Source organism: Maniola hyperantus, chromosome 7 (assembly GCF_902806685.2).
Source record: "Maniola hyperantus chromosome 7, iAphHyp1.2, whole genome shotgun sequence".
In the NCBI taxonomy this organism is placed as follows: Eukaryota; Metazoa; Arthropoda; class Insecta; order Lepidoptera; family Nymphalidae; genus Maniola; species Maniola hyperantus.
In genome coordinates, this window is record NC_048542.1 from 16,059,367 (window position 1) to 16,282,064 (window position 222,698).

The following is a 222,698-nucleotide window of genomic DNA, read 5'->3' on the forward strand; positions in this document are numbered from 1 at the left end:
GTGTACCCATGTACGAGTTGCCAGATAAATACCTAAATGGGGTCTCGTGAAGAATCTCTATCTAAACTATAGGTAGTTTAAAACTATAGATTAATGTGCAACGCCCAGACAAGTCAGCAAGATTTAAGGGTGAGAAATTATGTAAATAGCTAAGTATATTAATTAATGTTATGGCAATAAAATATAAATAAATAAATAAAATATTTAAGCAAAAAAATATTTTAGGGCATCGTAACAAACATCATAGCCACTTTTTCAGTGGCTCTAAACACTCGAATCCGAAACTGGAAAGCTAGTTAAAAAAATTGTGTAGCGTCATCATTGACAACTAGTGCTTACACTACCATGAATTTCGCCTTATTTCATGGCGAATCGATAAACATGAGGTTCGGCTCAGAACGTTTTTTTATGTTAACAAGGATTTAGGAAAATTTGGGAAAAAATTCGAACTTCATTAACCCTATTTATTAAACTTACTAATAATTTTTGTAAGTAAGTACTTTTTATATTTATCGATTTTCAGAGGGGATAATAGATGATGCCCGGGATTTTGTCCGTATGGCTTGTCCGTTTTGACGTCATTTTGATCGCAGCCGCAATAAAAATACAGGGACCATCAGCTCGAAACTTCAATCTAGTGCTGACGTCACTAAAATGGCGGCCATGCCATTAGCAATTTGCGGGACTGCAAGTGTTTAGGTATTGATAATTTTGAATGAGATTGTACGATAGAAAGGTATTTATACATTTGAAAATAGAAGAAAATTACTAAACATTTCTTCATCACAGTGCTTAAGATTTAGGATCGTGAGACGATATCAAAAATGTGGAATGATGTTTTTAAATAATAATTAACAAGAAATAATTCTCATGCGCCAATAAATCAGGATATTTAAAAAAATAGTAATTTATATGGAATTCCTTCAGAAACTAGGGTAAATCCAAAAACGTAAGTAGAAACACTGCAGCTGTCAACTGTAAAAGTCAACAAGTAACAACCTTGTAAAGTGTAAACAAAACAAGCAAACAAGTGGTTTAGTTTTGCAGTCGCTAATTTTGATATTAAAATATTAATAAGAACATAACTAAACTAGAAACTTAAATAAATACTTCGCTCATTATTAAACTTAACCGCAATAATAAAATTAAGTATTAGTGTTTGAATCAGCTTTAAGGTTCGTACGCACCTGAGCGGCGCGGCGCGGCGCTTCAGCGAGCTGCACGTCGCGGCACAGAGCGTCAAAATATCATTTCTATCATTTTGTATGGCGCATATCGCACTAGAGCGGCGCTGCACAGCGCTTCACCGCGCGTTGCCGCGCGGCACGGCTGGAGAGAATATTTTGAAGCGCAGCGAAGCGACGCGCAGTGCAGTGACGCTAGTGCGACATACCCAGCGGCGCGGCACGGCGCTTCGCGCTCGTACGCGAACGGGTATAAAAGTGACGCGCAAGTGACGCGAGGTGCCGCGTACTGAAGTTGTAGTGCGGTAGGCACCGTCGAGCGGCCTGAGGTGACGCGTTCTGCAGTCGGACTGAAGCGCCGCGCCGCGCCGCTCAGGTGCGTACGAACCTTTAGAAGAAAGGTAGGTATTACTCATGTCTTAGTTTATTCCATTAGAAAAAATGTTCACTGAATAGAGTCCTCAAGGTCTGTGACATGGCTTGTGATTTAATTACTTAGTTTAGTTTTCTACGTAGGATACTAAATACCTACTTACTATATTTATGTAAGTAACTAATTTCTAGAAGTTTTCATGCTTTATGTATTCTTAAAGGTTTGATTTTCAAGTAATTACCTACTTAACTATTTTAACGTACCTAACTATCATGAGTGATTTCCATTATTCCAGTGATATAGGTATTTAATTAGTAGAAATAACTTTTTATACTGATAATATTATGGCAATTCTAATTACTTAATTGATATTATACTTTACGCATCAATTATACATTTTTATGAAATGTATAATCATACAAATATACATTTCAGCATGCAGATGGGACGAGAAATACCTGACACATACACAATATCTGCAGCTGAACGCCAGTTCTATGAAGACAATGGTTACTTGGTGATTAAAGGACTTATTGACTTCACTTGTTTGTATGGATGCAAGTGAGTAAATAATAATCATCATCATCATCAACCGATAAACGTCCACTGCTGGACATAGGTCTCTTATAGAAACTTCCACACCCCACGGTCTTGCGCCGTCTGAATCCAGCGGCTCCCTGCGACTCGTCTGATGTCCGTCCACCTAGGAGATCGCGGGCATCAGTTAGTTAAAAATAAACAGTATATACTACTAGCTGATGCCCACGACTTTGTCCGCGTGGAATTAGGTTTTTAAAAATCCTGTGGGAACTCTTTGATTTTCCGGGATAAATAGTAGCCTATGTCACTCTCCAGTGGGTCTAACATGTGCCCCGCGAGAAAATTTTGTCTACGCATTATCTCGTGTTTTTTCATACAAATAAGATGAGTAAATGCGTAGACAACATTTTCTCGTGGTGCGCATGTTAGGCGTGCAGGTCTTTATAATATATAGGGCTAACAAGTGCGAGTCAGACTTGCGCACTGAGGGTTCCGTAATACAATCGTATTTTATCGACATTTTGCACGATAAATCAAAAACTATTATGCCTAAAAATAAATAAAAATCTGTTTTAGAATGTACAAGTAATGCCCTTTCATATGACACCCCACTTGGTGTAGTAATCTTACTCTGAAAGTTGAAAATAGCAATATTTGTTCATGACCACAATTTTTTTTGTGTGCTGTAACCACAAATTTACGTTTTTCAGATTTTTCCTCAAATGTCTGCTATAAGACTACCTATCTGCCAAATTTCATGATTCTAGGTCAACGGGAAGTACCCCGTAGTTTTCTTTACAGACAGACACACAACAAAGTGATCCTATAAGGATTCCGTTTTTCCTTTTGAGGTACGGAACTCTAAAAATCACGTCAATCCGTTGTGAAGTGATTGAAGGACAAACCAACAAACAGACACACATTCGCATTTATAATAAGGGTACTGATGTGATTAAATATTATTTTAATTACTTACTTATGTTTATTTCAGGCAAAGATTCATAAAGATATGCAACGGTGTGGTAGACAGAGGAGCCATGACGGTCATGAAGGAGCCAGCCCTCATTGCTAAGGGCGTCAAAGGGGAGGACTTAATAAATAAGGTAAACATCCATATATTATGCTTCATAGTAAACTAGTCAAAAGCATCAGATTGGGCCCATTTTTAGGGTTGCATAATATCTCCAGAGAAAATAACACTCTTCGCACTGCGCAGTACCAATGTGACGTTAAATAGTGAATTATATCTAATAATAATACCTATGTGACGTTTTGTCGGTCTCAACAACAGAGACAGTGCTCTACAAAACCACTATCTCTTTCTAAAGATTGATGTATATTATTTTCTGCTGCGTACTGTAGTTGAGTGGACTAATCACGTGAGTACAGTAACCAGCCGAAAGTAATGAACATCGGCCTTTAGAATGACATTTCGGCTTTGTAGAGCGTTGTCTCTGTCACTCATACCTATATTACGTTTTGTCGGTCACAACAACAACTTGCTCTACTAATTTGATATCTCCTTCTAAAGTTTGATGTGCATTACTTTCGGCCGAGTACAACTATATTTATAATGAAAATCACTGACAATAGCTTAAACACTAAAACAGACAGTTTTTTTTTATAAAGAATATTAGCCATATTAAATGACTAATATTCCCCTTTCCTCTCCAATTAAGCGTCAGGCTTGTGCTAGGAGTAGGTACGACAATAGTGCAACGGGCGGGATTTGAACCGTCGACCTTTCGGTTTTCAGTCCACTCCTATACCGGTTGAGCTATTGAGGCTCAAATTTTCCTATTAATACATTAGTGAACATTATACATTTATATATTTTAAACAGGTTTCAGACATTCACTTCGACGAGGTGTTTTCAATGTACACGGAGCACCCTCGCTTGCTGCACGTGGTGGCTCAGTTCATTGGCGAGCCCCTGCGCGTCAGCAACAGCATGCTCATCAACAAGCCGCCCGGCAGCGTGCGACATCCTCCTCACCAGGTACTTTACCCGCCTCACCAGGTAACATTACCCGTCCCACCAGGTTACAGTACCCGCCTCACCAGGTTACAGTACCCGTGCCACCAGGTAACTGTAATATGAAAAGTACAGACACAGTTTGACAGTTTTAAATTTAATTAAGAGCTGTCAAACCTCGTGACCTGAGCTGCCAGTCCCGAGCCTATAGTTTAAATTTGTAGCGTTCACTAACATTTAGTAGTCTTTAAGTGGGCTCAGTTCGGTGCTTTCTTCATACACACGTAGGAGAGTGCTATTATTATTATATTATATTATATATTATTAGTACATTGATATTGGGGCCAATTCTCTGGTACACAATTTCTAAACTAAACTAAATTAACAGATCTAAATGTAGTGCTGTCCTTTTCCGCAAGCAACATTATGAAAGGGATAGCAATAGATTTAGACGTGCCATTTTAGTTTAGTTTAGAGATTGTGTACAATGGAATTAGCCACATTGTATGTTTAAAACTAAGTATTATATCGGTTTGGCTTGCCATTATCTAGGTTTATTGATAAACATTGAAAAAAAATATTGATTTTAAAGTTACGAGTCTCAAAAGATTCCTATTTTAACACTAAATTTACGACAACTTTGGGCATAAATAGAATATTCTAAAACAATTTAACGTTAGACATAGTTTATTTATTCACGAGTTGAAATATCTTTATTTTGCAAACATACATTTAGTATAATTTCCCTAAACCCTTGATTTCAGTGAAAATCATCGTGCCTCTCACCTTTCACATACAATGTCAAGTAAAAAGCAAACAGGTTAGGTCGAGCGTAGGTACTGCGTCACCTTAAATGTTGAATTCAATGTTCCGTCCTTTTTTAGTAATACCAAAAAGAAAAATATGCAAATACTTTATATTTAGCTTAGAGGAAGACAACATAATCGGCGTTATTGTTTTTTTGAGTCAATGACATCATAATTTAATTCTCATCATAACACTCGAGATTTAGATAACCTTGTGGTATTATTATGATAGGTTATCTTAATTACTTAGTATTAGCTAAATTACTACCTATTTGCTGTTAGTTTAAATTGCAATTTTGTGAAAAATACAAAATTGCAAAACTAACAGCGTAAAGGCAAACTATCAGTATCACTTATTATTATAAATGCGAAAGTGTGTTTGTTTGTTTGTTGTTGTCCTTCAATCACGTCGCAACGGTGCAACGAATTGACGTGATTTTTTGCATGGGTATAGATAAGGACCTGGAGAGTTACATATGCTACTTTTTAACCCGGAAAATCAAATAGTTCCCAAGGGATTTTTAAAAACCTAATTCCACGCGGACGAATTCCCAGGCATCAGCTAGTACTTAATAATTTTCCTGCATGTTTAACAGTGAGAGGGTGAGCGGTGCATATCGCATGCTGCAATAGGCTAGTTGACACTTTTTTAAAGTAGGTCTTAAATGGTTAATATTTGTCCTATTAGATCAAAAAAATTAACACTATATTTTTTTGCGCCCTAAAATCCGTAAAACTTTAATTTCAAAATATATTTTTCTTAGACAGGTGAAAACACTGTCGGCCATTTTTGGCCGATAGATTATCTGTGCTCTGACGTCTGCATTTGTAAACAACAGCATAACCTACCAAAGTTTAATAAACATGACTTCTATACTAGTTTACATGAAAAATATAGTAATTATCGTTATTGTATCATCCGAGAATGTAAAAACGCATCGATAAAGACCACAGGAAAGTTGTGGATTAGAGTGCCCAGTGAAATAAATATACGTGTTCAGGATAGCCGCGGTTATCCGGCCGCGATGAGAAGGTCGCGCGTCGGCAACGGCTCGCGTGTTACGCGACCGCGTACAACTAGCGGGCCACACACTTTCATACACGCGATTTAAAGTGACCATGTCAGACGACTGTGTAACTAATAATTGTTCTCTTTACCAATAAATTACTTATAACGTGGAATACAGTGCATTATTATTTTGGACGCCGAGATATCCCTCAACAATACGTGCAGGGCACTTGGCTCCACTATATGGTCCTTCATCACCAAAATGAATCAACGACGTTTGTGAAGAGAACAATACCTGGACGCAGAAGTTATTCGCCACGTACATCATTCCCGCGACTCCTGGATTTTTTGTGGCTTTCGGAGTGAATAGTGCTGAGTTATATTTTAGAACACCAGCATTAATTCTCGGCCATACATCTCATACAACAGGATAGTGGATTAATAATTATAATAATTATTGTGTACTGGTCTTAAGACGTCGACAATCCAGTTTGAAAACGCAATATTGGTCAAGAATTCATCAACAAGACAGTGAAGATATTAATTGTGTTGTGCTCAGATTTGGTTCTCCGGTGTGAACATTGCTGAGTCATTGTTGGACATAGCTGACATACTTGGACTTCAAACAAAGCCAACCAAAAAGGAATTGTCAAGAGGATAGCACAGAAACGTGAGATCGTTCCATTATTATCCTTCTTATTCATCCTTATCGTCCTTCATTGCCATTAGTTACATTTACTTATACCATTTTTTAATAATAAGTAAAAGAATTCATATCATCAATTGCGTAAATAGTTAAACATTTTTCGTATAATCGTATCATTAGAATCATAAATTAGTGATTCATCTTCATATTTCAAGTATATCACGCATAATAATTCATTAAAGTTCACAACAAGTCATCATTTTACATCATATAATAAAATTTATAAAGACTGTTGTATTTTATTTTCAGTGAATTTATTTTTATAAAGTGGGTAATTTGAAAACCATACGTGCCTATAGTAGCAAAAATCAACGCCTTACATAATTTTATAGCAATTTTCAGTAAATTAAGTTTCACTTTTGTAAAAAATTTACAAAAGTGACTAGAATATTATTGCTATTGTACTTCTGACAGGCGTCGAATTTTTTTCATACTTTGGTTAGGTAGGTTCAACGCCTTACATAATTTGATAGCAATTTTAAATTTCAACGTTTTACAAAATTTTCGTAAGTGAGAAAAAATAACATTGCCATCATAATTCTGACAGGCGTCGAATTTTTTCATACTCTGATTAGAATTTTTTTTCAAATTCAAAATGAGTGAACAAAAACAATTAAAACAGTTAATTAAAAAGCGAGCTATTATTAAAGGGAAGCTTACAAACTTCAGTACTTATTTAAAATCTCTTAAAAAAGATGAGGAAACAGATCCTATCCAAATTCAAATCGAACTTCAATTGCGGTTAGAAAAGTTAGAAGCTTTATACGATGAATTTGATAGTTTTCAGAACGAGATAGAGGAGATATCTGAAGCGATCGAGGATGAATGCAAAGAGCGTCAAACATTTGAGACGCTATACTATTCGCTCGTGTCTTCCGGTCGAGCTTTGATCGCGAGCCATCGTAAACTATCGATGCCGTCCCATGACTCCGTGGTTGCGACAGACGCCGAGGATTCTTCAGATATAAACAAACGTAAGGTTGTTAAGCTACCTAAAATAGATCTGCCACATTTTAATGGCGACTATCATCACTGGCTCGGTTTCAGGGATACATTCAATTCGTTAATTCATTCTGACGAAAGTATTGACCCGATTAGTAAATTTCATTATCTGCGCGCTTCACTTAAAGGAAATGCTGCGTCAACTATATCAGGATTGGATTTTTGTGCAGACAATTATCAATCAGCATGGAAAATCTTATGCGATCGATATGATAATAAGCGACTTCTTGAAAATCATCATTTGAATTCGCTTTTAAAGATAGATTCTCTACAAAAAGAGTCAAGTGCAGACTTGCGTAATTTAGTAGATGCAATAAATAAAAATCTGAGAGCTTTAGCCAATTTAGGTCATTCAGTTCAACATTGGGACATTTTAATTATTCACATTATGTCTTGTAAATTAGACAGTGTTACCAACAGAGAATGGGAAACTCATAGGAACAAATTAAAGGATTCTCCAACCTTAGATATTTTTTTAAAATTTATTTCCAATACAGCTAATGTTTTGGAGACTCTTGACACTACTAAACAGGATACCAATAAACAGGATAATACTAAACACATTGTGGTGAATCATAAACCTAAAAGTCTTCTTGCTTCTACGAGTAAAACTAAATCAAATTCGTGTCCACTATGCAATCAAGAGCATTGTCTATATAAGTGCGAATCTTTCAGACTCCTACCAGTAGAAAGTCGAATTCAGAAAGCTCTAGAATTAAAAGTTTGCATGAAATGCCTTCGATTTGGCCATTCAAAAAATAAATGTAGATTTTCTAATTGCAAATACTGTTCAAAAAAGCATAGCACATTATTACATTCAGAATCCATTACTCCTCCTGCTGTCACTGAAAACGTAGCCTTATCAGCCAATAATCAATCACATGACTCCTCGTTTACAACTTCAACTGTTTTACTTTCCACAGCCTTGGTTAAGGTACTTGATAGCAACGGGCAGTCGCATGCTGCCAGAATCTTGCTAGACAATGGGAGTACTACCAATTTTGTAACGAAGGACTTTTGCAGAAAGCTGAATCTCAATACGGTTTCAGCCAAATATAAAGTAACTGGTATAAATAATCAAGCTCTGTGTGGTACAGAGTCTTGTTCAGTTACATTCGAGTCTTATATTGGTTGTTTTAGGACAGGTATTGATTGTATTGTTCTGCCAATCATTACCACTCCACAACCATCGACAAACATTAAATTGCAAGATTTACAAATACCCTCAGGAATTTGCTTAGCAGATCCTTCATTCCATATTCCATCCACTATAGATATTTTAGTAGGAGCTGATATATTTTGGAGTGTGATCGGCACCAATCGCATCTGTCTAGGTAAAAATAAACCTACTCTTTTTGAAACACAGTTAGGATGGATTGTCTCTGGTACAGTGCGAACAAATAGTAAGAACGATAACATATGCATGCTAAGCAGTAACTTAGATTTTGATCTGTCACGCTTCTGGGAGTTAGATTCCATATCTTCTAAGCATAATTTAACCCCAGAAGAACGAGCGTGTGAGGAACATTTCATGAAGACCACTAAACGCAAACCTGATGGACGTTTTATTGTCTCATTGCCTCTGAAGGAATCACCTGAAGTTTTAGGAGATTCGTATCAAATGGCTAAGAGCAGATTTCTATCTTTGGAACGCAAGTTGGCGAGAGATTCCAACATGAGACAACTTTATGTGGAATTCATGAAAGAATATCTGACCCTCGATCACATGACAGAACAAAAAACTCTTAACAATAAAGCTTGTTATTTACCTCATCATGGTGTTTTAAAAGAATCCCGCACAACCACAAAGCTCCGCGTCGTTTACGATGCGTCCGCAGCTACCAAGTCTGGAAAGTCGCTAAACGACATTCTAAGAGTTGGGCCAACAGTACAAGACGATTTACTGTCTATACTGCTGCATTTTAGACAACATAAGTACGTCGTTACTGCGGATGTAGAGAAGATGTACCGCCAAACGGAAATATTCGAACATCAACGCGCACTTCAACAAATTTTGTGGAGATTCGATCCCTCTCATCCTCTTAAAAGCTACCAGCTTAATACTGTTACTTATGGCACAGCTTCAGCGCCTTATTTAGCCACAAGATGTCTTCTTCAATTAAGTCATGAGGCAAAGGATCCAAATGTTAAACGTGCGATTCGTCATGATTTTTACGTTGATGACTTTCTGTCTGGTCATACAACTATAGAAGACACTGTATCTTTATGTCGTGGAGTAATGAGCGCTTTGTCATCCGCTCAATTGAATCTGCGTAAGTGGTACTCTAACCATCAAGATATTCTGCAAGCAATCTCTGGTGAGGCAAAGATATCGGGATCAGTAGATCTCAGCAGTGACAACCTCTCTAAAACATTAGGGTTAAATTGGAAATGTTCGACGGATGCTTTATTGTTTTCCATTGACATTCCTTCAAATGTCACTGTTAATAAACGGCATATTTTATCAACAATTGCACAAGTTTTTGACCCGCTCGGTCTAGTTTCACCCTGTATTGTGGAAGCAAAAATCATAATGCAGCAATTGTGGATAAATAAGTGTGGTTGGGATGACTCAGTTCCTACACACATAAGACAGGCCTGGTTTGAATTTGCTAATTCATTACCACAATTAAATACAATACATATTCCCAGATGCGTTACCTCAAATTCACGCATTGATATGCAGCTTCATATATTTACAGACGCATCGGAGAAGGCTTACGGCGCATGCATTTATGTAAGATGTTTAGACAATGATGGTACAGTAACAACTCATTTGTTAGCATCCAAAAGTAAGGTAGCTCCAATAAAAACCATTTCTATTCCCCGATTGGAGCTTTCGAGTGCACTACTTGGAACGAGATTAGGCATAAAAGTATTAAATTCATTGACACTTCAATTTAGTAAGTGCATTTTGTGGTCTGACTCCACCATTGTCTTGGGCTGGCTGGGCTCTTCTCCAACTCACTTGAAGCCCTTCGTTCGGCATCGAGTGTCTGAAATACAGGAAAGTTTCGCAGATCATGAGTGGCGTTACGTTCCTTCCAAAGAAAACCCGGCAGATCTCGCTTCTCGAGGTTTAAAGGCTGACGCTCTTGGTAAATCGTCGTTGTGGTGGTCAGGACCGTCTTTTTTAAAGTCTGATCAAATTAATTGGCCAGAAAAACCTAAGCAGGAAATACAAGTTTCTGACTTGCCAGAAACTGTAGTCAAATGTTTTCATACTACTGATGAAACAAACTCTTTTTCTAAATTGATAAGTAATTGTTCGTTATTGTCAAAGGTACAACGCGTTACAGCACTCATTTTTAGATTTATCAACAACTGTCGCAATAGATCCAAAAGGGTCATTGGCAATATAACAACAACTGAGCTTGCTAGTGCCAATAATTTTCTCCTTAAAATTGCGCAGGAAGAATCTTTTGCTGAAGAACGACAGTTAATTGTATCAAACAAAAAATTGCCCCATAAGAATAGGCTTCTACCTTTATCACCATTTCTCGATGAATATGGACTCATTCGTGTAGGTGGTAGACTAGCAAATACCAACTACGACTATAATACAAAACACCCAGTTTTGTTAAGTAGCAAACATCCATTATGTAGGCTAATCTTTAAGGCCTTTCACATAAAGTATTTGCATGCAGGTCCTCAACTGCTTCTAGCAACAATTAGACACAATTATTGGCCATTAGGAGGCACAAATTTAGCAAAGTTTACTGTGCGCTCGTGTGTTAAATGTTGCAGACTCAAGGGTACAACAGTTCAACCCATCATGGGTCAATTGCCTGAACAGCGAGCACAATTAGAATTTCCTTTTCTCAGCACAGGTGTAGACTATGCCGGGCCAGTGATAATAGCTAATCATAAAGGCAGAGGATGTAAGCACATCAAATCGTACATTTGTGTATTTGTCTGTTTAGCAACCAAAGCCATACATCTCGAGCTGGTTTCAGACATGACTAAAGAAGGCTTTATCGCGGCTTTGAATAGATTTACAGCCCGCAAAGGAAAGCCAAAAACCATTTTTTCGGACAATGGGACTACATTTGTGGGCACATTCCACGAGCTTTCTAACGTCCTTAGCCAGCTTTCACCGGCAGACACGATCGAAGAGGGTATTCATTTTTCTTTTATTCCTGCGTATAGTCCACATTTTGGGGGTATTTGGGAAAGCGCGGTGAAGTCTGTTAAACACCATCTAAGACGAGTTCTCGGTTTAACTTATTTGGACTATGAAGAAATGAACACCTTGTTGATACAGATAGAAGCAATTTTAAACTCCCGTCCAATTACTCCATTATCCGACGATCCTTCTGATCTTTACCCACTCACTCCAGCACACTTTCTAATTGGGCGATCTCTGCTTTTTGCATCACAAACTCAAATCTCATGCAGCAGAATTTCATCCCTGGCGAGGTTTCATCGCATCGAGTTGTTAAAGCAACACTTCTGGGGCCGGTTTTCAAATGAATATATTACATTGCTGCAGCAAAAGACCAAGTGGTTGCAGTCACAAAGACACCTTAAAGAAGGAGATCTTGTTGTCATAAAAGAAAAGACAAGCCCCCCGTTAATGTGGCTACTAGGAAGAATTGTCCACGTGCTGCCAGGCGGAGACGGTGTTGCGAGGGTCGCCGATATAAAAACTAAAAAGGGGATCATTCGACGAGCGTTCAACAACATTTGCCCCTTGCCAACCAGTCTTGAAGATACTTCAACGCCGGGAGTATGTTCAGGATAGCCGCGGTTATCCGGCCGCGATGAGAAGGTCGCGCGTCGGCAACGGCTCGCGTGTTACGCGACCGCGTACAACTAGCGGGCCACACACTTTCATACACGCGATTTAAAGTGACCATGTCAGACGACTGTGTAACTAATAATTGTTCTCTTTACCAATAAATTACTTATAACGTGGAATACAGTGCATTATTATTTTGGACGCCGAGATATCCCTCAACAATACGTGCAGGGCACTTGGCTCCACTATAATACAAATAACACGCGAAGACTTGCTTAAAGGGATCCTATATCCCTAACGACTGCAACCCAAATTTATTTTTGCAAAGATCACTTTGTTGTAAGTCTTACTTAATAACCTATTCAATTTATATAGAGAAAACGATAATTTTTTACGTTTACTATGAGTTTTTAGAAATATATAAAAACTAGCTTATGCTCGTGACTTCGCCCGCGTGAACTTCATAAATTTCAAACCCCCATTTAACCCACTCAGGGGTGGAATTTCAAAAAATCCTTTCCTAGTGGATACCTTCTCTTTACCTACAAAGAACACACCCACCAAATTTCATGTATCTAGAACCAGCTGTTTAGATGTTTAGGCTGTGCATTGATATATAAGTTAGTCAGGAGGACTTGAAATTTTATATATATGGATACTACGTTAGTCAATAGGGATGACATTTGTTTGTTTACATATTTAATGACGTCACATCATGGCTGACAGCGTTTTCTGAGTTTCAAATAAAAATAAAAACTGTATTTTTTTAAACTGGATTTATATATCCATCCTGCGTTTTTAATAATTGTTATTGATATATTTCGTTGTCTTAAGCAAAATACTATAATAAATAATCATTTATTGGACGAATTAGATATGAGTCAAGTAGCCTATTGTACCATACTTTTTAGGGTTCCGTGCGCGGAGGGTGCTCAATTAAACTTTTACAAGTACTTTTAAAAAGTAGTCTATGTCCTTCTTTGGGATGTAAGCTAACTCTGTACCAAATTTCATCAAATCGGTTAAACTGTTGGGCCGTGAAAAGCTAACAGACAGACAGACAGATTCGCATTTATAATATTAGTATGGATTAAGCTGGTGGTTCCGTTTACTTCGCTTAAATGTTCACGCCGGATTTTGAAAATTCCAGGATCTCTACTATTTCCCGTTCCGTCCCGCGGAGAAAATCATCGCGGCTTGGACTGCTATAGATGACGTCACGATAGAAAATGGCTGTCTCTACGTCATACCCAAGTCGCACAAGCGGAACATCCTGTATCCTCACGGAAACTTACCTGTAAGTTGAATTTTATACGCATTTGTAGAAAAAATGTTCCATTTTAGCGAGATGGACCATTCCACATATAATATGTAAAAAATTACAAAATACTTTATGATAATTGAGTATTTGACTCCAATTTTTTTATAACTTTATTATAAACTAGGATCAAAATAATGACGTAAACTGAAAACACTAATTAAATCGATCAAATAACAAAAAAGTTTTAAGCATGTAAATATTTCTGATTAGACAGAGATAGCGATATACACCTTACTAATGCCATAGTAGCTTCGTGCGGTTTCATACAAATTTTCGTTTTGCGAGAAAGGGATAGAAGACCCGACCCGCCCACTCCAAAATTAAAATGCCTGTAACTTTGTAAATCTTTGTTGGATTTTAATATTTTTTTCAGCGTACGTCATTATTGTTGTCCTAGTTTATAATAGAGTAATAATATTTATCAAATTCAAAAGTAGGAAAATACCCAATTTGACTGCCAATCCGCACTTGGCCAGCGTTCGTTAATTCGTATCGTTGCTTCGTTTGCGCCGCGATGGGCGCTAACATCGAACTCATGCTAAACAACTTTTTCACATCTACTGTCGCCAACGTCCATACCATGTTGAATACACCGGTTCTCGTCCGATCACCGAAGTTAAGCAACATCGGGCGCGGTCAGTACTTGGATGGGTGACCGCCTGGGAACACCGCGTGATGTTGGCTTTTTGCATGTTTCAAGATTAATTGTATTTTTTTCAACATTTTTGCATTATAAAAAAAAACTAAGTACAGTATAAATAGTTTGAAGTTATTCGTTTAGACGCTACGATGCCACAGACAGATACACACGTCAAACGTATAACACCCCTAGATCTTTTATAATTCAAAAAAAATCTTGAAAAAATACAATAAAATCGTGAAACTTACACAAAAAGCCAACATCACGCGGTGTTCCCAGGCGGTCACCCATCCAAGTACTGACCGCGCCCGATGTTGCTTAACTTCGGTGATCGGACGAGAACCGGTGTATTCAACATGGTATGGACGTTGGCGACAGTAGATGTGAAAAAGTTGTTTAGCATGAGTTCGATGTTAGCTCCGACGCGGCCGCAAATGTGACAACGATACGAATTAATAAACTACGTTGTAGAGAACTCGTTCTCGTCGAACGCGGAACGAGCCAAACACGACGAAGTGTGCGTGACATCCGCTAGATGTCGCTGCCCCGATGCTTTGCAGTTCAGAGTCGCGCTGGGGAGGTCGCCTCGCGCGGAAGGAGGCGGTTGCGCGGCGCAGCGTCTGTATCGCTTCTCGGCCTTTTGGCTAAGATCAAAGTGTAGTATCTGTTCTTTTCAGCTTAATATCTGAAAGTTCCCGCACTGCGGGACCAGTATATTAAACTGATTTTTGTAAGTCGACGGGATGTTCGGGGCTCGCTCCACTCCCGTCACGGGTCGGCCCGGCATTGCAGTGCCGCCGGGATCGGCCCACATATTAAACTTGATATTATTTAATATTTATAGGATAAATAATAAGGTTCCTAAATCCTAACTTCCTATTACCAATGGAACGTTTCGGGTGCGAAACCTTGACTTGAAAGTTGAAATTGTATCAAATAATATCTTTGTATTTTTGTTTCTATTTTCTAACTAATGTCCCTCTTCTCTTAGGAATATAGGAATATTATGATATACAATCACATATTAAAAACAAAAAACCGGCTAAGTGCGAGTCAGGCTCGCGCACCGAGGGTTCCGTACTACAGTCGTATTTTTTCGACATTTAACACGATAAATCATAAATTATGATGCATAAAAATCTGTTTTAGAATGCAAAAGTGAAGCCCTTTCTTATGATACCCCACTTGATATAGTTATCTTACTTTGAAAATTGAAAATACTAATTATTAGTTCATGACCAGCCCCCCAATTGTGTAAGAATAACCATTTCATGGCTATCGCAATCGTCAAGAATTCTGCCCTTTGATTGGCTGTGAAAAAATGTAAACAGCGAATCAACCAATCAAAGGGCAGATATTCTTGACGATTGCGATAGCCATGAAACGGTTATTCTTACACAATTGGGGGGCAGAATTTAATTTTTTTGTGCGATGTATACCACAAGTTCACGGTTTCCAGATTTTTCCCCTTCTGTCAGCTATAAGACCTACCTACCTGCCAAATTTCATGATTCTAGGTCAACGGGAGGTATCCTGTAGATTTCTTGACAGACAGACAGACAACAAAGTGATCAGTTTTTCCTTTTGAGGTTCGGAACCCTAAAAACCGAAGCGGGAAGGCTTCACCGTAGACACGTCTGCTTGTGCAGGACTCCAACAAGCTGTATCACGGCATCCTGGAGCCCTCGGTGTCCGAAGAGCCCAGGGCGCAGCTGGAGATGAGTCCAGGAGACACGGTGTTCTTCCACCCGCTGCTGGTACACGGCTCCGGCCCCAACACTACCAGGGTAAGCTCAGCAGTCACCCTCCAGCCAATAACTATTGCCGTGGTGATCGAGATGGCAGCCAGTCTGAAAATGCAGTTTCGAGAAAACAGCTCTTAATCTTTTTTTTACTTCTTAAGGCAGTGGTCCGAGCGTCGGCGAGAAAACGACTAACTATCGGCGATTTTCTCTCTCAAGAAACACACCATAAATGTACATTCCGTGTAAACGAAAGAGATGCGTATATCAAAAGTTGCTCTCGGACAGTTCACACTGCCGGCGACGACTCGCTTTACTAGTTTTGTCGCTGACGAGCTTTCAAGAATAAACTCTCTCAGCGATGCGCGCTCGCTTGAGCACGTGTAACGCGCGCGCAAGTTTGCACAGGACTGAGCGACCGCGGGCGAATGGCACAAGTAATCGCTCGTCGCACTTGCACACTCGCTTATAGCCCGGCGACAAAACTATCGAAACTACACACTCGCCTCCCGCTGATCGCCAACTCGTTTAAGTTTCTAGTTCTACTCGTTTCTCGTTCATCGTTGGCGGTCGGACCACTGCCTTATCCTGTTTTTTTTTTTAATCTTTGTCATAGTATTAATGAAGCAATAAAGATGTTTTAAATTAAATCAAATTAAATAATATAGTACCCGATTTGAATAATTAATGACTTTGACTTTGACTTGTTAATATTTGGTCGGCGTGGCAGGGTTACCGCAAGTCCGTGACGGCGCACTACGCGCACGAGGGCTGCCACTACATCGACGTGCAGGGCTCCGTGCAGCAGGGGCTCGCCGAAGAGATAGAAGCCGAGGCCAAGAGGAGAGGCTTTCCGATCAAATTTGCGGTGAGACATGCACGCACACACACACAACACATATACTGCGCACAAAATGACTCCTCACGCGCCATTTTAACTCTATGGGTCAACTGTTATGTCAATAGTGCGAGTTCACCTTAGAGTATTTAAACTAATAGAGAGAAAGTACCTACGGTTTTACCGTGTATTTTTAGGCACAGAAAATATAATATATAATATATTTATTTATTGATCAAACATAGGTACACTTAAACATACTTACTTACGAGAACTAATACATAAAATACATAATAACAAAACCAATTTGTTAAGTAGGTAGGTATACAGAAAAATCGACTGTCCCTAAGCTAGGTATACACCTGTGTTTTAGGCGACAGCAAAATGGCGGCGCTTGTTCATAGTATCAGCTAATCAGCTGTCATAACAAAAGATTAGTTATTTATTTACAAGAAAAACAAGTACCTACTTACGCTGGCACAGCAAATGGCGGATTGTGCCAAAAGTAGAAAGAAAAGTTATTTTTTACTTTGTTGTAATGATTTTAGAAGTCGGTTTTTTAAATTATTTTTTGTAGGGTAAAAACGGATCGCCGTGTTTTTGCAAAGTGTAAGCGTTATAACGCTGTCTCATTTTAACAGCAGATTTCAGCAGCATTTGTCAGATTTATGCCAGTGATATATCACTGGCATAAATCTGTCTCGTTTTAACTGAAACTTAAGTCTGAGCAAAGTCAAAGTGCGCTCTATAGATCTCAGCCTAATATAAAATGGATTTTTTCTGTGTTTCACAGGACGTGTGGCGATACAAAAGCAAGTCGATCGAAAGTAAGGCTCTGCAATCCAAACTATAAACTAACTTGGTTATATACCTTAGTCATTATGTGATATATAAATGGTGGAAATTATTTGTTTTACTAATTTTTTGTTATATTTTTACACACTTGTTAGTAATAATAATATTTCCAATTATTAGTGACTATTTTATTGTTTTAAGTGCAATATTGGGTGAATTGTTTACAGGTATTTTTTATATTTTTAATAAATATTTTTAACCAACGATATTTTTTTTTAGATAGTTTCGAAAAATAATATCAGCCCCGCTCCGATTGTAAGAAAGACGTCTAAATCGTAATCGACAGCGAATTTTGCCCTTTGATTGTTCTAATCAAATGACCGTTCTGTGGTAGCAAAGATTATTTAATCATCATCATGATCAACCGGCTCACTACAGAGCACGGGTCTCCTCTCAGAGTGAGACGTGTTTGGTCATAGTCTACCACGCTGGCCATGTGCGGATTGGTAGACTTCACACACCTTTGAGAACATTATGGAGAACTCTCAGGCATGCAGGTTTCCTCACGATGTTTTCGTTCACCGTTAAAGCAAGTGATATTTAGTTAATTAACACGCCTATAACTCCGAAAACTTAAAGGTGCGTGCCCGGGATCGAACCCCCGACCTCTGATTAGGAGGCGGATGTCCTAACCACTAGGCTACTGGCTATCACAGCTTAGGTAGGTATAGTGCGCGCAAATCAATTAGCCCAATCCGAACACGAGGCTATGACTGCGCATTGATCTCAACCAGGCTCAATTCAATTCTTAGGGCGTTTGTGCACTCACCCGTATTCCGTTTTTATCCGTGAATCTTCAAAGTGGCCGTCATAGAAATACGTAGGTACTCACTATCAATTCGTGATTTCGCGGATGCGGACGATTTTACAAACGCACTTAGTCTATGATCTGTGCAAACCGAACCGTCATGTCGGAACTTCGGATCAGAAATTCAGAAAAAACTCATAGTAATAATAATTTGTATAAAATATTTATTTATAATCTTAGATTTGGTAATCACTTACGCTACTCTAATATTAATCTAATATTAATACTCGCTTTGTTAATAGAATTTAAATTAATTACAAAATTAAATGAAAACTACTTTGTCCTTTAAAGTAGGTAGTCAATTATTGGTAATCATTTGTAAGAAATATTTAACACATAATATCTCTACATTAATTTAAATTAATTCGGTTGTACACAGAATATAAACAAAACTAAAAAAAAACATCACCCATCCTTTTCTACACAGAACATTGTGTACAGGACGGCACTATTTTAAGTCCTGTCAACTTTATTTGTTTAGTTTAATCTCTGAATGAAACAAAATTACACGTTTCATCGTCAACTCGTGTACGTGTAAAATTAATAATCAAATATATAATACCTATAAGGTACCTACATGTAGGTATATTATGTATAAAAATATAACCCTTTTACAAAAACCATAATTTTAGTGATACAAGATTAAGAGAATAATATGTAGGTATTACAAAACTGAAACACATTTTTCGAAAAATATGTGATAAAATTACACACAGCAGTTTTAAAACGGTTTAAGTACGATATCATCAATATTGTGTAAACATTCGTTATGTAATTCTGTAAGACTATTGGTTGGTTGGATGTTGCAGTTGCTCCGGTATATTACTTTTCCTTATTTCCGGTATATTGCTTTTAAACGTTATATTATGTTGTATAAAAAATTGTGACAATCTATAATTTTGTGATATTTTTTAAGTACATTATATGGTTATATTGCTATGATAATAATTATTACTCTACAAAACCTTTTAAAACCAGTGTGGAAGCACCACAGAGACGAGATTTATGACTGAATAAATATATATCTAATGTGGCTAATTCTTTTGTACACAATCTCTAAACTAAACTAAAATATCACGTCTAAATCTATTGCTATCCCTTTCATAATGTTGCTTGCGGAAAAGGAAAGCACTAGATTTAGACCTGCTAATTTAGTTTAGTTTAGAGATTGTGTACTAGAGAATCGGCCCCATTATTTCTTTATCTAAACTCCTATGTTATGTCAAATACTTAGGTATAGAAATCGCACCATTTCTTAAATACAAACTAAATTTAAAGTAAAGAAGTATTTTAATTCAAAGTTGTTAAGTTATTAGCCTACAATTTCCAAGTTGAAACTATTTTTAATGCTATTTTCAAATAATCATTTTCAATATAATTATTATTTCTTTATGGGAAGTGTTTGACTTGTACTAAAATTTAATAAAATATTAAACAATATAAGATCTAAGAACCTAAACTTTAAATACCCGGTTAAAATATGATTAAAACTATCTACAATCGATATTTACAAAATAATAATATTGTTGTATATAAATCTCAATACTTATAATAAGTAACCTATAAAATAATTATGAACTATAAATAAAAATGGACGGAAACTTTTTAATATTTTAGGAGAAATAATTCAAAACAAGAATATTGCTTTTTTCGCCTATTTTAATATCTACTATATTATAATTTGCCATAAAACACCTAAACCTAATCTGAAAATTAATAGAGGAAGACATTTAAAATATTAAGTACCTACATTCACAAACACTATGTTACATTACAAGGTAAAACATATATAAATATTGCAAATATACAGCGAAAATTGCTTATAACACTTCTTCATAGTGTTGCCAGGAGTATAAAAAAAATTATGTAGGTATAAAAAATCTGAACATACCTACGCAGGTACCTACTTAAATACAAAAATCGCGTTTAGAGTCATTAATTTTGCTTGTTGTTAGTATTAGATTTGACCTACCGATTCAGATTCTTGAGCCGATTGCCGACAAAAAAAATTAACCTGCTGGCAACAATACCTTGTGTTGCCACATCATATAATATCATCACCTTGGCAACACCGGAACAAGAAGTTAAGAATAACTTAAAATTAAAACTGTGACGTGAGACTAGAACTGGTTTGGAATTAATAAAAGTGAAAAATTTATGAATAAAAATAAAATCGAAATTAAGTAATAGAACTTAAGAAATAGGTGTTTTTTTACATGCACACATCAAACGGTAAAAGTTAATACCTGTTTGCAAAAAAAGCTTCGTTCAATTTTTGTACAATAATACACAAATCAATACGCTTTGTTTTATACAGATCAAGTATGAGTACCTACAGTTAAATTAACAAAGGGCTTATGTCTGTAATTTTGTATGTGATGTTCACAAAATATCATTGCTTTACAAAATTAATGTCTATTATGTGTATTTCTGACTATTGGTAACTAAAATCAGCTGTCATCGAACTCGCGTTCAAAAATCTGTAAAAGAGAATAAAAATATAAAATACTCATACACACACAAACACACACACACGCACGCAAACGTCCGTCACCTCACATAATAATAGAGTAAGGATGACCCAGAAATAAAGAATAAGAGATCGAAACATGGAAATGTAATTGCGTAGGTAAGTAGTTACTTCGTAGAAATAATAATCAATGCAAATAAGTGAATAATGAAATCGATCAAAAAAATTAAAACCAATAAAAAATATTTAATGTTTCACAAGTTCAGAACGACAAATTTACTAAAAATAATTAAAAAAAATATTTCCTGAAAAAAATAAAATATCCTTTATTGTATAACTCATTTTTGAAACATTTTGGCTTAGATCACTTTCGTTCTGAAAATGTTATATAAAGTTATAAAAATAGTTTTTTTTTCATTTTTGAAAAACAAATAAGAAATGTTTTCCAGAAGTTAGTGGAAGAGTAGTGTGAAAAAATTAGACACACGATACATATAATATTTACATAAATAGTTAAATACATATATTAATAATATTAGTTACAATACCCTAGCCCTAATAATAAAATAATAATTACCTCTTTTGATAACTGACTACTAAAAACTGTAAAACATAATAAAAGTCATACTTGTATAAAAATATAATATTTATTAATATCACTGTATCTCTTACTTAACTATTAAATATTAAATTATAAAATTATATGCACCTAATAAATTGCCAACTTTTAAAATCCAGAACCAATATTAATGATTTTAAGCTTATTTTGTGGTTTTATGACATATTTTAATGTAGATAACAGGTAGGTACATACCACGATTAATTTGATGTTTTTAATTTTTATTTGTCGAATATCCCCTCCCCTAGTCTCGTCGTGACCACGACCCGTACAATTGGGTTGAAATATCGACAAATAAAAGCATCGAATTAATCGTGGTATGTACCTGTTATCTACATTAAAATAGAACCAATATTCTTACAAAATGGTTGTATTTTAATTTAGTAACCTGAAACTTTATTTAAAATTAACTTTCAGGATTTACTTGTTTAAATTTATTAATTAAAGCATCTAACCTCAGCTCAAAAATATAACTAATCTAGGGTGGATAAATATACATATTGCACTGATTAATAATAAAATGGTTGCATTAAATATAATGTGCTGTTTGGTAAGTAATATCTAATTTGTACTACAATCAATTAGTATACTACATCATAAAAATTACACCTGTCAGTAATACTAAATACCTTCTAAATACAAAACCTATAAAGCCTACAAATCTAAAAATATATTTCCTTTAAATAACTACTTACTTAGTTACTTACTATAAAATATTGAGAATTGCAAGGGGTAACAACTGCCCAGATTGAGAAATTACAAAAAAGACCAATGCTAAAAATCGAATGTGTGTGTGTGTGTGTGCGTGTGAGTGTGCGTGTATTTCTGTGTGAATGGATTATTTCAAAGTTACGATGTATAAGATGCACTATCAGCTTTCGTTAGAGCCAAAAACTTCAGTTTTTTTATTTCGTTGATATACCTATAGTACGTGACAGGTCGAGATGGCAATCCGCACAGCCCGCGCGCTAACCTGGTGCGGGAACGTGCGGGTATGTGGGGCGTCCGCCCGCCTCATACCCCGATTGCCATCTCGACCTGTCACGTACTATAACCCTCAAAAACTGCTTTTTTGGGCTAGGCGCTTTTTAGCCAAAGTACGGTGGTAGTATGCGCCACACGAGTAGATATAGACCAGAGGGGAAGCTTCATACTAGCGGCTGGCTGTAGGTTCACTCACTCATAGCGCAGCTCACGCACACCACGGCGTGTCACGGACGCTCCGTTTGCCGCCGTTTGCCATCGAACTGGGTACAAATGGAGCGTCCGTGACACGTCGTGGTGGAGGTGGAGCTATAGTGAAGCTTCCCCTCTGGTCTATAATATCTACTCGTGTGGTATGCGCTGCCTGTGTGTTGCGTGTGTGTGCGTGTCTAGTGTGTGTAATGTGTGTGTGTGCGTGTGTCACTGTAGGTGCGGCGGGTTGCGCACGTAGACGGCGACGCGCTCACCTTCGTGCTTGCGCTGCGACGGCATGAAATAGAAGTCGGGCTGCGCCTCCCCGCGCGGCAGCGAGCGCGAGCTGCCCGCCCCCCCGACCCCCGCGCCGCCTGCACCGCCCCCCGCACTGCCCCCCGCACCGCCGCCCGCGCCGCCGTTGTACCTACGGGGATACATACTATCTATTAAAAGTATGCTCTTGAAAAATAGTTATTTTTTATGCAAGGGTGCAAAGATGTTATTTTGTTCCGAGAGTGTATTGAATTCCGAACCTGCGCAGGGTTCAAAGATAGAATCCTGAGCTTAGCGAGGAATTCAAAGACTCGAGCGCAAATAAATTTACACCCGTGCGAAACACACAACTTTTCATCTCACTACAGCGAGGAAAACGCTAGATAGTCGATACAAGAGGCGCCAGTACCGTGGAAATAAAGAATTTCTATTCTATCTAAGCATCAATCCTACCAAAGGAAATCTCTTGTTCACAAAACGAAGTACTTTGCAGCACTTTTTCGTCGCGTAGAGGTGAACTAGGGTCCTTATTGTCAGAATAAAAAAAAACTATTTTGAATTTTGTTGATATCCAACTGATTTATTTCCGAATCGATGTCTAGCGGTTATCTATAGCAATCATCAAAACTGCACTCATAATGAGCGTGTTATGAACCAAAGAAGTTTCACTTCTTCCACGTACGCAACAGATACTCGCAACCATTTTTTTGAATTAAGCTTATTTAAACATTTACAACAGATTAAAAAACAATTTAATTTCTTTTTAGTTGAAACATGTGATTAATAAATTATGGACTGAGTACAGATTAATATTGTATACGTATAAGAATTTCGTCCGCCTTATTAAAAAGAGAACTCAAGTTTTCGACCGTGACAGGACTCGAACCTGCAATCTTCGGATCCGAAGTCCGACGCCTTATCCATTAGGCCACACGGTCCCATGGTGTAAGTTGTGAAATACTTCATAGCTTGCTTTCCGGAGCTTTATTGATTCACCCATCCCATGATTCACCCACCGCGCCGGCCGGCGGCCACCCTCTCGCACCACACAATGTGCCTTCATACCTAGTTTGATTTCGTAAATCGCTACGCTTTATTTGAAATGAAGTGAAATAAATTAATTGAATCTTTTTTTTACATTTAAGTAAGTAAGTAATCATTAATTAAATGAAACTAGGTATCACGATTCTAAAATCAATTAGTACCTACCTTAACTGTATCAAAATAAATGTTCGATCATAAAATAGTATAAAGTATTATATAGAACTTTTTTTAAGGTAAAGTTAGATAGATGGCTTTTCAAATTGTATATTATTAAGTAGGATTGCTATTTTTTTTAATTAATTGGTATTTAAGTTTGGAAAAATACGAGATACAAAATTTTGTCCAATGTCATTGAATGCTTTGAACTTTTACTTGGCCCCGAACTTTGATTTCGCGCTTTAGGTCATACAGGGCAATGTGATCTGCAGTAGAGGGCAGGAAATAGTTACAATTAAAAGAGCTCTTGCCACCATAAATATTCCTGCGCTCATTGAGCCGGCAGGGATTAGTCGGGATGATGGCAAGAGACCTGATGGATTGACGCTGGTTCCCTGGGAACGGGGACGGGCGCTAATGTGGGACGCAACTTGCGTTGACACATTGGCCCCGTGTCATATCAGGAAGACAGCATCAAGACCGGGAGCCGCAGCAGAAACAGCTGAAAACGGCAAGCGGCGCAAGTATGCCTCTCTTATAGAGAGTTACATTTTTGTGCCGTTTGCCGTGGAGACCCTGGGGCCATGGAGTCTTAGTGCTAAAAAATTTTTACGAGACATTTCACCGCGATTAATAGCCTCAACTGGTGACAGAAGGGCTGGCTCATTTTTTGCGCAACGGATCAGCCTGGCTGTCCAGCGCGGAAATGCAGCCAGTATTCTTGGCACCATTCCACGCGGTCATGATTTATATAGTAATTAGATAAGGCTAGCTTTAAGTTTTATTGTATTAAAAAAAAAAAAAAAAAAAAAAAAAAAAAAAAAAAAAAAAAAAAAAAAAAAGGAAATATTGTACATCGACATTTAGAAAGAGATAGCGGTTTCGTAGAGCGTTGTCTGTGTCGTTGAGAGTGACAGAGACAACGCTCTACGAAGCGTGCTTCCTGCCTTCTACTCTACAACATCACAGATCATGTTGACACTTGTTGGAAACTGGATGGGTGACCGACTTGGGAGTTCTTAAACTGTCGTAAAAAATCTCTTTTGTATCACTTACCCATAATGTGACCTCGGCCTCTGCAGCGACCTCGTGTCATGGTAGTATTGTGGACTAAACTTCTTCGACCCATTCGGCGTTTTGCTCCTCCCGTTTGTGGGGTAGCCATTATTGGCCATCGAGTGACTATTTAATGCCATATCCCGAGGACTCATGGCCATTTCTCGCGGACTCGTGGCCATTTCTCGATTGCTCATGGCCATCTCTCGCGGGCTTAAAGGCATGTCACGACCATCTCGGACGTCTCTGCCGTTCATGGCATTACGACTTCTGTTGGTGAGGTTGTGTCCGTTAACCATGTGCCCGTTGCTGGGCATGTTATGTCCATTGCTTGGCATGTGACCGTTGTTAGACATATGGACATTTGTGTTCATGTTGTGACCATTGCTGGCCATGTGGGGTCCGTTCTTGTGTGGTTTGGGGGTCATCTTGTGCGCGCTGGTGGGTCGTGGGGGAGGAGGGGAGGTGGGTCGGGGGGAGCGCGTAGAGGTGCTGTTATATTTGTCATCGTTCTCAAAAGGCTCGAATGCGTAGTTGGTGTTCGCTGATGTGTAATCCTTCCACGCTGTGTTGGGGATCAGCTGGTCCTGTAATGATTTACACAAAACATTAAGTAAGATATTACTAGCATTCTTTATTTTGTAGTGTTTCTCCATTGATCATTATTGTTTTATCAACTTTTCTTCACATTGGGTAGTACAAACTCTAAGCACTTAGTTTTCTTTGCATTTAATCCAGTGTAAATATACGTGTGACAGATACGTGTGACAGAGCATTGTTTACATCGTCAGATCAATGATAATATGTCATTTACAAATAGTATAATGTCATAAACATTGCTGACGTGCTATGGAAAATCATTTATATACAACAAAAATAGCAAATGACCCAAGATTGAGCCCTGTAGGACACCCATTAAAGCAGATGAACTTTGCGACTTTATTTATGCATATCTAAATTCTGTCATTAAGATAAGAGGCTATGAGATCAATTGCAATGCTTTGATGCAATAGTGGCTTAGTTTAAGTAACAAATTTTTATGATCAACACAATCAAACGCCTTAGAGAGGTCACAGAATGAGGTCTCGATAACAAACGAATATATGAAGAGTAAACCGACCTTGCTCTTGGGTGCCGCGGTGCGTGCGAGTGTGCACACCGCCTGCAGTAAGGCCAGCGCCACCAGCGCCGCCAGGCAGCCCACCACCAGCCACAGCCGCCCCGCCGACCCGAACAGCGACTTGTTGATGGTGGGCTCTTCCGATGGCTGCACTGCTGTCACTGTCATAAATTAATAAGTCTTTAATGAATGAATACGACGATAGTCTAGGCGTTTAACACATTTGCCCTCATGTTCAGGGAGTCGGAGGTTCGATCCCAGGCTTTGACTTTTCGGAGTTATGTGCGTTTTAAGCAATTAAATATCACTTGCGGTGAAGGAAAACATTGTGAGGAAACCTGCATGCCTGAGTGTTCTCCATAATTTTTTCAAGTCTGCCAATTCGTTTGGGGGCAGCATGGAGGAGTAAGGCCTAAACCCTTTTCATTTTGAGAGGAGACCCTTGTTTAGTAGTGACTCGATGATGGGTTGATCATGATGAAATAAAAATGTTTACGTAAGTATCCGTTGCGTATATGCGACAGAAGTGAAACTTCTTTAATTTACTGTCATATCACGCTCTACGCATATACTCGGGGGGAATTTTTTTGTCAACATTCCCTTTCTTAAACTAGGTATAACCCCTAGATATTTATTTTGTAATAATTCGGCTCAGTAGGTAATAGAATAACCGGTGAAGTGCGAGTCAGACTCGTATATGGAGGGTTCCGTATCAAATCTTCATCTTCCTTCCAATTTCTATATAGGCATCTTCTAGGCAAGCACGCTCCAACTTAGTCCTCATCAATGCTTTCTTTAAAGCGAGAAATTGTCGTCAAACAATAAAAAAAAGTTCTGAAATACTCATAAACATGATACTCACGAGCAATTGGCTGGAACACCAAAAACTCCGGATCGACATTCAGATTGCCCACCTTCCCCACCGCAAGGGTGTCTCTTATAACCTTCTCCCATTTCAGCATATCGCCGTCTTCCTCCGTCCCGTTTTCAGCGAGCGAGAGGTCGCTATCGAGCGAACGCGCTGAATCCTCAATGGAGTTCTGATCGATGGACTTTAGCGTCAGTTCCGCAATAAATGCCTTGGTTTCGTTTCTGGAATGTAAAAAAATATTATTTCTTAACGGCGCAAATTGTTGAACAGTTAAAAATACTACATAGACACAACAATTGGGTATTTACCTACTTTTGAAATTGATAAATATTAGGTATTACTAGCGTCGAAGAAGGAAAGACAGAGCAACTAAACTCTCCCTGCCTGTACCTATTCTAAAGGAGTGTGCCCAAGAACTTTTTGACCGGGTTCCTCCTTTACCTCTCTACTATCGTACCGCAAGGCATCGCCAAGGTCTGCACCCGAACGTAGTCGTAATTTCACGGACACGTACAAAGCGATTTGCCTCTTCGTTTCTAATTTGAACTGTTAGGATATGAAACGCCGTTCCGGCATCAGTTTTCCCTTCCACTTTTAATATATGTACCATCAAGTTTAAGAGTCTATAGGCATCTTCTAAGCAAGCGCGTTTCATACTTGCATAATCACTTGACAGCAAGTCTGATTAAAAAATATAGTTGGAACTAGTACTTTGGGGAACGGAAACTGTTCACCAGCCCGTCAGCAGAGCGGAGTAAGCTAGTGACTCACTGCATGAACCCGTTGACAGTCAGGCTCTGGTAACCCTTGGTGCGGCTGAGCTCCTGCGCCAGGTTGTCCGTGATCTTCTTGGCCAGGTCCTCGTAGTCCGCGCTGCCAGCGGCCGGGGGGCGGAAGCTGTCCGCCAGCCCCGTCAATCGCACTAGCAAAGAGTAGCTGCGGGTCCCCGGGAGTTGGGCTTCTGTGCTCTGCTCCTCTTCTTCTATTGAAGGTTCTGTGAACAAACATACAACCACGAATGTATAGATAAAATGGATTGGGTGCTCCTACTCGACAGGTCTGGGCTCTCGCTTTAATATGGGTTTTCCTCCACTCTCACCTAGTATTGTGCTTATAAGACAAGGAAAACATCATGAGGAAATCTGCATGCCTGAGAATTTTCCATATTGTTCTCAAAGGTTTGTGAAGTCTACCAATCCACACTATGGCCAGCGTTGTAGCGTAAACCCCTTCATCTGCGAGGAGATCAGGTTGTGGGCCAGCGATCGGTTGCTCATGATGACAATATGAACTACAGTACTAAAGCGAAGCCAACGTTCGTATCATGTGGGTGTACTCACCAGGCCCGCACGGCTTGATGCAGACCCTCTCGTCGGTGACGTAGGGCACCTCCACGTGCTTGCTGGTGCGCTTGTTGACGGCGTCGAAGCCGCCGCCGTGCGTCACGAACATCATGTACAGGCACTTGCTGTCCGTGAACGCCAGGTCCTGGAATAATCGTTATCCTCATTATTCATAAAGAAGCTCGAGAAATTTTTGAAGGAAAACTTGTTTGTCCGCGGACTGAAACCAACCAGCTGCTCGATTGCGGGGAAACTGCATCAATCATTATTACAATCGCAATCGTTGTGATTGGCTGAATTTATGGCATTCTTGTTGCAACAACAAATTGTAGCCTATAGTAAGCGAGCATTAACCAATGATTGCGATCTTGACATTGCAGCTTTCATTTTCAAAAATATTACAATACAGCGACAAGGCTCTTTTGGCACTTGAATGACAAGGGGCTCTGTTGGAGAACAAAGCCTATTCAAACAAGACCAAATGGGCATTGGGCAGGTCTCACCTTCTGATCGCCAGTGTCCCGCTTCCTCACAAAGCTGAGCACAGTGACGCCGTCCTCCACGGAGCCCTGGATCTTGCTGAGGTCCTGGCGAGGGTCGAGACGCGGCGCCGAGTAGCCGCTCACCCACGTGTCCATGAGGAACGGTCTGTTACTGCGCGGGTCGATCCAGCCAATTATTGCGTCTGTTTGCGACTGAAATCAACCACACAATTCAATAGCTTTTTAGCAATAGCACTTGGAAGGTAAAGCTAAATTAGCTCCCAAAAAACTCGGGGTGCTCAACAAAGCAAAGCGGTAAATCACCCGAGCACAGGCTCCTTTTTTACAAAGCGCAAATCCGACCTCATATGGAGTATTGCTCTCACTTTGGGCTGGAGCACCCCAGTACCAACTCCTTCCATTTCCAAAATCGGACTGTCTGATTTGGGTACAATCCCAGCTCGTTGACACGTAAGCTTCCTTTGCGTGTTCTATCACCTTTATACTGGGGAGTGTTCTGAGGAGTTATTTGACCTCAGACCACCCTCCTTTTTCTACAACCGAATTACACGCCACCGTCAATATCACCCTCACCATCTTCCTTATGCACTTGTGTTCCCACTAGATTTCTACATGAGACCATGGTGCAAATCGTCACGATTTTGTTGATTTCGATCTTGAGACGATGGGTAAGAAGTTGAGAGCATGCTGTGGGAAAGGCAGAACTCACCATTTTCTTATCATTGCTGAATCCAATGCCAGTCCAGAACTTGCCCTTCTTGGTCCTGATGGTGAACTTCACAGAGTCCTTGCCCCGCGTCAGTCCGAGGTACTCCCAGGAGGCAACGAAGTCACAGGTGTTGTTGCTGACGTCGCAGTTCGTGGGCAGTTTCCATTGCGCGCCGCACTTGTCGTTGTCGAGGGATTGAATGCCACCGAATGATGAGGTTTTTGTTTCTTCTGCAAATTCATTTTTGTATATTATCGTTTTTGTATGTTAATAGCCTTCTTTATTGCATTGTTTTCAGGATGCAAGAGAATCTAGAAACACCGAATGGATGTTGTATAGAAGCAGGCGTTACTTTGCGGAAGTCCATGATATGCAATGAACCAAAAGCTTAATTTGCTATAATCAGCTGAAACAGGTCGAATCTGTATGATGCAACATGCAGCATGCGAAATGCACCGTCCGTTATTGGTTGTTGTCTACGCGCCATGTTTTGTGCGCGCGAATTATGAGCGAGATAGCAGGAGCCTCTGAGTTGTTCTTGTGTTTAAAATCTTAACGTCAAGCAAAGGGGGGGAAACCGAAAGGTCGCCGGTACAAACCCCGCCCGTTGCACTATTGTCGTACCTACTCCTAGCACAAGCTTACGCTTATTTGCAGAGGAAAGGGGAATATTAGTCAGATATTGGGTTAATATTCTTTTTAAAAAAAACATCGGTTACCGAAAAAGTTGAGTGAAGCGACGCCCCTCTGCGAGCCGTGGCCGTGGTACTTGATCTCGTCGGCGCGGTAGAAGTCCCCCGCGCTGACGCCGGCGGGCGGCGAGTGGAGGTAGTGCCCGTACTCCTGGCCTCGCGCCCAGATCACGTGCATCAGGTCGTCCACGAACGAGTGGTCCGTCGGCTCTTTAGCCTGTAATTGAGGAAAAACGTATCGTCACCAAACAAAGAGTAACATTGAGATCTATAGAGTCAGTCTTAAAACTTATTTCAAACTTCTGGCGCTTTTAGAGTAAAATTCAAAAAACATCTTTTAAATATTCAAAAGTTACAGATTTAGTCAAAATTTATTTAATTTATTTATCTTACCAAACTTTACTTTCTCATCCACACCTTGCGAGCTATTTTATTTTATTTTATTTTATTTTTTCTTTATTATACTTACAAAAAAAAAAACTATCGTACAATTTTCCTATTCTTACTATTTACAACATCTATTTCAGTGTATTATTTCTTATTTCTTCTTTTATGTCCTATATCACTTTAAATTTAAAAACTGTAAACACTTTATTTCATTTTATTTATCCATTTACTCGCCAACTTTATATCTTCTATGCCACTGACGTTTAGGTAATATTTAAAAGGCGGTCACTGAAAATCAGCGTTGGGGCATCTGGTACCTCAGATATTTGCTCTAGAGGTTTGTCTGAGGGCCCCGACGTCTCAACACAAGCTGAGTGGCCTACCTGTTCGAGGTGTTGCACTGCTGTACAGGACGATATTGCCTACACCATGTACCACCTATATACCTCGAATAAACATTATTCTATTCTATTCTATTCTATTCAAACTACGGGATATAAATTACACAAGGTGTAACCAGAACGCTAGCAAAAACTTAGCGTTATTGTTATACTACCTAAACACAATCCAATACCAATAACCTTTTGCCTCATTTTGTAGTAGTGATTTAGTATTTTTCAAACCCGCAATGTATAGCGTGCAAAACTCGGGTCAATGCCCCGCCTACGACGCGGCATTGACTCCGAGAAGCCTCATTACGAAACCTTCGTTGACCTCTAGCGTCAGGCAGATGTTTTATTTGCAATATAGGTATCGCAAACTTTTACAAAATTATAAGACTTTTTTATATACTTATTTTTTTTCGATTTTTTTTGCGGAACCCTAAAAATATTCAAGTTAAGTGACAACTCACCTTGATTTTCCTCCGGAACATGATGGTGGTGACTCCGTTCTCTTCGAACCCAGAAGCGGCCGTGATGTCGTCGTGTCCTCCCCAGAACGTGTCCACGCGTGGAGTGGACCTGACGTTTTCGTGAAGTGAAACTTATTTACTGGCACCATGTTCATTAAGTCATCATGAATCATGATCATGCTCGGTTGATCATCGCCGACTCACTACAGAGCACGGGTCTCCTCTCAGAGTGAGAAAGCCATAGTCTACCACGCTGGATTTGCAGATTTCAACATCTTTGAGAACATTATCGAGAACTCTCAGGTATGCAGGTGTCTTCACGATGTTTTCCTTCACCGTTAAAGCTAGTGATATTTAATTACTTAAAACGCACATAACTCCGAAAAGTTAGAGTTGCGCGCCCGGGATCGAACCCCCGACCTCCGATTAGGAGGCGGACGTCCTAACCACTGGGCTATCACATACACACAGTATGTTACTTTAAAACTTCGAACTACGTTAAATCCTAAGATTTTCCAGTAAAATCGCCGCCACAAGAATGGCTTCCCTATTCAAAAATTTTTTAATATTTTAATGCATTCGTGTAATTTTTAAGGGTGCTGATTACGAAAATGATGTTCATTCTCCAATCCTAGATAGCCGAAAGTTTTGTTATTTGCCATCGGTAATATTTGTAAAGCTTACGGGGTGATAGATACGAAAATTACTAAAAATTATACCTATTATCTATATCAAGTACCACAAAATTGTAGACACTTAAACAAGCCCATATAACCCATATTTTTAACGTCAGTTTAAACCTTTGTTAAGATTTTGTGGTGAGACGGTCAATATTTACCTGTCTCGTGTATAATAGTCGAGCACCCTGTGGTAATTTCCTTTGGCAGTTCCGATCACTATGTCGGTACAGTCCATGGGGTTGAAGTCAAACTTCGGGACGTATTCGTGTGAGGGGTAGTAGCCTGTAAAGTCAATACTATAGAAACACCTACTTTAGTACAGTACGCGGTAGAAAGTAATGTACATTGACCTTTAGAAGGAGATAGCAGATTTGTAGAGCGTTGTCCATGTCATTGAGACCGACAAAACGTCATATAGGTATAAGTGATACAGACAACGCTCTACAAATGTCATTCTAAAGACCGATGTAAATTACTTTCTGCTGCGTACTGTAGATAAATCAAACCTAGGGCCAGTTGCACAGCATGTAGATAAAGTAAGGTTAAAGTTAACTCTCACTCAACTTAACTCAAGTTTAAACTTAATTGATAAAAACAAGTGGAATGATTGGTGGTCAAACTTCAATCGTCATGGTCGTCATAATTTTTTTAACTGGTATGTAAGCCCGTTAAAAAAATACAGTACTAGATAGGCTTAAGGATATCAAAAGATATTATGTCAACCCGTGCTCAACCACGATTGAGCATTTATTAATTTTAACCGCCTGTCATGCAACCGGACCTTAATCGTCATAATATGACAATATTGTTACCACAAAATTTGAAAATATGAATTTAAAAATGTAGTTCTAATGTACCTTTAACTAAAATGAATGAAAAACCTAAATATAACAATGCAATGTTATTCTTATTATTAAATTTTTGAGAAAAGTTTTATACTTAAAGTAAATGTTGATAGTGAAGAATGAACTCTTTGAAGAAATAAGTTAGACGATTAAGTATTTACATGTACTTAACAGTGAACAGTTAGGTGTTGTGAAGTCAGTCAAAGAAATGAAAATTATAAGAAAAACATAGAAGACAAAGAAAGGTAAGTAGGAGAAGTCGAGGGAAAAAGGTAGGATAAGAGAAAGTCGAAATCTAAAAACCGCTGCAAAAGCATTGAAGCGAAGTAAATATGAAGCATGGAAAATATAAATGTAGTCATTTTAGTAAAATAAAGAAAAAAGGAATATTTGGGTAAATTTTATTGATTAAAACTGATGCTTTTAAAAAAAGTTAAAAAAAGATCAAATATGAATAGATAAATGGTGAAGCTTTTTATTGAAATTATAGAAAACTTACTTTGAAGTTCCTTTAACAAAAGTAAAGCCAATGATGAAGAATGAAAATTATTATCAATTAAGCATTAAGTGATAAATTTAAGGTAATTTAAGGTAAATAATTAAATAATTTTGAAATAACGACACTGTTTAATATTTTTTTTAATAAATTGCTCCATCCAAATATTATTAGTATGAGTGGATTAAAAAAAATTATAAAATATAAATGCTACAAAATAACATAAAGGGCAATACCAAAAATATGTAAATATACTGAAAAGTGAAAAAGTTTTCTTAATTGTTTTGGTATTACAAATTATATTATTCGCAAAGCGGGTGCTTTACCTGTTTCTTCGGAAAGTCCCTTCACTAGCAGATTCTCATAATCTGCTTCTGCATTGGGTTCAGGTTCAGGGGAGTGTTCGGGTTCAGAAGTTGGTTCTGGAGATGGTTCTGGTTCAGAACTTGGTTCGGATTTGGATTCGGGTTCCGGTTCAGGCTCTGATGTAGGTTCAGGCTCAGATTTGGGTTCAGGAGTAGGCTCAGGCTCAGATTTAGGTTCGGGGTTAGGTTCGGGTTTTGATCTTGGATGTAGTTCTGAAGTTGGTTTAGGTTGTGATTTAAGTTCAGAGGTAGGTTCAGGCTCCGATTTAGGTTCTGATGTGGGTTCAGGTTCAGATTTAGGTTCAGGACTGGGTTCTGGTTCTGCTTTTGGTTCTGGAGTAGGCTCTGGTTCTGAAGTTGGTTCAGGCTCCGGACTAGGTTCTGGTTTGGCGGTAGGCTCTGGTTCGGATGTAGGTTCTGGGGTAGATGTGGGCTTAATTTTGAAATTATCGTTTAATTCAGTCAATTGTTTGGGCTTTGGTTTTAAGGACTTATGCTTAGGCTTTGGTTCTAACTTTGGTTCAACACTTGGTTCTGGTTCTGGAGTAGTTTCGGGTTCGGAGGAGGGATTGTCGTTGTCAGTTTTTAAAATAGTCGATGTTTCCACATCTGCAAAAATAACAACCATGCAATTGTCTATACATAAGACGTGTTTTTACAAAGTTAGTTTGAACGTTTAGTTTCTTGTGCATGTGTGTGGCTGACAGCTTTGTGTTTGTTTTAGCACTTGTGTTAAACGGAATTGTGTTTCATAGTATGTACGCTGTGAAGAATACTTACTCGGTTTGTCTTTCTCAGTTGTGGCGCGTTTCTTTCGACCTTTAAAAAAATAATAAAAAATAGAACTTGTTAATTTGAATCTATCCAGATTTATTAGCCAAACATGTTTGCTTAAATCCATCTGTCTGCTAGTTTTTCACCGATTTGGATGAAATTCGGCACTGAGTTAGCTTACATCCCGGGAGAAGGACTTAGGCTACTTTTATCCCGGAAAATTAAAGCGTTCCCACGGGATTTTTAAAAAACCTAAATCCACGTGGACGCTCTCGCGGGCATCGTCTAGATCTAAATATTTGTACAAAATTCTAATTGATTGTAATCTAGACTTCTATATATACAACATTTTTCGCACATTTACTTCGTTAAATAACATTAATTAATATAGAATTTTTAAAACAACTCATTACGTAATATCATCAACCTATTATTTACCTTTAGAGCTTGAAACTTTGTAGGAAACACTGGTTTTGACACTAACATCGTTGCCTAGATTTTTAAAATCAATCCCGTCTAAAGTATGCATTGCGACTCTCTTATTTCTGTTATCATTTTCAGTCATGTTGTCGTCGGGTGGATTCGTCGGTTCTGGTTTTGGTTCAGGCGTTGGTTCTGGTTCAGCTTTTGGTCCCGGAGTTGGTTCTGGCTCGGCTTTTGGCTCCGGAGTAGGCTGTGGTTCTGCTTTTGGTTCCGGAGTTGGTTCGGGCTCAGCTTTTGGTTCTGGAGCCGATTCTGGTTCTGATTTTGGTTCTGGTTCTGGTAAAGGTTCGGGAGCTGGCGTGCTAGCTGAAAATTTTCAAAATGTATTCAGGCATTGAGTAAGACAAGACTAGCTTCAAGTTTTAATGGTATCATTTCTATTGGACAATATGAGATATTTGTCATTGTAAAAAATGTTTCTGCAAATAAAGAATCTTGACTCATTTTCAACATTTTCTAATTTAAATAAAAACTTTAAAAAGAGTGATGAATATTTTGGTTATCCGATAAGTTTTAAAATACTCACGCGTATTAATCGGTGGGCCCAACACTGGGAAGTTTTTACATTCCTTCTTCAGTCCTTTAGGTCGCCAACCCACAGCTGGAAAATAAATGTTTTATGATAAGACAAATCCTTGGTACAGTACGCGGCAGAAAATAATGAAGTTGACCACCAATCATGCCACTTATTTTTTATCGATCAAGTTAAAGCTTGATTTAGGTGTAGTGGAGAGTTAACTTTAACCTTACTTTAACTACCTGCTGTGCAACTGGCGCTAGGATTTAACTACAGTACGGGGCCGAAAGTAATGTACCTTTAGAATGAGATTTCGGCTTTGTAGAGCGTTGTCTCTGTCTCTTATACCTATGTGATGTTTTGTCGGTCTCAACCAATGACTTATAATCTATGTCTCAACGATAAAGACAGTTCCGTCGTGACCACGACCCGTGCAATTGTATTGAAATATCGACAAATATAAACAACAAATTAATCGTGGTATCCCGTTTTCTACATTAAAATATACTTAAACGTTATTTCTTTCTTTTAATGTATATGGTAAAAAGAGCAACCGCCGAGTTTCTTGCTGGTTCGTCTCGGTAGGAACGACATTACCTGTGGTAAATTGAACTAGTTGACGATTCAAAAGCACTTGTAAAAGTTTATTTGAATAAAAATCTATTCTATTCTATTATTTCTTCTTTCTTGGCTATTACGGTTTTACTTCAAACTTTATGGTCAAGGTAAGAGTGGTAAAGGTTACCGGCGTAAGAAGTGCCGTTGACCATCATGAGCAGCTCGATCTCCGCGTCCTCCTTCATCACGCGCCAGTACAGCGCGAACTCCTTCGACAGCTGCTTCTTGGTGTACGCTGATAGGTCGATGTTCCTGTCCTTCCATGGTGCCTCTGGAAACAACCACTTTCAATTGAGTATTTTACTACTTTTGAATTTCATAAATATTATTACTTTATTATAAACTAGGATGAAAATAATGACGTACGCTGAAAAAACTATTAAAATCCAACAAAGATTTACAAAGTTACAGGCATTTTAATTTTGAAATGGGAGGGTATTCTATCCCTTTCTCGCAAAACGAAAATCTGTATGAAACCGCACGAAGCTACTATGGCATTTGTCAAAATGACGTCATAATTGTATATTGCTATCTCTGTCTAATCAGAAATATTTAAATGCTTAATATTTAAGTGTGTGTGTGTGTGTGTGTAAGTAAGTGTGTGTACGTACACACACACACACACACACACACACACACACAAAATCATACACCCACACACATATGCATACACGCCATGTGAATTTTTATTTTATTCTATTTTATTTTACTTATTTATCTTATTTTATTGTTTAATTTAGATTTTATTATTAAGTAATAGTTAGATACTCAATAATTGTATTGTAAATTAAAAAAAGCTTATGTAACAGGGAAGGCACTGGCTCCCATGACACAGTTTATACTTCTTTGGGAGCCAGTGGTCAAAGTCTTATGTGTCAAACCTTTTTTGCAAATAAAGATATATGTTATGTTATGTTATTTCTGATTAGACAGAGATAGCAATATAGATATAACTTTTTATTATTTGATCGATTTGATTGATAGTGTATGTACCGCTAATTCAACAGTACTCACTTTTGTTGCAGCCCTTCCCGTAGAAGCCGAGCGGGCAGTAGCACAGCCTGCTGGGCAGCTCGGTGGAGTTGGTGTCCAGGCACTTGCCGCGCAGCCCGCAGTCGTTGTCCTCCCCGCACTCGTCCGCGAACTGGCAGCGCGGCCCGCTGTGCATCTTGTGGCACTTGCAGCGGCCCAGGATGTGGAAGCCTCTGCCTGAACACGTCTCGTGGTAGTTCTTACCTGGACAATTAACAGTTAAATACATATAAGTGTTTACTTCCTCAGGAGGCAGGGCCTCATACTATAGTTTGTTAATATCTTTTTTGTAAAGTTAATAATAATAAATAAATAGATAAAGAAATTTTATTTCAGTCAATAGAATTACAAGCTATAACAAACTATTTTCACAAAAAAGAAAACAATATGAAGGTTTAATTAATAAAGATTAATATTTATTATTGTTACCTATGTTATGAGAAATAGATAAAGTGTAGTCGAAAACTTCTAGATCTAATTAGTGCCAAGCCGAAAAATGTGTAGGTATAGCAAGCTAACAAATTAATTAATTTGAAACAAAGTGATTGGAATAAGGTGACTAGACGACAGAATAGTGGGGATAGATGAAGTCACTGGGCAGGCGCACTTCATACTGCTGAGCGCTGGAACGCGAACGGTACAGAGCACCGGTAACAGGGACACTTACGCGTGACAATATCGATATCGGCGCACGACCAGAACCTGTAGTTGGCGCCCCACTCGCCCGCCTCGCGCTGCAGCTGCAGCGTGCAGTTGTCGCACGTGAAGTCACTGGGCAGGCGCACTTCATACTGCTGAGCGCTGGAACGGTACAAATCACCGGTACCAGTGACACTTACGCGTGACAATATCGATATCGGCGCACGACCAGAACCTGTAGTTGGCGCCCCACTCGCCCGCCTCGCGCTGCAGCTGCAGCGTGCAGTTGTCGCACGTGAAGTCACTGGGCAGGCGCACTTCATACTGCTGAGCGCTGGAACGCGAACGGTACAGAGCACCGGTAACAGGGACACTTACGCGTGACAATATCGATATCGGCGCACGACCAGAACCTGTAGTTGGCGCCCCACTCGCCCGCCTCGCGCTGCAGCTGCAGCGTGCAGTTGTCGCACGTGAAGTCACTGGGCAGGCGCACTTCATACTGCTGAGCGCTGGAACGCGAACGGTACAGAGCACCGGTAACAGTGACACTTACGCGTGACAATATCGATATCGGCGCACGACCAGAACCTGTAGTTGGCGCCCCACTCGCCCGCCTCGCGCTGCAGCTGCAGCGTGCAGTTGTCGCACGTGAAGTCACTGGGCAGGCGCACTTCATACTGCTGAGCGCTGGAACGCGAACGGTACAGAGCACCGGTAACAGGGACACTTACGCGTGACAATATCGATATCGGCGCACGACCAGAACCTGTAGTTGGCGCCCCACTCGCCCGCCTCGCGCTGCAGCTGCAGCGTGCAGTTGTCGCACGTGAAGTCACTGGGCAGGCGCACTTCATACTGCTGAGCGCTGGAACGGTACAAATCACCGGTACCAGTGACACTTACGCGTGACAATATCGATATCGGCGCACGACCAGAACCTGTAGTTGGCGCCCCACTCGCCCGCCTCGCGCTGCAGCTGCAGCGTGCAGTTGTCGCACGTGAAGTCACTGGGCAGGCGCACTTCATACTGCTGAGCGCTGGAACGCGAACGGTACAGAGCACCGGTAACAGGGACACTTACGCGTGACAATATCGATATCGGCGCACGACCAGAACCTGTAGTTGGCGCCCCACTCGCCCGCCTCGCGCTGCAGCTGCAGCGTGCAGTTGTCGCACGTGAAGTCACTGGGCAGGCGCACTTCATACTGCTGAGCGCTGGAACGCGAACGGTACAGAGCACCGGTAACAGGGACACTTACGCGTGACAATATCGATATCGGCGCACGACCAGAACCTGTAGTTGGCGCCCCACTCGCCCGCCTCGCGCTGCAGCTGCAGCGTGCAGTTGTCGCACGTGAAGTCACTGGGCAGGCGCACTTCATACTGCTGAGCGCTGGAACGCGAACGGTACAGAGCACCGGTAACAGGGACACTTACGCGTGACAATATCGATATCGGCGCACGACCAGAACCTGTAGTTGGCGCCCCACTCGCCCGCCTCGCGCTGCAGCTGCAGCGTGCAGTTGTCGCACGTGAAGTCACTGGGCAGGCGCACTTCATACTGCTGAGCGCTGGAACGCGAACGGTACAGAGCACCGGTAACAGGGACACTTACGCGTGACAATATCGATATCGGCGCACGACCAGAACCTGTAGTTGGCGCCCCACTCGCCCGCCTCGCGCTGCAGCTGCAGCGTGCAGTTGTCGCACGTGAAGTCACTGGGCAGGCGCACTTCATACTGCTGAGCGCTGGAACGCGAACGGTACAGAGCACCGGTAACAGGGACACTTACGCGTGACAATATCGATATCGGCGCACGACCAGAACCTGTAGTTGGCGCCCCACTCGCCCGCCTCGCGCTGCAGCTGCAGCGTGCAGTTGTCGCACGTGAAGTCACTGGGCAGGCGCACTTCATACTGCTGAGCGCTGGAACGCGAACGGTACAGAGCACCGGTAACAGGGACACTTACGCGTGACAATATCGATATCGGCGCACGACCAGAACCTGTAGTTGGCGCCCCACTCGCCCGCCTCGCGCTGCAGCTGCAGCGTGCAGTTGTCGCACGTGAAGTCACTGGGCAGGCGCACTTCATACTGCTGAGCGCTGGAACGCGAACGGTACAGAGCACCGGTAACAGGGACACTTACGCGTGACAATATCGATATCGGCGCACGACCAGAACCTGTAGTTGGCGCCCCACTCGCCCGCCTCGCGCTGCAGCTGCAGCGTGCAGTTGTCGCACGTGAAGTCACTGGGCAGGCGCACTTCATACTGCTGAGCGCTGGAACGCGAACGGTACAGAGCACCGGTAACAGGGACACTTACGCGTGACAATATCGATATCGGCGCACGACCAGAACCTGTAGTTGGCGCCCCACTCGCCCGCCTCGCGCTGCAGCTGCAGCGTGCAGTTGTCGCACGTGAAGTCACTGGGCAGGCGCACTTCATACTGCTGAGCGCTGGAACGCGAACGGTACAGAGCACCGGTAACAGGGACACTTACGCGTGACAATATCGATATCGGCGCACGACCAGAACCTGTAGTTGGCGCCCCACTCGCCCGCCTCGCGCTGCAGCTGCAGCGTGCAGTTGTCGCACGTGAAGTCACTGGGCAGGCGCACTTCATACTGCTGAGCGCTGGAACGGTACAAATCACCGGTACCAGTGACACTTACGCGTGACAATATCGATATCGGCGCACGACCAGAACCTGTAGTTGGCGCCCCACTCGCCCGCCTCGCGCTGCAGCTGCAGCGTGCAGTTGTCGCACGTGAAGTCACTGGGCAGGCGCACTTCATACTGCTGAGCGCTGGAACGGTACAAATCACCGGTACCAGTGACACTTACGCGTGACAATATCGATATCGGCGCACGACCAGAACCTGTAGTTGGCGCCCCACTCGCCCGCCTCGCGCTGCAGCTGCAGCGTGCAGTTGTCGCACGTGAAGTCACTGGGCAGGCGCACTTCATACTGCTGAGCGCTAAAACGGTACAAATCACCCGTATATTACATTCACCGGTACAAATCATTGGTTATTTAAAATTTATCTAACAAACAAAAGTATTAAAATCTATAACATTGATTTTTATTTATTTATGGACTAGCGCTTGGCTGCAATTAGACTTGCTGCAGCCTAAGATGGAGCGCAATTTCCTAGAAGAGACTAGAAGAGAGGAAATTTAAATCTTCTTCTTATTACACCATAACTTCCAAATATGAGGTACCTATCGTTAAAATCTTTACACACAGTGGTACTGGCTATAATTTTTTTGAATTACCTAATAATCATTGTGGCGCCATCATCATAATATTATTATGTGAATATCTTTTTAGTTTTTTTAGCAGAGCAATCGTGTCTTTTTTTATAATTACTTGTAAATAAAAAAGTCACCTGAACCACAGGTAGGTACTATGTAATTCTGTATCGATGTCTCATGCGTGAATCTATAAAAAAAATTACTTCAAAAAAAACTTACGTAGGATCATCTCTAACGAACTCCGAACCTCCCGCCCTCGGCGTTAAGTCCAAAAGAGGTCTTTCTAAATAGTCCAGTATCCTTAAACTAAATCCACCCTAAAAAAAATACAAAAATAATAAAATAAATAAGTAAAAAGATTGCGCCCAACGTGGGGCTCGAACCCACGACCCTGAGATTAAGAGTCTCATGCTCTACCGACTGAGCTAGCCGGGCTTGCTAAGCTTCGTTGAAATATTTAATAACTTACTCGGTGTGCGTACGCTAAGTGCCAATGTACTATGAACGATGAACCTGCTAAAAATGACGTCCTTATGGAACCTGAAACCAAATAAAAACAATAAACAAAATTGAAAATTAAAAATAAGAATTTTAAAATATGGCAATGGATTTTCAAAATATTTTATTTATTAAACTCTAAACTCTACATATATTATTTTTGAAACAAAAAGTAATTTAGCGCCATCTATCGTAGAGTAGCGAGAAACAAGTTTTAAATTATTACTGATAGATGTCATTAGGAGTAGGTACTATAAAATTAACAGATTTCGTCATAATATATTTTATTTATTTTAAAATCCAAATAAAGATTAAAATTATTAAATAAAATATTTTAATTAAAGTAAAACGAAGTAAACGAAGTAAGTGGAACGAAGGAAGTTGATGTATTATTTAAAATAGCACTGTAAAGGTAGGCAAATCTATTCTCAGTCTATTCTATAACTTACAAGTTGTAGGTAGGTACGACCCTAAAATGCTAAGGATATCAAAAGTTCTAAAATTTCGACCGTGACAGGACTCGAACCTGCAATCTTCGGATCCGAAGTCCGACGCCTTGTCCATTAGGCCACACGGTCATGTGACGTACTACGTTGTAACGATATTTGAACTAGATGGAATGCGTGCGCATTTTTTTCTAGGAATTTCCTTCTTTAGGGTTTCGTTCAAAATGGTGGAAAGCAGTTGCGATCCTCAGCAATATAATACAAAAATAATATCTGTCTGATATTATTTAGAATGGAAATCACTCACGGTAGTTTAAACGCTAAAATATAATACAAAATTCAATGCTGAGAGAAAGATGCCGAAATGGTAAAAAAGGAACTCTTAGAAAGGTCTTCGTGGATACCTATAGGTTTTTTTAGAAATGCCGCGTGAACTCATTGATTTTCCGGGACAAAAAGTAGCTTACAGATTCTAGGTATGCTAATTTAGGATATATATGTATAGGTACATAAGCTACCTACCTCCATTCCCAGCCAAATCGGTTGTCATTGTGGCGTGAAGGAGTAACAAACATTCAAACTTTCAGATTATTATAATACTATATTATTAGGATTATAATCCCACTCGGGGATAATTACACAGCTATCAGTGAAAGAATTACCCCCTGGCTCTGCCCCTGGGCAAAGATAACTTGTTTAATATATTATCTTTGCCCTGGGCAACTACATACCTACAACAGCTAACCTTTATAATAGGTAATAGATTAGATTATATAATAGTTTTAAAAATAAAATTGGTTACCTCGTTTTTCTGTAAATTATGAGAACTTTGTAACTAAAAAAGTTCAAATGTAAATAGAAAAAAAAACGAAAAAAAACCGATCCGCAGCCGGTAGGATTCGAACCTACGCTCCCAGAGGGAATCTGATTTCGAGTCAGACGCCTTAACCACTCGGCCACGACTGCTTACGCAATAAGGCTGAAAAAGCTGTACTATAATTTTTAGCCCTTTAGGCCAATTTATTAAGGGCATGTTATTAAATTTTTTTCGCAGTTTTCTCTTGGACGTCAAAAGTTAAATGAATTAAATGTATTGACAATCGACATTAATTCGTTTACTTAAGGTCGCTATTGAATTAAAAAATTACACTATTACTGACCAGAGATAATTTATTATAATTAATTATTATCTCAGGCCGAAGGGAGTTATTTCCACAGTTTGCATGTGTGTGGAAAAAAGAATCTGGTACAGCGGGCGTTCGAAGCGAGCCAAACCTACCATTTTGCTAATGTTAGTCAAAAGTCTATCAACAATAGTTGGTCGATGCAATGGATTTTAAGTAAGAAAACCACAATGTTACAAATTACAATAAATTAAATTTTCATCAACAGCATTATGTCAACTTTAGGAAATCGTGTTCATAATCATAACAACAGTAGGTAACATTGGTCCAGTCAATAGCTACCCAGTCATTGCGTTCAACGCGACCTCTTGCCGAGATTGCACGGTCATTATAGTGCTCACGTTACGACCTTAGCCTAGGTCATCGGCCTAACCGAATCTGACTCACTCTAGTCACTTGTCACGAACGAGAAAAAAATTTGAATGGATGCTATTTTGACTTGTAATTCCGTAATTCTCAAGCAATTAAGGCCTACCTACCTAGTTGGACAGGGACAGCTACAAACACACTTAAAAACTTTACCTATTTATAATATTAGAATACAGTAGAGATTACTAGATGACGCCCGCGACTTCGTTTACGTGGATTTACTTTTATTAATCCTTTATTTTCCGGTTTAAAAGTAGGCTCCAGGTTTTTAGTAATGCAAAAAATTAGGTCAAATTTAATGCTCAAGACAAACCAACAAACAAACTTAATTTCTATAACTATAATATGGGTAGTGCTATAATAGTCATGCAGTAGTCGTGGGTTGACTTGTGTAGCCCTACGAGATAGGGAGAATTGTCGGTCATGATCGTCAGGATCGTTAAGGACGTGTTTAGGGTGTCTTTTATCGGGAGAGGGCCAACTTTACTGTTGTATTTACAACAGTAAAGTTTTTACACAGTAATAACACAGTATTAAAGTTATTAACAGTAGAGTTGTGCAATATTATTGCAAAACTACGCACCTTTAGGCATTCCACATGGAGGCTTCGTTCTGGAATTATCCAGAAAGTCCAGATCATATTTTCTTGCTGGAGGGTACGTTAACGCCACATGCCCACCCACACACACAAACACCGCACTAAACGCACACACAAAAGTCACTCCTAGCGCCATCTTCATATTATCGTCACTTTTTTATCACAACATTTCACTTTTGCGTAAATTCTCCCCTTATGTCGATTTACTTTTACAAAATGGTCTTCTTCACGACATCTTTGCGTTTCTTTTGACTACGACAGCATTTGATTCTGTAACAATAAAAATATATGTTAAAAATGTAATTTAATCTAGACCTTTTTAAAGGGATCGCTAGCAAAAACTTAGCATATTGTTATACTACCTACCTAAACAAAATCCAATACTACCATCTGCCTCATTTTGTAGTTTTAGTGATTTAGTATTTTTCAAACCCGCAATGTATAGCGTACAAAACTCGAGTCAAAGCCCCACCTACGACGTGGAATTGACTCTAAGTGGCCTACTTATGCAACGTTCGTTAACCTCTAGCGTCAGTCAGATGTTTTATTTGCAATATATCGTAAACTTTTACAAAATTATAGGAAATTTTTCGCGTCTTTTTTGTGGTATCATATCAGTAACCATCAGCAGATATCACCTGTCTTTGTTTTTGCCAGCGTTCTGGTTACGCCCTATATACGACTGACAGACTTGACCGATACCTGATGGATGTATCAACTAGCAAGTTTATTTAACAGCGGGAAGTGGAAACTATACTGCAATATAAGTACGATATACGAACTACTGTCTGGAAATATAATAAGGAAATTGGTTCAGACATAATATTTACAAACCCCGTCAATTACCGCGTGCAACGAGCAACGGTATTGATCTAATTTTCTTTGTTGGCACATAATGGCTGCTTGTTTGTTGCAGTGATTACAGTGTATCGGAATTATTCTTATTATTGTCTTTTACTTTCTATAGAGATTGCCGACAAAACACTTTCACGCGGCTTCGTATATCTTCCATTGATGTGGCAAAAACTTGAATGGCTGGTGATCAACTTTAATACATTGTTAACGCGTGGTTTTTAAACCATCAAAATTTCATATTATTTCATTCTAAATTTCAAAAATCCTTTCTTAGCGGAAGCCTACGTCATAATAGCTATCTGCATGCAAATTTCAAGCCGATCCGTCCAGTAGTTTGAGCTGTGCGTTGATAGATCAATCAGTCAATCAATCTAAATATAAAGATTGATCAATAAAGATTTGTGTTGATCTTGACAACACTTCGCTAAATTAAAATTCTCTTATTTTTAGACTTAGAGAGAAAAATAAAACACACTTAAATGACACAAATGTATAATTTAAAATTGAATTCGAAAGCACTGATATGTTCAATTTCGATTTTAGGGTGCAAAAGCTATTCTGTCGTGGGTATTAAATGGCAAAGTTAAGCAATTATCTCCACTACTTAATTAAATTTCACCTTAATCAAAGTTTCCTAGGCTTAAAGATTCTACACGGCTATTGTAAAATAGAAGATCGAAGCGTTTATAAGTTACCTTGCGATATTTACTATGGAGTTGATTTCTAAACAGAACTTTGCAAAGAAGTCACGTTGCTATTTTTCTAAAAAAATTGTTTCTGTTCCAAATGAAATGAAATGAGATTTGGAAATATTCACTGAACTCCGATGAGCAAATATCGATTCTGTTTTTGCTTTATTCTCAAAGCATTGATGATATTCATTCAAAGAATTAACTCGACAAAGCAAATTGATACTGCTTTAAAATTAAAGCTTTTAATAACCTTTACTAAAACCTGAATGAGTAATTGTAATTTTTACATTGCGCAATTATAATTCATACGGCCAAAATGTCCGACAATAATAATCACACCTGTTAGCATTGCAATTTTATTATAATTTGTTCTCAGGGTGTGTAATTGTGTATATGTTGTTAAAATTTATATTCTTGTACGATATTAAAAATGAATTGTCGTAAAATATAATTATGAAAGATGGATTTATTGATTACTAGCTGATGCCTGCGACTTTATTCGGTTGGATTTAGGTTTTTCAAATTCCCGTAGGAGCTCTGATTTTCCGGGATAAAAAGTGACCTATGTCGCTCTCTAAGTCTTTAACCCATACCCATGTAAAAAATCACGTCTATCCGTAGCTCTGTTGCGGCGTGACTGAAGGACAAACCAACAAACAAAGACACTAACATTTATAATAATATTATAGTGTTGATTCCCTTTCATGTATCAAGAGAGATTTGGCGATAAAGCAAATGGAAGCTAATCAACTACATAATCAACATTAATCAACAACATATGCTCTTTTAATGCAAACTATGACAATAAATAAAATTTTATCGTGATTTTACATTTCTGTAATAATCCAGTTGCAATGAAATAATTATTTTTTTACGCAGACATTATTTTAGAAAAATAAAAGTGTGACTAAAAATAGGTCTAAAAGGTTTGGTAGGTATAACGTAACTATAATTTTCTGTAGTGTAGTAGGCAGTTATACTGAAGGTCGTTTATCTTGCCGTCCGTCCGTCACACTTCACGGTCACTCTCTTAAGTACCTCCAGTTCACTTTCACTGAAGACTAGATCTCGTGCTCATTCATATTTCATTTTGCTTTTATTTATATAATGTCTTTAATTACCACTTATATAATATGTTAAATAACGTATTTTAAATTCTGGTACATTTAAAATTCAAAATTTTGTATAACAGTTTAATGTGCCATAGTAAGTAGGTATACATATTATTATAAGCTGCAATGAACACTGATTTATTTCAAACTTCCTTATTGTGCTTCTTAATAGGTAGGTACTTGCCTAAAAATGGTTAAAATACATATTTGTGTGTTTAAAATTTATAGAGCTATAGCACATTAATTTAACTTTAAATGCTCTATGTATAATTAATGTAGAATTATTTTGTATTTCTTTAATTGAATTATTTTTTCAGGTTTCATGAAATTAACATATTTGTTTAAGCAATTTTTCCACAATTCACCTTTTTAGGGTTCCGTACCTCAAAAGGAAAAACGGAACCCTTATAGGATCACTTTGTTGTCTGTCTGTCTGTCTATCTGTTTAATATCAAAAGGTAATCCATACTAATATTATAAATGCGAAAGTGTGTCGGTCTTTCTGTCTGTCTGCTGGCCTTTCACGGCCCATCCGTTCAACTGATTTTGACGAAATTTGGTACATATATAGCTTGCATCCTGGAAAAGCACATAGGCTACTTTTTATCCCGGAAAATCAAAGAGTTCCCACGGAATTTTTAAAAACCTAATTTCTTGCGGACAACGTCGCTGGCATTATCTAGTAAGTACATAATTGGATTTATAGACTCTGTCTATAAAGAGAACTAGATAGGATCTATCAGCTAACTTGCAGTGGCATCGCTATTCGCATTCCAGATGGCAATCATCTTGAGACTTCTTGAACGCTATCAACAGGTATTTGACGCAATTCATTCTCAAACAGTTTCATCATTACATAATACTTCGCACTACTTGCTCTGTTACGCTAACGACCAATTTTACGATCAACGAATACGTAGAGCATAAAATTATCAAACAAAATAAAACAGAACTAGTATTTAATTTTTAATTATCTAAGTAGCGCCTAACTACTTTCTAATTTATGTAAAAACAAACAAATTGCATATATTATTTACTAGCTGATGTTGATGGTGGAATTAGGTTTTTTTAATATCATGTGGAAATTCTTTGATTTTCCGGGATAAAAAGTAGCCTATGTCACTCTTCAGGTCTTTATCTATACCCATGCAAGAAATCACGTCAATCCTTTGCACCGTTGCGACGTGATTGAAGGACAAACCAATAAACAAACACTTTCGCATTTATAATAAGGGTACTGATTTTGAGGGGAACAAGACATCATTTTTGTTCTTAGTACTTTCAAGGTCGTAGTTTTAAGTTTAACTAGTTTTTTTTTACATTTAGTTTATATATTTTGTTACCTACTCTTGATTTGTTACCTGAATATACTTTTATTTATTCATTTATTTATTTGGCAGTTATAAATCAGACTGTAATAAGGATTTGGGCAGGTAGGTAGGTACTTACCCGGACAATAAAATAAAATTGAACGAATAATGTATTCTGGTCGGGTGTAGGGGAAAGTGGTAAAATGACCACCTGCGAATGTTTATCGTCTTCAACAACGTTGGTGGCCAGTTTCTGTTAATTATGGTTTTTATTTCGCTTTTGAAGCACCGTTTAAAATTGATGATGCAAATGTGGAATTGCATATTCCATGATTTTAAAAATACATTTGACAAACAGTTTGCAGATTACAACAAAATTACTTGATATAATAGGTATTATTACAAACTAAGTACTTCTATCTTATCGCATTGTAACTAGTTCTGTAAAATAGTAATTTTAAAAAGTATCTGTACTTAAAGTAAATCTAAATTTGCACTAATCATACCTACTATCATACTAGGTATCTAATATTATGCTAAAGTGTGTTTGTTTGTTAGTCCTTCCTGTAGGCATTTTAACTTAAGATCGACTTGATTTTTGGCATAGAGATAGTTGAAAGGGCGGAGAGTACTTATTGACCCGGAAAATCAAAGAGTTTTTAAACACCTAAATCTATGCGGACGAAGTCGCGGGCATTAGCTTGTAAACAATAAAATAGACAAATCTTGGAAAAGCTGTATTCGAGCACTAGGTCCTTATATTATGCAACACTCGAGATGTAGTTATTAGAATTGTTTGCTGAAACCTCCACATATTTACATAACTATTTTGACATAGACGCGCATAATGTGCCTCGTAAATATTACAGATATATTATCGTTAACGACAGACTGTTGAAACATGAAGATGAAGATATTCCTCGTATTATTGCTATTGCTATCTAATAGTCATAATATTAAATTTACTTGGCAAAATACACATATCAGTGTGTGTTAGTGGGTAGGTGATGTAGTAAATGTAAAATATTTGTATTGTAAGTGTTCCTAATTTTAAATAAAAATAAATAAAATTAAAGATGTGCCCGGAATAGACGATAATTGGGAGTTGCAAAATTTTAATAGTGTGAATTACATACAATTTTAGGTATACCTACCTAAATACAAGTAGGTACAACTAAAATGTTAAAAATATTGGCAAGTAAACAAGTGAATTGATAGGGTCAAGTCATGTTTAAAATTCTATATTTATATGAAGTGCAAAAAATCTTAATAAGTTGAGAAGGCCTCAATAAAAACTGGATAATGCAAATAAGCATTAGTTATTTATGCAACTGTTGTACAAAGAGGAGCATTAAATATTTTTAATGTTGTTTTAATACCTAATTATCAACAGTTGCATACAAGACTTTATCTTCACCCATAATATTATTATGAATCCTCTATAAAAGATTCTGAGTTGTCTGGAGGCACAGGTTTAAAATATCTGAAAATTCTGGCAGTATCCTCTCAAAACATGAATCCCTCATTTTTTTGTAAACAACAATAAAAATATCGAAGAAAAATGGCGGGGATTCGAATAACTTACTTTTTTTTTTTATAACGCGCGGCGTTCTGGTAGTGAAACGCGCGTGAATGTCAATGTTATTTTTTTGAAATTCATAGAAATACCCATAAATACCACGACCACGACTTAAGGTTCGGTTAGAACGAGACAGATTTATGGCAGCAGTATAGCGCTGTCTCTTTTTCACAGGAGTGTTATAATGAAATTCAGTACAACATTATAACACTCGTTTGGATGCTTTAATGGTTATTAAGACTGGGTGTTTTAATGTTGGCAATAAGCTAACTGTTTCAGAATCTTTTATAGAGGATTTAAAGCATGGGTGTAGACAAAAGACGATATAATATGATAACGATAATACTAAAACCGGCCTATACTCTTAAAAAAAGCTATTCCAATACCTTTTGAATCTTGATAAAGTTGACCAACAACATCGGAATTAGTAATCTTGGAGCCATTTTAATCAATGAATCAAAAAAAGGGTGGTCCTTATATCTATATGGTTTAGGTACACTCATTGTTGTCTACGTCTACGCTAGGTATCAAAGTATATTATAAGCATTTTACATATTAGGAGAAACTGACTGATATACCTATCAACGCACAGTTCAAATTGCAGGGTAGAGACTCTAGAGAACTAAGAATCTGCATTAACTTATCTAAATATCATAAATTCCCCACTAAGATACGATTTTAAGCAACAGGTTTTTTTAAACACGCTACGTGGAGAAAGCCGCAAGGAACGGCTAGTGTAAAACAATCAAAAAGTCGATGACACGTCATTGGATCGATGAGAGATCATTTCACAATAGACGTCAACATAGTTCATATCACAGGCAGTATGTAAAGAATCGAGATTTTTCTTAGTTCTTTTGCTGCGCCGAGAAGACGTTCCGAGTAGGGAATACAGCAAGAATAGTAAAAGTTCGTAATTACATTATAATTATTTTAAAATTACATAAGAAACTACCTACAGCATTAGGCCGCAGAGGCCATTTTATACAGAAATATTTGTGCACAATTCAGAGCAAGGTTGTTGTCGTTTTCCCATGTGTTTTGTGTTTTGTTAATTCAAAATGGCGGGAAAACAATAACGAAATAGTTTCCCGCCAGTTTTTCTGATGTTGCACTTCATTGCGCGATATAAATTATAAATTTTAATTGTGAAACTTGGAGTTCATACAAGGCTACCATAGGTGGCAGCTATTTAGAGTTAATGTACTTGGACTTCGAAGAGCCTATCCTTTGCTCGTGAATTGATCCCTGGTTCAATAGCCAAATTATTAAGAGTGAGCTACTCATACCTGTAGATACATTCTGCTAAGCTATCCTACTATCAATATTCTAATATAATAAATCTAAAAATTGTCTGTTTGTTTGTTCTTATCTACTCTGATCCGTAAGTCAACATTTGACTACATAGTGCTGCACAATCTATATTATACTAGCTTATGCTCGCGAGTTTGCCTGCGTAGACTACATTTTCCAAACCCCTTCGAATCAAATCAAATCATTTATATAAAATAGGTAGGTAATAAATTACGCTTTTTGATGGTCGGTTGTTGGATTTGTAAAATATAGTGGTAATAATTATTTTTATGCGAACTTAAAACTAAAGAGGGTTCCAAACGCACCCATGTCTATCCTATTTCGAAAATTCCTTATTCCTTAGCGGATGTCTACCTTATATATTAGCTATCTGCATGCCAAATCGTTGTCCTCGTTAAACGGGAGAGACAACGGGGACAACGGGATAAGTTTTTAATCATTTTACTCAAATCCCGATGTCCCTGTTAACGGGGATACGGCTAACAGGGACAACGGGACTACATGCCAAATATCAGCCCGATCCGTCCAATAGTTTGAGCTGTGTGTTGATAGTCACCTTTTTTTATTAATTAGATGTTTAATCAAATGCCGCATAATATGCAAGCTTACATATTTTCATAATACAGCTTTGTATGTTATGTAAAGTATAATGTTATTCCCTTCGCGTACTTACTAAGTACTAATATCTGTGTACATGTTATTATTGCCATAACATCGCATTGTGGTTTGCGGTTAGCAAATAGAAATACGGAAATATTATTATGTCTAAAGTGACAGCACTTTTGCTTTAAAATTATAGGACTACCTTAAAGGCAGGTCCACATTGATAGATTTCTGTGTTTTCATTCAATAAATCTGCTTATTCCTAAAAAACTTTGAATAGAAAACTTTGAACCTACTTTAAATGAAATCGAAAAATGTTTCGCTAAAATAATTTATAGAACTGTGCCTTAAATTTTTAATTCGCTAATAAAAATAATCCTATATATTATTTCGCAAGATTTTACATATCCGATATGGTCTAGTGGCTAGGATACCTGGCTCTCACCCAGGAGGCTCGGGTTCGATTCCCGGTATCGGAAGACTTCCTTTTACATTTTTCAGTAGTCTACAAATTTTTACTTTTATCGTACTTTTTGAAATTTATTTGCTATTTTGAATATTTTTTTATTAAAAACCACATCACATCAAACAATAAAAAAAGCTCTACTAAAATGATTTCTTTCAAGCCATGCTTAAAGCAACCTTATGAATATGTCGTTAATGTTTAAAATCGTCTGTGATGAGTGCGCGTATGTAATACCTAATAATAACTGCGATTACATAATGCCATCTGTTAGCGAGTAGCGGCAGTTAATTGCGGGGTTATTATCGGAAGCGCATCAGGGTTTCAGGAACGCAACGGGTACCGTTTGTCGTAACATCTAGTCCAAGAGACCAATGGAAAAATTGCTATTCAATGCCTACATCACTGCGAGCTGTGATATCCTAGTGTTAGGACGTCCGCCTCCTAATCGGAGGTCGGGGTTCAATCCCGGGAGCGCCTCTAACTTTTCGGAGTTATGTGCGTTTTAAATAATTAAATATCACTTGCTTTAACGGTGAAGGAAAACATTGTTAGAAAACTTGCATGCCTGAGAGTTCTCCATAATGTTCTCAAAGGTGAGTGAAGTCTACCAATCGGGACATTGTCAGCGTGGTAGATTATTGCCAAACCCTTCTCACTCTAAGAGGAGACCCGTGCTCTGCAGTGAGCCGGCGATGGTGATGATGATGACTATAATAGTGATAGTCCATACTTAATATTATAAATGCAAAAGTGTGTCTGTCTGTCTGCTAACTTTTCACGGCCCATCCGCTCAACCGATTTTGATGTTTGGTACAGAGTTAGCTTACATCTCGGGGAAAGACATAGGCTACTTTTTATCACGGAAAATAAAGAGTTCCCATTTAAAAACCTAAATCCACGCTGACGAAGTCGCGGGCATCAGTTAGTACACTATAAATCGCAGTTAGCAACACACTTTGATTTATTAACTACTAGTACTACTAGTACTACTAGTTAATAAATCAATGGCAACACATCATGACCGTCTCTCACACTATCCGTAACGCACGTGAGTGTGATGAGCAAACGCAACCATTGTTCAAATTACATACTGGGTTCAAGTAAATGAGTGTATTCATGTAAACTAGCGGGAGTTCGTAACGTAACTTATTATCTTTATATCTGTGATGTACCTACCTACAGTAGGCTTCATAATACAGGGCAAAGGCGTCTTTACCTATGGTGCAGGGTGTGCACGGGTCTAAAGGGGCGCCGAGCGCCCTCTAATGCGACACCTACAAAGATGCATCGATGCCGGCGCTCTCAAAGACCCTGCGCTCGTGTTATGGCCGACGCCGTCATCATTTCAAATTGCACCATTTGCATTCGAATTTCCGTTTCAAAATATAACTGTTAGTATTCCATTTTGACCCTGCTGCGCGATTGCGGGAGAATGACAGCTACAATGTCACGATCGCAATCATTTCTGATTGGTTAACGCACACTCACTATTGGCTACAATGCATTGTTGCAACATGAATCGCACAAATTCAGCCAATCAGAACAATTGAGATTGTAATAATGATTGATGCAGGTTTTAGACAATCGCCCTACTGCTCCTACTCGACTAGAGGGCGCCAGGGTACTGGTTGCACACGGGCGCCACAAGGGCTAGAGACGCCTCTGATACAGGGTGTAACCAGAACGCCGCGCTGGCAAAAACGAAGACAGAATGACGCGTGCGCAAGCTGAGTCCCTGCGAAAACGAAGACAGAATGACGCGTGCGCAAGCTGAGTCCCTGCGAAAACGAAGACAGAATGACGCGTGCGCAAGCTGAGTCCCTGCGAAAACGAAGACAGAATGACGCGTGCGCAAGCTGAGTCCCTGCGAAAACGAAGACAGAATGACGCGTGCGCAAGCTGAGTCCCTGCGAAAACGAAGACAGAATGACGCGTGCGCAAGCTGAGTCCCTGCGAAAACGAAGACAGAATGACGCGTGCGCAAGCTGAGTCCCTGCGAAAACGAAGACAGAATGACGCGTGCGCAAGCTGAGTCCCTGCGAAAACGAAGACAGAATGACGCGTGCGCAAGCTGAGTCCCTGCGAAAACGAAGACAGAATGACGCGTGCGCAAGCTGAGTCCCTGCGAAAACGAAGACAGAATGACGCGTGCGCAAGCTGAGTCCCTGCGAAAACGAAGACAGAATGACGCGTGCGCAAGCTGAGTCCCTGCGAAAACGAAGACAGAATGACGCGTGCGCAAGCTGAGTCCCTGCGAAAACGAAGACAGAATGACGCGTGCGCAAGCTGAGTCCCTGCGAAAACGAAGACAGAATGACGCGTGCGCAAGCTGAGTCCCTGCGAAAACGAAGACAGAATGACGCGTGCGCAAGCTGAGTCCCTGCGAAAACGAAGACAGAATGACGCGTGCGCAAGCTGAGTCCCTGCGAAAACGAAGACAGAATGACGCGTGCGCAAGCTGAGTCCCTGCGAAAACGAAGACAGAATGACGCGTGCGCAAGCTGAGTCCCTGCGAAAACGAAGACAGAATGACGCGTGCGCAAGCTGAGTCCCTGCGAAAACGAAGACAGAATGACGCGTGCGCAAGCTGAGTCCCTGCGAAAACGAAGACAGAATGACGCGTGCGCAAGCTGAGTCCCTGCGAAAACGAAGACAGAATGACGCGTGCGCAAGCTGAGTCCCTGCGAAAACGAAGACAGAATGACGCGTGCGCAAGCTGAGTCCCTGCGAAAACGAAGACAGAATGACGCGTGCGCAAGCTGAGTCCCTGCGAAAACGAAGACAGAATGACGCGTGCGCAAGCTGAGTCCCTGCGAAAACGAAGACAGAATGACGCGTGCGCAAGCTGAGTCCCTGCGAAAACGAAGACAGAATGACGCGTGCGCAAGCTGAGTCCCTGCGAAAACGAAGACAGAATGACGCGTGCGCAAGCTGAGTCCCTGCGAAAACGAAGACAGAATGACGCGTGCGCAAGCTGAGTCCCTGCGAAAACGAAGACAGAATGACGCGTGCGCAAGCTGAGTCCCTGCGAAAAAGAAACCAGCGGGGTGATTAGGTAACTAATCCGACAGTTCATTTGCTGTCTCTCTTCTTCTTCATATTTTGCTTTGCGGCTATTGTTGTCTCTCTCTAGCCGGACGTTTGACAGCAATGATCGCGAGATTTACGTCTGTCGCAAGCCTGTCGCGAGATACGTCATCACCCCGCCCGGCTGGGATCGCGGGCTAACGTCGACTAAACACGTGAGTAAAGCCGGTGTGCGATATATATGGAAATCACTCACGATAGTTAAAACGCTAAAGTATTCTGTAAAATATACATAAAAATCAGCACCCAGATTTTGAGCCTCAATAGCTCAACCGGTATAGGAGTGGACTGAAAACCGAAAGGTCGACGGTTCAAACCCCGCCCGTTGCACTATTGTCGTACCTACTCCTAGCACAAGCTTGACGCTTAATTGGAGAGGAAAGGGGAATATTAGTCATTAAAAAAAAGGCTAATCTTTCTATACAAAAAAAAAAGTGAGTAATGTTTTTACGTTACCTTTAGCAGCTGATACCTTTTATAAGTTTTTAACTGCTCCTTGGCTCAAGCTAGCAAATATGCGAACGTTAAACGTCGTGTACCTACAGTACGCAGCCGAAAGTAATGTACATCGATCTTTAGAAGGAGATAGCAGATGTGTAGAGCGTTGTCCCTGTAGTTGAGATCGACAAAACGTCATATAGGTATGAGTGACAGAGACAACGCTCTACAAAGCCGAATTGTCTACTTTCTGCCGCTGACTGTACGAACACTGCTCTATCGCACACATTTTGTTACTCAGAAAATAAGGGTGAGATGTATAGAGTTAAAACGAGACAGAGCTATATCTCTCACATAAATCAGTCTCGTTTAAACTCAAACATAAGTCTGAGCAAAGTCAAGGTGCGCTCTATAGATTTCAGCCTAAGACAGATCTGGCACTATTGAGTTTGGTCTATAACCACTAACCAGCAGGTGAGGTCACGGCCGCGCATCTTAGTAAACACAAAAACAATGACGTATAAATAACATCTTCCGCTCTGTAGGTATATATAAAACAATGGAGGCAAACACATTGGTAGTGTTGGTAGCCGTACAGGAAATCACTTACCATAAAATGCAACAAGAAACGTGATAGACGTTAGTTCTTATGAATTATGTATTTTTTGTATTTAATTTAGGATTCCGTATTAGGGTGTATAAATTAAAAAAAACGGTCAAGTGCGAGTCAGACTCGCGCACCGAGTGTTCCGTATTACAGTCGTATTTTTTCGAAATTTTGCACGATAAATCAAAAACTAGTAGGTATACATAATAAATAAAAATCTGTTTAGAATGTACAAGTTTCATATGATATTACTTGGTATAGGTAGTTATCTAAGTTTGAAAATTGAAAATAGGTACTTAGGTACTAATATTTGTTCATGAACAGATTTTTTTTTTCTGTGATGTACCTACCTATCCATAAATTCGTGGTTTTCGGATTTGTTTCTTTACATGTGCTATAAGACCTACCTAGTACCTACCTGCCAAATCAGGATTCTAAGTTCAATTCAACGGGATGTAGGTAGGTACTAGGTACCCTATAGGTTTTCTTGACAGACACGACAGACGGACAGACAGACAGACAGACTGACAACAAAGTAAGGCTAGATCGTAGTTCAATTGAATAGTTCATTGGCACTGAGTACTGACTACTGGCACGTGACTGGCAGGTGACTGGCACGTGACTGGCACGTGACTGGCACGTGACTGGCACGTGACTGGCACGTGACTGGCACAGTTAAGTAAGGTAAGCAGGTAGACTTGCCAAGTTAGATTCAAGTTGGGTGAATATATAGGCACGTCCCTTTGAGGCAATATCAAGCCAAATGACGGAAGAATACTTCACTTCCTCAACTTAACAATTACAAAACAAAATGACCTTTATAGCCATGTACTAGATATCAATTTACCACTAATTATTATATTAAAAAGCGACACACTTTAGCCTTTTTAGACTTTATCTCAAGGGGAGAAGGATCAATGCAACTGCAAAATGAAGTTTGCATAAAGTTAAGCGGTTCTAACTCACTTTGTTGTGGTGTGGCTCCACTGCGTTTGGGCGAGATCGGCGAAAGTTCGCCGAACGACAAACCTTTTAACCAGTTGCTAGTGGAGCCACGATATTCGGGATTGGGCGAACGTTTGGCGAATTTCATCATCTTCATGATCAACCCATCGCCGGTTCACTGCAGAGCACGGGTCTCCTCTCAAAGTGAGAAGGGATTGGTAGACTTCACACACCTTTGAGAACATTATGGAGAACTCTCATGCAGTTTCCTCACGATGTTTTCCATCACCGTTAAAGCAAGTGATATTTAATTACTCAAAACGCACATAACTCCGAAAAGTTAGAGGTGCGTGCCCGGGATCGAACCGCCGACCTCAGATTAGAAGGCGCACGTCCTAACCACTAGGCCAGTAGGCTATCAAAGCTTAGAATGTTTAAAGAATTTACCAACAACGAATTTCCTTTGATGCGGGCCAAATAGCCGTCTCAACGCGAAAGTTTGGCAAATGTTTTGCGAATGTCAAATTTTACAATTCAAGCCGGCGCGGCGCCACCAACGAATGTTTGCCGAATGCTCGCCATTGGAGCCACACCATTACGGCTGGTACGAGCTTTAGTCGATTTCTCGATTCACGAATTATAATAATTTAATGGCTACTGACAATATAAATTACCTAACAAGATTGCAACAACGAAGCATATTCCTAGGTATTACCTTTTAGGTACAACGAAGTTCTGTATTTTCAACGTCTCTATACAGCCGTTTATAACTACGTCACTTCCGTCGAGAAGGCCGCTAAATAGATCAGCTGTTTTGAGGCCGCCATCTTTTATCGAGGTGGTCCGTCCGTGGTACCAGCTACTTACCAAACATATAGGTAGTTCTTGCCATAGCATAATAGGATGGGTTCCCAACGATTCACACCCAATCGTGTAACAGTGTGACTAGTTGGGAATCTATCGACTTTTTTCGGCCCATCGAGTCACACCCACTGTAAAGTGTGAATCGATGGGAAAAAATCAATGAGTTCTCACTTCCTTACCAGTCACAGTGTGACACGATTGGGTGATGATGATAGACAAATTATTATTAATCAATCAATTTGAGAGGGATTACGACAGGCAATCGGCGCCCCCTAAGCACAGAGTATAGTGCGAAGACCCTGCATCCGTGTGCGCAGTGCACAACCTTCATCATAGATATAGCCGGCACTGAAAAGATAATGAGCATAATATCCTTAACAAAATAGATGAATTTATTACAAATTCCCTTTCATCGTGAATATTATAAGCAACCAGTGAGAGTGTGTTGAATGTTCAGTATTTGGTTCAAATTGGGCTCAATTGTCCACGGTCGGTTAGCCGAAACGTTCAAATCACGTTTATAATAATTATTGCCGGTTCGCCTTTCACGTTTACACGAAAACTGTATTTTTTAATTCGAATGTGACTTCGTAGTTAACTTGTCTTCCAAATTTACATTGACTATGAAGACTGACGACATCAAGTGAGGCGCAAGACCGTAGCGTGTGGAAGTGAATAGATATCCGCTAAGAAATGATTTTTGAGAATTTAACCCCAAAGGGGGTAAAATCGGGGTTCGAAATTGGTGTAGTCCGCGCGGACGAAGTCGCGAGTATAAGCTGGTCCTACAGAAAGAGTTTTTTTTGGAGAAACTTTTGTCCTTCAAAATAGGTATGAAGTCAAAGAAATCGATAAGTTATATCAATAAGTTATATCAATAAGTTATATCGATAAGTTATAACCTTGAAGGCAATGCACTAAAATCATTGCTTTCTCGTATTGTAAGATTCCAATCATAGCTTCAGCTTTGTTATAAAGTTTAAACAATAGGTGTAGGTACTAGCTATGTATAAGATGCGATTTAATCGAATGTAACAAATAATTTACAGCCGGCACCATATTGTATTGTATCGCTAATGGATTAATTATAACCTTCGAGTTTAGGATTATCTTCCGCCCCGCTAAGTACTGATGCCTTTAATTTGATTAACCTCTGGAAATCGATAGGTTTTTAGAGTTCCGTATCGTTACTACGTTGTTATGGTGGTTATGGTGAGGTAACATGCATAGCACCCGAGTCGTAGAAGAAGAGTTCCGTTAGGATCGTACAAGAAAAATATACTTTTTATTTTTGTAATTCCATACCTAATTAGAGCCTCAATAGTTCAACGGATTCAAACCCTGCCCGTTGCACTATTGTCGTACCTACTCCTAGCACAAGCCTGACGCATAGTTGGAGAAGAAAGGGGAATATTAGTCATTTAACATGGCTAATACTGTTTTGTTTCATAGACCCTTTTCCATTTACTTGTGATATTCACCTTATACTCCTTTTGAGGTACGGAACCGTAAAAATGAAAAGATTGCTATATCATTTTTGATGCTTGTAGCTTACGTAAGTTTTTTCGGACCTACTTCTACAAAATCGAGTTTTGAATGTTAATTTATTTTCGGCGTAATCACGACCCGAAATCCATTACAATCATGATTATACCTCAAATATGGACAGTAGGCAGTTATAGGCACCTACCTATAGCAACCTTACTCAAAACCCGGCTAATGCGAGTCGGACTTTGCTCTTTTAGGGTTCCGTACATAATTTTATTGTAAACAACATAATATTTTGGGTGTACCTACTTATGAAATATTTCGAGCTAGACATCGCAACAAACCGTGAATATACCTATAATTTCAGTGTATTTGGTACATAATGAACTGAAATTTTCATATTCCTAACTAGTTTACTACTTGAGAGTTACTAGTGGTTCTTCCAGCACTGTGACAGAGGAAGACACCCTGAGACACGCGATTTATTAGCAAAGCAGCACAGGGAGTGCACAGCACAAGTGTCAACGCCCAAAATCTGGTAGCGCGTATGGTGTCCAGCGAAGACGAGTGGCACAGATACCGTCAGATGAGATGGGAAGACAGGGAAAAGCAAGAAAAAAAGAAGAGAGAGCAACCAGAGGGTCAGCTCGAAGTAATGTAATACGGTTCCGTGCTGGTCTCGCAGAGGGGGAGGTCTGTTAGTCCGTGCGAGTCGGACACACCCTGTCGATAGACAGAAGTCCGTTAAGATTTTTCCTCCTCCTAGAATTTTTTTTTTGTCTAAATGGTGCAAAACAAATTAGCTATTACCGTTTGCCGCACTCCGCACTCCGCAATCCGCAGTGAAAATGCTGTGTTACGTGAAAAAGCGAAAGTTTTTGTTGACGTGCCCGAAGTGCTAATCACATTCCGACGAGTTTCGTTCTTATTTGGCTAAGGAGCGAGCGACCAGTGATGAACTCACGTCGGTACCTATTCGAAACCATGGGAAAATTCCGTGATTTGTGGTCTACTCGGCTTCTGGAGCGAGCTTGGATGGCTGGAGTGAAGACTTCAGCGGGGAGAGGCAATGCACGCACAACAGACGGAATCGTTTAAGTGCGGAAACTAGCCCATAGAGAAGAAGAAGAAGAAGAAGAAGTCCACCTCCTACTCCGGAGGTTCGATCCCGGGCACGCACCTCTAACTTTTCGAAGTTATGTGCGTTTTAAATAGTTACATATTAGGTACTTGCTTTAACGGTGAAGGAAAACATCGTGAGAAAACCTTCATGCAAGGCAAGAAATGTTGTACATCGGCCTTTAGAAAGACACTTCTGCTTCGTAGAGCGCTGTCTCAGTCACTCACACGTTTTGTCGGTGTCAACGACAGAGACAAACACTCTACAAAACTGCTATCTCTTTCTAAAGGTCCATGTACATTATTTTCTGCCGCGTGCTATATCACTTTTTCGCCTCGAAGACGACGTTGATGTTGGTAGCAACATCTAAATATATAAAAGGAAAAGATGACTGACTGACTGACTTATCTATCAACGCACAGCTCAAACTACTGGACGGATCGGGCTGAAATTTGGCATGCAGATAGCTATTGTGACGTAGGCATCCGCTAAGAAAGGATTTTTGAAAATTCAACCCCTAAGGGGGTTAAATAGGGGTTTGAAATTCGTGTAGTCCACGCGGACGACATCGCGAGCATAAGCTAGTCACTAGAATAAACGAAAGCTATGGGATACGAATTTCCGATTTCCGTATCTATTTCCTAAGAGCCAGTATTTATTGCATTCCTTAACCGTTTCCGCATAGAACTTGATTGCTATTTGCCTAAGTAGGTCTACTAGCTCATGCTCGCGACGTCCACGTGGACTACACAAATTTCATACCCCTGTTTCACCCTCTTAGGGGTTGAATTTTCAAAAATCCTTTCTTAGCGGATGCCTACGTCAAAATAGCTATCTGTATGCCGAATTTCAGCGCGATCCGTCCAGTAGTTTGAGCTGTGCGCTTATAGATCAGTCAGTCAATCCTTTTATATATTTATATAAAAGATAAATAAGACACGTCTGGCGACATTGGGATTTTGGACAGTAAGTAACTTATGGATTCGATTCCAGATCTATGTTCCAGATAGATTGATTATTATTTTATTTATTTACTAGATGATGGCCGCGACTTCGTCTGCGTGGATTTAGCTTTTTATAAATCCTGTGGGAACTCTTCAATTTTCCGGGATAAAAAGTAGCCTATGTCCTTCCCCGGGATGTAAGCTATTTCTATACTAAATTTCGTCAAAATCGGTTGAACGGTTGAGCCGTAAAAAGCTAGCAGACAGACAGACAGACAGACACACTTTCGCATTTATAATATTAGTATGGAGTACGGATTTCGGCCGTAAAAGTTACACCAAATGTTTCAAAATTGTCTTGTTTACAATTTCACTATCTATAAATATTTGTTTTTAACACCACAAAAACTAGGTTCTAAGAGAATAAGAAAACGAGCAGATCAATTGTCTGCCAAGTTCAGTTACCTCGTTTGCACAAACCGCTGAAAAACAGTTAAACTGTAAACTTTGCAATGTACTTGAAGCAAAAACGTCCACAAATCAGTACGCTTAGTACAAGATTTTACGTCACACCAAACGTTGCTAGAATTCGAGAGCCGAAACACTTCTGCGTTATAGTAAACTGGATCTTAAATGCCTTGTTTTAAAGCTCAAGTTTGTCTACACATCTACAGCCAGCGCTCCAAGCTGAAACCTTGCGAAATTAAAATCTGTGTCATTGAATTTTTTACTTCAATTCAAGGCTCTTTAGGTCCATTTTACTTTGATGTTATTGTGTTTCGATTCTCGAATTCTAGCAACGTTTGGTGAGACGTAAAATCTTATACTACGGGTACAGTACGCTTAGTACTAGATTTTACGTTTCACCAACGTTGCTAGAATTCGAGAGTCGAAACACAATAACGTCGACGACCTCCCTGGCGCAGTGGTAAGCGCTGTGGTCTTATTAGCGGGAGGTCCTGAGTTCGATTCCTGGCGGGGATTTAGAATTTTATAATTTCTAAATTTCTGGTCTGCTCTGGTGGGAGGCTTCAGCCGTGGCTAGTTACCACCCTTCAGGCAAAGCCGTGCCACCAAGCGATTTAGCGTTCCGGTACGATGCCGTGTAGAAACCAAACGGGCATGGGTTTATTAAAAACTGCCATACCCCTTCCAGGTTAGCCCGCTTTCATCTTAGACAGCATCGTCACTTACCACCAGGTGAGATTGCAGTCAAGAGCTAACTTGTATCTGAATAAAAAAAACGTCAAAGTCAATGACCTCAAACCTAAAGACTCGTGTGCCTAAAGAGTCTTGATTTGAAGTCAAAAATTCGATGCCATTGATTTTAATTTTGCAACGTTTCCTTTAAAACAAGAAAGTTAAGATCCAGTTTACTATAACGCGGAAGTGTTTCGACACTCGAATACTATCAACGTTGGTGAGACATAAAATCTCGTACTAAGCGTAGGTACAGATCCTAAAGTGTAACAATCAATCGTTGAACGGAACGCAATGATGTGGCAATGTATTGGATTATTGTAACTGATGGCGCGTGAAATGGAACGCATCTCTAAAATATGACCGCGAAATAGCGTGAAAAATAAATTATTATCTTTTCACTTTTAATCGAAATTGAACAATAGATTTAACTAGCTTATATGCTCGCGACTTCATCTGCGTCGACTACACAAATGTCAAACCCCCATTTCACCCCCTTAGGGGTTGAATTTTCAAAAATTCTTTCTTAACGGATGCCTACGTCATAATTGCTATCTGCATGCCAAATTTCAGTCGGATTCGTCCAGTAGTTTGAGCTGTGCGTTGATAGATCAGTCACTCAGTCAGTCAGTCAGTCACCTTTTCCTTTTATTATATTTAGATTATTAATAGCAAAGTCAAAAAAATCAATAATCCATAGGTAGGTACTATAGCTGATGCCCGCGACTTCGTCTGCGTATTTAGTTTTTGAAAAACAATGAGAAAACCTGCATGCCTGAGAGTTCTCCATAATGTTCTCAAAGGTGTGTGAAGTCTACCAATTCGCACACGGCTAGCGTGGTAGACTAAAGCCAAACCCTTCTCAATCTGAGAGGAGACCCGTGCTCTGTAATGAGCCGGCGATGGGTTGATCATGATGATGAAGTGTTATTGGAGATTGCCCATTTTCTTAGGAGCTTTGGGCCCCCCTTAATATAATTGTTATGTCACCATGGTTTTAATTTTATTTTGTATACAAATAACTACCTTTGTATATTCGGCAAACGATTTCCATTTATTCACCCTGGTTATAAAGAAATCTTATTTTTTATGTTGCTGATATTGAGGTTATATTTAATTAATACTTCTTCAAAATAAATGGATGTTTATGATTCTCACTTAAATTGTGGATATTTTCAATAATAGAGTGAAAGAAAAGTCGTAATAAAACTTATAATCGTAAAAATAACACATTTTTTTAAAAATTATTTAAGTTTTGACACGACGCGACGCCACAAAAGAGGGCCCGTTCACGGGCGATCTCCTTTAAACAATACGATTAAACAAGTTAGTTTAAACTTTAAAGTGGGAGTTATTATGTAGGTACCACTATACAACAATGAGACGCAAGGATGCAGCCTCACGGGTGGGTGTGAACTGTGAAGTAGGTATTCAGTAGCTCCTACACTTGCCAAGGTTACTCGCATGCGAACATACTACGAACACTTTACATTATATATTATTATGTCGGCAATGAATCATTGGCCATTGCTGATCATTACATACAGGATGTAAGTGACAATGCGTCTTAAGTAAAGGCAAAGGCAAAGTCAAAGTCAAATATTTTATTAAAAACTAGCTTATGCTCGCGACTTCGTCCGCGTGGACTACACAAATTTCAAACCCCCATTTTACCCCCTTAGGAGTTGAATTTTCAAAAATCCTTTCTTAGCGGATGCCTACGTCATAATAGCTATGCATGCCAAATTTCAGCCCGATCCATCCAGTATTTTGAGCTGTGCGTTGATAGATCAGTCAGTCAGTCAGTCAGTCAGTCAGTCAGTCAGTCAGTCACCTTTCCTTTTATATATTTAGACTAGCTTATGCTCGCGACTTCGTCCGCGTGGACTACAAAATTTCAAACCCCTATTTCACCCCCTTAGGAGTTGAATTTTCAAAAATCCTTTCTTAGCGGATGCCTACGTCATAATAGCTATGCATGCCAAATTTCAGCCCGATCCATCCAGTATTTTGAGCTGTGCGTTGATAGATCAGTCAGTCAGTCAGTCAGTCAGTCAGTCAGTCAGTCAGTCAGTCACCTTTCCTTTTATATATTTAGACTAGCTTATGCTCGCGACTTCGTCCGCGTGGACTACAAAATTTCAAACCCCTATTTCACCCCCTTAGGAGTTGAATTTTCAAAAATCCTTTCTTAGCGGATGCCTACGTCATAATAGCTATCTGCATGCCAAATTTCAGCCCGATCCATCCAGTAGTTTGAGCTGTGCGTTGATAGATCAGTCAGTCAGTTAGTCAGTCAGTCAGTCAGTCAGTCACCTTTTCCTTTTATATATATAGATATCACGCAGCTCACAGCCGCTTGCTTGGGGTGACCATGTTTTGGCGAGACAACGATTCAACACAACAAGCTTATAGGTAACTTCGCAAATTTCATTAAATATTTTTGAAATTTTGTATATTTACCTATTCTTTAAGTCAAAATTTTCTACACGTGTTACGGTTTTGCGTATACTAAAACTAACGTTGTATAAAAAATTTAGCCTCCTTCCGAGGTTATAAGACATCTGCATATGCGTATCCCGGGAACGCATGACGCAACTCTAATTTTCGGAGTTATGTGCGAAGGAAGAAAAACAACGGAGAAAACCTGCATGCCTGAGAATTATTCTCCATAATGTTCTCAAACGTGTGTGAACTCTGAAGTCTGCCAATCCACACTTGGCCAGCGTGGTAGACTACGGCCAAACCCTTCTCATTCCCACCCACCCAGTTAATGTCGTGGGACAACTTTGCTCAACCGGCGCATTGCAAAATCTAAATATATAAAAGGAAAAGGATGACTTACTGACTGACTGACTGACTGATCTATCAACGCACATGTCAAACTATTGGACGGATCGGGCTGAAATTTGGCATGCAGATAGCTATTATGATGTAGGCATCCGCTAAGAAAGGATTTTTGAAAATTCAAATCCCAAGGGTGTGAAATAGGGGTTTGAAATTTGTGTAGTCCACGCGGAAGTCGCGGGCATAAGCTAGTCGACTGCAATGAGCTATCATAACTAGGCGAAGTAAGTACCTACCTCTGAAAATATTTTCAGGGCCACCTACATAAAGTGACCCAAGTACAAAATAACCTCAATTCACTTTATTAGCATATTGGGTGCAATTTTGACACAATTAGTGGCATTGACAGGTCGTGACTATATAATGCTCGTATTGTCAAAACAGTAATAATTGTTACGTGATAAAATTTGGTGAAATATCGCGTCCTGTCACGGATGGGACGGAAATTTGACACGAAAGGAGAGAGATCAGATACAGGACCGACGGTTTTAGATGCTCTCCAAGGCAAAGAGGTGAAAAATTGCCAATTTTCCGACTCAATGCCCCCCCAGCATAAAATGTATTTTATGTTCATGTCTGTCGCAGAACCGACGGCTGATGGGGTAGACGGCAGACGAGTTCTGGAGTGGAGACTGCGTACCGGTAAGCGCAGTGTAGGACGACCTCCAGCCCGTTGGACCGATGACCTGAAGAAGGACGGGGAGCAGGTGGATGAGGAAGATGGAGGACCGTATTTAGTGGCGCGCTTTTGAAAAGGCCTACATGAACGCAAGAAGGCTGATGGATTGGATTGGAATGATTTCGTAATAGACCGGTACCTGCATAGTTACGAAATCAACTATAATAGCTTTAATAGCATTGACAAGATATACCAATTCCTACAACCTCAATTATTTTCACACCTTACGCGCTGCAACGTCATAAATAAAACGGTATTAAAGTACCGCGGCCTTACGCTGACCTTACGCTTACATAACTACGACTTTATAAGACCGACGCTTTACCACTTTATCTTACACTTATCAAACAAAAAGCCAAACCAAATTGCACCTTAACTATTAATCTATAAGATCTATGTAACTTGTCTGTAATTACAAAACAAAAATATGCCTGCATGTTAAACTTACAAACTTGTTTTGGTAGCTGTCAAAATTGATTTATTGCAAGACTAAGCTCTATTATTATGCATTTAAGAACTACTAATTTTAATATTAATGGTAGAGTTAAGTTGGTGGTTTGTTGCCAAATTGCCAAAAACATCATCCGCCTGTAAATTCGTTAAAGATGGCCTATCGATAAGCTTCGGCATGAAGTGTCGAAATTACGACTACTAAGATACTCGTAAATAAGTACTTAGATAGTAGATACATAATAAGTACCTACACAGGTAATTAAAATTTTGAAATTCGTAGGTACTTACACCACTTTTAGCTACGATCGTCAATCTGTAAAAAAAATTTGATATGAAAACATAATCATATTATTTTTTAACAAAAACTATGAAGTTAATCAGAACTTCAAACAAGTTGAATATCTAAAACTAACTAGGTATGTGGGTTGGATTCCTTTTGCATTAGAAAATATATATCCAAGGTAGATAGGTACCTAATCGAAAATCAAGCTTACTGGTCCTCTTAAAACATGGCACCTTACCCTTACACACATTTTAAATAAAGTAAATAAATAAATGTATCTTTATTTCAGGCGAATTAATTGTACGCAATAATGTTAGAAAAGTCACAATGTAAAAGATAAACTAAAATACATATTTTAATAAGTAGTCCTTTAAAGTAATAGGTACACCTATAAAATCTCACTATATGCCTAAAATTTAACACCTCACTAGACATGACAGTTGAGGCCCATAGAGTTAAAATGGCGCGTGAGGAGTCATTTTGTATGAACTTTAATACTTACCTAGTTACATAATATCGATTTTGGGGGTGAAAATGCCTGTTTGTCTGCATGGAGTTGCAGTACTCATTCATAACTGCTATTATATTCGCTATGAGCAAATAATAACATTCAGAATTCAGTTGCGACTTGCGATGTGGCCTGTGGGCTGCCTGGCATTGTTTAGAGTGATTTGCATATTACTCACTTTCGCAACAAACTAGCTTTACGCATGAATTTGCTGGCGCAACCAAAACAGGTGTCGGCTGGTATGGTAACTGACTAACTAGTCTCTTGACCTTGTTTGTGGAAAAAATTGTTAAAAAAATAGAAAAAGTCATAAAAAAAATGAAAAAGATATGCCCCGGGTGAGGATCGAACTCACGACCTTAAGATTATGAGACTTACGCGCTGCCTACTGCGCTACCGAGGCTGATGACTGCATTGCGAAATGTTACATCATTATATTAATTATTTTCTACTTCTCTATTATAGCTTTACTAGCTTATGCCCGCGATTTCATCTGCGTGGACTAAACAAATGTCAAACCCTTATTTTACCCCCTAGGAGTTGAATTTTCAATAAATCTTTCTTAACAGATGTCTACGTCATAATAGCTATCTGCATGCCAAATATCAGCCCGATCCGTCCAGTAGCTGTGCGTTGATAGATCAGTCAGTCAGTCAGTCACAGCTATTTTAAGAAAATCGCCCAAGTGCAAGTCTTATTTTTTCGGGTAAATTCCCTCGGGATAGCGACTAAAGAGGATTGATATATTCGCAAGTAACGCAATATACTTATGTAACGCAATATTACGCACATACAGTTATTAAATTATTCCCATAATAACGCACTCGCATATAAATTTCAATTTATGTATAAAATCATATAAATCATAAGTGAGGAATCTTGTCCATCTTGAAAAAGCTCTTAGCAGACAGGTTCTTGGAATCCATTTATAACTTACTAAGGCTGTAATGTTTAAACATTTTTTTACATTTTTAGGGTTCCGTACCCTTCCCGTGTATTACTATGACTCCGCTGCCCGTCTGTCTGTCTATCAGCGAATTGTATCTTGTGAACCATTAATAGGCAGAGACCTGAACTGTGAACAGAATAATATGTATTTCTATTGCCGCTATAATAACAAATACTTACTAAAAATTTCAAAATTACCGTGATTAAAATTATAAAAACCGGCCAACTGCGAGTCAGGCTCGCGCAATGAGGGTTCCGTACTACAGTCGTATTTTTTCGACATTTTGCACGATAATTCAAAAACTATGATGCATAAAAATAAATAAAAATCTGTTTTAGAATGTACAGGTGAAGAGCTTTCATATGATACCCCACTTGATATAGTTATCTTACTTCGAAAGTTGAAAATACTAATTATTAATTCATAACCACAATTTAATTTTTTTTTGTGTGATCTAACCCTAAATTCACGGTTTTCAGTTTTTTCCCCAAGTATCAGCTATAAGATCTACCTACCTGCCAAATTTCATGATTCTAGGTCAACGGGAAGTACCCTGTAGGTTTCTTGACAGACAGACAGACAACAAAGTGATCCTATAAGGGTTCCGTACCTCAAAAGGAAAAACGGAACCCTTATAGGATCACTTTGTTGTCTGTCTGTCCGTTTTTCCTTTTGAGGTACGGAACCCTAAAAAATTAAAAATGTATTATAATATCTTGTACGATTATACGGAGCCCTTCCTGTGTGAGTCCGGTTCGCACTTAACCAGTTTTTCAATATGGCAACTCGGCACGGAATAACTGTAGTTCCATAATAAGTTATTTATAGGTGACTCCCTAACATGGCACCCGCAGCACGCAGCACGCAGTCTGTGTGCCAAATGAATTGAATATAAATTACTTACAGTAAATAACTGTAAATTTTGACGACCTCCCTGGCGCAGTGGCAACTCTGTTGTCTTATTAGTGGGAGGTTCTGGGTTCGACGTGAGCTACTCACAAATTAGTCATTATTTTGACTTTCAAGTAAAGATTTTTATATAAGTAAACCTGTGAAGTTGATATTGCTAGGGGCGTTTGAATGCCATAAGTCTACGTTGCCGCATTACTTTACAATTTGTGAAAAACCAAATTAAATTTGAATTTCGCGGGCAGACCCGTGTCTTGGACCTTAAACGCCTGACCTTCGATTAGAAGGTGGACGTCCTATCTAGTCCGTGACTAGGCTATCACAGCTTGTATACCTAGGCTCAAACAGCACGACTAGTGAAGAGAGTGAGCTAGCCGTAGGGCGTGACGTATCACTTTCTCCTAATTATGCTAACTATGTGGCCGTACAACTGCCATTGTATGCTTGCTTGTTTGCTATTGGTAAAATATGCCTATAGTACGCGACAGGTCGAGATGGCAATCGGGGACGCAACGCCCCGCAGACCCGCACGGCTCCCGCGCTAGCCCGGTGCAGACGAGCGCGGGTGACGTGCGGTTGTGCGGGGACCTCCCCCGCCTCGTACCCCGATTGCCATCTCGACCTGTCGCGTACTATAGGTACTAATGTCAAGACTTGAGACGTGGACATGAAAGTGAGAGCGGCTCTTCGATTTGAAGTTGATTTTTTTATCGACAAGAGTAATCTTTAATTGAGGGATTGACGTTTAGATCCATATCAAGAGTTGGCTGCTGGCATTTCAAAAGTAGCTTCTTGAAAATCCGCTAAAAAGCTAAATGCAGTGTTACTCAATTTTCGTGTTGGTTTGTGGTCTACCCCGGTATAGCTTCAAATTCTACCAAACTGATACCAATTTAAAAATGTGTTTTTATAGAAAAGAGAAGGTAGACAGAATAAGCTGAATTTTGGACGAACGCGCACTCATGCGATCCAAATCCGTGAAAATACGGATATAAAAAACTGGCCAAGTGCGAGTCAGACTCGCGCAACAAGGGTTCCATACTACAATCGTATTTTTTCGGTATTGTATGAAAGGGCTTTCTTTACCTGTGCATTCTAAAACAGATTTTTATTTATTTTTATGCATCATAGTTTTTGAATAATCTTGCAAAATGTCGCAAAAATACGACTGTAGTACGGGACCCTCGGTGCGCAAGCCTGACTCGCACTTGGCCAGTTTTTTTATTAATTGTTGATATAGCGGCAATAGAAATATACATTCTGTGAAAATTTCAGTTTTCAACTCTCTACCTATTACGGTTCTCGATATACAGCTCGCTGACAGACAGACGGACGGACAGCGGAGGCTTAGTAATTTTGTCCCGTTGGCAACGTTCGGGTACGGAACCATTTGAATGTTACAATTTATTGTTATCGGGGTCTACATGATACAGGGTCTGGGTGTAACCAGAATGCTAGCAAAAACTTAGCGTTATTGTTATACTATCTAAACAAAATCCAATAGCAATAACCATTTGCCTTATTTGTAGTTTTAGTGATTTAGTATTTTTTAAACCCGCAATATCTGGCGTGCAAAACTCGGGTCAATGCCCCGATTACGACGCGGCATGTACTCTATTGACCTCTAGCGTCAGTCAGATGTTTTATTTGCAATATATCGTAAACTTTTACAAAAATATAGAATTTTTAATAATTTTTTCGTGGTATTATACCAGTGATCTTATACTTATCACCTGTCTTTGTTTTTGCCAGCGTTCTGGTAACACCCTGTATAGCAGCAGGTTGAAAAGACAATAAATACCTACTCACTGAAAGTAAGCCTTGGTATTTAAAGGTCGTTCGCAATCAAAGGGTACGGTCGGTAATCAGATGCTTAAGCTCTACTTTCTGGTTAAAAGCTAAACATGAAAATCGATGTAAAAAGATACTTTATGAAGACAAGTCGTAATTTATATAAAACCAGCCAAGTGCGAGTCAGTCTCGCGCAACGAGGGTTTTCCGTACTTTTCGATATTTTGCACGATAAATTCAAAACTGTTAATGCATAAAAATAAATAAAAATCTGTTTTAGAATTTACAAGTATGATACCACACTTGGTATAATATTAACCTTACTTTGAAAGTTGAAAATACTAATTATTTGTTTATGAACACATTTAAAATTTGTTTGTGACGTAACCACAAATTCACGGTTTTCGGATTTTTCCCCTTACGTTTGCTATAAGACCTGCCTTTCATGATTATAGGTCAACGGGATGTACCCTATAGATTTTCTTGACTGACACGACAGAGAGACAAACAGACCCTTTTTCCTTTTGAGGTAAGAAACCCTAGAAATGAATATAAATGCCTGTAAAACTTTAAGCTTTCATAACCATATAACTATTAGTACCTATAACGATACATAGGTATTATAACACAGACTTATTATAGTAGGAAGGTATAATCATCATCATCAGCCTGTGGACGTCCACTGTTGGACATAGACCTTCCCTAAAGAGCGCCACTACACCCGGTCCTCAGCCTTCCTCATCCAGCCACTTCCCGCCAGCCTCTTTATATCGTCGGTCCATCGTGCTGGAGGGCGTCCCCCTACGCTTGTCTCCACTCAAGGACTTTCCGGCTCCAACGGCCATCGCCTCTACGACAGGCATGACCTGCCCACTGCCACTTCAGCTTGCTAATAGTTTGGGCTATGTCAGTAACCTTGGTTCTCCTGCGGATCTCCTCATTTCGGATCTTATCCCCCAAGGAAACTCCTAACATAGCCCTCTCCATAGCTCGCTAAGCGACTTTGAATTTGTGGACAAGGCCGTTTGTTAGTGTCCACGTTTCAGCACCATAGGTGAGGACGGGAAGAACACAGTAGGTAGGTATAAGTATCTCTAATAATACTTAATATTAAGTTTCTGGTGTCGCACGATAATGTAGCTAGAATTCGGATTTCTAAATACCATGGCAGTACGATTACCACAAGTATCTATCCATTTCTATTTGAAAAGAGCAACCGCCGAGTTTCTTGCTGGTTCTTCTTGGTAGGAAAGGCATTCCGAACCAGTGGTAGATGCATCCGACTATTCGTAAGTACTTGTAAAAGTTTATTCGAATAAAAAAGATTTTTATTTATTTATTTAAAATAATTTTAAGAACAAATTAAATTTTAACTAGCTTACTTAACTACAGACTACCGTTTAACCAGAATTGAGAAAAACAGCTGCAAAAAAATCTGTAATCGTATACCATTCGTATAGTCATTAGTAAATAATTTGGCGATCGGTTATGGCATGTAAACGATGCCCGAAGGGTTCTGCGAAGATTTTTGTGCCTACTATACTTATTCCTAGTACGAGTTTTCAAAAAGCCTGCAGAAACGAAATTTAAAATCCTCCGAAACTGACAATCTTTAGAGAAAAGAAAATAAGAGATGGCGTCGATTCTAAACTAAAATAAGAGTATCTGCATCTTTTTGTTTTCAATATTCCTTAAAACATACATACATACACACAGGTCACACATAACCCTCCTTTGGGCTTCGCCGCAGTTGGGTAAAAAGGATTTCAAATAAAAAACTTTAAATTTTAGTTTACAATTTATTTATTTTTTTAAAGAATATTAGCCATATTAAATGAATAATATTCCCCTTTCCTCTCCATTTAGCGTCAGGCTTGTGCTAGGAGTAGGTACGACAATAGTGCAACGGGCGGGATTTGAACCGTCGACCTTTCGGTTTTCAGTCCACTCCTATACCGGTTGAGCTATTGAGGCTCTAATTTAAACACTAGGCTCAAGACCTAGTGTCTTGTAGTGTCTAAGAAAAAGATGCGAATACTCTAAGGGTGTGAGAGAGAGAGTGATATCTATAGAGTGCACTCTGACTGTTAAAACAAGATATGTACATATCTCTCACATAAATCTGTCTCGTTTTAACTCAATCTTAAGTTTGAGCAAAGTCAAAGCTCTTTAGATCTCAGCCTTAAATTTAGTTGTGATCAGAATCAGTGTTTATTTCATTTATTTGTATGCGCGACCAACATACGCGACCAGCATCTACGTAGGAGAATTCAGATGACGATATATTATCGAGACATCGAAAACCATCAAAGTGTTCGAGATGTGCAGCCTCGTGCTAGAGGTGCAGAGATTATACCTCAATCATCTTGCTACTCATACCAAATCGTTCTACCCACGCCGACCGACCGACCGACCGACCGACCGACCGACCGACCGACCGACCGACCGACCGACCGACCGACCGACCGACCGACCGACCGACCGACCGACCGACCGACCGACCGACCGACCGACCGTGCGGCCGACGCGCGACGACTTGACGGGTAGAATGATGTAAACGCGTATTGTCCATCTTTATCTTTGTCGATAGAGATAAACCAAAGCATCAATATCTTTGTACCTCATTTGTACAGGACGCGGCCAAAAGTGATGAACATCGATCTTTACAAGGAGACAGCAAACTTGTAGAGCACTGTCTCAGTCGTTGAAACCGACAAAGCGTCATATGGGTATACAGAGACAACGCTCTACAAAAATGAAATGTCATTCTAAAAGCCGATGTTCATCACTTTCGGCCGCGTACTGTTATAGGTAGATGTAGTTTTGATTTATCGAGCAAAATGTCGAAAAAATACAACTGTGGCTCTACCGCGGTAGTTTGACAGCTACAATGTCACGATCGCAATCTTCTCTGATTGGTTAATGCTCGCTCACTATTGGCCACAATGCATTGTTGCAACAAGAATCGCACAAATTCAGCCAATCAGAACAATTGAGATTGTAATAACGATTGATGCAGGTTTTAGACAATCGCCCCACAGATTGGTTAATGCTCGCTCACTATTGGCCACAATGCATTGTTGCAACAAGAATCGCACAAATTCAGCCAATCAGAACAATTGAGATTGTAATAATGATTGATGCAGGTTTTAGACAATCGCCCTACTGTAGTACGGAACCTTCGGTGCGTGAGTCTGACTCACACTTGGCCAGTTTTTTTACCTTTAATATTATGCCCAGCCTTTCTCTTATACACCAGGTATTTTTAATCTCAGTAATCCTAATCAGTCCCTCACACGATATAGGCATGTATGTGATACCTATTTGCTAATAGGCAATACTACAGATAAGGTCAAAGCGACATAGCGTCAGGTGAGTACCTGAGGACGGCGTGGAGAGAGCCAGCGCGTGCCAGACCTTCGTTATTTTATAAAAGCTGAAAGTTTCTCTGCATATTGTCCCCAACACTGGGAGGAACGTTTGTTTGGATCATGGTGGCTTTGAGAGATAACAGGTAAGAAAGGTGTAAAAAATCTTACGTCAAAGTATAAAATCGAATCACTACCCATCAGTGGCGAAGGGTGAAAATCTGATAAAGGGAAGCCGGAAACGTACTTACCTAAAAGAATATCAGCTGTTCGATTTTTGTTTTCAAAACTTAATTTAGAAAAATTACTATCGTTACGTAACAAGAAATCTGTTAAACAACAATATAGGCCATTTCTGATTTTGGCTTACCAAACTGAATCAAAATTACCGTGAACTTACACTTATAAGTTATTAATCACATCCCCAATTTATTATATCAAAATAAAACACCACTAACAACTTTAAAAACAAACAAGCATGGCCGCTTCACAAAAACAAATGTATCAATATCAAATCACCCTTCAAAATACAAAATACTCAAAATAGTAGCATGTACCTGTTAAAACAATACTATTAATATAATTTTTAATTTGGAGGTATTATAGGGTAACTCGGATCCAACCGAGTTATTTACGTCAAATTTGTCTGACCTGTCAGAGTTCCAAATTCGTATTCGCTACTGGGCCAGATTAAATTGGTGTGCTCTTTATTAGTCGACCGTAGAGCGAGACAGACCTAGTTCGCTCCTTTCGCTTTCGCTAGGGAAATGAAAGAGATAAATACTACGCAAAAATCTAACTAGGGAATCCGATATTTTACGGCTTGTATGGTGTATGTTACTTACATTAGCTGTTATGTTTTTAACTTAAATTAGTACTTAATAACAAAAAAAAATTAGCATTTGTGACGATCCAACCTTTGTATTTACGAACGTATTACCGAATTTATGTGAATAGTACCTACTTACGCTATATTATGCCAATTCTTAAAGGGAAGCCGATAGGAATCGTGTTATATTGACTCTTCGCCGCTGCTACCCATCCATACTAATTATCTAAATATATAAAAGGAAAAGGTGACTGACTGATCTATCAACGCACAACCTAAACTACTGGATGGATCGGGCTGAAACTTTGCATGCAGATAGCACATATGACGTAGGCATCCGCTAAGAAAGGATTTTTGAAAATTCAACCCTTAAGGGGGTAAAATAGGGGTTTGAAATTTGTGTAGTCCACGCGGACGAAGTCGCGAGCATAAGCTAGTATTATTATAAATGCGAAAGTGGGTCTGTCTGTCTGTCTATCTGTCTGTCTGTCTGCTAGCTTTTCGCAGCCCAACCGTTCAACCGTTTTCGATAAAATTTGGTACAGAGATAGCTTGCTTCCCGGGGAAGGACATAGGCTACTTTTTATCCCGGAAAATTAAAGAGTTATTACGGACGAAGCCCGCGGGCATCACCTAGTATTTTTATAAATGCGAAAATGTGTTTCTTTGTTGGTTTGTTGGTTTGTCCTTCAATCACGTCGCAGCGGAGTAACAGATTGACGTGATTTTTGCATGGGTATAGTTAAGGACGTGGAGAGTGACATAGGCTACTTTTTATCCCAGTAAATCATAGAGTTCCCACGGGATATTTAAAACCTAAATCTAAACCCTTAAACTTTTAAACTTTAAAGGTGTCTGGTTGTCCCAAAGGCACCACGATCCAAACGAACGTTCCTCCCGGTGTTGGTGACAAAACGTAGAGAAACTTTAAGCTTTTATAAAATAACGAAGGTCTGGCACGCGCTGGCTCTTAGTCCGTTAGTTATGTCGTGAAGTAGATGCTATTACCTAATGCGGACAAGGTCGCCGCAGCCATCAATGAGGGACCTACCTGCATACCAGCTTAAATAAATAAATAAATAAATAAAATGAAATCTTTTTATTGAAAGCATCTATGGCTCAATTTGTTAGTGGACAGACTTACTTAAAACTAATGTTAGTAACTAATAATACAATTGTGGGAAAAAGACAGTTTTTTATTTTTATTTTATTACTAGCTTATGCCCGCGACTTCGTTCGCGTGGACTACACAAATTTCAAACCCTTATTTAAACCCCTTAGGGATTGAATTTTCAAAAATCCTTTCTTAGCGGATGCCTACGTCATAATAGCTATCTGCATGCCAAATTTCAGCCAGATCCGTCCAGTAGTTTGGGCTGTGCGTTGATAGATCAGTCAGTCAGTCAGTCAGTCAGTCACCTTTTCCTTTTATATATATAGATTTACATTTACAAATGTAAAATGTGTTAAAGTGTTTATCAACTTGTGCTGATGGAACTTGATATGATTTCATCTCAATTGAGCCTCAATAGCTCAACGGTTGAAGAAGCGGACTGAAATCCGAAAGGTCGCCAGTTCAAACCCCGCCCGTTGCACTATTGTCGTACCTAATCCAAGCACAAACTTAACGCTTTGTTGGAGAGGAAAGGGGAGCATCCATACTATCCATACTAATATTATAAATGCGAAAGTGTGTCTGTCTGTCTGTCTGCTAGCTTTTCACGGGCCAACACTTTAACCGATTTTTATGAAATTTTGTATAGAGTTAGCTTACATCCCGGGGAAGGACATTTAATGCTACTTACTTTTTATCCCGGAAAATTAAAGAGTTCGCACGGGATTTTTGAAAAACCTAAATCCACGCGGACGAAGTCGCGGGGAATGGGGATCATCTGGTTAGTCATAATTGGCCAAATTTCTTTTAAAAAAAAACTTTTTCGATCTGTCACGGACTATAGGTATTTTGCAGTATTGATCGATAAATCAAAAGTCACATGTTGGTACTTATACTTATACTGATACTGTACATATTATGTAGATGCTAACAAAAACATCAGCTCGCCGCTAACTGCGGTTTTTGCATGACTGTGATGAGATCATACACAAGATCTGAAGATCATCATGGTAAAGCCACTTGGTGTTTTATTAGAATACTAGCTTATGCCCGCGACTTCGTCCGCGTGGACTACACAAATTTCAAACCCCTATTTCACCCCCTTAGGGATTGAATTTTCAAAAATCCTTTCTTAGCGGATGCCTACGTCATAATAGCTATCTTCATGCCAAATTTCAGCCCGATCCGTCCAGTAGTTTGGGCTGTGCGTTGATAGATCAGTCAGTCAGTCAGTCAGTCAGTCAGTCAGTCAGTCAGTCAGTCAGTCAGTCAGTCAGTCAGTCAGTCAGTCAGTCAGTCACCTTTTCCTTTTATATATATATATATAGATAATAGAATATACTTTTATTCAAGACTTCTACAAGTGCTTTTAAATCGCCAACTAGTTTAATTTACCACAGGTTCGGAATGCCGTTCCTACCGAGAAGAACAAGCAAGAAACTCAGCGATTGCTCTTTTCAAGTGATCAGTTTACAAGCAATTGCATTGCCGGAGCGAGACAAATCCAGGCTTTTTTATCATTCACATAGTCTTCGACTGCATAATATGTTTTTTAAGAGCATACTTTTAATAGATTTTTTAAAGTTTTACGCTTTAAGTGCTTAAAGTAGATACTAAAATTCGTCTGTGATTATACATTTTTACCACACCCTAAGATATTTTCGAATATCCATGGTCCCATTTCTACTTCGAAAGTAATGTGCATCGGCTTTTAGAGTGACATTTCGGATTTTAGAGCGTTGTCTCTGTCGCTCATACCTATATGACGTTTTGTCGGTCTCAACGACAAAGCTCTACAAATCTGCTATCTCCTAAAGGTCGATGTACATTACTTTCTGCCGCGTACCTGTAAGTCCAGTACCAGTAAAAGAGAGCCAAATTACTAAGTTTGTTTGTTGCGCACTACGGTTCAGATCTATAGAGCTCACTCTGACTTAGCTTAGACTTAAGACAGAGTTGAAACGAGACAGATGTATATCTCTCACATAAATCTGTCCTGTTTTTACTCAACCTTAAATCTGAGCAAAGTCAAAGTGCGCTCTATAGATCTCAGCCTACGATCCAATAAATCAGTCCTCAGTCGATTTTGAAACTTGTTCTAAGTAAAACTACATACCTATTCAATGGTTAAGTAATATTCCTTGACATGCAGTGTCCCAGATGTCCACAGAAGGACATTTGACACATACCTACAGTCGCTTGGTATGCACCGCCATCTTCGACGCCGAGAGCCGAGCTGTGCTGTGGCCATGGGTTTCATTATGTCTGTACTGTGAATTAGATGTACCATAATACCTACAAAACGATCGCTTTTTAGGGTTCCGTACCTCAAAAGGAAAAACGGAACCCTTATAGGATCACTTTGTTGTCGGTCTGTCAAGAAACCTACAGGGTACTTCCCGTTGACCTAGAATCATGAAATTTAACAGGTTGGTAGGTCTTATAGCAGACATTCGGAAAAAAAATCTGAAAACCGTGAATCACAAATCATGATTTTGTGGTTAGGTATATCACAAAAAAGAAATTAAAATGTGTTCATGAAAAAATAATTAGTAGACTACTAGAAAGGTGGAGACTCTTTACGCACTAGGTACACTATGCAGTGCGCAAAGAGCCTAAGCGTGGGTTGAACGGAATATTTTAAAAAGTAATCAATCACACATTATAATAAGTAGGTACCTAACAATAATTATATACAGTTCTGCTACATTTCGACATTTTCATTCTGCATTGTCATTTCTTTTGCCGAGTTTAATGACTTCCTTTATACTGAGTTTGAGTAATGACTTTATAATTTTTAGGGTTCCGTACCTCAAAAGGAAAAAGGAACCCTTATGCCCTTACAGGATCACATCGTTATTCGTCTGTCTGGCGTGTCTGTCAAGAAACCTACAGGGTACTTCCCATTGACCTAGAATCATGAAATTTGGCAGATAGGTAGGTCTTATAGAAAACGTTAAGAGAAAACCCCGAAAACCGTGAATTTGTGGTTATATCACAAAAAAAAATTAAAATGTGTTCATGAAAAAATAATTAGTATTTTCAACTTTTAAAGTAAGATTTACTATACCAAGTGGGGTATCATATGAAAGGTCTTTACATGTACATTAAAACACGGGGTTTTTTTTTAATGCATAATAGTTTTGATTTATCTTGCAAAATGTCGAAAAAATACGACTGCAGTACGGAATTCGCACTTGGCCGGTTCTTGGATCTCATTAATTCTTTAATTTCGGTAGAGTATGTAGAGTAAGACTTTTAATATTGAATCTATTTACCATAAGAATGGCGCGACCTAGTTACAACACTTTTGTATCTATTTTGACCCATGTATTTGACCCCGAGATATACCTAATATACCATAAGGTCGTTTAAGTACGTACATAGTTTTTTCTTTTTTTTAATTTTTTTTAAAAGAATATTAACCAAGTTCATCATGATGACTAATATTCCCCTTTCCCCTCCAACTAAGCTTAAAGCTTGTGCTAGGAGAAGGTACGACAATAGGACAACGGGTGGAATTTGAACCGGCAACCTTTCAGAATTCAGTTCGATCCTTTAAACGTTGAGCTATTGAGGTTTTTACATAATTAGATAAGTTCACTACATATTTTTCTTAGATCGATAAAAAATAAAAACAACAAAGATTCCGACGAATTGGGAACCTCCTTTTTTGAAGTCGGTTAAAAACAGATTAAAGATACAATTGTATAAAGGTCAGTTTCGCAATATTGTCCAGTACAATGCGAATTTCATTTGCTTGCTGTAAGGTAAACAACCAAAAAAGTTGATAGATTGTGTAGCTAAATAAGAATCGATTTAATTCTCTATAGAGATTTATTTATAGTAATTATGCAAACGGATTACAAAAAATAATTTATCATTTATTTAAATATAAAACGAGTTTGTATAGATATCTTATCACAAATAACACAATTTGTAGAGTTCCATCATAAAAATAAATTAAAATGTCCTATTAAATATTCGAGTAGATATATAACTTGTACAATAATATATTATATTATTCTATAAACATTTATAATTAAGTTGTAAAAATTTATTAACATATTTTTTTAGTGTTTTACCTACACTTCAAGGAAATTACTAAATAATTTTAAATACATATCAAAAATTGCGTAACCGGCAGGCATCGAACCTGCATCTTCTGGGTTCGCGCCCGATGCCTTGACCACTCGGCCACGGTCTCGCTTACTGCCAGTGACGAAATTAGTGATATGTATGTTAACTCAGTACTGAAGCGACTGAAGCAATTTTTGATATGTATTTAAAATTATTTAGTAATTTATTAACATTTTCAATTTTTGGTATTAGGTGTAAGTAAGTATATATCTATATATATATAACATAATAAAGACGTCAGTCTGTTTAGAACCTCTTTTATCAAAAAGGCTCGTAGGTATAAATATTTTAGTATTTCTTAGTTTACTTGAAAGATAAACAAGTGGCTTCTCGTTGAAATGTGTAAGAGGCACACTATACGCGGCATATCATGATCATCATGATCAACCCATCGCCGGCTCACTACAGAGCACGGGTCTCCTCTCAGAGTGAGAAGTGTTTTGGCCCAAAACCCTTCTCACTCTTTTGGCGATAGTCTACAACGCTGGCCAAGTGCGTATTGGTAGACTGAAAATAATGTTATGATACGAGTCAAAACCTAACTCTAAAGCGCCGGACAAATCGCGTCGCTTACGCGTTTCTTCGAGAAGCTTTCCGCGATTAATTTATCTTTTAAGCTAACCAGGGAAACTAAAGCTATATCTAAATAAGCTATCCAGCGTTACAAAATAAATTATCTTGGAGTAATATTTATATTATGGTTACAATAATAATGGTTTTTAAATAGTTAGATAAGTTAAAGAATTTATCCGATTACAAAATTTTCTCCACGCCTCTTGATTAGGTATTAGAAAAAGTGATATAAATCAGTGGGTGAGCGAGCTAATTAATAATGTTAACTAAGTAATTCGTGTCATAGAATTTCAGCGCGCGGCGGGCGAACACAAAAACCTGCCCATTATAAGTGGATAGACGAGTTTTTTCTCCTAGTTAAACCTCAGATATAGCGTCCGGTAGCAATCCGGTACGGTTTCATACAGAAACATGGAGCTACTTTTCAAGGAGGAACTTTCCAGGGCATGTATCTTAAAATCTATTCTACAGAGGGTTTGTGACGGAATGCCTAGCAATAATTTTACATATTGGCTATCTGTGCATCATAATAGTAATAAGAAATAGAAATAGATTTGTTGACAATGACGCCTGTGAAGAGTTTTTTAACATTCACAGTTAGTTTATAAGTTTGTATGTACCTACATGTAGTTTATTTTGCTTTATGTTATCTTAATTTTTAATGGTATATTTTATGAATAGTATGTATACTGGGTTCTTTTGCCATTAATCACGCTGATCCGTTGCTCCGTTGTGATGTGATTTAAGGACAAACCAACAAACTTACAAACCAATAAACCAACAACTTTAGCATTTATAATATGGGTTACTATATGGGTTTATACTAGATGACGTTCGCTTGGATTTAGGTTTTTAAAATCCTGTTGGAGTTTTCAGGATAAAAAGTGGCAATCTTTTTCCTATTTCCTTGGAAATGCATGAACTGCGCTATCTATTTTAAGATATTTAAGACATTTTCTTGGCATGCGCTAAGAAGTTTTTAGTATTAATATAATCTTCCATTTTGTAATTTGATTTTTGTATGCAGTGGCGTGCAGGTCATAGAGGCATAAATGCACTGCTTACCCCTGTTGTAATAGCTCAATGCAAATTTTACATTATGGCCTGCCAGTAAACAGGTTCCCCTAACTAATGCCTACCCTGGCTTCAAACCCTGTGCACGCCACTGTTTGTATGAACATACTTTTAATATATTTATTTTATACAATCTAAGATGTGGGTCTGTCACGTCAAGACTGCTATAAAAAACAAATCACGACTATCTCGTCCATACAGGTCGCTTGCTATTTTGCTTGCTCATTAACCGTACCGGAGTGAAACCGGCCCGTGTGGACAGGGCTTAAATAAATGGACAAACGGTAATACTACATTCTAAGGTTTCGTCATTGTCGGCTAAATTGAGAAAAGTTTTCTAGGAAATATGTTTATGTGCGCGTTGATCATACGCGGTAACTTTTTATTGTACGCCTAGTTATTTAGCTTATGTCATTTAGACTTTGTTCAAGCTTCAAGATTCTTTATTTGCAGAAACATTGTTAGGTAGCTATAGTCCACGACAGATCGTATGAAACTGGGGACGCCCTACACATTCGCACGTCACCCCGTACTCTCCCGCACCGGGTTAGCGCGGGGGCTGTGCGGGCGTGCGGGGCGTGCCCTCCCCGATTGCCATCTCAACCTGTAGCGATGCCCACCACTACATCCGCGAGTAATTACGTTCTCAAAAATCCTGTGGAAACTCTTTGATTTTCCGGGATAAAAAGTAGCCTATGTCACTCTCCAATAAAGCAACAAGCAAACACAGTTTTGCATCTATAATCTCTACATAGTAGGTACCCATAACGAAGTCCCTCTGTAAAGCTCTAAACTATCTCTGTCATACAAACATTGTGGCCCAACGTGAGATCAACCCGTTAATAAATACGTGAATTATTGCGAATCACATCACAGCCGACAATCGAAGTGTCTAATCAGCACGGCATCGAGTTATGTTAGCAGCACAATCGTACAAATCTAACATTGCTCGCCGCAGCGCAAACCTGTTCGCTGCGCATTCCGCAAAGATACGTTGCGCCATTCCACGGCTAACGCTGAGCTCACACTAGCAGTGGCGTGCAATTCATAGAGGCATAAAAGTACTGCTTACCCTAGTTGAAATGACCAGTGCTCATTTGTCTTTATGACCTGCCGTTCAGCAGGTCTCTATAAAGGTGTATCTAAGGCCTATCTTACTAATGATTACCCTGGCTTCAAACTCTGTGCACGCCACTGCACACTAGCCAGCCAAAAGCGGTATAGTCATCTCCGGCCTCCCCTGAGCACCCTTCCCAGAATCCGTACAAAATAAGTTTGATTCATAGATTTCGTTTTGCTTTAAATTTTTCCTGTGTTAAAATAAAAAATTGAGCTCGCTGCGCTCGCGCTTTGTTTATTTTGTATTCTATCTTACTGTCAAATTGAAAACTAAAATTCATCTAACCAGGAACTTACCCCGTTCATTAGTCGAGCAAAAGCGTGTTTCTAATGAAACGATTCGGTTGAGGCTCTGATAAACCGAAATAGATCCCTGGCTACGGCCATGTCATCTATAGTGTCTAATAAAGCAACGTTGGCCGCTACAGCAAAAAATCGGATATCTACGATACCTGCTGTGTACCTACAAATTACAATTTTATAATAGTTGAGAAGAAAGTGAACTTTTTCTAAAAATGTGACATAAATCATGACAATATTATATAAAGATTGGTGTATCGCGCGGATTACGCAGATAAATACAAAGATATAAACTCTACGCATAGTAAATAGTTTCCACGCATTCATTAAGTAAGTAGGTATGTACATTGTACACTACAGGGCTTGGGCAGACAACGAGCGACGCGACACCAGCAAAGTGCAACGGCGACAGTATAGCAGAAGTCGTACTTAAAGCGTATACAACACTAGCGAGCGCCCCAGCTTCACACGGGTAGCGTTAAAAAAATTGTAGGGATCTCTAATTAAAAAAAATATATAGCCTATATCACTCACGAATAATGTAGCTTTCTACTGGTGAAAGAGTTTTCAAAATTGGTTCAGTAGTTTCAGAGATTACCCCCTACAAGCAAACTTACAAACTTACCTCTTTATAACATTAGTATAGATGTATCATGTTCTCCTCACTGAATTTCAGTCCTGATAACAAATCTCAACGAAGACTAGTCAATTACGTAGGAGATAATATTATAGTGCACAAGTGAGGCCCAAAAATAGCACTCTCTATTCTCATCATCATTCGACTTTTACTCTCAGTTTGATAGGACGGAAATCCGACACGACATTCGACAGATCAGGCGCAGATCCAATGGCTTTAGATACTTCCTAAGGCGCGAAGATGTAAAACTACCAACTTTTAAACTCACGACTGCTATTGAGAGTTTCTTGACAACAATTATTGTCTTATCCCACTCTGATCAACAATAATATTTTAGCCAAATATGGGGCTTAGAGCTAGCGCGCACTACGGTGTTGCGGTGCGTTTTAAAATCCGTAAATTTGAATTTAAACATATGAAAATCCGGTGCGGAGTGCGCGCGCTTCAATATAGTTCTACAGTTCACAGATTTTGCGGGGGCGAAAACGGAAATTTACCGTGGTGCGCGCTAGGTCTTGTTAGCGGAATCACGCTAGCGGAGCTGTACCGTAACAGCATCTAGGAGCTGTATAGGACTCGTTGCCGCCACGCGTCTCGTCTGGCCAAGGCTCGAGTGTGAAACCTGCGTGCTCTCACGCATCATACGTGCCGTGGGTGCAACGCTGCACTATTGTGCTCACTCCGCACATTCACACGTAGTCGTTCAGCGCGACACGTACGGTAATTTCTCTTGCGACTGACACATGGCCACGTGTTCTGCAAACGTCATCCCCTTGGGGCCTTGGCCTATCCTAATAATATCCTAGGATAAGGTGACTTTCTAACTGATCTATCAACGCACGGCTCAAACTCCTGGACGGATCGGGCTGAAATTTGGCATGCAAATAGCTATTATGACGTAGACATCGGCTAAGAAAGGATTTTTGAAAATTCAATCCCTGAAGGAGTAAAACAGAGGTTTGAAAGTTGTGTGGTCCACGCGGACGAAGTCGCGGGAATAAGCTAGTATTATATATTTACTTATATTATATTTATGTATGATATATTTAGGAAACTTTAAAGTAGATAGGTAGGAACCTAATCAGATTTCATCAAAGCAAAAAGTTGTCTCTAAAATTGCAAAAAACGTTGTTACCTACCTAGGATAATAATAATTATTTTGTTTTCAAGTAGCTAACTTTGAATTTACGACGTTTCTTTATGGTTTCTTATTTCATCATCATATAAATATAATTGAAGGTCAATCAGTCCTTTACCAATACGTGTATATTTAGTAATTTCCGTGAAAAAATAAAAAATATATCATATTATGGAAATTGGAAACATACAAAATTAAATCTCGGTCAAGGATACGTAAGATCTGAATATTACCATAATAATAATATTCACATCTTGCGAGATAAGTGATTTTACTCACTCAGTAGGTGATTTCCTCAATCACTACCCCTATTATAAATGCAAAAGTGTGTTTGTTTGTTGGTTTATTGGTTCGTTAGTTTGTCCTTCAATCACGACGCAACGGAGCAACGGATCGATGTGATTTTTTGCATGGGTATACTTAGTTTTTAAGACCTGAAGAGTGACATAGGCTGCTTTTTATCCCGGAACATCAAAGAGTTCCCACGGGATTTTTAAATCTTTTTTTTTCTTTTATTCAGATACAAGTTGGCCCTTGACTGCAATCTCACCTGGTGGTAAGTGATGATGCAGTCTAAGATGATAGCGGGCTAACCTGGAAGGGGTATGGCAGTTTTTATTAAACCCTTTGGTTTCTACACGGCATCGTACCGGAACGCTAAATCGCTTGGCGGCACGACTTTGCCGGTAGGGTGGTAACTAGCCACGGCCGAAGCCTCCCACCAGACCAGACCAGAAATTTAGAAATTATAAAATTCCAAACCCCTGCCAGGAATCGAACCCGGGACCTCCCACTATTAAGACCACAGCGCTCACCACTGCGCCAGGGAGGTCGTCGTCGTATTTTTAAATAACCTAATGTCACGCGGACAAGTAATAAAGATATTTTAAATTAAATATACATAGTGAAGTATAATAGGTAGGTACATTGTCTAGTGATAAAGGCCATTGATAAAAGGTAAATAATTATATTACACGGATGAACTCGCGGGAAAAAGCTGGTCTATAATAAATGGCAAATAGATTCTCATACAGGTCGTAATTACCACACTTTGTCGTTCGATGCTAATGTCTTCCGTTTAGTCAATAGGATATTGCCATACTTATTTAAATACTAACCTATTTTTTTAAAATTAATGTTGCGAGTTAAAATCTTAAAAATCACATGACATTTCGATTTGCTGCACGAATAATTGTATAGGTCCTGTAAATTGCTATTGCGCTGGGACCATGTCTCATAAACATCGAAATGACGTCATTTGACGTATATTTAAGTAAAAATCAGCTCGAAACGTCAGTCTAGTGCTGAGCTGAAGTCACTAAAATAGCGGCCACGCACATTAGCAATTTGCGGGACTTATAATTGACTAAATTTTTATCATCAGATCTCAAACCATCGCCGCCCCACTACTATGTACAGATCTCCTCTCGGAACGAGAAGGGTTTAAGCCACAGTCTACCACGCTATCCAAGTGCGGAATGGCAGATTTCACACACGTTTCCTCACGATGTTTTCCTTCACCATTACAACACGTATTTATTATGAATATATATATAACCCGTTGAGCTATACCTATCGGTTACTCTAGTTCTCCTACGGATCTCCTCATTTCAAAACCCTATAGCTGGAGCTCAAATAAGAGGCAGAAGTCTATCACCAGTCTAACTAATTACTAAATCATGATAAGACAAATCATTATTCATGTATCCATCGTAATCCCGCATTAATTGATAAACAGAGACATTTTGTGCATTAAATAATTCCGTTTCCATTATTAATGATATTTGACACCTGTCAAGTCCATGCTGTGGTTAAAGTACGAATAGTGACATGTACCTAATCTTGTTGACAGATATTATCGACTTAGATACATCTGACTTGATCGAATCCCTTTAACTATTTTGTAGTGCTCAGTCGAGCGAAATAAATTGGCGTACGATTGTCAGAAAGGATCTGCGATTAGTTTCATGTTCGATTAATTAATTATGTCAGCAGTGGAATTAAATTAAGCTAATCTAAGTTACATTGGAATTTAGAATGCCGTAATAAATAGGTATATTAGGTATTATAGTACGTATACGTAAGTATGTACCTACCTATAGTACGGAAGACCGGCAGATCACACAAACAGTAACAGAGTTTCTAACTATCGCAGTTGTTATCGTGCTTTAGTTTTAGCAATCCAATGTACCTACCTAATTAAGAGAAAATGTTTAAAACAAATTAAATAATGCCTCCAGCATCTTGCGTGCCTCGCTGCGGTGATTTTTAGATTTAATTTAATTTATTTAGTAAATAGCCCAATGGTTTGAAAGATTTTGATGAAATTTGGTACAGAGTTACCTAGTTAGTTACATCCCGGGGAAGGGGGACATAGGTTACTTTTCATCCCGGAAAATTAAAGAGTTCCCACTAAGGATTTTAAAAAAAACCTAAAGTTGACTTAAATACGAGTTCAGCGATTCGTTGACATTCCGTAATCAAACGGGAACTTTGCGCGATTATACCTCAGTCCCGCAAATTACTATTGCGCTGGAACCATATCTCATTAAAATCGAAATGACGTCATTTAGACGTCAGCCGAATTAAAAATATACCATCAGCTCGAAACTTCAGTCTAGTGCTGACGTCACTAAAATAGCGGCCACGCGCATTAGCAATCTGCGGGACTTATACTGCGCAACAATGACACGGCCCGGGTAGTGTTGACTTTGCATTACTTTTGGACTTTGGCCGTAACATATTTTAGCTCACGTGCAACATTGTTTTGTTCAAAGGAAAAACACTTGTTGTTTAGTCGAAAATCTAAATATATGAAAGGAAAAGGTGACTGACTGATTGACTGACTGACTGACTGATCTATCAACGCACAGCTACTGGACAGATCGGGATGAAATTCGGCATGCAGATAGCTATTATGACGTAGGCATCCGCTAAGAAAGGGTTTTTGAAAATTCAACTCCTAAGGGTGAAATAGGGGTTTGAAATTTGTGTAGTCCACGCGGACGAAGTCGCGAGCATAAGCTAGTATTACGGTAAAGGAAATACGTTAGTCGGATAAACAGGTAATTTATCATATAACATAGTAGGTATCTTTGTATCTCGCTCCGCCATCTCCATACTTCCTCCAGTCTTTAGGTATACGAGCATTGTACTTCTGTGCACCTGGCTGACCATCCTGCACGGATACTCCTAGAGGGTGGACCGACAGCATAAAAGTAAATATGAAATGAAAATACAATAAACAAAAATACCAAACTTATTCTAGAACATAAAAATTACAGATCGAAAATATCATCTAAACCACCGCAACGAGGCAGGGTGCTGGGAACGCTGGCAGCGTTACCTCGTTGAATGGCCAGACTAATATGCTGACCGAGGTAACTGCCAGCCCTCCGGTCCCCCGTGGATTGAAATGAATATGAAATTATTTTATGACAATGAGGTTCTTCAAAAAAAAAACCACGTCTGTAGGGAAACAAAACCCAGGAATGAAAAAGAAACAATTAAATTATATTTAAAACTAGCTTAGGGGTTTAGGGGTTGAATTTTCCAAAATCCTTTCTTAGCGGATGACTATGTCATAATAGCTATCTGGAAAGGATCTATCAATGCACAGCTCAAACTACTGGACGGATCGGGCTGAAATTTGGCATGCAGATAGCTATTATGACGTAGGCATCTGCTAAGAAAGGATTTTGGAAAATTCAACCCCTAAGGGGGTGAAATAGGGGGTTGAAATTTGTGTAGTCCACGCGGACGAAGTCGCGGGCACAAGCTAGCTACAATAAAACTATGCTAATTTTGAATAGGTAAAGCAGCTTTTTAGTGGTAACAGAATTATTAAAATTAGTGCACTAATTTCAGTAATAAAATATTGTACTCTTGAGAAAATAAATCTATCCGAGTTGTATGACAAGTTGGTTTTACATGAACTTAATTACTTTACTTTAACTAATATACTTTGTAACTGTTGTATATTCCTACTAAAGTATGATTAAACCTATGTAAGTGAGTTAATTGATGTAAAGTTCAGAGCCTCAATAGCTCAACCGGTATAGGAGTGGACTGAAAACCGAAAGGTCGACGGTTCAAATCCCGCCCGTTGCACTATTGTCGTACCTACTCCTAGCACAAGCCTGACGCTTAAATGGAGAGGAAAGTGGAATATTAGTCATTTATATATGGCTAATATTCTTTCTTTCCGGAATATATCCATTAATATCACTGATCACATTGATCTCCTAGGTCTCGACATCTCAGCTAACATCAACTTCGGAAGGTCCATCGAAGCCAAAGCCAAGACCGCCGCAAACAAACTTGGCATTCTTAACAAGGTCAAGCAGTACTTCACGCCGCGCCAACTGGTTACTTTATACCAAGCTCAGGTCAGGTCGTGCATGGAGTCCTGCAGTCACCTCTTCGATGGCTCCGCTAAGTACCAACTAGCGGCTCTGGATGCTGTTGATCGTCGAGCTAGGAGACTCATAGGCAAAGACTCCCCTTTACTGGCGAAACTACAAAGTCTCGATCACCGCCGCAAGGTCGCCGGCTTATCAGTGTTTTATAGGATATATTTCGGAGAGTGTGCTCAGGAACTTTTCGATCTTGTCCCCCCTTCACCATTTTACCACCGAACCGCAAGACGTCGGGCGAGTTTCCATCCTTATGTCGTCGACATCCCATCTACACGCACGAAACGTTTTGCGTCATCATTCCTCATACGCATGGCTAAGGTTTGGAATACTCTTCCGCGATATGTGTTTCCTACCAATTACAACCCGGGTATCTTTAAAACAAGAGTGAATAGGCATCTTCTAGGTAAACGCGTCCCATCTTAGGCCACATCATCACTTCCCATCAGGTGTGATTGTGGTCAAGCGTACACCTATAATGAATATAAAAAATAAAAAAAAAAAAGTAGCAATTTGTCAAAATATTGTAGCCATACATTTGCTGACCGTACTAACAATTTCAATCTATGCCTAAACAATGGCAAAGTTGTACAATGGGATTCGCACATTATTATACCTATCTACTTCAAGTACCTAGGTTATCCGTACACCTCCTTACATCTACGCCGATCTATTGTAGGTTCAATGATTTACAGACTTCGGAAATGCGATACTGATTTCCGGAGTCGACGCCAGCATCTAATTGACAAGACTAGAAAATCATAGCTTGGAACGAAAAGTTCTGAACCAATGACTTATAAAAAATTCAAAGTTTTAAATTCGCGTAAAAATTATCACCACTAATATCTTAGTAAATCCAACAACTGACAATCAAAAAGTGTAATTTTTTACCTATTTTTAACCGACTTCAAAAAAAGGAGGAGGTTCTCAATTCGTCGGAATCTTTTTTTTTTTTTTTTTTAATGTATGTTCCCCGATTACTCGAAAACGCCTGAACCGATTTTGAAAATCCTTTTTTTGTTTGAAAGGGTATACTTCAAAGTTGGTCCCATTTCAATTTGGTGAAGATCTGATGAACATCTTCGAAGATAGATACTGGAACTCCTCAACGGATAAGAGTAAATTGCTCGCGATCAGTGTAATAGCTTAGTAAACAGTAGATTTTTAACCAGTCATAGCATAATTCCATGGGGCCACTAAAAATTGTGAAATAAAAAAAAATTACAAAAAAAATAAAAACCGACTTCGTTACACAAACACTAAAAATTGAAAAATAATTTAATTTATTACCGAATATATTATGTATACAAGAGTTAATATAGTTCCATAATAATATTTTTTGGGGTTGGTGCCAATGAGGTGCCATTGTGGAGTCCCATAAAAATATGAAGTCTAGACGATTCGCGCAGCTAAAGCTAATTGGCACCGGCACCAAAAAATATTATTATGGAACTATATTAACTCTTGTATACATAATATATTCGGTAATAAATTAAATTATTTTTCAATTTTTAGTGTTTGTGTAACGAAGTCGGTTTTTATTTTTTTTGTAAATTTTTTTTTAATAAATTATTTGATTTTATTTGATTCAAAATTATTATAGTTCTACAAAAAGAGAAAATAAAAACCATTTGATGGATGAAAATGATTTAAAAATTCATATTTCCTAAACAACTAAAAATCCGGGTGATTTGGACTTAAGGTATTTAATTTTCACTTGTAGACGTCACAAATAAATTCTCCGGTTCATTGATTTTATTGATAGAAAACATTTCTTTTGGAAGTAAACAACCTCGTGAGATAACCAATCAATGATGTTTTAAAAACAATGAACAGAACTAAAAAGCACAATCGTTGTAAAGTTGAGAAACCTGAGAATCGCACCTATTGTAATTTTATATCATGTAGATTGTAGTAATGTGGTGTCTCGTTGCAAAACATTACATCTTTATTCAGTAACTTGTTTACGTACCAAGGAAATTTCCGACGTATTTCTTAGGCTGAGATGTGGCTGAGATCTGTAGAGCACACTTTGACTTTGCTCAGACTTATTGAGTTAAAACGAGACAGATTTCTGCGAGAGATATAGCTCTGTCTCGTTTTAACTCCGTCTTAAGTCCTGTGGTCTAAGCTAAGTCAGAGTGCGCTCTATAGATCTCAGCCTAATACGAGCTTATGTTCGCGACTTCGTCCGCGTGGACTACACAAATTTCAAACCCCTATTTCACCGCCTTAGGGGTTGAATTTTAAAAAAGCCTTTCTTAGCGGATGTCTACGTCATAATAGCTATCTGCATGCCGAATTTCAGCCCGATCCGTCCAGTAGTTTGAGCTGTGCGTTGATAGATCAGTCAGTCAGTCAGGCACCTTTTCCTTTTATATATCAAGATTATGCAAGTTGCAACAACCTGCCCAATTATAACGATTAATGTAAGAAAAGTAATAAGAAAAGAAATTTCAACCTGTTACCAAGTATTTGTGACTCAACACGGCCGGTAGCGCGATGTAGGTATACTATATTATGTATATAAAAGTAGGTGTATGTTGTCCGCAGATGAATGTGAGTAGGCAGGGCGGGGCTGGCACTCGTAAACGAATTTACATATAAACGTATTGCGTAAGGGAAAGTCGAATGACGAGTGCTATGGTACGAATGGAAAATATTTTGTTTTATGTACTTATTTAACGGTGATGGACAACAGGACCGATGGCCACTGGGGTAGACGTGGCTATTATTCAGTGTTAGACACTGAGTCATCTGAACCGATTTCGAAAACACTTAACCAGAATGCTGGCAAAAAGTTAGCGTTATTGTTATACTACCTAAACACAATCCAATACCAATAACCATTTGCCTCATTTTGTAGTTTTAGTGATTTAGTATTTTTAAAACCCGCAATGTATAGCGTGCAAAACTCGGGTCAATGCCCCACCTATGAAGCGGGATTGACTCCGAGTGACCTATTTACGCAACGTTCGTTGACCTCTAGCGTCAGTCAGATGTTTTATTTGAAACAAGCTACCCCGGCGAACTTCGTACCGCCTAACAGTCGATTCTTTTTCAGGATTTTTTTTCTCCGTAAGAACCATCCCCGTACTTCAAGGAATATTATGAAAAAAGAATTAGCGAAATCGGTTCAGCTGTTCTCGAGATTTGCGATCAGCAACACATTCAGCGATTCATTTTTATATATAGAGAAGATATATCGTAAACTTTTACAAAATAATAGGATTTTTTTATTTTATTTTTCCCGTTTTTTTTGTGGTATCATATCAGTAATCATCAGTACTATCAGCTGTCTTCATTTTTGCCAGCGTTCTGGTTACACCCTGTATGTACCTACCTACTCACAAACTTTTATCTTCTATATTATAAAAATGAATCACTAAAATGTGTTGCTGATCGCAAATCTCGAGAACAGTTGAACCGATTTCGCTAATTCTTTTTTCATAACATTCCTTGAAGTACGAGGATGGTTCTGGACAAAAATTTAAAAAAACCTGAAAAAGAATCGACGGTTAGGCGGTACGCAGTTCGCCCGGGCAGCCCGTAGTTCACTATTTTGCACTAAGTACAAGACGAGTAGTCCCTTACAAAAGACTTCAACGAACACAAAGCTTCATCAATTTTATTTTGAACCTGCCTCGGCTTCGTTCGGGTGGAATTTAGAAAATCGAGGTGGGGGATGAATTTCCAAAAATCCTGGAACACTATTATTTCTTCATTTGTGACCGAAAACCTAAATACCAATTTTCATGCAAATAACTTGAAAAATGACGGACTTTCATACAAACTTTCATCCCCTATTTAACCCACTTAGGGGTGGAATTTCGAAAAATCCTTTCTTATTGGATACCTACCCTTTACAAAGAACACACCCTCAAAATTTCATGTCTCTAGGACCACTGGTTTAGGCTGTGCGTTGATATAATATATGTCAGTCATTCAGTCAGTCAGGACTTTGAATTTTATATATTTAGATAGATTCTGAATTTTTTTTCGGAAATTCGGCTTTAGTTTTTATAGTATACTCTACATTTTTTACTTAAATTATACTTAAGTAAGTCATATTTTTTAAATTTAAAAACTCAAGATAATTTCTGCCCCGCTTTAGTCGTTATCCAACTGAATTTATGAACGTGTTTAAATATTATAATAAAAGGTATATAACAGCAAGCGATCACGACCATAGTATAAATATGTAATGATGATAATTATAATTACCTATGCATACTTAATTAAGTACGTACCTAGTACAAAATAAAATAATTGCACTTTAATTGTGTATATCGCAAACCAGAGTCGTGTAGACTTCTATACGTAATAATTTCATAACTGAAACTCATTACCCCATTTGTGGAGCGCAAAGTAAACAATGCGGTCGGTTCCACGTTCCACGCCGGTACACCTTAAGGCCTGCACACACGAGGGACACTCCTCCCCTCCGAGGGACAGTCCTCCCTTCCGAGGGACAGACAGCTTTTGTCTATCGAAATAGATCACAACTGTATCGAAAATAATAGAACAGCAATATCTTCATTCAAATAAACTTTTACAAGTATTTTTGAATTGTCACATGCATCTACCACTGGTTCAGAATGTCTTTACTACCGAGAAGAACCAGCAAGAAACTCGGCGGTTGTTCTTTTAACCCCCGACTGACCGAAAGAGGGGTGTTATAAGTTTGACGTGTGGATCTGTGTATCTCTGTGTTAGTGTATTTGTCTGTGGCATTGTAGCTCCTAAACGAATGAACCGATTTTGATTAAAAAAAAATGTTTGAAAGGTGGCTTGATCGAGAGTGTTCTAAAAAACTGTTCAGTAGGAAAAAATAGAGCTAACATTCTAAGACGCGTCAACCTACACAACGGATTTTAGTCAATACCGAGCACTTGAGTTTCTTCGCTTTCGGTGAATAATAGTTATTTGTTATGCAATGCTGCAAAGTTGTTATTTGGCGCGTCGCGCGAGTGTCTCTATTGAATCCTGAGCGTAGCAAGGAATTCCAACGCACGAGCACAAATAATTTTGCAGCCGCCCGAAACACAACTTTTCTTCATTATAGCGAGGAAAACAAACCAAAGTTATGCGCACTGAAATACAAGATTTTTTTGTAAATATAAAGCTTTTTTCGTGTGCATTCTGAATTTAAATTCATTACTAATTTAATTTTTCACTAAGTGATATTTTAATAGAAAGAAAAAAGTTAAGTACGCCATCAAATGACTTCCTCGTAAGCGGTTAAAATAAACTTTTCCGCACAGATTTTGAAGGATAAAAAGCCTCTCCAAGCTAGTGAGATGAAAATTATACAGCGCACAACCGTGCGTCGAGTCCGTAGCAAGTTCTCGGCGCAGACTTTATGTACGCTTCGGGGATTTCTGTCCCCCGCGGACAAAAGTCCCTCGTGTGTGCAAGCCCTAAGATGACCTTCGCTGCGATCCCACTATGTAGTTACTTTACTACTAGATTAGAAATAGAAAGTCATTTGACCGATTACAGAAGTTACTTACCTCTACCTGTATTATGAACTCTGTACATTAGTTTAAGATTTTATGAAATAGTACATAGAAAGATTTTAGGGGTATCTCAAAAGTAAAAAAGGATATTATAGGATCACTTCGTTGTCTGTCTGTCTGTCAAGACTCTGGAATCAAAACCTATTTGACCTAGAATCTTGAAAGGCAAATAGCAATGTTTCATAGCACAAGTAAAGGGAAAACCGTGAATTTGTGATTACATTACAAAAGAAAAAGTGTTATTTCTTGTACAATGGATCGGAACCCTTCATGTGCGAGTGCGATCTATTTATCTAAATATATAAAAGGAAAAAGTGACTGACTGACTGACTGACTGACTGATCAACGCACAGCTCAAACTACTGGGCGGATCGGGCTGAAATTTGGCATGCAGATAGCTATTATGACGTAGGCATCCGCTAAGAAAGGATTTTTGAAAATTCAACCCCAAAGGGGGTGAAATAGGTGGTTGAAATTTGTGTAGACCACGCGGACGAAGTCGCGAGCATAAGCTAGTAGGTACATATATAAAAGGAAAAGGTGACTGACTGACTCAACGCACAGCTCACAATACAGGGCGGATCGGGCTGAAATTTGGAATGCAGACAGCTATTATGACGTAGGCATCCGCTAAGAAAGGATTTTTCTTCTTCGTGAAATAGGGAAATTTGTGTAGTCCACGCGGACTGAGTCGCGAGCATAAGCTAGTTAACTTATTTCTACTTAAGTAATACTTGCTAGTGCTACTTATCAAGGATGCTATATGTGGTAGCTTTCCGTAGTCGCAATCTCTACATTGGAGCAACGCATTAGATCATGGCTTGACGCTCGATGACGGAATAGGAACTAGGTATGTCGGTATTTAATACTAGATGATGCCCACGACTTCGTTCGCGTTTAGGTTTTTAAAAAAACCCGTGAGAACTCTTAAATTTTCCGGGATGAAAAGTAGCCTTCGCCGGGATGCAAGCTATCTCTGTGCCAAATTTCGTCAAAATCGGTTGAACGGATGGCCGTGAAAAGCTAGCAGTATTTATAATATTAGTATGGAAGTATAGATTTAAAAAAAAATGTGCTATGATCATAATTACCTAGTTATCTACTCGATGTTATATGCTGGATAGAAGTAGGTACCTATCTATAGTTGCATATCATAAGTAGCTACCATTTATATAAAGTTGGTACTTACATAATAATTATTATTATTATATTTTATCCTCCCCTCCAGTGGCGTGCACAGGAGTTCAAGCCAGGGTATGCATTTAGGTATGAACTTATTTTACGGCAGGTTATAATGAAAAATAAGCATTGATTTATTACAATGAGGGTAAGTAGTGTGTTTATGCTTCTATGAGCTGCACGCCACTGCTCCCCTCCCTTTGAATGTCTCTATTAATGACTAATAACCCTACTTAATACACTAATAAAATCGGGACGAATCTTATAAAATCAAATTAATCCACCCGTTTGAGAGGTACAATGCCCAGCGGGGTTATCCGCTAACTCAGTGTTCAATAATTTTTGTGACATTTATTTTTAATCCATTGAAGGTTTTCTACGAAAAACATTTTAATATCACTCAGTGGAGCAGCAATGTAGAACCACCCAATGTCAGATGAGCTCGGTGGCTATCAACGTAGTGCCTACTATAATATTATTTCCAACCTCCACCACTAATAAAGGGGCTAAAGGGTAAAGTCAGAGGTTGAAAATATATGAAAATTACTAAGGTTCACTCCAGAGCATGCAAATTTTTGTTATTGTCGCGAACCGGTGAAAAGTAATATTACCTAATTAGTAGATTAGTTAATAGGTACCTACGTATATATATATATACGTATAGCAAGGTTACTATCACTACCTACGTCGCCAACTTGTAAGCGTAAGTTGTACTTAATTTATTTTATATATAAGATACCTATTTGTACCTACTTAACTATAACTTATTCACCAATTACTTTTTATTTAAACACTACAACGTTACATAAGTAGAGGTATTTCTTAATAAATCATTATTATAATAGATAAAATACAAAGTTAATTTCCATAAATAAACAATTAAGTACGTATACTTTCTAGTTTCTACTATAAATATAAAAAGTGACATTAGAAATACAATGAAGCAGCGACTCACCTTTCTAACTGGAATCCAATTAAATTGATGACCACACTCTCGGCCAATAAACAGTAGATTCCAAACGACAATCTGTGAATAACTTATTATAACAATCCGTTTACTATGGGAAACCAGAAAGCTTGCCTTAAAATTCCATTCACTAAAATTCCCAAAATAAAACTTTACGAAAAAAGTTTTGCACACTTAACTTAAGTCTTTATTTTAAGTAAAACTTAAGTAAAATTTGTATAAGAAACGCGGGAAAAATCACAAAAATCCGTATTAGTACACACTGCGCTTGCGCGACACTACTTTACCTCTACTTGGTTAGGAAACGACTGTCCGACTGTCTCTAGTTACTAAACGTACAATCTCTTAAGATTGGATTGCTAAGACATCAAATTATAAAGTTATTTCTTTCTTCGACGTGATACCTTTTCAATAATCACCTTTATTTAGTAGAGTTATATTTACTGCGCTGCTATATCGCAAAGAGTTTTATGTCTTATATAATAAGTATAAGTACATTAAAGTCTTACAGCCTTACAAATTTTTATTTTGGATTGCGAAAGAAAATTAAGTTCACAGCACGGCGCGTAGGGCATCTTTTTGAAAAACAATGTGTCATGAATATAGTTTAACTTGGTTGTAGTAAGTTACGTTTAAGTAAGTTGTTCATGATCACCTTTAAAAGAATTGCATACGACCTCGGATGGCACGTGAGGTGATGGTGAGGTGCTATGAGATGAGGAGGTACCCGTAACTTTATGTACTTACTTACATAAGATAAGTAGGTACTTTGCCCAGGCAAATGGAAAATTATTCGTAATTTGAAGCTGTTAGATAAACTTTAGTTTATTTATTACCCATTTTCTTGTAAATTTTATAAAATTAAAATAATATCTATGTGTACTTTAATCTCAAAGAAGATTCAAAACTTACTAAAAACTTTATTTTATTATTTTTCTTTAAACATCCTTTGCTAGGAACTAGGACTACACAGGAAAAATTAGGCAGGATGGTCACCCTTCATAGTTTGCGTCAAGTAGCACCATCTAGTGCTGAATATTAACCTACTATCATTGCTATTATCCGACAGGTGCCGCTAATAAATGTTAAGTTCTATTTACTAACAGATGGCGCTAATACATAATTGCTAAGTTCTTATTCTACGTTTACTAATATAAACATTGTTGATAGTGGGAATATTCCATATCTGTAATTTAAACATAATTGTTTTTTATTTTAATATAATACTATAACACATAAACAAAAATACATAAAGTTTTATTTATTTTGCCATCTAGTGGAGAGATTTGAAGTATAAACCATGTTTCTTACGTGTCAACAGATGGCGTTGCTATTTTTTTGCAAGAATAGCTAACAGATGGCACTGCTCTGTTTCAGATGAAAGCAAGGTGAATATTAATTGACTCTCGTCTCGCTTCAGCAAACACGTTGACACAGAGTACTTTGTAATATATGAACCACATACACGTTGACCAGTCAGAGTGAACTAGAGTGAGGGAACTCTTCGATTCCAAAGAATTTGGATGTACTAATACCGTTTTGATTCTCAATCGATGATATGTCAAGTAATAGGCTATGGTGACGTCAATTCATAGAAAAATGGAGCTTTTAGGGCTACCTCCGTCAAACGTACTCAAATTTCTAATCGATGAACGTGCAAAATAAAATCGGTCAAATGCGAGTCGGACCCGCACACGAAGGGTGCCGTACCATCCTACAAGAAATAACACTAATTAGGTATTTTTAATTGTCATGGCGGCCATTTTGAAATTTTTATTGTTTGTTGTAATAGCTGCGTTAGAATTACGCATTCTGTGATTTCAACTCTACCTATTACGGTTCACGAGATGCAGCCCGCTGACAGACAGACAGACCAGACCGAACAGCGAGGACGGCTGCTGCTTAGAGTAAAATAGGGTCCCGTAGGGTGCCTACGGAACTCTAGAAAATTAAAATGTATTATTGCTGCTGCTAGTGCTAAGCTTCTGCTAACGGCTTTCTGTTGAAATAAAATTATGCGTTTGCGGTTAAAAATTCGCATATAATTTCACGGAATTAAAACGACAAAAAAGTTGTATCCAATGTTTTATTTTATTAAACACACTAAGTAAAATACAATAATACATTTAGTCATTTGTATAAAAAATCTAAGATGAAATTTTCACTATATTATTAACAGACTATTTTATTCATTTATTGATTCTGAAATTGTGAAAGATCTAAAATATAACAATGTCATGTATTAAAAGATTTTAAAATTAAAACAAGCATTGTGGCTAATTCCGTTGTACACAATCTCTAAACTAAACTAAAATGGCACGTCTAAATCTATTGCTATCCCTTTCATAATGTTGCTTGCGGAAAAGGAGAGCACTAGATTTAGACCTATTAATTTAGTTTAGTTTAGAGATTGTGTGCTAGAGAATCGGCCCCAGTATTTTGATATAAACTAGTGGTTCACCCCGAACTAAGACCTCGCGGTATCCCATAACAGCGCCACCTATTAACATTATTGTAAAGTTATGTTAAAAATACTGATGCCCATTAAAAATGAAATTATTTCAGTTATTTATACTATTTATCTAATTTTAGTATTTGTTGTTCAAGTACAGGATATAACTGAAGTTATACACAAGTTTCAGTTTCTATAATGTCGCCGTTTTTGACATACAGCGTCAAATTCAGTCTCCACTATGATGCCCCCCATTTCGTATGGGGGAGCCCCCATCAATATTGTATTTTTTTATGCAATATTCGGCTGAAGCCCGTTCAGTTTACATAATAATATGATTTAAATTTGAAGTAATTACTCTGAGTAATTCAGAAGTTATAAGTTATAAGGCTCTGAGAGACGGACAGACGGACAAGTGCAATTTCACTCAGAAAGACCTCGCTTCGCTCGATCTATAAGTCCCGCGAATTGCTATTGCGCTGGAACCATGTCTCATTACCTTCGAAATGACGTCATTTTGACGTCGTTAAAGACATGGAGAGTAACATTGCTACTTTTTATCCCGGAAAACCAAAGAATTCCCACGGGATATAAAAAGCTAACACCACGCGCACGAAGTCGAAGACATCAGCTAGTATATTATATAAACCAAGTTTCACTTGTTGCGAAGGATACATGCACATTTTTTTAAGAATCATAAGCCAAATAAATAATAGTAACTTTGTACCTAAACTAAATAATCATATTTTTTTTTTTTATAAAAATAACATCGACTAGAACATAACATAGCACTCGTAATCATAAATAAGTACAATTTCGACATCATTTATATTATATTTAAAACTTTGTAAAAAAAAAAAAAAGTAGGTACGATTTAAATAATAATTCGGTTCCTTACCTAACACCTAAATTATTAATACTAATAATTATATTATAAAACAAGTAAAAATATTGTTATTATTGTTTATATATACCTACATAAATTTACTGGTCTAATAATTATAATACTGATTACATTTAATTTGTGTGTGAATAAATATTTTATCCATATTATACTTTTACAACCAACGTAATAAAATTTCCTAGAGTCTTGCTAACGGAAGAAAAGACTGGAAAAGCGCGGCAAATTCCAAAAATATCAGTATGGCAGCCCCAAAATTAGTAAGACAGACCTGGAATAACCTAATTTGACAGTAAAAATAAGGAATTCTAAAGTATCAAACTAGGTTATTCCAGGTCTGTCATACTGATATTTTTTGAATTTGCCACGCTTTTCCAGACTTTTTAGAAGGATATTTGGGACCAACTCTCTTGTACACAATCTCTTTACTAAACTAAATGGGTCTAAATCTAGTGCTATCCTTTTCCGCAAGCAACATTATAAAAGGGATAGCAATATATTTAGACGTGCCATTTTAGTTTTGAGATTGTGTACAACGGAATTGGGTATTTGACTCCAACTTTTTTATTACTTTATTATAAACTAGGCTAAAAATAATGACGTAAACTGCAAAAAAAACTAATTAAATCGATCAAATAACAAAAAAGTTATAAGCATTAAATATATTTTCTGATTAGACAGAGTTAGCGATATAGAATTATGACGTCATTGTGACTAATGCCATAGTAGCTTCGTGCGGATTCATACAAACTTTCGTTTTGCGACAAAGAAATAGAAGACTCGCCCTCTGCAAAATTAAAATGCCTGTAACTTTGTAAATCTTTGTTGGATTTTAATATTTTTTTCAGTGTACGTCATTATTTTTATCCTAGTTTATAATAAAATAATAATATTTATCAAATTCAAAAGTAGGAAAATTACCCAATTAGCCACATTATGTTATGGAAATTGGAATGTATTGATTTCATAAAAACATCACACGTAGGCAACAACCACTAAGCCTAGCGGGACGGGCGAGCGCTATGATTGGCTAAAATATTTTGGCGAGATTGCAAACATCGCCGTAGCTTAAAACGATTGGTCGCTGTCTCGCCGAACAGTACACTACGCGGCAGAAAGTAATGTACATCGACATTTACAAGGGGATAGCAGATTTGTAGGGCGTTGTCCCTGTCGTTGAGACCGACAAAACGTGATGCATGAGTGACAGAGAAAACGCTATACAAAGCCGAAATGTCATTGTAAAGGCCGATGTACATTACTTTCTGCCGTGTACTGTACGTGTGTTGTATAGAAACATAATATAATGCTCACGCGCCATTTATGTCAAATTTTATGTCAAAAGTACGATTTTATTCCTTATTTTAATGGCGAACTGTACTTTTGATATGACAGTGGACCCAGTTAAAATGGCGCGTGAGAAGTCATTTTGTACGGACTATATATTTTAAATTAAAAAAAAAAATAACTATCAGTCAGTATTTTTAACATGAAAAGAAAGAGTCATCGTCAGTCCTACGCCAGTACCCGTAGTACAAGATTTTACGTCTCACCAAACCAAACCAAATTCGAGAGTCGAAATACTTCCGCGTTACAGTAAACTGGATCTTAAATGCCTTGTTTTAAAGCTCAAGTTTGTCTACACTTCTACAGCCAGCGCTCCAAGCGGAAACATTGCGAAATTAAAATCAGTGGCATTGAATATTTGACTTCAATTCAAGGCTGTTTAGGTCCATTTTACTGTAACGCGGAAGTATTTCGACTCTCGAATTTAGTTTGGTTTGGTGAGACGTAAAGTCTTGTACTACGGGTACTGATCTCTCCGGTCGTGTCGTATTGCCGTCCCACCAAACTATAAGTGAGGGAACAACAAATGTGCACTATATTGTCCTCCATAGTTGAGAGAGTAGTCTTCAATGAAAGTAGTTTTTCATGAAAGTGTTGTGCACTGCTCCGGGAGCACTGGCACTGGTTCAGTCGGGCACTACCCAAGAGTCATACACCTGCGCCCAGTGCACGTGTCGAAAGTACGGGTGTTGTTTGATGTCGTGGATGCCGCCCGCCCCGCCGCCCAAGCGCTCTGCAGGCTCATATGTTAGCAACTGGAACATCATCATTATGATCAACCCATTACCGGCTCACTACAGAGCACGGGTCTCCTCTCACAGTGAGAGGCGGTTTGGCAGACTTCACACACCTTTGAAAACATTATGGAGAACTCTCAGGCATGCAGGTTTCCTCACGATGTTTTCCTTCACCGATTAAGCAAGTGATATTTAATTAATTAATTAAAACGCACATAACTCCGAAAAGTTAGAAGTGCGTGCCCGGGATCGAATCCCCGACCTCCGATTAGAAGACGGACGTCCTAACCACTAGGCTATCACAGCTTTAGGCTAGCAAATATATATATATATATATAAGGAAAATGTGACTGACTGACTTACTGATCTATTAACGCACATCTCAAACTACTGGACGGATCGGGTTGAAATTTGGCATGCAGATAGCTATTATGACGTAGCATCCGCTAAGAAAGGATTTTTTTATTTCTATTCGAAAAGGACGACTTGGTTCGACTAGGTCGCTAAGAAAGGATTTTTTATTTCTATTCGAAAAGGACGACTTGGTTCGACTAGGTCGCTAAGAAAGGATTTTTTATTTCTATTCGAAAAGGACGACTTGGTTCGACTAGGTCGCTAAGAAAGGATTTTTTATTTCTATTCGAAAAGGACGACTTGGTTCGACTAGGTCGCTAAGAAAGGATTTTTTTATTTCTATTCGAAAAGGACGACTTGGTTCGACTTCGACTTGGTCTTGAAAGATGCCTATTATGTGACAGAGCGCGCTCTATACCAACTTGTTTCCGCGGATAGAGTCATAGAGCAGAAACAAAGAGGAGATGTTGTATTAAGATTTCCCTATGAAATATCGAGTGACATTTTGCGGGGTGAGGGGTTGTGGAACGCCGCCCACTTCTCAATTTTCCATCTGCGGGTTAGTAGCAAAACTACTCGCTTAGCGACCTAACATCGATATATTGATGTCACTACATAGTTCAGCTATCTCACACTAGATGTCAATAAGTGTAGAAATTACGTATAAAATTACTTACAAATGAAATGTGATACCATTCATAGCATCAGAACGTCTGTCTGAATAACTTTGACACGATAAAACACAACACTTCATCCTTTTGTTCTTAAAAACGCGAAAACACACCGATAATACGAGTCTCAATATATGTGAACCTGACGAACGCAGACAGCATACTAACTAAGGCCCCGCCCACAGTGATGACGTCAGGACCTAGTTGAAAATCACAGTGCACAGTTGCTTAGGCCAACTCCTCTTTGTTTCTGCTCTGTGGATAGAGTATAGTATTCACCTGTGTGAGCAGCGAGCGCGCCTCCAGCGGCAACGCGTCCGGCAGCTGGAGGGCGGTGTGGCTCCATATGTGAGGGTGCATCGCTGACAGGGGCTGTGCAAACACACACATACATACAGGGTGTAACCAGAACGCTGGCAAAAACGAAGATAGGTGATAGTAATGATGATTACTGATATTATACCATAAGAAAAAACGCACAAAAAAACCTATATTTAGTAAAAAATATATCTTTTATAATATAAAAATGAATCACTAAATGTGTTGGTCATCGCAAATTTCGAGAACGGCTTTTTTATAATATTCCTTGAAGTACGAGGATGGTTCTTACGGAGAGAAAAATTTTAAAAATTTGAATCGACTGTTAGGCGGAACGAAGTTCGCCAGGGCAGCTAGTTTCAAATAAAACATCTGACTGACGCAAGAGGTCAACGGACTTTGCGTAAGTAGGCCACTCGGAGTCAATGCCGCGTCGTAAGCGGGGCATTGACTCCGGGGATGATGATTATGTAAAAAGTATTAAGTAACTAAGCAAAAAAAAAGTTCTATACTCTATCCACAGTCACAAACCAATCACAAACAAAACTATGTTTTCCGATTGAATTTTGAATTATTACATTTTCGAATTGAATTTTTTGAAAACATGTTCGTGATTGGTTGGTGCCTCAAAATGGTTAGAACCCACTGAGATTCTTGCCTCTATCATTAGTATGGGATGACGTAAAAGAGAGATTACTATATTAACTTGTTTCCAATGGGCAGGGTACATAGTTCTTACAACCGATAGACGTTGGGGTCCCAAGGTGCTGGAATGGCGACCTCGCACCGGAAGACGCAGTGTTGGAAGACCCCCACTAGGTGGACGGACGACATCAGACGAGTCGCAGGAGCCGCTGGATCTAGGCGGCGCATGATCGTGGCGTGTGGAAGTCCCTACAAGAGACCTATGTCTAGCAGTGGACGTCTATCGGTTGATGATGAGGATGATGATGATGATGAAATATACTTACATATCCGCAAATAAGTTCATACATGATGGCGCCAAAGCTCCAGAAATCGCACACTTTCTCCAGAGAGGCGTCCTTGTCCTCCACGCACACACACGCGTGCAGCTCGGGCGCCACGTACGCGTGTGTGTGTCTGTGTGTGTGAAGCCGGGACAAGAACACGTCCTTGCCCGGGTAGCTCAGGAAGTAGGTCAGGATGATCTGCCCACGCTCGCCGAGGAGGATGTTTGATGGATTTAGATCTCTGAAATAATATCAAAAATGCTATATTATTTCAGGTATAATTCGTGTGTTCATGATCAACTGAGCACGGTGTATAATGTGCTAAGATATTCTAAAGTTCATAACATCATGTATGATAGTTTAGTTTTCACAACTGAAAATAGATGGCGCTGTCATCCATTGTGTCGCGCTAGGATGTCACGCCGGTGGAAGTGAGGAGACGACTGCAGTGTACAGCTTACCGCTTACCTGCAAATAACGCCCGCGTTGTGCAGACTCTCCAGCGCGGTGAGGATCTGCGCGCCCCACAGGCACACGCCCGACGGAGGCAGGATGTCGCGTCGGTGGAAGTGAGGAGACGACTGCAGTGTACAGCTTACCGCTTACCTGCAAATAACGCCCGCGTTGTGCAGACTCTCCAGCGCGGTGAGGATCTGCGCGCCCCACAGGCACACGCCCGACGGAGGCAGGATGTCGCGTCGGTGGAAGTGAGGAGACGACTGCAGTGTACAGCTTACCGCTTACCTGCAAATAACGCCCGCGTTGTGCAGACTCTCCAGCGCGGTGAGGATCTGCGCGCCCCACAGGCACACGCCCGACGGAGGCAGGATGTCGCGTCGGTGGAAGTGAGGAGACGACTGCAGTGTACAGCTTACCGCTTACCTGCAAATAACGCCCGCGTTGTGCAGACTCTCCAGCGCGGTGAGGATCTGCGCGCCCCACAGGCACACGCCCGACGGAGGCAGGATGTCGCGTCGGTGGAAGTGAGGAGACGACTGCAGTGTACAGCTTACCGCTTACCTGCAAATAACGCCCGCGTTGTGCAGACTCTCCAGCGCGGTGAGGATCTGCGCGCCCCACAGGCACACGCCCGACGGAGGCAGGATGTCGCGTCGGTGGAAGTGAGGAGACGACTGCAGTGTACAGCTTACCGCTTACCTGCAAATAACGCCCGCGTTGTGCAGACTCTCCAGCGCGGTGAGGATCTGCGCGCCCCACAGGCACACGCCCGACGGAGGCAGGATGTCGCGTCGGTGGAAGTGAGGAGACGACTGCAGTGTACAGCTTACCGCTTACCTGCAAATAACGCCCGCGTTGTGCAGACTCTCCAGCGCGGTGAGGATCTGCGCGCCCCACAGGCACACGCCCGACGGAGGCAGGATGTCGCGTCGGTGGAAGTGAGGAGACGACTGCAGTGTACAGCTTACCGCTTACCTGCAAATAACGCCCGCGTTGTGCAGACTCTCCAGCGCGGTGAGGATCTGCGCGCCCCACAGGCACACGCCCGACGGAGGCAGGATGTCGCGTCGGTGGAAGTGAGGAGACGACTGCAGTGTACAGCTTACCGCTTACCTGCAAATAACGCCCGCGTTGTGCAGACTCTCCAGCGCGGTGAGGATCTGCGCGCCCCACAGGCACACGCCCGACGGAGGCAGGATGTCGCGTCGGTGGAAGTGAGGAGACGACTGCAGTGTACAGCTTACCGCTTACCTGCAAATAACGCCCGCGTTGTGCAGACTCTCCAGCGCGGTGAGGATCTGCGCGCCCCACAGGCACACGCCCGACGGAGGCAGGATGTCGCGTCGGTGGAAGTGAGGAGACAACTGTAATTATATCATTATAACTCACTAAGCCCTGCCACATTGTACAACAAGGGCATAAAACGAGCCATTTTATTCCAGACGTTTATTTATCCGCGCGATAGGCCGATATTTAAGTCGAGGATAAAATGAGTTTTATGACCAAATCATAAACTCTGCTTTTCATTTCGAATACATGATAACCCAGTGCGGGTGTGCGGGACGTCCCATCGCCTCAGACCCTGATTGCCATCTCAACCGGTCGCGGACTGTAGTTGTGCCTATGACGTCACTTCGGTACGGTCGACGACTGCGAACTCGGAGTGAATGGCTAGTATGTAAAGATAAACTTACTCTCGCAAAGCTCGGCGTTCCAACTCTTTCGTCAGTTTTATCTGCTTTCCTGCGTATCACCCCTCCTTGTTCCTCTTCAAGCGCCTGTATATCGCCGTCCTCGTCCATCCGACATATCTTTGGTACATCCGTCAACGCTCTATCAACATTCAGTAACAACTTCTGCGAATTCATCACTAGCTCCGAAACCTCCATACTATCCAAACTATCAGTCTTACCAACATTCTCATTCATATCGCCTAAAACATCGATTTTAACTCGAGAATCGACTTTACTTGCAGTACTGGAATCGATTTTATATTTATCGACATTAACATTATCGTCTCTAACATCGGTTTTTGTTTTTGAATCGATTTTATTTTTACTATCACCGAATTTAGTGGCGATTTTCGCTTCAATGTTAACATTAGCGTCTGTTACGTCGATTGATTCGTTATCGATTTTGTTTTTCTTTGGTTCGGCGAAAACGTTTTCTAGATTGAGTTCTCTGGCTGGTGTATTGGGTATGGATTTGGCGTAGTTTTGGATATAATCGAATAGTTTTTCCCCGGGGGCGTATGCTAGTATGAGGAACAGGAGATTGTTGGTCTCGATGTAGGCGTGTAAAGGAACCATGTAAGGTATGACGGACGGTAGTGTTGGCTGGCGGGTCTCGTTGGTCCTTTGTTGGAAGTAATCGTCGAATTCCATTAGATTGTTTGGTATTTTTTGTACGACCTATAATTTAAAAAAAAAAAAAAAAATTACACATTTACAAATATTTTTAAAAATAAGCCGTCTTTTTTATAGAAATACACAAATATTTTAACTGATTTCAAAATAACTTAAGACAAAGTTACTAATTTTATTAATTTACAAGCTTATGCTCGCGACTTCGTCCGCGTGGACTTCACAAATTTCAAACCCCTATTTCACCCCCTTAGGGATTGAATTTTCAAAAATCTTTTCTTAGCGGATGCCTACGTCATAATAGCTATCTGCATGCCAAATTTCAGCCCGATCCGTCCAGTAGTTTGAGCTGTGCGTTGATAGATCAGTCAGTCAGTCAGTCAGTCAGTCACTCAGTCACCCTTTCCTTTTATATATTTAGATTTTATTGCATTTTATTTTAAAAAGCAAGCCTAAATTGTACTTATTCCATATAAATTCTAGTGCGGCGAGCACCCTGTATAAGGATAGTGTCCTCTCGCTCTAGCAACACCTGTGGGAGGGAGATGGAAATACGCACCTTCATAGCATAGCACGTGTGATCATTCTTGTTAAGCACCAGCATCATAGTGGAGCCTAGTACGGCGAGCACCCTGTATAAGGACAGCTCTTCATACGGCTTCTCTAGCATGGATAGAGGGATGCTACAGTGTACGCGGGACATGCTGTCCTCTCGCTCTAGCAATAGCTGCAGAAGAGAGATAGAAATTGTTTATAAATAAAAGAGATAGAAGGAGAGTATAAAAGAAATATGAGTAGCAGACTATGATAATAAAATTTCAGTGTGTTTTATTCTAAACGGATAGGTACTTATGTATACTTTTCTTATATTTTGTTTGAGTTTTTTGAGGTATTTTATAAAGAATTCGCCAAATTACAATTTATTTCAAGATTTAAAAATCGTAATGAAATGAAAAGGCATTATATAAGTATAAGTCCCGCAAATTGCCAATGCGCGTAGCCGCCATTTTAGCGACGTCAGCACTAGATTGAAGTTTCGAGCTGATGGTATATTTTACTTAAATATACATCAAATGACGTCATTTGGATGATAATGAGACATGGTTCCAGCGCAATAGCAATTTTCGGGACTTATATTGTATGATTGACTTATATGCTAATCTCAACACACCCACACTCACACCCTAACTGTCATTTACTCACACTACCTAGACAGACGAGCTGGCCTACTCTCTAGAAGACTCGACAGTCTACAAGAGGTTAATTGATATTGCCTATGCACGCCTTTATTTCTCCACAGGTCAATCAGCCGATCGGCTGTTAGTGCGACCCTGCCCCTAGCTTGTCCGAGTGCGGTCCTGCTCATGGGCCCCAGGACCCGCGGGGTGATTACGTATCTCACGACAGGCTTGCGACAGCCGTAAATCTCGCGACTAGAGAGAGACAGCAATAGCCACAAAGCAAAATAAGAAGAAGAAGAAGAGAGACAGCAAATGAACTGTCGCATTGCTACTGCTGTCGCGTTGCTGTCGCTACTGCGACGTTTTACGTAATCACCCCGCCGGGCTCCCTTGGATAACAAGCAGGGGGCGAAACACCCCTGTATGTCGCCGTCCTATTGTCATCGCTCGTGCGATGATGCGATGTGATTTCATCGTGCGATGAATAATATGAACGCATCGCATGATCGCGCGATCAATACTTACTTATAACAAAACTGTAACAGGTCAAATTCTTTACATTGAAGATATTTTGAAATTTTTTTTTCGAGGGCACTCTATAATCGATACTGAACCCAAAACTGTAATTTTTTTCATTTTTGTCTGTCTGTCTGTCTGTATCACGGCCGCGCATCACGCTGAAACTACTGAATGGATTCCAATGAAACATGGTACGATTTGAGGTCATACTATGAGGAAGAATATAGGATACTTTTTATCCCGAAATTCAGCATGGTTCCCGTAGGAGAGGGGACGAAAGTTAAAATGTATACTGAGTTGTAATTCATTAACGCGTAGTCCGATTTCATTCATTCTTTTTTTGTTAGAAAGGGGATATTTTAAAGATTGTTCCGTAAATATTTCAAGGTCATCGGTTTTTAACCGACTGTCAAAAAGGAGGTGGTTCTTTTTTCTACATCGATTTTTTCGAGGTTTCTGGACCGATTTGCAAATTTATTTTTTAAATCAACAAAAAAAGTTTACGTCGTGGTCACATAAAAAATTCTGGATTCAACTCCTTAATCCTGATGCTGCAGGGTTACTGCCCGCCTGAGTTATCAAGATTCAGGAAGTGTTCCTAGTGAATTCATATTGTAGGTACCAAGCAACGACAACAATCCCGAAAAATCAAAGAGTTCCCGCGGGATTTTAAAAAACTTAAATCCACGCGGACGAAGTCGCTGGAATCAGCTAGTCTTCAATAAGACATTCAGTAGAACACAGTTTGTTTGAACGCACGGGACGCGCGATCATTTTCGTCGCACGACCGATGACAATAGGACGGTGCCTATGACTTACGCTCTGGTCCGTATTGCAGAGATGATTCTTGTATATATCTTCCGCATACGCAAGATATTTGTTTGTCTTCTCCTTGATCAAAGCGCGCCTCTGTTGATCTGTGTCCGCTGCAAATAAACTTACTTTTAGGATTTCCTACTCGAAGAGTGCCAACGGGACCCTAGCAAGCCTAAGCCTGCGCTGTCTGTCCGTTCGTCTATCTGTCAGTCTGTCAGCGGGATGTACCTTGTGAACCCAGTGGCGTGCACAGGGGGTTGAAGTCAGGGTAGTCAGTTCATAATAAATTAGCATTGAGATATTTAAATTAGGGAAAGCAGCGCTTTTATGCACTGCGTGAACTGCAATAGACAAAGTTGAAATTTTCACAGAAAAAGTATTGCTGTTGCCGCTATAACAAAATTCCAGATTGGCAGCATTGGAAATTTTTAAAAAAAAATTCAAAAAAATAAAAACCGACTTCGTTACACAAACACTAAAAATTGAAAAATAATTTAATTTATTACCGAATATATTATGTATACAAGAGTTAATATAGTTCCATAATAATACTTTTTGGTGACGGTGCCAATTAGCTTTAGCTGCGCGAATCGTCTAGACTTCATATTTTTATGGGACTCCACAATGGCACCTCATTGGCACCGACCCCAAATTAAATTATTTTTCAATTTTTAGTGTTTGTGTAACGAAGTCGGTTTTTATTTTTTTTGTAAAAAAATTTTATTTCACAATTTTTAGTGGCCCCATGGAATTATGCTATGACTGGTTACTAAGCTATTACACTGATCGCGAGCAATTTACTCTTATCCGTTCAGGAGTTCCAGTATCTATCTTCGAAGATGTTCATCAGATCTTCACCAAATTGAAATGGGACCAACTTTGAAGTATACCCTTTCAAACAAAAAAAGAATTTTCAAAATCGGTCCAGGCGTTTTCGAGTAATCGGGGAACATACATAAAAAATAAAAAATAAAAAAATAAAAAAAAGATTCCGACGAATTGAGAACCTCCTCCTTTTTTTGAAGTCGGTTAAAAAACCGGCCAAGTGCAAGACAGTTTTTATAGATATTTATTCTTATCACCAGTAAATAGTACTCACAAATATTTTTATGATATTCTTGTAGATAACCACACATGTGCAAGAAGTCCATGGCAAACGACAATATAACTGTCAAGCAATATACCACGACAGAACGAATGGCGACTCAGCGAGACTGTAGGTGCGACGTTTGTGATAGTGATTTTATTGATAACTTATCAAAAACTACTTATCTAGGTCAAGACGTAAGGACCAATGATCATTATTATCGACTAGCTTATGCTCGCGACTTCGTTCGAACTACACAAATTCCAAACGTCTATTTCACCCTCCTTCGGGGTTGAATTTTCGAAAATCCTTTCTTAGCGGATGTCTACATCATAATAGCTATCTGCATGCCAAATTTCAGCCCAATCCGTCCAGTAGTTTGAGCTGAGCATTGATATATCGTCAGTCAGTCACCTTTTCCTTTTATATATTTAGATTTTTATAGTCTTTACTGCTGATAGTTTTTTCAATATTTAATTCAATTTAAATTTTTAATTTACATAGAAATTTTTTTGGTCCTAGCTATCAGCGTGTCCTTCGGAGTGGTATTAGAAATCACGCACGTTTAATACTGTCTGGCAATGCATAAAGTGAGTTCTAATCCTATTCCGAAAAGAAAGAAGAATTTTTACACCTTTATTACCTGTTATCTCCCAAAGCCACCATAATTCAAACAAACATCTAAACAAACGTTCCTGCCACTGTTGGGGACAATACGCGGAGAAACTTTCAGCTTTTATAAAATTAGGGAGATCTGGCACGCGCTGGCTCTCTCTCTAAAATAAAATACTCACTCTGCACACCAATCAGCATCTTCTCTATACCAGACTTGTAACACTCGAAGGCTCTCTGATAGTCGCCCACGTCCTCGCACCGCGCCGCCAGGTTCAGCATGTACCCCGCCTCGAAGATGTAACTGTCCTCCGTCCTTGTCTTACTCTCCACGTTGGACAGGGACAGCACACTCCGCTTGCTATACAACGACACTCTAGAACTACTCCTGCGAGAGTCCTCGTACGTAGAACTTGAAGGTTCATTTGTAGAACTTAATGAAACAGTGTCAGGATCCATATTTGGCATAGTATGATAATCTTCAAATTTAGAAGTGGATGGCGCATCAAAGTTTATTAAATCTGGCAACACATTTTTCTTCACAAACGACTTTTTATTATCTATGGCAACTTTATTCAGTTCATCGAATAGATCGCTTCCTAAGCTTTCTAAAGAGTTAAGTGATTCAAAGCTGTTGCTATTGGACAGTTGTTCCGTTGTTTTCGGGGATTCCCGGATTTCGACGTCCGCTGCTTCGTATATTGGTATCTGTGATACGTCTATGGTGTCTATGTTTGGTTGGTTGTCTGTGCGTCGTGGAGATTGCGGTATTTGGGCTGTGAAAATGGTTACAAAAATTAGTTTTTTTTTAAAATCAAATACAAGTAAGCTCATGACTGCGATCTCACCTGGTGGTGATGTTGCAATCTAAGATGGATGCGGGCTAACCTGGAAGCGGTATGGCATTTTTAGGGTTCTGTACCTCTAAAGGAAAAACGGAACCCTTATAGGATCACTTTGTTGTCTGTCTGTCTGTCGGTCTTTCAAGAAACCTACAGGATACTTCCCGTTGACCTAGAATCATAAAATTTGGCAGGTAGGTAGGTCTTATAGCAGACATTCGGGGAAAAATCTGAAAACCGTGAATTTGTGGTTACATCATTCAAAAAAAAATTGTGGTTATGAACTAAAAATCTGTATTTTCAATTTTCGAAGTAAGATTATATCACCTGTGCATTCTAAAACAGATTTTTATTTATTTATATTCGTCATAGTTTTTGAATTATCCTGCAAAATGTCGAAAAAATACGACTGTAGTACGGAAGTCGGAAGCCTCGATGCGCGAGCCTGATTTTTATTTTATTTTATTCAACTCATACCCCTTTGGTTTCTACACGGCATCGTACCAGAGCGCTAAATACGAGAGCCTGGCGCTAGGGTGGTCAGACAGCCATGACCAACAGTTGGCTATATTTGCTAATCTGTACGATTGCTAAACCACAGCACATGAAGGTCTTATATCTCGTACCACTGGGGGTCCTGGCTTCGTCGTCAGAGGTCTGGTACTCCAGCGGCGGCGTGTCCTCGATGGGCAGGTGCAACGACGACCGGATGGCGTTGATCACTCCACCAGGTGTGGGCTCCGGTTCAGGGTAACCCGTCTGGAAAAAAAGTTTCAACTGCGAGTTAAACTCGGTTCCGTACCATTGCAGTTTTTTGTTTTTTTTATTCAGATACAAGCTATCCCTTGACTGCAATCTCACCTGGTGGTAAGTGATAATGCAATCTAAGATGGAAGCGGGGTAACCTGGAAGGAGTATGGCAGTTTTTTAGGGTTCCATTTTTTAGGGACCTCAAAAGGAAAAACGGAACCCTTATAGGATCACTTTGATGTCTGTCTGTCTGTCTGTCAAGAAACCTACAGGGTATTTCTGTTGACCTAGAATCATGAAATTTGGCAGGTAGGGTCTTATAGCTGACATTCGGGGAAAAATCTGAAAACCGTAAATTTGTAGTAGTTACATCACACAAAAAATATTAAATTGTGGTCATAAACTAATAATTAGTATTTTCATTTTTCGAAGTAAGATAACTATATCAAGTGGGATATCTAAAACAGATTTCTTTTTATTTTTAAGCATCATAGTTTTTAATTATCATGCAAAATGTCGAAAAAATAAGACTGTAGTACGGAACCCTCGTTGCGCGAGCCTGACTTGCCCTTGGCCGGTTTTTTTATTAATCCTAGTTATGGTTCCTTAGTTTTTTTTTAGCAATGTACTTAATTAAGAGAAAATAAATATTTTTCATAGTATTTTCATTTCACTGACCTGCAGAAAGTTAACAAAGTCAGTGCTAGTAAACAGCAGCCTGTGCTCCGCCACAAACTCCAACAATGCTTTAATTGTTTTCGCCCTTTCCTCGATCACCTGCAACAAACCATACCATACTCACTTATGCTCATCCATAGAGGTCCCATACTCATCCTCATCCTCATTCTCAGTGGTATAAATGCATCTGACAACTCGAAAATACTTGTGAAAGTTTAATTGACTAAAAATATTTTTATTTTATTTATTTACTAGCTTATGCTCGCGACTTCGTCCGCGTGGACTACAAAATTTCAAAACCCTATTTCACCCCCTTAGGAGTTGAATTTTCAAAAATCCTTTCTTAGCGGATGCCTACGTCATAATAGCTATCTGCATGCCAAATTTCAGCCCGATCCGTCCAGTAGTTTGAGCTGTGCGTTGATAGATCAGTCAGTCAGTCAGTCAGTCATTCAGTCAGTCAGTCAGTCAGTCAGTCACCTTTTCCTTTTATATATATAGATTTATAGATACTAAATATTATAAATGCAAAATTGTGCTTGTCGGCCTGTTGGCTAGCTTATTACTGCCCATCCGTTTAACCGACTTTGACGAAATTTGGTACAGGGATAACTTGCATTCTATGGACAGGACATGGGCTACTTTTGGTCCAGGACAATCAAAGTATTCCCACAGGATTTTTAGATTTTCGTACCTCAAAAGGAAAAACGAAATCTTATTTCATAAGTAAATCTACACGGAAGTCCGGGGCATTATCCATACTAATTTTCCTAACTACTAACTAAATTATAAATGCGAAAGTGTGTCTGTCTATCTGTCTGTCTGCTAGCTTTTCACGGCCCAACAGTTCAACCGTTTTTGATGACATTTTTATCCCGGAAAATTAAAGAGTTCCCACGGTATTTTTCAAAAACCTAAATCCACACTGACAAAGTGCGGGCATCATCTAGTCTAGTCTATAATACAAAAATGAATCACTAAATGTATTGCTTATCGCATATCTTGAGAACAGCTGAACCGATTTCACTAATTCTTTTTTTATAATATTCCTTGAAGTACGAGGATGGTTCTTACAGAGAGAAAAATTTAAAAATTTGAATAGACTATTAGGCGGAACGAAGTTCGCCTGGGCAGCTAGTAATAAATAAAATAGTTATTAGATATCAGATCCCTGCCAATTCATTGCATGTTTTAGGCAGCCAATTAAAAACCTAGATCATTTTAAATTAATAGGCTATTATTATAAGTAGGGTTTTATTGAAATGTTACCTCCTCATTGAATCTCTTGAAGTAGTTGGTCTTGGCCAGGGCCGGGAACGTGCCTCGCAGGTGCAGCCCCGCGTGCAGAGAGCTCATGGCCTTGTGCAGACGCTGCACGTCGCTGTACCTCTTCCACACCGACACCACCGTCACTGCCTCGGGGGACTTGAGGGGGAACAGCTGGCACAATGGACAACTCAAAGTTACTGCAATATACAGCTTTCAATGGCTTTCAAGAGCTTAGATAAAAATAATATCTTATAATGGCAATCACAGTTCGTCTGGTGCTTCAAATTAAAGCAAAATTATGATTGAATTGATCTTTTTAGGGTCCCATACTTGAAGGATGCTAACTTAAAGGGATGGGAAGGGGATCCCCCTTCCCATTTTAAGTTAGCATCCATATTCCATATTAGCCTCCACTGTTCATCCGTCCGTGCATTTGCTGTTTGTCTCTCTTGTTGATTTTCCGAATGTAACTAGCCTATATGTCACACTCCAGGTCTTTAACTAAAAATCGTGCTGATTTATTGCTCCATTGCAAAATGATTGACCAACCAATAAACAAACAAACAAACACACTTTCGCATTTATAATATGGGTAATTGGGTACTGATGTCTAGTCATATTTGTATGTTTCGTGTGAAATAAACAGGTCTTACTTAATCTATTCAGTTCACAGCACACCAATGTGTAGATGAAGGCACAATCATCATTATAATTCAGGTGAAAGCAGTCAAAATCTAATTGCTCTTGCCTCTCACTTTCACCATAGTTAGTGTAATTTTTTTATTGCTTTACTAGCTTATGCTCGCGACTTCGTCCGCGTGGACTACACAAATTTCAAACCTCTATTTCACCCCCTTAGAAGTTGAATTTTCAAAAATCCTTTCTTAGCGGATGCCTACGTCATAATAGCTATCTGCATGCAAAATTTCAGCCCGATCCGTCCAGTAGTTTGCGCTGTGCGTTGATAGATCAGTCAGTCAGTCAGTCACCTTTTCCTTTTATATATTTATGCTCGCGACTTCGTCCGCGTGGACTACACAAATTTCAAACCCCTATTTCACCCCCTTAGGGGTTGAATTTTCAAAAATCCTTTCTTAGCGGATGCCTACGTCATAATAGCTATCTGCATGCAAAATTTCAGCCCGATCCGTCCAGTAGTTTGCGCTGTGCGTTGATAGATCAGTCAGTCAGTCAGTCACCTTTTCCTTTTATATATTTAGACTAATAACTTTGTTAGAACAATACACCACTATTATGTGTCTATTGTGTTGTTGTATTACTTACTATTATGTGTCTATTGTGTTGTTGTATTACTTACTATTATGAAGTACCTAATCCATGGTCTTTACATCCATACTTAATATAACCCATGGTCTTTACATCCATCCATACTAATATTATAAATGCGAGTGTGTCTGTCTGTCTGTCTGCTAGCTTTTCACGGCTCAAGCGTTCAACCGATTTTGACGAAATTTGGTACAGAGGTAGCTTGCAACCCGGGGAAGTACTTAATATTATAAATGCGAAAGTGTGTCTGTCTGTCTGCTAGCTTTTCACGGCCCAACGGTTTAACCGATTTTGATGAAATTTGGTAGAGAGGTTAGCTTACATCCCGGGGAAGGACATAGGCTACTTTTATCCCGAAAAATCAAAGAGTTCCCCCGGGATTTAAAAAAATCTAAATCTACGCAGAACGTTCTACGTTGAAGTCGCTGGCATCCTCTAGTCATATATAAAAGGAAAAGGTGACTGACTGACTGGTCTATCAACGCACAGCTCAAACTACTGGACGGATCAGACTGACATTTGGCATGCAGATAGCAATTATAATGTAGGCATCCGCTAAGAAAGGATTTTTGAAGATTCAACCCCTCAGGGGGTAAAATAGGGGTTCAAAATTACTTATTGTGTAGCTCACACAGACAAAGTCGCGGGCATAAGCTAGTGCTACTGCTTGATAGAGGTGATAGCCCAGTGATTAAGACATCTGCCTCCCAATCGAAAGGTTGGGGGTTCGATCACGCACCTCTAACTTTTCGGAGTTATGTGCATTTTAGGCATTAAATATCACTTGCTTTAACGGTGAAGGAAAACATCGTGAGGAAACCTGCATACCTGAGAGTTCTCCATAATGATCTCAAAGCTGCACTGGGCCAGCTTAACAGATTATGGCCTAAACCCTTCTCATTCTGAGATGAGACCGGTTTGTAGGTTGATTATGGTGAAGTAGGTATTGCTATTGCTAATATTGTGCAATATAACTAACTGTGTAGCAACAATGACTAATTACTAACATCAAACTACCTACTAGGAAAACAAAAATATATAAACCGAAATATAAACATAGATTTGAATTAACTAAAAAAGTCATACATAATTTATATAATAAGGATAAACAGATATTTTGTTCTTGGTCATTTCTGATATCATTAAGCTTGTGAGTACCTACAGTGAGATTTCAAATTGAAAAATGCTTATCTAGGGCATCGTCAGTATACTAACCATGGAGTAAATACTATTAATACTTACAACAGATGTAATCTTGTACATTGTGAAGCCATTTTTGTGTTTAGCAGTTTCGTCAACAGAAAACCGGCGAACCCACTTGTCCCTGACCGACATGTTTATTGAATATAAACAGAAAAGAATGAAATATAACTCGTTTACAAGAGTCTCACATTATAACGGCACAATACAGCGAAATATTATCAGGAAAATACTGTTTTAACGATAAAATAACGACACGGCAGCATGAATTTTGTACACAACACCACAACACAAGCAAATTTTGTCAATAAATAATTATTGTCATCACCATGTGTCACTGTCAGCTGTCAAAATCTATATTATGCTACCAAAATGGAAAGGTCACTATTTACTTACGATGATAAAGTAACATTGAGCAATACAACGTGATAGTGTTTTAATACGTTTCTTTGAACGCTTTTCTACATCTGAAAACATTAATTTATTTCTAAAAATAAAAGATTGAAAACATTTATTCGTTCCAAAAAACTTTAAAAGGATTATTACTACATAAAAAGCATTATTAGCTTAGCCTCGATAAGACTAATATCGATTGTGATTTTTAAGTCTCGTCATCAATAGATGGCGATAGTAGTTCAAAGAATTTGAAGAAAAGCTACCAAATGTCAGACCAACAAAAAGTAACGAATTTTTCACTTTGTGTCGAGGTCCAGTGTTCATTTGGTGGTAATAATTCTATTTTATTTTAAAATATACAGTTATCCACTTAACTCTTTTATTTACAATCACCTGGCAGGTAAGTATCACCATTCACGAGCTTTGGCCTTTGATTGCTTATCCCCACTTAGCTCACTCAAGTCGAATGGCGCGCGGCGAGAGGATGTGCGGCCTAGCTAGTGCTTTGTCGCTTTCAGTGTTGTGTTACTCGTGTCCTATACTAGTTGATTCATAAGTCTGTGCGTAAAAAGTGTTCCACGAAACATACTAGCCAGTTTTTATTGATAAAAATGTGCCAATAGTAAACTTAACTTTACCGCGCGTTACCAAAATGGGTTCGAAAATCGAATACGTGGACTCGTCACATTTGTACGCTACGAACTACGTCCGTAATTCGAAAGCGATTGGAGTGCTTTGGGCGATATTCACGATTTGCTACGCGATTATAAGCGTTGTTGCCTTCGTGACTCCAGAATGGATTGGAGATCTTGAGACGGAGTATCCGAGGAAGTTCGGCCTGTGGCAAGTCTGCCAGGCGGATGAGGCCGTGGAGGAGTGTAAGGGCAAGCTGGACGAGTTCATGTCGATAAACGGATTTGTGTTCAAAGTGGCGACGGTGCTCGTGGGTGCAGCCGTCGCGCTGGCCTTGTTTACCATTTGTGCCATGCTGTTGTTCTTCTTCTGTCAATCGACGACAGTGTTCCATATTTGCGGATGGCTGCAGCTCCTTTCTGGTGAGTTTATAATTAGGTATAGGTGCAGCTGCCGAGTTTCTTGCTGATTCTTCTCGATATGGTATTAAGGGCATTCTGAACCAGTGGTATATACCACTTGACGTTTTGTACACTTTAACAAATTCGAAAGCACTTTGAAAATCTTGAGAGGTAACTAGTAGGTAGGTATGATCAGCAATAAACAAACTCCACTAGGTGTCTCCAACCTAGTGACTAACTCGTCAGGAATGTGAATTGAGAACTTCTTCCTGTAAAGACCTTACGACTTAGGTACCTTACGTGGATGTCTATATTTTTTTCTTTTATAGCGAGGTAGGGTTCCTTTTTTGGTCATACCCTTTTCAGCATAACATTATAGTAGGTACCTACCTCATGACCTTTAATTGAATTCTCACTAGCGTTTCTATCGTGTCTTGAAAGAAAAATGTACAGAAACGGTGTTCCCCAAACGCGATTATAATTGAATCGTTTAAAAGTCATTAAACGATATCACATTACCGATGTTGACAATTTTTTGTCCAGTTCAACATATTCTGTGACAAAAGTGAAAGTTAAAGTCAGTTGGAACTTGGAGCTGGCCTTGCTTCTGCATTGTCGATCCCGTATCGAGACAAACGAACGATATAATAAACCTTTATGAGCGTTGCCATTGCAAAATTTTCGTTTTTACAATATTTTCATACGCTAAATCTTGAAACCAGGCACTTTGGCGTTGCATATTCTAGGTTTATGATTTCAAAATCAAGCAAGTACCTAAGTTACCTACTTTTGACAAGGAATGCGACGTTATTTCACATAATAATCAAAAAAATTGGGAGTTCAATCTACCTATCCTGACGTCAATCAATCAATGAGCCTGTTTGTGTCCACTGATGGACATAGGACTCGAACACATTCAAGCCAATTCGACCTTTTGACGTGAATTTAATCACGACTATAAATACCTAGCGTCTAAAGGCTCGACAGTAGGTACCTACTTAGCTATAACTTGTTTCGTCAATATTATGATGCTACCTTGTTAGGTAGGTAAGTACCTACCTAGTTAACTATTTCTAACACGACTCACCTACAGAAGAATCCCAAAAATGCCCTAAGTAGGTAGTTTCTAATAATTAAAGTACCTACTAGCTAGATTATCCATTTTCCACTGGATTAGTTAATTAAGTACCTACCTACTAAACCTTTACTCATTTACTTACAAGACACTTTAGTGTTCATATGCCGTTATAAGTGCTCTTGGTCGTTTATTAGTTATAACTTGGTTATGACATTACCTGGCTTGTTATTTTGCTACATTATTTACCAAGCAAAATACAGATGTTCCTATATTTCCAAACCATAGTTAAGTAAATTGTTTGTTTTGGCAAATCTCCACATTGCTGAAATGTTGATTGAATTGCATTTTGATCCCAATCATATCACAATTTAGAGCCGATTCTATGGTGATCACCATCGATCTTGACATACAAAAGATCCAATAGATGATCATGTTAAAATTGAGGATTAGATCTTGTCACCTTTATGGATGTGTCGAATTATAAAGGTGCCTGTCGATTGCAATTTGATCGCACTTTGGTCAAGTAGCCTAGTTAATGTTTCAGCGAATCTTACTCATAGTATTTGAGCGGCTTGTTAGACAAAGGTTACAATTTACAAAAAGCTTCCAAGGCGAAAAAGGTTACAAAGCGCTGTAATCCGCCAAAACAGGTAAACTGTATGGTAACTAGGTACATACAGTTCAATGTGCATCCTTCATAATTATGGTGGAAATGAAGATGCACCGCCCGCCTTCCGCGTGTGTACTGTCTAGTGTCTTGTGACATCGATTGTACACGGCCATCATACGAGTTCATCGGCTTACGCTATGATTTAAAAACGGCTGCGTCCTGAAAGTGCAAGAAATGAGGCAATATCAAAGGCCGGCAGTTATTCCTGCTCTAGACAGGTGTTGCCCCAAGCATCCGGCGCTGTAGGCTGTCGGGTTACCGAACCGCAAACAGACAAAAACAACACGGAATTTATCCTCAAACCATACATTCCTGCCTTTTGAAATGAAAACAATTTTGCAATAAGATCAAGCACCCTTGATTAAAAGTATAATACTTACTTAGATAGAATTTATCCTCAGACTTAAAATTCAAGCCAGTTTGATGCAATTTTGCAAGCAGTTCAAGCACCTTGAACTACGTCCATTCTTTTCGACTAAATAAAAAAATTGCCTGTGTTTATGGTCATATTTGAGATTTTTAGTGACCAATTTGTAGATAACAATTTTTTAACATAAAATGTTTGAATAATTTAGCTTTGCCTTCTCCAACTTTTTCACAATTTGCTCTAAACCTAACAGGCAGGCAGGCAGGTGTGTTCTACTCTACCTTGCGAAAGACTTCCGCCACTAAAATATAAAATGATATAAATAGTAGCATTGAGTTATGCTATGACCGTTTCTCGGAAAATAAGTAATGATGCATTTATAATGACACGTAATTTGCATTCCTTGAATAAGTTTCTCGTTATATCATCACATATAAAGTGAAAAAGTTACAAGAAAGCATTTTCTCACGGCAATAACATCATTAGATCTAACTATAAGTAAGTAGGTACCAGATTTTATAATATGCAAGGCCTACGCTACTAGCATGTCTGACATTTTAGAACCTTGCATTGCTTTAGTCATTACTTACGTAAAATGTTAAAACTTATTTGTATAATTATACAAATCATGCCCGCGTGGAATGGTGCCAAGAATACTGGCTGCATTTCCGCACTGGTCAGCCATCAGGCTGATCAATTGCGCAAAAAATGAGCCAGAATTCTGTAACCAGATGAGGCTATTAATCGCGGTGAAATGTCTCGTAATATTTTTTTAGCACTAAGACTCCATGGCCCCAGGGTCTCCACGGCAAACGGAACAAAAACGTAACTCTCGATAAGAGAGGCATACTTGCGCCGCTTGCCGTTTTCAGCTGTTTCTGCTGCGGCTCCCGGTCTTGATGCTGTCTCCCTGATATGACACAGGGTCAATGTGTCAACGCAAGTTGCGTCCCATATTAGCGTCCGTCCCCGTTCCCAGGGAACCAGCGTTAATCCATGTTAAAATACCTACTATATTTTAATTACTTAGGTATTTACCGCTTATTAACATGTTCACTCCCGCTCACTCAACTGTGCTACCAGCTACTTATGTGACCAATACGGAATACTTTAATCCTCTTACCAAACGTATCGACTGCACTAAGTTAAAATATTTTTAAACCTCCTAATAGTCGAGGTCGGGCCGTAGAGTTCTCACATACATTAATTAGCATACAAAACTCTCCGAAGTCCAGAATGATTTCTTGATAATACAGCGGTAACATAGCCCTAACATCATCCGACATTATGCCATACCAATTAATTACCATTCTCTTAGCGTTTCAAACAAATGAATATTTCATGTTGTATCGTGCTGAGTTTTTTAACTAACTGCCTACTAACTGTCAGTTACATTGAAACAACAGTTAGTTACTGTAAACTGACGATCGTGAGAAATCGATTTGCCGGGCCATAAGTCATTGCTACCGTTCGCGTTGATGAAGAGTATGCCATAACGTCTGTCGGTTTCTTTGTTAAGTTGTGTATTGTCTCAGTTCCTTATACTGAGTTATATTTGTGTACCGTTCTGAAAAGCCGTCTATCAACGTTCTACTCTACGTATCCAGGCTATATCCTGTATAGCCTTAGTTCCAGTAGCTGTCGTCTAGTAGCTAACGTGTCCGACGTAACGTAAATCCGCGATAAAACGGTATCTAACAGTAAAAGTGTGAAAGTTGGAGCATTTTGGCCATATTATGAAATTTTTTGGCCATATTATTATGAGAAGTTTCTCTACGTGATCAAATTAGCAGATCCGTAAAAGAACTAGAGCTGAAGTGGCAATGGGCAGGGCACATAGTTCGTAAAACCGATAGACGTTGGGGTCCCAAGGTGCTGGAATGGCGAACTCGCACCGGAAGACGTAGCGTTGGAAGACCCCCCCACTGGTGGACAGACGACATCAGACGAGTCGCAGGGAGCCGCTGGATTCAGGCAGCGCAGGACCGTGGTGTGTGGAAGTTCCTACAAAATAACTATGTCCAGCAGTGAACGTCTATCGGTTGATGATGATGATGATGATGAGAAATAGCAAGTACGACCTCCTTCAGCTTATAATTCAGGGCAAAATAGCCGACAGAAGACCACCTGGCCGAAGAAGAACATCGTGGTTCAAGAATTTACGTTAGTTGTACGGGAAGAGTACCCGTTCTTTATTCCGCGCAGCAGCGTCCAAGGTGCAGATAGCCTAGGTTGCCAACCTCCGATAGGAGACGGCACTGTAAGAAGAAGAAGAAGCTAATCGTCGTTTCAATAGACTTCTTTTACAAGGATTTGCAAAGAATACGCTCTAGTACCTCTCGTGTCCAATGACTCGTTTAAGATCGTCCGTCCATCTATAAGAGGGTCTAACAGTGCTGCTTTTTCGAGTGCAGGGTCGCCATTCAAGCACCTTGGGACTTGTCCCAATACAGATTACATATATACAGCTACGTATTGTAACAAAAAACCGTAGCAGCGTACATTTCAGCAGGGAAGTTACACCTGATGCAAAAAAACTATTGTTCATGGGAGACCTGCCTTACCAGAAAAGCTGCTGGTGATTCTGTGATCGCTTATTATGAAATGAACATTTCCGGAAATATCCATGGATTTGGGAGACCTTTGCCAATTTATGTTAAGTAACTGTGGCACCCATTACAGTCAACATTTGGAGCATACTAATTTAAGCGCGCATTACTATCTAATTTAAGATCACATAAGTAGTTATGCAAATCATAAATGCGAAAGCGTGCTTATATTTTGTTGGTTTATCCTTCAATCGATGTGATATTTTGCAGGGATATAATTCAAGAGTCAAGACGTAGAGAGTGATATAGGATACTTTTTTCCACAGAACCTTTAAAACCATGGCTTTCCACGCAGACGACGCTGCGGGCATCATCTGATTTCCGATAATGCTTTGTAATTAGTTATCTATTTCAAGTAGGTCTAGTTTACGGTCTATTATGATAAGTCATTGATGGTCATTATAAATGCAATGACACTTATACAGACTACTTACTGTGTTGAAAGTTTGAAAATGTGATGATATTAGTTTTTTTACTGAGAATTTTATCTTCAAGAGAAATGATCTGACTCACGCAATGTCATCTAATATTAGCCTACTGCCTACTAATATTTTTCAACTTTCTTCGCAAACAGGCAACTCTTTGTACTCCTAACTCGATTATCACACCTAGGTTTGTAGGTTATAATGCGCACGCATTTTTCCGGTCGCCTAGCGGTCTCTGAGCATTGAGGTCACCACTGACATGTGGTTTTTACTTTTTAGTATCATGTGTACGGGTTAGACTTTAGATCCGTTTGAAGTTGTAAGTGTCCTTCATGGTACATATAGCTAGATCTACTTGCATGGATGGAGATGGAATTTAAGGGGTTTATTTTGGTAATTTTTTGGTAGTTTATTTTAACTTTAGGATCAAATTAAGACATTTTTCAAAAAAGGGGTAAAATACCCTATTGAGAGCATGGACTATGAATGCAGACGTTATAAATTACATAAAACCAAAAACGTAAATTTGTTACTTGGTATAATTACTTAATATCTATGGTAGGAAATATAAAACTACGTATAAATCACTAAAACACAACAAGTTCGCGTGCAACAAATCAAGTTCCAGTGTAAGCTCAGAGCAAAATCACTTAGAAAGTGGTCAGCGAGCGGACAGCTGATATTGTAGCGAAATTGATGCAAGTTGGAAAATAGTGGCCTTTAGAAACCGACGGATATACTAAATTGCAAGTTTTCACCGTCCACCGCAACGGAAAGAGAATAGTAATGAGAGTGATAACTGCCTGACTGATTACGTACTATTTACGTACGTATGAGCGCCTCAAAGAGCCGTGCTGTTTAACAAAGTGAATATAATCACTAAGTACGTAATCCATACTTTTATTTTAATATTATAAATGCGAAAGTGTGTCTGTCTGTCTGCTACCTTTTCACGGCCCATCCGTTCAACTGATTTTGATGAAATTTGGTACAGAGATAGCTTGCATCCCGGGGAAGGATATAGGCAATTTATCCCAAAGTTCCCACGGTATTTTTAAAAACTTAAATCCACGCATCATCTAGTTTTAAATACATTCAAAAATTGCTGACCGCCAAGAATCGAACTCGCATCTCCTCGCGCCCGACGCTCTGACTACTAAACTCGGTTCGCTTGTACGTTGGCAAGTTATACGGAATGTAACTTGCCAAAATATATAAAACCTATTATCTATGGCCTTAAATAGAGTCCTTGACTTTGATTAGATTATAGTTTGTGTGACACTCAGGTGTGATATTATTTATGCATTTCTTTTAATCATTTATGTTATTATCATAGTTATTATATTCATATTATTATAGTTAAAATATGATATAAACGCGATGACTTCTTTTCCTGAAGATGACAAATGTCCAAAAGTTTGCACAGATATTGGAGCTTTCAAAAAAGCTGCGAAATCTCCAGAGAAAGCCCAAGAAGAGATAAAGGCAGCTGAACAAGCAGCAGACTCTCCACCAGCCGCAGGAACAACTTCTCATGTCCCTGAAGAGGCATCGGAATTATATAAGCCTCCCCCATCGGGCGAAGAATATCTTCCCAACTTGAAGCCTGGCCCTGATGGAAAAGTAGATTGGACGCCTCTTGGAGGAATGACAGGTACCAGACCTGGTGTCAACAAATACAGCCTAAGTAGATATTCCCTGAGTGAATGGAGAAAACATAACGAAGAGGTCCTCAACCCTGAAGTTATTAACGAATCAAATATCCTAGAATATAACGCGAAGACGTCTATGATGCAAGCTTTTGGTAACGTTGACAAACAACAAGGCGAGAATTTTAAAAGGTTGAGGCAAAAAGCCAGAGACATTTTTAGATGGAAAGTAGAAGTTGAAAGAGCATGCAAAGCCATTACTGAAGAAGTAGAGTTGCTTGAAATAGAGAGGCAACGTTTAAAAGGAGCTTCTAGAGTATTAATGTTACCCGAATCAATATCTAAAGAATGTCTAGACCTTCGCTCTAATAGATTTCAACCGGATCTAGTAGCGGACTTAGCCGAACAAGAACTCATCAAAGAAATGAATTTAGTGAGTGAAGTTAGGGCAACATTAAAGAATACTCTTAATGAAATCGAACAACAAATGGCTATAAATAAAGCAGCAAAACATAGGATAGAATATGATTGGTGTGACAAAACTATGGCGTACAACACTGAGACCATTAACTTGAGCCTTAATACAAAATCGAATACAATTATGTTCAGACCGGGTTCAACTCGATTCAGTGAATATTCCGCACCTTTAGAGTATTGGGAGTTTTTCTGTAGAGAGAATGTACAAAATTGTGAAGCTGCTCGTCAAAAGTCTGCAGATTTGAGGAGCAGCCTTAACGCGATATTAGTTAACGGCGGCAGGAAATTGCGTAATCAGGCAGACAGGACCGACATGGCCCTGGCAGAAACTGTCGCCATAACTCAAGAGCTGTCCACAAAGCTAGAAGAGACATTGAGAACTACTCTTCAAAGAATAGCTGACATGGAAGGTTTGATTGCTAATTTGCAAGAGTCAATAAAGAAAATGGACGCTGCAATGAAGCTGGCACAGACTAGACTGGATAACAGAAACAATTGGAGACCTCACGGTGAAGCGGTACGAGATCAGCCCCATCTTGGTTTGATAGAAGAAGTGAAGAAGATTCACGAGACTGTTACGTCTCTGCTTGGGCAATTGAAGAATGCAGAGCGAGTAAGGAATGATTTGCTTAAAAAACGAATTGTTTTGGAAAGGGATATAGCATCGAAGAGAAAGACTTTAAACATAGATCGCGATAGGTGCGGCATGGTCCGCTCCCACTACCCTTCTGCTTCGGAATTGGCTGGATATTAATAATTACTGTTAATTATTCCTTAACTACTCTTTGTCATACATTTTTTCGAACTCCGGGCCTAAAATATATTTGGTTACACTAATACTTGTTTCAACAATCGTTGTTCAAATCGTTGATCGTTAAGTAGTTTTTGCTTTTTCATCATCATCATGATCAACCTATCGTCGGTGCACCAGTTAGCACGGGTCTCCTCTCAGAATGAGCAGTGCCAACTTTTGAGAACATGGAGAACTCTCAGGCATGCAGGTTTCCTCACAATATTTTCCTTCACCGTTAAAGCAAGTGATATTTAATTAAGTACTTAAAAGAAAGAAAGAAAGAAAAGACGTTAATTTACAAAACTGTGCCACATATCACATCTCAAAACGCACATAACTCCGTAAAGTTAGAGTTGCATGCCCAAGATCGAACCCCGACCTCCCGAATAGGAGGCGGATGCCTTAAACACTAGGCACAATAGTGTTTCGGCAATCGTTAATTTTTTTGTTTATCATTGCTAAATTCCTATTATAATAATATTTAATGCAACTCCGTCAACGCATGTAACATGCCAATCAATATATCCACACCTTTCACTGTATATTGTCTCGAACTGCAAGTGCTGATTGCGCAAGCGATGCGAATTCAATGTGAGGATGACATTTCATCAGTTTAGTGCTAACCGCGAATACCTACCTTGCTAAATTCCCATGGTGATTTTGTTGCAATACACAAACGATATAATCTCTTTATCGCCACTCCTGAAAAATGAAATTTATGAAGACTCTGATAGCTTGCGCATAATATGTATTTGCAATTTGTAGGTATATACGCTCTCTAACATTGCTAAAATTATTCTCTCGCAGCATGAAAGCTTAAACTGCTTGAGTGGAGAATCGGACTGATTGACGTATCATCGTACCTACAGCTCAATCCGCTGAATCTAGAAACTTAAGATTTTTTCATAAACAGGTGTGGAAGTCTGGCCCGCCTGATAGGAACTCCGAGCAAGGAATATACTACTCTCTAAACTCCGAGTCTGTATCCTTCCTTCTTCTTCTTCTCTTGTTTGGTGGCTTCTTGTAATGTATCCTTAAGGCCTTTCTGGATGCGAATTGTACGCATAGACTGTATTGTGACTTGACATTACCCAGCTTAGATCAGTTAAAGATAAAGTAACGGATCAATGATAGAGCGTGTCTTATAGCAACATATAAACCGTTATTAATTAAGGAACACGGAATCTAGACCCAAGTACAGCAAAAATTGCTCTCAACAAAAAACAATAACATTACATTACCATCCCACGAGGGTGGGAAACAATGGTTATAGAGTTATCTCCACCTGCCATGGGATCTAAGATCTAACAAAAAGTAAGTGTAGTACTTACTACATCGACTTTGTAGATTCCACAGTATAATCTTGCATGAACAGGGAAAAATTATGATATGAGATTCCTATAACGATGGTTAGTAAAAACTCTGCTGAGCACTGACAGATACTCAAAAAATAAAAAATAAATGTTTGATGTTGACATACTTAATGTCAGTGTAGTACTTAGGTACCATGGGTACCATGAATTGACTTTTTTAATTTTATTTATCTTTTATTATTATTATGTTAGTAACTATTAAAGTAAGTTATAAGTTAAATTCAGAATAATATGGCTACAAATTATGATCGGTATTCGTGTCCACATATCTGTCCAACCACTCGTGGACACGAGGAAGAAATAAAGCAAGAAGAAACTGCAGCCACTAACAAAACGGAAAATGTTCATGCCTCACCGTATGTACCTGGAAGGATCAAACCGCCAGAACCTAAGGTTTATCCCCCTGGCGCTCCGCCAAAGTATCTTCCCCAACCTACAGATAGTACCAGTGGAGATATTCTTTTGATGGGACCCATCGGGCCTTGGGCAGCAGGCCATTTAGATTGGTCGCCACAAGCCGGCATAACGGGCGTTAGGCCAGTCGTCGACAAATACTCCATAACCAGATACTCTACTGGAGAGTGGCGGAAGAACAATCAGTTTACTCTCACTCCTCGAGCGACCGATAAAGCGAAGGCTTTAGAAGCGCAAGCCAAGATGGATATCCAAAGCACTTTTATCAATATGGATAAAAAACACGATGAAGCTAATAAAAAGTTAAACAGTCGTATTAAAGACTTGTCGTATTGGAAAGAGCAGGTTCAACTAGCATTGGCCAGAATTACTGAGGAGCTGGCCATGTTAGATGAAAATAGAGCGCGATTGAAAGGCGCTTGTAGAATATTAATGTTGCCTGAAGCGATATCTAGAGAGTGCCTGGAGCTCCGCACGAGTAGGTATGAGCCCGATTTAGTCAGAGATGAAGCTGAGCAGGAGCTAATTAAAGAAGTAGCCATTGTGGGGGAAATAAGGAGAGTATTTAATAATACTTTAGCAAAAACTGAAAGGCAAATTGAAATGAATAAAGCGGCCAAGGCTGCCATCGAGCTAGATTGGAGTGATAAGGAAGTATCTTTGAAACTCGACAGGTTAAACGCTAGGCTATCTCCACAGTCCAATTTAGTATTGGCCCACCCTGGCGTCACTAGGTGGCCTGAAAACAGCACTACGCTCGAATATTGGGAGCACTATTGCTCGGAGAGCATCAGAAATTGTGAAGAGGTGAGACAAAAGTCTGAGCGACTTCGGGCCGACTTGATGACGGCCATCATTAAGGGAGGTCAAGATATGAAAATCCAAGCGGACAGAACCAACGCTGCGCTAGCTGAAACGATAGACGCAACGGAGCAGATGTGTGAAAAATTAGAAGAAAACTTAAAAGAGAATTTACAGAAGATCGCTGATATAGAAAACCTAATAGATCATCTTAAAGATTCGTTACGGAATATAACCGAAAGGAACAAATGTGTTATGACAAGACTGCACGGTCGCAATTATGAGCGGCCGAATGTCGAAAATTGTCGGGATGAGGCCCAGTACGCTTTAATGGCGGAGGCTAAATTTATAAAAGAATCATCCGAGGCTCTGCAAGATAAGTTGAGGCAAGCAGAAGCGGTGAGGTCGGAGCTGATGAAGTATCGAGGGGAGCTGGAGAAGGACATCGCCTGTAAGCGCAAGAGTCTCAACATAGACAAGGACCGATGTGCCAGAGTGCGCGCTCACATGCCCACTCCAGAAGAGTTCGCAGGAGGTTAAAATAGGGGTGCCATACAACTATATTTGACTGTTAATAAAACAAATATATATAACCTACTTATCTCAATCACTAGTAAGATTTTATCAACAGAGGAAAACTTGCTGGTTACGTCTTTAAAGGCCGATGATCATCACTTTGGGCCGCGTACTGTACCCAATTTTAATGTAATGTTTTTACTGGAATCGGTAGGGTAGAGTACCTATTACGAAATACGAATAGCAACAGCAGTCAGCAAGTAAAAAGTGGGCCGAATGGCTCAACATATAGTTCTGTCTACTTACTAACTAAACAATACAGATTCTAATGATAGCACAGCTGCAGTAATGATAATGACCCAAGTATTCAAATTTATTTTTCACAATATCCGATACGATCTCGAAACGATTTTTGCTTAATTGGTGCTTATTGCCTAAATCTGAGAACTTAAGAAAAAGTTTTCGGATTTAGCCACCTACATTTACTTAGGTAAGTACTTATTAGATTAACTCCAGGAGTTTTCTTATTAAACTTGTTCATATGCCACAACTTCCCTGCATATCGACTCAACAACTCTTTTGACTGATTTTCGTATCATTATCTATAAAGTATTTTCAATCATTTGTATATAATGCATAAATTTTAAGTTCCACTCGCCATTTTAACTTTGTGTGAATTGTCATGTCAAAAGTACGATTTTGGTTTATAAAGATGAATCGTACTTTTGACATGACAGTTAACACATAGAGCTAAAATAGCGAGTGAGTTCTCATTTTGTACGGACTATAATATTATGAGCTTTGTTGTGCAATCCAACTGTCTGTATCCGTCTGAATGCTATAAAAATACGGACAGTACTTCATTGAGATGAAAGACGACCCGCTCGATTGCGGTAGAATGACAGCTACAATGTCACGATCGCAATCACCTCTGATTGGTTGACGCTCGCTCACTATTGGCTACAATGCACTGTAGCAACAAGAATCGCAAAAATTCAGTCAATCACAACAATTGAGATTGTAATAATGATTGACGCAGGTTTTACGAAATCGTCCTACTGTGTCGACTGTAACGATCACGGTCCTTAAGGATATTTCTATTGCGATGCGACATGTCAGTTTACGGCAATCGCGCTGCCTAGCACGGTTCATAGAGACAGTCCATAAAGGATCGATGTGGACAAAAAACTATTTTGTCGGCAGGTGTCGAACTAACGTCTATGTAATAGAAGATTACCTACTACCTACCTAGAGATTTAGAGAGAATGTGTCTTATGCACGAAGTGTTATGTAACACTGAATCATTGTAATAAAGGTTATGAGCCGCAACCACCTACTTATTGCAAGTGCTAAGATACTTGCCGGATGTAACACATTCAAATATTTTCGGCTTTGAACGTTTTACCTAGTCTTACCAACCTACTTTCAATTCCATTAAACGGAGAAACACAAATCTGTGTAAAGGAAATGCAAGTCTAATTGCCTTTAAATGCTTCTAAAAAAAGCATAACATTTTACAATTAAAGATTATGTAAATAATAAAAGTCTTGGATTTGACTCGCTCGCAATAACAATCATTAATTTTTTTCAAATGATTCTCTTTATATAATGAATTCTAGCCCCATTAACTACCGCTATACAAAAAATCACATCATTTTATTACTAGTCCAAGACTAATGAATTTACAGACACATTTAGATGAATTACATCGTGTCTTTCAAAGAATCAAAATCAAAGTGTCGTTATTACCTGTAAGTTAACCTAAAGACACAGTTTACGATAGTTTCATGCGTTATGTTACACAAGCCGAACGATCACCATTTATCTAGATTTGGCACGATCTCAAGTACGTGACAACATGTTATTATCTCCTTACCTACTTAATTATATCTTTAACGGCCATATTTCACATGTTTCGCGTTTTTCGTTTTCTGGCAGAATATTGCAACTACTTCGATTACATTAGCTGTTCTAAACGAATGCAGAAATGTAATTACTTTGTAATTGCTTTAGAATAGAATAGAATGTTTTTTATTCATGTAAACTTTTTAAAAGTGCTTATGAATAGTCAGGTAGTTTTAATTTACCACTGGTTCGGAATGCCGTTCCTACCGAGAAGAACCAGCAAGAAACTCGGCGGTTGCTCTTTTTAATTTTTCAATTTACAATGTTATTATACCGTACTATACAAGCCATTGCAGCCCCGTGCATTGCTGGAGCGAGTCAAATCCAAGCTTTTTTATCGTTTACATAGTCTGCGACTGTATAATATGCTTTTTTTAGGAGCATTACTTTTAACACATTTTTTAAACTTGTGTAAAGGCAAGTCTAAAATTGCTTGTGGAATTTTATTATAAAATATTACACTCATTCCCACAAATGACTTTCGCACCTTCCAGAGGCGGAGCGCAGGAGTAGCTAGCTTATTTTTGTTTCTAGTTTGCCTATCATGGAGATCACTGATTTTTTTGTTACATTTGTAATGGCTAGGTGATGTGGATTTAAAGGCTTTTCTAATTTAAGTATAAGTCTTCTTCTTCGTCTTTCTTCTTTGGGACTGTAAAATGTAAAATGTAAAATACCCTGCATCTATCACGTCCGCCGTCTCTGATCCATCGTGATCGCCACCAATTTTAGAGGTATTAGCCAATACTTTTTTTTTTTTGTTTTTTTTTGTTTTTTTTTTTTTTTTTTTTAAGAATAATTTATTTTGAATTTAGAATTTAGAATTTAGACACAAGAAACAAGTTTTTTGGCCGCCACTGACTGGAATTAGAGTTAACTTTATTAGGGTGTACGATGTGTTTCCCCTAGGTGGGTGAATGCTATAGATTTAGTTATTTAAATACAATTATTAATTATTAATTTCAAAAAATCAAATAAAAAGGGCGTGGATTTGACTCGCAAGTCGCTCCAGCAATGCGCGGAACTGCAATTACTTTTATACATGACTAGCTTATGCTCGCGACTTCGTCCGCGTGGACTACAAAATTTCAAAACCCTATTTCACCCCCTTAGGAGTTGCATTTTCAAAAATCCTTTCTTAGCGGATGCCTACGTCATAATAGCTATCTGCATGCCAAATTTCAGCCCGATCCGTCCAGTAGTTTGAGCTGTGCGTTGATAGATCAGTCAGTCAGTCAGTCAGTCACCTTTCCCTTATATATATATAGACATACATATCAGACGACGACGACAGAAGACGAGCCAAACTAAAGGACGGGGCACTACGTACCTTTTCTCGTCTCGTTTCGTCGTATTTTCGAGCAGTCATAGCTTCGGTCTGGATGACTAGAAAGCTGAAATTTTCAGGATAAGGTATTCCTGTAAATCGAATCTGAATCTTGAGCGATTACCGAATTTCTTGCCGGCTCTTCTCATTCAGAACATTTGACGATTCAAAAATAGTTAGGTTTATTCTATCTAAAGTTTATTTAAATGAAAAATCTTTCTATTTCTATTAGCAAATAGTTATGTGAGAAAAATGTAGTACTTACCATAGCAGTTACAGTTATACTAAGTAATTACAATTCTTCGTTTACGCTCTAGGTATTTCTGTGGGAGAATAGTTGAATAGTCTAATGTGAAATGTTGGTTAACAATATTAAATTATGTGTAACATTATAAAGTCATGAGAGCATTGTGAGGAAAGATGACACTATAGTCACATTGATGGCATGATAAGATGGCAGGTCACTAGTCTAGCAGGTCTAGTCCACCTAGAACGGTCTCTGAAATCAATATGACGTACTTATATGGTAGGAAACCATAGTCCAACCTCGACCAGTAGGTCGAGTTCGTAAAACCTGCATCAATCATTATGACAATCTCAATTGTTGTGATTGGCTGAATTTGTGCGATTTTTGTTACAATAATGTATTGTAGCCAATAGTGAGCGAGCGTCAAGCAATCAGAGGTGATTGCGATCGTGACATTGCAGCTGTCATTCTACCGCAATCGAGCAGCAGAGTAACTGACATAGCTCAGTGGGTGGTACTTGGATCAGAAGTTACATCGTTAGGTTACATCGTTTTGTTCATCAGTTCCTCAATTTTTAGGGTTCCATACCTCAAAAGAAAAAATAGAACCCTAATAGGATCACTTCGTTGTCTGTCTATCTGACAAAAAAACGGGCCAAGTGCGAGTCACGCTCGCGCAATGAGGGTTCCGTACTACAGTCGTATTTTTTCGACATTTTGCACGATAATTCAAAAACTATGATGCATAAAAATAAATAAAAATCTGTTTTAGAATGTACAGGTCAAGGCCTTTCATATGATACCCCACTTGATATAGTCACTCACTTCGAAAGTTGAAAATACTAATTATTAGTTCATGACACAATTTAATTTTTTTTGTGTGATCTAACCCTAAATTCACGGTTTTCAGATTTTTCCCCAAATGTCAGCTATAAGATCTACCTACCTGCCAATTTCATGATTCTAGGTCAACGGGAAGTACCCTGTAGGTTTCTTGACAGACAGACGGACAAACAGACAGACAGACAACAAAGTGATCCTATAAGGGTTCCGTTTTCCTTTTGAGGTACGGAACCCTAAAAACCTAGGAGGGTACGTCCCGTTGACCTAGAATCTAGTGGTGTCAAATACTGTTAAACTTACATAATATAATATCAATAATTGTTATTAAAATTTATTGATAAATAAACACGTTAAAAATATAACACTGACTAAAAAAAAAAAAAAAAACACGATACCTACCCCACTTGATTTCATCTTACTTTGAAAATTGAAAACACTACTTTCATGAACACATTTCAATTTATTTTTGTAACCAAACGAGTCGCAGGGAGCCGCTGGATTCAGGCGCCGCAAGACCGTGACGTGTGGAGTGGAAGTCACTCCAAGAGACTTACCCGATAGACGACCAGCAGTGGACGTCTATCGGTTGATGATGATGATGATGATGATGATGATGACGTGACCAGAAATTACGGTTTTCAAATTTTCCCCCTTGCGTGTGCTATAAAACCTAGGTACCTACCTACCTGATAAATTCATGATTCAAGGTCCATGGGAAGTACCCTGTAGGTTTCTTGACAGACAGACAGACAGACGGACGCACAGACAGACGGACGGACGGACGCACAGACAGACGGACGGACGGACGCACAGACAGACGGACGGATGGACGCACAGACAGACGGACGGACGGACGCACAGACAGACGGACGGACGGACGCACAGACAGACAGACGGACGGACAGACAACGAAGTGAGCAAAATAAACTACACCATCAAATTACCCGAAAAAATAAACTAGCAAAAAGTCTATGAACGCGCACTATCGTTAATCGAACAGTATCGGTAATAAACAGAAATAACAAAAATTTCGACTATTGTATTATTTATGTATCAAATCAAAGCATCAACAAAAATAACAAAATTATTTAACTTATTTATTAACACTTCGTAGGTATTCGATGGGAACAACAAAATCATTTGATATGCTAAATTTATCATCATATCGATGTGGTGCTATTTAACATTAGTTGACTTGCTATTTTTAACCATATTCAATGCATCGGTATTTTTAGCGCATGACGTAATCGGTCGCAATCGGTAGGTATAATGTCGTCGCGCGCGCGTTTTGCACCGCGCGCCCCCTTCGAAATTTAATTTCCTGGAATCTTCGCGCTACCTACTTAAGCAGCTACTTAGAACGTAGGTATAGGTCCTAACTATAATAATTTGTATTTTTTGATTTAATAATATTTTTTTATTTAAAATTGTTAAGTTTTAGTATCGCAGTTAATCAACAAACTTTAATGTGTTATATTAACAGGTTAATAAATAAATTGGTCACCTCTACTAGAATCATGAAATTTGGCAGGTAAGTAGGTAGTAGCACACGTAATCAGAAAACCGCGAATTTGTGGTTATATTACGACAAAAAAATTAAAATGTGTTTATCAAGAATTAGTATTTTTAACTTAGTAAGATAAGAAGTATAAGTAAGAAAACTATACCAAGTGGGGTGTCATATGAAAGGGCTTTATCTGTACATTCTAAACCCGATTTTTATTTATTTTTATGCATAATAGTTTTGGATTTATCGTGCAAGATGTCGAAGAAATAGGACTGCAGTACGGAACTCTCGGTTCGCGAGTCTGACTCGCACTTGGCCGGTTTTTAATTGCTTGATTCAGATAATTACATTGGTTTTCACTTTTCAGTTGCAATTGTAATGAAATCACAATTATCTTATGAAAGCATAATATAATTACAACTACTTAGCTTATGCTCGCGACTTCGTACGCGTGGACTACACAAATTTCAAACCCCTATTTCACCGCCTTAGGGGTTGAATGTTCAAAAACCCTTTCTTAGCGAATGCCTACGTCATAATAGCTATCTGCATACCAAATTTCAGCCCGATCCGTCCAATAGTTTGAGCTGAGCATTGATAGATCGTCAGTCATTTCATTTTATATATTTAGATAAGATGGTTACACCAGTCTGATTCTCTTCACGAATTGTGTAATGTTTAATGTAACACATGCATATTGTAATGCTCATATACTTACGTATGCATATTACACAGATCATAAAGTTGAATCTGTTCGCCATTTGCTTTAGCCTATAGCTATAAGATAATTCCGTTACTTGGTAGTCTGAAAATTTCAACTGTCTACCTATTAAGGTTCATGAGAACCAGCCCGCTGATAGACAGACGGACCGACTGCGTATGCGGCGATTAGGTACGCACTGCATCCGATCAGAATCCGTGAAAATACGTTCCGAAGTATTATTTGAATGGTAGCCATTGGCTTATATATTACTTCGTATGAACAGGGCTATTGAACAAACAAAATGGCACCGACTCAGTGTTGCTTTAGCACCAATGCAACCTCAGTGACGTCTGGATTTCAAACGGGTCGTTCATTAGTATTTAAGAGGTGGCGCTGCTTTATTTGGTTCCAAAACCGTGAAAAATTTGGTTCGCTTGGGCATAATATCTTGTCATTTTTATCGATGACTAGCTTATGCTCGCGATTTCGTCCGCGTGGACTACATAAATTTGAAATCTCTATTTCAGCCCTTTAGGAGTTGAATTTTCAAAAATCCTTTCTTAGCGGATCCCTACGTCATAATAGCTATCTGCATGCCAAATTTCAGCCAGATCCGTCCAGTAGTTTGAGCTGTGCGTTGATAGATCAGTCAGTCAGTCAGTCAGTCAGTCAGTCAGTCACCTTTTCCTTTTATATATATAGATGGTAGCATCGATGATGGTAGCATAAGCACTAGCTACCTCCGACTTCCACCATCCGTGAGAATATCTCAGATGTGTCTCGGATTCAAATCGGACCTATGACGTAGATATAGAAGAAGTCCACTGAATAGCTGGAATTTAGATCAGCGATCTAGGTCGATTTCGTAAAACCTGCATTAATCATTATTACAATCTCAATTGTTCTGATTGGCTGAATTTTTGCGATTCTTGTTGCAACAATGCATTGTAGCCAATAGTGAGCGAGCGTCAACCAATCAGAGGTGATTGCGATTGTGACATTGTAGCTGTCATTCTACCGCAATCGAGCAGCGAATTAGTAGCGTAAGCAATATTCGACTTCGGTCCGAGATTTTTATATCCGTATTTTCACGGACTCGGATTGGATAAGTGCGCAACTGCTCTAAGGGTAAGATGTATAAAGCGCACTTTGACTTTGTTCAGATTTAAAATTGAGTTAAAACGAGACAGATTGATGTGAGAGATATAACTCTGTCTTAAGTCTAAGCTAAGTCAGAGTGCGCTCTATAGATCTCACAATTAGACTTAAGACAGAGATAAAACGAGACAGAGCTATATCTCTCACATAAATCTGTCTCGTTTTAATTCAATCTTAAGTCTGAGCCAAGTCAAAGTGCGCTCTATAGATCTCGATCTATATAAAAAGACACTCAGCACTTACAGCGCACAACCGTAAGGCCATAGATGTCAGCATTTCAAGGCATAAATCATATCCTGTATCCTATCGCTAGTTAGGAAACGATCTCCGTATCTCCTTATCTATCAGAGATCATCATCCTTGAAGCAACAACACAATACCAGCTACCAAGTAGCGACTGATGTGTAAATGCTGAACAATACAATCAAATTCCCATGGATTTTTATTCCTTATGCGTCGCTTTTTGCTGAAGGCTTTTTCATTTTTAGGGTTCCGTACTTCAAAAGGAAAAACGGAACCCTTATAGGATCACTTTGTTGTCTGTCTGTCTGTCGCTTTGTCAAGAAACCTACAGGATACTTCCCGTTGACCTAGAATCATGAAATTTGGTAGGTAGGTGGGTATAGCTGGTATTAGGGGAAAAATCTGAAAACCGTGAATTTGTGGTTACATCACACAAAAAAATATAAATTGTGGTCATGAACTAATATTAGTATTTTTAATTTTCGAAGTAAGATAACTATATCAAGTAGGGTGTCATATGAAATGGCTTCACCTGTGCATTCTAAAACAGATTTTTATTTATTTTTATGCATCATAGTTTTTGAATTATCGTGCAAAATGTCGAAAAAATAAGACTGCAGTACGGAACCCTCATTGGGCGAGCCTGACTCGCACTCGGCCGGTTTTTAGGGTTACGTACCCAAAGGGTAAAACGGGACCCTATTACTAGGACTCCGCTGTCCGTCCGTCTGTCTGTCTATCACCAGGCTGAATCTCATAAACCGTGATGTACAAACAGTTCGTGCAAAATGTCGATAACATAGATTGTAGTACGGAACCTTCAGTGCGCGACTCTGACTCGCACTTGGCCGGTTTTTAAATTTGTGCCACACATCACCAGCAGGCCTCGAGCAGAAGAAGTGCCGGAATACAAAAAACGAAAAACATTGCACTTTTATAAGCTGTGGTAGCCTAGTGGTTAGGAAGTCCGCCTTCCAATCAGAGGTCGGAGGTTCGATCCCGGCCACGGACCTGTAACTTTTCGGAGTTATGTGCGTTTAATAAGTAATTAAAATATCACTTGCTCTTTAACGGTGAAGGAAAACATCGTGAGGAAACCTGCATGCCTGAGAATTCCTCATAAGGTTCTCAAAGGTGTGTGAAGTCTGCCAATCCGCACTTGGCCAGCGTGGTAGACTATGGCCAAAACCCTTCTCTCTGAGAAGAGACCCGTGCTCTGTAGTGAGCCGGCGATGGATTGATCATGATGATGATTGCATTGTTCGCCACTTTGATAGTACTTACTTCAGTGGCAAAATGAGTTTAGAAATCGGTTTAGTATAACAGTAGGGTAACCCTTTCCCTCCGACACGGTTTCTCTCTGAGAGGAGACCCGTGCTCTGTAGTGAGCCGGCGATGGATTGATCATGATGATGATTGCATTGTTCGCCACTTTGATAGTACCTACTTCAGTGGCAAAATGAGTTTAGAAATCGGTTTAGTATAACAGTAGGGTAACCCTTTCCCTCCGACACGGTTTCTCTCTGAGAGGAGACCCGTGCTCTGTAGTGAGCCGGCGATGGGTTGATCATGATGATGATTGCATTGTTCGCCACTTTGATAGTACCTACTTCAGTGGCAAAATGAGTTTAGAAATCGGTTTAGTATAACAGTAGGGTAACCCTTTCCCTCCGACACGGTTTCTCTCTGAGAGGAGACCCGTGCTCTGTAGTGAGCCGGCGATGGATTGATCATGATGATGATTGCATTGTTCGCCACTTTGATAGTACCTACTTCAGTGGCAAAATGAGTTTAGAAATCGGTTTAGTATAACAGTAGGGTAACCCTTTCCCTCCGACACGGTTTCTCTCTGAGAGGAGACCCGTGCTCTGTAGTGAGCCGGCGATGGGTTGATCATGATGATGATTGCATTGTTCGCCACTTTGATAGTACCTACTTCAGTGGCAAAATGAGTTTAGAAATCGGTTTAGTATAACAGTAGGGTAACCCTTTCCCTCCGACACGGTTTCTCTCTGAGAGGAGACCCGTGCTCTGTAGTGAGCCGGCGATGGGTTGATCATGATGATGATTGCATTGTTCGCCACTTTGATAGTACCTACTTCAGTGGCAAAATGAGTTTAGAAATCGGTTTAGTATAACAGTAGGGTAACCCTTTCCCTCCGACACGGTTTCTCTCTGAGAGGAGACCCGTGCTCTGTAGTGAGCCGGCGATGGGTTGATCATGATGATGATTGCATTGTTCGCCACTTTGATAGTACTTACTTCAGTGGCTAAATGAGTTTAGAAATCGGTTTAGTATAACAGTAGGGTAACCCTTTCCCTCCGACACGGTTTCTCTCTGAGAGGAGACCCGTGCTCTGTAGTGAGCCGGCGATGGGTTGATCATGATGATGATTGCATTGTTCGCCACTTTGATAGTACCTACTTCAGTGGCTAAATGAGTTTAGAAATCGGTTTAGTATAACAGTAGGGTAACCCTTTCCCTCCGACACGGTTTCTCTCTGAGAGGAGACCCGTGCTCTGTAGTGAGCCGGCGATGGGTTGATCATGATGATGATTGCATTGTTCGCCACTTTGATAGTACCTACTTCAGTGGCAAAATGAGTTTAGAAATCGGTTTAGTATAACAGTAGGGTAACCCTTTCCCTCCGACACGGTTTCTCTCTGAGAGGAGACCCGTGCTCTGTAGTGAGCCGGCGATGGGTTGATCATGATGATGATTGCATTGTTCGCCACTTTGATAGTACCTACTTCAGTGGCAAAATGAGTTTAGAAATCGGTTTAGTATAACAGTAGGGTAACCCTTTCCCTCCGACACGGTTTCTCTCTGAGAGGAGACCCGTGCTCTGTAGTGAGCCGGCGATGGGTTGATCATGATGATGATTGCATTGTTCGCCACTTTGATAGTACCTACTTCAGTGGCAAAATGAGTTTAGAAATCGGTTTAGTATAACAGTAGGGTAACCCTTTCCCTCCGACACGGTTTCTCTCTGAGAGGAGACCCGTGCTCTGTAGTGAGCCGGCGATGGGTTGATCATGATGATGATTGCATTGTTCGCCACTTTGATAGTACCTACTTCAGTGGCTAAATGAGTTTAGAAATCGGTTTAGTATAACAGTAGGGTAACCCTTTCCCTCCGACACGGTTTCTCTCTGAGAGGAGACCCGTGCTCTGTAGTGAGCCGGCGATGGGTTGATCATGATGATGATTGCATTGTTCGCCACTTTGATAGTACCTACTTCAGTGGCAAAATGAGTTTAGAAATCGGTTTAGTATAACAGTAGGGTAACCCTTTCCCTCCGACACGGTTTCTCTCTGAGAGGAGACCCGTGCTCTGTAGTGAGCCGGCGATGGGTTGATCATGATGATGATTGCATTGTTCGCCACTTTGATAGTACCTACTTCAGTGGCAAAATGAGTTTAGAAATCGGTTTAGTATAACAGTAGGGTAACCCTTTCCCTCCGACACGGTTTCTCTCTGAGAGGAGACCCGTGCTCTGTAGTGAGCCGGCGATGGGTTGATCATGATGATGATTGCATTGTTCGCCACTTTGATAGTACCTACTTCAGTGGCTAAATGAGTTTAGAAATCGGTTTAGTATAACAGTAGGGTAACCCTTTCCCTCCGACACGGTTTCTCTCTGAGAGGAGACCCGTGCTCTGTAGTGAGCCGGCGATGGGTTGATCATGATGATGATTGCATTGTTCGCCACTTTGATAGTACCTACTTCAGTGGCAAAATGAGTTTAGAAATCGGTTTAGTATAACAGTAGGGTAACCCTTTCCCTCCGACACGGTTTCTCTCTGAGAGGAGACCCGTGCTCTGTAGTGAGCCGGCGATGGGTTGATCATGATGATGATTGCATTGTTCGCCACTTTGATAGTACCTACTTCAGTGGCAAAATGAGTTTAGAAATCGGTTTAGTATAACAGTCGGGTAACCCTTTCCCTCCGACACGGTTTCTCTCTGAGAGGAGACCCGTGCTCTGTAGTGAGCCGGCGATGGGTTGATCATGATGATGATTGCATTGTTCGCCACTTTGATAGTACCTACTTCAGTGGCAAAATGAGTTTAGAAATCGGTTTAGTATAACAGTAGGGTAACCCTTTCCCTCCGACACGGTTTCTCTCTGAGAGGAGACCCGTGCTCTGTAGTGAGCCGGCGATGGGTTGATCATGATGATGATTGCATTGTTCGCCACTTTGATAGTACCTACTTCAGTGGCAAAATGAGTTTAGAAATCGGTTTAGTATAACAGTCGGGTAACCCTTTCCCTCCGACACGGTTTCTCTCTGAGAGGAGACCCGTGCTCTGTAGTGAGCCGGCGATGGGTTGATCATGATGATGATTGCATTGTTCGCCACTTTGATAGTACCTACTTCAGTGGCAAAATGAGTTTAGAAATCGGTTTAGTATAACAGTAGGGTAACCTTTTCCCTCCGACACGGTTTCTCTCTGAGAGGAGACCCGTGCTCTGTAGTGAGCCGGCGATGGGTTGATCATGATGATGATTGCATTGTTCGCCACTTTGATAGTACCTACTTCAGTGGCAAAATGAGTTTAGAAATCGGTTTAGTATAACAGTAGGGTAACCCTTTCCCTCCGACACGGTTTGTCTGCGAGGTCCGACGCCTCCGACAGAGCGTGGATGAAATTGATCGCTTTCGTTCCGAATCACCGTAAAATATCAACTCATTGCCTTTTCACGTAATCGCAGCTGCCGAGTTTCACTTTTTATGTGTAATTCATAGCTATTACACCAATCAGCTAGTTACAAGTCCCGCAAATTGCTGTTGCGCTGGAATGGAACGATGTCTCATTAACATCGAAATGACGTGATTTTGCCGAAATAAAAATATACCATCAGCTCGAAACTTCAGTCTTGTGCTGACGTAGCAATTTGCAGGACTTAAGTTAGGCTAAATCTGGCTAAGCAGCTAAGCCATTTGGAGAACTGGGGTAAAGTTGCTATGGTAAGCCTCAGTTAGACACAAAATAGAATATGCTTTATTCAAGTAAACTTTTTACTTAAGTGTCTGAATCGTCAGGTAGTTTTAATTTACCACTGGTTCGGAATGCCGTTCCTACCGAGAAGAACCAGCAAGAAACTCGGAAATGATGAAAAAGTGGGTGTAAGCAGAAGTTCCTAATGTAACATGGTGCTGCTGGCTCCGTCAATCAGTGCGCTGCGCAGGATGCTTGCGGTATGCGAGTCGTATGCTGCTGAACATGGATATTTCATACAATGTCAAGAAGACTGAAGTCATGGTCTTCAAGGCGGGTACCAAGTGTCCAACGTATGTTCCACCTTTAAAGCTCCATGGAGTAGCTCTCAATAGAGTTCACAAATTCAAATACCTTGGGCACTTGCTAACCGAGACCCTTGGAGATGATGACGATATGGAAAGGGAACGCAGGGCATTGTCAGTCCGAGCGAATATGGTGGCCCGCAGGTTTGCCCGATGTACAGATGCTGTGAAAGTCACGCTGTTCAAAGCATACTGTACATCCTTATACTCGGCAAGCTTGTGGTTTCAGTACACGCAAAGGGCTTACAATGCGCTGCGAGTCCAATATAATAATGCGTTCAGGATTTTGTTGCGGCAACCTCGGTTCTGTAGTGCATCAGCTATGTTTGCTGAGGCGCGGACAGATGGCTTCGATGCCATCTGGCGCAAGAAAACAGCATCACTGTTGTCCAGAGTCCGAGGAAGCAGCAACGGGATCCTGCGCATGATAGCGGGCAAAATGGATAGTCCTCTGATGGGGAAACTCGTGCAGAGGACTAAATCCCTTTTAGTTATTAAGTACTAACATAGTGATTAAGTATTTTGTTACTAACTCCTTAGTGTTTAAGTATTAACATAGTTATTAAGTATTTATTGTTACTAACACATAATGGATCAATTGTTGTCCGATTTAATAAATAAATAAATAAATTGTAACTCCTCGTGTTGTTCCAGCCGCGTGCATGGTGGCAGGTGCGGCGGTGTTCCCCGCGGGCTGGAACGAGACCGCCGTGCAGGAGACCTGCGGGCCCACCGCCGACCAGTACAACATAGGTCAGTAAAGTTATCCCTCATGATTACACAAATAAGACGTGCACACTCTCCGAAAGTTATCCTGTAAAATACCGATAGACAGGCAACTTTGCGCCGATGTTCCAAGCTTTGAAGTTTAGAATTGACCAGCGCTTCGTCACTAATGAGTCTTCTAGCGCGACGGTGCACCGAATCCAATTCATCAAGCTGATACTTGGCATGGCAGAGCCATCCCATAAGTGGCTGGAGTACAGAAGTTCGCTTCAACCGACTCCGAGATGGACCAAAAAGCTTTACCACCACGTGGATAGGTCGCTAATTTGGCTTTCAGCTTCCTGATGCTTCGAGCTATGTCGTTCACTTTTGTCCTTCTATGAATTGACTCGTTTCGTGACCTGATAGAGATATCCAACAAAGGTTGCTCTATAGCGCCCTGAGCTACCTTTAAACACAGTTCTTCATCCACCCGCTTCCCGCCACATTCTTCAGGGCATTGGGTGGGTTTGAAGTCTACAATAAGTTCTACACTGCGCTTTACTTATCATCATCATCATCATCATTTAGACACAGGCCTTCCCTAAAGAGCGCCACCACACCCAATCTTCAGCCTTCCTCAACTAGCCACTTCCCGCCAGCCTCTTTATATCGTCGGTCCATCGTGCTGGAGGTGCTTTACTTATCATGATGATATCATATCATCATCATCACTGCTGGACATAGGTCTCTTGTAGGGACTTCGACACGCCACGGTTTTGCGCTGCCTGGATAAAGCGGTTCCCTGCGACTCGTCTGATGTCGTCCGTCCACCTAGTGGGGGGTCTTCCAACGCTGCGTCTTCCGGTGCGAGGTCGCTATTCCAGCATCTTGGGACCCCAACGTCTATCGGTTGTACGAACTATGTGCCCTGCCCATTGCCACTTCAGCTTCGCAACCCGTTGAGCTATGTCAGTTACTCTAGTTCTCCTACGGATCTCCTCATTTCTGATTTGATCACATAGAGAAACTCCAAGCATAGCTCTCTCCATCGCCCGCTCAGTGACTCTGAGCTTTCGAGGCTCATAGTTAGCGACCATGTCTCGGATCCATATGTCATCACTGCAGGCAACACGCACTGTTCGAAGACTTTGGCATTCAAGCACTGAGGAATTTTGGACAAGAAGACATCTCGAAGCTTCTACCGCTACCCAACTTTACTTATGCTCCGTATTAAATGTTTGGTTGAGCAGGGCGCTGCCACGTCCGCTGGGCGTACCTGCTGGCAGTCATCGGCTGCCTCGACGGCATCGTGCTGGCGGCGCTGGCCTTCATCCTGGCCACTCGCCACGTGCGCCTGCAGCCCGACACTGCCTACCCCTCGCCTTCGCTATACAAAGGTAACTTGTTCATACATCTACGAGTACAGTACTAAGTACCATTTCTTTAAATTACGCTGATGTCATCATAAAGATTCACGATCAACCCATGACCGGTTTACTAAAGAACACGGGTCTCGTCTCAGAATGAGAAAGGCTTAGGCCATAGTCCGCCACGCTGGCCATTTGCAGATTGGCATACTTCACATTATGAAAAACTCTAAGTCATGCAGGTTTCCTCACGATGTTATTGCGGGTACTGTGATAGCCTAGTGGTTAGGGCGTCCGCCTTCTAGTCGGAGGTCGGGGGTTCGATCCCGGGCACGCACCTCTAACTTTTCGGAGTTATGTGCGTTTTAAGAAATTAAATATCACTCGCTTTAACGGTGAAGGAAAACATCGTGAGGAAACCTGCATGCCTGAGAGTTCTCCATAATGTTCTCAAAGGTGTGTGATGTCTACCAATCCGCACATGGCCAACGCAGCATGGTAGACTATGGCCAAAACCCTTCTCACTTTGAGAGGAGACCCATGCTCTGTAGTGAGCCGGCGATGGGGGTTGCTCATGATGTTGATGATGCAGGTACTTGCGCATAGGTTGTCAGGTATTGGGTTACCTACTCGTCTTATGAATATATATGGCCACAGTGCGGTGACACAGATTCGACTTGCAGGAATTTGTGTCACGTCCACTGCGCACAGACGTGACGAGAGGATTACTGACTTGTTTGTCTATGTGAGGGTTCCGTATCTCAAAAGGAAAAACCGGTCAACCGATACCATGACCGATACCGGACTTTCTTACCACGATTATTATTGTGATATCATGTCCTTACTCCTTTGTGTAGGTATAATCGCTAATTAGTAAAAGGTAGTTTACGTAGTTTTAGTGGTTTTAACGGTTGTTAGTAAAGAAACGGAACATCATGATACGTGATGTCATCTGAGCAAATTTTTAAACGATGAATAATCTTATGTACCTAGATAATATTAACCGGTTTAACTATTGGAAAAAAAACGATAGCTTCAACGAAGGTCCGACGATATAATATATCGACAAGCATTATAGTATGTAGATATATTATATGGTAAAGTGATACCTACCTGCCTAATTGCTTTAGAATAATAATCCAAAATAAATACTTACAGGCAGTGCGACAAGGCTATCTTGGCGCGTGGCGAAAATCGGAACTAACGTTGCCATCAAGTGTCCCCTTTGTTCTTGTTTGAATATTCTAAGATTTTGTTCTCTAACAGCGCCCCCCTGTCAATGTCATTCAAGTGCCAAGAGAGCCATGTCGCACTGTATATTAAATTACAATCACCTACACAATAATATAATTCCCATGTTAATGACAAAGATTCTTGAGCAGGATGTAAATTGATCTATAAAGGAATTTGATACTGAAGCCAACCTTGCAACATACATTTATGGATAAACGGTCCTTATTCACATGGATATAGGAATTAAAATGCAACAAAACATTACATTTTGAATCACTATTTTATAAAAGAGGTTAAGTTTGTAAGTTTTCCTAACTAGGATGTAGGAGGTATTTATTAGCTCTGAAAGTATCTAATGATCCGATTTTAAATACTTTTTAATTTTGTAAATATAACTTTTGAAAATTTCATTATTTGTTGCTATAGGTAGAGGTATTACAAATACACAATCTGTGAAAATTTCAACACTATCTATTACAGTTCACGAGATACGTTCAGACAGACGGACGGACAGCGGCGCCGGAGGCTTAATAATAGTAGGGTCCCGTTGGCACCCTTCGGGTACAAAACACTGAAAAGTAACCCTGTATAATCTCATAGACTACTTTTTGCCGCGGGATATTTTATTTCCCTTTGGAAGACAGGAGTTCTTCGTTTGATGATCTTTATGACTCTGTGTCTGTTCCAGGTGAAGTGAACAACGCCTACGTGACAGACGGGACGTCAGTGTCCGGCTCCCGCAAGTCCCTCGCGCTGCAGCCCGTGCTGCTCATGCACCCGCACCCGCACGCGCCCCTCGACCTGGACACCTACTCCCACTACTCGGGCAGAACGGCGCGCTCTAAGCACGGCATCTACGCGAACACCATGCACAACTACCAGCTGTAAACCATCACGTAGTTTACAACCACTTAGATAGGTGACGCTGTCTCAAGAGAACGTAGTTCACAGCCGTATTGATAGATGGCGCTACATCATGACACCGTAGTAGTTTACCACCGTCCACCACATTGATAGATGATAGATACCACTGTAACATGACAACCTAGTTCAAGAGAATGTTAATAGATGGCATTGATGCAATTTTGATAACGTAGTTCATTGCCATTTAATAGATGGCGTTATGTGTATGTCTTGCTTAATAGATCTTTCTTTCTTTGAATTTACTACCAAAATATTTTACGAATTTTATTCTACTCTAATTTAGTTATAAATGTTATAAAAAATAGATTGTCATACCTTTATTTAAGTAACATAAAATTTATTAAAGTAACTTCATTGTTCTACGTAGGTTCGTACCTGACCTGATATTATTTAAATTGTATAATTTAGGTACACACATCTTTATTTTGTAGAGTTTGTAAATAGATTTAATAATTGTAGTTACTAGTACAATAGCAATTATCTAGACTTATAATTATTATCAATTATAAGTAATTATTAATATAAAAACCGATTGTACAACGACGTTACTTGTGCCTTGAATAAGAATTTATAATTTTGATAAAAAGTAATAAAGTTAAGTGAATTCATAAAAGTACATAAATATATTATGAATAAAGTAAGTTTTTATAAATAATGTCTTAATTTTCTCCAAGTTCTGGACATCTTTTGAATAACTTTCTTTCTACTCTATATTTTGAATAACTTTCTTACACTACCTCAGGAGGCAGGGCTTTACACTAAAGCTTGTTAAACTACATGTTTGTTAAGATATTAAAGATTTTATTTATTTATTTATTTACTATGTATGTAATCCTAATCTTCCATCTTACTTGACGTCTATAGTTTCATTTCTCTAAAATACATATATTATAATAATATTATGGAACCATAAAATTGGTGCCTGGTAATGACTGATGAGTAAGACAGAAGATACAAAACTCATGAGAGTAAAAGAGATAGCTTGTATTCCCAGTCCCAACTCTTCAATCCAAGGTAATCTTTTAGAAAGTTTTGCTGGTAAATTGATCTTATAGGTACCAAGCAATGATAACTTACACTAAACGATTGAAATTAAATAAAATAATTAAAAAACCGACTTCTAAAACCACTACCTACAAAGAAAAAAAAGTGGTTTTGGAAGTCGGTTTTTTTAATCACAATTTATTCAGCCTCCACACTGTAGTGTGGGTGAAGCCGTTATTTTCATCGCGGGTCTCCTTCGGCAGTTCGTAGTTAGCTAGTAAAGTCATCTGACTTCTCCTGCTCGCAGTCAAGCCGTGCCGGCCTGGATCGCCTATTAGTACCTGAAAAGATAAATATCTTAAACGCTTCACTTATGGACTAAGAGCCAACGCGTGCCAGACCTTCGTTATTTTATAAAAGCTAAAAGTTTATCTGCGTAATGCGTATTGTCCCCGACACAGGGCTAAATCATGGTGGCTAAAGTTTAAGGCGAGTCACCGAGGCGGGCAGCGTGGCTTGTAATTAAACCGCTTGGCAACGTTCAAATTCTATGTTTCAAAAGTTAAATTTGAATTTAATAAATTATAGAAGTCCTATTGAAAACCTAAATTTAGCAGGTTCTCTGTAGTACTTAAAGACAAATATTTCCATGTAAAAACTATGTGCCATGTGAGAAATTTTAGTATTAAATAATTCGTTTTAGACTTTTATTTAGCTTTTTTCAAGATTTTATTTGATCGAGTGAAGTACTTCGTATTGTGTATCAAATTAGCACATTCCTTAGGCAATGTCTTAAGGTATATTGTATATTTAGCAAGGCCGTTATTTAATAGTAAATAGTTTTTTCCGCTTAGCCTCGGTGACTCGCCTTAAAAGTTTAAAGTGTCTGGCAGGGGCTTCTCACGATACTGAGTGTCCAGCAATGCATGACGTGATTTCTAATACTATTGCGAAGGAAATATAAAAAATTTAGACTTTGACGTAAGATTTTTTACACCTTTATTACCTGTTATCTCCCAAAGCCACCATGATCCAAACTTCATAGTCGCTGATCGTTCCTCCCTGTGTTGGGGACAATACGCAGAGAAACTTTCAGCTTTTATAAAATAACGAATGTCTGGCACGCGCTAGCTCTTTCTCTCTATTATCAGAAATGCACTTTTTATCATTTCGTGCGTCTGTCTGTCTGTCAGCGGGCTGTATCTCATTAATCGTAATAGATAAAGAGTTGTCACAGAATGTGTACCTATTTCTATTGCCGCTACAAACAAAAGTTAAGTTAAGTAGTATTTCTTGTACGAATGGCACAGAATCCTTCGTGTGTGAGTCAGACTCGCACTTGACCGATTTTTATGATACCTACTGCCAATTTATTTTATTTTTTGTTAATAGTCGTAATTGGGTAAGTACCTAGGTACTCTACAATTTAATTTCAAATTAAATAATTAATAAGTAATTAATTTTAATGACACCACAATATTATTCAGTTTAATATATATTCGTTTCAGAGATAGTAAATTTTAAAAAAAGCAGCCTTTCGTCATTGTATCAAATATCTTACCAATTTATTATCAGCAGTCAGTTTATGGAGCCACTCAAACAATAAACTGGCGAACTCTTCATCATAAAACATATCACCAATCAAAATGACATCAAAATCGTTACAGCTACTGCCAACAAAGTTATTAGTGTCAGTTTCCACTTTAATTTTATTAAATTCTGCGTTAATTTTCGCAGCCATTACTGCATCTGGAATTTGATATATAATTTCATCAGCTTTAATCATCGGGGATGTAGCTCAGTGGTAGAGCGTTCGCTTTGCATGTGAAAGGCCCCGGGTTCGATCCCCGGCATCTCCAGATTTTTTGCTCTTTATTATTTTATGTTTTAAATTTATTTATACGGATAACAAGATCAATATGGCGAATGTTACATTCAAAAAGGGGGGGGGTCTCTGAATTGTTTTTGTTACATCGAAATAAAATTGTATCGAGTGAGATGAAAATTCTGAGTTTATAATAGATCGGTAACTTATATTAAAAATTATAGTTAACTAGCTTATGCTCGCGACTTCGTCCGCGTGGACTACAAAATTTCAAACCCCTATTTAACCCCGTTAGGAGTTGAATTTTCAAAAACCCTTTCTTAGCGGATGCCTACGTCATAATAGCTATCTGCATGCCAAATTTCAGCCCGATCCGTCCAGTAGTTTGAGCTGTGCGTTGATAGATCAGTCAGTCAGTCAGTCAGTCAGTCAGTCAGTCAGTCAGTCACCTTCTCCTTATATATATATAGATAATAATAATATACCAAGCGATCAATAAAACAATTTTACTACCACTGTCATTTAACATTTTCAGCGTTAGAGGAGTTGACGACTTCCGAGACGGTCAAACGCACAAACGGCTCGACGTCATCAGACGTCATACGTAGTTTTATCGTAAAACTGTGGATTTGTTTTGCTTCATCAAGCAGATCGATACTCACAAGGATCAATATCGTTAGCGATAACGCGTTGAGCGTTCCTCATGGCCGCTGCAATGGCGCCCGCCCCGCAGCCGCAGCCCACGTCCAACACGCGGCGGTCTCTGATCATCTCCATATTGTCCAGGATATATCTGTCAGTGTTGTAATAAATAACTAGGTACCGTTTACTAATATATTTTGAGCTACAGTGCGACAAGGCTATCTTGGCGCGTGGCGAAAATTAGAACTAACATTTCCGTTGTTCTTGTTTGAATTTGTCTTTTATGCACAGGTTTTTTATGTTTTGTTCTCGCGTTCTCCAACAGCGCCCCCCTGTCAATGTCATACAAGTGCCAAGAGAGCCATGTCGCACTGTATTTTAAAATTTTAAATCAATGATTTATTTTATTTGGCTTTCTGAATTCATTTTCGCGCCATCTATGAGCGTTTATATTAGAGTGTATATTGGTCACTAGATGGCGCTAAGATATATACGCGGCAATTTACTTTGTCGAATTATACCTATCCATCCTAGTGATATTAAAAAAGTGTGTTTGTTGGTTTGTCCTTCAATCACGCTGCAATGGGGCAACAGATTGATCATATTTTTTGGATATAATTGAAGAGGCTTAATATACTAGTTTTTATCGGAAAATCAAAGAGTTCCGACGAAGTTGCAGGCATCACCTACACCTAGCTTTTTTATAAAACGTACTATCTTTTGACCTAAATTATTTATTTACCATTTTCATTATTTATTACCGCGCCATCTATGAGATTTTATACAAGGCCAATGGTTTATAGTGTTGAATAGATGGCGCTATAATTCATACGTGGCAATCTTTTATCTCCATATTTTGTCCAGGATAAGTAAGTAGGATCCGTAAGTTATAATATATAACTAGGTACTACGTTACTAAGTAGGTAGAACTTACGTAAATAAAACAACGTAAAGTTAAAGAACTTTTAATATTTTTACGAAATGATTTATTTACAGTTTTTTGTATTTATTTCCGCACCATCTATGAGCGTTTTAAAAAGGGTTCAAAGTGGCGCTAATTTACAAATCGGTGAAGAGGTGGTACATATTGTACCTAGTTATTGTTAAATATGACCAAAAATACATTATGATTTCTGGGTAAGTACGTATTAATGATAAAATTTTACTAAGCTGTCGCCAACGTCCATACCATGTTGAAAACACCGGTTCTCGTCCGATCACCGAAGTAAAGCAACATCGGGCGCGGTCAGTACTTGGATGGGTGACCGCCTGGGAACACCGCGTGATGTTGGCCTTTTTGGAATTATTTTTTAGGACTTAATAGGTACTACTACTTTTTATTAGGTATTTTTATAAATGTTTAAGTACCACACAAACATCTCTAAATTAGGTTCCGTTCCAATAAAATAAATACCTACTTAAGATGACTTCAATAATATTATTATTTTGATGGAGTGTTCGGAATGAATCTAGTTACTAGTAGCACTTATGTAAATTAGTTCTAGGGAATTTAGAATTAATTAAAATATAAACATTTTAACATTAATCGAAATGAGATTAAGTGCATGCCTACCTAGGTAATGGGGCCAATTCTCTTGTACTAAATCTCTAAACTAAACTAAATTAACAGGTCTAAATCTAGTGCTATCCTTTTCCGCAAGCAACATTATGAAAGGGATAGCAATAGATTTAGATTTGGCATTTTAGTTTAGTTTAGAGATTGTGTACAAAGGAATTAGCCACAATTATATACCTAGTTAAAAAAACCGAACACAACATCGTGCAATAGGTAGTGGTTTTCTGCACGATCGCAATAGTTGCATCATTGCAATGTAAACAATCGCCACGCGGCCGGCGCCACATCGCATTCGCGCGTCGTCGCGTGACATGCCAGCGCGCCACCATTGACGTGGCAGGTCACAGGTGGCAGGTAGGGTCACCACACTAAAACACCCTTAAGGACATCGGAGAGACAGACAAAACGCCACTAAACAAGAAAACAAGATGAGATACGGCAAATATGAATTTCATTACAATCACATTCACTTAAGTTTGACCTACAGACAGATAAACAGATCAAGCCTAGGTATACCTAGTTAAAAAAAACCGAACACAACATCGTGCAGTACCTACCTAGTGGTTTTCTGCACGATCGCAATAGTTGCATGATTGCAATGTAAACAATAAAAAAGCTGTGATAGTCTAGTGGTTAGGACGTCCGCCTTCCAATCTTAGGTCGGGGGTACGATCCCGGGCACGCACCTCTAACTTTTCGGAGTTATGTGCGTTTTTAAGTAATTAAAATATCACTTGCTTTAACGGTGAAGGAAAACATCGTGAGGAAACCTGCATGCCTGAGAGTTCTCCGTAATGTTCTCAAAGGTGTGTGAAGTCTGCCAATCCGCACTTGGCCAGCGTGGTAGACTATGGCCAAAAGCCTTCTCACTCTGAGAGGAGACCCGTGCTCTGTAGTGAGCCGGCGATGGGTTCATCATTATGATGATGAATGTAAACAATCGCCACGCGGCCGGCGCTATATCGCGCGTCGTCACGTGACATGCCAGAGCGCCACCATCGACGTGGCAGGTGGCAGGTAGGGTCACCACACTAAAACACCCTTAAGGACATCAGAGAGACAGACAAAACGCCACTAAACAAGAAAACAAGAAGAGATACGGCAAATATGAATTTCATTACAATCACATTCACTTGAGTTTAACAGACAGATAGACAAACAGGATCCTTTTTTTCTTTTGTGTTATGGAGCACTAAAAATAAAAACACGGCCCCATAAACGAACAAAAAAGTAAAATAATCACTTTAGAAAATGGCGATTTTTTTTCCAAAAAATTTAGGTAAGTAGATATAGCCCGTGTCACTCGGGATGATGTAAGGACCAGTGGCGTGTAGGTGATAGAGGCATAAACGCACTGCTTACCCTATTGACCCTAGTCCTAACAACTCAATGCTTATTTTTCACTATGACCAAAGATAATTTAATATATTATCTTTGCTATGACTAAATAGTTTCATATCTAATTGCCTACCCAAGCTTGAATACCTGTGCACGCCACTGGTAAGGACCCTAACTAATAAGGGCCCTAGTCCCTATACATCCAACTTACTATACCTAGTTACATAATTTGAATTCCATATCGATCATACCTAGATATTCCTAAATGAGTTTTGAAAATAGCGTTTCAAATCCTTATAATATTTTAAAAATGTGAAAGTGTAGACGTTTGGATGTTTGTTACTCAATCACGCAAAAACTACTTGACGGGTTTGGTTGAAATTTGGAATGGAGATAGATTATACCCTGGATTAACACATACTACTTTTTATCCCGGAATATCAAAGAGTTCCCGCGGGATTTTGAAAAACGTACCTAAATCCACGCGGATGAAGTCGCGGGCATCAAATAGTAGGTAACAAAAGAATTCGGCCAAAGCCATAATGCGCTTTTCTGTTCTGCGAAATCCACATTATCCTGTAATATATGCGTGGGTAGATACATTTATATATTTTATGGAGTTAGGGGACGGTTCTTGGAAACGGGATTCCCGCAGTAGGGATGAGATGAGTCAGATACAGACTCTATGTTACGGCTCTTCGGGGATTTATTATGTAAGTACGTTACGTAGGTACAGTACAGTGATGAACATCGGCCTTTAGAATGATATTTCATCTTTGTAGAGCGTTGTCTCTGTCACTCATATCCATATGACGTTTTGTCGGTTTCAACCACCGAGACAGTGCTCTACAAATCTGCTATCTCCTTCTAAAGATCGATGATGTACTTAGTACCTATTTAATTAAATCTTAAACTAGCTGCCCGGCGAACTTCGTTCCGCCTAACAGTCGATTCAAATTTTTAAAATTTTTCTCTCCGTAAGATATATATATATATATATATATAGTATTTTAGTCCAGCCTCTCGCAAGTTGAGCGTCCAAGCATTTTGCAGATTTTTTTTTAAATTTAATGTGTAAATTTACTAACCTCATTAAAAAAATAGTCGTTTGAATCTATTAACTTTGATTTGATCATCCAGTGGCCCTACCGCGGTTGTTTGACAGCTACAATGTCACGATCGCAATCATCTCTGATTGGTTAATGCTCGCTCACTATTGGCCACAATGCATTGTTGCAAAAAGAATCGCACAAACTCAACCAATCAGAACAATTGAGATTGTAATAATGATTGATGCAGGTTTTAGACAATCGCCCTGCTGATTTCTCAATTTTATTATTACTTTGTTATTGCGCTGTAGACAAAATCATATCAAATTATGTTTTAGCAGACGGAACGAGTAGGAGCCAAAACAAAACCAAGTTGAATCATCAGCCAGCCGACAACAACGTGTGTGTGCCACGTGCTAAGATATGCGCCTGTATCTACCTATAACGTGGCATGTTGACGGACATTTTTTATTACATTTTAATAGTGGGTTTATAAGATACCTCATTATGTAGTCCTGTAGTCACATAAAACCAAACAATGACGACTTCAAACCAGTTTTTAGGACTCCACGTGGTTACAAACTGCGCGCGGTGGGTTTGACATGGAAGAAGGACTTCTTAGCGTTTAAACTACCGTGAGTGATTTCCATTATAAATAATATTTGACGACCTCCCTGGCGCAGTGGTGAGCGCTGTGGTCTTAATAGTGGGAGGTCCCGGGTTCGATTCCTGGCAGGGGTTTGGAATTTTATAATTTCTAAATTTCTGGTCTGGTCTGGTGGGCTTCGGCCGTGGCTAGTTGCCACCCTACCGGCAAAGCCGTGCCGCCAAGCGATTTAGTGTTCCGGTACGATGCCTTGTAGAAACCAAAGGGGTAGGTATGGGTTTAATAAAAACTGCCATACCTACCCCTTCCAGGTTAGCCCGCTATCATCTTAGACTGCATCATCACTTACCACCAGGTGAGATTGCAGTCAAGGGCTAACTTGTATCTGAATTAAAAAAAAATATATATCTGTCTCGGCTGTACTCACGTGTATAGTCGACGTTAGCACGACTAGTTTCGAACCCATCCGGGGTCCTTTTTCAAGGGAGTCAGTTCGCGCACGCGCCGCGGCTGTGACTGCGGGCCGCGCGTGCCGCCTAACGTCGACTATACACGTGAGTACAGCCGGGACAGATATTATTTATAAAGGACTTCTTACTCTCTCTCTCTCATGAAAATTAAAATACTGCTTACATATTAATTATGTTATAAGAATTATATTATTGTTATGTTTAAAAAGAAATAGGTACCTAGATACAATACAAGATATAAACGTGTCTAATTCGTAAATAACTACCTATCTCTTGACTCTTTAATCTTCAGCGAGAATAGATTAGATAAACTAATGAGCAAGACAATCCCAGAAATACGCAATACGCATCGAAATATGGTAGCCCTAGCTGTCGCGCTTCATAGTTCACAGCAGACGGGGTCACGAGGTCGAGGTCGAGGTCGTGCGGGGTCGATCAAGTTGCCTAGTAAATAGTTATCGTTTTATGAAAGCCTTCAGTGACCTTCCGTTACCGAAGTACATACGTGTTTTTCCCTGAACCAAATCCCATTTCCCATACAACTAAGCTTTCTTTCTTTCTCAGAGTCACTCTGCGGGCGATGGAGAGAGCTATGCTTGGAGTTTCTCTACGTGATCAAATCAGAGTCACATCATAATGACGTACTTTTTTAGTTTAATCGATAATTTAAAATGGTTATTCCATTAAAAACTAACAAAGGAATTTAATTATTTTGAAAGATTTTACTATATTTTAATAATCAGTGAGAAATAATTTATTTTTGATATAATACCTAGTCAAATATGGATGGAAATAAAAAGCTGAATTATTATTATTATAGTCAAATACCAAATTAAATCATGATACGAGTAAAGTAATAAGTACCTACTTATTTCAAGATTTCCTTTCAAATGAAAGATGCCGACATAATGTTCATACTTGCGATTTCCCGCATCTTTGAAGAGTGAATTTCCACAATTGATAAATTTTCACTGAAAACACAAAACATGTTTCTACCTAGGTCCTAGTACCTACCGTTCGTTATAGACTTTTAAACTATTCAACTGATGTGCCCCGAACCGGTTTCATTGGAAAGGCAATAATGCGAAGATGGTTTAACAGCGTTTTTTTAGGGTTCCGAACCTCAAAAGGAAAAATAGGAACCCTTATAGGATCACTTTGTTGTCTAGACAGACCTCTATCTGTCAAGAAACCTATAGGGTACTTCCCATTGACCTAGAACCATAAAATTTGGCAGGAAGGTAGGTCTTATAGCACGAGTCCGAAAACCGTGAATTTGTGGTTACATCACCAAAAAAAATTAAAACATATTCATGAACTAATATTAATATTTTTTAATTTTGAAAGTAAGATAACTATACCAAGTCAGGTATCATTATGAAAGGGTAGGTAGGTTAAATTACCTATAGGTACATTCTAAAACAGATTTGTATTTATTTTTGTGCATAATTCCACAGAATATATAATAGTACTAAATAATACTTAGTTTTTGATTTATCGTGCAAAATGCAAAATGTCGAAAAATATGCCTGCAGTACGGAACCCTCAGTGCGCGAGTCTGACTCGCACTTGGCCGGTTTTTTGGTGTAGTAGCACACGCCGGGTATCCGCTAGTCAAACGATAAAATACTAAACAAGAGTGAGTCACACTTGCTCACACTTTAATAAATTCCTGAAGCATTCCGATATGACTCAGCTCACAATCTTACATCTCTTTCCTGAAAAGGAACTATCTTAGTGCTGTCCCGCTTTGCGTTTGTTTTTGTTATCCCTTTCTGTCACAGTAAAAGTTTTAACTTGTCCCTTTCTAAGGCTTTTCGCAGAATACAGAATCACCTTTCTTTTTTCCCTTGAGTGGGTCGGTATGTATAGGTGTGATTTACTTTTATTTTATTTTATTAAATGTCTTTTGTTTAAATTTTTATAATGATTATTGAAAATTGACTTTTTTTTAATATTTTAATAATTGTAAGCTACTTTTAGGTTCTTGTTTTTTACTTATTTTTTTCGTTGAGAAATCTACTGTCCCGTTCGTCTTTGGCTAGTTTTACAATAATAATAATAATAGGTATTTAATATGCAAAAATATCGATTAGTGACATTTATATTTCAGTAAATTATACAGTTACATACTTACTTAACTACAAATTACATTATTTTAAAAAGGAAAAAATAATTTGTAGTTAGGTTATTAGTTGCTATCGTTTTCAAGGAAACCTGGAAAACATAAATATTTAAGTCGGTAATTCCGAACCAGGAAACTAAATAATTCAAATTACAAAACATGGATATCTCTTAACAAATAACTGTTAATAATTCTCGGGAATTATTATAATGCGATAGTATTATTATAATTGGTTATTATAATTTGGATTTCCCTTACAATAATTAGCACTGCTATAAGTATTATTGTAAATATGCAAACTAAAAAAAGTCCTTTTTCAGTTTTCGGATGTGTTTGTTTTTCAAAGTTTTTAGAAATAACAGTAAGAATTTTATAAAACTTTCTATCAAGTATGTAGTTTTATATCCCCAAGTAGGGTAATTCTAGGTAAGAAAGAAAAAAGAAACACGAAAGAGAAACGTTTAGTTTGTAAATTGTGCCATGCACACATCACATCACATGTTATACGTAAGAGTTGGTTATTTCAACGCTTCTTCCACTTGAGCAATGAAGCCAAAATGCTACAAGCAAAAGTTATAAATAAATAAATATAAAAATATTTTTATTTTATTAAACATTTACAAGTACTTTCGAATCGGCATCGCTGATTCGGAATGCGTTTACAAACTGGCTAGGAACATTAAAAAATTTCATTTTATTTATCTTTATGGTTAGAAAAAGTTTGTAAAATGTACTATTAGATAATGTAAAACACAATGTAACATTATTATTATTGCCGCAACATAACACGAGAACTATTAAATAAATTATCCATTACAAAACGAAGACACAACAAAAAAAAATGAGGATTCTACTATGAATAGACTTGTAAAACCCGCGTAAAGAATGACTCACGCACAGCTGAATCATTTCACTATAGCATCTATTTTTCAGCAGATAAGGTAGTTTTTTCAATGAAACTTTTATATCACAACTCACAACAGAAGTTAATATTCAATGAATGATTTGAGAACAACGTAAACACGATCTTATGATTATCGGCTTGGAGTAGATTTTGAATTGATTGTAAATGTTTTTACGACGTTTTGGTATAAAGTCTATTTCATTGATAAAATAAAATGGAAATCAAATATATTGAAGACGATGATCTTATATCGATAAAGTTGGTCGACATAATCGATCACTTAATAATTTCAAGGTTTTGTAGAGTTTATTATTACACTGTAGGAAAGTTGTTGAAAACAACAATTTTTTTCTTCATCTACCTACCTACGTGCACAGAATATATACGCTACGAGATACGAGTTAGTTGCGACCGTAGACCGAGTAAAAAAGCTAGACTAAAGTACTGTGTAACCGCATCTGAGATTGCAATAACACGACAAATTACCATTGTTTAGTAGTCTATTTGTATTAACCGATCAACAATATTTAGATTAAACGTTTTTTATGTGAAAACAAGTAAATAACTTATAAGAAATACAATAACGCCACGAATTCTCAAAGTTTGTTTTGCAACTAAAGATGTATTCCTTGAAAAAAATCGATTACACGATAAGGGACAAAAATTAAGTTAGCTGCGTCTCTGTTTATCACATTAGTAACTTACTCTGTGCTCTCTTTTTAGTGTGAATGAGAAAGCAAACGTTCCTTTGTCTAGATTTTTTACTCAGTCTACGGTTACGACACAATAATATTATGGTTGGGGGGTTTTTATAAATGACTTGATATTTTGAAGGTCATACTAAATAAATAATTGATCAATATCAAATAAGTAGATAAGTTATTTAGGTAACTAAGTAGGTACATATTACAGGCCAGGTACCTACATATCCCGGTGCGGGATAGCGCGGGTGACGTGCGGGTGTGAGGGGCGTCACCCCCTCCCCCTCCCCCCGCGAACTATAGGTACCTTGGGCACACGAGTTTGGGTATCTAGGTACTTAAAACAATCTTATATATAAAAGGAAAAGGTGACTGACTGACTGACTGAACTATCAGCACACAGCTTAAACTACTGGACGGATTGGGCGAAATTTGGCATGCAGATAGCTATTATGACGTAGACAATAGACATCCGCTAAGGAAGGATTTTTGGAAATTCAACCCCTCAGGTGAAATGGGGGTTTGAAATTTGTGTAGTCCACGCGGAAGAAGTCGCGAGCATAAGCTAGTTTTTATATAAAATCTGTACGCGAAGAGTGCCAACGGGTATCCTATTACTAGGCTCTGCTACAGATAGACAGACAGATGCACCTAGGTATGGTACAGTAAGACAAATGCAATAAGAATTGAAAAAATGAAAAATCTATTTATTTTAGAGAGCGTTGGTTATTTTTAATCGACTTTCAAAAAGGAGGTGGTTCTCGGCCCGTTTTTTTTTTTTTTTTTTTGCATTCAAAATCAAATACCTATAGGAACATAACATAGAGTATAATAGGAATAATAGGAACATAGACTAGGCAATGTACGTAGGTACTTATTTAGAATTTTCGCGCATACTGGAAAAAACGTCCTCAGATTCAAACCTTTTTTTACAATTAGGTACCTATGTATATCATATCAACATAATTAACCAATTATTTAATTATGTTTAGTAAAAAATATGTAGACAATAACAGATTATCCAGCGGAAATTTTTCGCTTAGAAACAGCTCGGAAAATATTCCTAACTATAAATAATTATATTCTACTCGCGTGCTGGGGATTTCTATTCGTTTTCCTCTACAACTGCAATAGGCGCGGGCAGCGGCTCTCAAAGTATATAGTATACATACCTATATACAGCCAGTATACAGCCTCAATCAAAGCCGTGATAGCCTAGTGGTTAGGACGTCCGCCTTCTAATCGGAAGTCGGGGTTCGATCCCGGGCTCGCACCTCTAAACTTTTCAGAGTTATGTGCGTTTTTATTAATTAAATATCGGAAGGAAAACATCGTATGGAAACCTGCATGCCTGAGAGTTCTCCATAATGTTCTCAAGTGAGAAGTCTACTAATCCGCACATGGCCAGCGTGGTAGACTATGGCCAAAACCCTTCTCACTCTGAGAGGAGATCCGTGCTCTGTAGTGAGCCGGTGATGGGTTGATCATGATGATGATGACGGCCCCAATAGCTAAACGGGTAAAGGAGTGGAAAATCGAAAAGGTCGGCGGTTCAAACCCCGCCCGTTGCACTATTGTCGTACCTACTCCTAGCACAAGCTTGACGCTTAGTTGGAGAGGAAAGGGGAATATTAGTCAACATGGCTAATATTCTTTTATTAAAAAAAAAGTGTATCGCTTTGACTGCTGGAGCATCCTCAGGAGATGTAGACCTTACAATGCACAATTGCAAAGTGTGTAGTCTAAATCTCCCGAGGATGCTGCGGTGTCGGGGCGAAACGTGCGTCGTGTGTGTTTTGGGATTTGTGTGGTGCTGCGTGGTGGTGGTGCGTATTGCTTGCCTGGTGGCTGCTTTTTCCTGCATGTTTAGCAGTGGGAGGGCGGGCGGTGCATTTCGCATGCTGCATGTTGCACCATACAGATTCGACCTGTTTCAGCGGATTATAGCTAATTAAGCTTTTGGTTCATTGTATGGTGTAGAAGTTATAAGCGAATAAACAAACGCAATTTTGTTTTATTACTGTACCCATAGTACAAGATTTTACGTCTCACCAAACCAAACCAAATTCGAGAGTCGAAATACTTCCGCGTTACAGTAAACTGGATTTTAAAGCTCAAGTTTGTCTACACTTCTACAGCCAGCGCTCCAAGCGGAAACATTGCGAAATTAAAATCAGTGGCATTGAATATTTGACTTCAATTCAAGGCTGTTTAGGTCAATTTTACTGTAACGCGGAAGCGAATTTGGTTTCCTTTGGTGAGACGTAAAATCTTGTACTATGGGTACTGTTTAGAGATAAATGTATACTTTAGGAGGCTATGTCGTATATGTAATATTCATGAGCAGTGTGCGTATATTACGAGTAACCAGTATGCGCGCGCGCAGGTGCGACCGGCGCGGGCGCAGGGAAATTACTACTATTTCTCACTAACTGGCTTGTGACGTCAACGCTAAAGCGACTGCAGCGGGTTAATAGAGGTCATTGCAGTGCCCAGTAAAAGTACGGATAAAGTAACTTACCTCAAGACCAACGAGTTTAGAATCCAAATAATTATATTAGTCTAGGCCATGTGACCAGCCTTCGCTAGCTCAGTGCAGTGCATTCGACATTTATTTTTAATCCATTGAGGGTTTTCTAAGAAGAATAACCGTTATATCACTCAGTGAAGCAGCAATGTATAACCATCCAATGTGATATGAGCTCGATGACTATCATTTAGTGTTAGACACTGAGTAAGCGAATCACCCCGCAGGACTAGCGCTTGGCTGCTATCAGTTATCACCTGGTGGCAAGTGATGATGCAGCCTAAGGGTGAGATGAAGATCAATAGAGCGCACTCTGACTTAGCTTAGACTTAAGACATAGTTAAAACGAGACAGAGCTATATCACTCACATAAATCTGTCTCGTTTTAACTCAATCTTAAGTCTGAGCAAAGTCAAAGTGCGCTTTATAGATTTCAGCCTAAGATGGAGCGCGCTTGCCTAGAAGATGCCGATTCACTCTCAAAAAAAAACCGGTCAAGTGCGAGTCAGGCTCGCGCAATGAGGGTTCCGTACTACAGTCGTATTTTTTCGACATTTTGCACGATAATTCAAAAACTATGATGCATAAAAATAAATAAAAATCTATTTTAGAATGTACAGGTGAAGACCTTTCATATGATACCCCACTTGATATAGTCACTCACTTCGAAAGTTGAAAATACTAATTATTAGTTCATGACCTCAATTTTTTTTTTGTGTGAGCTAACCCTAAATTCACGGTTTTCAGATTTTTCCCCAAATGTCAGCTATAAGATCTACCTAACTGCCAAATTTCATGATTCTAGGTCAATGGGAAGTATCCTGTAGGTTTCTTGACAGACAGACAGACAACAAAGTGATCCTATAAGGGTTCCATTTTTCCTTTTGAGGTACGGAACCCTAAAAATAGTAAAATATGGTGAAAATGAAATCAACAGTTTGATCGAAGTACAACATGATTGTTACCTTGATAGTCGATATACCAATCAGTTTTTCCCTAAATACATAGCAAGACTAGAACAGCCTACACCGTATACCTATATCAAATATTTGAAAAGAGCAACCGCCGAGATTCTTGCTGGTTCTTCTCGGTAGGAAAGGCATTCCGAACCAGTGGTAGATGCATCCGACTATTCGTGAGTGCTTGTAAAAGTTTATACGAATAAAAAAGTTTTTTTTTTTTTTAATTCTATCATACTTTGGCAATCATTGTAATTCTTCCTATTGGTCATGGTAGTTAATAGGGAGGATAAGTAGGCACCTATCACTATTAATCTGTAAAATACACAGTTTCATCAAGAGTATCGTTTTAAATTAAAATTAAAACTTTAATTAAAACATACATCAATTAGTTTAGCAATGACATAGCTAAACAGAGGAAAAGAAATTCAAGGTTTCAATGAGCTATGAAAAATCAATAAATCCGAAAACCGAGAATTTGTTGACAAAAAATATGTGTTCATGAACAAATAATTAGTATTTTCAATTTTCAAAGTAAGATAAGTATGCCAAGTGGGGTATCATATAGGTAAGCTTTACTTGTACATTCTGAAACAGATTTTTATTTATTTTTATGCCTTAGTTTTTGATTTATCATGCACAATTTTGAAAAAATACGCCTGTAGTACGGAACCCTCGGTGCGCGAGTCTGACTTACACTTTGCCAGTTTTTAGGGTTCCGTAGTAAACAAGGAACCCTTATAGTTTCGCCATGTCCGTCCGTCTGTCTGTCTGTCTGTCCGTCCTCGGTTAACCTCAAAGACTATTAGTGCTAGAAATCTGTAATTTGGCATGGTTATAAATGTTCATCACGCCGACAAAGTGATGAAATAAAATTTTGATAAATATTTTTTTTTAGGGTAGCTCCCTTACATGTAAAGTGGGGATGAACTTTTTTTTTCTCGTCTACCCCATAGTGTGGGCACACGAGTAGATGGTGTGGGGTATCGTTGAAAATACTGTGGGTCTGGGAACATCTTTTTTGATTACTAGATCCGTTTGTAAAATATGATAGAGTCAAGTGTGTCCCCCCCCCCCCCTCTATTAGCCAAATGGTAGTATATAGGAACGTGAAAAAACTCACAGCAGTAGTATATAATTATAATCAATTTTAAAGGAAAACTATCATGGCTAAGTAGGGTTCACAGGTTAAGGAGTTACATCTGTTTATCGAGGATTGTGACTACGGAACCCTACACTGCGCGTGGCCCGCCACGCACTTGGCCGGTTTTTTTACCGTAATCGCCCATCAGTAGTTCATATTAATATATAGTTATTAGTTAAGTACCTAATAAGTATCACAATTTCGATTCGTGATGGGTTGACGGTTTTCAAAAAATCCGTCCAATTATAAAAGCAATGCGCTCACCTAGCAGTAGCCTGGCCCCCGGGCCAATAGAACCCCCAGAAGGGGTCCGGGAAGGGGAAGTCCTCGGCGCGCGCGGCCCACAGGGGGCACGCAGGGGTCACGAGCCGCAGCATCAGCTCGGGGGTCAGGTGGCGGCGGCTGGGGGCTGTGTGCTGGAGGAACTGCCGCGTGAACTCCTTCATCAACATCTGGAATATATAAAACTAGCTTATGCTCGCGACTTCGTCCGCGTGGCCTACAAAATTTCAAACCCCTATTTCACCCCCTTAGGAGTTGAATTTTCAAAAATCCTTTCTTAGCGGACGCCTATACGTCATAATAGCTATCCCCATGCCAAATTTCAGCCCGATCCGTCCAGTAGTTTGAGCTGTGCGTTGATAGATCAGTCAGTCAGTCAGTCAGTCATTCAGTCAGTCAGTCAGTCAGTCAGTCACCTTTTCCTTTTATATAGATAATAATAATATAGAAGATAAATAAATTACATTATCATTAGGTATCACTACCCATAACCGGCTCACTACAGAACACGGATCGCATCTCAGAATGATAAGGGTTATGGCCATAGCACAGGCCATAGTCTACCACGCTGGCCAAGTGCGGATTGACAGACTTCACATACATTTGAGATCATAATGGAGAACTATCTGGCATGCAGGTTTCCTCACACGCACCTCTAACTTTTCAGAGTTATGTGCGTTTTAAGTAATTAAATGCCACTTGTTTTAACGGTGAAGGAAAACATCGTGAGGAAACCTGCATGCCTGAGAGTTCTCCATAATGCTCTCTAAGGTGTGTGAAGTCTACCAATCCGCACATGGCCAGCGTGGTAGACTATGGCCAAACCCTTCTCACTCTGAGAGGAGACCCGTGCTTTGTAGTGAGCCGGCGATGGGTTGATCATGATGATGATGGTGATGAACCACAAATTCACAATTTTCGGATTTTAAGTGCGCTTGCTATAAGACCTACCTACCTGCCGAATTTCATGATTTTAGTTCAACGGGAAGTACCCTCTAGGTTTCTTGACAGACAGACAGACAACAAAGTGATCCTATAAGGGTTCCGTTTTTCCTTTTGAGGTACGGAACCCTAAAAATGTAACCCTTATGATGCGACCTTCTCCGTGCGTCCGTCCATCCCTCTGTATGTCTGTCACAGTCGATTACCTATTTATTAAGTATAGTCTTTTTCCTCATACTTTTACGAAAGAAGTCATAGGTAGTTCGTCCTTTAACAATATTATAAGTAGGTACTTCCCCTAATTTTACCTACTTACGTAGGTAAAGGTCATTGAACGAAATTGTTCCATATAGTTTTTAGTTGGGTTTATTTATTTATGTAAATATCTATTATATTGTGTAAATTTATTTTAGCGATTCTTATAATAAGGTATTATAGACAAACATTTACCGTGACGCCATTAATTCACGTCACACATACACTTATGACCTAGAATACCTTCTACGTAGGTAGTCATTTACATACCTTCTTCACAATATCCTTGCGAAACTAACTGGATACCTAGGTATTAACTGAATTTCATTCTATTATATTTTTTATACTACATAGTTGTAGATAATATTTTAAGATCTAGAATAAAGTATTCTAAACTAATAATATTATATTTAGTGCATAGTACAACTAAGAAGTATTAAATGTAATTTTTTAATTTTCTTCAATTTGCATTCCTATTTCTTAATAATGTTTTTGATTTAACTACTCTCCTTGCACAGTTTTGCATGTAATATTTGCGTGGATCCTGATGTCTTTATCTTAGTTAAATAAAGAGTAAAAAGCGTAGGTATATCTGCATCGTTTTCTTTTTAATATTGCCAAAAAAGGACGGAAGATGAATTTTGAAATAGCAACTTAAAAATTTTGTGCTACTATATACTAGTGTAATATATCGTAAACTTTTACAAAATAATAGGATTTTTTTATATATTTTTTCACCTGTCTTCGTTTTTGCCAGCGTTCTGGTTACACCCTGTAGTTTTTGAATTTAATTAACTTACATAACTTTAAAACAATATTAAAAAGTAAAATCATAACAATATTATTGCCTAGTCTGATTTCTGTTCTGAACTTTGTGCCTGCATTATTACCTACGTACATAAAGTTGTTATTTGACGCCACATGCAAAAATTAAGAGGAAAATAATATTATTGTCATGATAACAATTTGTGCTACTCCGCCCCTGTTTGTGTTACAAATTGTTATTTATTTTGTAATGTTATAGGTACCTACTATTTTTCAGTTTATTAAAAAAAAGTTGTGCGACTTCGCATAACTTTGAGAACATTATGGAGAAACTCTCAAGCATGCAGTTTCCTCATATTTTCATTTCTCCGTTAAAGCAAGTGATATTATTTCCGAAAAGCTAGAGGTGCGTCTCATTCTGAGACCCGTGCTTAGTAGTGGGTCGGCGATGATGATGATGAAATGAATGAATGAATGAATTTTAATTTTAATTAATTACCACGTTTTCCTCAAGTGTCATAGAACCTTGTGGCCTGTCAAATATGGGTTTACATTGGAATTATAAGTAGGCCGTATTTGAGTAAGTTCTGGGAACAACATGCTAGGACGAAGTGTAAAATCCATCGACATAGGAGGTAATAATCCTTATGAAGTACATAAAAATTAAATTCTTTGGTAAAATCTTCCTCAACTAAGCAGTCAGTTGTGTTTTTTTTATGGTGTGTGTTCATGTAATAAAATAAAAAAATAAAAAAGCTTTTATTATTCCTTACCTTACTTTTGAATACTTAGTTTTTAATTTTATCTTATTACTAGCTGACCCGCCCCGGCTTCGCTCGGGTGGAATTTAGAAAATCGAGGTGGGGGATGAATTTCCAAAAATCCTGGAACACGTATTTCTTCATTTGTGACCGAAAACCCAAATACCAATTTTTATGCAAATAACTTGAAAAATGACGGACTTTCATACAAACTTTCATCCCCTATTTAATCCACTTAGGGGTAGAATTTCGAAAAATCCTTTCTTAGTGGATACCTACTCTTTACAAAGAACACACCCTCAAAATTTCATGTCTCTAAAACCAGTGGTTTAGGCTGTGCGTTGATATATAGTCAGTCAGTCAGTCAGGACTTTGAATTTTATATATATAGATTAACATTATATTATTACAATTAGTTTTAATTTTTGTCTTATTATTATAAATTATTTTAGTATGTAGTTATTTACAATTGCAGGTGCTCACTGGCTTGGACCCACTCACCAAATCTCTTAAATATTTTACAAATATATACATGTATATATAAATGTAAAAAAATAAATGTGTTCATGTACCTAAACAAAATACAAAAAAAAAACCGACTTCAATATCTATAGGTACTTAACCGTGTTTGTACACTAAACATTGAAAAAAACTTTATTTAATTTATTGCCGAATATATTATGTAGGTGTATAACGGTATATAAAGGTGTATTTTTTGGGGCCGGTGACGTTAAATGATTAGCGCCGCCCATGAACATTTGCAGCACTTGAGGATCTGCCGATGCGTTGCCGGCCTTTCAGAACTTTTGTTGTTGTTGCGTATTTTCCTTTAATGAAATTGTTATCAAGTAGTGACGTCGCAGGGCGTCGACTCACGGCGTCGCATCGTGGCGTCGATTGACATTGTATCCAATATCAAAACAATTATAATCTCCTTTCTGCGTATTTTATCAAATTCAAATGTTTTGCTGCTGATTGATAAATAAATGTCAACCCATACATTGGGCACTCCAAATTGTAGACGAGTAGGTATTACCTTATTACCTTATACCTGGGACACATAATCCAGCTATATGCGACAGGTCGACATGGCAATCGGGGTGGCGACGCCCCGCACGCCCGCACAGCCCCGCCATTACCTGGTGCGGGCGAGCGCGGGTGACGTGTGGGTGTGCGGGGCGTCACTACACCTCATACCCTGATTGCCATCTCATCCTGTCTCTGCCTATAGCTCAAATTTCGAGAAAAAGGTTACCTAGCCGCCGAATCCAACTCGGTTGGGCAGCGTTCGGGAAGCTGCGAGATGTCTTCTCGTCCAAAACTCCTCAGTGCTGGAAGAGCAAAATCTTCGTTGTAGTGCGACTGCGATTTGATTTGCTTTGTACAACTAATAAATTGTTTTATAGTCCCACTAGCTGAGGCCCGCGACTTTGTCCGCGTGGATTTAAGGTTTTAAAATCTCGTGGGAACTCTTTGATTTTCGTAATCACGTTAATACGTTGCGACGTGATTGAAGGACAAACCAATGAACCGATAAAACAACAAACAAATACACTTGCCTACGCATTAATTGTAATATTATGATAGTGTCCCATTCAGCATTAACATCTCCTTTTGATGAACTCCCAGGCGCAGTGGCCTGTGGCCTTATCAGTGGGAGGTCCAGGGCTCGATTCCCGGCAGGGGAAATTTGGAGTTTAGAACTAGTTACCACCCCTACCAGCGAAGCCGTGCTGCCAATCGATTTAGCGTTCCGATACGATGCCGTGTAGAAACCAAAGGGGTGTAGGTTTAGTTAAAACTGACATAGGTACCGACCTACCTCTTCCAGGTTAGCCCGCTTCTATCTTAGACTGCATCATCACTTACCACCAGGTCAGATTGCAGTCAAGGGCTTACTGTACCTATCTGAATAATTTAAAAAAAACAAATCGCAGTTCACACAACGTAAATAAACCCAGATGTTCTCTTGGAGGCGACGCGCGACGTCCGCGCGTGGCACAGCGGGGCGGCGCGCGATCCGCGCTCGTCAGTGATGCCCTTATCAGTTATCGTTATCACACTGTCCAGTGCGTGCCAGTACCATGCGGCACCCTGTGCTATCAGGCGGGCAACAAAACAATCTTATCTCTTCACTCAGTACGCATTTTATTTTGCGCTCATTTAGATGTTGACGTAGGTCTTGCGACGCAGGCGTTTTGAAAAAACCGGCCAAGTGCGAATCAGACCCGCGCACTGAGGGTTCCGTACTACAATCGTATTTTATCGATATTTTGCACGATAAATCAAAAACTACTTACCAGATCTCGTTCAAATCAATTTTCGGTGGAAGTTTGCATGGTAATGTACATCATGTATTTTTTTTAGTTTTATCATTTACTTATTTCAGAAGTTACGGGGGGGGGGGGACGACGACACTCATTTTACCACTTTGGAAGTGTCTCTCGCGCAAACTATTCAGTTTAGAAAAAAAATATATTAGAAACGTATGGGTTTGATGTAAATAAGTATGGGGAACCCCAAAATTTATTGTGTTTTTTCTATTTTTGTGTGAAAATCTTAATGCGGTTCACAGAATACATCTTACCAAGTTTTAACTGTATAGCTCTTACAGACAGACATGGCGAATCTATAAGGGTTCAGTTTTTGCCATTTGGCTACGGAACCCTAAAAACAAAGCTTGCGTAAAAAAAACCTTGTACCTATTGATCCCAGACCCCCTGTAAAGATTCCTCTGGTGCAACATACAAATTTCCAGCAGAAAAAAACCAGCCAAGTGCGAGTCAGACTCGCGCACTGAGGGTTCCGTACTACAATCGTATTTTATCAACATTTTGCACGATAAATCAAAAACTATTATGAATAAACAAGAATTATTAGAATGTACAAGTAAAGCCCTTTCATATGATATCCCACTTGGTATGGTTATCTAACTTTGAAAAATATTAACGACCACATTTTAATTTTTATCCTGTAGTGCCGTGGTCGTCAAACTGCGGCCCCCGGGCCGCATGCGGCCCGCCGCTGGTATTTGTGCGGCCCGCGGCATACCAAATAATTTTACAAAAAATACTAATTATACCTACGATTAAGTATCGCAATCAACATTTTTAAAAAAAATATCGCAATCGCCTTCCAGTCATTTAAAAGACACCATGAGGATTTCACGTAGTCCCAAAGACGCGAACATAGCAGAAATTGTAAAAAAATGCAACATAATTCGTGAATTGTAAACTTTTTTATTTATTACTTAAGTGCCTAACTACCTTAAAATAAAATGTGTTTTTCTTTGTACCTAACCAAAATCTCAAATAAACATTTTTGTTTTTATTTACCTACATTCACTTGCACCCGCGTTGCTAGTCTTCACATAGGTAATTACAATTCACAAGTGTACGGCCCTCAGTACTATCTCACATTGTCCTATGTGGCCCTTGACCAAAAAAGTGTGACGACCACTGAACAGTAACCACAAATTCACGGTTTTTGGGTTTATTCCTTTACTTGTGCTATAAGATCTACCTACCTACCAAATTTCATGATTCTAGGTCAACGAGAAGTACCCTATAGGTTTTCTTGACAGACGGACAGACAGGTACAACAAAGTGATCCTATAAGGGTTCCTTTTTTTCCTTTTGAGGTACGGAACCCTAAAAATAGCATTAGTAATTGGTCAAACAAGGGTACGTCAACGAGGAGAAACAGCTTGGTGTCAGTGACCTCACATCTAGGTCACCGTTCCGTTGACCTCATATCGCTGTAGACACCCTAACGCCATACTCGAGCCCTCAACGTAAAGTTGAGAGCTCGAGTATGTTTGTGTCATCATCATGATCAACCCACCACTCTCAGATCACTACAGAGCACGGGTCTCCTCTCGGAGTGAGAAAGGTTTTGGCCATAGTCTACCACGCTGGCCAAGTATTTTAATTCTTAATTATTAGTGTTTTTTGTGTTTTCTTTGGTTATTTATTAGTAAGTTGTTAGTATACTCAATTGTGTTAGTTTATCTTTTAGTGAAGTAGGTAGGTTTAAATTAGTATGTAGTACAGTTTTATTATAAGAATAGATATAGGTGTGTGAATAGCGTTAAGGAAATATAGTAGTAAGTTATGTATTAAGAGCGCCACCTCGCCAACAAACTGGCCCACCAATTTGGCGAGATAGATGTAGGAAACTCTGTAAAATTAATATGAATAAATAAATTAAAAAAGTGCGGATTGGTAGACTTCACACACCTTTGAGAACATTATGGAGATCTCTCAAGTATGCAGGTTTCCTCGCGATGTTTTCCTTCACCGTTAAAGCAAGTTATTTAATTTGATTAGAAGGCGGACGTCCTAACCGCTAGACTATCACAGCTTTAAAAAAAAGCTTATGTTTGTGTAAACAAAATTAATTACTAGCCTAAAAGCCAGTAGCCACCGAAGGGGTTTTCGCGGGTAACCTAATCCTAATCCTATCAACTCTCCATTAGCAAGGGAGATATTATATCTTGTATGGGTTGGAACTTCCGTAGGTTTCAAGTGTTCGGGCTATGGGAAGTCATGGGATCGAAATTGCTCAATAATTGCAGCAACCATTTGAATTTACCTGCAATTTATGAATCATTGTTTTCAATAAAATAATTTGTGATAACTGGCTAGACAACATCTGATAAAGCTAAATGGGTAAAAGCATATGGAAAATTCAAAGAAATTGTTTTTTTGGCAACTGATTATAATGATAAAGTCTATGATATGTATATTATAAGTATGACATATTATTATCAGGTGTTAAATTTTATTATGTTAAGCCGTTTATTTTTAGCAGCTTCTGTGAAATAATCATTAAACCATAATTATAATGATTACCTGTATGTTGTTTTACTGCGGTGAATCATATCTACACTAATATTATAAAGAGGAAAACTTTGTTTGTTTGTTTGTACTGAATAGGCTCAAAAACTACTGGACCGATTTTAAAAATTCTTTCACCATTCGAAAGCTACATTATCCACGAGTAACATAGGCTATATTTTATTTTGGAAAAAAATAGGGTTCCGTAAGATATTTGGGTTTTTCGGACACAAGGTGTAAAAAATCAACCAGAAAAGTTACTTATTTTGCGTACGCTGCCTAAACTATAAAAGATAGAACCATAAAATGTTCTAATTAATTGTAGATCTTATAAATATCTACAAAAAAGTCCGCGACACACTATACCCATCTATGTCGAGTGAGGCACAGCAACCATTTTTTTATTTAAAAATCTTGAATTTTTTTGGACTACATTTAAACGCGTTTATTTTACTCATGCTATTAATCCTTATCAAAATAAATGATTTCATCACTAAGAACAGTTTATGGAGATAATATTTGGTCTTTGAATGATTAAAATTGGACGTTTGGTTTTGAAGTTATGGCGAAATTAAAATATTACGATTTCTGCTGCACGGCCCGTTGTATATTATATAAAGAGGTAATGTCGTTAAGTTTGTTTGTAGGGGGTAATCTTTAGAACTACTGAACCGATTTTAAAAATTCTTTCACCAGTAGAAAGCTACATTATTCCTGAGTGACATAGGCTATACGGGATCTTTAAAAACCTAAATCTACGCGGGCGAAGCCGCGGGGATCAGCTAGTCAAAAGATAAAATAACATTTATATTGAATGGAATGTTTAAAGTCTACATGTTCTGCTCTATATTCTTTGAGAAGTAGAAGGCTGATGTATTACGCAAGTCTAATATGGAAATACTGTCAAATGCCTTTATCATGTCTGTCGCAGAACCGACGACCGATGGGGCAGACGTGTTCTGGGGTTGAGACTGCGTACCGGTAAGCGCAGTGTGGGACGACCTCCAGCCCGCTGGACCGATGACCTGAAGAACGTGGTGGGGAGCGGGTGGATGAGGAAGGCTGAGGACCGTGTTTGGTGGCGCGCTCTTGGAAAGGCCTATGTCCAGCAGTGGACACAAACAGGCTGATGGATTGGATTGGATTGGCCTTTATCATCTCTACGAGAGACCGAAAGCGCTGGTCAAATCTTTCAACAAGAAGGTGACCTCTGAGGTGCTGGTAGGAAAAACTTATGCATTTTAGTGCGAGCTCTAATGGGCAATTAAGGACTAAACAGACACATGTACAGTACAACCTTAAGCTCCAGAGTATAGATATCTGCACACTATGCCAGGAGTCTGTCGATGCGTATAATCTGCTATTGCCCCTAATGCATAAACGTAGCACCCACTTAGTCGCATCCGATATCCGGGATCCTGACTCCTGAGACGCCTTATACTTGACGCGGACGGTACTGCTGGGTTTAGTGGGTATGCTGAAGACTGTAAAAAAATTGCCAGTGAGTCCCACATACCCGCACTTGTGCAGGATTGGTAATTGCATTTTTATAAGCGAAAAAAAGGGGAAACACGTCGTACACCCTGAGGAAAGGTACTCTAATTCCAGTCAGGAAAGTGCTGCTGTACCTGGCGGCCCCAAGTTGCCACGGATGAACCTAAACCTTAGAGGAACCACAGTTCAATGCAAGAGCACTTGGCGACAACTAAGAGGTAAGGAGGTCACTCGAGATGATGTTAGGATTCTAACATACTATGTATAAAATATGTTCATGCATTTCGAAGCTATGGTGGAATAAAGAAACTCACATACACCCTGAAACCTAACACTCATTTTTTGGGCAGTTGTTTATTATTCATTAATCTATCCAATCCAATCCATCCGCCTGTATTCATCCACTGCTGGACATAGGCCTCTCCAAGAGCGCGCCACCAAATACGGTACTCCGCCTTTCTCATCCACCAGCTTCCCGCCACCTTCTTCAGGTCATCGGACCAGTGGGTGGGAGGTCGTCCTACTCTATCTGTGCTTACCGGTACGTGGTCTCTGCTCCAAAACACGTCTGCCCCATCAGCCGTCGGTTCTGCGACAGACACGACTGCCCATTGCCACTTCCTAGGTTCAAAAACATTAGTAGGTCACTCAGTTAGATTAGATAACACTTGAACCACAGTATATTGACCTGTCCTGCAGATAGTATAGAGCAGTGAGTCAAAATCTAGTTCAGTTAACGACTAACCAGCTGAAGTATCTTTCCACGCCTATCACTGCAACCAATCAGCGGGCTTCAAGAATTTGATTCAACTTCTCCGTCGTGACTTGTGATCGTGACGTGTGACGTGACCTTGTTTCTTGCTTGTATTCGTAAGATAGGTGTATGCAATGAGTGTATGACTTGCGAGATTAATCGTGGAGACAATTAGATGTAATAGTTTAGCTAATACTAGCTTATGCCCGCTACTTCGTTCGCGTGGAGTAAACAAATTTTAACCCCCTATTGTAGGCAACACAGAAAACCTGCCATCTGTCACCCGTGAGTGGAGGTGTGACAGTGGTAGCGGCGTCGGACGGACGCAGCGAGAAAAAAAGATGGACGATATAAAAGTAATTAAGCGAGATATAAGTACTAGGTGATTAATTAAGCTAGATATAAACTAAGTGGATGTTACAAGTGTACCTGAATATAAGACTGTGGACATCGGAACTGCGTTTGATTCATATTAGGGTCATCCCAAGACTAATAAACCCGGATTGGAGGTTAAGTTGTTTATATCAGAAGATTGGATGTGATTCATGCCCAAAAATGCGGGTCTATCCTGGAAGATGTTAAAAGTGCCTGTACAAGACGCATAGCAACATATTTATTAGGTACTTATATCGGAAATTATATGAAGAAACCTACCTGAACGAATAACAAAGTGAATATGAAATATATACAAACTGCAATGGTGCTACACTATTACTTTGGGAGTACTTGAGTAGACCTGTATCGAGTTGGAGGGCTTGTCTCCAACGCAACTACTCAAGAGATTGGTTTGAGGAAAGCACCTTGCACTGTCTGGAACAAGCAGAAGTACGTAGGTCGATGGGTCCAATGCATCCATAGGTTGTATTGAAACGGTGAATCTGTGTACTTACCTTCTTACAGTGGATGTTCATTAAAGCATGGGTGAATATTAAGAGTGCCTAATGTTAGATTACTGCATCAAAATACCTAAGTAGGTATTTGATAAGTTACAATATTACCAATTGATACTTTTAGAACAGAGTAAGTGAAGGCTATAATTATTAATAGTAAGTAGATATCAGCATTATGACTTATTTGAGAGTTCAAAGTAAGGGATTATAGTTTTTGTTCTGACCGCTTTAATGGATTATTATGTAGGGACATACCTAGCCCAAGATTTGATCTATGAAGTTATAAGTAGTTTAATTTCAAGACTGGATGCAACGCACCGTAGTACTAACACCTTGTATTTTAAAATCGAAATAAGGTAATAAGTGATATGAAATACTTTAAACCAAATAGGCACCTACCTATATTAAAGTAGAATCAAGAAAACAATTAGATTATTATGTAGGTAAGTACTTGATACATGAGCTAGTGTAGAAATATAAAAAATAGAGTTTATTTGCTAGAATGTGGTACAATTTGGTCTTAAATCTGTTTTGATCTAACACATTCAACCAATAACTGAGTGTGCAAATTATTACCTATAGTACATTATCATAGCATAATAAAATGTGAAAATTTAGAATGAATATCTACTTAACTTTATCTATCTAGGAAGTAATGTTAACAGTATAATTTTATTCAAGTCTTAATTTAAATCATTCAACAATCATTTTAAAAAAAGAAATATGTACATGTGCTTTAGTTAAAAATAGAAATAATAATCTTACAATAACAACGGTCATATCTACATCAATGGGTCAATCAATGGTTTTAGTGCAAAATTTGGGTTATATACAGGGGTCTGATATAATCAAGTAGGTATGTACTTGATACTGGTGTCACTTAAATGAAATATTTCCGAGATTATTCAACTGTTACCATTTTTTTCATGTTTTGACAACTTTTCTGATGATGTCCACGACCCTGTGACCCCGACTTGACGATGAGGTCGACGAATGTGAGATGAACAAGTGGTTTTGGCCTGCATCTGTGGTGGAGAAGTGCACATAACCTTCAAGTTGTGATTGGAAGCAGTCATGTACCTGCATGGATCGGATAAGAACACAGTAACTCTTGGTGTGAGGCCTGTTGTAATGATACAAAAGAAAAAAAAGCCATCCCGGCCTGCCTCATTATGATGGAGGCTGTAACCTCAAGGTATTGTTATGTAATACAGTAATAAGAAGGTAAGAAACATCTGAATACTACTATGGTTAATTGAGGCAAATCTAGTTTACCTAGTAACTAAAATAAAGTCTTAAAACTTTGAATTGAATAGTCTCAATATGAGTAGTTATTCTTCTTTAATTAAATAATTACATACTTAACTATACACATAGTAATATTTTAGTACAATTTAAGGATAGAATGCCTGAAATATGTGTCAGGTGCATGTGTTTTCATTACCTACCATTTAATGTAAGATTTTTGGATTTGGGTCTATGGTAGGCATGGTATGGTTGTGAGAATGATAGACAGTGATAGGGAGACTAATAGAGTCGATTGCTAGATGCACCCATTTAATACCTATCTACCGACTGAATAGTCTGTATTATGTACTGACAGACATAGATCAACCCGCAGGCCCTGCATAATCAAATATGATTTGAGTTCTCTACTAAGCTACTACTGGACATAAAGAAAAGATTTTGGAAAATTAGACCTGGGGTGGATCAGCTAATAAATAATTAATTGGTCCACTAGATAAAGTAGGTAACATTGAACCTATTTTGAATCTGTAGGTTTACTTATTCGACCAAATTAGAGTTATTAGATTACTTTGAATACCTAGTAAGTATAGGGTATGAAATATCAGGTTTGAATTAATCTAACTATGTACATACCAGAAACAGAAAGACATACAACACTCATGCTCACGAAAGTAGCCATGTGGATGTTGGAATTTTATTTGATTCTTATACCAATAAAATTTATATTAAGTGCTAGTATGTACTTTTGTTCCGTTTGCTCACCCTTGTGGAAATTATAAATTACATTTGCTGCAACCACCATTTAAGGAGAGGTGAGGTTATGAAAGGAAAATGAATTGAATCATTATTATATTAACCTAAAGTGAATTTAACTGATCAGATCAGATGAAAATAAATAAATGGACTTGAATTAAAATATTTATTTATCAGCATAACAGTGGTTCTTTCAAATGTTCTTAGAGTTTTATAATTAAAAAAGGTAAAATTATGTGAGCTATCACATTCATATAAAGTCACTAGTAGCTGACATCCTCTTATACTAATAGATGACATGCATTCGTGATTTTTAGAATTTGGAAAATAAAAATAATAATAAAATAAAAACACGTTTCCACTTCTCATGCTCGTAAGGTTCTATTTTACGCAGGCTATAAGAGGACTAAAGTGCGTTTCATGCTGTTATACACAAGGTATTTAGAGGTAAACAACAGTCTCTCTGAATGACATATGGATGAGAAAGAATTTATGTAATTTCTATGGTGCCAGTGAACTTTTGCACTTGTATTGAGGTTGCGACCTATACCTACCTACAAACTCATTACAGCACCCTCATTTAATCCCTACTCTTTTCGGTCAATCTATAGATATGTACTTATAGTAATATTATATTGTTACATTTCCTCGCAATCGAAGTGAAAATCAGTGTTTATAACTCGGCTCAAGTGGCTTGTTTGGTGCCCTTGTTGTACAATCTGCTTTCATAAATCAAAGCCTTTAGGTACTTACTACCTCGGAAAAACACACACTGAACAACAGGTTAACTACCAAGTACATCATATTTACTGTTGTTATTATTGGATTGGCTTACCAACTTAATAGATGATACTATCTGCTGTAATAATAGAAATTAGAAAGAAATACTAAGTTACGAAGTTCAATTTTTATGTACGAGTAAAGGAAACTTTAAAAGATGTGTCTCTAATAACAAAAGAGAGTTACGAAGGTGTTATTAAATGAAGCGGCAATGACTGTGGCAATGTTATGTATAACAGGGTCTGGATTGTTGTATTTCTTTATATAGCCTACTAACACATAATTTTATCATATCGTTGTTTCTCGGGTATAAATAATGCACGAATAATTCGATCTCTGACTTAGGTTTAGATCTGAAATAAGAAATGAAATTGTCAGTATACAGAGAAGTGTAAATCTTAACCTTGCAAGCCCCATCGGATAAATAGTGGAGAAACGGATTCCCTACCTTTACTGCCCAAATTTTGACTAGCTATTTGACTTTGGAAAAAGGAGCTTATGAGATGCATATTTTTACTAAATAAATAAATTATTAATATAATTATTATAAACAAAAGACGGATTTGTCTCTTGTGTGTGTGCCCTTAAATTATATTAAAATTTCAAACGAGTTGCACAATTATTATCACCTGCAGACATTACACGTAGGGCGATTGTCTAAAACCTGCATCAATCATTATTGTTCTGATTGGCTGAATTTGTGCGATTCTTGTTGCAACAATGCATTGTGGCCAATAGTGAGCGAGCATTAACCAATCAGAGATGATTGCGATCGTGACATTGTAGCTGTCAAACAACCGCGGTAGAGCCCACGGTGAACTAAAGATGTTTACTACTGTAGATACTCCACAAATAGTTGAGAATATCGATTTGAGTGTTGAGTTCAATAGTCTCGATAACTAGTCTTTCAAATCATTAATCAAATTACTGAAAGCCATAAAGCAAATTAAGAAGAAGATTAATCAAATGAGATATTAAGGGAGCAAACACTTAGCGGGTTTGCCATAAACGTTGACACTATAATATTCATTCTATTGACTGTACACAAATAATCGCTTCTGGTGGCTGTCTTGGGGAAGCTAATAAAAAAAATGGTGTTTAATATTGTTATGATATAACGTGTCATTGTTATGAATGTGATTATTATTTTTAGACTCTAAACGAACTGACAACCAGTGAATAAGAGAAAAGGATACCGACTTATGTATGGACTTAGTCCTGGTGCGATAAGCGGTGATCCCTGAGAATATTAGAAACGAATACCGACTTATGTATGGACTTACTCCTGGTGCGATAAGCGGTGATTCCTGAGAATATCTGAAAAGAATACCGACTTATGTATGGACTTATTCCTAGTGTGATAAGCGGTGATTCTTGAGAGTATTTTATGATAACCTAACGAGCAAATAAGAGAGAAGAATACCGACTTATGTATGGACTTATTCCTGGTGTGATAAGCGGTGATTCTTGAGAGTATTTTATGATAACCTAACAAGCAAATAAGGGAAACGAATACCGACTTATGTATGGACTTATTCCTGGTGCGATAAGCGGTGATTCCTGAGAATAGTTGAAAAGAATACCGACTTATGTATGGATTTATTCCTGGTGTGATAAGCGGTGATTCTTGAGAGTATTTTATGATAACCTAACGAGCAAATAAGAGAGAAGAATACCGACTTATGTATGGACTTATTCCTGGTGTGATAAGCGGCGATTCTTGAGAGTATTTTATGATAACCTAACAAGCAAATAAGGGAAACGAATACCGACTTATGTATGGACTTATTCCTGGTGCGATAAGCGGTGATTCCTGAGAATAGTTGAAAAGAATACCGACTTATGTATGGATTTATTCCTGGTGTGATAAGCGGTGATTCCTGAGAATATTTTATGATGAACCAACCGGCAAATGAGAGAAAAGAATACCGACTTATGTATGGACTTATTCCTGGTGAGATAAGCGGTGATTCTTGAGAATAGTTTATGATAAGCCAACAAGCAAATAGGGGAAACGAATACCGACTTATGTATGGACTTATTCCTCGTGTGATAAGCGGTGATTCCTGAGAATATTTTATGATGAACCAAGTGGCAAATGGGAGAAAAGAATACCGACTTATGTATGGACTTATTCCTGGTGTGATAAGCGGTAATTACTGAGAATAGTTTATGTAATATAACTTGTCCCAATTGTGTCAAAGCAATCGTGCCAAAGGAGGGCAGCATTGACTATAATATAGACCTAAGAATAAGGAATCAAGAATGACAAATGGAAGGTGGCAATACTGACGTAAACAATGGATCGTATTCCGGTGACAAAAGCTGGTCCTAGTAAGAACCAACAAACGAATTGGAAAACGGCTGACGAAGCGTCTGAAAATGACGAACAATAATAGTCTGGTAAAACCTGATTCGATAATCCCGATGCGAGTGGACGGTGATCTTCAGTATGAACTTCAGCAACTGATCGGGTCGCGATGGTGACAAGAGGGAGTCTAGTTAATTTGATGGAAAACAAGCAGACTAATTCGGGGTCGGCAAGTGGAAAGGGTGTATCCTTTTTATTAATAATAATAGATTTATCTACAGAATAGAGGTACAGAAGTAGATATCATGGTTGGAAATCACTTTACCTGTTCTAGCAGATACTCACTAATGTTCAAGGGTTACTTAAATTCAAATTAAAGTTCTTATAATTGACGTATTCCGTAATGATATATTAATTATGTCTTGCTGAATTCGGTACGTAGTAGCTAGAAGTTGTATAGACCCTTTAAAGTAGATCTAAAATGACATGCTGATTGTAAATGCTAAATATCGGTTCATGTTAATGTACATCTTCGCAGTCACTCATTGTATTACGTTGATGTTTGGTGGAAACAGCACAGTAAAGAGCAAATTCTTAAATACTATTTCAAGTAACATCTATTCCAATAGACTATATAAGCAGTTCGCGCACGAAGGCTTGCTTACTTCACTCGCTAGGTATTAATGTATGGATCGCTGATATGTTATTAAAGCGTATAAGTACACCAATGTATCACGAAATAATTTCCTACATCTTTGTCATTCATTTGTTACACACTGACACGAGACAAGCAACGGTGACCGATGCGGCAATTCACGGCTCAGCATGACGCTGGGTTGGTGCAGCGTTTGGTGCTGTTTGTCCTCAATCACCGTGTTCAAGTTAACCATATTATCATAAGAGGACGAGGGTCTCTGGCATCGTTCGTCCTTACGCGCTCAAGAATGTACAAGAATGGAAGTTTCCAGAAATCAGATTTTATTGTATGTTACATCAATTAAGTCTATAGTGCCATGAAGGACTCGTTGCTTGCGAGACAATAAAATGGGGCAACAAAACGCCGTCTGTTGCGCTCTCTATCGCACTTACGGGGCTTATGGTAGACACAGTTATGCATGCATCTGCCCCTAGTGCAAGGATGATATGGGGCATCACAGGTAACGAGTTTATAATAATACAATAATACCTTGGCTAACATCATTGTGACTTATTTTGTTATATTAATAATAGTATTTGTTGTGCTACAATCGAGATACAGTCAGAGGCAGTCGTCTCAGTTATTTGAAAATATAGGATTACATTTTACACATTGTAGATCTCATAGTGATCTGTACTGTGTGTATCATTATCAATTAGTGGATTCATGTTTCTTTAAATTTCTGGAATAATATGATTATTGGGGTCTCCTTAGAATACATTGTGGTTTGTTTCGATCTTAGTACTTATTAATAATAACAACTACATTTAACCATATTATTTATCTTGACTTCGTAGACATAGGTTCAATATTCAATAACTCAATTTGATAGGTAATTATCTTTTATTGTTATTCAAGTAGAGTACAAAATATGGTCACATAATATCTGTGCCGACATCTCTGCCTTTCTGGTCTGCAAAATTATTTTACAATCATTATTCATATACTTACCGATATTGCTTAGTATAATACTACATATATGCAATTAAAGATTGGCATATTGTTTTCTTATTATTTGTTTTACGTTACATACTTATATTGTAATATATATATATATTTTTTTTATTTTATTTTTTTTCAACGGTGTCAATCAGTAGGTACCACTTGAGAATAATTAAATGTCAATTCACGATAATCAAATTGGTAATGCATGAAACACTACAAAGACATTATAATCAAGGTCAACTCATATCAAATATTCATCAATTGTATGAGAACATTGGATTATAAGATATTCTTTTAATTTATTTTTAAGTTTAAAGAAATTATGAAGTCTACAGAAGTAGTTAGGTTCATTAGTATATTGTAAAACTTTGTGATTAATTTTGTATAAAGTGTTAGTAATGGTCAATGGGATCCAACAACTCTTACCATATCTCTTAAAATGTATATACTAGTGAAAATATTGTAATTTGTGTTGCATTAGAGCATTATGTAGGATTAGAATTCATGTCATTACAGTGGTAAGAAGGAAAGGGCAAACAAACTTACTTTAATTGAAAACTGATAGTGACATTGTTTAAAATCATAGAGTACTTAGCACTCAGAATTCAAGTTGGTGATAATTCACTATCCTTCTTTTCTTTCCTCGTTGTTGTTTTGTTTAAGGTTGATTATATTTTATTCGCTTTAAATGCAAATTACCAAAGATGTTTTATAATTCTCATAATTAGTATTGCCACATTTGCCATGCAAATATTTATTCACGTATTACTAAATACAAATACAAACTTGAAGAATATGTAGTTCATAATAATATTTAAAAATAAAATTATTGATTTCACTATAATTTCCTTGTATTAAGTATTAACATAAATTGTGTTGATTTCAATATTTGATTATACTATTGTGAATTGGTTGTATACGTATATCACTAACAATAACTAGATCATACAATTTTCTTAATATCAAGCTTAAATCAGAATGACTTATAGTATTTACTATTTACTTATCTCAGTGTGATTTGTTGTGTATTTATAAGAATTAGACTTAAAGATGTTGATTGCAATGTACATAATGATTATTGATACCAGTATTTTGTAGGTCTCATTGGCACTTGTTTTGTGCACTTGTTAAATCTAACAATGTTAGCTTTGATCTGTTAGAGGAATTATTATACTAATCATATTAATTATAATATAGGACTGTTAAGGTATTCTATGTTGCTCCTATTGAGTTATGGGTATGAGGGCATTACCCTCGGTTGGAAGGCCGAGTGGTCAGATATGAGGACATATCTGGAGCAGGATGGACGACTGTAGGCAACACAGAAAACCTGCCATCTGTCACCCGTGAGTGGAGGTGTGACAGTGGTAGCGGCGTCGGACGGACGCAGCGAGAAAAAAAGATGGACGATATAAAAGTAATTAAGCGAGATATAAGTACTAGGTGATTAATTAAGCTAGATATAAACTAAGTGGATGTTACAAGTGTACCTGAATATAAGACTGTGGACATCGGAACTGCGTTTGATTCATATTAGGGTCATCCCAAGACTAATAAACCCGGATTGGAGGTTAAGTTGTTTATACTATTTTACACCCTTAAACTTGATCTTTAACGGTGAGATTTTAACATATGAGCTTAATAAAATATGTCATACTGCTAATTGCAAAAATATTAGCTACAAAACTTCAAACTTCTAACTTCAAAACTGACAGACTTTCATACAAACTTCAAACCCCTATTTGACCCCTTTAGGGGTTGAATTTTGAAAAATCCTTTCTTAGCGGATGCCTACGTCACAATAGCTATCTGCATCGAATTTCAGCAGTGCGTTGATAGATCAGTCAGTCAGTCAGTCAGTCACCTTTTCCTTTTATATATATAGAGATACCGGCAAGTGCGTGATATTTGAGGAGACTTTTTGTTCAAATGATGAAACGTGAATAACTCGATAAGTATTATGTAGTAGGTATTTTCTAAAGTCTGTCGCTGAGGAGGTCGACTACAGTTTCATAGACTTTAAATCGTATTACGATTTACGCAACCTTAATATTAGAAGTGTAACTTTCTTCAAGCTTTCCTCCTATTATTATCCATCTGATTTCTGCTATCAGTTCCATAGGTTCAAGCTGACAATGTCTACTACTAGAATGTAATAGCATACAGAAAGAATATAAAGTCATTCGATCGCTGACTTCCCTGTCGTTTTGTCCACAAGTGAGAGGTGAGAGGTGCAGTGTTGTGGTGTCGGTTTGTACGTCGTCCTCGCACTGATGTCGGGCGTTACACAACACGATTGCATCTCATATGTAAGCATTTTACTGCGCACTAGTTATTAATTTCCACACACGGATCCGACACGCAGCCGCGGCCGGGTCCACTGACAAGGATGTGGGAAGTCCGGTAGATCCACATTCATCGATCATCAGAGTAGGTTAAGTAGTTTTAAGCTTTGAACTGAATGCTGGAACCAAAGTTTCGATTTCTATGAGATTTACGTGGTTTTTTAAATTGCGGTTTTTTTAAAGAAAATTATTTACATGGTTCACAATGATTCCTTGTGGTTAATCTTTCTCCATCATCATGATCATCATCAAAAACAGTGCTATAGCAATTTGTGACTTGTAACCCTGAGGGATCTACACTATTTCCATCAGAAAAGTTGTCTTGTACAAGTATTAGAGAGAAAATTTAGTAAAAATGGCAGTGATCGGAGATTGTCTACAGAGACCTAAGATATTATATTATACTATATTTTATAGTATGTACCTATTAAAACCATACCATACCATACCATACCATATATATGATATATATATATATATATATATATATATATATATATATATATATATATATATATATATATATATATATAGCTACATTGCGACTCCCCGTCTTACAGTTCTATAAGTTCTTAAGTATGCCTGGAAGAGTATGGGTTGCCTGGAAGAGATCACTTCAGTGATAAGGTCGCCCTTTTTTTTTAAATGTATCCAGTATTCTTACTCTCTGTAAATTTATTAACAGTAAAGTTGTTTTAAATTAAATTAAATATTGCAAAGTAACAATAAAACCCGAGATTCCGTACTACAATCGCATTTTTCCGACATTTTGTACGATAAATCAAAACCTATTATGCGTAAAAATAAATAAAAATCTATTTTAGATTCTACAGATAAAGCCCTTTCATAATATTATGATACCCGACGGTATAGTAATCTTATACTTTGAAAGTTGAAATACTAATTATTTGAAACACCCTATAGGTTTCTTGACAGTCACGACAGACAGACAAATGAGACAGACAACGAAGTGATAAGGGTTCCATTTTTCCTTTTAAAGTACGGAATCCTAAAAATGAGAATGTTTTCATCAATAAGAAGTTTTGTTTTAAATATAGATGCCGTACAAGAGAATTTGTGTTACGCGATTGTTGTTTACAGAATGTCCGTAACTCTAAAGTTCACGACCCATTTCGAAAAATCTTTATTTTTATCCTGTTTCACTTAATAATATTATGTTCGTCCTCGGAAAAATTCTTGAAACTTTCGTAACCGAAATAAAAAGTTCAACAACACAAAGTATTTTTCAGAAATCTTTACATAATGTTCATGTAAGTAGTTCAGGTCATATAGTTTTCCTATTTAATGTTTACTCAAGCAACTTGTTGAATCGCGTGGATTTAGGTTTTTAAAACTTTGAATTTCCGATTCTCCAGGACCACAAAAGAACCTACCTACATTATAAAGTCCTGACTGACTGACTGACTGACTTATATATCAACGCACACAGCCTAAATCGCTGGTCCTAGAGACATGAAAAATTGAGGGTGTGTTCTTAGTAGAGAGTAGGTATCCACTAATAAATGATTTTTTGAAATTCCACCCCTAAGTGGGTTAAATGGGGGATGGAAGTTTGTATGAAAGTCCGTCATTTTTTGAAGTTACATCGATGAAAATTGGTATTTAAGCTTTCGGTTAAAAAATTAAGACTAAAAAACCGGCCAAGTGCGAGTCAGGCTGGCGCATCGAGGGTTCTGTACAACAGTCGTATTTTTCAACATTTTGCACGATAATTCAAAAACTATTATGCATAAAAATAAATAAAAATCTGTTTTAGAATGCACAGATGAAGACCTTTTATATGATACCCCACTTGATATAGTTATCTTACTTCGAAAATTGAAAATACTAATTATTATATAACAAAGTGATCCTATAAGGGTTCCGTTTTTCCTTTTGAGGTACGGAACCCTAAAAAAGATGGTACATCTTAAAATTCAATGAACTCGTATGGTTACTACGTGTACACATGTGAATATGTCGCGTGACCCACTTTTGAGCGGGGCACGTTCGTCTCCACGGTCGAGTATTAAACACCCATTATGTTTTCTAATTCTATGGGCCTATGTGAGCTATAGCAGGTATGACTTTTTTGGGTATATGTGTATAGTTGGTATGGGTATAGTTTAAGAGCTAGAGTGTGACATATAGGCCACTTTATATAACAAAATAAAAGTGTTAAGTGTCTAAAACGGGTAAGTACCTTACCCGTTTTCAATAAAAGGTGACTTTAACTTGTGCTCACAATATTTATTGAGAAAGGTATATATCACATTGATGCATAACATAATATTATATATCACATTGATGCATAACATAATATTATATCAATTTGCGTTTTGAAGAGATTATAATATTATGCAGGTTTATTTTGTTCGTTTTAAAGAGTTTTTCCTGTGGGTAAAAGTGGGTCATTAAGGTAAAATCCACTGGCTTTTTTCCATTAATTTGCATACGGCATTAACCGGTTCACTGCGCCCGCGCCGTACCCCAGTAGTTTCATCTGTTTGTGGTAGGTAGGTACTAGGTATGTATGTATGTTTTATGTATCTAAATATACAAAAGGAAAAGGTGACTGACTGATTGACTGACTAATCTATCAATGCACAGCTCAAACTACTGGACGGATCGGGCTGAAATTTGGCATGCAGATAGCTATTATGACGTAGGCATCCGCTAAAATGGATTTTTGAAAATTCAACCCCTAAGGGGGTGAAATAGGAGTTTGAAATTTGTGCAGTCCACGCGGACGAAGTTTCGAGCATAAGCTAGTATAATATAAAATCTGAAAGTTTCCAAGTTGGCTTTTCTGCAAATGCGTAAAATTAATTCTTATTGACGACCTCCCTGGCGCAGTGGTAAGCATTGTGCATCTGTGGTCTTATTAGTGGGAGGTCCCGGGTTCGATTCCTTTCAGGGGTTTGGAATTTCATAATTTCTCTGCTCAGCACCTTTAGGGGAAAAAAATCTGAAAACCGTGAATTTGTGGTCACATCACAAGAAAAAAAATTAAAACGTGTTTTGAACAAATAATTAGTATTTTCAACTTTCAAAGTAAGATTAGTTTACCAAGTTGGGTAACATATTATGAAAGGACTTCACTTGTGCATTCTAAAGCAGGTTTTTATTTATTTTTATGTATCATAGTTTTTGATTTATCGTGCAAAATGTCGAAAAATACGACTGTAGTACGGGACCCTCGGTGTGCGAGTCTGACTCGCACTTGGCCAGTTTTTTTACGTTTTCAAAGGCTTAGCAAAGCAATGATATGAATCACATTTGTTGTGGTGCGCCGCGTGCCGTGTATCGATCGATAACCCGAAGGTCAGCCCGAAGGCCAGTCTCTCGGTCGGCGCTCGGCCAGCGCGGTGGTTCAAAGAACTTTGACGTTACTTTGACTGGCGATGTACCTATGCCATAGTTAGCTTGGATTGCTTCCGGGAAACGAACCATTTATCTGTATCTAGGTTCTAGGCTATCAGTAGGTATTATTGATCTATGATAGATGAGCTTATGGAAAAGTCGGAAATCATTTTTTGCTTGGCTGCAATCAGACCTGGTGGCAAGTGATGATGGCAGTAGGTAGATTTTATAGCTGACATTTGGGGAAAAATCTGAAAACCGTGAATTTAGGGTTAGATCACACAAAAAAAAAAATTGTGGTCATGAACTAATAATTAGTATTTTCAACTTCCGAAGTGAGTGACTATATCAAATCAAGTGGGGTATCATATGAAAGGTCTTCACCTGTACATTCTAAAACAGATTTTTATTTATTTTTATGCATCATAGTTTTTGAATTATCGTGCAAAAGTGTCGAAAAAATGCGACTGTAGTACGGAACCCTCATTGCGCGAGCCTGACTCGCACTTGGCCGGTTTTTTGTATAATTGACTAGCTTTCAGAGGATCTAATGTAAGTTTACTTTAGAGCCTCTGAAATTCGCAATGCAAGAAAACCAAAACAAAATGTCACGTTTGTACATCCATAAAGATATGATAACCGAATATTCAATAACAACTTGTCATGATGATTACTGGTTGTGAAATACAAGAACGGTCTACATACTACAGTACCGAAATAGACAAACCTCTCTAGCATCTATAGCCACCTGCTAATTGCTAAAGTATCTGTTGAAAAGTAATGTGTTTCTATAAGTGTTACATACACTTCATTTTGGTGTGAATTGTCAAATCGTCTGGCGGGATTCTCGACCGACCTTCCGAGTTAAACATCAGGGGTTGATGAACCCTACAACTCTATGGTCCTATATCTTCTTCTAAATATAAATATATAAACGAAAAGGTGACTGATTGACTGAACTATCAACGCACAGCTCAAAATACTGGTCGGATCGAGCTGAAATTTGGCATGCATAGAGCTATTATGACGTAGGCATCCGCTAAGAAAAGATTTTTGGAAATTCAATCCCTAAGGGGGTAAAATAGGGGTTTGAAATTTGAGTGTGTGAAATTTGACGAAGTCGCGAGCATGAGCTAGTTCAATTATATTAGGTATCTATTATATCTTATCAATTTATCGATGTCATTTCAGTATCAAACAAGAAAAATACAAGCATTTTTTATCATTTTTTTGCGAAACTTTTAGGTTTTACCCTTATTTCTCTCATCCGTGGTTTTACCCATTTTAAGCAATAATCTCCTGTAAATTGCATAATCTTATTGGACGTTACGAAAGGTTGCGATATATTTTAATAAATAAATACATTTATACTAACAGAAGTTTATCTATGGTCTACTTATATTGCAGTGTATTTACCTACTATTTACATTACCAAGTGCTCGCAACGATTGTGGCCAGTTAGGTACCCTATGTCATTTCAACAAGAACAATATTAGTATGTATTTCTAAAGTGTCTGTATAATAGATAATACTCGTAAGTTATAATTAATGAAGTACCTGAGGTGACATGAGTACCTACCTAGGTAAATTGATAGATCATTTTAATAGAACATTTTTTTTTGCAACCTAGGTACGGGTCTTTTGGTCAGATACCTACTGCTGTGTGGCTGAGGTAATTGCAATGGCAGTAAGTCAGAAAAGGCAGATTTAATCAAAATAATAATTTAGTACATTTTTTTTTTTTTTTTTTAATAATACAATAAAACTTAAAGCTAGTTTTATCTAATTACTATATAAATCATGACCGCGTGGAATGGTGCCAAGAATACTGGCTGCATTTCCGCGCTGGACAGCCAGGCTGATCCGTTGCGCAAAAAATGAGCCAGCCCTTCTGTCACCAGATGTAGGTACATAATTTATTTCCACAAAAACACACACAATTTTACAATGTTGGTTTGTTCGTGCTCGTAAGCGCTTGGCGGCTTGTGCACTGCACATTCCTCTGCAAAGTCGGTATGCGGTTAGTTGTAGTACCTATGTAGTTAACAATAACAATACAAGGAATAAGAATATAAGAAAACGGCGCTTAAAATTTTGTTTTAGTGAAAAAAACTATGCACTCGATTTTCATGCTGCATCAAAAGATCATTTGACAAACATTGCACATTGTGTGAAGTAGGTATGCACCTAATCAAATATTTACATATTATCAATGTATCTACTAAGTATCTATGTATGTACTTGAAAAAATCGAAAAATGACAGTTCAGGAAAGGCAGCGCTCTTCTGGCGCGGCGCTTTAGGTATACCTACCGAAGTTTTTTAGTCAGCACTCTGAAAGTTACATTATCTTTCATTGAGCAAGTTCTAAGAAAATGTGTAAGGATCATTAGGAAAACTCTAAGCGGATTGTAATGGGTAGTATGGGGTGGTATGGGGTCCAAAGTATAGGAAGCCATATCAATAACAACCCCCCAGTTACCTAGAAGCTACCCTTCAGTTTTCTGGGAAACTTCACTTGGTTGGTTGCTGTAATACGGTTCTTTGGTAACAGATTATTATAGTCGACGCATTTTACACTGAGTCGTCGAGTTATGGAACCCTCGGTGCGCGAGCCTGACTCGCACTTGGCCGGTTTTTCTCTGGAGACACGAAACCCTAAAAACAACGAAGGCAAAAGTTGGTCTAAGTAAAGTTGGTCTTATTACAGAAGGTCAGAGAGAGAGCCGTACATCCTTTAATAAACGCATATAACGTACTAACTACCTAGACCTACCTAGGATATGTTTCGGTGAATCCCCTAGAACAGTGTGGTACATGGGTTGCGTCGTCGCGTTGTTTGCATGCCACTAGCGAAAATAAACCACTAGGAATACCCCCGAAAGAGGAAATAATATGATAAACTTCATATTTTAGGATTCCGTACCTCAAAATGAAAAACGGAACCCTTATAGGATCACTTCAAAACAAATCCGGAATCTCTAATCCCTTATTTCTTTCGTCGAATGCCTAATAGGTATGTATGGCGAAACATTTCTACTGGACAATATGTAATAACATCGTATTTTAAAATGTTTCCGCAAATAAAGAATCTTTGAATCTTTTGAATCGAAAAAGTATAAAATATTGCTAAAAATTACAATAGCTCAAGGTTTGTTTGAGGAAAATAATAATATGCAAAACCCACATGTACAGTTTATACAGAAGCCGATTGTTTTGACGAGTTGTGCACAATATTCGTGGCACAGAATCAATTAAAATGAAAAGATAAACCGAGACGAGGTATTCCCACAAGTTCGAGCGAAAAATATTTTTGTCCTCATTACAAATTAATGTGGAAACTGATAATTGGCTACTTATCAATGGGTTTAATAAAGTACTGCTTTTCTGTAAATATAAATATCAGCTTATACATAAATTTAGTAGTCCCTAGTAGTACCTAAATAAGAAATAAAAATGGCGCCACACAGCCGCCATAATGATTTTTTTTTAAATTATAGCCCGTGCTACTCGGGATGACGAAAGGATTTTAACGATATAGTAGGTACATACAAATCTGTTCAGGCATTTAGAAGTTACATACAGGGTGTAACCGAACGCTGGCAATAATTTAGCGTTATTGTTAGGTATACTGCCTAAACATTATCCAATACAAATAACCATTTGCCTCATTTTGTAGCTTTAGTGATTAAGTATGTTTCAAACCCGCAATGTATAGCACACAAAACTCAGGTCGATGCCCCGCCTACGACGCGGAATTGACTCCAAGTGGCCTACTTACGCAACGTTCGTTGACCTCAGTCAGATGTTTTATTATTTTATTTTTCGCGTTTTTTGTGTTATCATTCCAGTAATCAACAGTACAATCAGCTGTCTTCGTTTTTACTAGCGTTCTGGATACACCCTGTATAGTAGGTACGCGACAGGTCGAGATGGCAATCGGGGAGAGAACGCCCCGCACACCCGCACGGCCCCCACGCTAGCCCGAACGGCCAACACGGGTGACGTACGGATGTTAGGTACGGGGCATTACACTACATAATAATATATGTACTTTGATTTGCCAGTAGGTAGGTAGATACCTAATTACGGGTATTATAATATATTCTGTGTTACGGGTAAATAGTAAATAATACAGTAGTTGGGGGAGCGACTATTTGATTATTTAGTAATAGAAATATCCCAGCCACAGTTTATCACCAAAGTTCATAATGTCGAACACATTCTCTTCAAAACAACTATGTATTAAATTAACATAATAATATTTTGTGTAAGACAATTACTGATATCTGTATTGCCTTTAATATTGTTTTGGATTTACCCGGAAACTTGTTTTGTTTAGTACATTCGTTAACTACATTTACTGTAGTTAATTAATTTAGTAATTTACCGGAATCGTGCCTTACCACAAAATACGACACAGGTAAATCAGATTTGGATCCTTCATAGAGCAAACTCTAGAAAATAGAACAAGATTTAATTTATTTTAGTTTTAATTTAATGTTGTTTTTTTTAGATTTAGAGTTTATGAACAAAATTAATTAGGTACTTACCTATATCATCGATATAGAACTTGTATCAGAAAATAATAAACAAAAGTTTTCATGTCCATATAAATATTAGAATAAGTTTTATTTAAAACTAGCTTATGCTCGCGACCTCGTCCGCGTGGAATACACAAATTTCAAACTCCTATTTCACCCCCTTAGGGATTGAACTTTCAAAAATCCCTTCCTAGCGGACACCTATCTACGTCATAATAGCTATCTGCATGCCAAATTTCAGCCCGATCCGTCCAGTAGTTTGAGCTGTGCGTTGATAGATCAGTCAGTCAGTCAACGTCTCCTTTCAACGTTTTTAATAAAAAACTTAAATAACTATCAACTTTTTTGACACTGATATTAATTAATAAGTATTCAAGGCTCCTATTTTTAGTCTGCCATGTTATTCCATTCATTAAAATTTGCCAAAACATGATATTATGAACACTCACTAAATTACTTTAGGTAAAAGTTCAGCTTATCCTATTATTTCATATTATCATGAGTGAATTGCATCGAGTTTTATTACACAACCGGTTTGACCATGACCTCGCCGCAGGCAACAACAGCATTTTATCAACAAAAACCCACTTAGCTAATTACATAGATTAATTATTGGTTTCGCTACGCTGTTAATTACTTAATTAATTACCTTTAACTCGATAATACCCTATTACATACTTATGCTTTTTCAAATTCTTGACAAAAATATTATAATCAATCTGCAAACCTACTGCAACCTATCAAAATACGCTAGATAATTGACACCTATCCCATTGAATTAATAGTATAACATTTTCTCAAAAATCTATTACCTAATACCTATGTATTTAAACTATAATATGGTTATAGCTCCTGTAAAATACCCACTTTTCCGAATGTAGGTATAGGTAGTAAGTATTTTATTTATCATGTAGTCATGGCGCCATTTACTTTTTGACTGTATTGGTAAGTTGCAATTATGAAAGAATGAAATACTAAACAAACCATTGATGTAGGAGGAATATAAAACAACAACAAACAAGAAACAAAACCATCAAACATCTCATATCCTCAGATTCTTAATAGGTATAGATAAATATTTTAAAAGTTAGCAACAATTTATCGAAATGATAAATAATTGCTATTGTTTTAGGTATGGAAGCCAAGGTTTCATTAAATTCAACTACGCACTAAACGCAACTGCAGCATCCGTCAAAATACCCCAGTTTGGAAATAAAAAAAACCAACAACAATCCTTTCCCTATCGAAATAGACGCGGGAATTCCGACTCGACGACGGATAAAACGCACTCACACATGCAAGCGCTCGATAACCTTAACGTTCACAGAATCTTTGTTCGCGTGGACTCCCCTGTGATGCCCTCCGTACTGAGCACCGAGAGGGGAAGGGAAGCTCAAAGATATAATGGACATAATACCGAGCAAGTTGAGACTTGAGACCACTGGACTTCACCGGTGATAGTATGGTGAAATGCCACTTGTTACGTTTGTACACTGAATATTCCACGCACACACCAAAATTTACTACACAGAAATCCACTAACACATTGATTCGCCACATGTGAATTTCGAGGAATCTCTTTCAATACTAACCGGGCGCCACGCACACATCGAAAATCTCGCGCGTGCGTCAGCTCCACTATAAATACGTGAACAGCGTCATATGCTCACCATTCTGTTCCAAGCTAACTAAGTGACACTACGCCAGTTGAATTTGTGAACTTTACAAATTGTTGTGACATAGTTTCGATTGCAGTTGCAATAATTCTGATTGCTGATAATTACATCGATATTGACAATACTACAGTGCTGATAACGAGTGATTGTAGAACTGTGTGAAGTTAAAGTGAAAATTCGTGCCCAAGGGTTGGAGTTTCCAAAAATTTGTGAAAATTTGAAAAGTATAAACCTGACCAGCAAGATGTACGACGAATTAGTGGTTCCTGTGAAGATGGAGTCTTTCAGTGGTGTTGCGGCTAAAAGGTAAGGACCGATTACATTATTTGTTGTAATAAGTAGAATATTGTTGAGTTGCGCAATAAAGAGAAATCGGCTGATAGAAAGTCTGAAATCACAAATCACTTTAATTATAACATGAAAAGCTGTAAAATCTAATTGGAACTTACGTTTTCTAATTGATGATAGACATAAAATTTTAATTACATTAGCTGGAATAAAACTCATTCTCTAAAATATAAAAAAACATTAATAAAAAGGATTAATGTTTTTTTGAGAATCCATTGAAGATCAAAACCTTTGGACAATAACAGTTGGAGTCAATAATTATCAAGTTGAAACACATTAGGCAAAACCAAATTTTCGAATCAGATTCTAACAAATGTTTATCATCAATTACCATTATGTTAAGTTTCACAATGTTTGCGATAATTTTAACACCACGATCGTCATCCTCGGTAGTATAGTGGTAAGTATCCCCGCCTGTCACGCGGGAGACCGGGGTTCGATTCCCCGCCGGGGAGAATTTTTTAAAAATTTATTTGACTAATTTTTCATTATTTTTTCACAGCCCAATCAGCAATTGCATCAAGACGGTACTAGGGAGAGCCTGTGTGGAGAAGCGAGTAACGATCGGTCTCCTGCCAGCCATTCAGTATCTGTCGAAGAACACTAACGGAGCCCTATTCTGCTTGACCGCAGCAGCCCCGCCTGGCGACAGCGCCACGCACATGCAAGAAGTCTTACTACAAGCTTTTTGCGCCGAGAACGACATTTACGTTATTAAGGTAAATATCACAATCAAATTAAATACAGTCATTTACGCAAGATTAGCCCATTTCTGTCTTTGTTGAATTTAATTAAAGGTTATAATATGTTTTAGTTACTGTGCTGAATAACATGACATTTAAAGAAATCATAATCTGTTAAAATATTTCAAAGGACCAATTTCTGAATTAGGTTCAATTAATGATTTTAAGCTTATTTCGTGGTTTAACGACATATTTTATGTATAAAACGGGTACATACCACGATTAATTTTTGTTTTTATTTGTCGATATTTTAACCCAATTGCACGGGTCGTAGTCACGACGGGACGGGAGATTAATCGTGGTATGTACCCGTTTTATACATTAAAATAGGTTTAATTAATTGTTATTGCTATGCGCTCCTTGCCAAAACTGGGATATGTATAATGACATGTAATTTATGATTATCTTCTTCTTTCACAGGTGGATTCAGATCAGAAATTGAAGAAGATGCTCGGCTTCAGCGAAACACGTATGGATTTTAGCTGCATCCTCGTCCACTACCCTTACACCAACCCCTTCAGCGACAGCCAAGAGATCGACCCGTCCGTCCTCTCGGAGTCCGAGAAAGACTTGATTGAGCACTGCGAAAACAATTGGGACTACGCTCAGATGCCAGTCATCAAGCTGCCAGAAAAGTGAATAATGAACACTGACAATTTTGGAACAAAAAATAATCTAATCGGTCGCACCGTTTCGGCCATTTGCATTCTTACTTTGGCGTTCAACGCCATCTAGTGTATGGTTTAAACTTGTGTCCCTTGGACTTGTTGTGTACTTGTTTTTGTAATTTCCATAACACTAGAAGTTATATTATAAGATGCGACATGCATTTGTATTGTATAGAAGCTGCGTAGGAGGTTTTTACTGTTGTAAGCGTTCAAATTGTTGTTTGCCAATATTTGGCTTGTGTACTTTTGTACTTTTTAAAAGATGTTAGACGATGAGTTGATTTATAAGATAAACTTAAAATATGAATAGAATTTTCCATTTTTCTTAAATCCAATAAAAGAGCTACAATAAAATGAAACTGTTTTATTTTATAGAAATAAATATTTACTGCAATAGTAGGTACATCTAAATTGTCTAGTAGTTTCTACATAAATCAATAACAGTACTTAATTTTCAATAAGATTTTGCTTTTAAAGAAGGTATTGAGTACTTGTTACAAGTCCTACGAACTTCCATTGCAAAATTCAAAATTCTTAAAACAATTCAAGCACTCAAATATAAACTTTATTAAAATTAGAAACAGTAATCCTTAGTAAGATTTTGCCAATATTTAATAACAAAATCTACGCCCCTTTCCCCGATCATAATAGCTGGAGCTTCCGTGTTCCCGCGTATGACAACAGGCATTATCGACGCGTCGATCACTCTAAGCCGCTTCACCCCGTACACTCGCAGCTCGCTGTCTACTACTGCCTTCTTATCCCAAGCCGGACCCATCTTACACGTTCCAACCTGATGATGTGTAGTAGAAGTATAATGTCTGATTAGGCATACGAAGTATTCATCTGTACCCCAGTCGTATTCTTTACAATGTGGCATTTTCTCTCGAACGAAATATGCTCCCCGCGATTGAAAAGCTTCTGTGTTTTCCAGAGATAACAAAAATCGCACACCCTTCATCAGAGGTATTAAGTCGCTGTCATCACCTAAGTAATTAACGTGTAATAAAGGAGGACCGTATGGATTAGTTTTATTCAACAGCAGTTTGCCTCTACTTTTTGGCACTAAATTCATAGCTCTTGGCATCACAGCGTCATAGTATGACATTGGCGTAAATACATACTGAACTGCTGCTGCTAATGGGTCTCTAAGATATTCTCTCAAGTTTGGTAAAGGGACTACTTGATATTGTATATCAGGTGCGATCAAATACGGTTTGGTTTTCAAAAACGATGACGACAATACTGGGCCTAAAGCTGACAGTGGCCCTCTTTTGATTTTCATTTCAGCGAGTTCCTTGACGGCCCTCAATATCTCTTGTTGACTTACTGCTGTCACCGTTTCATTCGATAAAGCGACTGCCAAGCCATCAAAAGAAAGATGATCATGCAAATTCTCTCCAACTGCTAAATCTTTTACTACTGGAATATTTAAACTTTTTAAATGTTCCTTTGGACCTATTCCTGATAACATTAATAACTTCGGCGAGTTAATTGTTCCACCGCTAATTATTACCTCTTTTTTGGCATACGCTGTGTACTTCTTGGCATCTTTGAGATAAACGATTCCATTAGCATTTTTATGATCATCTATAAGTATTTTTATAGCTTCTGAATTAGTTTCGATAAAGAGATTTGGTCTTTTATGTCGGATAGGTTGTATAAAAGCGACATTGGTAGATACTCTTTCCCCTTCAAGTGCGAATGCTTGCATTTGCATGGCCCCCAACTGTTCAGCTCCATTGTAATCAAGCAAAGGTATTCCTCCTTCAGTGTAAGCCTCCATCATCATGTTTGAGGCATCGTCTACGTAAGGCAACCAAGACACATACTGTTCTCCTTTTGCCCCGTGGTAATCACTATCGACAGCGTATTTATTCATGTTCGTTTCAGATTTCATGAAGAATGGCAGCACCTGTGAACAAGTTGGAATGTGGATATATTAGATGCAAAGAAGATTCAATCGGCTTTACACTCAGCTGCCCATAAGATGTGAAAACACCTGTGACAAAAACATAGCAATTAGCACTACAGTAAAGTTAAATTCATTTTTTCTCAGCGGGTTAGTGTTAGTGTTAGTATCGGAGGTTAGAAAATTACTCGCAAACGCCGTAACGGAGGACGAGCCAAGCACGGCCATGGTCACGTGAAGGCCGTGAGATGCACAAATTGCGCGCGTTGCGTACCGAAAGACAAGGCAATCAAAAAGTTCGTGATCAGAAACATTGTTGAGGCCGCCGCTGTGAGAGATATCAACGAAGCCTCCGTATATGCCTCATTCCAGCTCCCTAAACTGTACGCAAAGTTGCACTACTGTGTGTCATGTGCAATCCACAGCAAAGTGGTGCGCAACAGGTCTAAGAAGGACAGGCGTATCCGCACACCGCCCAAGAGCACGTTCGCCCGCGACATGCAGCGACCTCAGAATGTGCAGCGGAAGTAATTTTAGTTAATAAAATTATGTAAAAAAATCCAAAAAAAAAAAAGTTTAGTAGCAGCGGGCGGGATCAAGACCTGAACCTTCGTCTATAAGTCTCCGAACTTGACGATCGACGGCGTCTAAAGCTGCTAGTTGGTCCTTACTAGAGCCATCGTAGAGATAGAGTAGAACAGTACCCAACCCACTCCATGCACGAAATGACCTGAACCTGATATAAGGTAACCAGTTTGTGCGGCGTGAACTGCTGCTTGACCTTGTCAAGTGTAATACTAGGAATAGAATAGAATAGAATTCGAGTGAACTTTTACAAGTGCTTGGCAAGTTAGGTATAATGACGGGCTAGTTTAGATTTGGTCAGGGGTAAGGTTGGGGGGAATGATACTCACATCTTCATAGCTCCACCCTTTATTGCCCAAACGTGCCCAAGAGTCGTAGTCCTCTCGGTTGCCTCTGATGTACCCGAACCCATTGGTAGAGGTTGAACCACCCATTGTTTTGCCTCTGAAGCAGAAAAAACATATTTTTAACTTATGTAATTCAGTTTTGTAGGCTTGTGCGTAGTCAGGTTTAGTATAGATTAGGAATGGTAAACATACCTGGGCCATGTGCATCTTCCTCCTGGTAATGCGAGGCAGCTCTTCCCGTTGGGCTCCGTGGTGTACTGCCAGTCTATGTTGGACCCCGAAACAGCGGAGATCAAGCTAGGGACTCGCGTTATGTCAGGCTCTTCTGGACCTGCCTCTAACAGCAGCACCTGTTGATATATTTCATTTCATTTATTTATTTGCTTTCATGTACTTAAATTTGAGGTGTACGATAATATGCCAGGTGTGATCAAGAAATAACGTGAAAGATTTCATTATGAATTAGCTTATGCTCGTAACTTCATCCGCGTGGACAACACAAATTTCAAACCCCTATTTCACCCCTAGAGGTTGAATTTTCAAAAATCCTTTCTTAGTCCGCCCAAGTCATAATAGCTATCTGCATGCCAAATTTCAGCCCGATCCGTCCAGTAGTTTGAGCTGTGCGTTGATAGATCAGTCAGTCAGTCAGTCACCTTATTCTTTTATATATCTCAAAAAATTTCAAACCCCTATTTCACCCCCTCAGGGGTTGAATTTTCAAAAATCCTTTCTTATCGGATGCCTACGTCATAATAGCTATCAGCATGCCAAATTTCAGCTCAATCCGTCCAGTAGTTTGAGCTGTGCGTTGATAGATCAGTCAGTCAGTCAGTCAGTCAGTCACCTTTTCCTTTTATATATTAAGAAGATAAACTAACACTAACAAGCTTAGATCTCTTCAAAATACTCTCCTTGAATAACAATGCACACGAACTTTGATTGGAAGCGTTTCTGGAAAGCTTCTTTCCCAAGAGACTTCAGCTGCTCTTTCAATGTCAGGAATGATGTCAAACCGATTTCCCTTCAACACGATTTTTACTTTTGGGAAGAGCCAGAAATCGCATGGTGCTAAATCCGGACAGGTGGATATGGTTAAACAGCAATTTTTTGTTAGGCCAAAAACTCGCGAATAAGAAGCAATTTTTACACTGAGTAGGTAGTAGTGAATTTACATTTGCAAATCATCGACTAAAATGCTTTGCACGGACCCGTACGAGAGGTTGCAGCTGATATTTTGTACCGAAGGTTGGTCCGTCTCCATATCCGATGTCTCTCATGTCAGATCGCGGAGATTATCGGAGACATTATCAGAGATAGGATGAATTCGCTATCTAGATAGCAGCATATCACTCGAATAAGGCTTATTATTATCTACTAATTTTTATTTGTTTGTGACTTAAAATGGTTGACGCTCACAAAATTTCCTTCTTTCAAAAAAACCTTCCACTTGTCACTCACTCACTCGGTGAGACTGTTAGCAACGACGCAGCCCACCGCTCCCGCGGCCACTACTATGACGTCAATACTCCTTCCCATCCCTCGCTTCAGGTTTGTTGTTATTACCTTCCACTTATAGTTCTCAGTGAGTCTGTTAGCAACGACGCAGCCTGCCGCTCCCGCGCCCACTACTATGAAGTCATACTCCTTCCCATCCCACGCTTCAGGTTTGTTGTCATTACCTTCCACTTATAGTTCTCAGTGAGTCTGTTAGCAACGACGCAGCCTGCCGCTCCCGCGCCCACTACTATGAAGTCATACTCCTTCCCATCCCACGCTTCAGGTTTGTTGTCATTACCTTCCACTTATAGTTCTCAGTGAGTCTGTTAGCAACGACGCAGCCCGCCGCTCCCGCGCCTACTACTATGAAGTCATACTCCTTCCCATCCCACGCTTCAGGTTTGGTTTCTCTATCGCACATCTCGTGCTTCTTCTGATCTACGGAACCACCATATAACTGTACTAATAGACTGAGATATACTACAGCAAAATCGGAACATCCTGAAATCTGTGGTGGACATATTGCGGAGATGTTTTGGGGCTGCCAGACCTGCATTTTGACCTAAAATCAGCAAAATAATAATCTATGTAAATATTTCGACCAAATATAAGTAGATATTAGGTATCTATTAGGGCTTCCGAGACGGTCGAGCGACTTGATGGTAAACACGTAGTTTTATTTTGCTTTCTCAAGCAGTTTGATACGCCCGTCAAACAGCTTGAGCCAGTAAGAGGCACTTTTCTCATTTCGCGAACATTGTCCGAATGCACGGTCATGCACGTAAATGCTTGATTCAAGCATTAAGCAAAAATTGTAAAAGGATAACATGCTTGGTTCAAGCAAAAATCTATGTGCAGACAGACAAAAACAAGAACGGACGGGAATCTTTAAAAATGATTTTATACACATTATTTAGAAAAGGTTACTGACTAACTGATCTATCAACTCACAGTAGCATACTACTAAACTGATCCGGCTGAAATTTGGGATCCAGATAGGCTATTATCACGTAGACATCCGTTTAGAAAGGATTTTTGAAAATTCAACCCCTATTGGTGCTAAAATAAGGGTTGGAATTATTTGTAGTTCACGTGGACATAAGCTAAGCACTCCATTTTTATATGGCTAAGTAGATATATAAAAATATATTTAGATTCAGTAAGTGAAGATTTAACTGACCTGAAGCTTCCAAACTGCAGTTAGATATAAAAACGACTGCAGACCTCTTGTACTACGTTGCCACTTTATTCCTCACCTCGGCCGATAATCTGACGTTTATCAGATAAGGTAAGTGTGATTCAATTACACAGATGCGTACAAGGGGCGCTGGCTGTCATGTAGTAGCACTAGCGATTCATAATTCCAAGATCCCAGGACCTTACCTACTTATTTTCTGAGAAACAAAATGTGTGATACAAAGCAGTCTTAGTTACGCGCATCTGTACTTTGAATTGGCATTGGCTTGCCTACAGTCAATTCATAGATATCAGCCGCTAAAGGTACCTATGTAGAAACATGACTGGTTATTATGTAAGTTTTACATAATATTGTTAACATTTAATATTCAATTCTACAGACCCTTTCCGTCAGCGGTAATTTGCGAGACGCTTTCAAGCTCTCTAAAAATAATATATTTAATTTTATTTATAGTGTGATTCGTATTTTTTATATTATGACACTCAGGAAATATACATAAAAATCAGCACTCAGACTTTAAGAAAGTGAGTAATGATTTTACGTGCTTTTAGAAACTGATATCTTTAAATTGGGCGTCCACGTTAGTACAAGCTAGCAAATATGCGTACATTACACAGACACACACTAACACTACTCTATCTAAAATATTTTATTTCTCAGAAAATAAGTAACGTCTGGCGCCGCTGAGATCTTGGACCATTAGTAACAATTAATAAATCCAATATATCTATACAAATAAACAAATTTGAAGTGTCTATTTGTAATTTCAAACCAACAGCTTTTTGCTAAATGCCCTTCCGGCGTCCGTCTTTCTTGCCAAGTATAACTTGAATACCTTCAAGGCAAGAGTGAATAGGCATCTTCTAAGCAGGCGCGCTCCGACCTAGACCTAATCATTGCTCTTTATTAGGCAAGATTGTTGACAAGCGCAAGCCTATGTCACAATAAAAAAATGCAAATGAAACTTTGAAAATATTATATAAGTAGGTACTAACGGTACTTATACCAGAAAAACAAATTTTAAAATATTTATGTCTGTCTGTCTGTTTGTTCCGGCAAATCTCCGAAACGGCTGGACCGATGTTGACGAATCTTGTGCTGGCAGATATCTGATGTTATAAGGAAGTAACTTTGGCTACTTTTATTTAAGAAAAATAATTAGAGTTTATTAAAAAAATTAAAACGATGAAATCCAATACATTATACTGGAAATTTTCTGAACTTTTCCACGTCATCTTATCGGTCCTACCCTAGAAAGTAGAGGATAGAGGTGGAGTATATGAGGGTAATAAGATAAAGTACCTAAACATAAAAAAAATGCAATCAGTCTTACAGCGTTATTAATTATTATAATCAACAGGGATTACAACATCATATTTTTATTTTATTTTTTATTAAGTACTTTTTACAATTCTTCTTCCATCTGAAAATACAAAATCTTAAAAATATATACCACACACTCAAATTAAATTTTATTAAAATTAGAAACAGTAATCATTAGTAAAATGTTGCCAATATTTCATAACAAAATCTACGCCCCTTTCCCCGATCATAATAGTTGGAGCTTCCGTGTTCCCGCGTATGACAACAGGCATTATCGACGCGTCGATCACTCTCAGCCGCTTCACCCCGTACACTCGCAGCTCGCTGTCTACTACTGCCTTCTTATCCCAAGCCGGACCCATCTTACACGTTCCAACCTGATGATGTGTGGTAGAAGTATAATGTCTGATTAGGCATACGAAGTATTCATCTGTACCCCAGTCATATTGTTTACAATGTGGCATTTTCTCCCGAACTATATATGCTCCCCGCGATCGAAAAGCTGCTGTGTTTTCCAGAGATAATAAAAATCGGATGCCTTTCATCAGAGGTATGAAGTCCCTGTCATCACCTAAGTAATTAGCATATAATAATGGAGAGCCGTATGGATTAGTTTTATTCAACAGCATTTTGCCTCTACTTTTGGGCACTAAATTCATAGGCCTTGGTATCATAGCTTCATAGAATTGAATCGGTGTAAATACAGACTGAATTGGTGCTACTACTGGATCTCTAAGTAATTCTCTCAAGTTTGGTACAGGGCTCGTTTGATATTGTATATCAGGCGCGATTAAATGTGGCTCGGTTTTCAAAAATGATGACGAGAATACTGGACCGAAACCCGACAGTGGCCCTCTTTTGATTTTCATTTCAGCGTATTCCTTGACGACTCTCAATGTCTCTTGTTGACTTACTGCTGTCACCATTTCATTTGGTAAAGCGACTACTATGCCATCAACAGAAACATGATCATGCAAATTCTCTCCAACTGCTAAATCTTCTACTACAGAAATATTTAAACTTTCTAAATGTTCTTTCGGCCCTATCCCTGATAACATTAATAATTTTGGCGAGTTAATCGTTCCACCGCAAATGATAACCTCTTTTTTCGCGTACGCTGTGTACTTCTTGCCACCTTTGAGATAAACTATTCCATTAGCATTTTTAAGATCATCTATAAGTATTTTTATGACTTCTGCGTTTGTTTTAACAACGAGATTAGGCCTTTTATATCGGATAGGTTGTATAAAAGCGACATTGGTAGATACACGTTCGCCATCGAGTGTAAATGATTGCATTTGCATGGTGCCGGACTGCTCAGCTCCATTGTAGTCAAGGAAAGGTATTCCTCTTTCAATATAGGCTTCAACCATCATGTTTGAGGCATTGTCTACGTAACGCAACCAGGACACATACTGTTCTCCTTTCGCCCCGTGGTAATCACTATCGACTGCGTATTTATTCAAATTTCTTTCAGATTTCACGAAGAATGGCAGCACCTGTGTAGAAAACCATGTTGAAATGTGGATATTTTCGATGTAATTGTAATACATACTTACTAAGTATTTGGTTACGATGAAGTACTTAACACTATAGGTACTTAATCGTAAAAGAAGAAGCTTAATATTCACTGAATGCAAAGCTTCGATAATATTTAAGTATTATTGAATGTCATTTAGCTTCCCACAAAATGTGAAAAAGCCTCTGAAAAAAACAATGCAATGCAATGCACATATATTTTTGCTTAGTTGTGGGATAGGCATAATGAGACTGTTATGGTAGACCCTGTCATTATGTCACAATTTCAGACTTCAAAAAAACCTCCAACACAAAAGCCTCTAAAAAGAAAAAAAAGTAAGTATTGGCTCTCTAAGTCGTGCTTGTACCGTGTCGCGTCGGGGGACTGCTAAGAATCAATCAATCATTAAACCCTAAAAACTGATTGGTATCAATGTAGGCGAATACAAAAATATTGCCAAAAACATCTTCATTTTTGTGGTATTATAAGTTACTAGCTGATGCTCGCGACTTCATCTGCGTGGAATTAGGTTTTTAATAATTCCATAGGAACTCTTTGATTTTCTGGCATAAAAAGTAGCCAATGTCACTCTCCAGGTCATATACCCATATAAAAAAATCACGTCGATCCGTTGCTCTGTTGCGACGTGAAACGTGATTGAAGGACAAACCAAGAAACTAATAAACCAACAAACCAGCAAACTAACAAACCAATAAACCAACAAACAAACACACTTTCACATTTATAATATGGGTACTGATACCTATAAATTGTGAAAATGGATCTTATCAAGCATTTAGGTACATCCGGCCGTCACTCAGCGAGAGTAAGTATTCGTACTTTCGTACGTTCGAGTATAGTTGCTGATTAGATACCTAAATGGCGGATAATACAGGTTTGATAAGGCAGAAAGATACTTACTTCTTCATAGCTCCACCCTCTGTTACCTAAACGAGCCCACAAGTCGTAGTCCACTCGGTTGCCCCTGATGTACCCCAATCCATTGATAGAGCTCGAACCACCCATTGTTTTGCCGCTAAAATTAAAAAAGTTGTAGTGATTTCATACCCGCAATGTACAGCGTGCAAATGCCCCGCCTACGACACGGCATTGACCCAGCGGCACCTAGTGCTATGACGCAACGTTCGTTGACCTCTAGCGTCAGTCAGAAGTTTTATTTGCAATACATTACGAACTTTAAAAAAAAGGGATTTTTTAAAATTATATTTGTCACGTTTTTTTGTGGAATGTTATTAGTACTTAATCATGTAATCATCAACCTGTCTTCGTTTTTACTAGCGTTCTGGTTACACTGCTATAACCACGCAAACCACGAGTTTCCTTGAGGGATAGGATCCGAAATGAGGAGATCCGCAGGAGAACCAAGGTCACTGACATAGCCCAAACTATTAGCAAGCTGAAGTGGCAGTGGGCAGGTCATGCCTGTCGTAGAGGCGATGGCCGTTGGAGCCGGAAAGTCCTTGAGTGGAGACCGCGTTTAAGCAAGCATAGTGTGGGACGCCCTCCAGCACAATGGACCGACGATATAAAGAGGCTGGCGGGAAGTGGCTGGATGAGGAAGGCTGAGGACCGGGTATGGTGGCGCTCTTTAGGGAAGGCCTATGTCCAACAGTGGTCGTCTACAGGCAGATGATGATGATGATGATGAACCACGCAAAAATCACGGCAATCCGCTGCTCCGTTGCTGCATGATAGAATGACAAACCACCAAACCCAAGAACACACACACACACTGTCGCATTTATAATATGGGTAGTGATGGGGTTTACCGAGGCCACAAGCATCTTCCTCCAGGAAATGCTAGGCAGCTCTTCCCGTTGGGCTCCGTGCTGTACTGCCAGTATATGTTGGAGTTCGTCAGAGAGCCGACCAGGCCTGGCACTCGCGTGATGTCGGGCTCCTCGGGACCTGCTTCTAATAACAGCACCTGACGATATTAATAGAATAAAAAAAATTATCTTCATTGAACCACCATGATAAACAATAGGTACATATCTGATTTTTAAGGACTCTCTTTTGTGAGTTTCTCTTTCTTACAAACTAGGGGCACTTGTGCATGTAGAATATAGATTTGTCAGACAGGCCTGCGTGTATAGATTGATTTTGTTAGTCGTTGTCGTTACCTTCCCCTTGTAGTTCTCAGTGAGTCTGTTAGCAACGACGCAGCCCGCCGCTCCCGCGCCCACTACTATGACGTCATACTCCTTCCCATCTCTCGCTTCAGGTTTGTTGTCGTTCTCTTCCACTTGTAGTTCTCAGTGAGTCTGTTAGCAACGACGCAGCCCGCCGCTCCCACGCCCACTACTATGACGTCATACTCCTTCCCATCTCTCGCCTCAGGTTTGTTGTCGTTACCTTCCACTTGTAGTTCTCAGTGAGTTTGTTAGCAACGACGCAGCCCACCGCTCCTGCGCCTACTACTATGACGTCATTCTCCTTTCCATCTCTCGCTTCAGGTTTGTTGTCGTTACCTTCCACTTGTAGTTCTCAGTGAGTCTGGTAGCAACGACGCAGCCCGCCGCTCCCGCGCCCACTACTATGACGTCATACTCCTTCCCATCTCTAGCTTTAGGTTTGTTGTCATTACCTTCCACTTGTAGTTCTCAGTGAGTCTGTTAGCAACGACGCAGCCCGCCGCTCGCGCACCCACAACTATGACGTCATACTCCTTCCCATCTCTCGCTTCAGGTTTGTTGTCATTACCTTCAACTTGTAGTTCTCAGTGAGTCTGTTAGCAACGACGCAGCCCGCCGCTCCCGCGCCCACTACTATGACGTCATACTCCTTCCCATCTCTCGCTTCAGGTTTGTTGTCGTTCCCTTCCACTTGTAGTTCTCAGTGAGTCTGTTAGCAACGACGCAGCCCACCGCTCCCGCGCCCACTACTATGACGTCATACTCCTTCCCATCTCTCGCTTTAGGTTTGTTGTCATTACCTTCAACTTGTAGTTCTCAGTGAGTCTGTTAGCAACGACGCAGCCCACCGCTCCCGCGCCCACTACTATGACGTCATACTCCTTCCCATCTCTCGCTTCAGGTTTGTTGTCATTACCTTCAACTTGTAGTTCTCAGTGAGTCTGTTAGCAACGACGCAGCCCACCGCTCCCGCGCCCACTACTATGACGTCATACTCCTTCCCATCTCTCGCTTCAGGTTTGTTGTCGTTCTCTTCCACTTGTAGTTCTCAGTGAGTCTGTTAGCAACGACGCAGCCCGCCGCTCCCACGCCCACTACTATGACGTCATACTCCTTCCCATCTCTCGCCTCAGGTTTGTTGTCGTTACCTTCCACTTGTAGTTCTCAGTGAGTTTGTTAGCAACGACGCAGCCCACCGCTCCTGCGCCTACTACTATGACGTCATTCTCCTTTCCATCTCTCGCTTCAGGTTTGTTGTCGTTACCTTCCACTTGTAGTTCTCAGTGAGTCTGGTAGCAACGACGCAGCCCGCCGCTCCCGCGCCCACTACTATGACGTCATACTCCTTCCCATCTCTAGCTTTAGGTTTGTTGTCATTACCTTCCACTTGTAGTTCTCAGTGAGTCTGTTAGCAACGACGCAGCCCGCCGCTCCCGCGCCCACTACTATGAAGTCATACTCTTTCCCATCCCTCGCTTTAGGTTTGGTTTCTCTGTCGCACTTCTCCTGCTTCTTCTGATCCACGGAACCACCATATAACTGCACTAATAGATTGATGTATACTAGAGCAAAATCAGAGCATCCTGGAATCTGTGGCGGACACTCGGCGGAGAGGTTCATGGGCTGCCAGACCTGCATGATGACCTGAGAAGCAGCCAATTTCGTTTTATAATAATACTAGCTGCCCTGGCGAACTTCGTTCTGCCTAACAGTCGATTCAAATGTTTTAAATTTTTCTCTCCGTAAGAACCATCCTCGTACTTCAAGGAATATTATAAAAAAAGAATTAGCGAAATCGGTTCAGCTGTTCTCGAGATTTGCGATGACCAATATTTAGTGATTCATTTTTATATTATAGAAGATTATATTCCTAAGCGATGATAGCCTAATGGTTAAGACGTCGGCCTTCTATTCGGAGTTATGTGCGTTTTAAGCAATTAAATATCACTTGCTTTAATGGTGAAGGAAAACATCGTTAGGAAACCTGCATATCTAGACATCTCTATAATGTTCTCAAAGGTCTGTGAAGTTAGGCAATCCACACTGCGCTAGCGTTGCAGACTATGGCTTAAACCCCTCTCACTCTGAGAGGATACCCGTGCTGTGAAGTGGGCCGTTGATCGGTTCATCATCGTGATGATTATACCCCTACAAAATCTAAATATATAAAATTCAAAGTCCTGACTGACTGACATAGATATCAACGCACAGCCTAAACCGCTGGTCCTAAAGACATGAAATTTGGAGGGTCTATTCTTTGTGAAAAGTAGGTATCCACTAAGAAAGGATTTTTCGAAATTCCACCCCAAAGTGGGTTAAATGGGGGATGGAAGTTTGTATGAAAGTCGGTCATTTTTCAAGTTTTTTGCATGAAAATTGGTATTTGGGTTTTCGATTACAAATGAAGAAATACGTGTTTCAGGATTTTAGGAAAATTCGCCCATAAGGGTGGTAAAATAGGGGATGTAAGTTTTTATGGGAAAGTTTTAATTATTGATATTATAATTGACTTGAAATTTGGAAAGTAGGTTTTTTCTTGAGGTTAGGTGTCAGCTAAGAAACGACTATGAGAAATTCCCCCCCCCCCCACGCGGGCGAAGCCGCGGGCAGAAGCTAGTATTAAATAATGAGGGTTGATCATGACGACGATGATGAAAGTTTTACTGACCTGAAGCTTCCAATCTGCACTTAGATCTGGAAATGGTTCAAGGCAAGTATTATTGGGCCTCTGTAACGTATATCGATACTTTCTTTTTCGTACGATGAACCCATCCGTGAACAATACGCAGCACTATGTGACGTTTTCCAACTTATAAGCAAGGAAATGATAATTAAATGAAATGGTGTTAATACACATTTACATATAAAATGCATATAACAGTTAAGTTTGCGTGTGTTTCCGTAGCGTCTATTTTTTTTAAATTTCATTTACTAATAATCACTTACACGGTACACCAATAGATGAAAAATGTCTGGTCAAATGCGAGTCAGAACTCAGAAAGTTCCATGGCCGTGCCAGTTGCTCAAAACTTTAGTGGTTACTAGCTTATGCTAGCGACTTTGTCCGCGTGGACTCAAAAAATTTCAAACCCCTATTTCACCCCCTCAGGGGTTGAATTTTCAAAAACCCTTTCTTATCGAATGCCTACATCATAATAGCTATCTGCATGCCAAATTTCAGCTCAATCCGTCCAGTAGTTTGAGCTGTGCGTTGATAGATCAGTCAGTCAGTCAGTCAGTCACCTTATTCTTTTATATATCTCAAAAAATTTCAAACCCCTATTTCACCCCCTCAGGGGTTGAATTTTCAAAAATCCTTTCTTATCGGATGCCTACGTCATAATAGCTATCAGCATGCCAAATTTCAGCTCAATCCGTCCAGTAGTTTGAGCTGTGCGTTGATAGATCAGTCAGTCAGTCAGTCAGTCACCTTATTCTTTTATGTATCTCAAAAAATTTCAAACCCCTATTTCACCCCCTCAGGGGTTGAATTTTCAAAAATCCTTTCTTATCGGATGCCTACGTCATAATAGCTATCTGCATGCCAAATTTCAGCTCAATCCGTCCAGTAGTTTGAGCTGTGCGTTGATAGATCAGTCAGTCAGTCAGTCAGTCACCTTATTCTTTTATATATCTCAAAAAATTTCAAACCCCTATTTCACCCCCTCAGGGGTTGAATTTTCAAAAATCCTTTCTTATCGGATGCCTACGTCATAATAGCTATCTGCATGCCAAATTTCAGCTCAATCCGTCCAGTAGTTTGAGCTGTGCGTTGATAGATCAGTCAGTCAGTCAGTCAGTCACCTTATTCTTTTATATATTTAGATAGATAGAAGATAGATTATTTATTAAATAGTACTTTTTCCAAAAACTTTTTTTCACGATAAATCAGAAACTATAGATATTATGCATAAAAATAAATAAAAATCTGTTTTTGAATTTGCAGGTAAAAGCCCTTTCATATAATATGATACCCCACTTGGTATGGTAATCTTACTTTAAAAGTTGAAAATACTAATTAATTTTATTGTTCATGAACACACTTTTTTTCGTGATGTCCATCTAAAAACCGTGAATTTGTCACGGTTTTTCATATTTTTCCCCTTACTTCTGCTATAAGACCTACCTTTCATGATTTTAGGTCAACGGGAAGTACCCTATAGGGTTTCTTGACAGTCAAGACAGACAGATGGACAGACGGACAGACAGACACACAGACAGACAGGTGACGGAGTTTTCTTCAATTTTTCAATTTTAAATCTTATAGGGTTCTTTTTTGGTACGGAACCCAAAAATAGTCTAAAACTAACAGAGACACATTTATCCACTTTGACGGCCCCATGACCACCCTCCATTTATTAATTTTTAAGATAAAAAAGATTTAAAAAAATCATTAATATTTGGAATAAATGTTTCGAGTTGCAGTTTTGTCACTTGAGTTGTAGAACAGCTAGTTTATATTAGTTAATAGGAAAATAAATTCAGCTAGTAGAGCGAAGGTGTGGGGAAAAGCTAGTTTTATTGATTAAATAAGTTTTTATCTATTACATTTACTTGTAGGTTCATCGAGTAGGTAGGTTAGTGCGTTATTTATCCGTTATGTTTAAATTAACGAGTAGTTAGTTGAAATTTATTCTTCACAATAATATGATAAGCTATCAATTTTAGTTTTGAACTGGGTTTTGATGTTATGTACCTAAGAAAATCATCCTGCAACATATAAACCTTTTTCAAGAGGCTTATTGCGCTGGGCAACCTTCGAAAAATGACCTACTTCATGATCACGCGCATATATGATACTAGCTTATGCCCGCGACTTCGTCCGCGTGGACAACATAAATTTCAAACCCCTATTTCACCCCCTTAGGTGTTGAATTTTCAAAAATCTATTCTTAGCGGATGCCTACATCATAATAGCTATCTGCATACCAAATTTCAGCCCGATCCGTCCAGTTAGATCAGTCAGTCAGTCAGTCAGTCAGTCAGTCAGTCACCTTTTCCTTTTATATATGATAATATAATGGTTCAGAATATTTTCATTGTTCCTTGGAGGAACTATGCGTACTAACTTATATTGCTGCAACAGCTCGTATTTTTATGTAAAATAAAAAATCTGTCAAGTGCGAGTCGGAGTCGCACACGAAGTATTCCGTACCTACCATCGTACAAGGAACAACACTTTCGATTCTTTAAAATTTTCATGGTGGCCATTTTGAAATTGATATTATATTTTGCTGTTATAGCGGCAAATGTGAATATTTCAACTCTCTACCTATTAGGTACGGTCGAATGAATGAATGAAAAAATTCTTTATTCAAGTAAACTTTCACAAGTACAATTTGAATCACGAGACAGCGAGTACAGCCCGCTGACAGACAGACGGACGGACTTACGGACAGCGGAGGCTTTCCGTTGGCACCCTCAGTCTGCAGTTCGACCGTCTGTCGTGCCAGATCCTTCTTTCCACGCAGATGCAAACTTTGGAATCAACTCCCTTCGGCAGTGTTCCCATTAGATTACAAAATGGGTTTTTTTTTTTTTTTTTAAATTATCAAATCAAAATACATACAAATAAAGCTTAAACTAAAAACACCGAAAAAACCACAGAGGTTTGTCCTCGGTGCCTAGCTGCAACGAAGGTACCTATTAACTAATTACTTAAAGAAATAATCTACAGTAGGTATAACGCGGAGAATCACGTAAGTATGTAACATATTATAATCGTGAGTAGGTTTATTAAATTTAAGAATTATTAGGTGAATAGGATTAGCGCTAATATAAATAATTATATAATCTACATAGACACAAGGGGCGGACCAACAAATTCCTGAAAGGCCGGCAACGCATTAGCGGTTCCTCTGGTGCTGCAAATGTTCATGGGCGGGCGGTAATCGTAGACCATGCGGGAGGCAGTATCCCGTACATAATATCCTTTGCCCATTACTTTTGAGAATACAAGGCAGCCACTGTAAATCAGCGTTGGGACCTTTGATTGTTATTATCTATCTATCCCCATAATAAAACTGGAAGTAAAAGATTTCTGTACATCCATATCCATCCATACTAATATTGTAAATGTGCAAGTGTGTTTGTCTGTCTGTCTGCTAGCTTTTCACGGCCCAACAGTTTGGTATATATTTAGGCTTAGCTTACATCCCGGGGACGGGAATATGCTACTTTTTATTCCGGAAAATCAAAGAGTTCCTATGAACATAGTGGGAACAGTTAGCCTCTATAATAGGCATACAGTATAAAAGGGCGTAGATATTATGTAAATAAAATACAGTCTTGACATTTAAGTATTATTTTCATTTCAATAAATAGCAGTAGCAATGGGCAAAATTAATTCTGTAAATTAAAAAATTCCCGCGGAATTTATTAAAAATTCTTTAAATGATTGTAAACACTTTACAATTATTATTTAAAAATAGCCTTTATTTCCAAAAACATGCGATAGGATTCACACAGCTCTATGGATTCACATTACTTTAACAAACTTTTTAGATCAAATTACAATTCAACGTAAAAATTACAGATCGAAAATATCATGTAAACCACCGCAACGAGGCAGGGTGCCCAGAACGCTGGCAGCGTTACCTCGTTGAATGGCCAGACTAATATGCTGACCGAGGTAACTGCCAGCCCTAACTTTTTAGATAAAATTGAATTAGTTATGTATTTTACTATATATAAGTAAAAATGAATCGCTGAATGTGTTGCTGATCGCAAATCTCGAGAACAGCTGAACCGATTTTGCTAATTCTTTTTTCATAATATTCCTTGAAGTACAGGGATGGTTCTTCCGGAGAGAAAAATTTAAAAAAATCCTGAACAAGAATCGACGAAGTTCGCCGGAGCAGCATACAATATAAGTAATATTAGGTACATTAGATTAGATTATTAAATATGTATATTTTTTATTTCATTATTATTCCATTTTAACTTTAAATTCAGTTTTAAATATTAACAAAATTAGAAACAGTAGTTATTAGTACGATTTTGCCAATATTTTATGACTGAATCTATGCCTTTTTCTGCGATCATAACAGTAGGGGCTTCCGTGTTCCCGCGTATGACAACAGGCATTATCGACGCGTCGATCACTCTCAGCCGCTTCACCCCGTACACTCGCAGCTCGCTGTCCACTACTGCCTTCTTATCCCAAGCCGGACCCATCTTACACGTTCCAACTTGATGATGTGTGGTAGAAGTATAATGTCTGATTAGGCATACGAAGTATTCATCTGTACCCCAGTCATATTGTTTACAATGTGGCATTTTGTCCCGAACGAAATATGCTCCCCGCGATCGAAAGGCTGCTGTGTTTTCCAGAGATAACAAAAATCGAATGGCCTTCATCAGAGGTGTAAAATCCCTATCATCACCTAAGTAATTAGCGTACAATAACGGAGGGCCGTATGGATCAGTTTTATTCAACAGCAGTTTGCCTCTACTTTTTGGCACTACATTCATAGCTCTCGGTATAAAAGCGTCATAGTATGGAGTCGGCATGATTGCGACATTTGCTGCTGTTACTGGATCCAGAAGAAACTCTCTCCAGTTTGGCAAGTGGTTAGCTTGGTATTGTATGTCAAGTGCGATCAAGTATGGTTCAGTTTTCAAAAATGAGCAGGACATCACTGGCCCGTTACTCGCCAGCGGACCTTTTTTAATTTTCATTTCAGCAAATCTCTTCACAGCTCTCAATACCTCTTGTTGAGTTATTGCTGTCGAAGTTTTATTTGGTAAAGCGATTACTATGGCATTAAAAGTAACATGATCATGCAAATTCTCTCCAACTGCTAAATCTTCTACTACAGGGATATTTAAGCTTTCTAAGTGTTCTTTTGGGCCTATTCCTGATAACATTAATAATTTTGGCGAGTTAATCGCTCCAGCGCAAATAATTACTTCTTTTTTAGCATACGCTGTATATGTCTTACCATCTTTGGTGTAGATAATTCCATTAGCATTTTGAAGATCATCCATAAGTATTTTTGTAGCTTCTGATTTGGTTTCAATAACGAGATTGGGTCTTTTATATCGGATAGGTTGTATAAAAGCGACATTGGTAGATACACGTTCGCCATCAAGTGAGAATGCTTGTATTTGCATGGCTCCCAACTGTTCAGCACCATTGAAATCGAGGAAAGGCATTCCTCCTTCAATATAAGCTTGGACCATCATCTCTGAGGGATCGTCTACGTAAGGATACCAGGACACATAAAGCTCTCCTTTCGCTCCGTGGTACTTACTATCGACAACGTATTTATTCATATTCGTTTCAGATTTTATGAAGAATGGCAGCACCTGAGGAAAAAATTGTTCAAATGTGAATAGTTTCGACGCACTTTGAATGATTCAAAAACGGAAGAGGCTTTCAATTATGCAGAGTAGGTATATTATTTCCTTCTTTGTATAATCCATACTTCCATACTAATATTATAAATGTGAAAGTGTGTCTGTCTGTTTGTCTGCTAACCGATTAACAGATTTTGAAGAAATTTGGTAGGTACATATTTAGTTTATCCCGGGGAAGGAAATAGGTTACTTTTTATCCCGAAAAGTTCCCACGGGATTTTTTAAAAACCTAAATGCACGCGGACGAAGTCGCGGGCATTATCTAGTATTAATTGCATGATTCTTTTCTTTATTCGAAAAAGAGTTAGGTACCTACTCAAATTTTTAAAAGGATAAAAATTGTTGTAAGCTTTGCACAATTTTATCTCTGGCAGTAAATTGTAAACGGTCCTTATTTTATAGAACAGCGGCAGTGGTTGTCTACAATTTAGCAAAATAAGTTTGATTTGATAAAATATGGCTAGTAGTTAATGCCAATAGGCAGTAGCGTGCAGGTCATAGAGGCATAAATGCACTGCTTACCCCAGTTGTAAGCTCAATGCATATTTTTCATTAAGACCTGCCAGTAAACAGGTTACTACCTAACTAATGCCTACACTGGCTTCAAACCCTGTGCACGCCACTGCCAATAGGTATAATTTTAACGTCTTATTGTGAAAATGCCTGCGACAAAAATATAGCAATATGCACTGCAATACAAAAAAAATGCAAGATATTTTCAGGAGTTGTCTTGCACAGAATATGTACCTACTTACGTCTTTATAGCTCCACCCTCTGTTGCCCAAACGGGCCCACAGATCGTAGTCCACTCTGTTGCCCCTGATGTATCCCATCGAATTGATAGCGCTTGAACCACCCATTGTTTTGCCCCTGAAATATATTATTTTTACGGAACCTTTCTATTATTTGTAAATTTCTCAATGTCAATAATACCTCCGTGTCTTAGACAGCACGTTGCGTCGTTGAATTCTATACGGTCTCCAGGGAAGCGTAGGTTATTAAAGTTCTTGCAATTCACGAAGGCTAGTGAACTTTACTTGTGGTAACGTCGTTTACATGGTCATTGCGTGCATGTCGGACCAATCAGTCGCGAGCAAGCGCTGTCAAACGCACACATTTAACCTAACGTATACCGATACGACTTCAACAGTGCGGGATTGGCGGCGCCGCGCATTGGTGTTGCTGCTTGTAATGGAGTGGTTCCTTCGCAAACAAAGCATGAAGTATAATTGTACTTTTAGCTCATTGAGTAATTAATTGAATTATTATAGACTAGCTTATGCTCGCGACTTCGTCCGCGTGGACTACACAAATTTCAAACCCCTATTTCACCCCCTTAGGGGTTGAATTTTCAAAAATCCTTTCTTAGCGGATGCCTACGTCGTAATAGCTATCTGCATGCCAAATTTCAGGCCGATCCGTCCAGTAGTTGGAGCTGTGCGTTGATCAGTCAGTCAGTCAGTCACCTTTTCCTTTTATATATTTAGATTTATGCAAGGAATGTCTTAGTTTAAGTTTTACTACTTAGAAGTTTTAGATTAAGCATGTTGAGTTAGCCTGTAAGTCCTAGTAGTTACATAGTCCTTAGTTTATATAAGTCGTCATAAATACACACTAAGTGTCACAACAATCCACAAAGTCTATAAAAAAGTTTCAATTTTTTTAAATTCATTATAGACGCACGCTTGACCACGATCACACCTGATGGGAAGTGATGATGTGGGCTATGGAATGCGTTTTCCTAGAAGGTGCCTATCCACTCTTGTGGGTCCTAGCCTCCTCCACAATCATCTCCCATCTATCGCGGTCCTTCATCTGCCTTTTCCAGCTTCTTCTACGTATTCCATCCAAGTTCGACGCTTTTTGGCATGCTTTTTAGTCTTTTCTGCTGAAACATAATTTTTGACAAGTTATTATGGTGAAGGATGTATACATACCGAGGCCACGCACACCTTCCTCCTGGGAACGCGAGGCAGCTCTTCCCGTTGGGTTCCGTGGTGTACTGCCAGTCTATGTTAGATCCCGGCAGAGTGGAGCTCAACCCAGGGACTCGCGTAATGTCGGGCTCTTCCGGACCGGCCTCTAACAACAGCACCTGAGGATTTTAATGAAAATAATACCGTTTATTCATTTCACCAATAGAAGGGACACAATGTACCTACAGAAAAATAACACTTAAACTTAACTGCTACCTAACACATACTGATAGAATGTGTCATTTCAATGAAAAGGTTTTATCTCAGCTTATGTTAAGGATACAGCTAAAAGTATCCAACGGCCTACGAAGGAAGTCTTGAAAGGAAAGAAGAAAAGTGAGGTAAGATCCATCTTACCTCTCTTTTCCTTCCAAATCCGTTTTCTAAAACGGGATGTAATTGTATGTATTTAGGTGTTGGTCTCGCCAATTTTTTTTTTTAAATTTCAGCCTATTTAACTTTAATTTCCTTCCTCCAAGGAAAATTCTCATGGATGCCTCATGCATGCCCGTCTCCTTTTAGGAATGGTGCCCATCAGCCTCCCTTTCTTTTGTGAGGTTTTCTGAAAAAAGTGCACTTGCGCATGTAATGTAGTTCTGTCAGCCACTGTACTTGTGTGAACTGTACGAATTGTTGATATTACCTTCCACTTGTAGTTCTCAATCAGTCTGTTAGCAACGACGCAGCTCGCCGCTCCCGCGCCCACAACTATGAAGTCCTACTCCTTCCCATCCCTAGCTTCAGGTTTGTTGTCATTACCTTCCACTTGTAGTTCTTAGTGAGTCTGTTAGCAACGACGCAGCCCGCCGCTCCCGCGCCCACTACTATGACGTCATACTCCTTCCCATCTCTCGCTTCAGGTTTGTTGTCGTTACCTTCCACTTGTAGTTCTCAGTGAGTCTGTTAGCAACGACGCAGCCCGTCGCTCCCGCGCCCACTACTATGACGTCATACTCCTTGCCATACCTCGCTTCAGGTTTGTTGTCATTACCTTCCACTTGTAGTTCTCAATGAGTCTGTTAGCAACGACGCAGCCCGCCGCTCCCGCGCCCACTACTATGACGTCATACTCCTTGCCATACCTCGCTTCAGGTTTGTTGTCATTACCTTCCACTTGTAGTTCTCAGTGAGTCTGTTAGCAACGACGCAGCCCGCCGCTCCCGCGCCCACTACTATGACGTCATACTCCTTGCCATACCTCGCTTCAGGTTTGTTGTCATTACCTTCCACTTGTAGTTCTCAGTGAGTCTGTTAGCAACGACGCAGCCCGCCGCTCCCGCGCCCACTACTATGAAATCATACTCCTTCCCATCCCTCGCTTTCGGTTTGGTTTCTCTGTTGCACATATCCTGCTTCCTCTTGTCAACGGAACCACCATATAACTGGACCAATAGACTCAAGTACGTGAGACCAAAATCTGAGCATGCTGTAATTGGTGTAGAAGGCGGACACGCAGTGGAGAGGTTTAGGGGTTGCCAAATCATGTTGAACTATATCTACCTAAAGCAGTAATTTCAATATAATTATAAGTACCTAGTTTACATTCTTACAAAATATTAAATTCTAGATTTTAAGATTGAAGATGCATCACGATCATTTGAATCTTTAAGTGAAGAAAAACGTACCTATTCATCGTTATCGAAATCGTCAACAAATTCTGCCCTTTGATTGGTTGATTCGCTGTTTACATTTTTTCACAGCCAATCAAAGGGCAGAATTTGTTTACGATTACGATAACGATGAAATCGTTATTCTTACACAATTGGGGGCAGGTCTGCATACGTGTTATATTATTTTATCAGACAGTTAAAAATTTGGCCTTGAGGTACCCGCATGGATTTAAATAAACAAATACCTACCTAACTAGGCAAGTACCAGAATATTTAAGAGTAAGGATTTCCGTAGTTATGCTTATAAAATGTCTTACCGTAACGTAAACCAATATTAATCAGAAAAAGCTAACCAATTTTGTTGGTATAGCTTGTTTTATATGTCACTTTCTATAACTAGGTACACTAAATCAAATTTCAACTTTCAAATTCCTAGCTTTATTAGTATCTGAATAAAATGGCTGTGACAGACATACGGATACACAGACAAACGGACGGACTAGACGAAATTGTAAGAGATTCCTTTTTTACTACGGAATTAGGTACCTATATAAAGTAGAGCAATGCCAAGAATTGTTCCTATTCAGATGTGGTAAATATTTTATCACATATTATTTATCATATATTTTGGTAAGCATTGACTTAGGATAGTAGGTAAGTAAGGACTTTTTAGGGTTCCGTAGCCGAATGGCAAAAAACGGAACCCTTATAGATTCGTCATGTCTGTCTGTCCGTCTGTCCGTCCATATGTCACAGCCACTTTTTTTTCCGAAACTATAAGAGCTATACTGTTGAAACTTGGTAGATGTACTCTGTGAACCGCATTAAGATTTTTACACAAAAAGGGAAAAAATAAATAAATTTTGGGGTTCCCAACCCATACGTGGGTACCTATCAAAAATTATATTGAAGTTTCTAATATCATTTTTTTCTAAACTGAATAGTTTGCGCGAGAGACACTTCCAAAGTGGTAAAATGTGTGCCCCCCCCCCCGTAACTTCTAAAATAAAAGAATGATAAAACTAAAAAAATATATGATGTAGGTACATTACCATGCAAACTTCCACCGGAAATTGGTTTAGACGAGATCTAGTAAGTAGTTTTTGATTTGCAAAATGTCGATAAAATACTATTGTACTACGGAACCCTCAGTGCGCGAGTCTGATTCGCACTTGGCCGGTTTTTTACCAACCTGAAGCTTCCAAACTCCAGCACGGCTAGCATGGGCCGAAGATAAAAATTATATCCCCCGATTTTATCCACTGCACAGGAGATAACATTAACTTCTCCACCCCTCAGAGCACGGCAACAGGGGAGAGGAGAAGTTTATCCCCGTTTGACATTTCACGGGGACTCGGGGGACTATTTATCCACCGTCTATAGCATGGGGCCAAATAAAAGAAGATAAACTGTCCTTTTTTGACATTTGAGAGGGATAATTTTATCATCGAGATTAGAGGTGGGTATAAGCTCATAGAACTTTAACTCAATTATTAAAAGATCAAAAAACATGTCTCGCGCTTTTTTTATTAGTTTGAAATAGAGAATTTAGAACGAAAATAACATGAGCACGTAATTAGTGATGGAAGTAATCCCTTTGAATTTCCCGACGCTGAGTTCCGACACTTGTTTCGGATGGACAAATATTATGTGCTGTACTTGTGCGAGCAGCTTAATGAAGCACTAAAGCCGATTAATTCGGTGGATGGATTCATAAAAGTAAGTAAGTACTTACCTATTACCTAAAACCATCTTGTGCAAACGAATAGGTACCTAATTTAGGTTAGGTACCTACTTAGGTAGGTAGTAGGTACCTACAAATAGGTATTCGCGGCTATTCTCTATTTATTCTACGTCCTCACATCTATAAGACTCTTGGCAGATGGTAGTTACCAGTGAGATACAAGTCAAGGTCATGGGATGACTATTGCCCGCGACTTCATCTGTGTGGATTTAGGTTTTGAAAATCCTGTGAGAACTATTTGATTTTCCAGAATAAAAAGTAGCCGGTGTCCATCCTCGGGATGTAAGCTAATTCTGTAGGTACTAAATTTCATCTAAATCGGTTAGACTGTTGGGCTGTGAAAAGCTAGCAGACAGACAGGCAGACACACTTTCGCATTTATAATATTAGTATGGATTATTGGAAATATAAAATAACACAATGACTCATTATAATAAAATCATTTATTTGAACAAAATAGGCAGGAGTCTAATTTAACAAAACAATTCTTAATTTAAAATACACACCTATATCATAGTTAAATACATAATGATACACAAACACAATAACACTTTACAAATTATAATGGTTCATCATAAGTGTTTTGTAAGAGTAAATATGTTAGCCTATTATCTTAATTTATTATTATTGAAAATCATTAATGTATAAATTGTATATTTCAGAATTCCAATGGAACAACCAAAGGACAGACTAGAAAATGTAACAAATAAAGAAATCTCACATATCTATGGATCAAACCAGACTGCTAACTGTTGCCCGACAATAAAAGGGAAAAAGGGATGGAATAATAAATACATATTTGCATTAAAATATATTTCTTTAAGTACCTATTACCTAAAACCACCTTGTGCAAACCCATCCTTATATCTACTACTACTACTAGGGTTCTGTAGGGTACCAATGGGACCCTTTTACAGTCTCAGCTCTCCATCTGTCTGTCTCCTGAAACGTAACAGGTTAAAGTTGAAATTTTGTACTTATTTCTATTGCTGCTATAACAAAAAATAAGTTTCTTCAAAAAATAATTTTGCTTTAAGTACCTACTCTTTCTGTGTGATTGAGTAAACAAACACAAACTTTTAGGCATAATATTAGGAATACCAATTAAAACAATGCTTATTTGGATGTACACAAATCTCTGATGTTAACTTAACAGATCTAAAAGTAGTGCTATTATCCTTAAGAAAAGGAAGTAACAAGTTTAATGTTCAATCAAACCACACTGCCATAGAATAACTTCCTATATTCATAACTATTTACAAATTACAAAAATGTACATATCCTCT

General features: G+C 38.9%; 13 protein-coding genes and 12 non-coding genes across 33 annotated transcripts; 12 read left to right on the forward strand and 13 right to left on the reverse strand.

Annotated features, from left to right (window-relative positions):
* The first annotated feature begins 1,578 nt into the window (after positions 1-1,578).
* LOC117983677 (probable phytanoyl-CoA dioxygenase) lies at positions 1,579-17,938 on the forward strand. Its single transcript, XM_034970293.2, has 8 exons — positions 1,579-1,585; positions 1,993-2,118; positions 3,089-3,200; positions 3,941-4,096; positions 13,487-13,633; positions 15,947-16,084; positions 16,770-16,907; positions 17,671-17,938. Exons 2-8 carry the CDS (start codon positions 1,994-1,996, stop codon positions 17,728-17,730), a joined length of 876 nt encoding a protein of 291 aa, XP_034826184.1. The 5' UTR covers positions 1,579-1,585; position 1,993; the 3' UTR covers positions 17,731-17,938.
* LOC138402583 (uncharacterized) lies at positions 7,984-12,339 on the forward strand. Its single transcript, XM_069499718.1, has 4 exons — positions 7,984-8,200; positions 8,417-9,530; positions 11,343-11,476; positions 12,209-12,339. The coding sequence occupies exons 1-4, from the start codon at positions 7,984-7,986 to the stop codon at positions 12,337-12,339; spliced, it is 1,596 nt and encodes a 531-aa protein (XP_069355819.1).
* On the forward strand, positions 14,223-14,341 carry LOC117984144 (5S ribosomal RNA). The gene has a single exon (XR_004673784.1). It is a non-coding gene; the product is annotated as a 5S ribosomal RNA (ribosomal RNA).
* LOC117984145 (5S ribosomal RNA) lies at positions 14,552-14,670 on the reverse strand. The gene has a single exon (XR_004673785.1). It is a non-coding gene; the product is annotated as a 5S ribosomal RNA (ribosomal RNA).
* On the forward strand, positions 14,922-15,114 carry LOC117984135 (U2 spliceosomal RNA). The gene has a single exon (XR_004673776.1). It is a non-coding gene; the product is annotated as a U2 spliceosomal RNA (small nuclear RNA).
* Positions 17,939-18,736: 798 nt separating the features above from the next.
* On the reverse strand, positions 18,737-38,592 carry LOC117984094 (uncharacterized). Of its 4 annotated transcripts, none has more exons than XM_069499949.1 (20): positions 38,465-38,592; positions 37,608-37,829; positions 36,721-36,864; positions 35,985-36,059; positions 35,414-35,764; positions 34,982-35,020; positions 34,163-34,810; positions 32,654-32,777; positions 31,816-31,924; positions 30,603-30,792; positions 29,884-30,113; positions 29,175-29,366; positions 28,669-28,816; positions 28,100-28,322; positions 27,320-27,549; positions 26,458-26,618; positions 25,338-25,924; positions 23,081-23,232; positions 21,588-21,613; positions 18,737-21,020 (listed from the first exon to the last, which is right to left on the reverse strand). In XM_069499949.1, exons 2-20 carry the CDS (start codon positions 37,759-37,761, stop codon positions 20,991-20,993), a joined length of 3,813 nt encoding a protein of 1,270 aa, XP_069356050.1. In that variant the 5' UTR covers positions 37,762-37,829; positions 38,465-38,592; the 3' UTR covers positions 18,737-20,990. The 4 variants fall into 4 exon arrangements, with proteins under 4 accessions (XP_069356050.1, XP_069356054.1, XP_069356053.1 ...); XM_069499953.1 differs by lacking the exon at positions 38,465-38,592 and adding an exon at positions 38,293-38,420; XM_069499952.1 differs by lacking the exons at positions 21,588-21,613; positions 38,465-38,592 and adding an exon at positions 38,293-38,416 and having other exon boundaries at positions 18,738-21,020.
* TRNAR-UCG (transfer RNA arginine (anticodon UCG)) lies at positions 23,947-24,019 on the reverse strand. Its single transcript has one exon. It is a non-coding gene; the product is annotated as a tRNA-Arg (tRNA).
* A 3,297-nt stretch (positions 38,593-41,889) lies between the features above and the next one.
* Positions 41,890-41,962, reverse strand: TRNAK-CUU (transfer RNA lysine (anticodon CUU)). Its single transcript has one exon. It is a non-coding gene; the product is annotated as a tRNA-Lys (tRNA).
* A 568-nt stretch (positions 41,963-42,530) lies between these two features.
* On the reverse strand, positions 42,531-42,603 carry TRNAR-UCG (transfer RNA arginine (anticodon UCG)). The gene has a single exon. It is a non-coding gene; the product is annotated as a tRNA-Arg (tRNA).
* A 752-nt stretch (positions 42,604-43,355) lies between these two features.
* On the reverse strand, positions 43,356-43,437 carry TRNAS-CGA (transfer RNA serine (anticodon CGA)). The gene has a single exon. It is a non-coding gene; the product is annotated as a tRNA-Ser (tRNA).
* Positions 43,438-52,494: 9,057 nt separating this feature from the next.
* Positions 52,495-52,566, forward strand: TRNAE-CUC (transfer RNA glutamic acid (anticodon CUC)). Its single transcript has one exon. It is a non-coding gene; the product is annotated as a tRNA-Glu (tRNA).
* A 15,780-nt stretch (positions 52,567-68,346) lies between these two features.
* Positions 68,347-68,419, reverse strand: TRNAM-CAU (transfer RNA methionine (anticodon CAU)). Its single transcript has one exon. It is a non-coding gene; the product is annotated as a tRNA-Met (tRNA).
* A 31,701-nt stretch (positions 68,420-100,120) lies between these two features.
* On the reverse strand, positions 100,121-106,378 carry LOC138402617 (ribosomal protein S6 kinase-like 1; the record flags this gene model as incomplete). The annotated part of the gene is made up of 4 exons (XM_069500023.1): positions 100,121-103,492; positions 104,779-104,871; positions 105,789-106,029; positions 106,257-106,378. Coding segments are annotated over 4 exons (585 nt in total), but the record flags the coding sequence as incomplete, so codon positions are not given.
* Positions 106,378-119,145, reverse strand: LOC117983459 (ribosomal protein S6 kinase delta-1). The gene is made up of 9 exons (XM_034970014.2): positions 118,894-119,145; positions 116,365-116,535; positions 115,096-115,194; positions 114,294-114,426; positions 113,008-113,601; positions 111,130-111,236; positions 109,170-109,337; positions 107,942-108,658; positions 106,378-107,611 (listed from the first exon to the last, which is right to left on the reverse strand). Exons 1-9 carry the CDS (start codon positions 118,984-118,986, stop codon positions 107,495-107,497), a joined length of 2,199 nt encoding a protein of 732 aa, XP_034825905.2. The 5' UTR covers positions 118,987-119,145; the 3' UTR covers positions 106,378-107,494.
* A 550-nt stretch (positions 119,146-119,695) lies between these two features.
* Positions 119,696-149,584, forward strand: Tmhs (Tetraspan membrane protein in hair cell stereocilia). The gene is made up of 4 exons (XM_034970018.2): positions 119,696-120,302; positions 145,352-145,450; positions 146,656-146,802; positions 148,694-149,584. The coding sequence occupies exons 1-4, from the start codon at positions 119,900-119,902 to the stop codon at positions 148,891-148,893; spliced, it is 849 nt and encodes a 282-aa protein (XP_034825909.1). The 5' UTR covers positions 119,696-119,899; the 3' UTR covers positions 148,894-149,584.
* On the forward strand, positions 126,806-128,339 carry LOC117983461 (tektin-4-like). The gene has a single exon (XM_034970016.2). The coding sequence runs from the start codon at positions 126,811-126,813 to the stop codon at positions 128,308-128,310; it is 1,500 nt and encodes a 499-aa protein (XP_034825907.1). The 5' UTR covers positions 126,806-126,810; the 3' UTR covers positions 128,311-128,339.
* LOC117983460 (tektin-4-like) lies at positions 129,944-131,511 on the forward strand. The gene has a single exon (XM_034970015.2). It carries the CDS (start codon positions 129,954-129,956, stop codon positions 131,475-131,477), a length of 1,524 nt encoding a protein of 507 aa, XP_034825906.1. The 5' UTR covers positions 129,944-129,953; the 3' UTR covers positions 131,478-131,511.
* LOC117983520 (electron transfer flavoprotein beta subunit lysine methyltransferase-like) lies at positions 149,397-195,413 on the reverse strand. Of its 6 annotated transcripts, none has more exons than XM_069500013.1 (6): positions 195,164-195,412; positions 170,041-170,116; positions 166,045-166,232; positions 152,401-152,531; positions 151,475-151,662; positions 149,397-150,254 (listed from the first exon to the last, which is right to left on the reverse strand). In XM_069500013.1, exons 3-6 carry the CDS (start codon positions 166,230-166,232, stop codon positions 150,105-150,107), a joined length of 657 nt encoding a protein of 218 aa, XP_069356114.1. In that variant the 5' UTR covers positions 170,041-170,116; positions 195,164-195,412; the 3' UTR covers positions 149,397-150,104. The 6 variants fall into 6 exon arrangements, with proteins under 6 accessions (XP_069356114.1, XP_069356112.1, XP_069356113.1 ...); XM_069500011.1 differs by having other exon boundaries at positions 195,040-195,412; XM_069500012.1 differs by lacking the exon at positions 170,041-170,116 and having other exon boundaries at positions 195,040-195,412.
* On the forward strand, positions 151,701-151,772 carry TRNAA-UGC (transfer RNA alanine (anticodon UGC)). Its single transcript has one exon. It is a non-coding gene; the product is annotated as a tRNA-Ala (tRNA).
* Positions 153,556-153,674, forward strand: LOC117984132 (5S ribosomal RNA). Its single transcript, XR_004673773.1, has one exon. It is a non-coding gene; the product is annotated as a 5S ribosomal RNA (ribosomal RNA).
* Gadd45 (Growth arrest and DNA damage-inducible 45) lies at positions 195,403-197,534 on the forward strand. Its single transcript, XM_034970090.2, has 3 exons — positions 195,403-195,728; positions 196,273-196,489; positions 196,934-197,534. Exons 1-3 carry the CDS (start codon positions 195,667-195,669, stop codon positions 197,150-197,152), a joined length of 498 nt encoding a protein of 165 aa, XP_034825981.1. The 5' UTR covers positions 195,403-195,666; the 3' UTR covers positions 197,153-197,534.
* TRNAD-GUC (transfer RNA aspartic acid (anticodon GUC)) lies at positions 196,154-196,225 on the forward strand. The gene has a single exon. It is a non-coding gene; the product is annotated as a tRNA-Asp (tRNA).
* Positions 197,535-197,536: 2 nt separating the features above from the next.
* On the reverse strand, positions 197,537-202,785 carry LOC117984095 (glucose dehydrogenase [FAD, quinone]-like). Its single transcript, XM_069499975.1, has 5 exons — positions 202,706-202,785; positions 201,824-202,087; positions 200,218-200,375; positions 200,008-200,122; positions 197,537-199,096 (listed from the first exon to the last, which is right to left on the reverse strand). Exons 2-5 carry the CDS (start codon positions 202,079-202,081, stop codon positions 197,756-197,758), a joined length of 1,872 nt encoding a protein of 623 aa, XP_069356076.1. The 5' UTR covers positions 202,082-202,087; positions 202,706-202,785; the 3' UTR covers positions 197,537-197,755.
* A 1,419-nt stretch (positions 202,786-204,204) lies between these two features.
* Positions 204,205-209,359, reverse strand: LOC117984096 (glucose dehydrogenase [FAD, quinone]-like). The gene is made up of 4 exons (XM_034970746.2): positions 209,102-209,359; positions 207,356-207,513; positions 206,487-206,601; positions 204,205-205,545 (listed from the first exon to the last, which is right to left on the reverse strand). The coding sequence occupies exons 1-4, from the start codon at positions 209,357-209,359 to the stop codon at positions 204,205-204,207; spliced, it is 1,872 nt and encodes a 623-aa protein (XP_034826637.2).
* A 5,334-nt stretch (positions 209,360-214,693) lies between these two features.
* Positions 214,694-219,670, reverse strand: LOC117984097 (glucose dehydrogenase [FAD, quinone]-like). The gene is made up of 4 exons (XM_034970747.2): positions 219,282-219,670; positions 218,020-218,177; positions 216,838-216,952; positions 214,694-216,031 (listed from the first exon to the last, which is right to left on the reverse strand). Exons 1-4 carry the CDS (start codon positions 219,540-219,542, stop codon positions 214,694-214,696), a joined length of 1,872 nt encoding a protein of 623 aa, XP_034826638.1. The 5' UTR covers positions 219,543-219,670.
* Between the last annotated feature and the right edge of the window lie 3,028 nt (positions 219,671-222,698).

Excerpts from the sequence above, each read along its gene's own strand:
- LOC117983461 (XM_034970016.2), top strand. The coding sequence starts at position 126,811 with ATGACTTCTTTTCCTGAAGATGACAAATGTCCAAAAGTTTGCACAGAT.
- Gadd45 (XM_034970090.2), top strand. The coding sequence starts at position 195,667 with ATGTACGACGAATTAGTGGTTCCTGTGAAGATGGAGTCTTTCAGTGGT. Across the intron at positions 195,729-196,272 it reads AGTGGTGTTGCGGCTAAAAG|CCCAATCAGCAATTGCATCA; the intron begins GTAAGGACCGAT and ends ATTTTTTCACAG. Across the intron at positions 196,490-196,933 it reads ACGACATTTACGTTATTAAG|GTGGATTCAGATCAGAAATT; the intron begins GTAAATATCACA and ends CTTCTTTCACAG.
- LOC117983460 (XM_034970015.2), top strand. The coding sequence starts at position 129,954 with ATGGCTACAAATTATGATCGGTATTCGTGTCCACATATCTGTCCAACC.
- LOC117983459 (XM_034970014.2), bottom strand. The coding sequence starts at position 118,986 with ATGTCGGTCAGGGACAAGTGGGTTCGCCGGTTTTCTGTTGACGAAACT. Across the intron at positions 116,536-118,893 it reads TGTACAAGATTACATCTGTT|CTGTTCCCCCTCAAGTCCCC; the intron begins GTAAGTATTAAT and ends CCATTGTGCCAG. Across the intron at positions 114,427-115,095 it reads ACTTTGTTAACTTTCTGCAG|ACGGGTTACCCTGAACCGGA; the intron begins GTCAGTGAAATG and ends CTTTTTTTCCAG.
- LOC117984097 (XM_034970747.2), bottom strand. The coding sequence starts at position 219,542 with ATGATTTGGCAACCCCTAAACCTCTCCACTGCGTGTCCGCCTTCTACA. Across the intron at positions 218,178-219,281 it reads CTGAGAACTACAAGTGGAAG|GTGCTGTTGTTAGAGGCCGG; the intron begins GTAATGACAACA and ends TAAAATCCTCAG. Across the intron at positions 216,032-216,837 it reads GAGGGTGGAGCTATAAAGAC|GTGCTGCCATTCTTCATAAA; the intron begins GTAAGTAGGTAC and ends TTTTTTCCTCAG.
- LOC117983520 (XM_069500013.1), bottom strand. The coding sequence starts at position 166,232 with ATGTTGATGAAGGAGTTCACGCGGCAGTTCCTCCAGCACACAGCCCCC. Across the intron at positions 152,532-166,044 it reads GGGGGCCAGGCTACTGCTAG|ATATATCCTGGACAATATGG; the intron begins GTGAGCGCATTG and ends CAACACTGACAG. Across the intron at positions 150,255-151,474 it reads TGACTGCTGATAATAAATTG|GTACTAATAGGCGATCCAGG; the intron begins GTAAGATATTTG and ends TTATCTTTTCAG.
- LOC117984094 (XM_069499949.1), bottom strand. The coding sequence starts at position 37,761 with ATGCACAGCGGGCCGCGCTGCCAGTTCGCGGACGAGTGCGGGGAGGAC. Across the intron at positions 35,765-35,984 it reads GGGCCCACCGATTAATACGC|CTAGCACGCCAGCTCCCGAA; the intron begins GTGAGTATTTTA and ends GAAAATTTTCAG. Across the intron at positions 30,114-30,602 it reads CGCTTCACTCAACTTTTTCG|AAGAAACAAAAACCTCATCA; the intron begins GTAACCGATGTT and ends ATGAATTTGCAG.
- LOC117984095 (XM_069499975.1), bottom strand. The coding sequence starts at position 202,081 with ATGCAGGTCTGGCAGCCCCAAAACATCTCCGCAATATGTCCACCACAG. Across the intron at positions 200,123-200,217 it reads GGAAGATGCACATGGCCCAG|AGGCAAAACAATGGGTGGTT; the intron begins GTATGTTTACCA and ends TTTCTGCTTCAG. Across the intron at positions 199,097-200,007 it reads AAGGGTGGAGCTATGAAGAT|GTGCTGCCATTCTTCATGAA; the intron begins GTGAGTATCATT and ends ACTTGTTCACAG.
- LOC138402583 (XM_069499718.1), top strand. The coding sequence starts at position 7,984 with ATGTCTTGTAAATTAGACAGTGTTACCAACAGAGAATGGGAAACTCAT. Across the intron at positions 9,531-11,342 it reads CTGCATTTTAGACAACATAA|ACTCAAGGGTACAACAGTTC; the intron begins GTACGTCGTTAC and ends TAAATGTTGCAG. Across the intron at positions 11,477-12,208 it reads TAATCATAAAGGCAGAGGAT|GCGGAGACGGTGTTGCGAGG; the intron begins GTAAGCACATCA and ends ACGTGCTGCCAG.
- LOC117984096 (XM_034970746.2), bottom strand. The coding sequence starts at position 209,359 with ATGCAGGTCTGGCAGCCCATGAACCTCTCCGCCGAGTGTCCGCCACAG. Across the intron at positions 207,514-209,101 it reads CTGAGAACTACAAGTGGAAG|GTGCTGTTATTAGAAGCAGG; the intron begins GTAATGACAACA and ends TAATATCGTCAG. Across the intron at positions 205,546-206,486 it reads GAGGGTGGAGCTATGAAGAA|GTGCTGCCATTCTTCGTGAA; the intron begins GTAAGTATCTTT and ends TTTTCTACACAG.
- LOC117983677 (XM_034970293.2), top strand. The coding sequence starts at position 1,994 with ATGCAGATGGGACGAGAAATACCTGACACATACACAATATCTGCAGCT. Across the intron at positions 3,201-3,940 it reads GGGAGGACTTAATAAATAAG|GTTTCAGACATTCACTTCGA; the intron begins GTAAACATCCAT and ends TATTTTAAACAG. Across the intron at positions 13,634-15,946 it reads ATCCTCACGGAAACTTACCT|GACTCCAACAAGCTGTATCA; the intron begins GTAAGTTGAATT and ends CTGCTTGTGCAG.
- Tmhs (XM_034970018.2), top strand. The coding sequence starts at position 119,900 with ATGGGTTCGAAAATCGAATACGTGGACTCGTCACATTTGTACGCTACG. Across the intron at positions 120,303-145,351 it reads ATGGCTGCAGCTCCTTTCTG|CCGCGTGCATGGTGGCAGGT; the intron begins GTGAGTTTATAA and ends GTGTTGTTCCAG. Across the intron at positions 146,803-148,693 it reads CTCGCCTTCGCTATACAAAG|GTGAAGTGAACAACGCCTAC; the intron begins GTAACTTGTTCA and ends TGTCTGTTCCAG.